General features: G+C 43.9%; 4 protein-coding genes and 3 long non-coding RNA genes across 10 annotated transcripts in view; 2 read left to right on the forward strand and 5 right to left on the reverse strand.

Moving 5' to 3' along the window:
* The window catches only part of LOC117880051, a 21,954-nt gene extending 21,661 nt beyond the window's left edge, over positions 1-293 (reverse strand). The window contains exon 1 of the long non-coding RNA XR_004646464.1: positions 1-293. This exon is cut by the window's left edge and continues 124 nt beyond it. This is a non-coding gene — a long non-coding RNA (uncharacterized LOC117880051).
* Positions 294-10,513: 10,220 nt separating this feature from the next.
* On the reverse strand, positions 10,514-131,390 carry EP300 (E1A binding protein p300). Of its 4 annotated transcripts, none has more exons than XM_034775748.1 (31): positions 130,712-131,390; positions 103,525-104,183; positions 82,259-82,435; positions 77,471-77,732; positions 75,389-75,502; positions 73,882-74,118; positions 55,926-56,019; positions 55,098-55,235; positions 54,376-54,493; positions 53,540-53,714; positions 50,984-51,061; positions 50,266-50,375; positions 49,637-49,792; positions 48,782-49,237; positions 48,028-48,216; positions 46,587-46,743; positions 40,192-40,310; positions 38,580-38,819; positions 37,616-37,704; positions 35,093-35,173; positions 31,703-31,759; positions 30,238-30,315; positions 28,952-29,019; positions 26,045-26,246; positions 25,395-25,541; positions 24,780-24,893; positions 23,038-23,203; positions 22,170-22,334; positions 16,383-16,544; positions 15,613-15,894; positions 10,514-13,871 (listed from the first exon to the last, which is right to left on the reverse strand). In XM_034775748.1, exons 1-31 carry the CDS (start codon positions 130,803-130,805, stop codon positions 11,622-11,624), a joined length of 7,434 nt encoding a protein of 2,477 aa, XP_034631639.1. In that variant the 5' UTR covers positions 130,806-131,390; the 3' UTR covers positions 10,514-11,621. The 4 variants fall into 4 exon arrangements, with proteins under 4 accessions (XP_034631639.1, XP_034631632.1, XP_034631661.1 ...); XM_034775741.1 differs by having other exon boundaries at positions 49,637-49,795; XM_034775759.1 differs by having other exon boundaries at positions 11,622-13,871; positions 26,096-26,246; positions 49,637-49,795; positions 130,712-131,389.
* A 64-nt stretch (positions 131,391-131,454) lies between these two features.
* Positions 131,455-158,372, forward strand: LOC117880070. The gene is made up of 3 exons (XR_004646466.1): positions 131,455-131,531; positions 152,783-152,934; positions 158,008-158,372. It is a non-coding gene; the product is annotated as an uncharacterized LOC117880070 (long non-coding RNA).
* A 38,134-nt stretch (positions 158,373-196,506) lies between these two features.
* On the reverse strand, positions 196,507-210,599 carry RBX1 (ring-box 1). Its single transcript, XM_034775790.1, has 5 exons — positions 210,453-210,599; positions 207,702-207,780; positions 199,876-199,946; positions 198,387-198,472; positions 196,507-196,691 (listed from the first exon to the last, which is right to left on the reverse strand). Exons 1-5 carry the CDS (start codon positions 210,528-210,530, stop codon positions 196,679-196,681), a joined length of 327 nt encoding a protein of 108 aa, XP_034631681.1. The 5' UTR covers positions 210,531-210,599; the 3' UTR covers positions 196,507-196,678.
* A 2,556-nt stretch (positions 210,600-213,155) lies between these two features.
* LOC117880080 lies at positions 213,156-233,942 on the reverse strand. The gene is made up of 4 exons (XR_004646468.1): positions 231,095-233,942; positions 227,938-228,009; positions 218,257-218,440; positions 213,156-216,401 (listed from the first exon to the last, which is right to left on the reverse strand). It is a non-coding gene; the product is annotated as an uncharacterized LOC117880080 (long non-coding RNA).
* A 7,334-nt stretch (positions 233,943-241,276) lies between these two features.
* Positions 241,277-263,225, reverse strand: XPNPEP3 (X-prolyl aminopeptidase 3). Its single transcript, XM_034775808.1, has 10 exons — positions 262,785-263,225; positions 259,007-259,123; positions 256,045-256,452; positions 251,781-251,983; positions 251,151-251,213; positions 248,185-248,298; positions 244,413-244,498; positions 243,573-243,756; positions 242,221-242,341; positions 241,277-241,539 (listed from the first exon to the last, which is right to left on the reverse strand). Exons 1-10 carry the CDS (start codon positions 262,864-262,866, stop codon positions 241,373-241,375), a joined length of 1,545 nt encoding a protein of 514 aa, XP_034631699.1. The 5' UTR covers positions 262,867-263,225; the 3' UTR covers positions 241,277-241,372.
* A 296-nt stretch (positions 263,226-263,521) lies between these two features.
* Positions 263,522-288,358, forward strand: part of ST13 (ST13 Hsp70 interacting protein) — a 32,707-nt gene continuing 7,870 nt past the window's right edge. The window contains exons 1-10 of the mRNA XM_034775821.1: positions 263,522-263,631; positions 268,381-268,435; positions 269,837-269,906; positions 270,037-270,107; positions 270,829-270,895; positions 272,274-272,358; positions 277,823-277,933; positions 280,363-280,465; positions 287,078-287,194; positions 288,068-288,119. Of these exons, the coding sequence (XP_034631712.1) occupies positions 263,522-263,631; positions 268,381-268,435; positions 269,837-269,906; positions 270,037-270,107; positions 270,829-270,895; positions 272,274-272,358; positions 277,823-277,933; positions 280,363-280,465; positions 287,078-287,194; positions 288,068-288,119 (841 nt within the window). The remainder of the gene's footprint in view (positions 263,632-268,380; positions 268,436-269,836; positions 269,907-270,036; positions 270,108-270,828; positions 270,896-272,273; positions 272,359-277,822; positions 277,934-280,362; positions 280,466-287,077; positions 287,195-288,067; positions 288,120-288,358) is intronic.

Here is a 288,358-nt window from a genome sequence, read left to right on the forward strand (position 1 = left end):
TCCTGCACTGCCAGCCACAGTCTTGCCTCCTTTCCCCAGCTCTGTGAGGCACTGTACATCTCAGAGCAGCAAATGGTAGCAGATTCTGCTGTTTCCAAGCAGAGTCTAGCCCTGAGTGTTTATTTCCGCACCAGTGAGTTTTCGGTTTGGTGCATTCATTCCTGATCTTCCTGGTAAAGTGTAACAAAAGCCCTTGGCATTCATTTTCTCAGTGTTTCTGGGAATACCCTTTTCAGTTTCATAGATTGATCTGGGATCTTTCTTTTGCTGTTTCCGGAGAGAACTGTTGACAGCAGGGAGATATGTCCCTGACTAGAGGGCAGGAAGCAAATCTGAGTAGACCAGTTGTGACTTCCTTTTTATTTGTTACTATAAAATGTATTACACACAAATAGATTGCTAATGAACTTCCACCTTTGGGTTTCTGGAAAACAACTCACTCTAATACTTGGAAGATGCAGGGACCTTTGGTCTTAAAAAACGAACCATCAGACTCATTAATTTGGGGGAAGTGCAGTGGTCCATTTATGAAATATCTTAAAAACATGATTAAAAAAATTCTTCTGAGACTGTATTTTAATGCTGAGATCCCAATAGCCTTACTATAGAAATAGAAAGTAAAACAAAGACATTCTTGATCCAGGTCAATTAGAGCGGTGGTTGTCAATGTTTCCAGGCTACTGTACCTCCTTCAGGAGGCTGATTTGTCTTGAGTACCCCTCACTTAAAAACTACTTGCTTACAAAATCAGTCATAAAAATACAAGTATCACAGCATTACTGAAAAATTGCTTATTTTCTCATTTTTACCATATAAATTATCAGATAAATCACGACTCCCAGATTGAGAAACACGTATAGTATATAGAGCAGTATAAACAAGTCACTGTCTACGATGATGGTTGCATATGCTTCGATAATTAGTTTGGCAAGGCCTTCTATATCAAAGTTACACACATTTTTACACAGTATCAGGCAAACCAGCTTGGATCTCTCACTATTCATGTCTCTGTACTAATTGTGCTCTGCATCATTTCACAAAAAAGTTATTTAACTGAGCTTGAAATTTGTCATTATACTGAGATTTCTAAAAATACCCTTCTAGAAAAACTTCCATTTGGCTTCCCAGTAAAGAAAAGGAGTTTATATAGCTTGTTTGTTTGAACTTTGAGGCCCATACAGTCCCTGAAATGACACTGCCTTGGTTAGTGTTGTGCCCCATTTCTCACGATGGGTTGGATTGTCACAGCCCAGCTCAGCCACACAAGGGAGTAAATATTATCTTTTCCAAGTAGACCCCGCTGATATGGGGATGCCCCTTTAAAGGAAGGCCCCGGGACAGGTATGGACAGGGGAGTCCCTCCAGTGGAGGGAGAGGTGAGTGTCAGAGGTAGGGTTACCATACGTCCGGATTTTCCCAGACATGTCTGGCTTTTTGGTCCTCAAATCCCCATCCGGGAGGAATTTCCAAAAAGTCGAACATGTCCAGGAAAATAGGGAGGCATGGTAAGGGGACCGCCTCCTCCCCGGGCTCCAACTTTCCTGGCTCCTGCCACTCTCCACCGCGGCGGGGGCCGAAGAAACTGCCCCAGCGCAGCAGCAGCTGGAGGGCGGGAGGGAGGAGGGGGAATGTGGGGTGCTCAGGGGAGGGGGCAGAGGTAGGGAAGGGGCAGAGTTGGGGTGGGGTCCCGGGGAGTGTCCTCTTTTTGCACTATTGAAATATGGTAACCCTAAGGAAAGTATCGCAGAGCCCACTACAGAGGGGCATCGAAGTAACCACACCTCCCCTGCTGCTATGGGAGACCAGGAATGCAGTGGTGCAGACACATTAAAACATTGCTTAAGACGGTCTAGGCTGTGTAACAGCACTGAGGGAGAGAAATCCTGGCAGAGTAAAAAGCTGGGGGAAGAGGAGGACATGTTTGCCCCCTGTCCATCCCTGCAGTGGTCGGGCCTGTGCTGGAATAGCAGAGGCCTGGCCGGATGGAGCCATTTCCTGGAATCGATGTCATGCATCTCCCACTCCCCACCACAAGGCAGTTGCTACATCCTGTGACTGACAGAACACACGCAGCTCTCTGGGGAAAGGAGGCATGAATTTCATTTCTAGGTATTCGACTCTGTAGACTTGATGCAACCTGCTGAATTTGCTTGGGGAAAATGCTGTGCTTTAAAAAAAACAAAAATGTTCTGATTGTTCATGCAGCACAGAGGTGGCTTTAGCTATTTTGCCTTACGCCTACTTCACACTGTGAGGGGCCTGACTCATGATTTTGGGGTTTCTAGTGGTACGGATGCTATTATGGACAGGAGAGTTCTGATGACCCAGTTATTTAGGCAGAATTTAAGCTTGCTGGAGAGAAGCTGGTCTTGGAAATGGTTCCGTGCTGCTCTGGGTGCTTTGTGTGTGCTACGGTCTGATTTAGCTCTGGCAGCAGAATGCAGAAAATACACCAGACAGTCCCTTCCCCCATCTTTTTACTTTCCTAGGGTCTATGCACCAGGCAAGCCCTCTGCCAGTGTGGGATCGTGTGTGGAGGCCTGGACTTGAGAAATCTAACATCGACATAACTGTCTAAAGTTTATGACCTCTGATAAAAACACATAGAAAAATGCCTTTGAGGATCATCAATTGTCTGGGAAGTTAATGGTGTCCTAAAGTTACCCATTTAAGCCAGTGCAGTTAGAGATTAATGTGACTGGTTCAGAAAGTCTGCTAAGCACTGTCCCACAATGCACTAGTCACTCTCCAGTTGGGCTATCTGGTGTACTTTCTGCACTCCACTGCCCAGGGCACAGCTTGGCTGGAAGTCACTTAGTCATACAAATACTGCTGCAAACACACCGCAGCTCATTGGCAATCTCCATAGCAAGCACCTCTTCCCCTTCTACAGGTGCATTTAAATAGTACATCTCAGAGAAGACTATCATCCAACTGGCCTGCAATGCCAGGCAAAAACTAAGGATGGCAAGACAAAATTATATGATCAAGGACCAGAATAACCAGTCCAGAGTGGGCAGAAGACAGGCCCCTTCAACACTGAGACTGCGCCTCTCCTCCCAGCCCAACCAACACTCAAGGACACTGAGAGGCCAGCAACATTAATGCTGGATGATAAGGAGGGGTAGTGGGGAAGACTAGGATGCGGAGGAGCATGACAGGGAACTACCAGGCTCCCAGGACATTTTTGGGGTCCCCCAGGATGACCATATGTCAGAAGACTTACAGGGATGGTGTGCATGACATGGCAGACATGTTGGAGGGGATGGAATTGAAGGAAGAGGCATCCTTTAAACAACGTAACATTTTATTGCACAATAGACCAAGAGCAGTTGAGATAGAGCAGATGTGAAACCTGACTTTTCCAGGTCCATGTTCAAAGCAGACACAAAAGAATAGGCAGAAGGGTTTATGAGTAAGTGTTTGTCAAGCCTTGTCTACACACAAACTGGAACCAAAAACTAAAGTGGTCGTGCTTTACACTGTTAGCCACAAGTCAGTATGTGGACATGTATTTCAAGAACAGGAGTGTCTTATTTCAGTATTCATAAACAAGATGTTTAACTATTTCATTCTCTCACCTGCTATGTAGTTTTGAGGACTTTTCTCCACAGCAAAATGAATTGAAATGGCTCTGTTACAGCCCCTGTCTCTTCTGCTTTGGCTAACATTGATCTATCTGAGGTAACATTTTAATCTTACTCCAAAGGAAGACAATAAAAAGGTCTTGCAGCCAGTGCTAGGCATAAGCAGACGATACATTGCTTAGGGCCCCAAGCAGCTCCCGGGGGACCCCTATTAATTAATAGTATGTGTTGTGGGTGGGGTGGCCCCAAAAGTATTCCTGCTTAGAGCCACCAATGGGCTAGCACTGGCACTGCCTGCAGCCCAAGTGAAATCCTCAGTGACATCTATGCCACCTTCACCACTTTGCTCCTAGTTGCCTTCATAGGGTTTGTACTAGTATGACTGACAGAACCAGCTGGATGGGCCACTCTTAGCTGGTGTAATTGCCGGCTGGTTCCCTTTTCCTCTCACCAGGGCCGACCCTAGACCAAATGGTGCCCCAGGCGAGGAACGTCTTCAGTGGCCCACACTTCATTTGTTAAACTTTTGAATACCTTATTTTTTATTGCATTTGTAGCCTATTTCATGGCTTTGATGCACAATTTGCATGCATGAGTTATCCCTGTCATATAGTCACTACTTGCACTCTTCAAGTCTTAAAACACAAGTATGCTTTCACAATTACACAAGGTTCACAATATTGCAGCTGGGCTCTCACTTCAGTTTGTTCTTACTCACTGACTGGCGACGCCCTGCCCCTTGTATACCCACGAGGGCATGGCTGACAACATTCTAGGAGGCTCCAGGAAAATGTAGTTCTCACAGTCTGGAAGGTTCCATGAGATTCTACAAAGGTCCAGAACATTCTAGGTGGTTAGTAAAAAGTTGATCCACATACAGAATACCTGAAATGTTACTTCAAACATTCTATTTTCCCTTTTGCTGCTAACAACAGAAACAGCTTCCCGAGCCCAGCGCCCCCCAAGCCTGGAACTCCATGCGGCCACCTGGGTTGCCTGTCCCTAAATCCAGCCCGGCCTCTCACTCCCTGAGGCTGGTGTCTGTTTCCTCTCCTCCACATTGGACTAAAGTGGAGGAAGTCACAGTGACGCCTCATCACCAGCTGCTTTTACAGGCTCTACTTAAGAAGTAATTTACCAAGGGACGAAGAGAGGCATTTGGTTAGTGATTGCTTCTCCTCCATTACCGCCTCAGAAACATCAGACATTCCACCTTTTTTTTTTTTTTGTTAATAAAACTTTAGAAATAGCAGCTGTGCCTTGAAGAAGCCAGCAGCCGCTCTCCTAGCCCTTAGTCTAAGGTGTGGTGGTGTTTATTAGGCATTTAAATGATGGAGTTAAAAAAAAAAATTGAGCCTAAACCCCTCTCCTCCAGCAGATTAGCTCCACTAGACAGTTTGGGTGCGGTCAGTGGCATTCATTTTACTAAACAAGGTCTCTTCACTGTCACCTTGTCCCCCTCTTCATTTGTCTGTTGAATACACCAGTTGTCTCGTTATATGCCAAGGTTGGAAGCTCTTTGGGATGGGAATATAAAAAAAAAAAAAAAAAAAAAACCATCCCATTCCTAGCCCAATAGAGCCCTGATCCATGCTGGGAAACCTCTAGCTACTAACACAATAAAAAGCTCTTCATTCAGGCATAGTATCCTTCCAGAAAAATGGTACCCACTCATCCAAGTTACTAACGTAAAAAACTAGAAAGCTAAACAAACCCCATAAATCCCTTCTTCAAGGCTTAGCAGCCCTGGAGAGGCCTTTGTTGTTTAATGTGCAGTGAAAGTGCTAAACTGCACAACTTTAAATCCAGACTGGCGCGTGTGCTCTCTCTCTATTCTCTACCTCAAAGAGCAGTTATTGGGTGGGATACAGGAACTCCTGGGTGAAATCCTATAAGTTGTGATATACAGGAGGTTAGACTAGATGATCAATGTGGTCCCTTGTGGCCTTAAAAAAAGAAATCTATGAAGCTGACCGAACAAAGATGCAGAGAGAAGATGCAAAAGTTTCTTGCAAAGGGCTTCTTGGCCATGTGTACTGAGCCCTCTCCACCTATACGTTATATGGGAAACAAACACATTCACCTTCTGTAAGGGGAGTTGCATGCATTTGAAAGCCCTTATTTTGGTATTTGACAAGGCCAGGTATCACCACCCCTACAACAATCCCCGTTCCTCCCCCCCCCCCCAAAGAAACTGAAAAATGTTATATCACACTTGCATGGCCAAAATTAAAAGGCAGTGATAGAAGAGCCTTATAACTCTGAATTCAGCTAAAACCGGTTTCTTTAAACTGATTGTTAACATTCATACAATATTGACTCTGAAAAAAACCAAGTTCAGTGAGAGCAGTCAGTGTGCAAGATACCCCACTGCACCTCATGGGTGCCTGACTGCATCTCCGGCTGCTATTCCAGCTCACAACAATGGATGAATAGCAAAGTGAGTAGTGAAGCACAGTCACTTGCAAATACATCCTCTGGGGAGAGTCTGACTTACACAGCAGAGGTTCGCACTTGGTAGAGAAGTAAGCATGTTATTGTGTTACTGGCCTTGGCTACACTGGCGCTGTACAGCGCTGCAACTTGCTGCGCTCAGGGGTGTGAAAACGCCCCCCCCCCCCCAGTGCAGCAAGTGCTGCGCTGTAAAGTGCCAGTGTAATCAGCACCTGCAGCGCCGCATGCTCACTCGCAGCGCTGCGAGCTATTCCCCTCGGAGAGGTGGAGTACTTGCTCTCTCGCAGCGCTGTGAATCCCCAACTGTAGCCAAGGCCACTGTGTGTATATACTCTAACTAGGGTTAGTTTAGGGCATGCAGCCAACACAGGTGACTACAGATTAGCACTGATGCATGTTAGTGGAGTTTAAAAAAATAATGGTCCTGAAGATCACATTAAATGGATTCCTAATGACATATACATCAAAATAGTTTCAGACATTAGAGGGGAGATGACTTATTGACAAACAGCTTTAGCTCTAAACTAATGAAATGTGTAACTCAACCCATCTGGGACAAGTAGAAAGCAGGGAGGATAATACCCTGGGGCCAAGGTTTTCAGATGTATAGGATGCTGGTGACCAGCACGTCTGAAGATCAGGCCACTTCAGTGTGTTCTTGAGTGCTCAAAAGTGCAGCACTGGGATGGATGTGTTCCAGCAGTTACTGCTGATACGCTGGTTGTGATTATACCAGAGCAACCCCAAAAGGAGAGCCATGTTTGCGAAGGCAGGTAACACCACCAAACATTTCACTTTTCAATAAAACTACAGGAATCCCAGGGCCATGAAGCAAAAAGCAGCAGGTGGAAGAGGAAAAATTCTCCCCACCATTTCTCAGCAATCAAACAGTAAAGTTCAGCAGCAGATGAGGCTGATTGAGATGATACCCCTTCTAAGTAATTCCAACAGACCCCTTCCCCTGTTCTTCACAGCAACAGGTGAATAGCAGGGAGTTTGTCAGGAGAAGTAATACAGGACTGCTCCTGTAAATGGCCCATACATACCCTCTCTCCCGAGATATTTCCACCCATGACTAGCCCAAGAATTTTCTGAGAGATTTAATGAAGGACTTTGTCCCATTAGGTTAGTAGCTAAAAGGGCACCTCCAGCATCTTAGCCTTGACAGCCTGACCAACCCCACAGTACATTGGTCTTACTCAGCTTGAAGTTTGAGGCTACTTTCAGCAGGAGGCTACAGCACCACTGCATCTTTGAGAAGCACTCCCTAAACAGGGCTAGTCACTACAGCCTGGAGCTCTGGGACTCTCCTGACCAGCGCTGTCACCACAAGGAATGCAGCCTTCAGAGCCAGGGACAGAACATTCTCCTTGGGATTGAAATAGACACCAGAAGTTTGCCTAGGATGAGGGAGAAACCTTTCAAGGGCATTGGGAACACAGAGGCGGGATCTTAAATGGCCCCTTTCAAATGCTGTGAGGCAAGCATGGAAAAACAAACTTCTTCCCCTGGAATACAATATGCCAGTCACTGAGAGATTAACTTTAAGGGAAGTTACTGAGCAGCCCTATTGCCTTACAGTTCATAGAGCCCAGGACAGGTGCTGACACAAAGAGATGGTCTATTTCTATCTGTGCTGCCCAAATAGAAAACTTCCCCCTTGCTGCTACACAGGATTTTCCTACTTATGGTTTCCAATTCTCTAGTAGTATCTGCCAGACCTCCTGTACTACTAACTTAAAGTAGAACCTTCATGCTGGGTTAGAATCCAGGAAAGAGGGAGGTAGATGCGATTCTGCATGGCAGTAAAGCCAAAGCTCCCTGTAGCCTACAGCCACACTTGGTGACTGATGAATGTGGGAATTTTTTTTTTTTTTTTTTATTTCTATGCACACACCAGTTTCTCTGGACTTTATAGTGCTATGCACTAAGTGCAAAGGGAAGGGGCCAGTTCTGGAGATAAGCACCATTAAATTGAATAAAGGCTACACCTGTGAACAGGAGGATGCAGAACACACAAAGGAAACCCCACCTAGCCACCACCATTCTCCCCACTTCCACTGGGTGGCAAACTGGCCCCATGCTGGAGAGGAAAGGGAAAAGGCACCACATGGCTGTGCTCTCCCCTGGGATGGGAACAAAGAACAGGGAGAGAAAGAAGCAGAGATGGTTCCTAGAGCACCATGACTCAGGGACCCCTGATGCTCGCATCTGAACTCTGTCTTAATCTTTGCTTCTTGATGCTGACCTCTGGGCTTTCAGATGCGGTATGCCAGGGGATGGCTTGATGTTGCTGCAAATATCAAAGCACTGCTCCCTCCAGGGGTGAAGAACAAGTCTCTCACAGGGGCCTAGCTTGGCTGGGGTTGGTGCAGGAAGCCACACAGAAAAATATGGATCCCTGGCCCCCAAAGGCCATTTCGGAGTCATGGAGACTATGGGCCTTTCCCTGGGGAACTGTTTAGATCCTGGGGAGTTACCCCTTCAGCCCCCAAGGAGCTGGTTACACTCTGGGGCAGACACCAAACCTTGTAGATCCATGACTGTGACAAGCTGAGGCTGGGATTTTGAAGGAGAGCCAAAACTGGTCACAACTCCAAATCCACCTGAAGCTCTTGGGGCCTCCTCCCTCAGCATGGATGAGATTAGAGGCTGATCATTGCATACTCAGGGTGTAAATTTAGGGCGGATTTAGCACTAGCTAAGCAAACAGGCTTCACTCAAGCCTCTAAAGGCACTGGGCCTGTGGGACAGATTGGAAATCTAAGGTTAGAAAATGGGCAGTCTTTAAACTTTTGCCAGAGCCTCCATCCTTGGAAGAAGGTTGGTATCAGGCAAAATAGTTCTTGGAACCAAAATCCCTAACAAAGAAATACAAATCAACACTAAATAGAGTTTATCTATTTACAGTGGAACTAGGCGTAGCTGGAGGAGGAAGCAAACTGGACCTTTTGGTTAGAGGCTGAGGGAGGAGGAGGAGTTCTGATGTATGTATATGCATCCTTAGTTCCTTCCAATAGGCCCTGTTCCTTTCCATGGCACAACAGAAAGCCTGCATTAATGGGCTGGAGAATTCTGGCTTGGTGTGGAGTGTGTAGATACAGGTCAGGAGTGGTGATCTGTATTAACAATACTTGAAAGAATCCCAAGCTTCTCACTGGAGTGCTTTCCATGAACCCTAATGAGGTCTCCCCACCAGCTTTCATGTAGTCTCTACCTAGTAGGTGTATTTTTGTCTGTTAGCCCAAGTTATACTTATTTCTACACTGAGTACTTGTGGCACCTTAGAGACTAACAAATTTATTGGGGTATAAGCTTTTGTGGGCTTAAACCCACTTCATCAGAAGCATGGAGTGGAAAATACAGTAGGAACACACACAAAAAGATGGGGGTTGCCAACTTTTCATTTACTCTGTATATATATCTTCCTACTGTATTTTCCACTCCATGCCTCTGATGAAGTGGGTTTTAGCCCATGAAAGCTTATGCCAAAATAAATTTGTTAGTCTAAAGTGCCACAAGTACTCCTCGTTGTTTTTGCTGATACAGACTAACACGGCTACCACTCTGAAAGCTGTCATTTCTACACTATATTTCTCTTCCTTTTTTAGTATTTAGACCTTTCAAATATTTCCAAGTAGCTATCTTATTCCCCTCCCTTCCCATAGTTTGTGGCAAACAATGTTCCTTCTTTCAGTCTTCTTTCACAAATCAATAACCACAAAACCTTATTCCTCCAGTTTGACCCAGAGGCTACATCTACACTTGGAGCTGAGTTTGCAATGCCCAACTCACATAGTTATACTCAAGCTAGCATGCTAAAAATAGCACAGCCAGGATAGAAGAGGTGACTGTTCAAACTAGCTGCTCTGAAGATGTCCCCACCAGGATCTCCTGGCTATGTATTTGGGCAGCCTGTGCTGCCCTGGTACACTGCTATTTTAAGTGCACTAGCTTGAGCAGAGCCACTGTGGGTACATCTACGAAGCTGAGAATCACACACCCAGCTCCGAGTGTAGACAGTCACAAGGTTGGCACAAAAAGCTCTACAGGGTACTCCAGAAGGAATGTGGTCTTTCAATTTTGTATCACCCAAGCAGAAGTTTGGGTTTCATATTAAGGAGCGGCCCTTGGAACTCAAGATGCTAAAACACACCGACTGGAGCCCAGCGGACTGGCATGGCAGTTGTGTAAGGCGGGGGGACCAGGCCTTGTTTTTTGGTAAATTAGAGTGAGCAGATGCAATTACAGAGTCTTACCAAAATGTGCATTTCTAATGCTAATTATAAACAACTCCAGATTGTAAGTTTTTTTTTTTTTTTTAAAAGCAATGGCAAAAACCAAATACAGTGAATAATTCTCCAACTTCTGACCACCAAAAGTTTAAGCAGCATATACTCCGCTGTCCTCACCATTTTAAAAACAAGCACCATAGGTGAGAGAGAGGAGAAGGGAAGCAGTAAAAAGCAGGCTGTCTGTCTCACACAGTTTATTTAACAATAGGTAATAAGAAATCAATTTTAACAGTCTATACAGTGATCGAAAGTTCATATTTATAAGTAATCAACTTTAATTGCATGATTTACAACATTTGAGGGTTTTTTGCTTTCTATTTTCAAGTTTTACAGAAAGTGGAAGAGGGTGGGGAAAGGGGAGAGAGAGAAAGCAAGCATAAAGAAGAAACCCCAGGGATTTTTCTCAGGTTAAAATCATCCTCTCGGAATTGTTTCTTACCCTCTTTTTTATTTTTTTCCTTTGTTAGATGTAAAAATAACAAAAAAAAATTCTTTCAAGAAAACAGAAACCACAATATATATACTACATCCATTTGGCAGCTGCCCCTGTGTATTTGCAAAAATGTTGTCTTCTCTACATGTACAAATTATTTTAATACTTGAAGTTTTTTTAAGCTCAGACTCTTGTATAGAAAATTCTTGGAGGACAAAAGTAGACTTCAGGAGGGGATGGGTTATTTAATATTTTTACATTTTTTCAAAGAATTGACATCTTTCCAACCAAAGAGGAAAAAACTGGTATTTATTTTTAATATATATTTATATATATGTAATGTATTTTTAAAGCAACATTAACCCCTTTTGTCCTCCGGTTTTAGGAAATGTTCTCCTGTGGGTTTTTTGCAATGATGTGAGGAAAAACCAGAATAGGGAAAATGTTAACCATCTGCCTCAGTAAATAATAACTATCAATATTACATATTTTCATTAATTTAAAAAAAAATAAAACCTATTGGAGGCATGAGAAGGGGGCCAATTTGGTCAGCGGCCAAAAGACCACCCTTTTCCCCTCCACCTCCCAACGCACGCATGCGAGGAAAAACAAGAAAAAGGACTGGTTATGATTCCAGCCATAACAAAAATATATTCTTTGTATTCTATTGTCCCTCAGGTTCATTTTGTTGGTTTCTTGTTTTTAAAACCACAAATTACTGCTGCAGAGTTCGGATGTGTTCCAGGGAAAAATGTTGTTTTAGCTAAGAAAGATTCAAAAAAATTTGTCTTCAGTACAAAAAGTCTTGAGAAAATAAGTTTTTTTTTTTGCTCCCAAAATGCTACAATGTGTCTAGTGTATGTCTAGTGTACTCTGTGAAAGGTTTGAATTCAAGTCTGAGTTATCGGAGCTGAGCCCCAGTTCCGTGGCGCTTGTACCATGGAGGCCTGCCATGCCTGGATTGCCAGCAAGCTGAGAAAGCATTGCACTCTGGTCCGGGCTGGCAAAGTGCCCCTGATCCATGGGGTTAGCCTGGGCAGCTACCAGTCCTGGATGTGGGGAGCTGGTCTGCGGAGAGACATGGTGTGGAGAAGGTTGAGGTTGCATCCGAGGGGAAGGGCTGGAATGGGGGGGCTGGGACTGGGGTCGTGGTGAGGGTACAGGCTGTGGAGAACGCACTTGATTGGTGAGCGATGAAGGGATCTGCTGGCCCTGTAAGTGTGGGGACTGGGCCTGACTGGGGAGCATGTGCTGTTGGGGGCTCATAGGGTTGGGCTGAGCTGGGGATCCCATTTGTTGCTGAAGTAGCCTCTGCTGGAAAGCCTGCTGCAAACTGGCTCCTGTCTCTGCACTCATTGCCTGTGGAAGCTGGCTCATTTGTCCCATAGTTCCTTGCTGCATCTGTTGCATATGATGCTGCATCCTTTGCTGTTGCTGCTGCTGTTGCTGCTGAGCGTAACCGACACCCTGGGGCTGCTGAAACTGATTATGGTTGGCCATCCCGGGCACCAATCCCGGACCGGCTCCTTGCTGCTGCTGCTGATGGCGCTGCTGCTCCATCATCTGCTGCCGTCTCATTAAAAGATCCCGGAATTGCGGAGACATCCCAGAGTGATTCATGTTCATCGGCTGTGCCTGAGGATTCATCCCACCCATGGCCTGCTGAGGCTGCTGCTGCTGCTGCGTCTGTTGGGGCATGCTGGGCCTTTGGACCCCGGCTTGCATGGGGTTCATATTTTGCATGGCTGGATTTGGGTGCACCCCTCCTTGCTGCCCTTGCATGGCTGGCTGCGGTTGAAGCCCTGGCTGACCCTGTGGCATTCCAGGCTGCCCTGGCATACCTTGTGGATTCTGAGACACGGCGTACTTGGCAGCCCTCTGCTTGATGAAAGCAGCCAGTAGCTGAGGGTTGGAGTGGAGGATGTTAAGCACCTGCTGCTGCTGCATGGGGGAGCTGGGAGACCTGAGAGTCCGCAGTAAGTTTTGTAAGGCTGCCTGGGGCAGAGATGCTGGTTTTGGCTGAGGCGCACCAGGAACCTGACCCATTCCTGGCTGAGGCGCCATGTTCATAGGCTGCCCTGGCTGGGCTACTGACATCATGGATGGTCTCTGCATTCCTGGCTGGAGCTGCTGTGGTTGGGGTAACCCACTCTGGGCCCATGGTGGCTGCTGCTGGATTCCCGCTGGCCCCATCCCTTGATCTATGTGACCGCCAGGCCCTCTAGCCATCTGGGGAGGGTTCATCCCCATTGGTGGCATCGGATTCAGTTGGGGCATCTGGTGCTGAATTGGCCTTTGGAAAATCTGAACTTGTGCCATCTGACGCTGAGTCTCTGCTGCCCGCTGGATCTGCATGGCCATTTCTACTGCAGCTGGAGGAGGACCCTGGACTGGTGGCTGAGCAGTCTGAGGTGGAGTTGGAGGAGTTATCTGGCCACCTGCTTTGCCCTGGGACACAGCACCAGGGGGCTGAGTTCTCGGCATGGTGTAGGGCGGCATAGTATTGGGAGGTGCAGGTTGGGGTTGCGAGGCAGGCTGGGGTGGTGGCTGGGGTTGTGGGGTCTGTGGTGTTGGGGGCTGCTGGCCTGTTGGAGTTGTTGGTGTGGCTGGGGTTGGTGAAGGCAATCCTTGCTGCTGACCTACCACACCGGTCCTCTGCATGCTCGCCATCCTCCTTCGGAGCATCTGGGCCTGCTGCAGACGGTGCTGAAGTTGCTGTTGGCGAAGCTTGTGTTTAATATTGAGGCAAAAGGGCACCGGGCACTTGTTCTCCTGGCAGTGCTTTGCATGGTAGCAGCAAAGAGCAATGAGTTGTTTGCAAATAGGGCACCCTCCGTTGGTCTTGCGCTTGCAGCCTTTGGTATGTTGGACAACTCGCTTCATCTTCTGACAGGACGGCAGTGAACAGTTGGCGTTACGACACTGGCAGGCATGGACAAGGGACTGGATACAGCGCTGGATGCTCAGGCGGCGAGAGTCACCAGGGCTCTGGGTGGTTGCAGTCTGCTGGTTGTTGCTCTCATCGTCTAGGCCAAGGCCCAATTTCTCCATCTTGTGATCATGGTTTTTAGTGTTATAACAGGTGATGCACAGGTCGTAATCCTGCAAAGAGACAAAACATTTTGAAAATTAAACAGCTGTCTACATAACCTGGCACAATAAATATACAAATGGGGTCATGTCACTAACGAGGGATATGGATTGTGGTTGGGAGGAGGGGGAAAAATTGGCCTTTTTGTTGATTATAAAGCCAGAAGGGACCATTGTGATCATCTAGTCTGACCTCTTGTGTAACACAGGCCATAGGACTTCCCTGGATTAATGTCTATTCAACTAGACCACTGCTTTTAGGAAAACATCCAGTCTTGATTTCAAAGTTTGCAGTGATGGAGAATCTATCACAACCTGTGCAAAATTGTTCCAATGGCTAATTACTGTCATTTAAATTGGCATCTTATTTCTAGTGCAGATTTCTCTAGCTTCAACTTTCAGGCATTGGATTTCGTCATATCTTTGCTTGCTAGATTGAAGGGCCCTCATCACATTTCTGTTCTCCACGTAGGTAGCTCTAGACTGATCAAGTCACCCCTTAAACATCTCTTTGTTAAGCTCAATAGACTGAGCTGCTTGTAAGCACGTTTTCCAATCTTTTATTCATTCTTGTGGCTCCTCTCTGAACCCTCTCCAATATATCACTATCCTTCTTGAATTGTGGATAGTAGAACTGAATACAATATTCCAGCAGTCCCACCAGTGCCAAAGAGAGAATAAAACTCCCTCTACCTGATATTCCCATTTATACATCCAAGGATCACACTAGCTCTTTTGACCACAGCGTTACACTGGGAGCTGATGTTCAAGTGATTATCCATCGCGACGCCCAAGTCTTTTTCAGAGTGACTGCTTCCCAAGATACAGTCCCCTATGACCAGTGACCTGTGCTGGCCATTATTTACCACTCTCCCAGTCTTTGGATCATCTGAAAAGTATCACTAATAATTTTATATTTTCCTTTCAGGTAATTTATAATGTCCTCTGGGCCCAGGTATTGGCAGAAGTCCAAACAACTAACAGTGAAAAGTGTGGGCACAAAATAGTATCTGACATTTATACAGACCGATTAGCCAGGGCTTGGAAAACCTGTTTGCCCTGAGCCAGTAGAAATTTCACCTGACCAAGTGGGGTCAGGGGACCACTGGCTCCTTCCTCTGGAGGGAAGGAGGACCTCAGGGAACAGAGTAGCCACTCATCTGCTTGCTCTTCTTCGAAAGAGGAGTGGGACACTATAGTGACACTTCTTTAAGAAGGGGAGAGGGAGGAGCAGATTGCTTTTCCCAGTGCGGAAGGGGAGCACAGAGCAGAGGGGCCACATGGAGAACAGATAGGAGGCTGGGCGGCTTTGAAATTCTGAGGAAGGCAGAAGTCCTGCCAAACGGTAGGGGACCTGGTATTCCTAAAATTCGTGAAGAAAATAAAAAACTCCCAAAATTCACTAACTGGAGAACCCAGAATTTGTTTACTTAGGTGTATGTGGGAGGCAGAATGTTAAATTTTATTTGCAGTTTCTCAGAACTGAATTTAGGGCACAGTTAATTTACTGGTGGAGGAGTGAAGATTTAAATGAAACAGGCATGGTTAAGGTGATTGTGACCTTTGGGGGCACAGAGCAGCACAGCTACTTTTCACTCAGGCTAGCATACTTAACACCTCCCATTCCAAACTGCCACAATGTAGACTGGACAGACATTGCTATGAATGTAGGTTTAGAAGTGACTTCAGGTCAAGAGTCTCCTTAACCTTGGTGCCCAGAGCTAGTGGGGAAAAAACATCTTATCAGGCATACCTCACAGACAGTGCAGTGCCATCTAGTCTCTACATGATGCTTGCATTCATTGCAGGTGTAAACAAAGCGGTCCTGGCTCTGGGTATGCAGTTCCACCAGCATGCACATGGTTGACCACTGAGCTCTTCGTAGTGAGGAGAACTCCAGGTGTTTGTCTCTAGCAAGGGTGAGGAAGGCATCACGCCCATCCATCAAGTCACATGGAATGAGTGGGTCAGGCTCAACAATGGGAGGCAGGGAGTTCGCTGCAGGGCCAGCGATGAGACGGATAACAAAGAAGACCTGAAAAGTAAAGCAGAAGTTAAAATCAGCCATTGACAAACCTTAACTACACAGTATAGGACATTCCATGGCTACTGATGTTAGCATGCTGTGATGGGTGGGGTGGCTTCACATCAAGCTGACTACTTGCATGGGTCATGAAGGAATTTCCACTTCTGCACATACAACATTACATAATTCACCAAGTGCACTATGAATCCCTCCCCTCCACTTTCCTCTGATGCAAATACTGACCACTGAACTAAATGGACCAATGGTCCAATCTGGCACAGCAAAGACTTTTACTTATGAAAGTTCTCTACACAGCACAGCTGTGATCTGTATTTATTCCCATAGCCCTGACAGGAAAGAGTCTAGATGGGGATTCCATCTACAAATACGTACGCTCTTGCTAAATTCTATATTAAATGTTAGAACATAGAACATAAGAAGAGGGGACACTTGGCTGCTCAAATAGAGTAGATACTTCTCAATCCAATGGCTTTTACCTCTTTGTGCTTCTCCATAGTGGCATACAACTTCTGGGAGAGATCGTTGGAGACATTGGGCATGCCAGGCTTCTTCTTATTGCCACGACTCAAGCTGCTCTTGTTTTTACTTGTCTTCTTATTATTCTTCTTTTTGGCATTTTTGCTGTCTCCCTTACTCACCTGCCAGAGAAGCCAATAACTTTGAATTTGTAGAATAATAAGAGGCGTTTAGGTGCCTCTTACAATTATTTAAAAAGACAGTAAATCAGTATATCAAAATTTAAAGCACTTTATTAGGCTAGCACCTCCAGTCATTGGAGAACTATAAGAAAAGCTTTCACAATAATTTACTATGAAGCTAGGAAAATGTTCTTACCAACTGTCCTGGAAGTCTGAATTAATTTGATCAGTCATTCCAAAGATGCCAGAGTGGCAATATAACCATCTAAAAGGTATTTGAAGAGTGTAAACACCCAAAAGAGATATTTGTTTAGGTTGGACTGAAGGGGTAAAACAGAGAAAAGGGATAAAATTCATCAAAGACTGGCAATCAGAAAAAGGTTCTCTAATGGTGAGCTCTCAGATTGTGGAATCATCTCCATGGGATGTAACAGACAACCTTGATCCATTTAAACCTGGAGAAGTCACTGAAGAACACATAAGGAATGAAAGTGCACTGTCCAGAGACCTGGGGAAGGAGTAGACAGTCCATGTGACTTTATAAGTATCTCTCATTTCTATTATCTTCCCATCAACACAGCCTCCCTAACCATTTATTCCAGCTTAACTCATCTCTCTAGATTGCCTCCAACGGAGGTTTATACCAAGTTGTGCCTTTATGTCCAAGAAATGGGTTTTACTCCCACTTTGATCTTGATTAACATGTGTATGTGAGAATAATGGTAGCTGGAAGGGGTAACAATTTCAATTGATACAGACAAAAGTAGTAGTCCCTTCTGTAGATGCTTTTTATGTACTTTGTGAGATAAATTGGGTATGGGAATACAGACCTTAAAGTTTATTTCTTCAGTGGGCTTTATTTTGATAAACTTTAAAGTAACTTTGTCAAGATGAAAATTTCCAAAAAGAAACTATTTGATATAATCCCCAATTCCTAAATAAAGATTACTAAATTGTCTTGTTTGCAAGAAGAATGGTGACATCTGATCCTAAAATGATCACACTTATTTTGTGCTGAACTTTCCATAAACTGCTGGCATAATGCCATTTCAAGACCCTTTCACCTGGACAAGGTCATGTCAGCTTCCTTAGAAGTGTATTTGATATTTTTGGTGGTCTCAAAATACTCCCTGAATGCAAATACTGAATACTTTAAAAAAAATTGCTGGTTTTAGCAAGACTCTCTCCCCCTCCACTCCCCAATGCTAGCCAAAAAGATTTCCTAACTCAAACACAATCAGATCAAGCTTCATGGCTTCAAGGTAAGACTCTCATCCGCTTTGTCCAAAGGCCTTGGAGGAAGATGCTGCAAGGCGGCATAGGAATACCATAAGAATTAAGGGTAAGACTGAGAAGTTTTGCCTTTTGGATCAGCAAGCCACTGAGGAAAGACTAAAGTTCTAGAATCCCAAGACTGATCACCTCTGGGGGAGGAAGTCACATCATCAACAAATAGGCTATGCCAGGCTTTGGCCAGTCTACCTGCACATGAAAAAGCCTGCTAGCAAGCAGCACTGTCAGCAACATCGCTGTCTGGCTCGACTGAAGTTCCCGTTCCTATTTCTAAAGAGTCTAGAATACTACGTAAGCCCTCTATTATCTTAAGTATCTTTTCCCTTTTTCTATTTGTCTTTTACTTTTATTAGCTGGGCGACATCCCAGCCTTTCATTCTTTAATTTTAGGGTGTAAAAATGTGGTTGAGAATATAAGCATCAGTAAAGTCCACCCTGGGAAGCTGCCAGAAAGTAAGTTCCACAGGCTTAAGTAACCCTACAACAAAGTCTCAAAAATACTCATTAAAGCAACTTCTGTCTTCTGAATCCTAAGCAACTTAAAACGGTCAGCTGTAAACTAGGATATGTAAACTGCTAAGTCAGGGTTGTCAGACTTCTGCTTATCAAAGTATTCTGTAGAGACCTGTATTTAGTTGCTTTTTTTTTGGGGGGGGGGGGGGGGGGGGGGGGGGGTTAGCTACCACATGAGAACTGAAATCTAAAGAGGAAGCTTTTGTTTGGTTGTGGTTTAGAAATTATACAGTTTGTTTTCAGTATCAAATATTTAACCAGCTCCAAGTTCAGACTGACTAACCTTGGTAAAATTCTTAGTTGGTGTTTGTAACTGAACTGACAGCCACCTCCTTAGTTCCCTTCTTTGAATTTATAAGGACTAATTATTTGTTGAATTAATCTGATGATCTGACTAATTTGATCATTTAATTCAAATCTACTAACTTGCTGATTTAGCCTTGATTGATCTTTTTGCTTTATCCTTAGGTTTCATTTAGTATGGCTAACTGCAACTTAGTTTCAGTGATATGCTTTCTTTATTTTAATAGCTTAAATAAAATGTATAAAATTGATGCAGAGTCATTTCTTTAAAAAAAGAAACCAACAAAAAAAAAAACCCCAACCCAAAACAAGGATCCAGAATCCTTGAATATCCTGGATGGATATTAGCTGGTCAAGCTAAAACCCTGATCACCTCCCCCAAATGATCTTTGACTCTCAACTTTTAGACCAGCTTTGTTAGAGATTGAAAGACTATATAACCGCAGAAATTCACATGACTGGAATGTTAAATGAATGGTTATAATCTATTCAGGAAGGACTGAGTGAGCAAAAGGGGAGAGGGAGGGGCACCCTATGTTGAAAATGGCATTACCTGTTTCCGAGTCACTCATAACTCGGACAAAAGTGACCCTGAATGCTCATACGTCAATATCCTAACAGATAAAGCACAAGTGGGGTATCAGCTGGTGTCTTCTACAGATCACCAAATCACACTAGGGAACAGGATGACTGCCTCCTTATGTACTTCTCTATGATCTGTAGGCGGAAAAAAAACTTGTGTGATCATGGGGGACTTCAATTTGAGTGACATATGCTGGAGGTCTTGAGTGACATATGCTGCCAGTACTAAAAATATCCTTGGAATTTCTAAACATTATAGATGGCAATTTCCAAACTCAAAAGTGTTGCAAGCCAACATGGGGGAATTATTTATTAGACCTCATCTTAACAGAAAAAAAGGAAGTGATCACAGAACTAAAAAATAATGGTAGCTTAGTGATCATGACTTGATCCCATTTATAATATGCAAGCAGAATAAAGGCCAGACCAGTAATATGTATACACTTGGTCCGGATTTCACAAAGTTGAACACAATTATGAGCCAACTCAGCTGGGAGAAAGAATTTAATCTGAAAAATGTGAATGATAGTTCGGAATCATTTAAGAAACTAGGGTTACTAGATGCATAGAAAGCCACAATTCCACAATCAAGGAACAAGGCTGTACTGCATAAAAAACGACCTGAGAGGGGAAATGAAGGCAGGTATAAAAAATAATATATAACAAATGAAAGAAGGGGAAAGGAGATAGAAATGAATATATATCAGAAGTTAGGAATTGTAGAAAATTGATAAGGGAAGCCAAGGGTCACATGGAGAAATCTATGGCCAGCAGAGTTAAGGACAATAAGGAGTTGTAAAAATGTTTTAGGGACAAAGAATCCGGACAATGATATTGGTCCATTATTAGATGGAAATGGTAGAATCATCAATAATAATGCAGAAATGTCAGAAGTGTTCAATAAATATTTGTTCTGTATTTGAGGAAAAAACATATAGTGGTAACACTCTTTCCATTCCAATAGTATCTCTGGAGGATGTTAAACAGGAGCTACTGAAGTGAGACATTTTAAAATCAGCAGGTCCAGATAACTTGCATCCAAAGAGTTTTAAAAGAGCTGGCTGAGGAGCTCGATAGACTATTAATGACGTTCTTCAATAAGGCTTGGAGCACTGGGGAAGTTCTAGAAGACTGGAAGAAAGCTAATGCTGTTCCAATTTTTAAGAAGGGTAAACAGGATGATCCGGGTAATCACAGGCCTGTTAGGCTGACATCAATCCCAGACAAGATAATGGAGTGGCTGATACGGGACTCAATAAGGAATTAAAGGAAGGCAATATAATAAATGCAATTCAACATGGGTTTATGGAAAACCGATCTTGTCAAACTTGGTATTTTTTATGGGATTACAAGTCTGGTTGATAAAGACAGTGTTGACGTAATATACTTATACTTTTGCAAAGCATTTGACTTGGTAACATGACATTTTGATTGAAAAACTACAATGACAAATTAACATGGCACACATTAAATGGATTAAAAACTGACTAAATGATATGTCTCCAAATATAACTAAACAGGAAATCATCATCTAGCAGGTGCATTTCCGGTGGGGTTCTGCAGGGATTGTTATTGGCCCTATGCTATTTAACATTTTTATCAATGACCTGGAAGAAAACATGAAATTGTCACGGATAAAATTTGTAGATGACAAAAACTGGGAACAGGTCAATGATTCAGAGCGATCTGGATCACTTGATAAACTGGGCACAAGCAAACAATATGCATTTTAATACGGCTAAATGTATACATCTAGGAACAAAGAATGTAGGTAATATTTAAAGGATTGGGGACTCTATCCTGTGAAGCAATGACTGAAAAAGATTTGAGGGTCATGGTGGATAATGAACATGAGCTCCCAGTGCAACACTGCGGCCAAAAGAGCAAATGCAAGCCTGGGATGCATAAACAGGGGAATCTTGAGTAGAGTAGAGAGGTTATTTTACCTCTGTATTTGGCACTGGGTGCGACTGCTGCTGGAATACTGTGTCCAGTTCTGGTGTCCACAATTCAAGAAGAATCTTGATAAATTGGAGAGGGTTCAGAGAAGAGCCACGAGAATGATTAAAGAATTAGAAAACATGCCTTATATAGTGATAGACTCAAGGAGCTCAATCTATTTAGCTTAACAAAGAAAAGGTTAAGGGGTGACTTGATTACAGCCTATAGTATTTACATGGGGAACAAATATTTAATAATGGGATCTTCACTCTCGGGAGTGGAAGGTGTAACATGATCCAATGACTGGAAGTAGAAGCCAGACAAATTCAGACTTGAAACAAGGTGTAAATTTTTTTAACAGTCAGAGTAATTAACCATTGGAACAATTTACCAAGGACCGTGGTGGATTCTCCATCACTGACAATTTTTAAAATCAAGATCGGATTTTTTCTAAAAGATTTGCTCTGGGAATTATTTTAGGAAAGTTCTATGGCCTGGGTTATATAGGAAGTCAGACTAGATGACCAGAGTCATCCTGTCTGGCCTTGAAATCTATGAAAAATGTCAGTAATGGACTCACTGTTATGCTCATTCTGCATTACTCAGCATTCTCATACCAATTAAGACAAACCAAGGTTAAAGTCCAGTGACACAATGTGTCCATCTGAATCTGAAGATAAGCTGGCTGATAATGGTTTCCAAGGCTCCCACACAATGATTTTCTGGCTCCCAATTAAGTAGAATGATAGCAAGAATTCAACTTACAGGTAGGGAAACAGGGGGAAATGGGCAGCATCTGGGAAAGTGGGAGAGCTGAGTCTCAAAATAAACATGCATTTTAGATAAACCTAAAGAAAATGATTTCCACCCCCAAATGGAAGCTTTAAACCTTAACATTTAATTCTGCACCAGGGACCTAGGGAAACTAAATGAAGATATAAGAAAAGATGGAGAAATATCATGAAGAATTAGGTAAAAAAAGAGTCTCCTTACATCTGTGCTCTCATTGCTAGTGTTCTCTTCTCTCTTCCGTTCTTCCTCCTCTTGTTCTAGTTCCTTAATGCTCTCCTCCAGCACGTTGGGCCAGAAGTCCCCTTCAAAGTAAGGCAGCTCTTTTGCACTTGTTAGACGATCTTCTGTTGCCTGCTTAAAAATATCCTATAAAAAAAAAAAAAAACATACAAACTTGGTTACAGCTATCATAACTATGCAAGTGAACCAGGGCACCCTCTTCTCAGAGGCAGCAAAAAAAGCACCGAAGACAGCATCCAAAAAAGCTAAGAGACACATTTAGTGGTGCTTCAATTACGGATAGTTTGGGTCGATGATTCAGATATTTAGTCCCCACCGGAAAAAAAACCCATTAGTAGACTGCTAGCCACTCACTGCAAGCCCATTTATTAGATAAAACAGCAATATCACACCACTTCCTACAGCCCTTGATCTCAAGTCAACATAAACCTGTAGACTTGAGGTCCTAACTGCATCAGCAGCCCAACCATGTATGTTAGGGTTTTCTTTTTTAAAATCGCTAAGATATCCCCAAAAGATTAACTCCATATTGGCTGTTCTTTAGTATTCCCATGGCCTGTAGCTTTGATTTTCTATTTCTTTGGGAGCAAAGGAAGGTGTGACATTACCTCATACCTCTTTTACTGAAATGGCTTCAAAAGATGTGTGATTTAGATAGGATTTACGTATTTTAACCCCAGACTGCTAAATACTCAATCCAGTTCTAAAACACAAGTTAATGCCTTACAAATTTCTTTGAATAATCCCACACTGCAGGACAAGCGGTGGGAAGAGAACCAAAACAGACTGCTCATGAAATCAGACTGCATCTAGTTTACATTTAACCAACCTTGTAGTCATGGACAATGCGCTCCGACACAGATTTGTCCAGCATCTTTTTATACCACTCTTGCAGTCGCTTGGGCTTGGGTATCTTCTGGTCAGGAGGATGGCAATGGAAAATATAGTCATCTCCTTCACTAGGTGGGCAGGCCCAGATATGTCCAGTTGTATATCTGCCATTGTAAAAAACATCAATACATCAGAATGGTGATGTTTATCACTAGGGTCTTCTATTCCTTTCAGCCACAAGGTGGAGCCAGCACAAAGTCTGCTGGTACTACAAGATGGACAACTACTGCAATCCTCTTCCTGATCTAAATTCTAGAGCAGTCGCTATATATAAGCAATGGATACCATTAATAAAAACATTGAGTTGTATTCTGATTGGCACGTGCATACAATATGGGCATGCATATTTTTACTAATTAATGCACAGACCTACACTGTGCAGAAACAAAGCATTTTCCCCCAATCTACAGGTAAAATCACTAAAGCCTGACATATACTTGCAACAGTCATCTACCAACTGCATTATAATTAGATGAGAGAAGTGTAAATTCTCAGAGCAAAGAAACAGATTATTTCAGCACTAGGAGCCAGGATTTTCCTTCCCCAACAAGACAGATGAACTGCTTACCAGATGAGATTCCAAAAACTACCTTGTCTTCTGAAACCTACTTTACTTTCCCAGCATTGATTCCTTTCCCTTGGCCTTCAAGGCCAATTAAAGGAAGAAAATTCCTCTATACCTGGGAGTTCTCCAAGTATATTTCCTCTGTAGCTCCTAGGGAGCATATGTTTCAGTACCATGAAACCTGAAATCATCTAGAAATTAACAACTGTGAAAGGCTATAGGACCACAAAGCCAAATTTGCCCTCAGTCCCTTTCCATCTATTGGTAATTTGAAAGACGCCCAAAACCAGGGAAAAGAGAGTAGACAACATACTCAAAATTCCAGTTATAAGTATCCTTCCTTGCTTCACTGAGAACAGTCTCTGCAGATCCCCCATCCCACTTTAGGGCCTTGTCTACATTACCGCTTAAGTTACATCCCTCCAGGGTGTGAAAAAGCCACTCCCCAGCAACGTAACTTACATAGATTTAAGGTAGTGTCTACACTGTGCTATGTCAGTGGGAGACGCTTTCTTGCGCGACATAGCTTTCACTTCTCGTTGAGGTGGATTAATTACGTTGACAGGAGAGCTCCCATTAATGTACGGTGTCTTCACCGGATGTGCTAAATCACAGTGGTGCCGATTTGGCACGGTAGTGAAGACAAGCCTTAGGAAGCTTAGCTAGCAGCAGTCCTCCCCTTCATGCCAGGAAAGTAGTTACCTGACTGATTATTATAATCCCCAAACGAGCACCTGACATAACCCATAAGCACAGAAAGCAGCATGAAGTGAAGATGTGGACTGAGCTTCATATAGCAGTTTAACAGATACTGGGGTAAGGAAATTCCATGGTGGGAACATAGCATAATACATGGGGCCTGCTTCCAAGTCTTTTATACCTTTAAAAAACTGTTCCACAAGTCTCTGCTGAGAAACCACAACTCACTGCAGTGTCATATCCCCTTCCTCCTCCTAAACCTATCCCCCATGGTTTTGTTGCCCCTTCCATTAAGTTACTGGTTGAAATTAGATGTCATGCTCTTCAGGGTAGGGTTCATATCATTTTGTCTGCACTGCGAGGTGCCTAGCACACTACTGGATGCTGTAAATTAGGAAGAAGGATTAAAGGCTTACCCTAATTTCTTGACATATTCTAGGTATCCAATTAATATTTCATGATAGACAGCAGTCCTCAAGCATTTAGGGCGGAAGAAATGAACACTGTCGAGGTAAGATATGTATACGCGCCTAGACAAAGACAGGGAAAAATATACATGACACTACAGAACAGAAGGCCAGAAATATTTCACAGTATTTATATACATTCATCCATGGTATTTTCTGTCCTTGAAGTACCTAATGCACAAGCCACTGTCTTCAAAGGCTATGGGTCCCATCTACCTCCAGGAACTCACCTTCCTTTACATCACCTCTGATCTGCAAAATCTGACCTCCCCCACTCTCTAGAACAGTCTGCTCCCTCTTCCTCACTGACTCCCTGTTTCTTTACAAACTAGACCCCAAAATCCATCTGTTTCCTGCTGCTGGAACACCACAACCAGATGCCCATTCTGTCACCCACCTGTCTTCAATTCCTTCTTACTATAACCTTATTGCTGTAACTGTTTTGTGTTGGGATATACTATTAGGAACAACAAAAAATTAATTATGCTGCACAGAAGTTTTAAATCTGAGACTTCTGAGCAAAGTAAAATTTAACCTCCCTTGACTGGCACTGTAGTTCCTCACCTCTGATTAGGCGGGGGGCAATCGGAGCCGTACTCCTGTACATGCATACCGAAGAAGCACAAGTCTACACCATCAATTTCCTCAAAAGCAAACAGGGCTTTTGTTCGATAAGGGAAGGACTCTGCCATCTCTCCACTGTCTACAAACCTGCAGATATCATAAGATAAAGAGGAGAGTAATAAATACTTTCATTCCATCAGGACAGAGAACACCACATGGTGATACATAAAGATAGTAATTAAGAGAGGATTTGCAACGCATGGTCAGAGCCATTTGTCACAGGCAATGGGAAAGCCAACCCTGACAACTATATCCCAGAGAAGGAAAAGTGTCCCAAGTTATCCTGAAAGTTTGTTCATGTTTCATCTCAATCTTTCTGGAGTGGAGGGATTTTAGTGTTTACATAAAGGACAAAACTAGAGAGCAACAAATACAAATAATCAAAGCTACAATACAATGGAACACAGCTTTATTTTAAAATTGTTTAGTTTTAATCTCCAGAACTTTAATGTACTTCATGCAATATAATACAGGTGGGTGTGACATCACTGACAGCCAATCAAGAAAGCTCTGTTGGTGGTGTTCTGAATACTAGACACACACTTTGCAGTTGCCAAATAGCAGCAAATGTAGAAAACTCAAACACCTATCTTTTGGGATGATGCTGGGAGCAGGCAACATTAGGACTTGAAGGGATGTACCTTGCTTTCATTCCAGGTTTTACTTCTACAGTTTTGTCGGAGGCATGAACCACCCTGACTGTGACCTCTCCTGACTCAGGGTGATTCTGTCTTCTCAGAAATTCATTCACTCTGTTCTCCAAGAAGGTACCCAGCCTTGTAGATGGCAACCCTGCACAAACAAACAAAACTCTTAACATATGCATAACTGGACATTCAAATTCTATTTCTCTATTTATGTATTAGATTATGAATGAGGGCACTGGGCCTAGGATTAGAGTAAGTAGGACATGCTGCATGTGGAAGTTTCAGGCTGCCTATCCCTGTCAGGTTCTAGCCAATACTGTCAATACCTTCGTTCTCTTGAAGACAAATTCACCCATTTTTTTGATAAATAAAACCCCTACTAAATAGAACTATTCCATTTATATCCACAAGGATTACAGTCATCTCTCCTTTCAAAGGAAACCTAAACAAAGGAAGAGCAAGTATACAGGCATCTGAAGAAATAGCTGAAACTGGAAGTTCATGTAAGTAAGAACACGATGAGGCCCTAGCACAATGAGGCCCCAATCTCTTTTTGAGCCTGTAGACACTCCTGTAATATTAACAGTTTCTTGTCCACAGCCTCCAACTTTCACATTTGGCACATTCCTGAAAATCCCCACTATACAATAGTATCGTGAGTAAAATTTGCATGTAAGTAATTGGAAACCCTAGCTAATTGAACAAAATTGGAAGCAGCCCTCCCATTCCTCTCAGTAAATCCAGGACGCTTGGATTATGGAAAAAGCATACAGATGGTCTAACTTGAAGCACTAGTCTAAAAGTGGTTTGGCTTCCATTTTATGAGAATGCAGTTGAAGAGAAAAGCTCTGGGATGGCTAAGATGCAAACCCAACTATTTTTTCAACATTTCAAGACAATTCAGTTCTCTAAATTGCCTCCTTGCCCATTGTCAGAAAAGCTCACTACAAAGGTAGAACTTTTATACTATGCAATTACTAACACCCCAGTGTCAGTCAAGTTTTGTTTGGGCTGTTTGAGCAAAATGAAATGCAACTATTTACTCAACTTTTTAAACGCATTTTAAAGCAGAGTGAAAGGTGTCAGATTGAAAAGCTTTAAAAATAATCCCTTTGTCTAAAGAACAGACAATGACAGTAGAAGCTTCCTACACATTGCCTTCATCCTGATATCAATCCTGCCCAAGGAGAAGCCACCTCTAGTAGTGAGAAAGAGTGGTTTTGTTTTTGTGGTCAAACCAAATAGTCTACTCTGCCAAGACTTCTAGAGGTGCCAGCTGTGGGGATGACTTGAATGTGTTATCTTCACATTTAAGCAAAACAGCAATCATACAGGAGCCACTCAACACTAGTAGTATTAGTGACTGGGGTAAAAGTCTCTGTATCCCACATTAACAGTCCCCTAAACCAATACATTAGTAACAGGGCCGGATTAATCTTTTGTTGACCTGGCACCAAACATATTTGTGGGCCCCTCTGGGGGCAATGGAACATGGCATGGGGTGGTCAGGCCTTGGAGCAAGCGTCTGGCCGGGGCAAGTCACAGCGTGGACGACCCCACTCCGCCCAGCGCGAGGGCACTGTTTACAAACTGACAGTTGCCAGATGCATACTGGCCCGCCCAGCCCTGTGCCCCTTCCCCGTGGGGGTGGGTCCACGCTGCATTTCACAACCGCCCCACCCAGCACCCCCCCACACACACAAATACAGTGCCCTGCACACCACCATCCCTACCCAGGACCCTCTCCCCCGCACTCAACCCCCACTACAAATGCCCAGTACCCCACAGACCCCCCCATTGCCCAGCATCCCAACATGCACAGATCTCCACACCCCCACTGCCCAGTACCCTTCCCCACAGCCCCCAACCACCATAACTACACAGTGCCCACCCAACAGACCCCCACTGCCTAGCACCCCAAAACACACAAACCTCCCCCACTGCCCAGCACCTCCCACCCCCTCACATCTCAGCATCCCTCCCTCCCCCGCCCCCCACAGACCCACTCCCCCATGCCCTGGCCCGCCAGCGCAGAGCAGGGATCCCCCCCTCCCAGCACAGTGCTAGGAGTCAGGACAGCTGACACTCGGGAGCACAGAGCTGCCCCGTGCCCTGGGGGCCCCACCCGGCCCTACCCGCCTGTGTTGATGTTGCTCACAGTGGAGGAGACATTTCCTTGCATGGGCAAGGAGGGTGGGGGTGAAGCAGCCTCCAACTTCCCCAGCCCGACACTTCCACAAAGCAGCAGGGAGAGACGGGCCCTGCCTGGGGGAGCCCAAAGTGGACAGTGACCAGACTGGAGCGGCAGCGGGCTCCCCTCTGCCCCTATATCCACTGGCGGCTGCTGGCTGGTGATGGGGGCAGAAAGGAGCCCTCAGCTGGCCGAAAGGAGCAAGCCAGGGACAGGGAGGAGGGGCCAGGGGTGGGGAGGAGCCGGCAGGTGGGGCCAGCGGCAGAGAGATGTCCTGGCCGGCAGGCCGAGAGGAGTGAGTGGTGGTGTTGGTGAGCCAGGGGGGTAGAGAGGAGCCAGCTGCTCCGTGCGCAGTGCAAGTGGAGGGGGCCCCGACCCCCTTTTGAGCATGGGCCCCGCCCCTGCCATTGTAAACCCAGTACTGATTAGTAAGTTGGATGTGTGTATTTTGAATAAATATGAGGGAAGTGATCTGGCTGAAATTATCTTCCCATCTCTATCCCAAAACACATGGAATCCCAGAATTTAAGTAAAAGCTTAAAATGCTAAAAAAATAAAATAAAAGAGGAACAGGAAAGTTCCCCTTCTCCCCCAATACATTGTTAAAATCTAGCCAATACACCTGAAATGTTCTCTAAACAAGTATCAGGAGGACTTACTTTTAGCAGAGAATTTGTTCTCTTTTCTGGTTCGTCCTGTTTTCTTTAAGCAGCCATCACACACAAAGCTGAAGTGGAAACAAGAAAAAGGAATGAATAACCCCATACCTAATGCTGCTAAGGTACTCATAGTAAGATTCACAACATAGGTTTGAAACATCAGGAACAAAACATTCTACCAGATGTAAAAGACTAGGGAACAGCCACACTGAAAATATTGGATAAAACAGGACAGGAGGAAGAGAATGGCAGTAACTCTACTAGTGGAAAGTTACTGTCATCTTAACATCTGGAGCTTTTCAAGACAGAACATGAGAAAGCTGAATGAACAGAGCATGAACGCAGTTGATCTTTACAATATGGGCTTATTCCTCTGAAACCTCAGGTATTACCACTGATGGAGACAGGATCCTGGTTAGAGGAACTAATGGTCTGATGGGAATATAGAAAATTCTAGGATCCTAGTACACAAAAAAAATTCTGGACAACCCTAGGATTCTTCCCCAAGCAGTTAAGGGCCAACCACCCTTATAAAAAGAGGAATAGGAGTAGCAAGATAGCAAATCCCCAAATTGTGCAATCAGCAAAAAGTAAGAGTTCTTTTTACAGAAATTTACTTACAGCAGAATTATAATTGATCATTTGTTATCTTAATCACTGTAATTAGGGCACACTAATAACATTTAAATTTACTAAAGTCTCTTGTACTTTTGAGTTTCCTGATTAAGAAAGATCTACAGCAAGTCCAGCCAAGATACAAATGGAGGTTTAGACCTTTGCCTTTCAGGATGTAAACGGCTCGTAGCTGGGGTCAAGAAGATGCAGTCTACCAGTTCAATTCTTCAGTGATGCCAAAATGTTTAAACTGAAGTTTATATTACACAGAAATACATATCCCAAAGAGTAAGGAAAACAGACCAATATAAAGCAATGGCAATTAGTAATTATGACATCAGCACTCCTGGTCAAGGACAACTGTAACTTCAGTGAACTAATATCTAAAAGTTCTTCTTTTACATAAAGGTATCCTAGTGATCAGCAATGGTAAGAAATGCAGAACATTTTAATCAAGACACCATCCAATATTTAAGTTTATTGGACATTGGATATTGTTTAAAATGTTAACAGCTAATAGAATGTCTCCCATTGGATCAAGTTTTTTTAGACATAGGATTTCATATATATAAAACGTAATGTATCAAAATGTAGGTATATACACATCAACACCTGTACACGAACCAAATGTCATCTATTCAAGAAAGGGAGCAAAAGCTGAAGAAACTCACCCAGATGGCCAGATTATTTCGTTATGAAGCACACAGATCTGGTGCATTTTTCTCCCACACTCTATACATTCAACAAACCTGGATGTCAGAAAAAAAGTGTGGAGAGCACATTAAATCAACTACACTAATTACAGGGTTACTTAAGCTAACAATGTTTCAAAGATAAACGTGTACTAAGACTCGTACCTCATGCCTTCCCTAACACACAGAGTCAAAGGGAGACAGGGACCCTATTCCTTGAGAGTTCAGAGATTTAAGGGTGGACTGGTGTCATTTGTGCTAGGTGCCTGGGATCAGAAGCAGCCTCTGAATTTTATTCTTTGGACTGCAGAGGTACTACAACAACGATGGAAGGGATAGAGTTATGAGCCATATTTTCATTCTTTCCTTCCATGACCCTTGCCAAATTGAAAAGGAACACTGACTGATCCCAGGGTAGGCATGAGCCACTCTGACCTATTCATTAGGAATTAAGACATTTTAGCAGCTGCAATGTGGGTGGCGGAATTAGGGACTGGATTAAGGGCTAAAAGATGATAAAAAAGCATTGGTGAGATGTAGGGGAAGCAGATTGCTATCTGGTCACCACTGGCTCCAGCACCTGAATGTCCACTACTCTTTCTCCAGCAAGAAGGACAGAATAGCAGCCAACTCTGTATAATTTAACATACTCTGTCATCCCCGTATAGCTGCCTGCTAAGTAGGATTTCTGCTCTTGGTTATTACAGAAACCAAGAGCAGAAAAATGCTGCTGCAGAATAATCTGAACTAAATTTTGACCTCTCCATACGCTATACCAGGGGTGGCCAAACTGTGGCTAGTGAGCCACATTCAGCTCTTTTACCATTAAAATGTGGCTCACTGAGCCCCCGCCCCCCGCACTATTTACCCCCCATTCTCCACTTACGGGGGATGAGGGGGGAGGAAAGAGGGGTTTGGCCCTCTGCCTTGCAGGGACTTCTGCCCTGTGAGGAGGTGGGTCACGGGGCTTTAGACCCACTGGGTTCACCTGCCAGGGCTCTGGGCTTCGGCAGGAGCGGGGTTGAAGCCCCGAGCCCCATCAGGTGTGCCATGGCTCTCGAACTTCTGAGCTGCATACAACAATCTTCAGAAGGTCCGTAAGTTTGGCCACCCCGCACTACACCAAAAGAAAGAGCTTCAAGTAGCACAGCTAACTGCAGTTTTCTATCAAACATCAGAATTCAAGAAGAGCGAAATGGACTCTGCAACTCCAGCAGCCCATAACCTCAAGATCGCATTTTCTCAGGCAGATCTGTGACGATCTGGAGTCTCAGGACAGAATGCAAAACTTGGTGCTTGCACACCAGTCCCTGCTGGCCAATTAATGGAGCAGCATTAAGCTAAGAAAACTATGAAGTGATGGCTTTTTTCACAGGGGGTGAACGAGGAGATTGGGGATATAGATTTAAAAATAAATAAGTTGAGTTGCCAGAGTATTACTTACAGTTCAGGATCTAGTGTATCATTTTTCCTCTTAGAAAACTGTTCTTTGTTTATCGTACTAAGGAGAAAGAGACAGGTGATAAAAACTTAGTTGTGATATAAGATAAGCATTCATAGTATACTAATTTCCCGCATCTCGAGCATGCCCAGGCACATTCACTGTAACTGGATTTCTTAAGTGTTTACGATGCTGTGGGTATAGGAGTAAGAAAGAGTTCATAATGAGATGGCTGAGCACAAAGTATGTGCTTGCTCCTGCCCTGGGGCAAGGATGCTGTTCTATTGGAGAGTGACTTGTATAGACATTTGCTCCTCCCAGAAATGAGATTACTAGTGCATGCCTCAGGTAGATTTGAACCGGAGAAGTGCACCAGTAGTCTAAATGCACACCCTGGAATGGCATATAGCTATCTCAATTTGCGGCTCATAAGTTTTATATTTCTTTTTTGAAAGCCTTTTAAAATTTAGTTTTGGGTTAGTTTATGAAACATACCTTTCCTCTATGAGAGATAGTTCCTACAAGGATCTATGGAAAAATTGGTATAAGCTATTATGGAGGGAATACGCTATTCTCAAAACAACCTGGATTATTCAGACCCTTTCACAATGAGACCAGTTATAATAGCCTCCTCCTGGAGTAACACTTGAAAAAAAACTTCTGCTTCCCCCTGCAGCCTGGCCCTGGTACCCAGCTGTACCGCTTCTCACTTAATCTGGACTATCTTTTTCCCCATTTAACAGAAAAATCCCTCCAACCTTTATGAGTCTTTTGGTGATGGGGTCCCAGCCATGGATATCTGGGATGTGGTTTATGGCATAGTAACATTGGCTCAAAGAACTAAACAGCTTTGAACTATCAATACCTAAAACTACACTAAATGACAGTAGGTAGAGCTGTGAGATTTGGAGGGGTTGAGCATGTGGAGAGAAGCATGCACTGAAGTTATCACAGGAACAGAGAATCAGTCCAAGTTGCATGGGATTGCTTCCCCTTCCTATCCCCTCTATTTCAGGGTTCAGCCTGGGTTTTGCAGGATGCAGTCATCCTTCCCCACAAATATGAGATTTATATAAAAAGGGCCAACCCTCCCTATCATCTCAGAAGTTACATGCTATTCCTCATCTCACACATCAAAAAGTTCTGGTTTTGTTACTATTCTCTCCCAACCCTTTTCTTCTAAAAACATGCTGTCAGAGTGAGAAGACTGGACTCAAGGTAATGGGGCCTATGAGTTTACAGGCTGCACCAAAATTAATATGAAACAAGGGGTGGTGGCATACCAAAAAAATTAGCTACTGACTCATTTGAAGGAGGAGACTTTCAAATTCATGATGTAGTAACCACTTATTTATAGGATGGGGGGGGGGGGGGAGTACACCACATATTAGGAATTATTTTCTTCATTTTACTACTGTTAGACATTTCAACACCATTTACTAGTTAAATTTAATAATGAATACAGTTCAACTATTTGTATTTGCAATTATAGTACAAAATTTGGTATACAGAAATTAAGCAGCACTCACCACAGAGGGCCGCCTTTCTTCATTCTACCTGACGCTGTTGCAAATTGTGCTATTCACTTGCCTAATTTATGTGCAATGTGGTTTATACATTGCCGATTGGCAAGTGGCAGTTCATATGGTCTAGAAGTCTTACAGATCTCAGATTATAAAAAACAGTTTAACATGAGTAAACTGTGACCTTTGATTCTAGGGACACTATTGGAAATGCTGACTAGCATACCAAGACCACAACACCCACTTCTCTCTGCCCCAAAGAAAATTGACAAGTGCTCCCACAGCAATCCTAGGTATAAATGATCCCTCTGCAGCTATTCTAGATAGCAGCATATCCCTTACTGTGACCAAGATTTGGCCATTTTGTGCTTCTGATAACCTTTGTTTCCAGTTGAAGGCATCATCTTGTACCTTCCTTCCTATATGCCAGTTTCCAATCACCCAGATTGGGAATTTTCTGCGTTCCCTACCTCTTTCCCCCTGTAGAATCTATGCTCCAAGGAGTTTCCCCGGAGAGTCCAATATCGGCCCTAATCTGCAAACTAACAACTCTGCACTCATCTGCCCATGCTATTGGTTTCCTTCCTCACTGGAATTCTCTGTTGCAAGCCATGAGGAAGCAAACTATGTCCTAGCAGTTGTCAGAGCATCACTTCCACTACTATTACTACAGAAAAAACAATTAAATCCATGTCAAGCTCTCCAAATCGTCTGCCCATCAGCAACTGTGCATCTCTTACATCAGGAGTGGGCAAACTTTTTGGCCCGAGGACCACATCTGGGTATGGAAATTGTATGGCGGACCATTAATGCTAACGAAAATGGGGGTTGGGGTGCGGGAGGGGGTGAGGGCTCTGGCTGGGGTGGGCTTTTGGGTGGGGCTGGGGATGAGGGGTGGGGGTGCAGTAGGGTGCTCCGGGCTGGAACCAAAAGGTTTGGAGGGCGGGAGGGGGGATCAGGGCTGGGGCACGGGAGAGGGTCAAGGGGCCAGGCTCCGGGCGGTGCTTACCTCAAGCAGCTCCCAGAAACAGTGGCACGTTCCCCCTCTGGCCCCTATGCGGAGGCGCGGCCAGGCCACTCTACACGCTGCCCTGTCTGCAAGTGCTGCCCCTGCAGCTCCCATTGGCTGCGGTTCCTGGACAATGGGAGCTGCGGGGGTGGCGCTTGGGGTGGGGGCAGCATGCAGAGCCCCCTGGATGCCCCTATGCATAGGAGCCAGAGTGGGGACATGCCGCTGCTTCCAGGAGCTGTGCAGAGTGGGGCAAGACCCTGACCCCACTCCCCAGCTGAAGCACCGGAGCGGGGCAAGCCCCAGACCCCGCTTCCCGGCGGGAGCTCGGGTGCCAGATTAAAATGTCTAGAGGGCCGGATGTGGCCCCCGGGCAGTAGTTTGCCCACCTCTGTCTTATATGATTACAAGATAGTGCTCCAATAAAAAGGGTCTTAAATAGCTCAATGGCAAAACTGAGTTGTTCTTGCTTGTACTTTTAGGCAGAAGACAGAAGAGTGAGCAGAAAAACTCCCTAAAGCAGAAGGGCATAGATTCAGCGGAGATCTAGAAGGATGTTTGCTATGCACCCTACCCTTTAAAAAAGGTCAATTTTCACGAGAAGATATATCCTGACCTCTTAGTATCGTCCAGGATTTGAAAGACAGGTGTCCCCACCCACACTTAAGATAAAATCCAGATTTTTAAACTTCCCACCACTCAGTATTTGGTCCAACTCTTGAAGAAAGATTAAAGCAAACCCCTTTATTGCCTAGGTATTTCCTAATCTTTGAGAGTGCATTTTAGATCATGCTATAGATCAGAAATCACAAAAATAAAAATATATAAATAACTATCCCAAGCAGATATATGGCTACTCACGTCTGAGGTTGTGATGGGTCATCCCCCAGAGAAACGCTCTCCCCCTGGATTTCGTTGAAGCACTTCTCACAGAAATGATACCTGTCAGCAAGAAGGCCATATTTGGGTGAACTGTTCCGTCCACACAACACAGCCCAAGCCAAGCAACGGAGCCACCAATCACAGCAGGCCAAGGAGGGGGCGGGAGCAGAGAGCAGGTCATCAACGGCGACAGGGATATTCAATGATGTAGATTTATGGGCCCCACAGTTTGTGTTTGGTTGGTTTGTTTTTTTTGGTTTGGTTTTTTTTGCAATCAAAGCCAAGTGCAGACAACGACAAGCATGAAGGAGAAATAAAAAATAACACACACACGAACAAACAAAGAAATGGGGGTTGTAGGACAAAAACAAAAAACACAAAAGCAGGACAAGACAACACAAAGCAGAAAGCCAAGGCAAAGCACAGATTAGCATTAAATCTCAAATGGGATCACAAGCAGCAAATGATTATAGCAAATAAAACAAAAGAGTATTACATTTTAGCATACCCGCACCCTCTTCATTTTAAAAAGCAACGCAATATAAAGCAAAGAATCAAAATGAGGAAAGGGAAGAGGGTAGAAGGACGGAAGGATTGCTACTCTGGCAACTATATCAGGATAGCAATTCTGTCTGCAAGAGCATCTGCTAGGAGATGACTGGAAGGGGGAATCTTCCACCTTAAAAAAAAAACCACTCAAAGACTGAAGGGCCACAGGATTCTCTCCTCACTGAAGTGGACTCCATGGCTTGCAATAAGCTACAAGATTCTCATTTTCATCAATTTAAAGGGACAGTAATCAGTCCTCAAAACCACCATCCATTTGTTTTAGGTCTGTCAAATTACATGTAAAACAGGTATTTGAAATGTATTAATTGCATTCATACTGCTCTAGATTCGCACAGTATTGCCATACCCCAATTTTGAGACACAAAATACTTTAGATATCAACAAAATGAAACCGTTCTGTGGTGCTTATTTGCATTTGAATGAAACTAGAGTGTTTTATTCAAGATCTGATCCCCACTCCTCAAAAGTCTATTGAAACTACAGTCTCTCCATTACTAATCATGTTAACTGGAGTGCACAAAACATCTAAAAACAAAAGAATGAAAAATAAAAAATTGCGACAGTTTATCATAAAGCAACACAAACCAACACTATGGGATCTGTAAAGCTAAAGAAGTCACTTTATCCTCTGAGCTCCCTCCAGTATAGATGGAAGCTGAATCATGATTTTACTTAAATATATATTATATATACACAGTTTATATATTACATACATATATATTTAAAGATCAGAAGTGAATGATACTCAAGTTATGGAAGCAAGTTTAGGAAGAAGATTCTTCTGGTCCATTTAGTGCTCACCAAAGGATGGCACATGAGGAGAAACTATTGACTCATGGCATGAAATGTTCTTGCATATAAAACCACTGAAAATCCAGATTCAAATTTCTTTTTACGAGACACTATGGCCTCTTTTCCCCACTCCTCCATTCCCACCCATAAAAACTTCCCTTGATGCATTGTAGCAATCCTCTTCCTGCAGTCAAAGAGGGCTGGATGCAACCACTGTTCTGTAGATTCTCAATGCTTCTTTCCACCCCTACAGGCTGAATACACTTCCCCTCCTGAAAGACCTGGCTGGCTTCAAGATGAAAGACTTTTCTTTGAAAGGTGCCAGACCGGAGAACAGAAAGCAAGAACCATACTGAATAAAAGGTGGCATAATTGAAAGATATCTCCATCCCTCTGTTTAGACTGAAGTGTTTAGTAACAAACCAAGGGCTGCCATCCCTGCATGTTAAGCGCAGCACAGTGTTCTTCCAGGATAAGAAGAAATATCTAGCAAGAAACCCTCCCTGGGAAGTTAAATAGGTTTTAATAAACTGCAGGTCAAACATATTAGCCAGGAAGAGAATTTTGGAAGTGACAGTATTTTATATTGTTGCTGACAGCCACAGAAACGCAACAATTCACTCAAGGGGGCTTGTGATGAGAAAAGCACTAATTCCCTCAGCAAGATTTGAATAATTAATGAAGTATGTGTCAAAGACAGCTACATTATTCACTGCAAAATTCTTCATAATAATAGCATAGAGAACCAGTTACTTGCTGAATATGATCAGAAGTTCACTGCACAAAAGAAAGTTACTAACTTATCTGCTGAAGGACTGTTGTGTACTGTTTGGCAAGGAGCAATATAATTTATTATAGCATAATATACTGATGAAAACAAAATCTGACTACAGGATAAAAGTCTACTGAATACCACTGTTTTTTTTTTTTTTTAAAGACAAAGGAGTAAGAGCAAAGGGTGCAACAAGCCTTTTTGCAGAATGGCAGCTTGCTAATACACAATGTAAACTGTTTAGGATGTTTCCAGAAATTTAGAATGTGACATGAAGGTATACACATGTATGAAGGATGCATACATATACAGGCACGCCTCTGCCCATAGATTGATTGGTGATGCATGCTGTAACCAGTTTTACTTACCTGTTCTGGTAACTGTAGTAAGTGGCATCTCGAGGGATTGTGCATAACTGTTTGCCATAGCAACACAAAGTCTGTGGTGAGAACTCCAACTGCAGAAAGAAATTATTTTCTTAGTATTCATGCATGTTTCCACTGGCTCTCCCTGAGAAGTGGGTATGACCCTTACAGTGAAGATCATTTGGATTACTAAGATTGCACCATTATGTGCACAAATCTGAACAGTACAGTATGAGAGTCTATACTGAACGTTAACACTATAAAAATGTTCTGTTCAGCTGTCATTTACAAGTTAACCATTTCTTTATACACTTTTCCCAACAGGGAATCTATTTCCCCGTTCTATGATTGGGTGAGTCAATTATATAATACCACAGAGCGATCACTTTGTTATAACACTCAGAAAGGCTGATGTACCTATTTCAAACTACATTAAGCCTTAATACATATCCTCACAAGCTTGCTTCTGGTGCATTATATTAAAAAAATGTTGGTTTTAAGCAGTTTGTGTAGTATTAGACATTTTATGACCAAGATTTTAAAACGGACACCTAAAATTAGAGTCTAAGGTCATATCTAACACAGCAAAAAATTCCATGACAGCAAGTGTCAGAGCCCAGTTCAACTGACCTGGGCTCATGGTACAGGGCTCAAAACAGCAGCACACACATTCCTGCTTGGACTGGAGCACAGGCTCTGAAACCTGGTGATAGGAGCGGGTCTCAAGGCCTGAGTTGGAACATTGACGCGGCTATTTTAAGCTCCATAGCCCAAGCCTGAGCCAGCTGACCGGCCTCAGATTCACTGACACTTATTTTTTTGTCCTTAAATAATTAAATAAGTGGCTTGATTTTCAGAAGTTCTGAGCACCCAACAGCTCCCACTGACTGCTGCTCCTATGCTCTTTCATATTATATATTACATATGGAGATGGGAAAAAGTCTATAAGGAAGTTGCCCTTCCTTACCTTTCTCCCACAGCAATAACCAAGGCTCTGCATAACTGGATCAATTTCTTGTTCAAACACCTCTGCCAGTCTGGAGCAGTACTTATACACGCGGGATGTCTTGCGGTTATAGAGCCAAGCGTTGTTGAACATGAGCCAGATATCATCCACATATTGCCAAGGTTCCTGGTACTGTCCTGTATCTAGCTTCCTCTTGATGGTAGAGAGGTCCATGGGGTTCTTCACTATATCAAAGTAATCCTGCAAGAATGAGGGGCATTTCAAACAAGATCAGAGAAAATGTATTACAATGTGATAGCATGTGTGTTCTTTAGACAAGATTCTTCTTCAATACTCTTGCAAGCATTAGAAGTAACAACCCTAGAACATGTAATGCCAAACATGGACTGTTCGTGACATACAGTGCTCTCTCTTAGCAATGCCATCTCTCCCATGCAAGGCCTTCCTTCCCTCATTTTCACCACATTTCTTGGATACTTTACTTTGCCCTTCCAACCTTGGCCAAATAAAACCACTTTGCTATTGGTTAACAAGGACTAAAATGGCCAGGGAGACTAGAAGCCCACATTTACAATCACTATTATTCTATTACATATTTTCACTATGTATCTATTTAGTTTGATATTCAGTTATATAATTTAGTATTGTTCTGAAAGTGTCATACTGAAATAGAAATCATGTAAAAAAACAATGACTGTACATACCAAACAGGTCTTTGCAGGAATTGTGGACCAAAGCACCCGAATCAGGTTGCTATCATGAATTTTAACTTTTGATATGCTCATTTGTGTGCACCAAGGAACTGAAATTAGTTTATGGCAATGATACTCAGACCTCTGGTTCAGGAGCCAAATTAGCAATCAGCATTACCCAGGAGCCATAGTTGTGTGAATTAATAGTTTCATTTACTATAGTATTGTTCATATTTGAACAGTATGAGAGGGGAAATATTTATTATAGCGTTATATACAAATCTCATATCCAATAAGTTAATAACTTAGTGCAAACTCATAACTTAATTAGTTAATAGTAAAAGCATCCCTAATTGGTTAATAATTAAATCACACAGTGTTTTAATATCATGTGCTGCAAAGAGCACTGGCTAGATCCAACCACCTTGACCTGGGTTTTGTTTTTCTTGCTTCTATAGTATTTAGCAGTGCACGACATAAGTTACTGTTTAAATGAATTTTCCAAAAATTTTAGCGTTGATAAGCTTCCTGAACAGTTGAGAAACTAAACTGTTGCCACACACTTCGGGTGAGAATGGCTTCCCTGGTTTCCCAGGACTTTGTGACACTGCAGAAACAGAACAGTATGCAAATGTCCTGCAAAAGCCAGTATATGTAGGATTCCATCAATAAGAATAATTTGATGTCTTCCCATTCTTCTATTTTCTCTTTAACAGAAGACAGAAAAACAAGCCTTAAAAATAAGTTTCTCTATGCCACAGATGTGGTACAAGCCAATCCCAAATCCAAGCTCTTCCAATCCATCTATATAAAAATGGGAGACAGGACTACAGCATGCCATCTGATCTCCTCGGGCAGACAAGTCCTGGAGTTGAAGCTATAAGTTAAAAAACAGGGAAACAGCTTGATAATAAACTTACAGGAATTCCTAGTAGTTGGGGATCCACAGGCTGTCTGAAAGGAAGGGACTCAGGATCCTGCCGGTATAGCGCCTCCAATGTTGGCATAAGTGCCTGCCGCAACTCTTCCGGTTTGAAAACTTTTGAAAAATAAATACATGCAAAGATGAAGTAACGGCCAGAAGCAAGAAATCTGCTGTAAAATTTGAATGCTGTTGAAAACACTACACACACTGTATATACAAGACACTTAAACATATTGCGCTTACACCACTCACTGCAATGCTGGGTTTTGTGGAAGACAGAAATTAGACTGGAAGCCCATAATGTGAAATGGCACACTAAATAAAGAAAAAACGTTTACTTACATGTACACTAACTGTTGTTCTTCAAGATGCGTTGTGCACATATACATTCCATTGCAAGTGTGTGTGCACCCAATGCACTCAAATTTGAGATCTCTACCAGGTAGAGCATAAAAGGGGCATGGTTGCCCCCCTCCCTCCGCCCTTTTGCACTGCCGTCTAATACCTGAATTAGCAGGGAATGTATATGTGTGTATGTGCACAACACATCTCAAAGAACAGTTACTGTATAGTTAAGGAGCCATTTTTGTTCCTTCCAGTGATTATGCACATATACCTTCCACTGCACGTGACTCCTCAGCAGTTTTCTTACAGGTGGAGGGACTTCAGATTAAAAGAAACTGAAGCACCAACTTGCTGATGTTAATGTAGAGTAGTGTCTGGAGAAGGCATGTACCAACAACCACACTGCTGCTTTGCAGGTATCCACTACAGGAAAGTTAGTGAGAGAGGTTGATGAAGTGGAATGAGCTCTAGTGGAGTGTGCCATTACCCATAGTGGAAGAGAGACCAAGATCATAGCAAAATCGGCAGTCCAAAAATCCATGGCTTGGAACCAAGCCTCGGGAAGGAAGGGTCTAGCCTGAGTAGAGTTGAGCACCACTCCAATGAATTCTATGCACTATAGTGGGGTTAAGGTTGACTTTCTCTCATTTATTACCAGCCCCAGGTCATGACAGGTGAAAAAAAACAGATTGAGATGCCACCGCACCTGATCCTGGGACCAGCCCTTTAGTAGCAAGCGATCAAGGTATGGGTAAATTTGAAAGCCCTGATGCTGGAGGTAAGCGGCCACTGCCACTATGCACTTTGTGAACTCTCTTTGGGCTGATAAGAGACCAAAGGGCATTGCTATGAATTGGAAATGGCACCGGCAAAGCATAAAACAAAGGAAGCGCCTGCGCACCCGGAAAATGGAAATATGTGTCCTTCAAGTCGAGGGTGGAGTACCGGTCTCCCAGATCCAGGGAGGGGATGCCAGAGGCCAGGGACACCATGTGAAACTTCAAGTTCTTGAGAGACTTGAGACGACGCAGGTCCAAGACCAGGGCCCCCTGCCTCTCCCCGGAGTTGGATTCCTGGTGAAGCCCCAGGGCCGGCACCTGGCCTGACATCTGTCCTTTGCCCAAAACCCCTTTTCCTTCCAGTGCCAGGGGTTCTTCTTTTGCCGCATTCTTAGGTGCTGGCAAGGGGGAAATAGTGCTAGTCGGCGCCTGGTGCCAGCGGTTCTCTCCATACCGAAGCGGGAGGGCTCCAACGCAGAACAAAGCGCAGCCTCCATGAAGAGGGCCATCAAGCGGATATCCCGCTTTTGGGTTCTAGGTCGAATGTTTTTAGAGATTTGACACTTGTCATTTCTACGGGATTCCCCCAAACACTTCAAGCAGCTGTCGTGGGAGTCACTGATAGGCACTGGCCTGCTGCATGTCGAGCACGGTCTGAAGCTGGGAGAGCATGCCCCGCTTCAGGACGAAGTCCCAGCCGGGACGCTAACTACCAACTAACCTAATACTTAATTAGTAACTAAGTACCTACAAACTATATACAAAGAAGATAAAGGCTGTAAAGAACCGCTAATGCTCTTGCGATCTGCAAGACAAGGCGCTCCAACCAATAATCATGGGCGGTAAGAAGGAACTGAGAGAGCTTAGTGTTGGCAGCGCCTAATATACCGACGCATGAGCATGGCTCTCAAGGGGGCGCCACAGCACCCTACGGATACTGCTAAGGCAGAAGTCTCCGACAACTGTGCGAGTGGGTGCGCACACACCTAGAATAGAATGGACTGGACATGAGCAAGTACTCAAAGAAGAAAACAATAGAGGATCCTGTGGCACCTTTGAGACTAACAGAAGTATTGGGAGCATAAGCTTTCGTGGGTAAGAACCTCACTTCTTCAGATGCAAGAAGAAGACTTCTGCATCTGAAGAAGTGAGGTTCTTACCCACGAAAGCTTATGCTCCCAATACTTCTGTTAGTCTCAAAGGTGCCACAGGATCCTCTGTTGTTTTCTTCTTTGAGTACTTGCTCATGTCCAGTCCATTCTATTCTAGGTGTGTGCGCACCCACTCGCACAGTTGTCGGAGACTTCTGCCTTAGCAGTATCCGTAGGGTGCTGTGGCGCCCCCTTGAGAGCCATGCTCATGCGTCGGTATATTAGGCGCTGCCAACACTAAGCTCTCTCAGTTCCTTCTTACCGCCCATGATTATTGGTTGGAGCGNCTGTTCTGGAGCAGAATCTCCTGCATTTGTTGCTCAGGTTGGCTGCAAAAAGGTCTATTACTGGGTAACCCCACTGGCAGAAGACCTAGAGCAAAATGTATTTTCTTATTGACCACTTGTGCTGGTCTATAAACTACCTGCTGAAGGAATCCGTAAGAGCATTCTTCACCCCTGGAAAGTGAAAGGCTTTCTGGTGAGACCTTCTTTATATAGAGGTTCCACAAGTGGATCGCTTCCTACCATACTGCACCTCCATGCTTTTTCAGGTAAAACATAGCAGTGGTGTGGTCTGTGAGAACTTGAACCACCTGATTCCTAATGGTTGACGTAAACATCTTGTGGGTCCGACAAATAGCTTGAAGCTCCAGCACATTTATATGTAGTGAAGCCTCCTGAAGCAACCTAAGTACTTGAGCCTAAAGTTGACTGAGATCCCTCCCACCTCCACACACACATCCTGCTACGGCAACCCTTGGTAGATGTGTCTGTTACAAGAGTCACAGTTGGTTCTGGTATGAAAAAGGGAACCCCTTTGCATATGTTCTGATGGTCCAACCAACAATCCAGGGACTAAAGCATTCAGGCAGGTGCAAATGAGCATGTCTTGTGAACATCTGCTTGGCTGATATACTAAGTGGAGCCAGGTGTGCAGACATCTGATGTGAAGTCTAGCATGCAGAGTCATATACATGCGCACAGCCATGTGACCCAGGAGTTGTAGACAAATGCTCTGTTGTCCTTGGGTTGGAGTTGAGGGTTTTGGACAGAGATACTATGGACTGAAACCTGTCTGTGGAGAAGTAAGCCATGGTGCACAGAGGACTGCTCCTTTGAAGATTATTCATTGTCTTGTCACAATTCCGATGCCTCTACATTTAGTTTTAAACCCAGATGAGAGAACAGATGTCAGATGAGAATGCTGTTTTGGACATGGGTACTTGATCTTCCCTGAACTAGCCAACTGTCTTGGTAAGGAAACATTTGTATACCTAGGCAGTGGGCTGCTACCACCATCATGCACTTAGTGAATACCCATGGGGCCAACGATAACCCAAAGAGAAGCATCACGTACTAGTAGTTCTTGCTGCCTGCTATGAACTGAAAATAATTTCAGTAGCCAGGGTGTACTGCCACATGAAAGTAAACATCCTATAAATTGAGGGCAGCATACGATCGCCAAGGAAAGGATAACTGAAGCAAGTTGATTTTCTAACCTTTTTTTTTTTTTATTAAAGGTCTAGACTGGATCAAAGACCACCGTGGTGGGAATTGGGAAGTACGGGGAAAAGAAACCTTTCATTCTGTGTTGATAAGGAAAACCTGCTCTGTGGCTCCCAATTTGGAAAAAGACACTACTTCCTGAAGAAGGGATGGGAAAAGTGGGCTGAGGAAGGGAAAGGAATTGAACTCGATAATGAATCCCTCCCTTACTGTTTTGAGTGCCCACTTGTCTGACGTAATCTTTCTCCAAAAACTATAAAAAAGAGAGGTACATGCTTTCTAAATAGTGGGAGATGAGATATAGCTGGTGTGCTGTCTTCAATCAAGTAATCAAAACTATCATCGGAGCCCTAAGAGGTCTGGTGAGAAGAGGCTGCCATGGACAATGACAACTGACAACTAGCATGCTTAGACCTTCTTTTAGAGGTCTCCTGAGACCTTAGCTAACAGAATTGTCTGTAACATGTTTGAGGCATAAGCTGTTTTTTCCGTTACTGGGGTGTAACATAGATTCTGGGGTGACGGCCTCATCAGGGAAGATTAAATTGGGCGGGGGGAGGTTATCACCTAGGCTTTCCTCCCTTGCATTCGCTTCCTCTGCCTGCTCCAACAAAAGACTGGGCTGAGGGTTTGTAGAATCTTCCCTAGAAATCCCCAGTATGGGAGAAAGGAATCTCCTCAGACTGACAGGCGTCTAGACTCTCTTGGATCAGTCCAAGATGCCTAATAAAGTTGGGGGGTGTGGGTGTAGGTGTTCCATTCCAATCTTTGAACCACACATGGTGGTATGCACCACACAGGGGCCTCTTTGTAAGAATGCCAATCTTGCCCCTTGATTCAGGCATCTCTAGAGCATGACCTGAACACTCCTTGGTGAAGATATGGGTCTACCGTGGTCAAAGTCTGAAGGAGATATGGCTCCCCTTGGTGACTGGAGGAGCTGTTCCAATTGACATTTGTGGGCATCTCAGCACCATCAAAATTGGGATCATGTCCTAAAGGTACCGACATGGAGGATGTATCCAACAGTCATGGAAGTGGGACAGGAAGGCAAAAGGATAAGTTGAGGCGGTCACCAAGGGCTGTATTCAAGAAGCCAATTGAAATGATGGAGCCATGATTGTAAATGATGTCACGGCCAACAGTACCGGTCAAGACTGGTGCTGGACGATATAGTAAAGGAGAGTCCAGTAGGGGAAAGATACAAAAGGTCCTTTTGCTGCAAGTAAGGCCTGCAGTGTTGGTGGCACCAAAATCAGAAGCAAATGTGTTCTCACTGCCTATGGCATGTACAGGACCCAAATGCTGAGGATGAGGATGCTCTAGATAACAGTAGAGATGCTGGTCTTGATGGCCCCAGGGGATGGTGCTGCCTCAGATAGTGCTGGTGAGAATCAGTGTGCAACTAGATCTTGACCTGGTATTGGAAATCTTCTGATATTTTCCTGTGAGGTAAAGAGTGAGGCTTCAACTCCCTACCAGTCTCAGAAGACAAAGATGGTTAAAATGTCTTGAGGAGGCTGCGAGAGAAGAGAAAGAGCGGTGTTTCTCAACAAATCTGGGCTCAGAAGCTGAGACAGCAGGAGGGACACTCCTCGTGGACAAGCTGTCCATCCTCTTGTGATTAGGGTCACACTCTGAAGAGGAACGCATTGCCTCTTCCATAAAATGGATTTTAAGGCAGAAATTCCTGTTTCTTCCTCCACATTGGAAAAGAGGCACTAATAAGACATTTGTCCCTTCCCCATGCCATGCCCATGCCCCTCCCCAGGCAAATTAGGCAGCTTTTGTGACTGTCCATAACAGTTATCATGGCCCTGTTTATTTGAATCCTGGGGATTTTTTTCCATATTAAATCTCCAAATGAAAGGACTAAGAAAACTATAAGAAGCCTAAACTGTAACTATAATTATGAGTAACAGAAGTCTTTTTTATCAGAGGGGTAGCCGTGTTAGTCTCAAAGGTGCCACAGGACCCTCTGTTGCTTTTTACAGAAGTCTTTTTCTAGAGGCTGGATAATCAAAGCTAAACAATGACAGAGTCCAACTCTCACCACAGGCACCAAGAAGGAACTGAGAGGGAGGTGGTGGCGGCCATTCCCTTTTCATGCCCTCAGCTCCCATCATGAAGACAGCAGTGGCGCATGCACTGCCTTGGTTTTACAGTTGGCAAATTCTCCGACTTGAGTGCATTGGGGGGGGAGGGAGGGGTGCATGCACCTGCAGTGGAATGTACATGTTCACAATCACTTGAAGGAGAACAGGGTCTTCCTGCATTATAGTTCTTCCAAGAGCCAATTTATACACTCAGAATACAGTCTTTTTATGTAAGATAATTTCCTACAGACGTTTATTAAACAGGAAAGGGTCTCCGATCCTTATTTTACAGAGAGTGTCTAATACCTGATTCAGTGTCAGATAACATTTGAGAACAGTTCACTAGAACCACTTTTGTACTACTAAAATATTAATACTTATGTCCAAGAGCTACAAAGAGAAGAGTTCATATATGCAAATCGGAAACACTGAAGAAAGTTCAGCTTCTGCCTAGATATCCCCACTCCCCCAGAGATTTGAATCCCAAGACCACAACAGTTTTCTTGCTTACTTTTCCTCTTAGACTGTCCTGGTGCTGGAGAAGACTGAGTAGCTGGAGTATTGGGTCTTTCTTCCTCTTCCTTCATTTCTGACTTCACTTCTGGTTTCTTCTCTTCTTGCTCCATTGGTTCTGTCATACATTCCTTCACCACTGATTCCACTTTAATCTGAAAAGCAGATCAGATTCCCTTCACTTATATTGAATTAAGCCCCTCACTTGCTCTTGTTGTGAGGATATAGTAAGATAGTGTGTCTTTTGGGCTTAGCTACAGCTTGCCTGTCGTTACTTCCTACGGAAAAAATGACCCTTGCTCACTCATCCTGGCTCTCACCTAAGCCTATTCTTCACTCCTCCCCATGTGGTCTCTGCCAAGATTCAAATAGTTCTATGGGTAATTTATTTAACACTAAATCATGAAGACTGACCTCCGCCTTCCCTTCCTCCATCTCATCCAATTGGTGAGGAATCCCACCTCCCTGATCACTAGGATCCAGTCTCCTTTTTGGCTTTTAATGTGAGGACACTATAGTTTCTATCCCCGCCAGACAAAAAGTGAAGCTACTTTCCCATAAAGCCACAAGTTCCTTTAATGAAAAGTGATCAGGACCTTAGTTTTTCAGCTCAAAGATGTAACCCACTGGAGCACAATTCACTATTATAGGGAATCAAGCCTACAGTGCAGGGGTGGCCAACTTGAGTCTGAGAAGAAGCCAGAATTTACCAACGTACATTGCTAAAGAGCCATGGTAAAACGTCAGCAGCCCCCCATCTGCTCCCCCACCCTGCTCCCAGGGCCTCCCACACACACCGGCAGCCCCACCGATCAGCACCTCCCCTTCCCTCCCGATCAGTTGTTTTGTGGCATGCAGAAGGCTCTGGGGGGGGGGTGGGGGGGAAGGAGCGAGGGCACTGCAGGTTCAGGGGAGGGGGAAGGAAGGGGTGGAGTGGGGTAGGGCTGTGGCAGAGACAGGGGTTGAGCAGTGAGCACCCCCCGTCACATTGGAAAGTTGGCTCCTGTAGCTCCAGCCCCAGAGTCAGTGCCTATACAAGGAGCCACATATTAACTTCTGAAGAGCTGCATGTGGCTCCGGAGCCACAGGCTGGCCACCCCTGCTATAGTGACTGCTTACACTAGGGAACATTTTACAGAGGGAAAAAACCAGTTGCAGGCACATGCTCAGCTCTCACCGGGTTAGCAAAATTGAGGACCTCAGTGCTGAGAGCCTACTGGCTGCTGCCACCATTTTAAGCACTCATCTACCCCGGCTCAAAACCAGGTCTAGGAGAGAGTGCCTAAATTATGGTGCAGCTGGGATCTACAACTAGCTTAGCTAGAGCCCTAGAGGGAATACCCTCTTCTGAATCACAGCACTCATTTCTCTTCAATCCCCCATCCAAGTACTGACCTTGCCCAATCAATTCATACCAGAAAAATTATCTATCCTCTTACCTCTGGTTTCTCCTCTATCTGGAGCTCTGTTTGTTCTGACCCCTCTTCTTCCATTTTAATATCCATTTTCACTTCCTGCAAGAGTGGCTGCTGCTGCTCAGGGATAGTCTGTTGCGAGTTCACTTCTGTGCTGCTGGTGGATGGTGGGTTTGATACCTGCCCATCAATGCTTACAGCCGGCTGCGAAAGCTGCGGGGAAACTCACAGTGACTAAAAAGGGCCAAGCAATTATGCTGCCAAGTTTACTTTATTAAGATGTGCTTTTCATTTGCCGTCATGTTTCCTCAAATTTAACTACACCTCACTTATTCCCCTCCCTTGAAAAAAAACTGACTCCTGCACAACTGTGGTCTGAGGAAACATGCTATTGAAATCTGCTTTGGACAGCACGGCATTTTAACAATTTTATATGCCTACTGTACAATCCCACCCCTACACATGCATGGAAATAGATGCATTATGAGAGACATCTTCTATATTTCGCAGTAGGCTCCTAAATGTGCACTAAAATTCTCTAAAATCCTTCCAACATGGAAGTGTCAGGTGTTCCAGTGTCCAGTTTACTGGTCCTGGGTCTTCAGACACAAAAATGTACTTCTCAAATGTAATGCATACCCATATTGGTTCAGATGCCTCTTAAACAGGTTGTTCACCATTGTCTTGGACACAGAACAAATAAACAAAGCTCCTGTCTGAAAGAGTCTCACATCTGAGTATCCCTGGGGAAAGCATAGAAATAAAAATATTTTCTTACAGGTGTTGTGGGGTGCTGAGGCTGCAGTGGTGCTGTTGGGGTGGGCACAGATGCAGTCGTGCTCTGTTGGGACAGGGGTTGCTGCTGTTGCTCTGCCGAAGGGGTGACTGGAACTGGAGGTTGGACTTGTGGAGGCAGCTGTGCCTGTGGAGGCGTTGGAGTCTGCCTCGGAGGGGGGTGCATAGTTTGTGACTGCGGTCCAGGTGGCATTGCCGTAGGGGTGGGGGCGGTGGGGGCAGTGGTGGCGGCTGCTGCTGGTGTTGCCTGCGGCTGCTGCTGCTGGGATCCCAGACCTGGGGGAGTGTGGTGAGGTGTTGGGGTACGGCTAGGTACTGGAGAGGGAGAGTTTCGGTGCAAGGTAGGCTGTGGAAGAGGTGGGCAGTGAATATGGCTCCCTTGAGAACCTGGAGCCATTACAGGAGAGTTCACAGGACAGGAAGAGCTGGTCATTTGTGCCTGTGGGAAAACAAGTAGATATATACAATGACTTGAGACAGTAAGCGCGAAGAGGGAAGGGATTACCTTCAAGTGGGCACTTTTTACCTGAGTTACTAACACCTATCAGTTTAAAAGTATGACTAGCAATACTGTTGACTTTTTGCATTTCATTTACTTTAGTGAGCAGAACAGGATTGTTCAATTTGACATTTTTGTTCACATGCACAATGCTGCAGTGTTTAGGTTTCCCAGAACTTGTAAGAAAAATGTAAATACAATTAACTAGTTTTCACTGATATTTAAATAAGCATTAAAGAACAACATTCCCTATTAATCCAACTACCCAATTGAAAAAGAACAGTAAAACCAGCTCGCAGAGCCTGTCAGTGAAACTGCTCCCTTAAGTGAAGAACATACTTGAGACACTGGCGTCTGATTGCCAGGCTGGGTCATAGGCATGTTTGTTGCATTCATTCCTGGGGAGGAAGCAGGGAACTGGTTCTGTTGCAGAAACTGACTTTGGCTGGAAGGTTGGCCAACCCCCGGCTGCTGCATACGTGAAGCAAATCCCATCTGCTGGGAAAAAGGAAAGGCTTATTTCACAGTGTATACATACCCACTCACTCACCCTTAAAAATAAAATTCTACAAAGTAACATCCAGTGCAAGGCAGAGCAATTGACACATCTGGCAGCATGTGATGTGATGCAGCATGGCAAATATGCTAATACTCTGCTTAAAAGCAGGAATATATTTTTAGTTACTTCCTAATTCAGTTTAGGACAGGAGTTCAGGAATTCAGACAGATCATGCCTCAAGTTTCTGAGCTAGTTTCTGATAAATTCCTCTCTTTCAAGGGTGTTACTGCACACACCGTCTTAAATCTAAGCCAATATTAGCAGTTCCCTCACTGATTTGTAAAGACTGCATCTCCACTATGAGTAGCCAAAGGGAGAAACAACGGGACCATAGAGCAAGCAAAGAATTACTGTTTGGATAACCATAGTTAAACAGGAACATCAAACCTAAAGAATTCAACATACTGACCTGGTTCATGGCCCCAGCCTGGCTTAGCTGTCCAGGGTGCTGAAGAGGAGGGGTTTGCCGGGGACCCATGGATGGCAGTTGCATGTTCATCTGGCCAAACTGGTTCATTCCTGTGTATTTACCCCAAAAAGATTTTAAAACAAAAGTTTCAGTTCTCATTTGGACATCATTCAATGTTTGAACAGGAACAAATATTGCCTCTACTCTCCTAATTTTATTTCTACCAACACACATCTTTGAGTATGCCACATAATGTAGTTAAGGCTCTAACTTAGGTATTTTAAGCCTTTCGAAAGCAATGCACATAAACCTAGTAATAAGTTTCTGGGTCAAAGGAATTGTTTTTGAGCATGCTTTGAAGAGAAAGGATTTTTTTGTTTGTTTGTTTACAAAGTGTATTTTACACACAATTCCAATATGCTAAGAGAAATCTGTCTTTACATTAACCAGCTGCTTGGCAGAGTTTGAAATCAAGTTTAATATGTCAACCCAAACTCCTGCACATTCCTTCAGAACACAAACTAGGCTTTCCTGAAAGACTTGTGTATCCATGTCCCTGCTTCCAGGTATGAGTTTTGGTGAAGAGCAGAGAAAACTACATTCTAATAGACTCCAGTGAGGACTGCTTGATGTCATATAGCCATTGAGGAAGGCAGAATCCAAGATTCTATGCACATTCACTTGGAATTACATGCGCTTCCTTTCTTTGGACACTTACCCGGCTGCGTCTGCATGCGATTCATCATCTGATTTGGCACACTGGCACGAATCATGGTTGGGTCAGGAAGGGGACCATCTGAAAAAGAGTTGGAGAAACAGAGGTTAGGGAGTTAAGACAACAGTCCACCCTCTCAAACTTCACTTTTACAACAATTACTTTATTGGGAAATATTCAAATTAACTCCAAACACAGTGAGACCATGTTAGGCCCTAAAAGATGACTCAATGGAACAAAGATGGAAAAACTTGTAAATACAAACACGTGTGCTATTTCTTAACCAAAAAGAGTTTAAGATCTCTGAACTTTGTGAAGTTGAGGACTGATCTACAGCATATTAACGACTTACAATGACTAGATGGCCAGAGGCTTAAAATGTCTCACGCACTATTAAGCAGTGTTAACACTGTTCTGTATAGGTTAAACTGTAGACTGACAAATTCAATTAGAGTACCAACCTTGAAAGGACCTGTATCTCACACCGAAATCAAGTTCAAACTTTTTTTTATCAAAATGCATCCTCTTTTAAAAGTGACTAACCCAATTGTACAGTGACATTCTGAGGTGAATGGATGGCTCAGGGGATTGGGAAAAATATGTTTAGCTTTTTGCCTCTACATCACTAATTCCATCTAACCCCAGTCTGGTGAGCAAAACACATTACAATATGATGGCTGTTTAGCAGCCTGCATGAAATTCAATATTCAACTAAATTCCTATTTGTAAAGTGCTTCTAAAGCTCAAGAACTGAATGAGCACAAGAAAAAAAAAAATCCCCTCATTCTTAGAGGTAGGTGGCCTGTTAGGAGAATGGCCATACTGAGCAAGGGGAATAGCTCTGTGAAATAAGTTTACAGAGCTGCAATTATACTTAGAGGACTTCAGTCTCCAGAACTGTCAGTTCAGCACCTTGCACCAACACAAAACTAATCTTAAACAAGTATGTTTTAGCACAAGTAATTTGTCATTTAAATTATTACTGTAAAAGTGTTTTACTTACAGAAATATAAAAAAGACAGACAGACCAACTGGAAGGGGAAAGAAGGACAGAACAGGATAGTGTCTGTCCCACCCCACCCTACCCCCCAGTCTATTATATCACACTGATCACCACAGCTGACATTTCTACACCCATTGTCTAATATTCCTTGGCCATGAACAGATTTGTTTGTTGTTGGATTGGTGGTGGGAGTTATAACATTGTAAGTGTAATGTGAGAATCTGAGCAAGAAATGATTGGAAATTTAACCATCAATCCAAGCCCTTAAGTTATTGCTTAGCATTACCCAGATGAAGCACACTGTACCTGATGATGTTTAAAGACATTAAACACGCTAATACCCAGGCAGTCCTGTAGAATTTGGCCTTGTCACCCCATTTATTTATGATGTCTGGTGGACTGTTGGAGTGATACTACAGACTTCAACATCAGCATGCTAATATCTAGTTCTACTCCCCCGCCCATCAAGACCAAACTATTATTTCTCTGATATCCCAGTACCTGGCTGAAGGAGAAACCTGGACAAAATCCATTGCATCCACAGTACTTAGGGACTCCGTTTGGTTAACATGGAAGTGATTATTGTGAAGGAGGAAGAAGCATTATGAGAAATACACTGAGATTTTGATTTCACCCACAACTGAAGGCATCTGTTCATCTGTCAAGGTGACATGCATTTTTTGGGGTCTTATTGGACTTCTAATTCTGAATTCCCAAATGCATTTCTGGGCAAAAATATTTTTTTACTTCTGAATTTTCAAGAGATTAATATACATCCTTTTCTCTCCAATGACAACCTTTGCAGTGTCTTCTAGGCATATGTAGCTCCAGGCTAGCTTACAGCAATGTGCTCCCCACTTCGGATTACCTTTAAATAGCCACCAGGAAGCTGCAAAAAGTGCAGAATATGGCAACTTTATAGGTAAGGGCAGGCTGTCAAGAGCACATCTCACCAATGCTCTAAACTGGTTACAATTCCAATTCTTTATTTTTTTTTAAAGTTGTAAATGGTTTATGACCCAGCTATCTCAGAGCCTTTCCCATAGCCGCTATAACAACTGCCATTAACCAAGTAACAGTTTACTTCAGTCCCCAGAGCTGAATTCTTCATTCATACTGTGGTTGCGTATTCTCAGAAATAGGCTCAGCTCTGGCATTCACTCAATTGATCCATCAGAATCTAAGTCTTGCCACTTTTAGGACACAATACAGGACAGCTCTGCTTACACTCTCCAGTTAGTGCACAAGATCCCATGTGAAGTTTTGTCTTGTCAAACACCATTCTCTCCACCACTTGAGCGCAAGTTAACTCAGATTTTGCAAGTAGTTCTTGCAAAATCTCACATAGTGAATAGGCAACAACAGGAAAATGCTCTCACCACCGTACCACATACTATTACACACTGAGCCACCTCAAGTTCTTCTAGAGAATTAGGCAATTATAATTTTGTAAGATTAGCTGTAAAATGGGGGAGAAAGGCTCCCATTCTGTCCCACTATAATGATTTCCCCTGCACAAGTTATTCCCTTTTATTAACTAACCCAACTGTTCTTACTTGCAGACATCCCTGGTTGTGGCTGCCCCATGTTGGGTCCTTGATTCATGGGAGCTGGAGGCATGCCTGGTGCATTTGGTATCATGTTCTGCTTCTGCAATCTGGTCCTTCGCTTTTCCTCTAGTTCCTTCTGAATCTTATAGATCTTCTCAGCTAACAAGTGGTAGTACTCCGCCTGTTGCGGTATAAAGACACAAGAGATAGTGGAGACATACAATAAGTAAAGCTTACAGATTAAAAACTGATGACCAAGTTTAGGGCTGGGAAAAACTTCCATCTCTCCCCTGCATATTAGAGTGCTGAGAAGTGATTTTCCCATAGGATTAGGCGAGCATATTCCACAGTATTTCCTGCAACTGAAGACTGACTGACAGTGGAGATTTATTCTACCAATATTGTGCATTTATTTGACACACATCACAGTAAAGGGTGAGCTCTGGTTTATACTGTATTTGGGAGAAAATGAGAAACCTCAAGCATGGCACATTAGGATAAAAAGCTTTCAGACCACAAACATGTCTCAAGCAAAAAGACAAGATCTGAAACTAGGAAGAGATTGGAGCTTGCTGTTGGCCCTTGTATATGTCAGCATCACCTTTAAAAAAAAAACTCTGCACTTTTATTCATTTTTGGGACCCAACTTGTCAGTTAGGCCTCTACTCCCACCCTACAAACACCACTTCATTTATGAATGGTGCATTGAGACAGTATTTCAACACTGACCCCATGAATACTAGAAGCTGCCTAGTTTCCATAGCAGTTCTGAGTTCTGTCCACTATACTGACAAACTCATGCTGGCTCTCTGCAGCTCTGGAGGGAAAATATGGCAACTCACCCTGCTATTTGCGGACTCATACATGTCACCTTCTACCTTCCGCGCATATGCCACCAGGTTCTCCATGCGCCTGTCTTTTAATGCTGCAGGGTCAGGGGTAGGAAATATGGCTTGGACTCTGAAGAGGGAAAAACCATGAAACAGATTAAAAAGATGCATCTTTTGAATTTAAATAAATGGCCCCAAATGAAGTTCAAACATAAAGGGCTTTTAATCTCTATTTCAAGCATCTAAAGAAAGTTAGAGATCATCATACATTGCAGCTTTAGGGGTCTCTATAAACCCATTGCTTTCCAGATCTCTCCCCCAATACTGCCAATCTGGAGCACAGAGGGGCATGTTTGATACAATAGGATCAGACCTAAAGTAGCTTCTGATATAATTTTAAGATTTAACACAAGGAAAGCAAGTAATCCCATATTTTTGCCATTATTTCTTCTGACCTTCACCCCATCCGAAATCCACTTCCATGTCCTATCTTGCTCAAAGCAACAGGCTTCTTCAACTTTAGAGCTTAAGCTACTCACTAGTAGCTCTTTCTCTACTTTTTTGGGGTGGAGCAGAGTGGGGTGCAACTACAAAACATTTTAAAAAGTTTTTGTGTTTATACTTCAAGTTCAACTGATTCCTTAGCCTCCTAATCTTAGAAAATTCGATAACCCTTCCAGTTCTCCCAACCTTCCTTGGCAGAGGGAGACCTTGTTTTGATACCAAATACCTACAGTTTATGAACAAGATGATTTCGGAGGTCCTGAGTAATATCTTCATGCCACTGTTTTCGAATTCCGGTGTTGGATGGTTGTGCTGCTGTTGGCATAGCTCCCAAACTGGTAACACTGGCGCTTTCACTCATCATGGGACTTTGAAATAGAAGAAGATGATGTTAGAGGAGGAAAAAGTGCTAAACTTATGATCTTACATGAATAGTCTATTTTATACTTAAGGATGACAAATCACTATTTACCATTTGATTTACACACTATATAAGAATCACTTCACTGATCAAGGCAGCACACCCACCTCTGGAGTGAGGCAAAATGGATGTTTAGTAGTATGCAGCAGCACTACAAAACTATTTAGGAGACTGACATGAACACTACCAAATCCAATGGAAAACACAGCAACTACCTAAAAGGAATTTAGCCCTGACACTGGGGTTTACTTCTTTTCCCTTGCAAAAAGTTTGACAGAAGTTGTAATTACCTCTTTATATCTCATCTGAAAGATGAGGCACCAGAGTGGCTCTTAACCCCATGGCAGAGGGATGACAGATTTGCAATACATCATCACATCCAGTAACACCTGCATGTTTGAGGTCTAGCAAAAAACTCACTCAGCCTAACAGTGGTAATCCATGAGACCTGATGTTCTTTTAACCATACCAAAAATGCCCTCAAATCCAAAGATACTCCCTTTTTTCCAGTCTTAATTGCAATTATATAAATCTCTCAACATGGGAGTAGGGATTTCTCCCCCTCAGGTTTTTTTGAGGTGAATTCTGTTCAGTATTTTCAGACTTTTTTTTAATCCATGTAAAATGTTCAACTTACTTTTGGGAATTCATTGCCGAATGCAACATCGACTCAGGCAGCAGATTAGGGGCTTGAACCCCCATACCTCCATTCACACCCATAGGATTAGCATCTAGATAGCAAAAGGAAGAATATATTAAAATTAATGACTCACTACCACACAAGCTCTGTACTCAATCCTCCTCCCTCAAGAGAGGGAAAAACATTGGTAAAAAAAGAAATATGGATAGCGCTGAAGAGTTATGAAATACTCACTTGAGGCTTTCAAGACATTTTCCCCTAATAGTCATTTTTCACTAAGCAAATACTGATTCCTTTGCCAATCCATGTACATTGCGACTTGTATATTTCTAGGTCATCAGAAGCCAACGTGTGTATCAGCTCTGATAATTTCTTGGATCAGCTGTTATAATCTCCTCTTTCCTCTCCAACAATGCCACCAAGACCAGAGAGGCAAGAGAAAAGAACAGAGGAGAGAAGTTACTTACTTTTTACAGTAACTGGAGTTCAATATATATGTCCTTATGGGTGCTCCACTTTGAATGTGTCTATGCCCCATGTGCCTTCATAGGAGATTTTCTGTAGCAGTGCCTGTTAGGCTAATGCATGTGCCCTACACATCCTCCTGCTCTGTACCAAGGAAATATGGGGTTGCATGGGCGAATCGCCCTCAGTTCCTTCTCCACCGCAAAGCCCTAAAGAGATGAGACTCTGAAGCAGAGGGGAAGGAAGGAAGGAAGGCAGGGTACTGGAGCATCCATAGAGACTCATCTCAAAGAACTCCAATTACTGTACAAGGTAAGTAACCTCTTTTCCTTTGAGTAGTCTCTCTGTGGGCATCATGCACCAGAATTCCTAGCAGTACCCACTGAAGGAGACAGACTGAGTGCCGAAGCCCCTAAGGCTGTCTGTAAGACAGCAAAGTCTACATTCTATGTAGGAAGCATCAACCAAGGCATAGTGTCTAGAGAAAGTGTGAATTGAAGCTCACATAGCAGTCTTGCATATTTCCATAATAAACAAGTCCTTTAGCAGAGTCCCAAACATGGAGTATGATCTTGTAGAACTGACAATGACTTTAGAGGGGGAGAGAATGTTAGCAGCCACATAACAGGTGAGTTATGAAACCAGAAACCCACTGGGTTGTCACAGCTAGCTCTGGCCACAACAGAAAAACAATCTCAGGAAGGGATTGAAAAAAGTCAAGACCTGCCCAGATAATAAGCCAACATTCTTCCGACATCTGATATGAAGAACAGTTTCCTGTTTTGACTGATGACTGGTGTAGAATACTGTGAGATGAAATGATTGATTGACATGAAAATCTGAAGAAATGTTGGGTAAGAAGCATAGAATGGTCAAAGAAACTATCTTTGAAAACAATGGAATATAGAGAGTCAGCCACTAAAGCTCCCAATTCTCCACTGCTTTAGGCAGAGATAATAGCCACTAGGAATGCTGCTTTTATGGAGGGGTTCAGAAGCAAGCAGATCACTAACACTATAAAGGGTGGTTTCATCAAAAGCACTGAAAACTAAATTTAAGTCCCAGGAGGGAGTAGGGTGTCTAATACTAAAGAGGATTGACAGATCCTGTATAAATCTTGACATTGCAAGATAAATATCGAGAAGCCTTGTCCTGGAGAATGGAATACTGTGATGGCAGCTAGGTGAACTTTAACAGAACTCAAAGCAAGTTCTGCTTTCTTCAAAAAGTAAATAAGTATTCTAATACTTCGAAGTGGGAGATCAATAGGAGACAAATTATGGTGAACACATCAATGACAACTTCAGAAATGGAAAAGGTTTTAAGTCTTTCTGATGGAATCTTCCCTACTGTTCAGAAGAATCTCCTGAATCCTTATGGCGGTAAGATAGTACTAGCTCCAGGAACCATCTAGGTATCAGGCCTCGAGCCGCAGCATGTTCAGGTTGGTTTGAAGGACACTCCCTGAGTCCTGTGTGAGAAGACCAGGCATCAGCAGAAGATTGATAGCTGGTCAGGAGAAGAGAAAAAGGAAGCCAAATTTGTCATCTCAGCCAAGTTGGTGCAAACAAGATGACCGTGGCTTTGTCCTGCTTGATTTTGTTTAAGACCCTGAGAATCAGTGTCATTGGAGGAAACACATAGAAGTTTCTTTGCCCAGGAAAGGAGAAAGGCATTGCCCAGAGAATGGTGGCCCAACCCTCCCCTTGAACAGAACTGCACAAGTTTTTGATTGGCTGCGGGGGCAAAAATCCGTTTTTGGAAATTCCAGGCAAAAAATATCAGAGTCCGACTCTGTCTCGTTCCCACTAAGTGAAGCACCTGCTGAGACTGTCAGCTTCAGTGTTTTGGTGGGTAGGAAGACTGCCGAGATCAGAATATTATGAGCTATGCACCAGTTCTGTAATTTCATGGCTTCTGTGGAGAGGGAAAGAGAATCTTGCTCCCCCTCGTCTATAATAGTACATACTGGCCCTGCTCTCTGTCACTATGTGGACTGATTGGCCTTGAATCATGAATAGAAAGTGCAGACAGGCATGTCTGACAGCTCCAGTTCCAGAACAATGATGTACAAGGTGGACTCTTGGGCAGACCCTCTGCCTTGGACAGTATGCACCTAAAGAAGAGTTCCCCATTCAAAGGAGGACATATCAAGCTATCACATGAGAAGGTGGCTGAACAGCCCCCCCCTCCCCCAACACACTTTTTTGGATTCTTCCACCATTCAAGGGAAAGTAGAATATGACAGGGATTAGAGACCTGAAGCAGGCTTGGAAGCAACATAAGTGCAGCTGAGCATGAAATCTGACAAAAGGTACATGCTGCAGGCATGATCTGGCAGTGACTTGAGAACAGATCTGAATTCGCACAATCAGATGCGACCGCGCAAGGAACCTGGCAGATAAGCTCTGGTTGTGTTAGCGTTTCAAATAGCCCCTAAAAACTTTATCCTTTGTAAAAGGTAGGAGGAAGGACTTCCTGAAGTTGAGCTGAAGACCAATACTGCTGAACAGAGACAAAGCCAAGAATGCTGCCAATCTGTGTAGGTATATCACTTGAGAAGCCAGTCGTCAAGGTAGGGGTAGATGATTATTCACCATTGACAAAAGTTGTGCAGTTACCGCTGCCATGACTTTTATAAACACTTGGGAGCAGTAGCTAACCCAAAAAGGAAGTATGAGATATTGGTAATGGTCTTCCCCACCTCAAAGTGTAGAAATTTCCTGTGAGAAGGGTGCATCGCAATATGAAAACACATCCTGAAGGTTGACGATCGGGAAGTAGTCCCCCAGATCCAGAGATTGAATGATGGCTGCCAGTAGTATCCTGAATTTCCGTCACCTTGACAAAAGTATTCAACGTCCATAGATCTAGAATCAGTCTCCATCTACCCTTCTATTTAGGAATAGAAGTCCTTGGAATAGAGCCCCCTTTCCTTGTATTGAGTAGGAACTGCTCCTGAACAGAGAAGGGACTGAACCTCTTGCTTCAGAAAAGGTTCATGAGAGGGGTCCCTCCAAAGTGAAGGGAAAGGGAGAATGGAATGGAACTGAATGGAGTAACCCAAAGTTGTTATAACTTCGAACACTCATCTGTCAAAGATACTCTGCTCTCATGAGGTGTGAAAAATGGAGATGATCTCCAAAGGGTGGAAAGTTGGGTAGGGTAACATGATGCAGCAAGAGGCCTGAATCGGCATGTTCGTGCTCCTCAATCGAGTCAAAAAGAATGTTTGGCTATCATTGGGCTACTGAGTTGAGGTTGCTGTAGCAGATGGTCTCTGCCAACCTTCTGAATCTATCATGATCATCTAGTGTGACCTCCTGCACATTGCAGGCCTCAGAACCTCACCCACCAATTCTTGTAATAGACCCCTAACCTCTGATTGAGTTACTGAAGTCCTCAAATCATGGTTTAGAGACTTCAAGTTATAGAGAATCCACGATTTATACTAATTTAAACCTGCAAGTGACTTGTTCCTCATGCTGCAGAGAGGAAGGCAAAAAACACCCCAGAATGTCTGCCAATATTGCCCTGGCGAAAATTCCTTCCCGACTCCAAACATGGCAATCAGTTAGACCCTGAGCATATGGACAAGACCCACCAGCCAGACACCTAGGAAAACATTCTCTAATAATCAGAGCCCTCCCCATCTAGTGTCCCATCACCAGCCATTGGAGTTATTTGCTGCTAGCAGTTGCAGATCGGCTACATGCCATTGTAGTCAGTCTCATCATACGATCCCCTCCATAAACTTAGCAAGCTCAGTCTTGAAGCCAATTCGACTTTTTGCCCCCACTGCTCCCCTTAGAAGGCTGTTCCAGAACTTCACTCCTCAGAATTAGAAACTTTTGCCTAATCTCAAGCCTAAACTTACTGATGGCCAATTTATATCCATTTGTTCTTGTGTCCACACTGGCACTTAACTTAAATAACTTTCCTTATGAAATCTGGGGTTTATTCTAGGTGGCACTGAATCTATGGAAAGCAGAGAATTGAGAAGGGCGTGATCTCTGGAGCGGTCTGAGATAGACTAAACCTCTCTTTATTTGCAGGCATAGATATACCCAGAGAGTGAAAGGTCCTCCTGAAGTCCTCCAAAGTATGCAGCCAATTGTCTGTGGTATCACTGAATAATTTTAGAACATCAAAAAGGAGGTCCCTCTACAGTGTTCAGTCATCACGATTTCCTGTGATGTCCAGAAGCTACGATACCCTGTGCATTACTACCACTACCATACCAATGGAATGAGAAGCCTGCACGGTTGCTATAGCCAAGAGCTGCCCTTTTGCAATAATGGCTTGAAGTTTTTCTTTACACTTTTGTGGTATATGTTAAATTTAAAAAACAAAAACTAAACTTGGTATAATTAGTATCACTATTTTGCTACAATTGCGTGAAAGTTAGCAATTCAGAATTAACATAAGGACACAATAATAATGGCCATATTGGTTCAGATCAATAGTCCATCTAGCCCAGCATCCTGTTTTTGACAGGAACTGGTGCCAGATGGTTCAGAGGGACAACCAGAACCGGCAATTGATCAAGTGATCCATCCCACTGTCCATTCCCACCTTCTGGCAGTCAGATGTTTATGGACAGCCTGAGCATGGGGTTGCACATCTGACCATCTTGGCTAATAGCCACCGACAGAGGTATCCTCCATGAACTTATCTAATTCTTTTTTGAACTAAGTTACACTTTTGATTTTCACAACATCCCCCGGCAATAAGTTCCACAGGTTGACTATGTATTGTGTGACGTAGTACTTCCTTAAAATTAGTTTTATACGTGCTTCCTATTAATTTCATTTGGTGACCCCTGGTTCGTACGTTATGTGAAGGAATAAGTAATACTTCCTCATTCACAGTCTCCACACTATTCATGATTTTATAGACCTCTATTATATCCTCTCTCACTCACCTCTAAGATGAACAATCCCAGTCTTTTTAAACCCTCCTCATAGGAAAGCTGTTCCATACCTCTAATCATTTTTATTTTTGTTGTCCTTCTCTGTACTTTAGCCAATTTAATATATTTTTGAGGGGGGGGGGTGACCAGAACTGTATGCAGAATTCAAGGGGTGGGTGTACCATGGATTTATATAGTGTCATGATATTTTCTCTTATCTATCCCTTCCCTAATGGTTTCTAACACTATTTGCTTGTTTATCTGCTGCTGCACACTGAGCAGATTTTTTTCAGAGCGCTATTAACAATGCCTCCGATCTTTCTTGAGTGGTAACAGCTAATGTAGATCCTGTCATTTTCCATGGATAGTTGGGATTACGTTTTCCAATGTACATTACTTTGCATTTATCAACACCAAATTTCACTTGTCATCCTGTTGCCCAATCACCCAATATTGTGAGATCCCTCCCTTAACTACCTTGAGTAATTTTGTATTGTCTGCAATTTTACTACCTCATTAAATTACCCCCTTTCCAGATCATTTAGGAATACGTTGAACACCATTGGTCCCAGTTCCGATCCTTGGGGTCCCTGCTCTATTTACCTCTCTCTATTGTAAAAACAGCATTTATTCCTACCCTTTGTTTTCTATCTTTTAATCAGTTACTGATCCATGAGAGGACCTTCCCTCTTATCCCATGACTGCCCACTTTGCTTAAGAGTCTTTGGTGAGTGACCTTAAAAGGCATTCTGAAAGTTCAAGTACACTATATCAACTGGATCACCCATGTCTAAATGGGTGTTGATACCAATCTATTAGAATTCTGTGAGAGTAAGGCATGATTTCCCTTTACAAAAGCCGTGATGACTCTTCCACAATGTATCATGTTCATTTAAGTGACTGATCATTCTGTTCTTTACTATGGTAACAACCAATGTGCCTGGTACTCAAGTTAGGTTTACCGGTCTGTAACTGTCAGAATTGCCTCCAGAGCCTTTTTAAAAACAATACAAATTAGCATCACATTAGCTATTTGCCAGTCATCTGGTATAGAGGCTGATTTAAGCAATAGGTTACATAACACAGTTAATAGCTCTGCAGTTTCATATACAAGTTCCTTCAGAACTCTTGGGCAAGTACCATCTGCCTGGTCCTGGTGACTTATTACTGTTTATTTCATCAATTTGTTCCCAAACCACGTCTACGGACACTTCAATCTTGGACAATTCCTCAGATTTCTGACCTAAAAAGAATGGTTCAGGTATGGGACTCTGACATACTCTGCAGTGAAGACCAATGAAAAGAATTCACTTGGCTTCTCTTCAACAGCCTTTCATTTTTTGAGTGCTCTATTAGCACTCTATCATCCAGTGGCCCCACTGATTGTTTCACAGGCATCCTGCTTCTGCTGTAAAACTGTAGAAAAGTAATCCAAATGAGCACTGGGCACTTTAAAAAACCCTCTTGCCAGTAGATAGTCCAGGGATCCCAGTATGTCCACTGGGAAGACGTGTGAGAGTGTGTGAGTGAGAGAGAGAGAATGGAGGGGACATTCTGGGTTGGTCGTACCAGGTGAGATGTTTGGTGGGCTTTAATGGTAGAAGCCTGAGTCTCTCTCCCCATAGGTCAGCTTCTGGATAGTCAAACATTCTGCATGGTAGTCAGCAGAATCCTGCGCAGAAATCTGAGAATCTAAAGTACTCGCCACCTCTTTATAGTCTAGTGGAGAGGCAGATGGAAAGAGAAGTAACTGGTATCTTTCAGAAAGTGCCAGTACTGGTGATATAGACAGTCTCTGCAAAAGGTGGGATATGAAGTATAACACCAGTTGTGGTACTGGAGTCTCAAACACCGAGGAGACTTTGGATCCCTGGAAATAAATGGGTCCTCTGAGAATTTCAATTCCTGCAATACCAGGTGAGCCAGTGTGGTGAGATAGTGAGTCCCAGCGACAAAGATGAGAGGTATCCAGGGTCGGATGATTGTATCCATACCCGCTGCACTGATGCTCTAGGTATGAGCAAGACAGTGGAAGATGAAGAGTGTGCTGCCTTCTTACTAGAGTTCTTAGGATCAGTCATCTCACCCAAGTTTGAATGGCACTGATGGCTTCTGTACCAAGTGGTGGGTACTGTGCACTCTGAAAAGCTGACAAGGACTTAGGATAGATGATTTCTCAGTACCAAGACCACTTGAAGTTTCTGCAGGGTGCAAAGTCTGCAGTCTGGTAGACCTTTTAGAATAGTCTTTGTGAGGAGACCTGACACTCCTCTTGGAGGATGGTCTTCCAGATTCACTCATAGGTCTGTCCCTCAAAGTCCTAGAGGGTGAGCTACCCACAGGAGTTGTTGCAATACTAGTCACTCAGAGGCTGATGCCCCCATTTCTGAGCCTGGATCTGAAGTGAGACAAAGACAGAGCTCCATCAAAAGGGGTCAATGCTTTCATCTCTTTTTCCTTGAGTGGCTCTTGAAGCTAGTGCAAAACTTGCACTTAGATATACACGCGTATCCCTAAAGCAGTGAATACAGCACAAATGGCTGCCACTCACTGGGAAGGGTTTCTGGCAAGTGAGAACTTTTGAAACCTTGGGATATAGGCATATCACAGAAGAAAAAAGATTTCTGAGGAAGGACCCCCGTACAGGGGGGTGGAGGATGAGGAAAGTCCCAACCCGTAGAAAAATGGAAAAACCAAAACAAGAACAAAATAAACTAAGTAGTAATAAGGTAAGAAAAGATCTAAAAAATACACTAGCAAAATAGAAGCCACGCTTAGGCAGGTGCTACAAATTGCTCTGTGTCAGGCCACGGCTGTTGAGGGCAGTTTGCCAGTAGTGCCCTATATCGGTAAGGAACACAAGTATGCATAGGGCACATGTGCAAGCCAAATGGGCATGGCTACTTAAAATCTCCGACTGAAGGAGCATGTGCACCTCAAGTGGAGCACCCACAAGGATGCTACTCAAAGAATTATCATCGCCTCCTTTCTTGTAGCAGTTACATGTAGCTCAAGCTCCTCACTTTCAGAGTTTCATAACATCGCATCTCCTACACTACATAGTTTTCATTGCTTGTTTTGTCTTTACTTTCACTTTATGCCATTTATAGTAATTCTACTCTTGGGATGGTTTCCCAGTAACACACACCAAGTCCCCTTCCTCTCCAGTTTAAAAGTAGTCAAAGCACTAGAAAACATATTATAGGAAACAATCTACTAGCAAGAAGATGGATTAGGTGACAAATTACTACCTAATTTTTTTTTAAATTCAGCCCCAAAACATTTCATTAACAACTTCTGAAAATCTACCTGTTCTGCAAAACACACTAGCTTCTAGAAAACATGTTTTTCCACTCTTATACCAACTCTCACTTAAAAAGGGAGCTCTGAAGCAGGGATTTTGTTTAGTGTGCTTTACACATTGTAAAGCATCCTACAGCAATAATAATGACAAGACTTTAAGTGATTTAAACCTCTTCATGAAAAATGTCACTGTCTACGCCCTATGGCCTTATGGTTTAAATAGCAGCTGGGCAACTGAGGCTACATCGTTCAATAGAAAATGGCTCATTTATAGAGGAGATTGATTTCTGCCATGGATGTCAGTAATTACATCCCTTAGACTGGTACAGGTCTCTAACAAAAATCTAACTTCCTTCAGGAGTTTTAATAGGAACAGCTTCAGTAAATTTTAGATGCTACCTCCTGCAACCAAGAATCCTAATTTCTGGGAAACAACAGTAATATTTCAGCTCAAAGTAATTCCTTATAGGAGGAGTTTTGAACATCACTTGAAGGCTCTCCTAAAAGCAGGCCTCCATGTGAGAGAAAGGGTGGATGCACAAGTAGGAAATGAGTACAAAAGTTTCTGACAGAGTACAATAAGTGCTAATTATTGTCACTATTGCAGAAGTCAACTACCTATCTGCTTCCAAAACCAAGTCTTATACAATCATTTGTTTCTATTCCAAACAAAACGGCAATCCAAATCACAAACTTATTGCTTGTTGACAAAAAATACCTCTGAAATACCAAGGGGAAATTTTCTTAGGCCTGGTCTACACTAACCCCCCAATTCGAACTAAGGTACGCAACTTCAGCTACGTTATTCACATAGCTGAAGTTGACGTACCTTAGTCAGAACTTACTGCGGTCCAGACGCAGCAGGCAGGCTCCCCCATTGACTCCGCGTACTCCTCGCACCAAGCAGGATTACCGGAGTCGATGGGGAGCACTTTTGGGTTCGATTTATCGCGTCCAGACAAGACGCGATAAATCGAACCCAGAAGTTCGATTGCCTGCCGCCAAACCAGCGCTTAAGTATAGACAAGCCCTTAGTGTGAATCACTTGTGTCCAAGAGGACATGAAAGTATTAGTCAGTTCACCATGTCAAGAGTGACTTTTCAGGGGGACGTGCGGTTTAAAATTGAGACTAATTGAGGGAAATTCCTTTGCTCAGGATATAACGAATTCTTCTATACTCCTTTTCCACTCTATTTTTAAATACCAATTAAGGCAAAGTTACAATAAAATGTTAACATACTACATCATACAGTACTTATTCAGGATCAGTTTAATAGTCAAAGAACCTGGCTAAAGATTCCGGATTACTGGTTGGGGAGCCTCTTCCTCAGAGTATGCTAAAAAAGGATGACCAAATTTCTACATAGCTATCTCCTCTTTTTGGCACTTCTCTTGTGTATATACTTGGTGTAAAAGCTTTCACACCAAGGACTGTCCAGACTTTACCATACCACAACTCTAAAGAGTCCTATTTTTCCAATATGCAATACAAAGTCTTGTTGCTAACAAAAAATTAATTTGTCATTCTGTTTTTAAAATGGAGCTCCTTTACTGGAATATAAAGTATTCAGGTTAGGGGATCTCAGGGAAGCTGGCATTTTGTTACAAGATGAAATTATTAATTTCCTCCCCAAACCATCTAATTCCCGGACACAACCACCACATATGAAATATGTTCCCCTTTCCCCACAATCCCTCCAACAGAGTACACCCCTGGTAGCAAAAATATGATGATGATCTTAACTGGAGTCAAATGTTATCTATAAAGAAATTTTTTATAAATTACTGTGTGAGCTACAAAAGTTGAAGATGTACATCACTTCTCACCTAGATCAATTTCCTTTACCATATCCCTCTCCTGTCTTTTCATGGGGGTTGTTTTCCTATCAACATCTTTTTCAATCAAAATTGTACGTATCTTAGAAACTGAACTTTTTGCTTCTGGTTCAGCTCCTCAAATGTGGTTAAAAGGTCTACATAGAACAATCTTGTATCCAGATTTCACAATAAAATGTTTGATTTGTAAATACTGAAATATGGGATCTTCATATTATTTACATTATTATGCATCTGTTGGTATGATTTCAAATCAGGACCCAGGAACAGCTCTCCAAATTGAGTAATCTCAGCTCTTACCCACAATGAATAGTCAGTTTGATATTTCCTAGAGATAAATTCCTGATTACTAGTGAAAGTAGCTAAGGGAAAAGGCCTTGATAACAGGTGTTTAAAAAAAATTATCCAAAGCTAAGTTGGTTTGGATAAAAGGGTGATTTTTTAATTTTGGTGACCTAAATTTTGTTATTCGAGTGCTTGTTCATGTCCATTCCAATGTAGGTGTGTGCCTGCCCCGAGCACTGCCACCAGAAAGCTTTTCCCTCAGTGATATCTCTTGGGTCAGCTCTGATGCCGCCTGAAGTCCTGCTCTCATAGCGCCACTATAAAGGGCTCTCTTGACTCTCCCCCCCACAGTTCCTTCTTACCACCTGTAACGGTGGCTGGAACTGCATTTCGTTCCTGCTTCTGCAAGTACTCCTCAGTGGACTTTCTCTAAACTCTGTAGAGAATTTAAGCCTGCACCAAGAAGGATAGAGATGCTAGATTTCATTCTATCCTCATGGAGGCAGTGCTCCGACCTCCATCAAAGCCAGGCCACTGGGACTTGGCACCGAGTACTTCGGCCTCAGTAGAAGTGCCCCAGCCTCACTTTGAGTCACCCAGCACAGTTTCCAGTCTCCGGCACGGAGGCAAGACGCTACAACTGCATCTAAGAAACCACGGCACTATCAAACATCTCCGGTGCCAAAGAAAGATGCACTGGCAAGACACTAGGCACCGTTCACCATCGCCAGTGCCTATGAAGAAACAAAGGAAGACTGACGGGTTGATTTCCATCACAGAGATCGGCAGGACAAGGGGACACTGCCAGGGTGAGACCCGGGTTGGGCCACCCTGTGATGCCGACAACACATGCCATGACATTGACTCCGGTCCCAGAATGTGAGCTGTTGAATCTGGCACTGAGACTCAACAACGTGAGACAAGTTGGAGGCCCACAACCCTGCCAGTGTCGTCGATGCCAGAGGCCTTCACGGCAGTAAGGGACTTACTTACGATGTCAGTACCGATGTTCCTGGCTGTACGAGAACCGTCAATGGCGACACCGACATAAAGGATTTCTGCAGGCTCGAGTCCAAAGATGGTTTCGAAGGGGAAACCAGCCATGATAGCACAGCCCAGTCCCGTCCCATCCCTCCAAGCACCGCTCATCAGCGCTGGCTGGGACTGCTCTATCCCTGTCTCCAGAGGGATCCTTGGCGATGGACTCTGAGGTGGAGTTCTATGTCTCACGGAGGAGCCAGCAATTCCAGTCTAGGCACTATCCCGCTGCTGACCCGAGCCAAAGGGTCCCACTGGCAGTGTGCCCACCAGGACAGTGGCAGTTCCCTGTATAGTGACCTTTTTGGAACCCCTGAGCATTTCCAGCGCAACAAAGGTCACATTCCAGGTGGTCATATTTAGTGGCTTCACAGCCCAGACTGCCTCCACCACCAGAGCACAATCCAGTACCAAGGCCGGTGCCATATGCCGGGAGATGGCACTACGGAATTCGGCTCGTGCCGAGGATAAAGAGTAAGGCCCGGTGCCAGTCCAAGCATCCTCCTCCTCTTCCCCAGATGAGGCGGTCATGGAGACTGATGTTGCACCCCTGTAGGAGGATTATAAGTCACAGCAAGAGCTCCTAAGGAGGGTATCTCAGAACCTGGAAATTCAGGCGCTGGTCTTCATAGAAAGGAAAACTACTCAACTGCTTGTGGTGACTGCAGACAGGATGAAAGGCTCCCCAGTCTCCACCCAGAGAATTTCATCATGGATCACCTCCTGTATCCACACATGCTATGACTTGGCAAAAGTCCTGGTTCTGGCCCTAACGGCACAGTCCACAAGGGTACAGGCATCTTCAGCTGCATTTGAGACACAGGTTCCTATCCAGGACCCCTGTAGAGCAGCAATGGGGTCTTCGGTCCACACTTTTGCATCTCACTATGCCATCACTCAGCAGGCCAGAGATGCTTTTTTTTGACAGAGCAGTGCTATGGTCTGCTTGTCAATCAACTCCGAATCCCTGCTCCTACACTTGCTTGGGAGTCACCTACATTGGAATGAATATGAGCAAGCACTTGAAGAAAACACAGTTACTAACCTTCCATAACTGTTGTTCAAGATGTATTCCTCATGTCCATTCCAAAACCCACTCTCTTACCTCACTATCAGAATTAGCCAGCAAGAAGGAACTGAGAGGGTGGTGAAGAACAGTTAGGTTAAAAAAAAGTTACTGATCTTCTCTAACAGCTGTAATTGGGGTCCAGTCTTGTTCAAGTTTCAGAGTTTGGATGGTCTATTGTTAACCCACTTGATCGTATTTTAATTATGATTCATAATAAGCCAAATTAGGGAAAGCTAACCTACCCCACTTGGTAGGCTTATCCAGAAAGTTAGAACTCACCCTTTTTCTTTTATGTTTCTATAAAATTTTAATAGTGCATGCTACCATGTTTTAATGTCATGTCAGGAATACCAACAGGGATGCAGAGAAACAAAAAAATAGTAACTCAGTATTATATCCTTGTCTTGATAGTAGTGTAGACAGACAATCACATCTCTTGGTTTGGAGCCTGCTGGAAGCCTGGGGAAAGGGATTTGTGAGCCCTTTCAATATTAATGTAATTCTTATTGCCCAGTTTTAGTATGTCATGGAAAATATCACCCAATGTGTCCAGAATACCTTTAAATCCTTATGTTATTCCTGTGTTCTCTACTTTCCATGTCCTCTAGCTTTAATTTTATTTTCTCTTTTCAATTCTGATTCTTTCATCGAGATTAAAAATGCTGTCCAATTACTCATTTAATCCTGCTTCCACATCTGATGTGGAATATTTTACTATTAATCTCATTTCATTTTTTGATATCTTTAATGAAAGCCTGGAACTCTTCCCTCATCATCTTATGATTCCTAACAGCAGGCCCTTCAGGTCACCCTTTGTGACTGGGGCTTCGTTACCCACCTCCATAGTCTGTTTGCTGGAAGTGGAGTTACTCTTTTCCATGGACATGTCTTTGTTCTGGGGGGGGAGGGGAAGGGGAGGAGGAGGAGGAGGAGAGACCGAGTTTTGTATTGGAGGATTCCTTTCCCTTCCCAGACATCTAGCTCATCCTTCCTCCTTGCATATTGTGCCTCTCCCCCAAGATGGTTGCCACCACTCTCCCCCTTTCCAAAATGGCCACTGCCACACACTTCCTCCCTGAGCTACACTAGTACGATTTTTTTTAAATAAGTTCTGCAGGCTGATGGCACTGGATTCTTTTGCTGGATTTTCTCCCTCAGAAGCAGCTTTCTGGGCCTGGGATCTGGCCAACTCTCTTCACCCTTTTTCTCTTTCCAAAACTAGCTCCATGGATGGTTATTCATATTTAGGGCACAGAACTGTTGATTCAGACTGGCTTTGTTCTTTTTATCTTCTTAAATTGTTTTCTTTTCCTCTCCTCTTTATTGCAGAGCTGGAGTTAGCCACCATCTTGTTTGCTATTTTAGCCACACTCCCTCCACTAATTTATACAGTGTGTTGTGTGTCATAGTCCCAGGACTAAACTCTGCTATTCAGATAAGCTACAATTCCATGGACAATTCATCTGGTGATAATGGCAGATCTAAGACAGGAGAGAGTTACAAGACACAAACTGCCATACCAAAGAAAGCCATGGTCCATCAACACTGGTATACTGTTTGACAAGAGCTAGTGCTGTCAGAGGAAGGGTTCCTCCTCTTCTAATCAGTTAAAAGTTTCTGTAATAGTGGAATACTACAGCATGGAAAAAAGGACATTTCTTTCTAATCTCAGATGGTGATCAGCCCTGAGGCCTGAAGGTAGTAATTTTTCTAACGTTTAGTTGCAGATACCAGTTTTAATCACTTGTGTAATGCTATTTTGATCTGTCTCAATGTTCTTCACTAGAGAGTTCCACATATGGGATTATGTGGGGAAAATCAAGGAAGTGAGGAAGCCTGCAATAAAAGAGAATCATCAGTGATCCTGCTGATTTAAGGAAATTTCAGATTCCCAGCCCTGGCAGCTTTATTTTCCACTGTAAAGTTATTCCTGTGCTATGTCTTTGACCCACAGAAGTCTCTTCACACAATGAAAATTTCTTCTTGGTTTTATTGTTGTTGCCTTTAACTTCACCCTTTATCCATAACAGAAAGGCATTTGGTTAACAGGAGTGCCCCCTGGGCATTCTGTAGTCAGTCTATTTTTATTTACTGCCATCATTTCTCTTATCCTCTCCAAGTAAAAAGCAAGTTTTTAAATTTCTCAATTCCTCACCTGCCATCGCTCATGCCAAGGCATGAATTAGTTAGCCTTCTAAAGACCCATTCTATTTCTACTATTTCTCTGACAAAACTCAGCACAGCATTTGAGGGGAGGTCAAACCAATCTGACAAATCTACATGAACATCAGTATTTACCTCAATGAGTGGCTAAGTCAGAAAAAAAATCCATGTTAACTTGCAAAGCTATTCAGAAGGCATGTCGGGCTGCTCGTAAGTTATGGTTGGGAGAGGAAAGAATACCAGAAACTGACAATCCCTGATTTGAGAAGCTAATAAGTATCTAAAGAAGGATGACAATCACAAAGGACTACATAAAGTTGGAGTCCCAAGTCCAATCAGGCTCCCATCATAGTGCTGGCTCTTTAAAAATGATGCTATTACTATGAATGGTGTATTCCTACAAATTTGGGTGTGCTTGAGAGGGACACCGGTGAACAAATCAATGACAACTGGTTTGAAGATGATTCAACGGGCCAATTTCTCAAGGAGACCTTTGAAATTGTACCTCTTGACACCACCAAGGGAGGAGATTTTCAGAAGTTTACCATTTTACCTATCAAGCACAATCTAGATAAGAATTACTCCCCCCTCTTAATCAGCTCCAAACTGGCTAGTCTTCATAAATGTTATTCTTTACATTTACAAGACTGTGGCAGAATATCTAGACAACAGCAAAAATCATTCACAAGTATTCAAGATACTAGTGGAGGAGGGGAAAGAGGAGTTTTATCTTCATGATGTACAAAGGTTTGGAAGTTTACGGTTTTATGGTTGGTTGTTTTACTTCAAAATATTTTGGTTTGTTGGAGGATTTTTTTTTCTCTTTTAGAATTGGAAAATTGAAGAAAGTCATAGCTCTCATCTAAAAGGGTTGTGGTACTCAAAACTTCCACAAGGAGTTTCCTTCCAAAAGTCTGATGGGAATCTGAGTCAAACAGGTACTATAAAACGATGAGTTTTATTGTCTGGCTAAAAATCTCTTCCTCTCTTAACTGCTCAGGTTTCAGTTTCTTGTAGGATAACATGAGACTAGTCATTCAGCCTTGATTCTTCCAGCATAATAGCCAAAACTGAAAAAAAAGGGGACACTCTTGCAGGCTACCTTCAAAGTCAAGTAAAGTATCCATCAGCCATCTGCAAACTACAGCAGCATTTTGCATTTATAGAAACAAGCATGAGAGGAAAAGGTTTGTTCTGATGAAGCTATTGATCATAATAATTGATATTGTATATCAACAGCAAGGCCAAGCATGAGAGTAAGAGCAGACCAAGGTTGAGGAAAATCAACACTAATTCAGGGCAGAACTGTGTCCTTTGATGTTATCTACAGTCTTCATATTCAGAGAGGACAATAGCACAGATTCGCTAAAATGAAGAGAATTTGAGGATAAAAGGAGCCACACTCTGAGGTAATGCAGTCTAATTTCTCTCCACTAACCCAATAATAAAGAACAACATGAATCTCAACAGGCTCTCCAGAAACTTCTGAGAGCAACTGTCCTTGGAAATAGAATTTAGCTCTAGCACACATTTCTCCTATGACTAAAGAATAGGAAAATATTCTCCAGAAAATAGTCTAGAGACACGAGGAAAGCCATATCAACCAGAATGGGTTGGGAAGCCCTTGATATCCACCAATTGAACTTTAAATGCACCACATAGGTTACTTCACAGAAAACAATTAATAAAATTCTGCTTATTCTGGGCTTTTCACCTGGGTAAAGCCACCCAAAGAATGGCTATGATAATCTCAAAGCATCCATTTAATTTGCATTAGATTTTGTTTGGTTAAATGAGGTTACTCGAATGCACCATCTTTATTTGCCAAGAGTAGTCACACTGGAGTGGTATGGAATATTTTACTTTTGTGCATTTGCACTTACAGCAAGCATGAATGTGTATGGATTGCTACAGGGTCACATGAGAATCTCATCTCAGTGTGTCACATTTAAAAGGTGTTCTGAAGTGTTTTAAAGATACACAGCTATGTATTTTTTTAAAGTTGTAAATGAAAGCACTCTGAGTTTGGGGCAACTGGAGGGAGGAGCCACAGGGAAGAAGAGGGAGAAGAGTTGGGGAGCCATTACCTTTTTCCCTGGGCTTGAAGAGTTACTGTTAACTTCTGGGATGAGGGAACATTCCACCTCTTCTCTTCCCAGAGGGGAGTCTCAGGAGAAAGCTCATCTCACTCTAGGGCCCCCTGCTTTCCCTCTCCTTTCCTACTCTTCTGGGCTGGTCTCTTCCTATTACCCTTCCCATTATACTGGGGCAGGCCTTTCTGGTAGCAATCACACACTTATTATTTTGTCTTGTTTTATAATGAAAATAAGATCACAGAAGAATTTTTTAAAATACTGAACTTAAAATTGCTGAAAATGTATTTTAAGCAGTAACCCCAATTTTTTTCCCCCCAGTTCAGTTTCGGTTCAGGAGGTAGGACTAAATTATGGTTCAGGTTTGGTTCTGGTTCAAGTAAAAATACTGGTTCAAACTGGTTCTCTGATTCCAGTTTGACTCCTTGAGTAGTTCAGATACCTCTAAGTATTCTTTGGTGGTTCTAAAATAAGCATAGAGACAGAGAATGATTCTAAGCATCTAAACAATGAGTTGAGGACAGCAATTCCCTATTTAGCTCTTTCAAATTTTTAAGCAAACACTACAAAACAAATGACAATGCTGTAAAATGCTTCAATCCGCATCTGATCATGAAGTCGTACCTGCATTCCAGTATTGTGCAAGGTGTGAATATACACAAAGCAGTTTGGAAACAAAAATACTTAAGGAAATCTTGAAGCATTTTCATAACATGAAGCATGCATTAGACAAAGCACAGAAGATAGCTGTATACAGTTTATATTTTAACACTTGAGTGTCAACTTACTCATGGGATTCATAGGGCGCAGACCCTGGGGTGACTGCCCTTGCTGCTGATTCTTCACTTGAGCCTGGGATTGCGTCTGCATCTGGTTCCCTTGATAGGTCAGTCCAAGGGCTGCATACGCCCTCTCAATGGAGCTAGGGTCAATCTGACTGGTAGTGTTTATAGAGGGCGTAGTCTGTTGCCCTACCCCTACAGAGCCAGTATTTGCAAGTCCTGCAGCAGCTCCCCCCAGTAATGCTGGAAAAGACAGATTCCATATTAACAAAAACGTCAGAAACTGAGACCAAAGAAAAAGGTAAAAGTGCACAAAATTTCAGTGGTTGGTATGACCAAAATATACCCTTACAAGAGCAGTTACATGAGCACCCTGGTCAAGAGTCCACAATGAGAAGTTTGAGGAATTTTATCCTACCACAATGTACTACTTTCACTATGAACTGGGAACAGTAAATGTATACTATTATTAAATGTATAGGACGTCAGTTTGCTTTAAACAGTTTAAAGCTCAAGCAGCACATAATCACATGTTAAAGGCCCGAGGAGCAGAGTCCTTCAGATTGGTCATGGTGTTTATTTCTCTCTCTCGATATATAGTTTCAGAATAGAGTTAAACAGCCTGGAGGACCAGTTGTGAGAAAAGCACAAAGTAGCAAGGAGAATGGTTTGGGGTTTTTTTCCTGGAGGGAATACTGGGAAACAGAAGCATCGGGATATTTAGACAGGAACAAGGGAGAGTCAGGCAGCAAGAAAAATTTCGGGCAAGTAATGCTAGGAGAAGGATGGGGAAGCATGCTGGGACATAATGCAGAAGCTGCCAGGGTAAAAAAAAAAAAGTTTATGTACAATATTCTTCACATGGCAGAAAAGTGTCAGCTTAGAATGGGAAGAAGAGGGGCTGGTCAGGTGAGAGGCAGGAATTACTTTCATTCAACCTTAGCTGAAAGTCAGAAGAGTATGTGGTAAACCCTACAAATCTTTTGCTCTAACTACACATATAGTGTGCTGGTATCAGGGCATTTATAAACCAAAAATTTTAAGAATTCCAAAATTGGACTTTGAATTCAAGTAGTATATAACCTGGCATAAATAACTAATATCATTTAATACTTTCATATTGATCTGAGCAGGCAAAAGTTCTTAGAACACACCACTTTTTAATCTTTAGTGTGCAAACTCCAGTTTCACACTTTTGACAAGGATGAAAGTGGACATACCCAACATTTCTTCTCTCAGAACTACCAGCCCTTAGGCCCAGCATCATGCTGGCCTCCTCTCTCCAGCTAAAAAGAGCTAAATTAAGTGATCTAAGGGGTCTTTCAACATTATATTGGGTACTGACTAGAGAAAGGGGGGATATCCTTCCAAAGCAACATGAAAATCCTTATCCTCACGTTAGTTCCTGGATGACATGGCAGCTCTGCTCTGATCCATATTCTTAGGGGCTTACAATAACACAGATCTAACACTAAACATGACATTTTATGCAAAAAGACCACATGAAGCTTACATTGTTGGTTTCTTTTGTCCCCAGCATTTTTGAGAGGCAAACACACAGGACAGTCATGTCTTGTACAATTCTTCCAGTGCGAGATGATTTGTCGTGAAGATGCACAGTGTGCCACTAGGGAAGGGAAGAGAAACAAAAACATTTTAAAAAGATAATTCTAAATTTTCAGTTCTCCACATTCTTCTCTCTCTCATTCACGCACACATGCATGCACACACGAGAACCATCAAGTCACGGCTCTATGAAGTATAATAGCACAAAATATCTTAATCAGAGATGACAGATTTATTAAGACACCTGGTCTAATCTCTTATCACCAGGGCAGGATTTAGAGTATTTTCGTAGCAGAAGATAATAATCAAGAGGTCTTACAGTTCAGTTTTGTTGTTAAACGAAAATTAAGGTCTTTTCCATTAGGTTTATATGCGCCACCCTGCTCTTCTTACTCATTTTTGCTTTTAAATTTGAATTTAGTGCAGGTGAGAATTTCCAGAATAGCAAACGGAAATCTAAGCAAACTTATACACACATGCATCCATCCATACCAAGTGCTCTTAGCCAAACTGACCCATGCTTCACCTGAAGGAACCAGTTTTTGGGGCAGAGGGGATTTTTCATGTTTGCTTGCTGTCCTTGTCAGCATCCCCAAATGAGGTACAGGTGTCAGAAGAGTGTGCACTTGCCCACTAGCCACTACAAACTGTTTGATGTTGTCTTTTTTCCAATCAACTAATTGTACAAAAGCCAATAAATAGCCAGAAATATGCAACAACTGTCACTATTTCAACTTTCTCCCAGGTTAATACAGACCAGAGACAAGAGGCTTCAGTACCATTAAACCAATCCCAAATCATCCATTTTCCTAGGTGTTAATTTATACTTTCAGTGAGAAAAAAAATTCAAGAGTGTTTGCCTAAGACTTACTGCAGAACTTAAGATGAACTGTGTAGAACTGTAAATAAGTTAAAACAAGACTACAAAGTATCCACAAAACATGGGTTCCATTTTGACTCATTAACTACAACATGAAAGACAACTGCTCCACTGCCAAAAGAGGCATATAAAAAAGTGTATTCCTTGATGGCTTATGTTTATATAGCCCGCTTTCTTCCTGAGACATCCCAAAGTGTTTTACAGATTGCATACACAGGGATCACTCTGCCACCACTGAAATACAAATGTCTCTAAGTTGACTAAGGCAGTTCACCAGCAAATAGAAATCCTACGAACAGTCACAAGAGACAAGTAAAGAACACCGAATCTAGCTAAAACTGCAGGAAGAATTTTAGGTCAGACAATAGTTATCCATACTGGAAGCTGGGCAGAACACAGAGACCAATAACTTTACTCTCTAGGAAACTACCATTGGAGGTCTTTTAATAAAAGAAGTGGTCAGAAGCTCAATTTTTATTAGTCATTCTAAATACAGTACACTTCCAGCACCAGTCTCCAAACATGCATATGAGGCATTAGATGCTTAATGACTTAATATATAGCACTCTCCCCTCTGAACCCCCAACACCAGCTACTGCAGCATTGGGATTTCCCTTGGCAGTTTCCAAACCAAGTACTGTCAAGTTGACCCTCTACCATGTGAGATCTGACAATATCCTGGCCAGAGGTCAAATGGCCGCAGGCCATTGTTAACAGATACTGCAGTTACAGTAAAACCTGCCTTAGAGACCATCTCTAAAGAGAGACCACTTGTCACAAGTGGCTTCTTGCCGAGGCCATGGAACACCACTGCTCTCTGGTGTGCAAACCTCTGAAAAGAGACCTCTTATAAGCAACTACTTTTGCTAACTCTCATGGGTAATCACTCTTGGTAGGTTTTACTGTATTTCAGAATGGGGGTAAAACTTGAGTGGCTATGCCTCTGCATCACAAAAGGTGCTTAACCCTTTCTTTTCTTAGCATGCAGATTCCGTGATCATGGAGGCATCCTGTTGTCAAAACCCTTTTATAAGCTAAATTCCCCAGTATCTATAAGTGAGAAAAATTCTGCATCATCTCCTTCATGGAGTCCTGTCCAATCCTATATTTATTCTTGTAAGCACACTCAAATGCTCACTCTCTACTTACCCTGGCAGGATTTGCCAGCCTGGCAGTGTGTCATGTGGTTGAGCACATTCTTCATGGTACGGCAATGAGGAAGGTTGCATTGTCGCACCTCACCATTTGCCTGTTCCCGCCGCTGGCACTTGTGAGCATGTAAGAGGAGAACGAGCTGTTGCTGAATGAGTTTGCGTTTTTCTGGGTCTGCTGTGGGTGCACCTGACCCCATTCCCTGGGGAGCAGCTGGCACCATCCCAGCTTGCTGAACTTGAGGAGCCTGCTGCTGGCCCTTGAGGGAAGTGATGGAGACAAACAAATTAAAATCGAGTCCCTTTTGAAAAAGGGTCAATTTTCTGATTAGCTAGGATTATACACAAAATCACATCTGCTAAAACAGATCATGAATACAATTTTGCATTGAGAACTATACCTTCCACTTACCTTTAACCACGGATTACCAGAATTAAATATTTATTAACACTGTGGCAAGCTGGTATTGAAACTTGTTGCTGACAACAGTACTTTCAGCCTCTTTCTTCCTCCCTGACCCCCCTTTCCTTTTTTTCCTACCTTCTCTATATGAATTAAGACCACTTCAATTCACACTCGCTTTCAGATTGACTTGTGAGGCCACACTATTTGAAGTCTCATTAAATATGACTTCATTTTTAAAACATCAAAGAGCTGTGGGTGCAGCTGTTTAAATGCAAGATAAATCTAACGGACAGAACTCCTGTAGCACTTGTACCATTATTTAAAGAGGTACTAACCAAAGAAGTCCTCCACCTTTGAAAGCAACAGTCTAATTGGAGAGGAGATGGTTGGGAAGTTGCCTGGTCACAAAGATTTCATGCAGGCCTACAGAACACAAAGCTTTTATCTGTTCTCTACCAGAGATGCCACACAACTTCCAGGTAATGCACAGTATAATTAGCCTAGATTGTGTTGTTCCAGTTAGTATTACCTTCAAATGGCCTGTGATAACTTCTCTGAGGGGCTCGGGGCCGCTCTTTGTGCCTTTTCAATGTGAAAGCCTGAGGCTTCTGATGGACTGTCCACTTCTAATTAATTTGATGTAATTTCTGACGAGGACTGAATATTTTCTGGGATCTTCTGAGATTCACTGTCTGATTTTGTCCCCATGCTTTCTTTAGTTGCTTTGAATAGCATTATCAACATCCTCCTTCCGCAAAAGGAGGAGAGCCAGGTTAAGGGCACCATTAAGTCTTAATGCTCAAGTGCTGCCATTTACTGGCTTGTTTGTAACCTTTCCTTTTTAGGCAGGAGAATTGGGAAGGTGGTGGTTGGTTGGTTCTAGGTGCACCTGGATGCATAAGTCATCTTAAGCAGATTTAAGTCTGAACTGAAGCTTTCTGAAGAGGAGATTGTTCATGACCCTGACTAGCACAACTTCCTGATGTTTTGACATTTGGGTTACATGGCTATAGTGGTCATGCTGGACCTTTCCAAGGATTCTGTGAGTACAAGAGGTTGCTTCAGAAACTACGTCTACAGTGCTGTGAATGGAACTACCCTCTGGATGTATGAGTAAAGGATTGGAATTACTTAGGGATGAACAACCGTTCTTCAGAATAGCCTGAAATGCAGTGTTCAGGACTTTATCCTATTTCATCCATACTCAATGTATACATAAGGTTTCTTACCGAGATCGCCTCTAAACATGAGGTAGAGTATCATGAGTATGCCAAACAATCACATGTATTTCGACCCTTGGATCCTGTTTGATCAATATGTGCTTTGGAGATGTGCTTGGTCAATACTGATCTCCAAAGCCATTAATGCTATCTCCTCCTCAACCTCTGAAGACTGAATGTTTAATACTAGATAGTGGTAGTCAGTACAAGGATATCCCCTTCTTTGGTGCCTCCTGTTATCCCCTCAGAAGATGGGGAGGAGATGTTAAATGGAATGATGCTAGAACTCTAGCATTATATTGCACATTCTTTCCAGGGAAAACTATCAGATATAGTACAAAAGTGTTTTTCCACTAAATTTGTACCAGCCATGCTTTGACTTATCCTGTAACAACTTTTGTAACAGCAATGTATTCAAGACAAAAAGTTTAGTGACTATAATTTTCTCCTAGTAGAACTTTTAGCAGGGCTCTTCACTTACAGGCTGCAGCAACACTGTTGCTGAAGGAATAAGCCCTGCCTGCCTGCTAGTGACAAACTGATTAAGATAGCCCTGTTGGTTTTTAGAGCTCTGAAAGACTGTAGAACCTCATATTATTTATATTACTGTAGTGCCAAGCAGCCTTAATCATGGACCAGGACACCCTAAGGACCCTTTTCTTGTTGCTTATTTTGACAGGTAACCAATCTCATACCAAGAGTTCCATCATCACACTTTTGCTGTTGTGGTACACTATTCAGGGGTGGCCAACCTGTGGCTCTGGAGCCACATGCAGCTCTTCAGAAGTTAATATGCAGATCCTTGTATAGACATTGACTCCGGGGCTGGAGCTATAGGCACCAACTTTCCAATGTGCCAAGGGGTGCTCACTACTCAATCCCTGGCTCTACCACAGGCCCTACCCCCACTCCACCCCTTCCTGCCCCCGTACCCCGAGCCTGTAGTGCCCTCGCTCTCCCTCCCCCCCACCTCCTGCACACCACAAACAGCTGATTGGGAGGTGCAGGGAGGGAGGGAGAGGTGCTGATCGGCAGGGCTGCCGGTGGGTGGGAGGTGCTGGGAGTGGGGTGGGGGAGCTTATGGGGGGCTGCTGACGTATTACTGTGGCTCTTTAGCAATGTACATTGGTAAATTCTGGCTCCTTCTCAGGCTCAGGTTAGCCACCCATGCGCTATATCACTGAGACATCCACTCCATTCACCCTTCCCGTTTTTCAAAAGAATCAGCAGCCACTCCTTCCAGAACTTTTTTCAGTAATTTCAGTCCCTGTATGGGATTCTCCCTTTCCTGTTTTTTAATGGCAAGATTTTTTTATTGCATTGGATTTAAATTGTTGTGTAGCACCCCAGGGCCTCTGCGTGAACACTGTATAAATAAGATCAACGAAAACTAAATTCAGAGTGCTTTAATATCCCCAATTTAATTCTAGAAAGCTAGTTCGAAGTGGCTTGCGGATCACAAACATCTGCTAAAACAAAAGCCTACCTTCTAATGCTTAAGAGAAAGGAGAAATCTCTTTTCTTTTTAAGGATGAACCTATTAGAAACAAGTATGTTCATAATAGTAAGAAAAAGGTGTTTATTAGGGCTGTCAATTAATCGCAGTTAACTCACGCGATTAACTCAAAAAATTAATCGCGATTTTTTTATCGCACTGTTAAACAGACTACCAATTGAAATCTATTAAATATTTTGGATGTTTTTCTACATTTTCAAATATTGAATTCAATTACAACACAGAATGCAAAGTGTACAGTGCTTACTTTATATTTCTGATTACAAATATTTGCACTGTAAAAAAACAAAATAGTATTTTTCAATTCACCTCATACAAGTACTGTAGTGCAATCTCTATCATGAAAGTGTAACTTACAAATGTAGATTATTATTTTTTTTTTAACATAACTGCATTCAAAACCAAAACAATGTAAAACTTTGGAGCCTACAAATTCTTGTTCAGCCAATCACTAAGACAATTTTGTTTACATTTACGTGAGATACTGCTGCCTGCTTCTTATTTACAATGTAACCTGAAAGTGAGAACAAGCGTTCACGTGGCACTTTTGTAACCGGTGCTGCAAGGTATTTACATGCCAGATATGCTAAACATTTGTATGCCCCTTCATGTTTCAGCCACCATTCCAGAGGACACGCTTCCATGCTGATGATGCGCGTTAAAAACACAATGTGTTAATTAAATTTGTGACTGAACTCCTTGGGGTAGAACTGTATGTCTCCTGCTCTGTTTTACCCGCATTCTGCCATATATTTCATGTTCTATCAGGCCTGGATGATGACCCAGCACATGTTCGTTTTAAGAACACTGACAGCAGATTTGACAAAAACGCAAAGAAGGTACCAACGTGAGATTTCTAAAAATAGCTACAGCACTCGACCCAAGGTTTAAGAATCTGAAGTGCCATCTAAAATCTGAGAGGAACAAGGTGTGGAGCATGATTTCAGAAGTCTTAAAAAAGCAACACTCCGATGCGGAAACTACAGAACCCGAACCACCAAAAAAGAAAATCAACCCTCTGCTGGTGGCATCTGACTCAGATGATGAAAATGAACATGCGTCTGTCCACTGTGCTTTGGATCGTTATTGAGCAGAACCCCTCATCAACATGGGACGCACGTCCTCTGGAATGGTGGTTGAAACATGAAGGGACATATGAATCTTTAGCACATCTGGCATGTAAATATCTTGCAATGCCAGCTACAACAGCGCCATATGAATGCCTGTATTTACTTTCAGGTGACATTATAAACAAGCAGCGTGCAGCATTACCTCCTGTAAATTGTAACCAGATTTGTTTGAGAGATTGGTTGAAGTGGGAATGAGTGGACTTGTAGGCGTTAAGTTTTAAATTGTTTTATTTTTGAATGCAGGTTTTCTTGTACATAATTCTACATTTGTAAGTTCAACTTTCATGATAAAGAGATTGCACTATGGTACCACTCACTCTCTTCCTCCTTTCCCAGCTCTATCTTTCATAGAGAGCTAGATCCTCCTCCATGCATACCCATGACACAAGGGGACAAAGAGAATGCACACAGTATTTGACAGCTATAAAATCCAAGAGTACCACAAGCAGAATATTGCAAGAAGCCCATATTTGATCTGCTACCATTTGAAAGTGGAACCTATAATTCTACCTACCATGTTAGGCATTCCTGCCCCGGGAACTGGCTTCTTGTCCATTGGAAACTGGGGTAAGCTGTTTGGTAGCCCAGTCTTATTCTGCATCTGGGGACCAAGTCCACTGGCTCCAATCTGCTGCCCAGTGTTCTGGCTGTATGGTGAGCCATAAGGACTGGGATTGCTCATCATTCCCATCTAGGAATTAAGAAGAAATTTAAAAAGTTATACTAGGTTTAGTTAGGAAGATGTGTTTCCATTTAATTTTACTTAGCTTACTATTTCATACAGTATACTACAAGAAGAGACTAGCTGGCACATCAAGAGCCAGGAACCAAAAGTAGTCTGCTACATAAGGCCCTAACACATGCTGCCCGTTCCTCCTCCAAAACCACTTTATGTACCTCCATACCCTTACCATAGCAAGACTAACACACTGATTAGGCTGTCTTCTTTAAGAGTTCCACAGAACTAGTTGACACCTATGCTAGTCTGATTAGAACTGTTGCAATATTTTCATTGTAAAGCATTTAGTCCAGCAAGTTTATCACTCAAGGTTATCTTTCCTTTTATTATTCCTTACTATGGTGTTCATCACTGTATAGTAGTAGAGCACTTTACAAATGACATCTGTATCCTTGCAGCATCAGTGTGTGGTAAAAAAGCATCCACATTTTACAGTTGGAGAACTCAAGCATAGTAGAGAGCTGGCGTATGGTCATACAAGTAGACAGTAGGAGAGGCAGGAACAGACCCAGACACCTCAAGTTCCAGTACTTGTTGTACTAACCACAACATCGTTCCCAGTTAGAAGTTAATCAAACACGGCCTCACTCCACTCTGACATAACTGAGCTAGTCACAGTCATTTTTACAGAGCAGTTTGTGTTCTATCACTGTTTTCCAGACCATATTCTCTCCTCACCCCCAGAACAATGTTATGAAATACACACACACACACGTCTATAGCAGGTTTGGCTAGCAGAGTTCTTGGAAAAGAAAACCTGTCCTGGAAACACTGCTAGTCCTGCTAGCAATAACCATATATATCCAGTTATAGCTAGCACTGTTGAGCCCAGTGAAGAGAAGGACAAAAGTTTAAACTTACTAAGATCTCATCTATAGTGAAGGGTTGTCTACACAGACTTAGTGAGTGGCAAGCATAGGTGCCCACAGTAGCCTATGTGAACCCTGCTACCACACACTAGAAGCTCTATAATGCACTTTGATATACTGCTATCAGTATATCAAAGTACACTAATGAACTTTTAGTGCATGGTAGCAGGGTCCATACCACCAGCTAGTGCATGGCAGGCTAGTATGCTGTAGATTTACATCCTGGCTTGCTATGCACCAAGTCTCCATGTAGACTAGCCCTTTGTTTGCTCCAATTACAGCAATCAGTGGTCAACCACCTGCATAGATGCATCAGTGCAAGCGATACCACCACTATTTTCATCAGTGGAGCTTAACCCAAATAACTCCTACCCATCTGTTAAAACTTCCAGCCCCAGTCCTCTGCACACTAAACACCTTCTACAATTGTGTACTTTCAATACAAAACCAAGAGGCAGTATAAAATTTCATTAAATATCGTAGACACACAGGAAATGCCATACCGAATCAGACCTGTGATCCAGGTAGTCCAGTACCCTGTATGAAAGTAACCAGTCCCAGATGTTTGAGAGGAAGGTGTAGCATGGTACCCTGCAGGCAGTATGAAGTTATGAAATCTGCCTATAGGATATTTCCTCCTATCCCGCATTGAAATTTATATCCTTTTCAAAGCAGTTTTTCTAGGTTTTAAAGTCCTTACTCTACCATCACCATGGATTCTCTTGTTATATATCTATCACTGTAGCAGATGCATTACTCATTTATATATTTAATTCAGTAAAATCCTCTGTTTTTAGCGCATTAGAAAGATGCCAGAGAATTTCCAATCTGCTGCACTGGGTGTGCCTCAGTATCCAGGACACCTGCCTCAGAATTTAGGTCAACATTCCCACGAAGTATAGAGGACATTGTGTCCCCCCGCCCTTTCCCTTCCTCCACCCCCTCCAATTTCTTTCCCTATACTGTGTTATTCCCCAGTATTCCATTCCTCCTTTGGTTTCCTCCTATCCACACAAAGCTCTTATACGTCTCTTTTCTTCTAGCCTTAGTCCCATCTATGGATAGGTTCAGCTCTTGGAGACCTCCATTCCAGTCTGTTCCTCAAAACCCTGCAGTTAATCAAATCCTTTTGTAGGACATTCATCTAGCTCCACTTTTAAATTTTAAACACACCCTGTTTCCTATATATCTGATTTTTTGCATGGACAAACAATTTAAGCCTGAATTTCCTCAGCTTTTCCTATAATTGGTACTGGCTTCACACTTCCTCTAACCTTGGTTCATTCTAACACGGTTCATCCTTGTAACTCCAAGCATCCATCTTCGTTTTTTAAAATCTCACTTTTTTCCTCAGACAATTTGGAAATGTTTTCCAGGAATGTAACAGCACGAAGACTAAAAATACAATAAAGGTCAGCATAAAAAGTTCTCACCATTATCCAGGTGAGATGTTAACATCCTTCCATCCCATAGCACTTGGGAAAGAGGATGCTGAAATATGCATCAGAATATTATTCTGGACATCTATTTGGAAACTCCATTTTATATACTGGCCTCTGATTAGCAGGTATTTAGTCAATTTAAAGCCACTCAATCTCCTTTGGCTGTTCTGTTTCCCCACTCAATAAAAGAGCTTATTGGCAGCTGTGATAGGTTTGTGTCTCCTCCATTACCATTCGCCTAGGCTGTTCTTGGGTCTTCTTCCTAGAGTGAATAACTGAAGTGGCTGCTTCTACTGTTCATAAGTTTCTCAAGCTGCAGAGTGAAAGCGACCTGCTTCTCAACTTAATTACTGCCCTGAGATTACCCGTGCTTATCTAAAGGCTTCTTTTCTTCAAGTAATAGCTTTCAATGATCCATTACAGTGGTTCTTCAGCCAGTATGCAATCTCTAGGTCAGAACCAGACTTGTCTATTACTGGCAGAAGGGGAGTGACTGTCTTACTGAAAAGCCTGCCACTTGAGAACTTCTACCAGGCAAGATAAGTTCACCAAAATCTGAGAAAAGCCAACCTTTTAATACAAAAACCTCACACTAGTTAATAGTTTCACCTACTGCCACGCATGGGATGGATCTTTAAAAATAAAGAAATAAAAACTGGTATTCATTTTAAGCAGGAGCGATCCTCTGTCTAGATACAGTGATATTACCTGAAGGACATTTCTAGGTAAGCAAATACATTTTTCCTATTCACTCAATTAACACCCAAAAAGCCCATCAGCTGAGGAATGGATGTTTACTTTGTAGAATTTGGTGAAATATGGATGAATGCGGCTATAATGCACTTGATAAGCATAGACTTCTGCCCATGATATCACAACAGTATTAAAGAAACAGATTCTAAGGTTTAACATATTCATAAAAACCTTTAAATCTCTGAAGTTCTCCATCTGATCTCCATCTCAATTTTAATAGATGATTTAGAGGCTCTAGTTTAGTTCAATGTAGACTCTGGTAGCCCCATATATGTCCCGCATATACACCTCTACCCCGATATAACGTGACCCGCTATAACACAAATTTGGCTATAATGCAGTAAAGCAGTGCTCTGGAGGGGCAGGGCTGTGCACTCCGGTGGATCAAAGCAAGTTCGATATAATGCAGTTTCACCTATAACGCGGTAAGATTTTTTGGCTCCCGAGGACAGCGTTATATTGGGGTAGAGGTGTACCAAAAATTTTCCTCAGTGTGAAGGTTTGAGACAAGGATATGTTTTTTGATATTTGGGGGGATAAATAGTTCAGTCAGAAACATCTGTTTCATATATACCCAATACCAAGACTAAGGGGGCTCCTGTCTGACACCTATCTGGCAGTTGTGACCACCACCACCAGGAAGTCCACCTGGATGGACTGCAAGTACAAGACATCTCTCTCCAGCTTTCAATCAAGTGTACCACAAGTGCAACAGGTAGGAGATAAGATTCCAGGGTTATGTCATGGTCTTTTGCAGAGGATGCATCATAGAGCCCAGATGCAAATACATTCTTCTTGCCAGATGCACAGAGAATACTTAACGAAGTGAAGATGTGGTCTCATACAACATAGCAGCCTTCATACGCCCAAGTTAGGACTCTCCAAATGAATTCTAGGACATGATTCACTTTTGACAGCGATAAATAATTCATGGTCTCTTCACCAGTATCTAAACCTCACTCAAGTCTTAGAGCAGATTTGACAACTTTTTAATTGACGTTAACAGTGTGAGATTATCCAAGTAGCTCTCTTTAGATACTTGCCAAATACTTAGAAGCTAGCTGACATTTGTCTGGTTTGGGGTGCAGGACTGATCCCTGTGATAATACAAACTATGTGGTAGGAATACAGAGAACGGGGGGTGAGGGGGAGGGGCGCATTCACATTAGAAAGAGCCTCCATCTTGGCCCCTAGGTCTCTGACAAAGTAGCAGAGAATCTTCATTTAAAAGGCAAATAGGTCCATTTCTACCTTTCCAAATTGTTAGATAAGTAGCAAGACTATCTAACTGGAGGCTCTACTCTGTTGATCTTTTGAGGCAGTCTGCTTCTGGTACAAAGAGCATATATCCCCCTTGAAACAAAGAACATATATCAATAAGTGGTTCCTCTCCAGTCAGAAGAGCAGAGAGATACAGAGTGATCCTGTTTATTTTTTTTTTATTATTTTATTTTTCTTAAATATAGCTCATGATATGCATGTTGGCAATGAATTTAGTGCTTTGAGACAATTACAGGCCTGCCTTGGGATTTGGACAGTTGCTACTGCCTTCTTTGGACCCTGTTCCGTGGATTACATTCATCCAGGAGTTGGTTCTCATACTGCAAGGATGCACTGGGTGAGTGTGAGTGAGGTGAAGACTGACCTGTCTGGGTATTTAAATTTTCCCTTCTAAATATTTTCTTCCATCATTTTAGATAACTATGTAAAGACTGCACAACTTTAATACAAGATGTAATGTGGAGGAGAAATCTTTGGATCACTCATCCTGAGCCACAGAGTCCCATATGAGCCAGTCACCACAACAGCTTGCAGTGATAGTCATATGAATTGCTCTCAATATTGTCATAGGTTTGCCCTGGAAGAGATGACGTGATCACCACCAACGAAGGACCCATCAAACATCTGAAGGGATTGTCAAGTGGTGGTAGATATTATGTAGTAGAGACCCAGTGTTCAGAAGTTCTGAAGAGGTGAAGATGAAGCACTGTCTATGGAACAGTTTACATAAAAAACGCCCCCATGCTGACCAGCTGAAGTCATCGGTCTGTTGATGCCTGGAGAGTGCTTGAGGAACAGCCTGAGGAGGACTTGATTTTTATAAAGCTTTTCCTTGGGAAATATTAAGAGGCTCAGAGTGGTTATGCAGAGAGCTCACAGGTTTAGAGTTACTGAGACAGGATATGACAGCTTTGATGGTTCATTGCTAATTCCACGCTTTAAAAACAAAACAATGAGCAGCTTGGCAAGTGTGACCTTGTAGGACTGCACCTTCAACATCAGAATGTCCAGACAGTGGTAGATCTGAATCCCCTCTTGTCTATGGCTATCTACCAGAAATAAACTGTCTGGACATTCTGATGATAAACATGAGATTAGAGGATTCCAAACCAAAGGTCATTACCTGAAACTTACGGTTGTTCCAGAATGCAAAACATAAGTTGTTAGCTCGGACACATTGGAAATATAAAGCTCCTTGAGATCCGTGTAATATAAATCTCAGAGCTAGTTTTTGGTTCAGAAGAAGAGCTGGTCTCTATCCTGGAATCGGTTATGCACATGGAGGTTACAGATGGACCACTCCAGAATTTTTATCATCCCAAGGAAAATGGAGTTGAAATTTATTAGAAGTGATACTGGACCAGACTGAAAAGAAATTCTTAATCCTTTCTCCCAGGTGAAGATAGGCCCCATGCCAGCAGACCTTCACTGTCTTGCAGAGAATCCTTTCTGGACAACTTCTCTGGTTAGTACTGGAAAAGAGGAAGTTACTCACCTTGTGGACTAACAATGGTTCTCTGAGATGTCTCTCTCTATGGGTGCTCAACTGTAGATGTATCTGTGTCCCTATGCCTCTAATGGGAGATTTTAGGTAGCAGTCTCCTTTGGCCCACACTTATGATCTCCCTCCTTCGTGCTCCGTCTAGAGGAGACTTTAGCCCTGTGTGGGCAAACCACCCTCAGTTCCTTCTCTACCGCAGAGCCCCTTGTTGAGAACTCTGAAGTAGAGGGGAGGAGGGTGAGTCGTGAAGCACCCATAGGGGGACACATCTCAAGGAACCATAGTTACTGCACAAGGTAAGTAACTTCCTCTTCTTTGCATAGTGTCCCTATGGGTGCCGTACAGTAGGTGACTTCACAGCATTCCCGCTTCCCTCCTCCCCCCCAATGGAGGGCTGAGGCTTCAGAGTGGAATCTATTATTGATAATACTGTGGAGCTGAAGATGGCATCAGAAGCTGAGTCTCGAGTAATTGCGTAGTGTTCCGGAAAAGTATGAGCAGAAGCCCAAGTTTCTACCCTACAGATTTCTGAGATGGGAACATCTTTAATAAATGCAGCCGAGGTGGAACATTATTTCATGGAGTGTGCGCGAATTTCTGATGGAGGTAGCAGGTTATGGGCATGACAATAGTTAATGCAGTTCAAAACCCATTTGGAGAGCCTTTGAGCTGATTGTGGAGCCCTTAGATCTGTCTGCATTTGAGAGGAGAGTTTAGAAGGTTCCCTAAAGCCCTTTTGACCTGTCCAAATAAAATGTTACAGCTCTCCTAATATCAAGCATATGTAATATTACCTCAGTGTTGTCACAATGCGACTTTGAGAAAAAGTTAGGGAGATGAATGAGCTAGCTCATGTGGAAGAACCAGGCCACCTTGGGGAGAAACTTTGGGTGAGGCCTTAGAGTGATTTTGTCTTTAAAGACAACCATGAAGAGTGGGTGCACCATCAACACTTATTTCCCCTATTCGTCATGCTGAGGTGATGGTCACTAGAAATGCTGTCTTTATTGACAGGTGTAGAAGAGAACAAGGTTAAAAGAGTGGTCTAGTTAGGGTCCCATGTTGGAACTGGGTATCTGGTGTGAGGAGGTGGTTTCCCATGCCCTTGAGGAAATCTTTGTGTTGTTGGATGGGCAAATATCGAATAGCCATCCATCCGCTGGAGGAAGGCTGTCATGGCCATGAGATGTACTTTGAGTGAGAGACCAGTCCCTTCTGAGAACGAGTATATAGTCTAGGATCAAAGGGAGGGAGGAAGCTGCCTGGGCAACTTGTTTGGAATTGGACCAAATTTGGAATAATTTCCACGTTTGCAAGTAAGTGCAACAAGTAGTTAATTTCCTATTGAGTAGTAACACTTCTTTCAGCTCCTCAGAGCAGCAGCTCTTGGTGTGTTGGAACAATGAAGCAGCCAAGCCTGGAGCCAAAGGATATGTAAATTGGGGTGATGGATGTGTCAGTCATTTTGGGAGAGTAGGTGAGGACTGGGTTGAAGAGGAATTGGAGGACACATTGCCCCCAACTGACAGAGAAAAGTGTGTTACCCATACCTGACACAGCTAGCAATCAGTATAACGCTTGCTTTTTCACACCTTAATTTTAATAGGACCTTTGATATCCGAGGGAATGAAGAAAAGACGTATAGCAGTTCTCTGCCCCACTGAAGAAAGAAAGCATCACCTAGGGACTATTTCCTAAATCTGGCTCTGGAGCAGTAGTGGAGACATTTCTTGTTCTGGGAAGTAGCGAACAATTTTATTGTTGGGGTTCCCCATGACCAAATACATTGTGGAGCACAGTTTGGGTTCATTTCCCATTCATGGTTGTGAGAGAAATTACCTCTAAGACTGACTGCTGTTATATTTTGTATCCCTGGCAGGCAAGCGACTGATATGAATACACTGTAGTGCATGCATCAGTTCCAGAGTTTTAGTGCTTCTGTGCAAAGGGAAGGTGATCTGGCATCCCTCTGGCAGTTTAGGTAAATCATGCACACTATCTTGTCTGTCATGATATTCGAAAGAGTATCCCTGATGAATGGGAGAAAGTGCGCACAAGCCTAAGGTTGATATAGAGTACAGCTTCCACGGGGACCATTTGCCCTGAACTCTACGATTGTTGCGGTGGGCTCCCCAGCCTATCAGAGAGGCATCTGCTGTTAGAATCAGTGCTGCTGGTGGTTGTGTGAATGTGATCCTTGCACATACATCAGATGGGTCTTTCCACCATTTTAGGGAGTGTTCGACTCTGGAGGGTATCGACAGCAGCTTATTGAGCCTGTCCTTGTTTGGATTCTAAACATATCTGTGCCATGTCTGTAGATCCCTCATATGTAACTGGGCATGAAATGTCAAAAATATGCATGATACCATGTGCCGGAGAAAATGAAGGCAATTTCTGGCTGTCATTTGTGGGCTGGCCTGAACTGTCTCTAGGAGACTGGTCAGAGTGTTGAATCTGTGCAGCAGGAGGAATGCTCTTGCTTAAACTGCGTCGAGTTCAACCCCTATAAACTCCAAACGCTTTACTGGAGTCAAGGCTAATTTCTGGGTATTGAGTTGTAGACCCAGTTGCACAAAAGGGTCCTTTGGGTGGCTCATAGGGCATCTTTGAAGGAATGATAAGGCAGTCCTCCAGATATGGGTAGATTACGATATCCAGTGTTTGTAGATGTGTTGCTAAGACAGAGGACCTTGGAGAATACTTTGGGTGCCAGTGAGAGACTGAATGGAAGTACTCTGTCCTGGTAGTGGTCCTGCCCATAGGTAAATCAAAGGAATCTTCTGTGGGACGGTAGGATTGAGATGTAGAAATAGGCATACTGTATATCAAGGGCAGAGAACCCATCTCCCTGCTCTAGAGATGGAATAATTGCTTCTAGTGTGATCATCTTGAATCTTTGCGCCTTCACATATCTGTTTAGTGCTCTTTGATCTAATATGGGTCTCCAACCTCCTTTTTTCTCTTGGGATCAGGAAATATTTGATTAAAAGCCTTTGCCTTGGAGGTGAACAGGGACAGGTTTTATGGCCCCTAGGTACAGATCACCTGCTATTTCCTGACATGAGTCTCTTGTGAGAAAGATCCCTGAAGAGGGATGGGGAGAGAAGGTAGGTAGAAGGGAGGGAGGGAGAAGTGGATTAAGTAACCCTTGGAAATGATCTCTAAGACCAATTTGTCGGAAGTGATGTTTTCCCAATTCTGGGGGAAGAAAGCTAGGCAATATCCAAAGGGATGTGGAAGGGTGTGTGTTGCAGCTATTATAAGGAGTGGTTGCTCAGGGCCTTGACCAAGGCTTCAAAACCGGTGCTTTGACATTGAGGGCTGAAATGTTGAAGACTGGGAGGTTGACTGTTTCCGCTTCTGCATCCTAGGTCTTTTGTTGTGGTTTGTAGTATCACTGTGGTGGTGGGGGGGAACTCTGCGAGCTGGTTGTAAACTAATGAGTACATTCCTAGAGAGTGCAGAGTAGCTATGGAATCCTTTAAAGGGTGAAGCTATGTGTCAGTCTCGTCAGAGAAGAGTGGAGTCCTCAAAAGGGAAGTGCTCAATCGTCGTCAGTACTTCCTTAGGCAGCCCTGAGAAGTGTAACCATGAAGCCTGCCTCATTACCACTGCCATTGAAACTGAGCAGGCTGCTGTAGGCACAGTGTCCAATGTGGTCTGTAGCTCTGTTCTCACTACCAGCTGGCCCTCATGGATGACTGCTTGAAACTGTTCTCGTTGTGCTTCTGGCAAGTGGTCAATAAAGGCACTGAGTTTTCCATAATTCATGTGTTCGTACTTCACCATTAAAACTTGATAGGTTGAAATCCTGAATTGCAGACTTGCTGAGGAGTATGCCTTCCTCCCAAATAAGTCCAGCCTTTTCCAGTCTCTATCATAAGGATTTGATTTAGCGTAGTGATGCTTTCCTTGAAAATTAACAGCATCCATGTCAATAGAGTTAGACTGAGGATGCATAAAAAGAGTGTGCCTCTTTGGGGGACACGTAGTACTTCTCGGCCATTTTACATGTCAGTGCAGTGGAGGCTCTTGTCTGCCAGATGACCTTGACAGGATCTAAAGGCTGCTCATTGACTGGGAGGACAATTCTTGAAGAGGAGGTGGTGTGTAATACGTCCAGCAATTTGTGGTGGGTATCTTTCACTTCAAGGGAGATTTTCAGTGTGTCAGCAACCCTCTTAGTGAGATCCTGAAAACGTTTAAAATCATTGGCCTGTGATGGAGGGGACATCACCGCCTCATCCAGTGAGGAGAAGGAGATATTTGCTGGGGGTATAGTCTCCTTTTCTAGTTTGGCCTCCTGTTCCTCAAAAGTTTCCTCCCGATATTCTGGGGCTCTGGATACAGAGACTGTAGGAGATCTCCTAGTAGACTTTCTGTAGGAGACACTGGATGCCCAAGTAGTATGGTGCCTGTAAGCTGCCCACGGATCTCAGTACGGCCGCTGGGGAGGAGGAAAGGACACGAGTGGCAGCACCCACAGGTGGCCATATCAGGAGGATTGGGGACTGGAGCGTGGGTGTAGTTGGGAAGGTACCGATTGTTGTAATTATGAGGGATGGTCAGAGGCCAGAGAGGTTGTCACAACCACCAGGTCACTCCTGCTGGAATAGGGTGGGGCTGACAGGGAAACGGGAGGTGAATGCACCAGAACCTCTGGTGATTCTGGGTACCAGGACATGCTTGATACCAGTACTGAGTAGCGGGAACTCTGGCATCTCTGTGATTGTAAGGGTATTGTTGCGATCGGTATCATCAGGGGTTATCGGTGCTGATTCATCAATACCGATATCTTTTATGGGCGTCGCGGCCCAAACAAACGTTGCTTTGAGGCGGTTGGTGCCCAAGGATTTCTTTGGCGGTACCAGTTTTGCAAAGATTGTGCCCTTCATGTCTTTAGGCATTACAGCGGAGCTTGTACCCGAGGGTCCCTGTGTTTTCTGGGTACCATGTTTCAAAGCCACCAGTGCCAAAGTGACCAATTGTGCCAGGACCTCCTCTGGCTGGTGAGGAGCTCAGCTTGAGGGCTTGCAGCCCTCTTTTTATTTGGAAGCTTTGCGAGGTGAGTCTGAAGATTTTCTCGTCGGCTCTTTCTCCCTAGAAGTTGAAGGCTCTAGGGATGATCTTTGCCGCAGAGAGGATTCAGGACCGGGGTCGGATACCGGTTTAAGAACCCCTCCATAAGGAGGAATTTCAATTTTAAACTCAAATTTTTCAGGATCTAGCCTTCAACTGCTGACAGAAGAGGCAATTCTGCAGGATAGGAGGCAGCAGACATGTCCATCTGTAACAGGAGAGGCACCATTTACAGCTAGGGTAGCGAAGCATGCCCCTTCCATAGGGTGATCCCCAAAGAGGGGGAAGGGGGAAAATAGGGAGAAAAAATTAAATTAAAAATGGAAGCTCGGCATGCTACAAAAATAAAACTCTATAAAAGACTAAACATTATTAATTATAATGAAACATGAGATAAGAAAACCGGACTGCTACTCGCTCTGTCTCAGGGCAAGGGCAGTTGATAAGGAATTGCAGGAGGTTCACCCACACAGCACTAGAAAGCCTAGAGGCAGAAAGCGCATGTGCAAGCCAAATGGACACTGCTACCTAAAAATCTCTGATCAGAGACACAGGGGCACAGATATACCTACAGTGGAGCACCCACAGGGACACTACTCAAAGAAGAATAATCTCTTGGTCCTGATAAATCGAAAGACGAGAGTTTGACAATTCTTGTATAGCTGACAGTTGCAGGGAAATAAACCTGAAGTTTCCCAAGTATCTGTCAAAAATGGATGGCTGGGAACAATTTAAATCATACCTGAAGAATTTTTAACAGCTTTCAGGAGAAGCTTGCTTAAGAGTTTCATTCCATCAAAGTGTGCCTAAAGAAGTTTGCCTTTGTAAGTCTAAGCTGGAAAAGGGTAAAGATTGAAAAACTCCTAAGGAAGAAAACCCACAGAGAAAACCTCTGCCTTAGAGCACAAAGACAAAATTTTGCAGGAATACCACCGCCGCTATAGTTCACTAAGCATGCTTCTAGAAAGCATGGACAGGCAAGCTGCACTAGAAAGAGAGGAACCACTTACCTATCCTTGAGAAAGAGTGGGGGAGGGGGAGACCAGTTTCAAGACTGATGCAGCAGATCCCCATTGTAGGAGGGAATTCAACATTTCCATCTATTGGTGAATGGAAGATAAACTGAAAACAATCCCCTTGCCTGCTTGACCTGGACTTTGTTCTCTGAGACGCAAGAGTGAATCATCTCATACAAAGAATATTTGTGTTGCACATTGCAAGGAAGACATGTCCTAGGGCAGTCAAAAAGTTAATATTCTCCTTCAGAACAGTATTTAGTTTATCCCTAATCAACCCAAGAATCCTGGAATAGGATGACCATGAGCTTGAATTTGTTGGTTGAAGAATTCCTCAGATCAAGTCCACAGAAAAAAGACTCTTCCAAACAGCATTCATACCTCCTAGATAACTAACTTTAGGCACTCACACTGCATCACAGTGCTTTAATGGCAAAACAAAAGTTTTTAACCAAAGCTTAAGATTCCCTCAGATCTAACACTGGATCACACCAGTCTGTGGATGTGTAAGCCAGTCTAGAAAAGCTCTAGAAGCACAGGACATGTACACTCTGACACCCAGGACAACCATGAAGAATTAGTAATCCTTGCATAAAGCCCACATGCAATTTTTCAATCCAGAACATCTCTAGTATATTACGTTTAAATTCGAACAGTGGATTTGATATAGGAAACACAAAAAGATTGATCATGGGAGCCAACAGCTTCCTGTATATAAATAGCCAGCATGTGTTGTCTTAAAGCAGTTTTGGAGTGATCCAGCATTCATCTAGTACCTATAAGAACATACCTAACCAGAATTAGACAATGTCCCCATCATTCCAGCATTAAAAAAAAAGCCTACAGGCTGGCATCTTCATCTTGAGAATGTCAGCTACAAATCTCACCAAAAATATTCCAGTTTCTCCTGCGTTACTGGACTGAAACTGGGGCTTTGTATTGGAGCTGTTTTCATCATGGTCCCCACTGCTTATTCATTTGAAAGGCAGAAGGAATTCTCCTGCAAGATAGCTGCAGTCTTTTAGAGCAGCAGTTCTCTAGCAATTATACACCGCAGTTGATAGTGATCTTTGGAGAGGCTGTAGACAATATTTCCTCTAATTTTAATCTGTGTACATAACTGTTTGAGAGCAAGTTTAAAAATCAGTGAATACAGTTTTACATACTCTCCCCCTCGCTCAATTCCTCTCCCAATTCCCACTAACCTCTTCATTCTCTCATTCCCACTTTTTCCATATTCATGCCACAGCCCGTATTAATATTTTCCTCTCCTTTCACTTTCCTCCCCCCATTCTTCCATTTCATAAAAATGGCAATACTGAGTCAGACCAAAGGTCTATCTAGCCCAATATCCTGTCTTCCGACAGTGACCAATGCAGGTGCCCCAGAGGGAATGAACAGGTAATCAAGTGATTCATCCCCCGTCGCCCATTCCCAGCTTCTGGCAAACAGAGGCTAGGGATATCATCCCTGCCCATCCTGACTAATAGCCAGTGATGGACCTATATAGCCTCCAAGAATTTATCTAGTTCTTTTTTGAATCCTGCTTATAGTCTTGGCCTTCACAACATCCTCTGGCAAAGAGTTCCACAGGTTGACTGTGCGTTGTGAGAAGAAATACTTGCTTTTGTTTGTTTTAAACCTGCTGCCTATTAATTTCATTTGGTGACCCCTACTTCTTGTTTTATGAGAAGGAGTAAATAACACTTGATCTCACACACCCTCTTCCTCACTTTCACTGTGTGAGAAAAGTTACATGTACAGGGAAACCAGGGGAGAAGGTGCATGTGATGAGAAGAATGAGACATAGGAAGGAGAGAAGATATAATAAAAGTGGTTTATGGAATGAATGAAGGAGGAAGAAAAACGTAAGTGAATTAAATAGACTGAATGAGGGAAACGGATAGAGTAAAAGAGGAATAGGGAGAAAATGAAGTCACAGGTTTTAAAGTTAAGCTCAGGTAGTCACTTCTTCTGCACACAAATTGAAGAGGAACAGATAAGGGGAGAGAAGTAGGCAGCATTGCTTTCCCTCCCTGCCCCAAAATGCAAGCAGCATCAAGCTGCCACCACGATTGGGAGAGGTGGTGAAGACCCTGGAGTCCCTTCTTCTCAGCCAGGAGTAGCAGTGGCACAGAAAATGCATCCCCTCCTTCTCAGGAAAAGACAGCAGCAAAAAAGGCTGCTTTGGCCAGATGCAACAGCAGCTGCAAGGAGCTCCAACACTACCACTTCACACTGGGAAGCAGATGCCTCCAAAATTAGGAATCTTCAATGTGCAGCAGGCACTACTGAGTGCCTTGTGCCTACCAGTAGTGTGGCTGCTCATGAAAGTTAAGCAGAAGCAGAGTTAGATATTAAGAGGCTCCTTCGGCTGTAAACTCCTTGGAACATGGACCAGCCTTCTGAAATGTTTGCTCATAGTAGACACTACCATAATCAAGAAACAGCACTGCATTGTTCTTGTTTCCAGCTACTTCTCTAGCTAGCCAAGCTCTTCAATGGAAGACTGTAGGGAGGCAGAGCAGCCTCCCTCCAGACTGGAGAGCGAGGGACCACTACCCTCCCTTTGGCGGGTAGAGCCAGACCTGCCCGCACCCCAGCTCGCCAGACAGGCAGGACAGGAAGTACAAGGGAGGGACCTACAGCTCAGCTGAGCAGAAGCCACGGAAGGAGTCACAGATGAGCCCATGCTGCGCTGCGCCCTGCCGTTGGAGGAGACAGAACCTGGAGAGAAGTTGCCAGGACTGCCATCCACAGTAGACCCTGAGGAGACAGAGGACACTTGGACTACATAACCCCATCTCCAGACTGTGGCTGGAAGTAGCCCAGGGAAACCAGACTTTACTCCAGTTTTGTTGCTGGAGCAGGGGTCAGCACGTTGCAGCTGGAATCCCTGCTGACCCAGTGGCAGAACACTCCGCCACTGTTGGGGCCTGAGGTCCTCCTACCCCCCTTGCTGCCAACCCCACCCCTGGGGTGGCAGCCTTTGCACCCCTAGGCCAGAAGGCCTGTGCTTGGCTTGTCCCCCATCAGAAGACCGTGAGCCTTAGTGTGTGTGTGCTGGCCGCCATAGCCAGGAGGCTTAGGCTAATGTCTGTTCCCTGCTCTGCCCTGCACAAAGAGCCAGAACTTTAGACTGTTAGTTACTGCCAGCCTCAGACAGGAGGCTGCGGGCTAAAGACTGCTCATTGCTCTGCCCCGCCCAAGGGGACTAGAGCACCAAATTGTTACTTGTTGTTTGCCTCTGCTAAGCGGCCTCAGAGCCATAGATTTCGTACTGCTTGGCCCCGCCAGTGGAACCCGAGCCCAAGTGCTGTTACCTGACACAGCGAGGCGGAGTGGCCTCCCTCCCCACTTGAGAGCGAGGGACCACTTCAAAGAATCTACAGAACTAGCTGAAAATGAGGACTACCACAGCTACCTCCTACCAGCAGTCACAGAAAATGTAGACATCAGCCAGTCAGCAAGGAAGCATGGACAGGGAAAGAAGCTGTCTACACTCACGTTTTTCTTAATTTCCCACCATTGTACTATCATTGAAAGCACCTCCATTAGTGGTAGCTATAGTAGATGCCCTAGCACACTCGCATATTGGTGAACTTCTGTGGCCACTTATTCATGAGTAAGAAAGTTTTGTCACAAGCCCTGACAGCTGCCCACCAGCTCACTGCGCAAGCCGCACCAGCCACCACTCTGGCAGGGGTTGAGGCCAAAGAAGTCACAGAGGTCTGTTAAAGTCCGTTTATCCAATACCTGTTATCCTGAAAGACCAATACAAAATATGAATAGACAGCCAGCAAGTATCAATGGCAAAACTCTGATGAGACGTTTAGCATTACTCTTTATCCTGGGCTGCTGACCTTGGACACTACTCTTGTGCTTCATATTTCATATCAGTCTCTGGTAGTACATGCCTAATAAATGTTAGCACTACCTCACCAGTGACTGCTGGAAGAGCTTCTCTCCTACCCACCCTAAGAGTCTACTGGCTGCAGCAAAAGCAAGGGTCTCCACAGCTCCAATACTCCCCCCTGAACACCTGTCTACCTCTGATATTGCTTGGAAAAGCAGACTATTAGCCAGATTTTTCTCCTCCCCACCCAGGAAAAAAAAGTTACACACCCAGCTAAAAGTGAATTTTAATTCTTTAAATAGATCAACGTACAATCATAAAAGCACCCTTCATCCAAAAGCACTTTACACACACATCAATCCACCCACCACTGAAATGTCCACATTTGGGATGGAAAACAGCAGCTATTTAAAGAATGCATAGCAATACTATGGCCAAAATATCACCCCTAAAAGTGTGATTTAATGATGCCAAAGAGAAGACCATTTCTATTATGTCCCTTAACTGCACCAACTTCAGAAGTTCCATATCTACTACAATAATTAATTTTTCCCCTTCTTCAAGCCTTGGGCAGCACAATTCATAAGACTCAAGTCATTTTAAAATTAAGCTACCTGGAGGATTCTAATTTGGCATAATTTCAGTTGGGATGCATTGAAGTTGTAAAGGGAAAAAAAAAGTTCTTTCTACAAAATTAAGAATATCTTTTCTTCATTCAGTTACAACTGAATTCTACTTTTTAGAAGTTCTGTTTGTTGGTAAGTGTCAGTGGCTACTGGTGTGGTGCTCTGCTCTTGTTCGATAACAGTCGGCTGCGTGCATGTTCCTTCTGTGTGCTACCCCAGTTCTGCGCAGATAGCCGACACAGCAAACCCCAAGAGAACCCCCAAAGACCACAGACTCTAGTAGGGTACGAAGGAACCCGAGCCAGGTTTATTGTTAAACAAACAAAGCACAGTAATAGTTTCCTATAGACTCTACAGGACATACTACGAATATGTGCCCCCTAGCAATGGACACAGCTCAGTCAGTGGCGGGACATTCCACTGCCCCCTAGGCTGGGCAAAGATGTGCACTCCGGGACCTATTTTTATACAGTTACAGGACAGATTACTCATCCCTACTGACGTATTGAGGTACAGCCCTTAGACTCATTAGGGTGCTGTCTCCCCCTTTGATCATGTTGTTTCAAACATGATCTATCCATCATGCTGTCCTTTTGACCCTGTCTTTAAGATGCACCTGCCTGTTCCTCGTTATCTCTGTGGAGTATTCTGATGCCATTTTGGCACAAGTTCCTCTTATTAGCACTTATGTGTGGATGCACCTGCTTCTAGCAGCCCTCTTCTCGCCAACTTCTGTGAGTGGGGCCTGCCTCTGGCTCCCAGCCCAACTTTTGCTTAGCAATGCCTGGAAGTACTTTGGTTCAGGCCTCAGACTGGGCCTCTGACACAAGAGTTTATGTTTCAGGGCCTCATCTTACTACAGTAAGGTAGGGACCAAGCCAAGTTACCATCCTCTAATATAAACCAATTCTAGATTTTTACAAAGTGAACTGAACAAGTTTGCCCCATGTTTTTAACAGCCTAACTTCTGAACTTTGTATACTCCCAAAATTATGTATTGAATCAGATGATTTGAGGACTGCTCAACTGCAATTCTTTAAAAATATTTCAAACAGATTTAAAGCTTTACATAGAAATGAAGCGTTCTGATTGGTGTCCATAATGTATCAGGACTGACTAGTCTCCTCTCCTTTTCATACTAGGAGAAAAATTATTGGAAGAACAGACATTAAAAATATTTATTTCAAATGGCTGACGTCACTTTACCTTCAGATTTGTGGCACGCAGGACAGCAGAGTGCAACCACCACCAAAGAAATACACAAATTATCATATTTGTTTATGAAACACCTTCCCATTCTGAAGAACATGAGTAGACCAGGCAACATGATAGTAACCAGAGGGTGCTAACAGCAAGCTGCTGAACAGCCAAAGAGGCAGAATAAAATGAGTATTTTGTTGAAGATTAACTGGCTCAGGGCTGCTGGAGTTGGGATAGTATAGATATTATTTGACTTGTGAATTTATAAAATACCAATTGGAAACTTGTCCAATTCGAGGCTAGTATATCTAGGCTCCTAAAGACAAATAAGCCTCAAATAACCATCTTACTCCTAAGTCCAGCTTTATTCAGGAGGTGAGACTAAACCTTTGGTCATGAAGATAAAGTCCAGGTAGCTATCAAAAAGGATAATCCTCTGTAAATTTAGAGCAATTCTGTTCCAAGCACACAATCCTATCTCCAAATAAGCATCCCAACAAGCTTAGTAACAACATGCAATAAAGCTCATCTCAGGAAAATTTTTAAAACAGATTTGTCTGTCCTCAAGGGTGTGCCAGGCTTTCTTCCACTGGATTGCAAAGCCGGCACCCTGCATATTCAATATCATGGAACCTTGGTAATAAAAGTTTCCTCTTCATACTGAAACTAGGGAATTTATTTAGAAATAAGTTTGATGCAGACATGAAGATACTACCTTGCAAAACAAGTATAAGGACTTTTACAAAGTGGGGTTTTTATTTATAGAACTGATGAATTTTATATTTATGCACCTAACTTAAGTTGCAGGACTTATGCAGTACGAATGAATAAAATGTTACCTATTTCCTGTATTTTTTAAAATCCTTCATTCATCCACACAATCAAAATTTTAACTTGAAAGTGTCCTTAAAATGCTTACATTTGAAACAGTCTCAGTAGTTGTAAACAGAACAGATGGCCTTCAAATTCCTGTTGCAAGAACAATAGGTGAACTCCCACCCCCCACCTTAACCTAAATCAAACACAGCTAGCAGCTGGCTCATTCAGGCAAAGCACACCCTGTGCTAGCTCCCTTCCCACTTCTCAAGTTCTGCTGGCTCCTCTTAGGCACACCCCGATCCACTACATCACCAGTTAAACACACTACATCACCAGTTAAACATCAGAGGAAATGTTTCACTAACTCCATAGAGCAACAATAGGCCTTCAAAGCATATTTCTGCTACTCAAACTGAAGAGCCACTACACATTAGTAAATCCAGGCTCCCAGGTTAAAAAACTACCACTGTAATTTACCAAAATATTTTTAAACAGCCAATAAAAAGTTATATTTACAATTATGTTTAATTTCCTTTTCCATCTCTTTTTTGAAGATTTGGAGGTGGGAATGATGAGGCCAGATGGGTGGAAAGATACAATGGTCAGAGATATTACTGTTATTAGCTTCTGCTAACTCCACTGCAAGTAGTGAAACATCGGCTCCCTGCCAACAACTAAACCAAATGAAGACATTCTGGAATTTCAGCCTCCATTTCAGACTGTTCCTTCTCATCAGGCAGTTCAGCTACTTTATGAGCAATGTATATTACAATCAAATACGACATTGAAACATAGGCTCAAACAAAATTTCATGCATCTTTATAGCTAAGGTTTTTCTCTCCACATTAAACCCTATTCAAATATATTTTCTATCAACTCAGATAGCAAATTAAAAATTCCACATACTGCACTGATATATTTGATTTGAAATCCCAAAAACCAAGCAACTAGATCAAATTTGAAATGCTTTCCTTCCTTATTTGGATCCACACAGCACACTTCAGGGCTTAGGTTGAAATAGGTTGGGGACAGTGTAAATTAACTATATCAATTCAAAAACTGACCTTGCAATCTTAGCAAAGATTTTCTCCAAATTAAACAGATGTTTTGAAATTTGATCAGCTTTATTGATACTTAAATCTTGTAATTAAAATCCATCTTGAACTGCAATGTATTAATCTTGAAATTAGTGTCAATTTTTAACTTGAAATAAAATTCCACATTGGACTATAGAGAACAATGCATCAAAATTCCTTTCTGTATAGTTGTTTTGATATGCTTCTGACTCTGCCCTTAGAGAAATTTCAGTTACATTGAACAATTATGTTTAATTTCCTTTTTACAGCACCATTTGAATATATTGCAACACATCCTTTTGTAACGGTCATGTTTACCAAACAGTCCAAGTGATCGTAGTCTACCAGATTAATATTAACAATCAATCCAATCAAAGGCCAGTTCATTGTTAGATATGCTTCCACCCACTAGGTACCATATTTACTATTACATCAACCTCACAGGGTCAGTTTTGATTTTTAAAGTTTATTTCTTAGGATATTTGTAAGGCAATTATTTCAGACCATTTTATTAATACTAGTTAAGATCTAGTCCACATTACAGAGTAATATTCTAAATTAGTTTGGTTGTTTTTTTTTTTTAAGTTTAAGGGTGCTTTTTATGGAATAAGGTGCATCCCAACCCAATAAGCTTCCAAAATTTTCATTTTGATTACAGCATCTGAATAAATCTCTCTTTAAAGTGTTTTTTAGAATAACTTTCCCTCTTTGACCAAGACATGATACAATTCACTCTGGATGGAAATTGCATAATAGTTGACTGATTGTTCTGACTTCTGATTTAGAGTTGAACCCAAAGATTGGAAAAATATTCCACGTCAGACTATTTCTGAAAAGGGGAATGCGTATTTGTAGTTTCAACTCTGTCATGCCAGATCATTTCCATTTTCAAAATGCCCCAGTACCACTCCTCCTTACTCTTTTCCCCATCCCAATATTAAAAACTCATTTCCTTCCCCATTACCCAAGAATATTTTCTATTTTTTTTTCTGCTTTCCTCTTTATTCCCTCACCTTGGAATGAGTCTTCCAAATTTTATACCAAATTTGGCAGATTAACACTTACCCAGTAAGAATTCCAATATGGGTCCATAGAAATTTAAGTGAATGTTTAATAAAAAGGATTCAAATCCACTTGTTCCACCAAGGAACGTATTTATGGACAGGAATAAAAACTACATTCTCAGATCAAAATACATCAGAGAATCTTTAGTTTAATTTAGAGTGGTAGTTTTGACAATGTAAAAAATTAACAGTTTTTTTTAAAAAGTAACAGACCTTTATCCAGCAATATTGGTACATGTCTCTAATGAATGTAGCTTCTTATAAGATCTGTAATTCTCACCTTTATATAACTCCTTTGAATGCAGCCAATTCTTTTGTACCAAATTATCTAGAAGGAAGTGTTCCCTTATAATACGGGTTTTGAAGACAGGTCAAGAATGAGTTTTCTACCCTAGTTCTTATAAATGATGTCAAAGTTACCACATGGAATAAGTAAAGTAACCAAGCTTTCCTTACCTTGTTCATTGCTCCAGGTTGTGGCCCTCTCAGTCCCGTCTGTCCTCCCATCTGGGGAGAACCTTGCTGCAGTGTCTCAGCCAACAAGTTACCAGCATTACCTATTCCTGGATTTGGATATGGCATGTTGGGTCGCCCTCTTCCTGCTCCAATTGAACCGTTCATGACTTGCCCTTGCATCATCCCCTGTCCATTGCCTGCAGCCAGCATCCCAGGATTCATGCCAGCATTCATCCCTGTGTTCATTCCCATGCCAGGCTGATTAACTGGACTATTTACTGCGGGCATCATTCCTGCAGTTGACTGGGCTGAAGGACCTTGATTTGGGCCACTTGTACCCATCCCCATATTTGGAGACGTCAAACCTGCCTGTGCCATGGGGCTTTTAACCATGCTGTTTAAGATTCCCATTCCAGGACTGTTCTGTTGGGTTTGACTTGCCATGCCTTGGCCTGGTCCCCCAACCCCCATATTGAGGTTTGGGGAACTACCAGCCCGCAGCAGTTCAGACAGCTGCTTATGTTTAGATGCAGCATCTTGTGCCATGCCAAGACTGGTTTGCAGCTGATTAATGTCACCACCGTTGGTAAGTCCCAAATCTGTGGAGCTGATTAGTTCATCTGGTAAATCATGTTCCAGATCAAAGAGGGATCCAAAATCTAGAAGGAAAAACAAAAAGAAGTTTTTAAAAAAATTCAGGTCAACTAATGAGATCTGAAGATAAACCAGAACAAAATAATCAAGCGTCTAGGTCAGATGAATAGCACACCTTCACATCAACTATTCAAGCAATTATTACAGCATCAACTAATATTTGAAGTTAGCCAGCTCGCCTTCATGCAGACCACCTCAACTGCAAAAACTTAATGAGATTACACCTTTTTTGTTTCTTTATGATACATGAAAAATGCCTCACTCCCAACCCCACATAAACCAATTTTGCTGGAGGAGCTATTGGATGTCTCAGAGCATGTTTATGAGCTCTTGCACCGTAAGTATGGGAGTTTTAGATTTTTAACAATGATGTCCTTTTCCAAAGTGTTGGTCACTGAAGTTAAATAGGTTTTAATTGTCAGAAAATAAAATTTTGAATCATTAAAAATCCCTTCCCCTCAATTTCTCAGCTTTCACTTAACTAAGACTTTGTCTATACTACGCACCTTGTAGTGACACAGCAGTGCCACTACAAGGCGCACAGTCTAGCTGCTGTTTGTTGGCAGAAGAGAGCTCTGCCGCCAACAAAAAACTTCCACCCCCAACAAGCAGCAGCAGCTTTGTCGGCAGGAGAGCGCTCCTGCCGGCAAAGCGCTGTTCACAACAACACTTTTCGTTGGCAAACTTTTGTCTTACGGGGGTGGGAGGTAACACCTCTGAACAACAAAAGTTTTGTTTTTCAGTTGCCAGTGTAGACAAAGCCTAAGTCAGTCATTTTTTGAACAGGCACGACCTGCATTTCTTGTGTAAAAGCAAACAGAAGACTTCCTTTATAAATCATGGAGTAGCTAAAAGGAGAGGTCCTTTTTCCCTTCTTTTGCTCGTCACCTTAAAATATTATCCCAATTTTGAGACCCAAAACAAAGTTACAAAATTCAATGAATCTTCACTGGGTAACGCCCACTATGAGCCTATTTGGCTGCAAAGAGTAGAATTATAAGCAATGTAAACCATTCCTTCCCTATACAGGAAGAATATGAGAGTAAAAGACAGCAGGATCAGGAATTAAACCCATATCTCACATGGCTATGCAGTGTCACCACTAAGGTAACAAACTGGCATAGTTTCAGATAGTTTGCATGTGGAGATGCTTGGAATGTCATTGGCAAGATATGTTACAACAGCCCCAAGTTTTCTTATCTAGGAAGATCACAAATATTTAAGAGATATGCCATAGGTACTGTGCATCTCTTAATCTGTACTGAGTCAGTGATCTGTATTATTTTTACAGTTAAATATAAAACCAAAAAGTGTTTCCACAAAAGATCACCTACTATATTATGAATTCATACAATTTTAATGACTAAGGAGCATGCTGCCTAATGTTTACAGTTGGACACTATATTACATAAAATAGTTAGTGATCAAGTTTAATTTTAACCTTTCTTAAAACAAGTTTCATTTCATGAATGCTCTATTATAGCAGATATTTTACTTTACTTTCAAAGAGAAATTATTCAAAACTTTGTTAGACAACTGACATTGCTGCCAATACACTATTTTCACACTATTATAATGCTGATTAAGGGGACGTGCCAACTCTACTGAAAGTCAAAGAGTATGACCACAGTATTCCTCACTAAAATATTAAAATTGAAGATAAAGAATTAGTATCAGAAATAAGAAGCAGGTTAAGTCTGAATTCCATTAGATACTTGCTCAATAGGAATCACAATGATACAGTACCAAGTTGCAAGACCTTAGTATCTGCAGCCTTGGAAGTAAGCATTACTTCAGAAATGAAAAGTAAATCACCAAAAAAAGCCTTCTGAAAGTTTTGCTGCTGGGGATTAGCAAGAGAAGAATTAGTTGGATAGAGTAAGATGAAGCAATTTCAAATTTAAATTTTAATGCCCCCAACACTGCAGTATCCAAGCACCACAGATAAAACTATAGAAACAAAATTCTTGCCCAAAAGGCCTACTTTTCAATCCTCCCTTATTACTTCATAAATTGCTGCAGTCATTTGCCTCAGTAAAATGTAAACAGACCATCCTTTAGCCTCCATTATTTGGGGGAAGTTTATGCAAAGGACAGGCCTCGCATTATACAACAGTGGATCTTCCAATAGCAGCTTCCTTTCGACAGTCTTGTAATTTAGTTACTATTTACAGATGAAGTTGAGAAGAGGAGGAAAAAGGGGCCCTTAATTCTGCTAAGCATACAGTTTCCAGGAGGCAGGCCTAAACTTCATATAATTTCACATCAGAAGGAATAGAAAAGACTTCACTTGCTTCCTGAGAACTAAACAAATCAGTGAGTGAAAGGAAATAGCAAGGATTACAATGGAGAAGCATCTTAAAGATAGCAGGAGGACAAGAGAAATGGGAAAGCAATAAAAGGGACATGTGGTACCCTGAAAAGACTAAAAAGCATGTCAAACATTCAGAGACTATCAGACTCAGGTTAAGTAGTGTCAGACTAAGAGGATCAGTAAGGAAGGTCAGAAACAAGAGAAAAGTGATTCACAAGCTACAGTCCATGGTCCAGCAAAGATGTGGAGAGCCATTCCTGGTGGTTAGCGGAATAAAACTTTGAGAACTAAAGCAGTGAAATTTTGCAAGAGAACATGGTCCATGAATGGTGCATCTTATTAAGCAAGTCAGAGAACAAAAAGTCAGAAAGTCACTGAATAAGGAAACTTCTGAACATGAAGAACTCTCAACTCCCTCTTCAAAATATGATGGGACATCATTTCCATGGAAAGGCTTGTGTAAGGAATTTAAAGTATATGCCAATCCTGTAAACTAGTATGAAATTCTTGTTTTCAGAATTCTAAAGCCATATTTGCTTTTCCTCATGTAATTAAAAGATCACTTAGCATGTCTCTGAAGATCTAACAATCACATGGGATTCTCCCTCCTAGATCTCCACTTCTAAGTACATGAGGGCAGAATTCTAAGCTTTAAAGGTTTCTGGTCTCTAAGAACAACTCTAGCATCCAGAAATGTAAGCCAACCCCTACCCCTCATTGGTAGTCATGCCAAATGAGCCTTTCAGCAGGGAAAATACACCAACAAAATAATAAAAAAAAATGTTCCCTCAGAAGGCAAGAAATGAACAGGTACATGCAGAAAAAACAAGAACAAAATCATACTAGATTGAGGGAAGGTGGCTGGGAAATAATCCTCTTGGCTTTAAACATTCAGAGATACAGAATTATAAATATTCTCTCTCTTATCTATCAGGGTGGATAAAAATCAATGATTTTTTTTTAAAAAAATCAAAAAATTCGGTTTTTATTTAAAACTGATTTTTTTTATAAATGCTTTTTGAAGAGAAAAACTTATCTAAAGATAGTTTTAATTAAGATATCTTTGAGCTATAATGTCTCATGGAATAGGGATTATAAATTTAATTCTAGAGTATGAGAAAATATCTATCTAATGTTTAAGAAAGTTTTGTAAATGAGTTCCAATAGTTCATGGATTAGGGACCCAATCTTAAAGACTAACAGATTGTTGTTTTTGTGGATACAGACTAACACGGCTACCCCCTGATACTATCTACTCAATGGACTCCGTACTCAGTCTAGAAGATATCATCAGAGATGCTTAGTTTTGCAGTTCTCAAACTGTGGATTTGTCTCTCCAGGGATAACATGCTTGTTAACAGCAAAAATGTTTTTAAATAAATAAATATATAGAGGGAGAAATAACAGACCTCAACCCTATTGTCCCTCTGCAAATTTCTGTACACAGAGTCAATCCCTTACCTCTCTCTAAAAGTGCAGTTTCAAAAAGTTCACTGAATAGAAGATTGTTGGGGGCGGAATAGATCTGGACAAGGAGAAGAAGTCTGGAGATAAGTGTGAGAAGGGAGGGATGGAGTAGAAACAAAAGTGAAACTGTTTGAGCAGCATATTCCAGACTTCTTGAGGTCTTTCTGAGTGTAGCCTTCATTGATCTGAGATCTACCATACCATTCTCTCACTAGATGAGAAAACCTATAATGGGGGCAGGCCGTAAAAGAGACCCAGTTTGGGAATATTTTAATGAAGTTCCTCTACCTGTGGGTAAGACAGGCATGCGTGCAAAATGTATACAGTGCAACAAAGAAATGCAAGGCCTGGTTGCCCGAATGAAACAACATCACGAGAAGTGTTCCTTCTCAGGAGGAAGCTGCGTTGAAGATGATGAAAGGAACAGGTCTGAACATGCAGGATCTTCAGGTTGGTAAACTTTATTTCATACTTCTTTCTTAAGGACTGCCTGTCTTCCTTCTGGACTATTCTTGAATTCTCATGTTTGAGCAAAAAAAATTATAGGTGTTATTCTATGGATGCAGTTGTGATAAAAAATGAATAGCTGAAATTGGCAGATCTTCCTTTTACAATTTCACCTTTGAAGTAGTACTGAGTGTCAGTGAATGCAATGAGTAATACTAAATGAGCAGTATAGTAATAATAATTAAGTAACTGCATTGACTTATTTTGTTTAGGAGAATCCATCCTCAACATACAGGATTCTGAAGACTATCCACCTTCAAGATCACCATCATTTTCTATAGTTTCAGAGTTATCTGCCAATGATAGTGTTTCAGTCACATCATAGCCACAGTATATCACCTGTAGCAAAAAGAAAAAAAAAAATCTCCATCATCCAGAAACAACCATAGATAAGTTTGTGATTAAGAACCAGCAGATTACAAAAAAAAAAAAAAAAAAGATATAATTGATAAAAAAAATTGCCCGGTTTGTTTATGCAACAAACTCTCCTTTCCATAGGATTGAGAACCCACACTTCATTCACAGGGTTCAGTCATTAAGACCAGGATACAGTCCACCCAACAGAGCAGATGTTGCAGGCAAATTGTTGGATAAAGTATATGAAAGAGATTGAGCGGTGTGCAAAAGGTCTAGAGGGTAAAATTGTTAACCTGAGTCTTGACGGGTGGAGCAATGTCCCACAATGATCCTGTTGTATGTGCTTGTGTGACAACAGAAGGGAATGTCTTCCTTATAGAAACAATTGATACAAGAAGTAGCAGTAAAAGCTATAACAAACTGAAAAAAAAAAAATTCAGATGTCTAGCACGCAGCTTGGTCACCGACAATTCTGCAAATGTATCCAAGATGAGAAGAAATTATTTAGGAGCGAAGAGAGTCCCAAGCTAATAAGATACGGTTGCAGTGCTCATTCAATGCACCCATTAGCCAAAGACTTCAGTGTTCAGAGAATGTTGAAACGCAAAATACTTCTGTAACAACCACTTTGCGGCAGCTGCTCTAAAAAGGTGGGAGGAACCAAGCTAACTCTCCCACAAGACTAGTGTTGTGAGCACTATATCAAGAACTGGCCTAATCTGATGACAGTGTGTGAACAGAATCATGAAAAAATAGATGGCACTCACAGCCAAAGTTCTCAACATTGGGCTTAAGAGAAATGTTGAACACATGCCGAGTACCCTGAAGCCTATTTCTGTAGCCTTAAACAAAATGCAGGGAAATCGCTGTTTTATTGCTGACGCTGCTGAAATTTGGAAGGAACTGAGTGAGATCTTAAAAAGATAAATATGCAATAACAGAGTTAAATTACAAGCATTAAAAAAACACAAATGGGACAAGCACTATCTCCGGCTCATTTTCTTGCAAATATTCTCAATACTCGGTACTGGGGTCAAACCTTAACTGCTGAAGAAGAGGAGTTGGCTATGACATGGACATTAAGCAATCATCCCTCCATAATGCCAACTATAATAAACATCAGAGCTAAGGGTGAACCATTCAAGAAATATATGTTTGCTGATGATGTTTTAAAGAAAGTCACACCAGTGAACTGGTCGAAGTCACTTAAGCACTTGGATTCAGGGACTCGAAGTGATAATCTCACTTAACAGTAGTAGCTTCTTCTGTTGGTGTAGAAAGAATATTTTCTTCCTTTGGACTAATTCATCCCAAACTGAGAAATTGTTTGGGACCTCAAAAAGCAGGAAAGCTTATTTTTCTATTCCAGATTATGAACAAACAGGAAAATGAAGGTAAAGATGACAGTTAGCTGCAGAAGCCAATATTTAAAGTTTCTCATGTTGATCTGGCTGACAGTCAATTTAATTTTTGTTTAATATTTCATTAACTATTTTAGTAAAAGTCATTTTAACAAAAACAAACCTGATTTTAAAAAATTTGAATGTTTAACTAAATTCAAAAATTTATATGCTTGTTTTGTTAAAATATTATATGTTTGCTGTTGAAGAAAAACATCCAGAATACATAACATTGTTGTTTTAGTTAAATAAAACAATTTGAATGTCTGTCTGGTGATGTTCTCCTCCTAATACAGCATGGCAAGAAAATCCTCCAAATATTAATGATTAACCGGTTGAATTGGAGATACTTCCCTTCCCAGTGACTTAATAAATATCTGCTTCAATTACCTTTGGTAAATGAAATAACCAATCATTCATTTTCTGATATAGCTGTAAAACTACTCTGAAAAAACTTTTCAAAATAAATCACTTAAAAAATATCTAGTGTGTACCTTCTAAAAATGAAACCTTCATCTATCTCCGAGCTGTGAAGAATATGTATTAAGGTTATAACAACCAACAAGAATGCACTGTTATGTAGAAATCCATGATTAAATTGAGTCTTCCTGACTAGTGATTTAAATCATGATTTAAATCAATTTGATTTAAACCAAATCCACCCTGAAAGATATCATTTGCCAAGATTCTCACTTCTGAAGAGTACAAAATGGTTGTCTCAGGAGAATAGCAGTAAGTATTAACCAAAAATATGAAGTGAACTTGAGCAAGGATAACGGTATTCTGTTTTGTTTTTAATGCCAGGTAAAGTCAAATTGAAACCCAAATCTACGAAGTCTTTTACAGCCAAAGGAAAGGAAACAAATACCAGACAGAATGTTCAAACTGTAGGATTTTCCTTTCAAAGTCAACCAAACTAGTAGTCTGAAGACCAGCAACGAGTTTGCGTTCCCACATTTTACAGGCAGATCCCGTTGGACTGAGGGATCAAAATATGAACAGCCTCAGGAAATTGATTTCAGCAGTACTGCTTTGTGTGTACTTACGTACATGATAGAGTCACAGCTTATTTCATATTCATATTTATTTGCAGACAATATGCATCTTGAGGCAGACTGTGGAGGCTGCTTTGGCTCTGACCAAATCAGCACTGGCATGGCTTGGCCACTGACCAGCTACTCAAGAAGCTGGTGTCAAAACTCAGGAAGAGGAGTCGGCTTTCCAACACACAGAGTCTTCTGCAACCTCTCTCTTTCACCCAGAATGCACCAAAGAAGATCTGACCAAAGTAAGGGAGTATGCAGACATTTGATCATCAAGGTAATGATTTATGATCTCTAGAGACATCATGACACCCTCCCAAATACAGAAGAGTTACTACATGGGGGAAATAGGCACTCTGGTTTAAACTCTGAAGTAAAACGCAGAAGTCACCAATACCCAGGAAGCGACCTTCAGTGTTAGGGTGGTTCAGAAGAATCCTACATTAGGTTAATCTGGGGATCCATTAATACCCTGGGTTCACAGGTAAAGTGAAGATGTAGAGAAGAGGGAATGTTTCACACTAAGTATCTGACGATGGGTTACTGAGACAAATGACCTATTTTTAATTAGGCCATATCCAAAAGGTTACCCACAAAAATAGCATTAGTGTGGAATAGCCTCAAGTTGCATATCATCTTTGCACCAGTTCTCTTATGAACTGCGCCACCAGCAGATACTTCTGCTATGCCCAAAGTCCCTTTGTCAGCTACTGCCCACGCAACCATAGAACTCATCTGTGAAAGAAAACACCCCATGAAATGTTACCCTATCAGGAACCACATCATGAGCAAGGTACAGACTGAACAAGTTGGTTCAATCCTACAGTCTTTCACAGACATAATATGGACGAAATCATAACCCTCATAAGCCAACAATGGCCAATTTGTCTCATCACTCAATTCACAATTCCCTTGTGTGTTCTCTTGCCTTATGGGACATAACAGCCCTAACCTCTCACCCATGCTGCCAGCTGCTAACACACCTCTTTACAGCAGCCACAGCTTTCCTGCACTACCCTTAGTGCACAGTCTTCTCCTATCTTGGTCCATTATTAATTTGTGGATTTATTTTGTGACACCATCAAGAACTTGCACTGCTAGGGCTCACCTTAAACTTCCTTAGATCTCAACTTGTTGGAAGTATCTGCACACCATGGGATACATGTGTTAACTCAAGTCAGATGAAGCCTTCTGACCTTACAACGGGATAGTGGTTATTCCCTGCTGGCGCTAAGCAAGGTATAGACCAGCTGGTCTCAGTCATGCACTGAATGTGGTGCTTTTTTACTTTCATAGTGTGAGAGCCATCTTTTCTGGGGACCCTGGCTATCCTGTGTTAACACAGATCATTTTGGTACTGCATGGGATTTATGGGTTTTCCAGCCTGCAGCATGTCCAGGCATTCAGCCTGGGAGTAGTTTTCCTCCTACCAGTCATTTGGAGACTCACCTGACACCTAGGTGGCCTTAAGTTACTCAAATTCAGACATTACTGTAACACTGTTGCAAAAAAAGCAAACATCATTCTGGGATCCATTAGCAGGACTATTGTAAGCAAGACATGAGAAGTAATTCTTCCGCTCTACTCCATGCTGATTAGACCTCAGCTGGAGTATTGTGTCCAGTTCTGGGCACCACATTTCAGGAAAGATGTGGTGGACAAATTGGAGAAAGTCCAGAGAAGAGCAACAAAAATGGATTAAATCTAGAAATGGATTAGATCTAGAAAACATGACCTATTAGGGAAGATTGAAAAAACGGGGTTTGTTTAGTCTGGAGAAGAGAAGACAGAGGGGACATAACAGTTTTCAGATACATAAAAGGCTGTTACAAGGAGGAGGGAGAAAAATTGATGTTCTTAACCTCTGAGGATAGGACATCAGAAATGGACTTAAATTGCAGCAAGGGCGGTTTAGGTTGGACATAAGGAAAAAACTTCCTTAACTGTCAGGGTGGTTAAGCACTGGAATAAATTGCCTAGGGAGGTTGTAGAATCTCCATCATTGGGGATTTTTAAGAGCAGATTATTACTTAGTCCTGCCTTGAGTGCAGGGGACTGGACTAGATGACCTCTTGAGGTCCCTTAGGCCTTGTCTACACTACGAGAGTAGTTCGAATTTACTTGCATCGAATTTTTGGAATCGATATTGCAAAGTCGAACGTCTGTGTCCACACTAAGGACAGTAATTCGACTTTGTGAGTCCACACTAACGGTGAAAGCGTCGACATTCGAAGCAGTGCACTGTGGTCAGCTATCCCACAGTTCCCGCAGTCCCCTCTGCCCATTGGAATTCTGGGTGTAGCCGGCAATGCCTTCTGGGTAACAAAATGTGTCGAGGGTGCTTTTGGGTAACTGTCGTCATCCGTCCATCACTCCCGCCCTCCCTCCCTGAAAGCGCCGGCGGGAAATCAGTTCGCGCACTTTTCCAGTCATTGACAGCGCGGATGCCACAGCACTGCGAGCATGGAGCACGCTGCGACCATCGCTGCAGTTGTGGCCGCTCTCAACGCCTCGCAGCTTATCATACACCTTTCCCTGAGGCAGATGCAGAAAAGTCAGGCGAGGAGGCTACGGCACCGCGGTGATGTCCTGAAGTCTGAGAGTAGCACAGACCTCTCAGAAAGCAGGGGACCCAGCGCCGAGGACATCACGATGGCAATGGGTCATGTTGATGCCGTGGAACGGCGATTCTGGGCACGGGAAACAAGCACTGAGTGGTGGGACCGCATAGTGCTGCAGGTCTGGGATGAATCCCAGTGGCTGCGAAACTTTCGCATGCGGAAGGGAACTTTCCTGGAACTTTGTGAGTTGCTGTCCCCTGCCCTGAAGCGCAATGACACCCGGTTGCGAGCTGCACTGAGTGTACAGAAGCGAGTGGCCATAGCCCTCTGGAAGCTTGCAACGCCAGACAGCTACCGGTCAGTCGCGAACCAGTTCGGGGTGGGCAAATCTACCGTGGGGGTTGTTGTGATGCAAGTAGCCAAGGCAATCGTTGATGTACTGCTGCCAAAGGTAGTGACCCTGGGAAACGTGGAGGCGATCATAGATGGCTTCGCAGCGATGGGATTCCCAAACTGCGGTGGGGCCATAGATGGAACTCACATCCCTATTCTGGCACCGGACCACCAAGCCACCCAGTACATTAACCGAAAGGGCTATTTTTCCATGGTGCTGCAAGCACTGGTGGACCACAGGGGACGTTTTACCAACATCTACGTGGGATGGCCGGGCAAGGTTCATGACGCTCGTGTTTTCAGGAACTCTGGTCTGTTTAGACGGCTGCAACAAGGTATTTACTTCCCGGACCACAAAATAACTGTTGGGGATGTGGAGATGCCTATAGTCATCCTCGGGGACCCAGCCTACCCGCTAATGCCCTGGCTCATGAAGCCCTATACTGGCGCCCTGGACACTGAAAAAGAACTCTTCAACTACCGGCTGAGCAAGTGCAGAATGGTGGTGGAGTGTGCTTTTGGCCGTCTCAAGGGGAGATGGAGAAGCTTACTGACTCGCTGTGATCTCAGCGAAACCAATATCCCCATTGTTATAGCAGCTTGCTGTGTGCTCCACAATCTCTGTGAGAGCAAGGGGGAGACCTTTATGGCGGGGTGGGAGGTTGATGAAAATAGCCTGGCTGCTGATTACGCTCAGCCAGACAGCCGGGCGATTAGAAGAGACCTGCGGGAAGCGCTGTGCATCCGGGAGGCTTTGAAAGCAAAGTTCCTGAGTGAGCAGGGTAACCTGTGACTTTTAAGTTTGTGTACAGAGAAGCTGAACCTGCCCCCGTTTCTTTACCCAGTTAATGTTGACTATCCTACCCAGTTACATACCCCCTTCACCCCCTTCCAACACACGTTTCGAAATAAAAATAGTTCTACTTTGTTAATGCACACCGTTTTTTTTAATACTGTTTTCGCGGGAATTTTTTAAAACTGGGACGCAGACTGTGGTGCGGAGCGGGTGTAGTGTAGTGACGCGAATGAAGCTTCTAAACTCAAGGATTGACGGGCTCCGCTGCGGTGGGATGGTTGTTTCAACGGAGCCTGTCACCCCTCCTGATCGGGACTGTGTGTATGGGGGGGCTATGTGACTTTGTGGCAGGGGGAGGACGATTACAGATCCCCTGCTGCATGGCTCTGTGATCCTGCATAAGGACTGCCGCTTAAGATCTGTAACTGCCCTCCCCCGCCACAAAGTCACAGAGCAACCCACCCCCCACCACATAACATGAAAACAACCTCCCAGACTAACCAGGGTAACTAGTCACTGCATCACTGCACTGTGTATGTGCCCTGCTGCTGTGCCTGCCCCCGCCTATGTACCCTGCCAAAGGTGACTGTCCTGTCCAATTACCAACCCCCTTTCCCCTCCTCCTCCAAAAGAACATGATTGAAACAGTAGTTAACATGAACGTATTTTTTATTATCAACTACACATGGAACTGGGAGGTGAAACTTGGACGGGGGCTTGTGTCAGGCGGGAAGGAAAGAACTTTTCAAGTTTTGGGGAATGAGAGCCTTCTGCTACTAGAGCTCTCTGCAGGGGTGGAGTGAGAGTTAGCAGGGACTCTGCCGCCTCTCCTTCTTTGCACTTTGGGTGAGGTGGGTATGGGACTTGGTGGCGGGGGAGGGCGGTTAGAGATGGACTGCAGCGGGGCTCTGTCCTCCTGCCTCCGTTCCTGCAGAACATCCACAAGGCGCCGGAGCGTGTCTGTTTGCTCCCTCAGTAGTCCAAGCAGCGTTTGAGTCGCCTGCTGGTCTTCCTGCCGCCACCTCTCCTCCCGATCCATGTTTGCTTGCTGCATTTGGGTCAATTTCTCCCGCCACTGGGTCTGCTGTGCTGCCTGGGCTTGGGAACAGGCCATAAGTTCAGAGAACATGTCCTCCCGTGTCCTCTTCTTCCTATGCCTAATCTTCGCTAGCCTCTGGGAGTGTGATGCCAGGCTAGGTTGTGAGACAGTCGCAGATGTGGCTGTGGGAATGGGAAAAAGGGAGTGAATTCCTCAGAAAGATAAATGTAGTTGTGAACCAAGAACATAGTCTTTCTCTGTGAACAAGACCATGCACAGCACCTATCACATGCGCACTCAGCACAAGGTCGAATTCTCGGCCTTCGCATTCAGTGCCTGGGGTCTTCCACAGCACATTTGAGAAGCGGGGCAGCACAACGGAATTTCTGTTGCAGGCAGACATGGTAAGCCGTAGACTTGTGGCAGTTTAAAACTTTTATATTACCACTGGCCTCATTTCACATTTAAAGCAATGTCAGTACCTGCTGCCAGCAATCCGGCAAGCGGGAACTCTGCCCCTGTCCCACCCCCTCGCGGCTGTCCCCAGGAACGATCCCTTTCGGCAGCCCCTCTCCCGCCTCCACCGCGTGGCTGCAAACCAGCGGTTACAGTTCTGTAAAGGAACGAGCAAGCAGTCCCAACACTAACATTCCCCTACCTAATTCAAAGCAGGTCACCATGGGCGACATCACCCTGATGAGGATCTCTGACAGCGAGAGAGAGAGAATGCTCCGGGAAAGCCTCCAAAGACCAGGGCCGTATGCCGCCCTGCTGTGCAGAGCAATGATTCCCGAGTACTTGCTAGTCTCGTGGCGCGGCAACGTGTCGTACTTCGGAGGACCCAATAAGGCCGCTCTCCCCAGGAACCTCATGCAACGGCTTTCCAATTACCTCCAGGAGAGCTTCATCGAGATGTCCCGGGAGGATTACTGCTCTATCCCTGCACATATAGACCGCATTTTACTCTAGCTGCAGTAGCAGGGACTAAACAGTAGAGCGGCTTGGGCAGGACAATCACGGAAAACCGGACATTGCTAGATTTTTTTTCAAAACTTGCACTGCCCATGACTGAACCGTTAAGTGCCTAGGGCAAACTAATCATGAACAACCCATTCTTTTAATTGTTAATATTCCTGTTCTGTTAAAAATAAATGTTTAGATGTTTACAACACTTACTGGATGATCCTTCACCAGATTCTGTGTCCGGGGTAACGGCTGGGGAGGGTTGGTAGGGGATCTCTGTAAGGGTGATGAAGAGATCCTGGCTGTCGGGGAAATCAGCGTTGTGAGCGCTGCCGACTGCCTCGTCCTCCTTATCTCCTTCCTCATCTTCCCCGTCCGCTAACATGTCCGAGGAACCGGCCGTGGACAATATCCCATCCTCAGAGTCCACGGTCAGTGGTGGGGTAGTGGTGGCGGCCGCACCGAGGATGGAATGCAGTGCCTCATAGAAACGGGATGTCTGGGGATGGGATCCGGAGCGTCCGTTTGCCTCTTTGGTCTTCTGGTAGCCTTGTCTCAGCTCCTTGATTTTCACGCGGCACTGCGTTACATCCCGGCTGTATCCTCTCTCTGACATGTCTTTAGAGATCTTCTCATAGATCTTTGCATTCCGTTTCTTGGAGCGCAGCTCAGAAAGCACGGACTCATCGCCCCACACAGCGATGAGATCCAATACTTCCCGATCAGTCCATGCTGGGGCCCTCTTTCTATTCACAGACTGCACGGCCATCACTGCTGGAGAGCTCTGCATCGTTGCCAGTGCTGCTGTGATCGCCACGATGTCCAGACAGGAAATGAGATTCAAACTGGCCAGACAGGAAAAGGAATTCAAATTCAAATTTTCCCGGGGCTTTTCCTGTGTGGCTGGTCAGAGCATCCGAGCTCGTACTGCTGTCCAGAGCGTCAACAGAGTGGTGCACTGTGGGATAGCTCCCGGAGCTATTAGCGTCGATTTCCATCCACACCTAGCCTAATTCGACATGGCCATGTCGAATTTAGCACTACTCCCCTCGTCGGGGAGGAGTACAGAAGTCGAATTAAAGAGACCTCTATGTCGAACTAAATAGCATCGCAGTGTGGACGGGTGCAGGGTTAATTCGATGTAATGGCGCTAACTTCGACATAAACGCCTAGTGTAGACCAGGCCTTAGAGTTCTATGATTACTAATCAAGATCCTGAAGGTGAATCTGACCTTTAATGTGCTAGGAACTCAATGCCCAGCATCTCAAAGTTGTCCTATTTAAGGTGGAAAACAGTATCTCTAACATTATTTATACTGCAGTAATGCCTAGGAGTCCCAGTGAGGGACCAGGACCACACTGAAAAGGCACTTTACAAACAGAAAACAAAAAATGGTCCCTATCACAAGAAGTTGACATTCTAGGCAAAATATATCCTTACCTATTACAGAGCAGAGAAGCAAACTTGCAAATGGGTTGAGGCACTCAATGCTAGTCCCTCTTTCGTGTTTTCTAGCTCAGGTGAATCTCATTCAGATTAGAAAACTGGAGGAAGTTCTCACTTAATTAAGATTAGTTTTACTTGTTTCTGAAAGTATATTAACAGGCCTTTCTACCAAGTTTCTGGGTAGTTAGCTTCTAATAACAGAGGATGGAATAATTCCAGTTTTTGGGAACTTGCTCCAGAGGCCTCCAGATACCTGAGGAGGTTTTTGACCTCATTGCCTAAATGTGTTCTGCAGATGGGAACAATGGCCTCAGAGTAGTCAATCTTCAAAGAATAGATGTTTAATTGAAATGACAGTTTTGTATGCACAGAAATGCCTGAAGGATCTTGGCACAGAAGCTGTGTAAGATGACAGAAAGTGCCAGATAAGCCTTGAGGCAGATTCTTATAGCAGGCAAGACAGGGCCTTGAGGCTCCAGTCTAGATCCCCCTTTACAGCACTGCAATGGGAAGAGAGATGAATCAAAGTGGGACTTCAAAGAACGATCATCCTTCTGAACAACCCATCAGCAGCCCTGATATGCATCAGTAAATCAGACCATGAAATAGCTCTGTCTGATGTATAAAATGAATTAACGAGTGGACAAGGCTTGATACCAGCGCTTCTCTCTGCTTTGTCCAATAGACACTTCAAGCAGCACTGTCTTGTACTTGGCACACTCAGTCTTCCACATCAGGCAAAACAAACAACAAGCACTCAACATTCCATGCAAAATACCTCATCAGGACTCCAACCCTAGAGCCCTGCAAGCATTAACAGGTGCACCTCAAAGCTTTACTATCAACACTGACTGCTGGGTGCCACACAATGCAGGCTACTGCATATGAAACATATGGCATCCCTTTTGTGCTTTCAGGCAGAAGCAATGGCCGTGAAATGCTGAGATCAAGATACTCTCTGCAGAGAGACCTGAAAGCTATCCAGCACAAGGCCTAGAAGCAAGAAAGAAAAGACCAACCCACAGGACACAACTAAGCACCATAGTGTAACCAGCTATTTGGGTTCAGAGTTAAGCAGCTACACTGGGGATCCAAGAATGGAGGCTCATGACCTAAAGTACTCTACAAAAAGATAAGCTGAGAAGACAATGAGCCAAGGATCCTCACAAGGCAAAACACTTAGATGCCCTGAACAACTTAGTTCAATACCCTGAAACAAAGAAAGATAAAATGTCAAATAAAGCTAAGGAGGAGGTAAAACAAAAGTAACTACCAACAAGCTCTGAAAGTTGCAATATTAGGGCCTAAAGGTCTCCTGATGGGGAGACAAAATGACTCTTCCAAGGAGAGATGTGACACAGAAAGAACCTCAGCCAGGAAGGGACTGAAGTAAAAAGGAAAACTGAAGCAACAAGAAATTGGACTGCAGTGAAGAGTCACTACTTTGGTTGAAGGGGCAAAGCTCCTGTGGGGAGCTCCATCACTGACTGATCAAGGAAAGGACTGGAAATTTCAGATGGCAACCGTTAGAAGTTCAGGTGGAGTGTGACCGCCAGTAGATGCTCTGCTGTTCTTTGGGGACAAAAAACAAAAAAAAACCAAACACAAACCTTTAACACTTGCAGAGTTCCACCCTGTTCTGTCTGGGAAATATTCAAATGTGAGGATTCTAACAAATGATATTTAGAGAAGGTCAGATTTATTTCCCCTTAATGGGGCTTATGACAGGGTCCAATAGCATTTTCATTGTAAACACTTCTGAAGCAACAATCCCCTTCAAGGTGAAATTTAGTGATAGTTTTTTCCTACTTTTTTTTAAATTGTGGAGCCATTTTTAATTAGAGGGCAACAGAAATTAACTATAGCATTGCTGTATTCAGACAGAATCCAATAATCTGATTTAAGATCAAATAAAGGCAGAAATTCAAACAAGACCTAAAAAAGTACAAGATTCAGAGCCACAAAAGCTATTGAGTTCAGTTATACATCAAACCTCACAACATCCTAGGATGCTAGTCCCTAAACAACCAGAAATAACTTCACCTCTTTGTGTCTAGAATACGAAAGTTTGATCCAAAGCTGCAAATTTTTTCCCTGCATCTGTTTCAGGAAGCTATAACCTTTTTGCTTTAATACACCATGTGTGTTTTGGAAACTCCAAGAGCCTCTGGCATTAGGTTTTTAATTCTCCTCACTGTAAGAAATTGTGGTTTTTGCTTCCCCTCACCACCACCTCACACCCTGAAGACCCCACTTTAATGCAGTATTCATGTGCATTCTGCCTCAAGGAACTCAAAGGGAAAATAAGATGCCTGAATTCAAAGTTTGGGACTGCCAGCAAAACCCTACCCAACAGCTGTGCCTAACCAGAACAACTTTTCAATACCTCATGTTAGTGATCAGAATCATTGAAAGTCTGCAAATGGAAGCCTGTAAGCCATTTTAGGAGAGTAAAGCAAGTGTTTCAGACAGAGGCTCGTAGCAGCAACCCAACAAAGTTTGTTGGTGAAAATGTTCAACGCAGTGGCAGACCTACACATTACCTCATCTACCAGTTGAGGAGAGGGGGAGGAGAATTGTCACACATTTGATATAATTAATTTGCAAAGGGCAAGATGACAAGTAAATGTTATAAAAAAGACCATTTATTGCTCTAGCCCAATCTGAAAAGAATCTATCTTGGGGTGCTCATTCTTTGTGCAAATTCTTACACCGTGTAATTTGTATACACCCCACATTCCCTGATCAGAGTGCAGATTCTATGCCAAGCACCACACCGCTCTTCCTCAAAAGAAAGAACAAACATTCCATTTTGTTCAGAATAGTGATCTGAAAGTTCACTCAGGGCCTGATCCAAAGCCCTCTGAAGTCAATAGGACTCTGACTTCAAAATGGGCTTTGGATCAGTGCCACAATCAAGAGCACTAAAACTGAGCCATCTGATTCAGAGAGGTTGTAACCCAGTTTCCATCCTGTTTTTATTCTGGATTTGACATCTGGAGAACTTAACTGCTTTAACATTAAACTGATTAACAAGTTAAAGTTTTGTTACTAATTGGTCACTAAAATATTTTGAAATAAAATGTTAAGATTTATAAATGATCAAGAGTGCTATTCACCAACATGAGCTAGGGAGACATTTCAGCTCATTCACCATGCTGAAAGCGATTAACAATAACTAAAGGGGGAAGTTAAAAAAAGTTATCTGAGTAAACCAGATTTAAAAATACACAATGCAAAGCCTTTGCTCAGCGACTACTGGCCCAAGTTATAAACAACATGAGGGGCCTTGGACATTAATAGTTAATAATGGCCCCCAATATACCAAGGTAAGAGTCTAGCTTAATATCAACTGAAACATTTTGTTAATCAACTTCTTGCCTAGTACATTCCCCAGCCAAGGATGTGCCACCTTTATATAGCATAGGCTTTGTAAAGCTAGACTGATTCAAAATAATACTCAATCTAAGAAAAATATACAAGCTTCAGACAGGAATTTCATTTATACAGTTTTAACCCCGGCCTTAAAGTTAGCAGTTTTCAAATATGTAAGTATTACTGAAGAGTCTCAATTTTCTGAGCACTATGGGCCCTAGTACAAGTTGAAATTAGAGGTGAATGAGCCTATTTTAGCATACTAACATTGTGGACCACCAGAAGAAAGCACAATGAAGCAACCATTCACTATTATCCCAAAAAGGATGAATTTTCTACCTAGAATACCAAAAAAAAAAAAATCAGTAGCCCTGCAATACTTTGCGACCTTTGGTTTAAGCCAGGGGTAGGCAACCTATGGCACGTGTGCCGAAGGCGGCACTCGAGCTGATTTTCAGTGGCACTCACACTGCCTGGGTCCTGGCCACCAGCCCGAGGGGCTCTGCATTTTAATTTAATTTTAAATGAAGCTTCTCAAACATTTAAAAAGCTTTATTTACTTTACATACAATAGTTTAGTTATATATTATAGACTTATAGAAAGAGACCTTCTAAAAACGTTAAAATGTATTACTGGCACGTGAAACCTTAAATTAGAGTGGATAAATGAAGACTCGGCACACCACTTCTGAAAGGTTGCCGACCCCTGGTTTAAGCAGTCTAGAGCCTATTTGCAAGGTACTCTAACTTACTAGGACAGCCCACCTATTCACCCCATACTTACAAGCTACAAAGAGAAAAACTAAGTCAGCAACTTGGGTTGAAAACAATCTGTAGTAGGGGTCGGCAACCTTCGGCACGCAGCCTATCAGGGTAATCCGCTGGCAGGCCACAAGACATTGTGTTTACATTGACCATCCACAGGCACGGCCCCCCGTAGCTCTCAGTGGCCGCGGTTCACAGTTCCCAGCCAATGGGAGCTTCAGGAAGCGGCATCGGCTGCAGGGATGTGCTGGCCGCCGTTTCCCGCAACTCCCATTGGCTGGGAACGGTGAACTGCAACAGACCATGCCTCCCTCCGGACAGTCAACATAAACATGACTCGCGGCCCACCAGCGGATTACCCTGATGGGCTGCATGCCAAAGGTTGCCGACCCCTGATCTATAGTCACTATACATTTTAGAAATTCCTCTGTAGGAGAATCACCATGGCTCTCTCTCGCTCATGCTTCCCAGCAACACAAGCAGAGACTTGTAATTGATGTGGTCCTGAACTCCAGCATCCTGTTGAAAAAAATCCTAAAAGCAGAAAGAGAGCTAATATAGGCATGGTTTTGTACTGGTGCTGTGGAAAAGGACAGGAGGACAAAAGAGAAAAACTTCTCTTGCCATTCTACCTCACACCAGCAGTGATGAATCACCTGTACTACTGCTGCTCCTGCACATAGTATTTTCACAACAGAAGTGGAGAGAATCTAACTAGTGCCACATCAATTCCACATCTCTGCTGATGCAAATGTAGCTGAGAACTACACAACTGGCTGAGAACTACACAACTTACCCATTACAGTTCCCCCATCTAAAAATGGGAGCTGTTTGGAATTCTTGGAAAAATGAAAAAGTGTCAACATTTTCTTTAAAAAAAATCCTACAACAAAAGCATATCTGAAGACAGTTATTTGTATATGACAAAGTAAAGCCTTCAAAATACATAGAAAAGTTAAGTGACATTTGTTATTTTGTGCTGTGATTCACATAACAACCTAATATCAGGAAACATGCTTTAAGAAAGAAATATCGGATCATGCCCATGGACATGTTGCTTACTGCTTAGCAAATAAGGAGGTTCCTGTGTATAAAATAGCTGATTTATGTCTTGCTTGTCAGATTCATGTATCCAAATTCAGTGGGATCACGATGTTTTGCATGTCACTGAATACAACCATATGCAGAGACAGATGTATTTTACTTCAACCTGCTGCTACAGTTTCGGTAAAGCCTGAGAAGCCAAATCCTTGGAGACCCATATAAGTAGTTTAAGCTGACAGGTAAACAAATCAGCAAAATTACTTAGATTTGTTATCTGACAAACTAAATGACTTTGGGCTCAATCTCCACAGAGGGGCACTGGTTAATGTGCAGAGAATGGTTAAAGTAAGATCATTACGTCAACAGAGCATGCACTGGAAGACTGTCCCACTGAAGCATACAAGCAAGTCATGGAGGAGAGACTAGAGACAACCAACCAGAAGTGTGGGGGGGAGAGGGGGGAAGACTTGCAATAGATATACTTATAAATCCCATTAAATCCACTGGCAGAGAAAGACTGCTGTACACTTTGGACATAACAATCCATAGAAAAGAGCCAGAATTCTTCCAGTAATATGCTTAATCTCTCCTCCCTCCACCCAACCCACAAGCATTAGTAAAAAACAAAAAAATTCTCTACACAAGTGTTTTAACAAAGAATTGATTAAGGATCTGAACTGATGGCTCCTATTAGGCAGAGTTAAGTATTCAGCCTGAAATAGATCATTTAACAAGAGACCATCTCAATTGCATCTACTTAAAATTAACTAGGTTTTGTTGGAATCTAGCATCTAAAATTCCTGAATTCAGCAGCAAGGTTTTCTCCTGAAATTTCAGACATCCATTTGTTAGTTGCTATTTACTTTTAAGTACACCTCTACCCCAATATAACACTGTCCTCGGGAGTAAAAAAAACAAAAAACAAAATCTTACTGCGTTATAGGTGAAACTACATTCTATCGAACTTGCTTTGATCCGCTGGAGTGCGCAGTGCCCCCCCATTCCCGAGCATCCGAATTCATGTTATATCGGGGTAGAAGTGTAGTACACACCCCCTTCTGATCTCAGGTGTCTTACACTGTACAGTGCCCAGGACTTAGTTTTTACTTGTAGTTTGCATAATATACATACATGCACACATATAAAATTTATATTTCCATAGAGCTTTACTTATGTGTATATATTTTTATTTTTAAAATGTGTAGAACATTGCAATTTTACATACGTAATTCAGTGAGTGTAGAAAAGAAAAATAAAGGAATAGTTATAGGTATCATAAGATTAGGAATGGAATGCAAAGTTGTTTGAAGTCTGCAGGATCATTGATTTTTGAATCAACCACCATAGAAATATCAAGTTACTGTTCTTCTCAAAAATCTTATTCTAACCATAGGGTTCTTGACAGTCCACTTGACTACAAACTAGAAATTATTTCAGTTCCCTCACACCAATTATTCAGTGTCAATTAAAATAATAATTGCCAACTGTAACAATACAGTATGTATTACATTATTTTCTACCTGTCCAGCCCCAAATTAAGGGTTTTCCGTTTCTCTTGTAACAACTGACACCATTAGCACTTCAAAAAACAAAAACGGTGAAGAGAAAAAAAAACTAGAACTGGGTCTCACCAGGAAAGGTAATAAATCTCGTTTTTAAATAATTTCTAATATTTAAATATATGTAATAATTTCAGGTCTATGGGTTTTTTTAATTAATTCTCTATTTTTTCAGGTACCAGAACAAGCAGTTTTAGTGAAAAGTACATTTGAGTGATAAAAATAAAGATTTCCAAGTGAATTCTTGACAGTTGCCTACAGCTTGGTTGCTGACAGTATTTCATAGTAAAGGGAGTGTGAAGATGTGTGACTTTGTGATAGGGCACAGGAACATGAGTCAAGAGACCAAGGTTCTATTCCTGGCTCTGACACTTACCTGTTATATGGTCATGAACAAGTCACTTCACCTCTCCGTGCCTCTGATCCCTCTCCCTATCCTTTGCATATCTTGTTTATTGAGACTGTAAGCTCTTTGGAGAAGAACTATAACTTACTACAAGTCTGTACAATGTCTAGCACAGTCTCAGTTGCACAATTGTAATTAATACAAGTAAAAATAGTTTTATTTGCTATAATACAAAAACTTTGTAAGTTATCTATTAAAGAGGCAGCAAATGAAAATAAACTGAACTGCAACAGACTCACTCACCCAAGTTTCAGAGAGAAAGAGCACATGTAAAGTTGAAAGGGAGGGGAACTCAGGAGTGAGATCTGATTGCTGTGCAAGAAAGGGGCCAGGAGTCAGACCTGAAAGGAGAGAGGGCTAGAAAGAAAAAAGGTGAGGTCAAACAAATGGAGAGAAACTCCAAGAAGGAGCCTGAAAACTGGGTCGAGACTTTGTATCAATCTCTGAAATAGATAGGGAGCCAGGTTAAAATTTGAGGTGATGTGTTCCTAATGAAGAAACAATCCTCCACATTTTAAAAATCAATGAAAATTACATCTTCTATACAAAGAATTAGAGTAATCCAAATGACAGAAGATGACAATATGAATCATTTTTTATAAGAGGAGCAAGTCCTGAAGCTTTTCAATACAATAGAGAAATGTATACACCTTGGATATGAGGGATGTAGAAGAATTAAGGGTCAAGATGAGAACAAATCAAGATTTATAAAAAATGGATACCAATTGGAAGGGAGATTAAGGGGATGTACATTTGGCTCTAAGGGCTGTTAATCAATAGAATCTGATTTTTGGATATGCCTAGCTGAAGGATGCTAAATTCCATACTACAAATATACATACAGATCTCTTCTACCACAAATCTGTATATTAACGGTTATCTCAGGAAATGATAGAGTTGTTTAATATTTTACAACTTACATGTCAAACAATATTTTTATATCCAACCACCAAAAGATCTTGCACTGTCTACTACAATGTTATGACATTTATCAAGGAATACAAACTTCAGGATATCCTCTCCAAATACATAACACCATTTAACACGCCTGATTAATGGAAGGAAGTCTTGCCCAACATGAACTTAAAAAAACATTTGGTATTTTTGAAGACTATTTGGGATGCTAAATTTACATAAAGCTCTTGTCAAGCACTTCATTACAGTATTAAGAAAAATGAAAATGGTAGACTTTTACTCCAAAGCCTAGACTACACTGAGAAAGGGTTGCTGGGTATAAATATACCAACAGAATCTAAGTGAAAGCTGCATCTACGCTTTTTTTTTTTAGCAGTGTTTCTGCTAGTATAGCTTATACCAGGTCCCCAAACGAAATGCACAACATCAGCAAAATCACTTTTATGAAGGAATGACCAAATCTACACGAAGGCTTTCGCCAGGACATAAATGTCACCAAAAAACACCCTTAACTGAAATTGCTTATAATGCAAAAGTTTCTAGCATAGACCTGGCTCAAGTGTTCCGATTTAGTGTTCTTTGAAGAACTCAATTTAGGGCTTCACATGCACAGACAGGTATTAGTCCTCCTTCCCACCAAGTTTTGTCAACTGTTCGCACTGAAGTGGTACCAGTACTTTTGTAACTACTGAGAAAATCTAAGATGTTCAGCTCCTAAACTCAAGAGTTTTTAATGGATGCATTAAGAATTACAAGGGATGACAAAACAATATGTAAAGTTTAACCATTAGTTTACTAGAAGGAAAACCATTCACATCATCAAGATTTTCTGATACTCCTCAGTATCCAGTAGGTATAACAGTATTTTAGTGTTGGCAAATGATATGAACCTGCAGTTAAACACTTGAGCTGGCTGGTAACACAGTATTCCCTTCCTGCTTCTTCTTCCCCTGGACAAGGAATTTAGCCTTTATTAGAATTTATTTTCGCATTTATTTTTAAACTGTGAAAGCTCTTAAGTTATACTACTTTTTATGGCTTCAGAGCAAACATTACTTTCAAAACAGGAAAGAAATAACAGCCAAGGCTTCTTAGAAAGAGATCCAGCACTGCGACACAGTGGGCAAGAAGCTACTGGATGGATGAGCAGAGAAATGAGGTTTACTAGTGCAACCCAGGTGAACACCTTTTGAATTCTCCCAATGCCTTTTGTGAATCCCAATAACTTCCTTTTTTGTGTACATTCTGAAAACCAATTAACTATATAGTCTTGGTACATAACAAAAACACAATTGGGGATAAATTATGGCTTCTGTATGTTGAAAATATTTGACATCTGCTAGTTTCAGCTCTAGCAACTCAACTAGACTCACCACTGCTCTTAGGTCTCCAATCTGCCAAATCCATATTTTAAATTAACACTGAACCAAATAAGCCAACAGTGAGAAATATACAAAAAGAATCCCCTTCACGCTTGCAAGCGAAGTGAAATAGCCACAACAATTTAGAAATTTCTGACTCCTCACTTTAGATTGCAAACTTCATTATGTGCTCATAATATTTAGATTACTGCAGAAAAAAATGTAATGTTTCTAGTAAATAATTAAGGTAAGATCAAAAGCATGATGCAATAATTATCCTAGGAGTGGGGCAACGCACCCCTTTCTATAGCCGGGACCTACCACACTACACATCACTAATTCAAAGTTACTTGGGGAAAAGAAAGGGGAAAAGCCTTAAGATATAGTAGAAACTGGAGTTGTGGTGTTTATGGAAACAGGTTGACATGAGACAAAAAAACAGTCATGCAATGGAAGTGAAGGAATATAACCCGCAAACGATGGGTTTTGAGTTAAAGAAACACTAATATTCAACTTTACAAGATAAGTGCGCTTGTGAGATGAACGCATAATTATGCCCAGGTAACAAACATAGTACTGTGCCTCAAAGCCCGCAATGTTAATATGTTACTTAACATGAGAACCCAGAGTAAAGAAGTCTTCATCAATAACTATTGAGTGTAATTTCATATGAAAAATTGACACTAGCCAAAGCCTCTGCATTACCTGTTGAATGAAGTAAAGTTTGAGTTTATACAAGTCTTATGATCAAAGTACATTCTGTTCTGTCCACTATGTCACATCTGAATTCCTAAGAAATAGTTACAATATCTGTAGTAAGTGTTTGATCCGACCTATACAATGATTCCTCAACTATTAAGTCGCCCAATGCTCCTGATTAAAATGCTCACATTATATTAAATATATTGAGCATCTGCACTTGTTAAATAGAAATAAGCTCCCTGTAGCCTGGCACAACCAGTGTTTTTATACTTTCAATCAAATACATAAAACGTTTCCACCTGTCCAACTATTCTAAACAGTATCCTGATTCCCTCCCCCCCAAAAAAGCCTGAAGTCAAATTTGGAACTTTCCACACAATGAAGGGGGGGGGTTGATTTTGAACTAAAACAGTTTCCCTGTTGAATGATCAACTTGACAGGGAAAGGAAATATAGGAAGGCTACTGAATTCAAGTACTTGCTTTCTAAGTAATGCTAAAAATCAACCACTGGTCTGAGGGGGTGGAGGAAGAGGAACTCCCCTCCTATTAGAGACTGGACCTGTTGATTTTGGGACAGAAATGCATTACCCCTCTTTCACAGTCTCTGTAACACTGCCTATGCCTTAATGTGCTCTAAAAGTTCTCAGCAAACTTTTTTTTTTAAATTATACACCAATTAAAACTTCATTAATCCAGAACAAAGAAAAGATCAGCAAAAAAACTTTTTAATTAAGAGGATTCCAGTTAAACCAGTGCACAACTGAAAGCTAGACATTTAAACATCTTGTTCACTGTCTGATGGCCAGCCATTTTTTACTTATTTTCCTGGCAGCTCAATCAATTACAATGAACAAGAAAACTGGTGCCTACAAGGAACAACAACCTTAACTAGACAATGTATGGCAGGGGGAGACAGAGTTGGGGAGTCCCCAAAGTTTTCTTTTGGCTAAGAAGTCTAAAAGCAAGTTTTGAGAAGCAACTAGGGGCAGGCTGCTCAGTACTCTCAAAGCAAAATGACCAAGTATTTATCTGCTTCTTAATAAGAGGCAGTGAAAAGAAGAACAGCTTATTGTTAATTTCCAGTACAACCAGTTTAAGTTTGCTGGGGATTGGGACACCCAAAATTTACACCCTCTAGCTTGGTTTCAAAGCAACTATGGATTGTTCCTCCCTAAAAAAAAAAACACTGTTAAAAATCCTTGCAGGATTGCAAAGAACAAGCCCCCTTCATCTTCACAACCCAATAAACCTACATGGGAATTTCAGACATTTTGGCCTCACAGCAAAGAAATGGGAGATGCAAAATGAACTGCGCTCCATATTGATTCTTAATGCAAATAAGATGAAACGCTATGTGTTTGCATCAAGATAAAAAGGCTCTTAAAAAGCCCTACACATCACTAAAATCTGCAATCTAGGTCTTTAAAAACTAAGACTAAGCTAAATTTCTAACAAAAAACAGAACCACTCTTCCTCAGAGAAAAGATAGGGTAAGAAAGGGTGAAGGGAAAAGGGAAAAAAGTAAATAGAATAACCAGAATGCAAACAAGGGCTAAAATGAGGAATGGAAGAGAATTCAATCCCTTATTTAGAAAAAAAAAAGTGATAAAAATCCTTACATATAAGCCGACAAACATTAAGAGAGAGGTGTGTGTGTATATATACACACACATCTCTCTCAATGTTTGTCGGCTTATATGTAAGGATATACACACACAGTTAAGAGTGATGAAGAGGATGCTAGTGTGCACTATTTTATGCATATAATCAGAATTTAGATAGATATATATGAGAGAGAGAGTGCTTGATATAATTATTACAACGAAAAGGATGAAAATGGTAAAATTGTTAGTCTTTTTCTGCAAATGGCCATATGCATAATAAACCAAACAGCTTTCCTCTCAATCACGTCCAACAAATAAAGGACAAGAGCAATTAAATACCCTCCGAGGAGATTAATACACATAGGTGCAGAGGAAAAAGGGGTACAAATGGAAAGACAGTAAGGGGGAGAGAAGAAGTGGAGCTGGAAAAAAAAGATGGGGAAAAGAAGGCGAGAGAAAGGGTTCTAGGTGTACAGCTGGGATATAGGAGGGGGTCTGGGCCCCTGAGACTGACCTGTGCCGTCGCTTGCGGACACGGAGAGCGCCGGTGAGGAGAGTTTAGGCCGCTTGGCTGAAGGCGGGCCCGGCTCCACCACATTCTCGGCCATTTTTAATTCTTTTTAGACAAACACAACGAGCAGAGAGACGGGGGATCCCCAAAATCTTCGCCTTCCTCTCGGGCCCCCGACGCAGCTGAAGACTATGGAGAGCGAGCGACGGATCTGGAGGACGCGGGGGGCCAAGTTCCCCTTTTTCTGCCCCTCGGGTTTGGTCTCTGGTAGGGTGGCACCGGCTCAGCGGGGGGGAAAGGTGGGGAGTAGGGTGGGGAAGAGGCCTTTTCCCCCGGGCCACGGGCAGAGGGGACGGGAAGAACACGGAAAGCGCCCCCGCCAGAAAAAAAAAGGGGGGGAGAGAAGAGGCTGGTGGGTTTTTAGTCAAATTAATCCCGGCTGTTGTGCTGCTGGTGCTTCCTCATCTCTGCCACCATCATCTTCATCCTCCGGGGGGTCTCCTCCTCCTGCTGCCGCCTCACCGCCGCCATCAGCCTCTTCCTCCTCGGCGTCGTTCTCCTCCTCCTCATCGCCACAAGGAGGCGGGCGAAGGAGGGGAGAGGAGGAGGAAAAAGGAGAGAGAGAAAAAATCACCCTCCTCTAGCAGCTCCTTCCCTGTCCAACACCACCCTGCAAAAAAAAAAAAAAAAAAAAAAAAAACCACCGCCCGCGAAGGGGCTGGAGGGGAGGAAGACAGCGCGTGTGCGGGGTCCCCAGCGCCCCCTGCTTCTTCCTCGCCAGGCACTAATGGCTGCAGAGAGGGGAGCTGGAAGGATGAGGAGGGTGAGGATAAGTCCCAGGAGTCTCCGCTTCACATCTTGTTGTGCGGGGAAGAAGGAGGGGTTGTTGTCCTGATGGAGGCAGCGCCGATCTCGGGGTGGGGGTGCAGGGGCGGGTTTCAGCGCCCCCTCCGCGCTCTCTCTCAGCCCGAAGAGCAGGGTGCCCCCCAGAGCAAGCGGAGGGACCGATCCCAAAGCAGGAGGAGGAGGAAGAAGCAGCCGGCCCCTCCCCCCTTCTCTCGCGCTACCTTCCCCCTCCCCAGTGGCGGAGGATGGTTATTAGCGCTGGGTTTGGGCAGGGCGGGGGGTGTTAGGCTCCTCTCTTCTCCCACCCCCTGCGCTCGGCGATGGTCACTCTCCGCTTCTCCCACCGCCGCTCAGGCGCTGCTGGGACGCCCTCTCGCCTCCGCCATAGGGGGCGGGGGCCCCAACGGGGGTCCAGACGCCTCCCAAAATACCGAGCCAAGAGGGGGAATCTCCCCTTGTGGATTAAACAGACCGCGGGGGTCTCCTCTGCTCCGGGGCGGGGTAGGACGGGGCTTTGAGCGAGGAGGCCCCTAGTGCCCCTGCCTGGCTCTCGGCGGCTGGCTGTGGGGCTGGTGTGATGTACGTGGGGGATGGGTCTCGGACTCTCTCGTCTCTCCCCGTTCCCCGCCCGGGCCCCTGGGTCTCTCTGCGCTGCCCGCCCTCTGGCTCGCCCCGTCCGGCTCGGTCTCTCTCGCCCTCCCTCAGTCGCTCACACACAAACAAAATGGCGGCTGTTGTTTCTTCACTCTCCCGAGTCCTCACAGGGAAGCGAGCGACGGCGGCCGGAAATGAGCCAAGAGAAAAAAGGAGGCGGGGCTATGGGGTGGGGGCGGGGCTGCGCGAAGCTCGCACTCACAATGGAACACGGGGGGTGGAGGCTAGAATGGGGGGGGGAAGAATCAGGGGCGGGGCTAGCTGCAGTCACGAGACCAGGCCGACCACTCAGCGTGCGTTGCTCATCGTTCCCTTCCGCAAACTCCCTCACCTCCGCCTCTTAAAGGGGAAGGAGAAGGAGGGAAAAAAACATTTCTCTCCCCCCCACACCCACACCGTGAATTATTAGTCGTCGGAAAAATGCAGCGCGGTGGTTGCTTGGGACAGGCCTGTTGTAATCCTACAGCTGAGGCGCGGGGCGGGGGGACGCAACCTGGAGCAGGCAGCTCCTCTGCTGCACAGCGGGGCGGGGGACGACAGCCCGCGGCGCGGCTCCCCCTGCACGGCATACACTGCATAGACAAAGGCCCACAGCTAAGCCCCTGGATTTAGGGGCGGGGGGGGGGGGAGATTTCTCAGGTGTAAGCAGAGCAGGACTTGGCCCATTTTTTATGTAGGTTTCTACACAGACAGCTGGGTATACGTGTGATAAACTGTCTGCACCTATATGTATATTACATCATTGTGCTACCTATGGTTGATAAAATCATGTGTGAGGCAAAGCTGTGTCTAACCAGCCTTGCAAAATCCCACCTTCCTGCTTGCCTGGGAGAAGCAATTTTATTTATTTAAAATACAGGCATGGACACTTTTTTTCTCCACCATTATCATCATCGGCAAGCACAGCTTCATAGATTTTTGTAATGGGACTGATATGCCTTTATGACAATTTTGCAAGGTTGGTTTCTCACAAACACAAATTCTGATCTCACCTACTCTACTGTACAATGTTATTTACTATGCATCAACATTGTGTTTTGCTCTACCCCGCAGCCAGAGGGCTCCATGCATGCAAAACAAGTTGTAAGAGCTAGGCCTAAAAGACAGGCAAGAATGTATCCAGGGATACAAAATCTGGTGATAACTCAGAAGGGGGAGTTGTTTGGTTAAATAAAAACATTAGTGTCTTCTTCTTTCTTGCCACTTCTCTGTTCAGGGTCAGCAACATTTATTGCCTTCTTTCAAACTCATAACTGTACACCTGGCTGTCAAGCAAATTAGTATTTTTGTGGTTTGCTGATATCTGGTCCATGTACCATGTCTTTGTCCTCTCCCTTGGTCATCTTCCATCTAAGATCAGCACAAGGGCCATTCTACCAATATAACTCTCAGGTCTCTGCTGAACATGTCCGTACCAATGTAGCGTAGCCTCCCTCAACTTGTCTTCAGTTGGGACAACCCTCATTAGCCCCGTTACAACCTCAGTTCATTTCCTCTCAAGGAATGTCCAGTCATCTCACCATCTCAACATCTTAATTTCCATAATGGAGAGCATACTGATTTCTTTTCTTGTGGAGGGCCAGGACGCTGTTCTGTACATTAGGATGGGTTGAACTACAGTTTTACACACTACCTTTTAAATGTATTGGTATATTTTTATCACAGAGAACTGAGGTCAGCTCTTACCATTTGTACCAAGCAGCTTTGATATGATGCCAGGCATCATGTAGGAGGGAACCATTGTCAGCAACCATTGATCCTAGGTATTTAAATTATTTCACTCTTCTACACTGTCTGCCAGCAATATTCTTTGTGGTGGGTCCTCCTCCCTCGGTTATCAAAGCCTCAGTCTCACCAAAGTTCACTGTAAGTCCCACCTGCTCAAAACTGTGTTGCACTTGTTCAAAGTTGGTTTCCAGTGTCTCACAATCTTCTGCACATATCACTAAGTCACCAGCGAACACTATATTCCAGGATGACTCCCTTCATATATTCCCACTTATCACATCTATGAAAACCACAAACAAAAAAAGGCTCCAATGCTGACCCCTGATGCAGGCCATTTACTGGAAATGCTTGCTGTAGCCTCATATGGTTTGGACTGTGATAGTCACTCCGTCATACATAACCAGATCAAACAGACATATGCTTCTGGCACACCTCTCCGTTGCAAATTCCACAAAACTCATTCTCTTGGTACATAATCATATGCCTTCTCCAAGTCCACAAAGACTATACCCAGTTGCCACCCCTTTTTTCTCTGAGCTTCTCCTTGAGGATTCATAGAACGATGGCGTAAATTTTACTCCTTCCACACATAAGTCCCTACTAATCCTTCCAGATTTCAACTGATCCACACAAATGCTTTTCAGTAATCTTCTCCCACATTTTCATAGGATGTGATTTCAGCTTAATTGGGCAATAATTAGCATACAGTGTAATATCTCCTTTATGTTTTAAAACAGGCATGTAGCAGGGTGGTCACCCGCTCCAGGCTTAAAGGGCTTAAAACAGCCCAGGAGAGGGCTGTGGCTGAGAGCAAGCAGTTCCCAGGCTGTTTGGGGACGCAGGCTCAGCTGTGGCCATGCCCCAATCAGGGCTCAGCTGGCCCTTATAAGAGGGCAGGGGCCCCAGAGCAGACAGTGTCCTCTAGCTGTGAAGGGAGATGGGTGGCGGCGGCAGCCTTGACTTATGGGGAGTGTCCCTAAGGTGGAGCAGGGCTGGGGGAAGGCCAGAGGAGCTGGGGAGCTTTAGCCTGCAAACCCCCCAGGCTGCAGGCCTAATGTAAGGCCAAACAGGTACTGGCGTTGTAGGGGACAGCCCAAGGCTAGACAGAGGCAGCAGGTCCAAACCCCCCTTGCCAGTGATGAGTGGCACTTCCACTGCAGTCTGCCCCAGGGAGGGGGGGCTAGTTAATGACTGGCAGTGGCCATACTGAGGTGAGGTGGGGATAGTGGGTGGGGGTTCCCCTGGGTGAGGAGACCTAGAGAGTGGGTGCACTGCTAGGGGGCAGCACCCAAAGACAAGGGGCACTGGGTCTGGGAGGGGCATGGGGGTCCAGTGGCAAGCAGGACACTGGCCTGCAGAGGGTGCTCTGGGTCAAAAGAGCTAATTCCCAGGATGACCAACAGGAGGTGCCACTGGGGTGAGTCACCACATTGCTACAAGGCACCATTTACACCATTCATCCAACAATTTCTTTTTCTTGAGAATATCATTGAACAGACTTGTAAAATACTTGACACTTTCCCTTCCCAATGATGTCAGTACATCCACCAGTACTTCATCAGTCCCAGGTGCTTTCTCCTTTTCTTTTTCATAAGTGCCTCTACATCCTCTTCCTCCTGTATGCAATCTATCACACCACTGGTTGGCTTACAGATTCTTGGATTCTCCTCATTGATCACTCTTTCAAAATGATCAGTCCAGACTTTGTTGATTGGTTCACCATTCATTTGCAATAACCATATTAATTTCTAATATAAGCAAACTCTTTTACATCCCTTATCGTTTTCTTTCTCGCCTAAGCTTGTAGATGGTCTGTTCTCTCTCATAACCTCCTAATCTGTTATCTAGCTTGCCACAAGCCAAATTTTTAGCTGTCACAATACTTATTTGGCCTCTTTATTTTCCTCCATATATGCCATCTTATTGCTCAAGCCACTGGCCTGCCATTTTTTAAAGGTTCCCTTTTTCTTTTCAACGGATTCTTTAACTTGAGGATTCTACCACTAAGTCTCCCTTCAAATCCTTTTTGGTACTGGTTTCACCACTCAAAGGACTTCATGTGCCATTTCCAGCAATGTTAACTTTAATTTGTGCCAGTTATCCTCTACACATCCCTGTGTGTAGTCAAGGAGTCTACCCATCACTACTTGTTTAAAGATTTTTTTTATTTATTTCCAGTTTTAAGTTTCCACCACTTAGGCTTTTCCAGTGCTCAGGGGTTCTGGTGTTTTGAGGACTCTGCATATGGAAGTCCATAAGAAGAAGTCTGTGCTGGTTCACAGTACACTCACTGGAGTGACACGGTGATGTCCCGCTCCTGTCTTCTGCTCTCTCTATGCAGACCCAGATCTTCAGTTGTTAAACCCCCCAGTGCAGTCTATTTACATTTGCTCTTTCCACCACATTACTGATCCATACACCATAATTATTTACAATTTCAGGTTTCTCCTCAGTTCTCTACCAAGGAGAAAAAAGGGAAGAGATCCCTCTACCCAGAGATCCTTTTTGGTTCTGGCTCTGCTAGCTTGCCTATCTCTCTCCTGCACTCTTTTCCCATTCCTTTTTACACCTCCTGTGTTAATGGGCCAATTGGCTCATTAGTTCTCCCCAACTCGTTCTAATACGCTAATTGGGCCCTGTCAGATCTACCTGGGAGAGGTAGAGATTAACTCGTGTTGAAGTGACCAGAGTGCTAGCTCAGCTGTTGTTTCCCAGCACTCTCACTAGCTAGGTATTACCTTACAAGCCATTATTCGTGATCTCTCTTCTTCTTCTTGTCAAATTGATTTCTTTTTAACACCACTGGCATAGGTTATTAGGTGGCTTTCCCTCTTCAGAAAGGGTGTGTTTGCAATCACCAAGTCCAATGCCAGAAAAGTCTATAAATATCTTCTTTCTGTGTGTTCCATCCTTTCTATGCATCCAATGAAGTGGGCTGTAGCCCATGAAAGCTTATGCTCAAATAAATTTGTTAGTCCTTAAGGTGCCACAAGTACTCCTGTTCTTTTTGCAGAAAAGTCTGTAAGACCGTTTCCCCCTTGAAGTTTCTGGTTCCAATGCCAGGCCCTCTGTGGACTGCTTCATACCCATCCTTCTAAATGCACATGTTGGAACTGTGATCTGCTCCTCTCTCATTGGATGATATCTTTCCAATAAGGCACAATAACTCATCTAAAAACTCCTCTTTTACTTTTTGATTCTATCCTAGCTGTGGTGCATTCCCACTTATATGGCTATTTACCTCTCCCCAGCACAGTTCAACACTCATTAGTTGGTTTGACCTTCTGGAAACCTCTATCATATGCCTGTGCATGGTATAATTCAGCATAACTCCAACACCATTACAGGAGGTTGAACTCTCTGAATAGTAGATTTTGTGACCCTCCACTAGTATCTTGGCTTACACCTTTTCCATTTAAACTTTTGTACATGTGCCACTTTTACTGTTCTCCTCTTTAAGACCTTAAATACCTCCAAGTTTCTTCTGGTCACCATTCCTGCATTTCAACTTGCATATCTTAGATCACCCCACTCGACTTGCTTCTTTAATTTTAGCAGCCATTGCCCAGTTACAATAGTCAGATAAGACTGTAAGTCTCTTGCAGGGAACACCCTAACCATCTGACATGGACATCATGTGACATCAACATCAGTTCACATTAACATATCTATTGGACAAGCTTTTCGGGTCCTTTGTCTAAGCTGGCACCCTTGGTTTGAAATGGGTGTTTGCCTTCTCCTAGGTCCCTGTCGAGGCTACCAAGCCTCACCTGCCCTGTTTATTTGCTTTGACATACTTATCATAGGATCTAAGTGGCATTTGATAGAGGTAGTGACACCACCAGCTATCCCACCATGCCCTGCTAAGAGATGCCACCAGTTGCTCTGCAGCTGTTTACCGGAAAATTGCAGCTGTTCTGCCTCTACAGGATGTTCCCCTATCTGTCAGCCAGGGACATACATGCCTGATGGGAGCTGGTTGCCCCATCACAGGAAATAAAAAATTGGAAGGGTGATAGTATATTCACATGTGGGTTTGTATTTGAAAGCCTTGTGATACAAGTGGCTTTTCAAGAGGCATTGAAAAGAAGAAAATCATAGAATCGTAGGACTGGAAGGGACCTCAAGAGGTTATCTAGTCCAGTCCCTTGCACTCATGGCAGGACTAAGTATTTCTAGACCATCCCAGACAGGTGTTTGTCTAACTTGCTCTTAAAAATCTCTAATGATGGAGATTCCACAACCTCCCTAGGCAATTTATTCCAGTGCTTAACTACCCTGACAGTTAGGAAGATTTTCCTAATGGCCAACCTAAACTGTCTTTGCTGCAATTTAAGCCCATTGCTTCTTGTCCTAGACTCAGAGGTTAAGGAAAACAATTTTTCTCCCTCCTCTTTGTAACAACCTTTTATGTACTTGAAAACTGTTATCACATCCCTTCTCAGTCTTCTCTTCTCCAGTCTAAACAAACTCAGTTTTTTCAACCTTCCCTCATAGGTCATGTTTTGTAGACCTTTGATCATTTTTGTTGGTGTTCTCTGGACTTTCTCCAGTTTGTCCACATCTTTCCTGAAATGTGCCTAGAACTGGACACAATACTTGAGCTGAGGCCTAATCAGCGTGGAGTAGAGTAGAAGAATTTTTTTCTCGTGTCTTGCTTACAGTACTCCTGCTAATACAGCAAACATAATTCTGGGATTTTTTTGCAAGTGTTACACTGTTAACTCATATTTAGCTTGTGCTTTACTATGACCCCCACATCCCCTTCCACAGTATTCTTTCCTAGGCAGTCATTCCCCATTTTGTATGTGTGCAACTGATTGTTCCTTCCTAAGTGAAGTACTTTGCATTTGTCCTTATTGAATTTCATCCTATTTACTTCAAACCATTTCTCCAGATCATTTTGAATTTTAATTCTAACTTCCAAGCACTGGCAACCCCTCCCAGCTTGGTATTGTCCGCAAACTTTATAAGTGTACTCTCTATGTCATTATCTAAATCATTGATGAAGATATTGAACAGAACTGGACCCAGAACCCATCCCTGTGGGATCCCACTCAATATGCCCTTCCAGCTTGACTGTGAACCACTGATAACTACTCTCTGGGAATGGTTTTCCAACCAATTATGCACCCACCTTATAGTAGCTCCATCTAAGTTGTATTTCTCTAGCTTGTTTGTGAGACAGTCATGCGAGGCAGTATCAAAAGCCTTACTAAAGTTAAGATATACCATATCTACTGCTTCCCACCATCTATAATGCATAGTTTAAAAGCTCAGTGGCATAGAAGTTACTGCAGATTTATACCAAATTACAAAACAGAATTTGGCCCAAGTGTATTATACAGAACTATAATATTTTAATCATATATAAGGTGATATTTTATATATATAAAATTATACTGTATATTTCAAATATATACACACATTCCCCTTTCTAGGCTTGGTATGAACCCACAGCAAATCTCTTATGTTATACGCTAAGTTACACAATAATTAATAACCATCAGTCACAGAGCCTTTTTGCAGTTTAATGGGGATTATTGACTGGCCAAGAGTTCCTAAAATCTTTAGTTCTAGTCAGGTATTACCCAGGAAATACCCTGCAGCAAGGTTTAGAGGAGGGGGTAGTTTGTTTGTTTTTTGTTTTGTGTTTATTTGCTTTGCTTTTGTAAGTTGAAAATGGAAATGAAGCATAGGCTTGCATATTTTTAAATAGAAATGTAGTTTCAGTTGGTCTGCATGGGATATTTATGAAGAATTAATGCCTATTACGTTAGCTTGTCAATGAATCATTTTTCAATACTACATTTTTCATGAGTGTTTTTGTACTCTGCAGATGTCTTTACATGAATTTGGGAGGGAGTTTGTGGGCAGGGTGTTAATATCCTCTTCCTACTTCCTCAGTATGCGAGTATTGTGGGAGCTCTAAGGGGTGCGTGTGTGGGAACAAAGGCACTTAGGCTTCTAAATTCTAGACTTAGGCACCTAACTCTGGGGATTAGGCATGTAAGTCCCAGTTTTGGCCCCACTGAAATCCATAAAATTCCCACTGAACCTTGTAGGCACCTAAACTCACTTGGTGCCTAAGCTTTTCAGATTAAAAATTCCCTCAATTCCTATGTTCCTACCTCGGGCATGAGCACTACTGCCCCCCTAATGATTAAGTACTTATTCACAGTGGAACCATTATTGGGCTAGCGAGAGAGAGACACTCTTGTAGCCCTGTGGTTAGGGCACCCATCTCGGAGGTGGGAGACCCTGGGCCCAGTCCTGCTGCTCCAGAACTCTTGGATTAGTTATCCAGAGTGCAGCAGCTTCAACAGGAGAGATTAAGGGAGTCCCACATCAGAATATCCCCAGTCTCAGTGGTTAAAGCACTTGCCTAAGAGGTAGGAGATCCCTCTTCAAATCCTTTCTTCCTGCCTCTAGCAGAGAGGGGGGAATTGAACCTGGGCCTTCCGCATCTTAGGTGAAAGCTCTAAATACTGGGCTAAAAGTTACAAGGTGCGTGCCACCTCATCTCACCCCCATTTTAGGTGGAGAGAGGCAGGCACCTAATTCATTCCTTCAAAAACCAGCTTAGGCTGCAAAGCCACCTGACTCCAGGCAATGGGTTCCCATTCATGGATTACAAAGATAATGTAGAGGGGCACCTCCCTGCAGCCTGGATTTCAGCACCTATCTCAGAGGGGCGGAGCTTAGCACACATGCCTCTAATTGAGAATTCCCATTGGCAAGCTTAAGTGGCTCCTTGACTAGCATGCTGGCTTTTGTGAATGGCATTCTTAGGCACCTCACTCTCCCCATTGTATAAGGAGCATAGGCCCCTCGCTTGACTTTGTGGATCACAGAGCTGTTCTTGTGATTTTTCTAGGTGCCTAAAAGTTAGGTGCCATCATGATGATCGGTATGGCAATGCCAAAGTCTGTTTCTGGATCCCAGCCAGGGTTCTCAACCGTTTTTTCTCCCACGCCATCCACATTCAGCTACGCAGAACTGCATTCTCTGAAGATTACGCCTGGGGGAATTCTGTGCCACTGCAGATGTGCAGAATATATGTCCCCCGCAGATTTCTTTGCTTCCCTGCAGAAAAATTCCTTTTTGACAGGGAAGCAAAGATAAGCCACAAAAGCAGTCAGGCAGCTCTCCCCAGTATATATTGGGTGCCCAGGGCAGCCAGCAGAGAAGTAAATCATTGTGGGGCAGGAGGCGGAACTGGGGAAGACTCGGCTGGTGGCTCCTACCCTGCACTGGGCTCAGCTACTAGTCCGGGCTGGGCTGGGGAGGACAGAACTACTTCTTCCCTTGCATGGTATTCTGGGCCGTGTCAGACCCATACCCAGATTTCTGGACACCCCCCCCACCCGCAGAGTCCCATTACCATTGCACCCAGAACCCCCCAACAAGCCCCTGTTCACCCAGGTCCCCCACACACCTGGAGCCCCCACTGAGCCGCCTGCACCCAGATTGCCCCACACAGAACCCTCTCAACCCACATTTGGATCCCCCCAACACTAAGCCCTTCCACACTTGGATCCTGCCTTGCTGAGCCTGCCTGCCCACATCTGGTACACCTGTCATGGAGGGGCAGAGCCCTGGGGTGTTTCTAGGGCAGGCCTGGTCCTTCTGCTGTGTCATGGTTGGGTGCAGGCTCACCGCTGAGTCCATATCCTGGGAGGGGGAGCTGCACAGTGATCTCCCACATCTGTGAAGCCAGTGGCCTGTGCTCCCCAATGCCATGCCAGAGCCTCCACATTTATTTCACAAATAAAATTTGCAGAATTTTAAAATATTTTGTGCAGAATTTTTAATCTTTTGGTGCAGAATGTCCTCAGGAGTAATCTTGAAGATGCACCAAAGCAAGAGAGCCATTTTCAGAAAAAAGATGAGAGAAAGAATAAATGCAAGTTTATAGCCCCCCACAACTTCCCATTCTTTCCCTTAGCTGACCTCAACAAGTTTCCCTCATTCAGCGTTTAAGGCAGCTTGTTGGTGTCTCCCCCAGCACCAAAAGGGACTATGCAAATGGAGTTTTGCTCAAACTCTTCCAAAGTTGCTTCTATAGCACATATATAATTACTTTCTGAGAGAAATCTTTAAGACAGAGGCAGGGTTGTAAAGATAATTTATCTAAGACTAAAGCCTTATGAAAACATTGAAGTTATAGAAAAATTAATATTTTGAAATCCAGGAAATTCAAAGCTAAGAGTAAGTGTGACGGGATGGACTAGGCCCTGAGGCACCCTGCTGGAGGCCTTGAGCCCTGCTACACCGCACCCCCAAAAAGGCCGGTAGAGAGGTCCTCCAAGCTGCCGAGAGTGGCTGTGTGTGAAGCAACCAATCGGGGCCCAGCAGGCTAGTTATTATAAGAAGAGCTGCAGGGCCTGCCTGAGAGCAGTTCCCTGTTAGAGCTGGAGGAGTGTGGATAGAGCTGCTGGACCTTGGCTGACCTAGTGCTGCCAGAAGCCAGGGAGATTGAGAAGGAGCCCTGAGCTGGTTGTGATGACTCTATCAGAAAAAAGGCCCTGAGGTAAGGGTGAAGAGGGTGAGGCTGTGTGGAAGTGGCTCAGGGAATTAGAGCAGTGGTGTGACTTAGATAAAGGGACACGGCAAACAGCTGCTATCAATAGGGTCCCTGGGCTGGGCCCTGGAGTAGTGGGCGGGAAGGCCCTAAGAGGGTGAAGACTGTGTCACTAGGGAGGGAGCCCTGGGCCACTGCTCTATCCTGGAGCAGGGACAACTTGTGGGAGACCTTATAGGAGGCACTAAGAGACCCTTTGTGGACTTGAACCCTGGAGGGGGTTCTGCTTTGCTTTCATCACATAGATTGTGTGAGACTTGGCTGGAGGGCTGAGTCACCAAAGACACACCACAGAGAGAGAGTGTGCAGGCACACCCACTTGGCTAAGGGGGGGATGGGGGTGCTCATGAGAGGAGTGCCCTGTTACAGTAAGTTTTGTTTGTTTTTTAAAGATTAAAAGTCTGAAATTCATTGGTGTTACAAACAACCTGCTCTCTGAACTCCTATTCTCAACTGCTGTATTATATATTGTTTACCCTGCAGTCTCAGTATATGATAAATATCTTATTAGGTGGTTTCTGCATATTTTCAGGCAAGGATAAAGGTACACAATTTCTTTATGGACTAACATCTGAGCCCTATCAAACTGAGTAAAGGAGGTATTGAGACTAAATACAGCCACTATATGCTTTGGAGGGGGGGTGAAGTAGATTATTCTTTATGGACCAGGCAATCTAGAAATCTGAGACAATGTTAGTTTTGGACTACATGAGTTGGATAACAGAGGCTATGTCAGGGCTTCTTTTTGCCAATGTACAGGAGGAAGTTGTGGAAGAGGGCTTGAGTTTTTATTGGTGGTCCCTATGTGATTGTTGGAGAGCAGTCCACAAATTATATATACAGTGTAGTAGATGAGTTTGTAGTCCTTATCAAACACATAGGCCTGGTCTACACTAGGCGTTTATGTCGAAGTTAGCGCCATTACATCGAATTAACCCTGCACCCGTCCACACTGCGATGCTATTTAGTTCGACATAGAGGTCTCTTTAATTCGACTTCTGTACTCCTCCCCGACGAGGGGAGTAGTGCTAAATTCGACATGGCCATGTCGAATTAGGCTAGGTGTGGATGGAAATCGACGCTAATAGCTCCGGGAGCTATCCCACAGTGCACCACTCTGTTGACGCTCTGGACAGCAGTACGAGCTCGGATGCTCTGACCAGCCACACAGGAAAAGCCCCGGGAAAATTTGAATTTGAATTCCTTTTCCTGTCTGGCCAGTTTGAATCTCATTTCCTGTCTGGACATCGTGGCGATCACAGCAGCACTGGCAACGATGCAGAGCTCTCCAGCAGTGATGGCCGTGCAGTCTGTGAATAGAAAGAGGGCCCCAGCATGGACTGATCGGGAAGTATTGGATCTCATCGCTGTGTGGGGCGATGAGTCCGTGCTTTCTGAGCTGCGCTCCAAGAAACGGAATGCAAAGATCTATGAGAAGATCTCTAAAGACATGGCAGAGAGAGGATACAGCCGGGATGTAACGCAGTGCCGCGTGAAAATCAAGGAGCTGAGACAAGGCTACCAGAAGACCAAAGAGGCAAACGGACGCTCCGGATCCCATCCCCAGACATCCCGTTTCTATGAGGCACTGCATTCCATCCTCGGTGCGGCCGCCACCACTACCCCACCACTGACCGTGGACTCTGAGGATGGGATATTGTCCACGGCCGGTTCCTCGCACATGTTAGCGGACGGGGAAGATGAGGAAGGAGATAAGGAGGACGAGGCAGTCGGCAGCGCTCACAACGCTGATTTCCCCGACAGCCAGGATCTCTTCATCACCCTTACAGAGATCCCCTACCAACCCTCCCCAGCCGTTACCCCGGACACAGAATCTGGTGAAGGATCATCCAGTAAGTGTTGTAAACATCTAAACATTTATTTTTAACAGAACAGGAATATTAACAATTAAAAGAATGGGTTGTTCATGATTAGTTTGCCCTAGGCACTTAACGGTTCAGTCATGGGCAGTGCAAGTTTTGAAAAAAAATCTAGCAATGTCCGGTTTTCCGTGATTGTCCTGCCCAAGCCGCTCTACTGTTTAGTCCCTGCTACTGCAGCTAGAGTAAAATGCGGTCTATATGTGCAGGGATAGAGCAGTAATCCTCCCGGGACATCTCGATGAAGCTCTCCTGGAGGTAATTGGAAAGCCGTTGCATGAGGTTCCTGGGGAGAGCGGCCTTATTGGGTCCTCCGAAGTACGACACGTTGCCGCGCCACGAGACTAGCAAGTACTCGGGAATCATTGCTCTGCACAGCAGGGCGGCATACGGCCCTGGTCTTTGGAGGCTTTCCCGGAGCATTCTCTCTCTCTCGCTGTCAGAGATCCTCATCAGGGTGATGTCGCCCATGGTGACCTGCTTTGAATTAGGTAGGGGAATGTTAGTGTTGGGACTGCTTGCTCGTTCCTTTACAGAACTGTAACCGCTGGTTTGCAGCCACGCGGTGGAGGCGGGAGAGGGGCTGCCGAAAGGGATCGTTCCTGGGGACAGCCGCGAGGGGGTGGGACAGGGGCAGAGTTCCCGCTTGCCGGATTGCTGGCAGCAGGTACTGACATTGCTTTAAATGTGAAATGAGGCCAGTGGTAATATAAAAGTTTTAAACTGCCACAAGTCTACGGCTTACCATGTCTGCCTGCAACAGAAATTCCGTTGTGCTGCCCCGCTTCTCAAATGTGCTGTGGAAGACCCCAGGCACTGAATGCGAAGGCCGAGAATTCGACCTTGTGCTGAGTGCGCATGTGATAGGTGCTGTGCATGGTCTTGTTCACAGAGAAAGACTATGTTCTTTGTTCACAACTACATTTATCTTTCTGAGGAATTCACTCCCTTTTTCCCATTCCCACAGCCACATCTGCGACTGTCTCACAACCTAGCCTGGCATCACACTCCCAGAGGCTAGCGAAGATTAGGCATAGGAAGAAGAGGACACGGGAGGACATGTTCTCTGAACTTATGGCCTGTTCCCAAGCCCAGGCAGCACAGCAGACCCAGTGGCGGGAGAAATTGACCCAAATGCAGCAAGCAAACATGGATCGGGAGGAGAGGTGGCGGCAGGAAGACCAGCAGGCGACTCAAACGCTGCTTGGACTACTGAGGGAGCAAACAGACACGCTCCGGCGCCTTGTGGATGTTCTGCAGGAACGGAGGCAGGAGGACAGAGCCCCGCTGCAGTCCATCTCTAACCGCCCTCCCCCGCCACCAAGTCCCATACCCACCTCACCCAAAGTGCAAAGAAGGAGAGGCGGCAGAGTCCCTGCTAACTCTCACTCCACCCCTGCAGAGAGCTCTAGTAGCAGAAGGCTCTCATTCCCCAAAACTTGAAAAGTTCTTTCCTTCCCGCCTGACACAAGCCCCCGTCCAAGTTTCACCTCCCAGTTCCATGTGTAGTTGATAATAAAAAATACGTTCATGTTAACTACTGTTTCAATCATGTTCTTTTGGAGGAGGAGGGGAAAGGGGGTTGGTAATTGGACAGGACAGTCACCTTTGGCAGGGTACATAGGCGGGGGCAGGCACAGCAGCAGGGCACATACACAGTGCAGTGATGCAGTGACTAGTTACCCTGGTTAGTCTGGGAGGTTGTTTTCATGTTATGTGGTGGGGGGTGGGTTGCTCTGTGACTTTGTGGCGGGGGAGGGCAGTTACAGATCTTAAGCGGCAGTCCTTATGCAGGATCACAGAGCCATGCAGCAGGGGATCTGTAATCGTCCTCCCCCTGCCACAAAGTCACATAGCCCCCCCATACACACAGTCCCGATCAGGAGGGGTGACAGGCTCCGTTGAAACAACCATCCCACCGCAGCGGAGCCCGTCAATCCTTGAGTTTAGAAGCTTCATTCGCGTCACTACACTACACCCGCTCCGCACCACAGTCTGCGTCCCAGTTTTAAAAAATTCCCGCGAAAACAGTATTAAAAAAAACGGTGTGCATTAACAAAGTAGAACTATTTTTATTTCGAAACGTGTGTTGGAAGGGGGTGAAGGGGGTATGTAACTGGGTAGGATAGTCAACATTAACTGGGTAAAGAAAGGGGGGCAGGTTCAGCTTCTCTGTACACAAACTTAAAAGTCACAGGTTACCCTGCTCACTCAGGAACTTTGCTTTCAAAGCCTCCCGGATGCACAGCGCTTCCCGCAGGTCTCTTCTAATCGCCCGGCTGTCTGGCTGAGCGTAATCAGCAGCCAGGCTATTTTCATCAACCTCCCACCCCGCCATAAAGGTCTCCCCCTTGCTCTCACAGAGATTGTGGAGCACACAGCAAGCTGCTATAACAATGGGGATATTGGTTTCGCTGAGATCACAGCGAGTCATCAAGCTTCTCCATCTCCCCTTGAGACGGCCAAAAGCACACTCCACCACCATTCTGCACTTGCTCAGCCGGTAGTTGAAGAGTTCTTTTTCAGTGTCCAGGGCGCCAGTATAGGGCTTCATGAGCCAGGGCATTAGCGGGTAGGCTGGGTCCCCGAGGATGACTATAGGCATCTCCACATCCCCAACAGTTATTTTGTGGTCCGGGAAGTAAATACCTTGTTGCAGCCGTCTAAACAGACCAGAGTTCCTGAAAACACGAGCGTCATGAACCTTGCCCGGCCATCCCACGTAGATGTTGGTAAAACGTCCCCTGTGGTCCACCAGTGCTTGCAGCACCATGGAAAAATAGCCCTTTCGGTTAATGTACTGGGTGGCTTGGTGGTCCGGTGCCAGAATAGGGATGTGAGTTCCATCTATGGCCCCACCGCAGTTTGGGAATCCCATCGCTGCGAAGCCATCTATGATCGCCTCCACGTTTCCCAGGGTCACTACCTTTGGCAGCAGTACATCAACGATTGCCTTGGCTACTTGCATCACAACAACCCCCACGGTAGATTTGCCCACCCCGAACTGGTTCGCGACTGACCGGTAGCTGTCTGGCGTTGCAAGCTTCCAGAGGGCTATGGCCACTCGCTTCTGTACACTCAGTGCAGCTCGCAACCGGGTGTCATTGCGCTTCAGGGCAGGGGACAGCAACTCACAAAGTTCCAGGAAAGTTCCCTTCCGCATGCGAAAGTTTCGCAGCCACTGGGATTCATCCCAGACCTGCAGCACTATGCGGTCCCACCACTCAGTGCTTGTTTCCCGTGCCCAGAATCGCCGTTCCACGGCATCAACATGACCCATTGCCATCGTGATGTCCTCGGCGCTGGGTCCCCTGCTTTCTGAGAGGTCTGTGCTACTCTCAGACTTCAGGACATCACCGCGGTGCCGTAGCCTCCTCGCCTGACTTTTCTGCATCTGCCTCAGGGAAAGGTGTATGATAAGCTGCGAGGCGTTGAGAGCGGCCACAACTGCAGCGATGGTCGCAGCGTGCTCCATGCTCGCAGTGCTGTGGCATCCGCGCTGTCAATGACTGGAAAAGTGCGCGAACTGATTTCCCGCCGGCGCTTTCAGGGAGGGAGGGCGGGAGTGATGGACGGATGACGACAGTTACCCAAAAGCACCCTCGACACATTTTGTTACCCAGAAGGCATTGCCGGCTACACCCAGAATTCCAATGGGCAGAGGGGACTGCGGGAACTGTGGGATAGCTGACCACAGTGCACTGCTTCGAATGTCGACGCTTTCACCGTTAGTGTGGACTCACAAAGTCGAATTACTGTCCTTAGTGTGGACACAGACGTTCGACTTTGCAATATCGATTCCAAAAATTCGATGCAAGTAAATTCGAACTACTCTCGTAGTGTAGACAAGGCCATAGAAACTGTATTTTGTGACAATATGGTAGGTGGGCCAAAGGGGTTGTTCCAAATAAAAAATGGACATTCTTATGTCAGTGTCAGTTAAAGGCATCACCTTAAAAAGCTCACCTGTCTCACATTATTTGTAGCAATAAGAGGTAATATAACTCCTAAGGTTACAATAACTAAAATATTACAGAGAATAAAAAACACTTTCTGTTCTTGTTAACTCTGTATTTGACAGCACTTAGGGGAAACTGACTCTACCCGATTGCTTGTGTTGTTCCTTCACACAGCAACAGCAAAAAGAAAAACATGTTTTGTAATAGAATGTTTGTTTGTAAACCCACACAAAATTGGCAGCGGTACTCGGGGACATAGGCAGTATCTAAGACTAATTTAGTCTTATATACTGAATTTTTTGTGTGGGCTTACAATCCGTGTCCCTTTAAAGTTTATTGTGGCTTCAGTAAATCTACAGACAAAGTTTGTAGTCCCTGAACCCATCTGGTAAGGAACTAGTGCCAGATTTGTAAAGATATTTAGGCAGAGTTAGCTACATAAATACCTTTTTAAAAATTCCTCCCTTACTGCCCAACCAACTCAAACATAGCTAAGTTGTTGTTAGAAGTAAAAATTCTGAGAAGCTCTGGTTCTCAAGGGCCCTGGTCCTACAAACATGTACACGTGTGCTTCCCTTTACTACCTGAGTAATCCCATTGATTTAATGCGACTCTTTGTGGTAGTAAAGTTAAGTACATACGTGTTTGCTGGATTGGGGCCTAGAAGAGAAGACTAAAACAAATGTGGAGTTATGTCATTCCAAAAAGATAGCTAGATAAAGTAAAATAGCAGGTTGACTTGTAGAAAAAAGAAAAAGCCTCTATTTGCTTTCCATCCCCTACCTCTAGCTGTCTGTCCTTAGACCATAAGCTTTGTGGGGCAGGGAGAGACTGACCTCTTGAATGTCTGGAAAATGCTTAGATTGTGGTAGCTCCTAAAGTGTGATGCTAATAAAATATTAATAATAAAATAATCCATAGATTAGACTTGATAGGATTATGCTAGTAAACACCTCAATCTTAATGATGTCCTATAATATTTCTATCACTGTAGAAACGTTTTTTTTTTCCATAATCAGGTCAAACTGCTTCCCTCAGAGGAATAAACATATGGACTGAATTACATGGGAAAGCAACTGAAGTAAAAGAAAAGTGAGATACCTTTTATTGGTTTCTGGCAGGAGCACCGCCAGCTTTTTCGCTACCCTAGGCGGCGGAAGGTCCCACCCCTGAAATACCACTGACAACCCGGGGTGGCTGAAGATCCAGTCGCCACCCCGCCCCCCAAATGTTAGTGCCCTAAGCGACCGCCTAGGTTGCCTAATGGGTTGCGCCGGCCCTGGTTTCTGGAGAAGACAAGGATTATGGAGTCAGGTAAAACCCCACACAGGGTTAAGGTCAACCAAAAGAGAGAACATATTTGGGTCTCTCTATTGCTAAAAATGCCTATGCTTTATTTAATTAAAGTATTCACACATGGCACCAATCTGGCCAGGTCCCACTAAACATTCTATTCCTATGCCAAAACAACCAGGTACACTATTGGAAAGCAATCAGAAAAGACACAGTATACAATGTCAAAAAAGAGACTTCATGTATCCATTTTCACAAAACACAATGAAAGGTTACACAATAAAAAACATCAAGTCTATTTACCCAGCTATCTCACTGTGCCTCAATTTCTCTAACTGTAGTGTGGGGATAATACTACTACACATGTGTTGTAGAGTGTAATTAATTTATTACTAGTAATTCTGATTGTAATGTGTGAAATCATTGGATGAAAGGTGCTAGAACATGAGTGGAATGGGAATGAGAATCTGTTTAGGGAAATGATGAAATGGTAACAGAACAGGAGTATGGAGTCTTGTACTGATATCACTGCTTTAATTTGGCCTGAGATTGGTAGTAACTAAAAGCTGTTAATATGCAAGCTATTTTGTGGCCTGTGGAAAAATAAGATGACAACATCCCCTTCCTACTATAAGTGTCTACATTATAATCAGCACTAATTATCAATCATGTTTCCAGACTCGGCAGAAAGGCAAAGGACTGAATGGACAAAGAATGAATTCGATGCCTTCTGGTAACTTGCTTTATGGTGCTCCTGTTAAAGCTATCTGGACACATAGAAGACAGTCTCTGAAGCTGTCAGGCCATCATCTTTTATTAACTAAATTCACTTAGAAAGGAAAATAAATATTTCCAGCACTATTAGCAAATATAGTGTTATCCAAGGCAACATGCCACCTCAGGGAATCTGTGACACAATTCTGTAATCACTTAATACTGCTCCTTAATTCCCCAGGGCAAGGATCATTCCCCTCCCATGGTAAAACTTGCAGTATAGGGCTTAGGAGGAGGCTGGCCTCCATGGAAAAGGCTAGAGGCCCGCACCCAAGCAAACATGGATTCTGAGGGACCTGTGGAAGTCTAGGGATATGTACCTGGAGGCTCTGTGCTGCCTCAGCTGATCTGGCTCCCATTGAGCTCCCACAACTCCCTGGCGAACTGAATCATTGGTGCCATGCTACTGGGACTCTTCCTGCCCCAAGCTGCATTATTTTTTCTGGGAATCTCCATGTGGCTGGCATGAATATGATGCATGTCCTGCCTCAGTCAGCTCCTCCTGCTCCGAGCCCACTACTCTACACCACCTTCCCATGCACACCTCTGACCCATGAGGTCTGGAGGAGAAATTACCCCCTTCCACATAGGAATGAGGAGACCCATGCATGGAAGGGCCCCTCTGTGCACAGATCTGGGGAGAGGTCTGGCTTGAACTAGAAAGTAATGCCAGTGTCCATCAATTATTTCTGGAGGGCAAGAGACAATGGAGTAAGTAACTCCGCTGAATGGCCTATCCAAGTTAAAACCCAGTAGCACTTTGATATGAGTCAAGTTCTATTAAACACATAAGAAATAACCATCCAAAAACTGGTTCTTGAATCCAAATTTATATTCTTGTATAAAAAAGCTTGGATTTTTGGCAACAAATAAAATACTTCCAATGCTGTGCCCCAGAAACACAATCTTGCTTAGTCACAGTATTTTCAGTATCTCCAAACAGAGTTTTGTTGCTAAATCTGTAGGGCTCAGCAGTTTACCAGAAAAAAAAATTCCTCCCTGGAACACATGTTTTTGCTTAAAGGGAGTTCTCCAAAACACTTTATTTCATTAGCAAATGCAACGTTCTATCCTCACAAACATATGTTATTGTCTGGTAAGAGTGAATAGCAAAAGGGAATTGGCCACTCTGTTTAGTAAGGAGTGAGGGGTAGGTTGTGTATAGGAAATGCAGTCAGTTTCGACATCTCCTGAATATAACAAATTACACTTTAAATACTGCTCCAGTACCTCTCCCTGTGTCTTTTTTTCATGTTTTAATTCAGACTGATTAAAGTATGAACTGAAAGTTGTTACTCAGACCTACATTCTCTTCCCAGTTCTGCATCTGACTTGCTTTATAACCTTAGCAAATCAATTCACCTCTATGTGGCTCAGTTTTCCACCTGTAAAATGGAGACAACACTTCCCTGCCTTCATAAAGCACTTTGAGATCAACAAATGAAAAGTGCCAAAACTTGGTATTCTACTACTTATGAATAGTCACCAAGAGGACCAAATTCATACCTGGTATAACTCCATTGATTTCAGCGGAGTTACACCAGAGATTAATTCAACCCACTATTTTAGAGCAGTGGCTCTCAACCTTTCCAGACTACTGTACCCCTTTCAAGAGTCTGATTTGTCTTGTGTACCTCCGAGATCCACCTCACTTAAACTACTTGCTTACAAAATCAGACATAAAAAGACAAGTGTCACAGCCACACTATTAATGAAAAATTGCTGACTTCCAAATTTCTACCCTATAATTATAAAATAAATCATTGAAATATAAATATTGTACTTGCATTTTGGTGTATATTATATAGAGCAGTATAAAAGTCATTGTATGAAATTTTAGTTTTGTACTGACTAGTGCTTTTTATGTAGTCTGTTGTAAAACTAGGCAAATATCTAAATGAGTTGTGTTCTAGGGGGTACATCAGGCATTTATTTCCTCCAGGCCCTGGGGGTGTTCAACCCCCTGCTCTACCTCTTCCTGCCCCCACTCCACTCCTGCCTCTTCCCATCCAGTTCCTCCCCTGAACACACCCCATCCCCTCTCCTGCATACCACAGAACAGCTGATCGTGGTGGGCAGTAGGCGCTGGGAGCATTACATGGCTAGAAGTTAAAGGTATGTCTCACATGGTAATGGCTCAACCCAACTCAGTATCTATCACCTGTAAGAACCTCCTGCCTCCGAATCAGTGGAAGGATGACTGATCTCTAGGGAAATTAAACTGAAGAAAGATTTATTAAACAAAAGATAGTACAACAAAACTCAGTGGTTGAACTTGGAACTGAGGGTATTGAGCCTGCACCCAATTACCCCTTACAAATATGGGTAACTAACAACGGTGTTACTATACTTGTAGATGGACCTCTGGACGTGGACAGGCTGTGTGACTGCAACATCAGATCCCGGACTGCTTACTACCTAGATAAAGGTCGGCAAGAGGAATATGGAATATGGATGAACCACAGCTATGGAGCACCTTGGATGGAGATCAAATAAGCTCTCTTGATGGTACATTGGCTCTCAATGCATGTATCTCACGGGCTGCTGCTCAGAAGGACAGCACCGCTTCTGGTGTTCTCCCCTTATATAGTCTCTCTCTCAGCCATACCACGTGACTTTAGACCCAGTGGTCTTCCCGCTCTTTTACACCAAATGACATGGAACACCTTACATTGCCCCTCCTTGACGGCAAAGGGATACCCATAGAACTTTAACCATCACATTCCATAGACATTACTTAACTTGAAAGATGATAAAGACACAGAAGCTATAGGTACAGATGTTTTTCTTTTGATCCAGCGAGGCAGATCAAGTATCCAATGATTACAAATTGGATGATTGGGACCACAATAATAGGATGTAACATAATAATCCATACATTAAAGTTTTCCAGTCCCCCAAATAGATTCTCCCACCACTGACTAGAAGCAGTCTCATCTTTGATTTGCTTTTACACCCGCTTAATCTGATTAGAAGCACGATATACAGTCAGTAATCTTTCCCTTCCTTCTCAATTTGCTCTAAGTGGGCTTTCATTTCTGTGTGGAACATGAGTTGCTTTAGGGCTGCTATATTTGCTCCAAGGTGGACTGGATCTAAGTGGTCGTATAAAGTATACTGTACATCTATAGTCTTGGTGGTGATGTCATGCCAGACAAAGTCTCTCTCACAACCCTTGAAGGAAAAGATGGAGCTCAGACAAAGGTTGATGGAGGGGTCATGTGTAATTTTATAATAACTATTTACAGTAAACTCACTGCACCAACTCCTTAGGCATAAACAATGGACATTTGTGAGCACAACGGAGGAGTGATTAAAATCTGAAGAGTGCATTTTATAATGACGCATTCCTTTTTGGGCATGTAAACATACATGGGATCCTTCCAAAACTTCAGTGTTACAAGTGTAGCCTAGGCCTCTTCTTCTAGGCAAGGCTGGAGGTTCGCAGTGTGGTATTCTTCACCCTTCCGATGGACCCATTTGCTGATAGCCATAGGAATAAGTACAGCTTGTCCCACATTTTAGCCTATGGGCACTAAAAGGGTAAACCCATTCCTTGTTTGCTGCTTTTAAGGTCAACACATAAGCAATTATTGAATGGTTGTGGTGGCGGTAAGAAGTTAATTAACTTCCACCACCCTTGGTGCTCTTGCTCAAAAGGAGTGAGATAGTTCCACAACATGTTTTATCTCCGCTGGAATAAGCCCATTCAGGCCAACCCTCACAATGGACTTAGCCACATCTAGGTTCCATTGCTGTACTTGCACACATGCTAAAGCAAGGGAGCTGTTAGACTGAAGAATGTTTAAGGCCCGTATGATGTTGAGGTGACCTGTCTCCTGGATGCGAATTCAGGAATTGGCTATATGATACTCAATCTCACTAATCCTATTTAAGGAGGTAGTAAGAGGGTGTGATAAAAAGGCTACATCATGGCCCAAAGCTCCTATTTTATCAGCTAGTCATCTATAGTATTTAACACACCTAGTCCAGTTCCAACCCCTCCTAATATTTTAGCTAAGGTATCCCCAGGTTTCCTTATGAGAGAGTTGGATGATGGAACCACCACTCCATCCCACAATTAGAGGTGCAGTGTGTGCAAAACCTCCTTGGTTAACATTGTGCATGGAAATTTGTAGAGGCACTATTAACCTTTTGATGGAATAGACTGGATTTATCATCAGTACTTTTCTAACATTTTGTTTGACCACCACTGGTCCAATAGGACTTGGGTATGGTCAAGGTACCACAGATACCTTTACACTGACCTTAGTTCTATACAGACTTGTGATAACCCAGTCAGTGTCATCAAATGACACAGGTAACAAGCATTCACAATACATACAACAGGGAAACTTACATTCTGTAAATTTTTTTACAAAACCCATTCATGATACTGGCATTATAATTACTAACACATGATTCTATACAATGACTGCATTTCAGAGTTGCTAGATAATGACTTGATGGCAAATACAAATGAGCATTTATAAAGGTGTGATTAACATTACCGATGCCTACTGAAACCATTACACTTAAATCCCCAGGTTTTATCTGTAGAGGGAGGTCACTTATGATGGACAGACACTTGGACAGCTCCCAAGCCTCAATCAACCTAGAGCACCCATCTAGGAAAGGGTCATCAAAGAGCCATGAACAATTGCCCCTCGTTTCCTTAGATTTAATTTGTGCCTCCTTATCTAATATGAGCTCATGCTTCTGTTCATCTGCTGTGAAGGCCATTAACCAAGTGTTACCCCTTTTTCTGCCCATACAAGATAACGATAGCCTGTATCCACATAGGCATATACCACTATCATCCCTTTTAAGACAGCTTCATTCATCAGTATACTTCTGCCCTTAGGATTATCCACCACATCTTCATCATAATCATCAGTTTCATTATACATGGATTCTAACAACTCATAATTATATTCATAAACCCCTACAGGTGTATCCCATCTCCCAGCCATTGTATTGTTCTTATTTACAATAAGAGTCTATAAACCTAACAAACAATAATATTAACATGCAACATTTTCCAATCCAGGTGGCTGGATGAATTTCCTGGAATAGACAGAGCAGAGATTTCAGTTATTGATACTGATTATGGCTCAACACCACCCTTCCATTCCTTTAGTTGGCACAAATGGAACCATTTAAAAACCATCTCTTGCCAGATTTTAACTCGACCTGATACGTTGTTGGACTGGCCCTCTTGGTTATAACTACAGGCCCTACCTAGCTGGGACTCAGAGGGTGATGTTTCTCTGAGTAGAATTGAAATGAAACTTTATCCCCAACCTGCCATTCATGAAATTTAAGGTTGGCATTCAGCCTTTTGTCCATTTGACATATGTTCTGCTTTAATTGGGTAGCTACCTCCTTCTGAGCATCACTAATTTTAACCAACAGCTGGGTTATGTACTGGTCTATTTGTACCTGGGGCTGATACTTATCAGGTGGTGCCCCCACTCCCCCCACCACATCTCAGGAGTCCTCATTGGCTGGCCCATAAAGATCTCATGGGGTGTAAATCAATGTGCTCCTATTGAGGACCTGATGGCCATTAGGACAAAGGGTAGCTTTTTTTTATCCCAATTCTTTCCCATGGACTCTATGATCTTCCTTAATGCTGTTTTAATCATCCTATTGGTCTGTTCAACAATCCCCAAGCTCTGGGGATATCCAGTGATGTGGAGATGCTGTTTGAGAAGTGCAAGGTAAATGTTCTTAACCGGGTCACCCACAAAGTGGGGCCCCTGGTCAGAGTCAATGACCTCCAGAAGGCCATACCAGGAAAGTGTGCGGTGGTGGCTGCAGTATTTTTCAAAGGGTAGGTCTCCACCCACATGGAAAATGGATCCACTACCACAAGTAGTTTCCCTGCTCTGTGTGCAGTAGTGGGCCAATGTAGTCCACCTGGACCCAATGCCAGGAACCCTTGATGGGCTGATGGAGGACTACTCCCTTCCTAACCTGATAGTCTGGGTTCTGCACATATGCCAATCAATTCCAGATATGATACTCTACATCCCTGGTGATGTCTGGCCACCACCTAACAGTGAAGAGCCTTTTTACTGTCTTCTTGATGCCAAAATGACCTTGTTGATCCACTAAATTTAGAAGTTCCTTACGTAGGCAACCCAGAACTACCAATATTGGAAGGTCATCTTTCACCTCTGCTCAATTTACCATTACCAGTCCACCTTTATGTTCAAATATTTGGTACCCCCCTACGACAATGTTTAGAGAGTAGATCCTGAATCTTTGTCCTTTTGTATCTGCAAAATATCAAGTTGTTGCTGTACAGCTGCAGGTTGCAGTGAGCACATATTGTCCAATTTTACCCACAACGTGTCTGGGCCCATTAATGCTGCCTCTTTAAATAGGCTGTCCACCCTGTTAAGCATGGATACCTCTGCCATGTTCTTCCAATGAGCCCATACCTTAAAAAGGAAAGTCAGAGCTCTCCTGCCTTCAAGTTTCCATACATGAATAAGATATTTGGCATGAGTAACTGGCTTGTCTGCAGTATTCATGCCATGAGCCATCTACACCATCATCCAGTAAATGAGGGCCCTCAGGACCCAGTCAGAATCCAAGCAAATCATTATCACAGAGTCTCTGTCCACAGCATCCAATGCAGCTACTATGGCAACAATTTCTGCTGCCTGGGCAGAATGGTGCAACACAATGCCTTGCAAAACCCTATCTGTTGCTACCTGGAGTACAGCATAACCTGTATGGGGGGGGGGCTTTTAGATGGAAACCACTCCCACTGATGACCCATATGTCATGGCCCACTGCTTTAGCTACTTCATATGAGGTCTCTAGCTGGAATGGGGACTAGATGGTATTAGTCTCCTCCAATGGAAGCAGGCACTCGTGGTCTTCACCTTCTAACAATAGAGCAAACGGTACAGTAGACCGAGACTGCACTTTATCCACCATAACCTCCCGGTTTAACAAGCATAGAGTCCAACCTGCAAGATGGGGATTGGACACCCAGCCCTCATTTGCCTTCCCAGATAAGATGTACAGTACCTGACTGGCATGTGAGATGTCTGAAGCACCACCAGAGCCATTCCAATTATGTATTCCAGTGTTTGATGGACCATACAAGGTTTGATGGCCAAAGCTTCTTTCACAGGGCATATAACGCTGTTCCACTTCAGTCAGCTGTTTTGAACTGTATGCAACAGCTTCATGCTGGTGCCACTTGACTGCATAATACAGGTCTGTTGCATCTTGCGCGCATTTAACATGAGCTATTTCAGCTTTACACGGTCGGCAAAAACAAAAAAACCCAACAATTTTAATACTGTACTTGTAGTGCGGGCGATTCTGCCCGCCATTCAACTCAATGTGATTTTGACTATATGCGGTTTTCACTTTACGCACTAATCGTGGAACGGAACCCCCACGTAAGATGAGACTTGCCTGTAACTAGATTGATGCCTTTCTCAGTGGTAGCAAGCTGTAATATGAACACCTTAACCAATTGAGGGTAGGCCAATGCAGGAGCCTGCATTAAGGCCTGTTTTAGCTTAAACACTGCTTCATATTCTTTCTCCTCAGGACCACTCTTGTCCCTTGCAGAGCAGCATGTATAAGGGGCATGCAAGCTCTGCATAATCGTATATAAAATCCCAAGAAAAGCCTACCAATCCCAGGCAAGATCTCAGTTATGTCCCTGGGAGCTGGTAATTTGCAGTTCAGATTGATTCAATCGGTATCTGGACTTTGCCCTTCAACTCTGAGCTCGACTCCAAGGTAAGTGACTTTCTGCTGTACAAGTTGGGCTTTTTGCAGGCTAACAAGGAAGCCCGTTCTTTGGATGTTCAGGACCTCACTCAAAACAACAAGTTCTCCTCCCTGGTCTTTGTAGCCACCAATATATAATCCACATAGCTGATAACCCGGTCCTTGTAGACTAGGTTTCTCCACATCTTGGTAACATGCAGATGACATATCGTGGGCGCATTGTGATAACCTTGCACTACTTTCGTAAAAGTCAGCTGCTGATGGCCCAATGTAAAGGCAAACTTCTACCATGCACTTTTATGCAGTGGTATAGAAAAGAACACATTTGTGATATCAATGACCGAGAACCATCCAGCCCCACCTTCAATGGTAGACATTATTTCTGGAAACTTGGCGACAACAGGTGCCATGCAAGGCGACGCTCTGAGAGCTCTGTAATCAACTGTGAGCCTTCACATTGATTGATCAGACTTAAGCACTGGCCAAATCAGCACATTGCACACGTTGTTTGTCTCTACCAGAACTTCTTGGGATCTCAAAGCATCAATGGTGCTCCCAATTCTTTCTGGGGCCTCTCTCCAGTATTTGTACTGGCGCTGAGGCCAAGGATCCTTCCACCATAATCTCCACATCAATACATCCACAGTCTAACTTATTCTTTGCAAATACTTGCAAGTATTTGTTTAGTGATTTCCAGGATGTCTGGTTCCCATGTTGGCAACTTGAGTTTGGTAGGCACCCTGAGAGCACACTCAATGCACTGATGGTATAATGACTCCTCCTTCACCCTGGCCTTTAACAAGCCTCTGATTGACAGGCGCTTGGATGTCATAGTGGATCTTCCCAAAGTCAGACTCAGGACTCGCAATTTGTCAGACCACTCTGTTTATTAGCAAAAGCGCTCTGCTAATAAACCCAGAAAATGTGAGCCCCATACAAGGCTCAAACCACCTTATTTATACAGATAAAGGGGCACGAAATTAACAAGATTACAAAGGAAGCAGAACTGATAAGTTTACCTGGGGCTAGACACACATCTCATGTCCTTATTAACTCTCACCAATCTCCTGTTAATGTCCCACCATCAGCGTAAGTGGACCCATTGTTCAATACCTTAATGTTCCTCTTCCCGACAACTTTATCTCAACATTCCTCATTCCTGCTTAAAGGAACATACAACATTTCTTTAATTCATTCTACTTTACTTTCACATGCCTCAACACATCCCTCCCTAATATACCCTGTCCATCAAGCTTCTGGAAACCAAAGAAAGCTTCAGTGATCAGTGCCTCAGTTATCCAAATTGTTGGCTCTGAAAAGGGCACTAGACTTTTCTTCCTGTTATATCCTTCAAGTACCTTGATTTCTGTAATGGTAGCTGTTTTATTGAAGGAACTGCTTTTGTGCAAATCATACTGATTGTGGCCCCAGTGTCCAGCAGCGTTTTCTGCTTGATGTTACCAAATTCCCCTCTCAGACAGATGTTAGTTGCTGGCCTTCCCCACCTATCATTTACAATAGTGGCTACATGCAATGGGGAAGGGAGAGCTCGGTGGCTTCAGAGGGAGCTTTGGGGTGGTGCTCTTTCCTCTCGAGGGACCACCTTCTCCCCTGTTAAATCCTCTCCCTCATCCTGTGCTAGCTTTTTCAGCAAGGTTCAAGTTGGCAGACCATCTAGTTGTTCTACAGGCTAGTACTTGCAGAGTTTCTCCACAAGGGTAATCTTAAACCCATAGTCAGGATCTCTATTTTTGCTGTTCTTTCTATAACTAGCCTTCTCATCATTCCCACCTTTTATGGCAGCCACTTGCTGTGTGTCCTGGGAGGTTATTGCTGCTAGGGTAAGCTTCCCTATATAGTTCATATGCTTCTTGAGCTCTGGTTTCCAATTCTTTGAGACTAGTTACTCTGGGATTTGGCAGGTGCCATGGTAATTTTAATTGCAGGGAGCAAACCCTGAACAAACATCTCCCAGAATTCCGGGATGTTCTACATAACTCGGAAGCTGACCTGTAAGCCAATATGGTAATCATTTCCTGGCAAGAAATTTCTGTGGTCTTTCTGAGATCCTCTGTTTGTCAGAGTACATCTTGCCCCTAAGACTTCTGTATGGGTAGTACAGCTTCATAATGGCAAGGTAAATTTCTACAGATTTCTGAACACAACCCATCTGAACCTCTGTAGGTAGGGCCCCAAACTCATCTGCACTCATACTTTCTTTTACCAACACAACTGTCCTCTAAACTTAAATTGGCAGTCACACTAAGCTTTGCCAGCCAATCTAATACATTTTCTTTAGAAAGGGGGCCCATGTGCTTGCTCATAGCTCACACCTGTTCCAGCCCCAGGGCGTAGATTTCATACCTTGTTTCCAAGGGTCTGCCATGTCCATAATGAACCACAGTAGTGGTTATTGGAGCAATCGGAGAGTGGCTTGAATTCCCCTAGACCCCCAATGGGGTTCCTGTGGTGCTGATGTGGGAGGAGGAAACAGATACCACCTCCTTCTAGGTATACTAGGAATGAAACATTTCTCTTTCTGTCACTCCCATCCAAGTCAATAGATGTACCAGACTCATGCACTCTTAAGAGGTCAGTTTTTATAGCACTTATGACATCCTGCCTACACTGCAACCTTTGCTTCAACATTCTTATCTTTTGATCACATACACTAAGGTTCATAGATGTTCCTTGTCTTATAGTCTTTACCTTTCATTAACTCTCTAGTTGCAGCTTGAGAGCCTTGTAACTTTTTTGACAGCACATATATTTCTTCTTTTTCAGGAAGTTACCCTTCAACTCCTGCACTTGAGGATTCTAACGGGTTAAGCTGCATTGTCAAGTTAGCAATTTGGGCTGTTGCAGCAGCCTGCTGGGAGCTGAGTTTTTCTACCTCAGCTTCCTTTTCAGAAGCTTACAGCTTGAGAAATAGCTACATTTACAGCTTGAGAAGCGGCTTCTTGTTTCAGTCTGTTGCCGATCCGGCTCCTTTGCAGTCATACCTAACCTGTAGAGCAAAGCTCTTTTTTTCTTAGCCTTTTCAATGGGGGAATGCTTAGACATCTCAAACCTTTCCCATGTTCTGTACAGTTTAACCATAGCATCCTCTCCATTGAACGGATCAGCTCAGGGGGGTTTATTCTTCCCAAATAAAGCAATACAGAAGTCAAACACACACACACCCCTGGAGGTATTTTTAACAAGGTGGGGGAAGGGGAACTTACTAATGCACTCTGAGTGAGGGTCCTGCAAGGGAGTCCTGCTCCCCCAGGGGCTCTCACCAACAATCTCACACGACTCACACAGGAGGATTGTGACTTTGCAGGTCCCACCCAGGGAAACCAATGTTTCCTCTCCCCAGACAGCACCCTACTTCCAAGCCTGCTTGTGTCCACCAACTGGTGTCAGGCCGACCGCTGTTGCTTCCTCTAAGGCATCCATACCTCAGACACAGAAGCCTCCTCACTAGCCACCTACCCAGTCGGACATTTATTCCAACAGCCACATGGCTTGTTGTATCCAACAGATCCCAAACAGAGTCTCACCAGATCAGGCTGTACCCTGCCACTCTCCACCCAAGACCAGCCACCTCTGGTTCAACCACTGAACTAGGTGTCACGCAGGGATTTTAAAATGGGACCAGGGGTTCGGATCCTTTAGATCTCCCACTCCCATCCACTGGCTTATGGAAAGGGAACACTCAACCACCCAGAGATGTGGCCTTGCTGGAAAGGCACTAGTCCCGGCCTCCCGGTGCAGGAAACCAAGAGGCCTAGGACACAACCCTGTTATCTAACAGCAGCCGGCACTCACGCTAAAATACATACCCTCCAGGATGGGAGTGATGTTCACCTCCCACAGGTCACAAGGGACCTAAGCTCAAACCACATGAGTAAAGGAAAATAAATAAAACAGACATAAGCCAGAAACCGGTAGAGATCTGAGCAGTAGACTCACAGCTACGGCATACTGGTCTTAACATTCAATCCAGCTGCGGTAACCATAAACTATTGCATAGCTAGAAGCTGCAGCATTAAAGGTATGCCACATGTGGTAAAGGCTCAACCTAACTCAGTATCTATCACCTGTAAGACCCTCCCACCTCTGAATCACTGGAAAGATGACTAATCTCTAGGGAAATGAAACAAAAATTTATTAAATTAAAAATAGTAAACAAATAATTCAGTGGTTGAACTTGGAACTGTAGGCAGTGAGCCCAGACCTAATTACCCCTTAAAATATGGGTGACAAACAATGGTGTTACTATACTTGCAGATGGAACGCCAGGTACAGACCGACTGCAACATCAGATCCTGGACTGACTACTACCTAGATAACGGTCGGCAAGAGGAATACGGAATCTGGATGAACCATGGCCCATCCTCACAGACACACTGTCACAAGCTAAGGATTTCTAGAGAACATTCTGAATCTATTCCTACCCCTTTACCTTCCTTACGTTGTAAATTCTTTTCCTTGTTCCATGCACTTTTCTCGTTGTGTTTATTATGGTATGTTTTTCCTAACCCAAAAGGTGTTTTTATTCAGCATCTGTAATATTTCTGTATATGCTGAAGTGTAATATGTTTGAAATTTTCCATGAAAAATATAAACAAGGTAAGGTGAGGGTTCTGTTATCAGGCTTCAGGGCACCAAGTGAGTACCTCCTGGAGATCAGGAAGGAATTCTTTCTGCATGTAAAGAAATAGATGGATGCACTGAGGTTTTTGGGTCCGATTGGGCCTTCTTCTGAAGAAACAGCTAATATCCATTATTGGAGGTATGATAACAGACTAATGAACATGGTCTGAGCTGGTTTGGAAACCCCATGTTCTTTTAACGATAGAAGGATTTCTCCACACACCCCTCCCCCACAGGTGTTCTCTCCCTTCTCTACAGGATTCTATTCTTGAGCTCTTTGCCCTATAAGGAGAGGGAGATGCCTTCATTGCTACTTACCTTCTGCACACAGATAAAAATCAATGATTAACCCCATCTACCAAAAGCCCATTGATTCTTCCACAAAGATTCTGCCTAAAACAATAGGGTTAATCACCTCCCTCATTTAATTTATCCTTTTGTCCTTTCATCTCCTCCTCACTCAATTTTCTTTGCTAGTCCCAAGCTTTCAATAGCCATGAATTTGCCCCTTCCCCCCCCCCCCCCCCCAAGTGCCAGCTATAGGCCCTTGTATTTCAAGTAGTTCTGAGACACCTTGTAGGCTGCATCCATTACTAGAGTTCTGACAACCACTAAATGCTCTATTGGGTCCCAGAGGGAAGGAAGTAGGCTCTTGGAAAGGGAATGAAAACTGGATATTGTTATACTGTTTAAAAGTCACCAATCCAGCAACAAAAAGACACAAGTTCTACTGGCTACCTGCCACTTACTTTCCCCCCACAGAATTCTCTTCCATTGACTGACTGAAATCAGCAAAATGATAATGCATGGGAGCAATATCAGTGAACCTTGACCTACTGTCTCAGCTGCCTTGCAATGTTTATTCAAACCTCATTTAGAAACTCACCTACTTTCCCTTTTGTCTGAGACCTAGAAATGTAGAGGGATCCTACAGTGGGGTGGAGAAGGGCAGATGGATGTGGACGGACAGGAACAGCACTGAAGAGACTGCTGCCAGGTACTGGGGCTGAGATGGTTGGATCATCACAGGCTGGAGCAACAATGAAGAGGCAGCCACTCAGAAGTGAAGCTGAGAGGATGGGATCAGCAGTGACAAAGCTTTTACCCAGTAGTGCGACTGATGGCAGAGGAAAGGGATGATAGGCAAGAGAAGCACCAAAGAGGCCACACAAGGGAGTTGAGAATATTGACATGATATACCAGACCTTTGTCCTTCAGTATGGCTGCTAGAAATAGATGGACAGAACATACTGAAGAAGCCTTCAGTAGGCTCTAGGCCTAAGAAAGGTGGATAGAGCTGGATTGAAAGAAGGGACCCACACAGCACTATAATATATTATAATACTTGCATATTCTGATAGGCCTTGGAGCCTAACTCAAAGCAGCCTCTCTGTGTCCCGGTGGGTCCAGTCTGGGAAAAAGGGGGAAATGGGAAACAAGGAGCCACGGGGAAGTGCTGGGAGGTGTGGGCTTTGCTGCAGAATATCTAGCCTGTGTAAACATGTGGCAGGCAGTGGAGTGGGGAGGTGCTTGGGTTCTGGGGAGCAGAAAAGTAGGAGTTATCTATGTAGGGAGAGGATCAAGGTCTAAACCCTGCATAGCCTAATGCTGGCATTATCAAAGTCATATGGACTCCTGTCACACAGCAATTCTTAGGAACCTTTTTTTTTTTTTTTTTAAAGCTACGAACATAATGCTTTGTAAGTATTATAGATTAAAACAACAACTGTTAGTAAAGCAAGCAATTAAAAGTTAAGGGTATTTGCTTACACCTCTATCTAATCTATTAGATTCATGCCTTATAAAATACCTATCTGAACACCAACTTTAACGGGGGAAAAGGCCAAAAAGTATGGAAATGGACAGTTAAAGTCATAAAACAGCTTCAACTCTGCCCCACTATTCTGCCCATATGATGCATGAGGCAGATATGTTTTTCTAACAACTTAAAGTCTGCACTTCACAGCCTCTGACATCTTAAATCCTAGCACTGTGCACACAGTGCGGGAACTAAATACTGTTTACTAAGGATGTTAAATTCTGTATTATTGCAGCTTGGCACAGTTGGCATGTACATTTGAAACACTTCTGAAAGAAATTTCAACTAGGTGAAGTTAAAATTTTTCAATTATGTATATTTGCAAAGGCTTGTCTCCGCTTACAAAGGATGGAACATGTAGGTGGTGGGAAGACCTAGGTTTATAATATATAAGGTAAAGTATATAAAGATAAGTGCAAAGTATTTCACTGAGTTAGAAAATATCAAATGCACAGATACAAAATGGGTAATAACTGACACAATGATAGTACTGCTGAAAAGGATCTGGGGGGTTACAGTGGATCACAAATTAACTATGAGTCAACAATGTGATGCAATTGCAAAAAAGGCAAATGTAATTCTGGGGCGTATTAAGAGTGTCGTCATATGTAAGACCCAGGAGCTAACTGTCCCACTCTACTCTACACTGATGAGGCCTCAGCTACAGTACTATGTCTATTTCTGGGTGCTACACTTTAGGAAAGATGTGAACAAATTGGAGGGAGTCCAGAGAAAAGCAAGAAAAATGATAAAACATTTAGAAAATCTGACATATGAGGAAAGAGGTTAAAAAAAGGGGGGGGCACATGTTTAGTCTTGAGAAAAGAAGACTGAGGAGGGACCTACTACCAGTCTTCAAATATGTTAAGGGCTGTTCTAAAAAGGATATTGATCAATTGTTCTCCTTGTCCACTGAAGGTAGAACAAGAAGGAATGGGCTTAATCTGCAGCAAGGGAGATTTAGATTAAATATTACAAAAATCTTTCTAAGGCCTGGTCTACACTACAAAGTTTGGTTGATGTAAGCTACCTCCTGTCAAACTAGCTGTATATGTGTCTACACTTACATTTTTCTTCATCCCATGTAAGTGCCCTATTAGAGTGATACAGTAAAACTACCTCCCCAAATGGTGTTGAGCCATGGTGAATACTCTGAGGTTGATGTAGCACAAGTGTAGACACTGTGTGACCTATACCAACACGCACAGTCCTCCAACAGCTGTCCTCCAATACCCAACACTGATCACTCTGGTCGCAAGTGTGACCTCTGCTGCCTGGGCTCATGGAGTCCAGAAGTCCCACATCCCCCTTTAAAACCCCACAAATGTTTGAAGTGCCTTTTCCTGATTGCCTAGCTTGGTGAGCACACCTAGTAGCTTTCCCTTGTGTGCAACTGCCCTACCAATCACACCAGATACACACTCCAGCTGTGCTCCTGCCTGGAGTAGACAGGAGATAGTGGATCTCCTGGGCCTGCGGGGGGAAGAGGCTCTGCCAGCACAGCTACGAAGCAGTCATTGAAACATTGACATCTATGAGCAGATTGCACAAGGGATGCAGGCAAAGGGATATGATATAGATAGTTGGGTATGCGATGACTGGAAGAATTGCATGGTGACTTGACTGCCTGGTGCGCAGATCGTGGATCTCTCGAGACATCTAGATAGGCTTATGTGTAGGGCTGGGGAGGAGCTGGTGGTTGTCGTACATGTAGGTACCAATAACATAGGGAAGGATAGGAGAGAGGTCCTGGAGGCCATATTTAGGTTGCTAGGTAAGAGATTGAAGTCCAGGACCTCCACGGGAGCATTCTCTGAAATACTTCCAGTTCTACACACAGGGCCAGAACTGCTGGGTCTCAATGTGTGGATGAGATGATGGTGTAGGGAGGAGAGGGTTAGATTTATTAGGAACTAGGGAAACTTTTGGGAAAGGGGGAACCTATACAGGAAGGATGGGCTCCACCTAAACCAAAATGGAACCAGATTGCTGGCGCTTAAACTTAAAAAGGTCATAGAGCAGTTTTTAAACTAACGGCTGGGGGAAAGCTGACAGGTGCGAATGAGCACATGGTTCAGACATCCCTTTGGGGAGGATCTATACATGGAGATTCCCTATGTCCTAATGAGGAGAGGATGCAAGATCATAAAATACAGGTAGGATCTAATGAGAAACAGTCAAAAGAAAAAAAGTTTCGTTCAATTACATCATGTAATGGCAGACAGCTAAAAAGTGACAAGTTTTTAAAGTGCTTACATACCAATATTAGAAGTCTACATAATAAGATGGGCAAACTAGAGTGCCTTGTATTAAATGAGGATATTGATATAATAGGCATCACAAAAACTTGGTGGAATGAGGATAATCAATGGGACACAGTAATACCAGGGCACAAAACATATTGGAAGGACAGAACAGGTCGTGCTGGTGTGGGAGTGGCACTATATGTGAAATAAAGTGTAGAATCAAATGAAGTAAAAATCTTAAATGAACCAAACTATTCCATAGAATCTCTATGGATAGTAATTCCATGCTTCAATAATAAGAATATAGCAGTAGGGATATATTAAAGATCACCTGACCAGGATGGTGATCGTGACTATGAAATGCTCAGGGAGATTAGAAAGGCTATTCAAATAAAAAACTCAATAATAATAATGGGGGATTTCAACTATCCCCATATTGACTGGGTACATATCATCTCAGGAAGGGATGCAGAGATAAAGTTTCTTGACACAAATGACTACGTCTTGGAGCAGCTAATCCTGGAACCCACAAGAGGAGAGGCAATTCTTGATTTAGACCTAAATGGAGCACAGGATCTGGTCCAAAAGGTGAATATAGCTGGACTGCTTGGTAATAGTGACCATAATATAATTAAATTTAACAATCCTGTGGCGGAAAAAACATCACAGCAGCCCAACACTATAGCATTTAATTTCAGAAAGGGAACGACACAAAAATGAGAAAGTTAGTTAACCAGAAATTAAAAGGTACAGTGCCAAAAGTAAAATCCCTGCAAGCTGTATGGAAACTTTTTAAAGACACCGTAATAGAGGCTCAACTTAAATGTATACCCCAAATTAAACAACATGGTAAAAGAACCAAAAAAGAGCCACCATGGCTAAACAACAAACTAAAAAAAACAGTGAGAGGCAAGAAGGCCTCCTTTAAAAAGTGGAAGTTAAATCCTAATGAGGAAAATAGAAAGGAGCCTAAACTGTGGCAAATGAAGTATAAAAATATAAGGAGAAAGGCCAAAAAAGAATTTGAAGAACAGCTAGCCAGAGACTCAAAAAGTAATAGCAAATTTTTTTTTAAGTACATCAGAATCAGGAAGACTGCTAAACAACCAGTGGGGCCACTGGACGATCGAGATGATAGAGGAGCACTCAAGGATGATAAGGCCATTGCGGAGAAGCTAAATGAATTCTTTGCATCAGACTCCACGATTGAGGATGTGAGGGAGATTCCCAAACCTGAGCCATTCTTTTTAGGTGACAAATCTGAGGAACTGTCCCAGGTGGTGTCATTAGAGGAGATTTTGGAACAAATTGATACATTAAACAGTAATAAGTCACAAGGGCTAGATTGTATTCACCCAAGAGTTCTGAAGAAACGCAAATGTGAAATTGCAGGACTACTAATGGTTGTCTATAATCTATCATTTAAATCAGCTTCTGTACCAAATGACTGGAAGATAGCTAATGTGACACCAATTTTTAAAAAGGGCTCCAGAGGTGATTCCGGCAATTACAGGCCGGTAAGCCTGACTTCAGTACTGGCCAAACTGGCTGAAACTATAGTAAAGAACAGAATTGTCAGACACATAGATGAACATAATTTGTTGGGGAATAGTCAACATGTTTTTTGTAAAGGAAAATCATGCCTCACCAATCTACCTGAATTCTCCAAGGGGGTCAACAAGCACATGGACAAGGGGACTCCAGTGGATACAGTGTATTTAGATTTTCAGAAAGCCTTTGACAAGGTTCCTCACCAAAGACTCTTATGCAAAGTAAGCAGTCATAGGATAAGAGGGAAGGTCCTCTCATGGATTGGTAACTGGTTAAAAGATAGGAAACAAAGGGTAGGAATAAACGGTCAGTTTTCAGAATGGAGAGAGGTAAATAGTGGTGTCCCACAGGGGCTGTATGGGGACCAGTCCTATTCAACATATTCATAAATGATCTGGAAAAAGGGGTAAATAGTGAGGTAGCAAAATTTGCAGATGATACAAAACTACTCAAGATAGTTAAGTCCCAGGCAGACTGTGAAGAGCTTCAAAAGGATCTCTCAAAACTGGGTGACTGGGCAACAAAATGGCAGATGAAATTCAATGTTGATAAATGCAAAGTAATGCAAATTGGAAAACATAATCCCAACTATACATATAAAATAATGGGGTCTAAATTAGCTGTTACCACTCAAAAAAGGGAGTGGAGTCATTGTGGATAGTTCTCTGAAAACATCCACTCAGTATGCAGCAGCAGTCAAAAAAGCAACCAAAATGTTGGGAATCCTTAGGGAAAGGGCTAGATAAGACAGAAAATATCATATTGCCTCTATGTAAATCCACGGAACACCCACATCTTGAATACTGTGTGCAGATGTAGTCGCCCCATCTTAAAAAAGCTATATTGGAATTGGAAAAGGTTCAGAAAAGGGCAACAAAAATTATTAAGGGTACAAACGGCTGCCATATGAGGAGAGATTAATAAAACTGGGACTTTTCGGCTTGGAAAAGAGATGACTTATGATATGATATGATAGAGGTCTATAAAATCATGACTGGTGTGGAGAAAGTAAATAAGGAAGTGTTATTTACTCCTTCTCTTAACACAAGAACTAGGGGCCACCAAATGAAATTAATAGGCAGCAGGTTTAAAATAAACAAAAGCAAGTATTTTTCACACAACGCACAGTCAACCTATAGAACTCCTTGCCAGAGGATGTTGTGAAGGCCAAGACTATAACAGGGTTCAAAAAAGAACTAGATACATTCACGGAGAATAGGTCCATCAATGGCTATTAGCCAGGATGAGCAGGGATGGTATCCCTAGCCTCTGTTTACCAGAAGCTGGGAATGGGCAACAGGGGATGGTTCACTTGACGGTTACTTGTTCTGTTCATTCCCTCTGGGGCACCTGGCACTGGCTAGATCAGGGTGGTCAACCTGAGCCTGAGAAGGAACCAGAATTTACCAATGTACATTGCCAAAGAGCCACAGTAATACATCAGCAGCCCCCCATCAGCTCCCCCACCCCGCTCCCAGCGCTTCCCACCCACCAGCAGCCCCACCGATCAGCACCTCCCCACACCTCCCGATCAGCTGTTTCGTGGTGTGCAGGAGGCTCGGGGGGAGGAGCGAGGGCACTACAGGCTGGAGGGATGGACGGACAGGAAGGGGTGGAGTGGGGGTAGGGCCTGTGGCAGAGCCGGGGTTGAGCAGTGAACACGCCCCGTCACATTGGAAAGTTGGCTCCTGTAGCTCCAGCCCCGGAGCCAGTGCCTATACAAGGAGCCACATATTAACTTCTGAAGAGCCGCGTGTGGCTCTGGAGCTACAGGTTGGCCACCCCTGGGTTAGATGGACCTTTGGTCTGACCCAGTATAGCCATTCTTATGTTCTTATGACAGGGACCAGCAGCAGTGCCACATGAAAGCCAAGAAACTACAGCAGGCAGGAGACCAGTGAGGCCAACAGTCAATCTAGTGCTGAGCTGCAGACCTGCCACTTTTACAACGAGCAGTATGGCATACTAGTGGAGACCTCACGACCACCCCACATACCACTATGGATACCTCCAAGGAGCACAAGTTACAGGTCCCTGGAGTAACCAGCGAGGAGGAGGAGGAGGATGGGAAACATGCAACTGTGGGGTCCAGCTATGCTGCAAGGCAGTTCCATGGCAGAGATTCCATCACAGTCCTGGCAGTTGAGCATGGGCAAGCCTGATGGAGAGGAAGGAAACTTGGATAAGCATGTGAATGCATTTCCCATTAAAATAGTTAAATGTACTGATGATGCCTGACCCCAAAGTAGCAGGATAGCTATTGACTTTTCAGTAGTTTACTCATACTAGAAGAGGTAGTGGTACTACAAACAGAGGTAGAGTTATTATTTGCTTTTCATTCCCCTGTAAAGTTAGGTGGGAGGAGGGCATCTAGAGCATTTGGTTATGTACACAGGGATGTCCCTTGAATCCTCATGAGAGATCTCGATGAACGGAGCTACTCTGCACTCCTCCCCTGAATGTTTCTAGGGATGGCAGCCTAATTTCTTCCTCCACAGTAGAACATTTTCCCATGCCACTGCATGATGGATTCAGCTGGCACCACTGCAGTAAACAAGCTAGCAGCATACAGGCCCAGGCAGCTTCAGGACACCAGTAGCTGCTGAGCTCTCTCTGCCTTTGTTACTCTCCGGGGTGAGAGATCAACTAAAATCACCAGCACCTGTGGAAAATAGTGCCAGTATTCAGTGCAATGGCCCTATACTCATGTTTCATACAACTGAACAATTCTCTACTCATTGCTCACTCTGCTTGCCCTGGTGGGCCATACTCACCATGGCTGGGACTGAAGAGCGGTGTTGTGCACAAGCACTCCAAGGTTGAAGTGTCAATAAGCAGGTCTTGTTTAAAACTTCAGGGATGCAAGGGAAGGGAGTTCTGAATCTTAACTTTCACTTTCCATTGCGACTATACTGACAATAACACCTCTGTGTGTTTTATCTGTAGCTGCTGCCATTGCAGCATTGACAGGTTCCCCCTCCACACCCGCGGCATGCCTAACCCAGGTAAGGAGGAGAAAGAAGATGACTTGGGATTACATGTTCAGTGAAATCCTGCAAGGCAGTGCTGCATCAGGCTGTAAGCAGAAGTTTTGAAGGGCGAATATTTCAGACTGTATGAAGAACAAAAGAGCGGATGGGGAAAGGCCCCAGGAGTCCTGCAGGAAGAGGAGGGAGCTGCACCAGGACATAATGGGGCTTTTCTGGCAGCAAACAGTTGTTGCAGACTCTTATGGACCTACAGGTTCAACAGGCATGAGCTCACCTCCCTTTGTAGTCAATGGAGAACTCCATTTTAGCACCTCCCTGAACACCTCCCCCATCCCAACATTCTATGTGGCATCCTGGCTGCATCCCTACCCCTATGACTCCACCTGGGGGACAGTGAGGAGAACTGACCTTTGAGAGCTATGGTTGATGTAGGGTGTAGCCAAAATGAACCGAAATGGACAGGAATGTTCTTTCCCCTTGTTAAGTTCTGTTTCATTCATTTATTTCAAAAGTTTCCATTGTATTTGCTTTTAAAGTGCACTTTTTTTGTTGTTCTGGTTGTGTGACTCAATAAAATTCTATTTTTTTAAATTAATTAATCTTTATTACTTCACAATACAGGCTGCAGAATGCCTAGCGGTACTGAAAGCACCCATTTCTTATGGTACAGGATGACAGAACTCAAAGGATCAGTGACAAACACATTATAATAATTACAAATTTACAGCAAGCATCACAAAATTAATAGGTGCACAAACAGACAGTGTTAGATTCATATGTGTACTCCAGGGTTAGGCAACCTATGGCATGGGTGCCAAAGGCAGCATGTGAGCTTATTTTCAGTGGCACTCACATTGCCTGGGTCTTGGCCACCGGTCCGGGGGGCTCTGCATTTAATTTAATTTTAAATTAAGCTTCTTAAACGTTTTAAAAACCTTATTTACTTTACATACAACAATAGTTTAGTTATATATTATAGACTTATAGAAAGAGACCTAAAAACGTTAAAATGTATTACTGGCACGCAAAACCTTAAATTAGAATGAATAAATGAAGACTCGGCACACCACTTCTGAAAGGTTGCTGACCCCTGATGTACTCCAAGCACCACATAATTCCTATTAGGTTCCAAAACTTCAGGGCCAGGTAGAGCACAATCCACCATACCATATTACTTTGGCTGACAGTTAAAGTGCTCTTTCAAGACCTCCTGCACCTGCATACCACCGTGTTGAGCTCCTCTAATAGTCCTTGTGTCGGGCTCTTCAAACGCAGCAGACAAATGCTCCACCTCTGCCCTCCACTCTGGCAGCAGCTTTTCCCCCTTAGCCTCACAGATATTATGCAGGATACAACAGGCAGCTATAATCATTGGGATATTTTTCTGAGATCTAATTTAGTGAGTAAACAATACCAACATCCTTTCAATCTACCAAAAGCACATTCAACCATCGTTCTGCACCTGCTGAGCTAGTAATTGAATGTTTCCTTGGTGCTGTTGAGATGGCCAGTGTATGGCTTTGTGAGAGAGGGTAGCAAGGGGTAGGCTGGGTCCCCCAGGATCACTCTTGGCAGTTCAGCATCACCAGTGGTAATCTGCTGGTGAAGAAAGTGTCCCAGCTTGCAGCTTTCTGAACCGTCCTGTGTTCTTAAAGATGTGAGCGTCATGAACCTTCCCTGACAGCCAACACTGATGGTTGTGAAATATCCCTGATGTTCCTCCAATGCTTGTATAACCATAGAAAAGTAACACTTTCCCAAAATAGGGATATGCGTGCCGTCTATTGCTTCACTTCAGAGCAGGAACTCCATTGCTGCAAATCCAACCACTATGTTCTACACAGTGCCAAGCATCACAGGCCTGTGTAGCAGGAGATAATTAATGGCCTTACACACTTGCATGACAGTGGCCCCCACTGTGGATTTTCCCATTCCAAAATGATTTCCCACTGACCGGTAGCAAGCCAGTGTTGCAAGCTTCCACATTGTGATCGCCACGCGCTTCTCCATTGTCAGTACAGCTCTCACTTTGGTATCCCTGCTTTGGAAGGCTGGGGTGAGCTCGGCACACAGATCCAGGAATGTGGCCATGCACATTGGAAAGTTCTGCAGCCACTGTTTGTCATTTCAACCGTGCATTACAATGCACTCCCACCACTCAGTGCTCATTTCTCAGGCCCAGAAGTGGTGCTTCACCATCTGCAGCTGCTCTGTGAATGCTCCCAACACCACTGAACTGGCTCTCGCCATGTCCCACAGCCATCTGTTCTCTATGAAATCACCGTGTCCCCCACACTTGTGGTTCTTCCTGTGGCTCTGCAAATACTGGAGAAGTGTGCCTCCTGTGTTTGCAAGGCTCATGATAATAGTGCAGAGCTACATGGGCTCCATGCTTTTATCAGAGATGGTGGCCAGCAACAAGCGCTGTCTGGGTTCGTGGGATTTTTAAAAAGGCGAGAAATTATGAGCTAGGGTGGCATTATGGGCTGGAGAAGGGTGCATAATGGAAATGTGACCCCTCGCTCCCAGTCACCCCTGTTACACACGTGCCCATGGTGCACTGCACTGTGTATCGACACATGCATTCCTGGTGAGTACATACAATGCCGGCACAAGGAGCCAAGTATGGATGCACTCAAGTGATATAGTATCTCCAGTAACTTTATGCTGCCATTACTTCCATCAACCAAAGTTTATAGTGCAGACACGGCCTAACTATAAGGATGGTTAAGCACTTGACCAGGCTTCCAAGGGAGGTTTTGGAATCCCCATCATTGGAGATTTTTAAGAACAGGTTGGACAAACACCTGTCAGGGATGGTCTAAGTCAGTGGCTCTCAACCTTTCAGGAGCCTGACTTGTCTTGAGTACCCCCAAGTTTCACCTCACTTAAAAACTTGCTTACAAAATCAGACATAAAAATACAAAAGTATCACAGCCACACTAGTACTGACAAATTGCTGACTTTCTCATTTTTACCATATAATTATAAAATAAATCAACTGGACTATAAATATTGTACTTACATTTCAGTGTATAGTATATAGAGCAATATAAACAAGTCACTGTCTGTGTGAAAGTTTAGTTTGTACTGACTTTGCTAATGCTTTTAACGTAGCCCGTTGTAAAACTAGAAAAATATCTAGATGAGTTGATGTACCCTGTGGAAGACCTGTGCGATTCCCCAGGGATACACACACCCCTGGTTGAAAACCACTGGACTAGGTTTACTTGGTCCTGCTGCAGCACAGGGGGTGGGACTTGATGGCTCCTTGAGGTGCCTTCCAGCCCTACATTTCCGTGATTCTGTAAGGTAGATGTCTGTTCATCCTATGTTGAAGAATAATGGCCAAATATACTCCTGGATCTCTCCACAACATTCAGCATGGTCGATTACGAGATGCTGCTCCTGGTATCCTAATTGAGAGAAGAGGTGTAGGGGACCCAAGAAAATTCATTAAAATGGTTTGAATCCTTCCTGGAGAGCCACATGCAGAGGTTAATGATGGGAAATTGCACTTCTGCCACAAGACGTCTCACCTGACTCAATTCTCTCCCATGTCCTGTTCAATATTAACATACAGTCACTAGGAGAACTAGTAAGACCTACTGGGCTCCGATGCCAACAATATGCCGATGATGTGCAACTATCGCTGTCACTGGCAACCTACCACAGCCGCACTGTCACTCAGCTCTCCTAGGCTACATCTACCTTGGAGCTGGAGGTGTAATTTCCAGCTAGGGTAGGCGTACATGCACTAGTGCTGATCGAACAAGCAAGCTAATAATAGCAGTGCAGCCGTGGCCGCATGGGAGGCAGGCTGAACTAGCCACCCTGAGTGTGCACCGAGGCTCTCAGAAAGGAGTGTGTGCGTGTCCTGCCACCTAGGCAGCTGCACTGCTATTTTTAGCACACTCACTCCATCAGGGCTAGAGCAAGTATGGCTATCCAAGCTGGAAATTACACCTCCAGCTCCAGGGTAGACATACCTTTTGTGTCTAGCTTTGGAAGAGGTAGGTGACATTAAAGCCTAGAGCAAGGCAGCAGTTGTAGCTGTAGGCAGAGGAAGTTGATTAAAAGAGCTTGCTCCCACTAAGCCTGAGCCAAGGTGCAGTGAAGTCAATGGAAACCCTGCCATTGACTTTCCTGGGCTTTGGATCAGGCCCACAGTGTGGTCTTCTCCAGCCAAGGATGCTTTCCCACAAAATTGTCAAGCCAGCTATAGTTCATGTGATCTTCTACATGGTTCACTGAGTTAGCAAACAGCAACATCCATGAGAAACATGATCAATCATCTCGGTGAGGCTAGGAGGACTGCATCACAGCTTTGTGGATGATGCTCTGGCCTCAGTAATATATGCCTTTGTTTACCACCTGTTGAGTTATAGTGATGTAATTGACCTGGGTTTGAAATCATCAGTCCTGAGACAGCTACAACTGGTACAGATGCTGCAGCACACATCAGAACTACAGGCTACTGCAACCCCATCACTCTGTATCCTACTCACGCCACTAAATTCCATTCAATACTCTATCAAGTCTCAGGTCTTGGTACTTAACGTGAAACAGTCTGGATCCAGGACGCATGAGAGACAACCTCACCCTTTGGGGTTTCAGCTGCTCTGGACAGCTCTGGCACAGTCTACTGCAAGAGAGCTGCTTGTGTGTGCAGGAGACAGAGCCTTCTTGGGCACTGGCCCAAGACAATAAAACTTACTCCTGCAAGAACTACCACAAACCTCACACCTTTCTAGTCCAGTGCAAAGCATGCTATTGCAACCTCGTCTTCTCAGATTACAACACATGGTGTTTCCGCTCACATTCAAAAAGAAACCCCCTATGCAGTTTCCCCCCAGAAGAGGAATGGAGAGGAAGCCCCACGTGACAGATAGTAGCCATTATGTTTAGCTGATCTTTCTCACGGCTGAATGATGGGAAAGATTCTCTAGTCCTGTGTTGGGTTGCGTTTGTTTTTGCTGGCTTCATAATGTTTTTTAAACTTCTCGTGGTCTTGCTCACATATAGAAATTAGAACTGGAAAAGACCTAGGACAGCATGTAGGTCATTTCCTCTACCCAGGGTCTGCCTTGAACACTGCCAACAAATTTGACTGCTTTGGGCCCCATGTATCTGGAGGCCTCAGACAAACCCACAACTCCTTGACCTGCCCATTTACTCTCTTAGGCAGTGGGACCAGCAATGCAGCATCTCATTGTCTAATCTCCTACCTTTTGCAAATTGTAAAGTCAGTGCAGGATTATTCCCTCAGGAAGGTAATCTCAACCCTTCTTTTGGTCTGGCTGCGCCTCTCATTTTGTCAGGGACTCCAGCAATGCTCTTTGATGCTGAGCCTTCGTTGCATCATTTTGGAAGTCTTGTCGCTATGGCGACTGGATGCAGCTTGACAGTCTGTTTGTGGTCCACCTATTTCAGTCAGAAATTATTCTGGCTGCTTTACATTTGTAGTTAGTTCAACTCATTGTTTATTAGGTGTTTTAGAGTGTCGGGAAGAATACTGATACTCTACAAAGATAAACTTTAAGAAACCTGCATGTTCCACCACTTTATTGAAAAAAACAAACAAAAAACGCTGAATGGAATTTATGCTGATGTAGGTTCCAGAGCAACAGCTCTTAGAAAGAGAATTCTTTACTTAGCCCCACAGAATTGGTACAACATGCACACAGATCAATGGGGTTCAGGTCTGGCCTTGAGATACCACTTTTAGGCTGAGAGGCACGTTTAGCCTCCATGACTCATTCAATCCTCAGGCCTCTCTGCTGAGAACACCAGCAAGAGGGCTAGGGCTAGACTGTACCAATTGTGGGCTTTTGTTGTTGTTTTTGGTTGGCTGGTTGGTTTTTGGGAGGGAGATGCAGACACCTGTACACTAGGAAGTGGATTGACAATAGGAGCTAACTTTACATAATTCACTAAAGACAAATATCACCCCTCTTCCCCACCCCACCCACACACTCCCCTCCCACCATAGTGATGATCTCTTCAAGAGTAGGGCTGCAGCACTGGGTAGGAGTGGAGGGCAGGTTGCTTTGCTGCTACCACTGCTTTACCTGCTCTGTGGATAAAGCAAGGATTTCATCTTCCCAGGCTGGCATCCAGCACAAAACTTATTTTACAAAAAAATATTTTAAAAAAAGACTGTCCCTTCAGGACAGGTGATCATATAAAGCCAACCATCAAAGCTGGCCTCTCTGCTTGGGCTAGGGAGACTGAATTCCCTGCCCAGCATTACTGATGACACATTTAGGGCAGGGGAGAGGCAAATCAGCAGAATGGGCGTGTGTAATTTACATTGCCGTTGCCTTTGCTTTACCTTTTCTGGGGCTAAACAGAAGACTTGGGTCTCTGGGGCTGTCAGACAGACACTTTTCATCTTCACTGACTCCACGAGTCCCTTCTTGGAGAAGTGGGTGTCATTTGGGATTCTCTGCTCAGTGTCCCACACTGGTGCCATTTTGTTAATCTCCACCCCTACCCCTGCCTTTAGGATTAGTCTCCAGGTTTTCATAAACCTCAGTTCCTTTGTGCTCCCCATCCCCGCCACAAAAGGGAGGCTGGCCATTGGTGTTTCTATGGTGGAACCCCTCAGCCTCCACGGAGGTCAAATAGGCCAGTACCTTTTACGTGCTCAATGCACTTTGGATTGTTTTTGTTCTGCTAACTGACAACAGAGAGACAAGGTGGTTGAGGTAATATCTTTTATTGGACCAACTTTTGTTGGTGAGAACATCACAAACAGAAGTAGGTTCAATAAAAGATATTACCTCACCCACCTTGTCTCTCTAATACCCTGGGACCAACATGGCTACAACACCACTGCATACATATGTAAAAGTGACAGCTTTTGATCAAACAGACCTGTTTCCTGTGGGTAGTCACCATACTATCTCCTGACAAAAATAAGGCCATATTTACACTACCAATTTTTGTCGAAAAAAGTGATGTCAATACCCAAAAGGCAACATAATCAAAATCAGAATTTCATGTTCATACTTGTTCCCTCTGTTGGTAGATTGCGGAACAGGTGGGGGCACCATCATCGACAGTGTGAGCATTGCACTGTGGGTACCTATTCCACTGTCCAGCTCGTTACCTTCTGTCGCTAGGTGTTGTGGGAAGGCGGAGTGGGTCACGGCACATCTTGGGGCGTGGCTAAATGTCCCGGGATGCATTGCTTTGTGTCCCAGCACTCCATGGGCTTCTGGCTTTCTTTCGTGGCATTTTTACAACGGCCATTCTCTGCTGTGCGCCCCAGCATCTTTGTGAGAAGGGATGGATCCCACACTGCTCTCCTATGCTCTATTAACTGTCATGAAGACATCGTGGATGGCAGTGCAGTTAATCATCAAGTTCCTAACTGAAGAAGACTTGCAGGCGCTGACATTCTGAGTGACATGGATTGGAGCAACTTTAGATTGCTTTTGGCATTCACAGAGCAGCTGCATAGGGTAAAGCGTCGCTTTTGGGCTTGGGAAACAAGCACTGAATGGTGGGATTGTATTGTCATGCAGGTGTGGGATGACGAGCAGTAGCTACAGAACTTGCGAATGAAGAAAGCCACCTTGCTGGAACTGTGTGTGGAGCTTGCCCCAGACCTGTGGTGCAAGGACACCAGAATGAGAGCTTCCCTCTTGGTAGAGAACCATGTGGCAATCGCTGTGTGGAAGCTGGTGACTCCAGACTGCTACGATTGGTCACGAATCAATTTGGAGTGGGGAAGTCGACCATTGGGGCTGCATTAATGCAAGCATGCAGGGCAATAAATCGCATCCTGCTACGATGGACTGTGACTCTGGGAAATGTGCGTGAAATAGTGGATGGCTTTGCAGAAATGGAGTTCCTTAACTGTGGAGGGGCGATAGTTGGCACACATATTCCCATTTTGACACCAATAGGAGTACAGTAACTCCTCACTCAACGTTGTAGTTATGTTCCTGAAAAATGCAACTTTAAGTGAAACGATGTTAAACGAATCCAATTTTCTCATAAGATTTAATGTAAATGTGGGGGGTTAGGTTCCAAGGAAATTTTTTTGGGGCAGACAAAAGGCATTATATACTGAACAGTACTGTACTGTACTGTGGTGGGGAGGTGCCCCTGGCTTACCCCTGGGACTCAGGGCTGGGGATGAAGGATCTGGGAGGGAATTAGAGTGTGGGACGGCGCTCAGTGTGGGGGTGCGGGAAGAGGCTCAGGGCAGGGCAGGCAGGAGGTGCGGAGCACTTACCTGGGGCAGCTCCTGTTTGGTGCAGGGGGGGGTGCAGGTGGCTGTGTGCAGCACGGCACCGGCCCCATGGCCGCAATTCTGGGAGCCGCGATTCTGGGAGCTGCCCCCGCCCCCCTTCCCGGCAGGCATTTTCCCCTTCAAAATGCCACTTCTCTCCGGCCGGCTTTTATAGTTAATAAATCTGTTTGTTTATTCTACCTGAAGCAGTGCATTTGGTTTGCAGTGTGTCAGAGACTCCCCTTGGGAGAACAAGCCTGGTACGTATCAATTTCTTTGTTAAATTGACAAACTTATATAAGCTTGCGGAGGTTCCCAGGGTAGTTTCTGGGACCGGAGATATTGGCTAGTGTCATTCGGTTGCACAATCCAAGGAGCAGTTTAGGAGTGGGGGTTCTCACAGCGGAGCAGGGTAAAGCTGGCTCCCAGAGTCAAGGGTTGGAGTGGCCTAGCAGATCACTGGTCCAGACAACACCAGAGGGGAACATCACATAGCCTTTTGTCCATTTTCTCTGAGAAGAGAGACTCACCCTCAAAGGGCAGGTCTTGGATGGTTTGCTGTACCTCATAGGGGAGGCCAGAAACCTGGAGCCATGAGCCCCTTCTCATGGCCACTCCAGTAGCCATAACTCTGGTTGCCACATCTGCCCCGTCAAGTGCCGCCTGAAGGGATGCTCTGGAGATCAGTCTCCCTTCCTCAACCAAAGCCGAAAATTTGGCATGGAAGTCCGAGAGTAGCAACTCGGTAAATGTAGCCATCGCCGAGCAGGTATTATAGGAGTACCTGCTGACGATGGCCTGCTGGTTGGATATTCGGAGTTGCAGTCCCCCTCATGGAGTAGACCTTTCACCCGAAGAGGTCTAGTTTTTTGGTGTCCCTATTCTTGGGTGAAGGACCTTGAAATCCTTGCCTCTCCCGCTGGTTAGCAGTGTCCACCACCAGGGAATCAGGCTGAAGGTGGGAATAAAGGTGTTCATAGCCCTTGGAGGGTACAAAGTACTGGTGCTCATTGCACTTGGCCGAAGATGGCAGCGAGGCTGGGGTCTGCCAAAGAGTCCTGGTCATGTCTGTGATTATCTTTATCAGTGGTAAGGCGATACGGGCAGGACTGGAGGGAGATAGAATGTCCACCATAGGGTCCGCGTCATCCACAACTTCCTCTGCCTTAATGCCCAGACCCTGGGTGACCCGGCACAGCAGCTGCTCCAACACCCTGGCGTCTTCCAGAGCTGGGGCTACTGAAGTGCCCGCTAGGGCCTCATCTGGTGAGAAGGAGGAGGAGGAGACCACCAGAGGAGGTGGTTGCTCCTTACCATCCCCATGGGAACAACCATTGGTTGGCCTGGTCCTGGTGCTGTGAAAGGTGCAGGTGTTGGTGCCAACATCGTGCCCCACGCTGATGCTAGTGCCTGGTGCCACGTGTGCACTGGGGTTCCCATAGGCGCTGTCACAGCCAGCGCCAATGACGGAGGTGGTGTCGGTGCCATTGCCGTTGTCAGTGCCGAGGGTGCGTCGTGTGCCTTGGCCACAATCGGGGCCACTGATGCCTCCAGTGCCGAAGTGATCAATGTCGGTGCTGCAGTCGGTGCTGAAAATGGCACCAGAGGTGCCAGTGTTAATGACCAAGCACTGACTCCAGTGCCAATCATGGTGGAACGAACATCGCGGATGCCACCGATGCTGCACCCGAGTGGGATCCCTGGCTCCAACCCTGGTCTTGATGGAAAGCCCATGGAGTCCAAAAGGGCCCCTTCGGTGGATTTTGCCATTCAGGGGTCCACTGCTTTGGGCGGGACCACCTATGGTGCTGCAAGGAGGATTTTCTGCTCCTGCTATAGTCAGAGCGGTATGAGTCCGACTCTGACTCTGAGTAGGAGAACCAGGGTGGCGCTGCTCCTCTCGAGGTAGAGCGTCGAGAAGCAGGGGACCGACTGCGCTCCCTGGATGGTGGTGCAGGAGTAGAAGGGTGCAAACGTGATGGGGATCGGCATGCCATCGTTGCTGGCTTCCCCTTTGACTGCATGGGGTGCTGGGATGGAACCTGCAGTGCTGGGACGCTCTCCTGTCTCGGCGGCAAGAATGGCGTCATGAGCCTCGATAGGTCCTGCGCCGCCACGAAAGCCTCTGGAGTGGATGGGAGCGGAAGATGGTCCGATGGGTGCGGTGAGCGATACGGGCCCGGACTCGACTGTGTTGCTTGGGCAGGAGTCAACGTGGCCCCACTCTGAGTCTCCAAGCCGTCGCCCAACTGAGGTGCCACTGGTGGCTGTTCCCTGGGACTTGCTGAGGGAGATCGGCCTCTCTCTGACCTCTTTTTCTTCTGTGCCGGTGATCGGGACAGGTGTCAAAGGCTGGAATGTCCCCAAGAGTCTCCATGCTGGTGCCGACCTTCCCTGCCAGCATCTTTCTTCGGCGCTGGATCCTTCAAAGATGGCTCCGTAGCACTTTGCGCTGAAGATGACGTGCTGGGAGAAGAATCCCTGGCGCCTGGGTCCAACTGAGGTCAGAGAGGTGCCTCCATAAGAAAAAATTTGAGATGCTGCTCCCTCTCCTTAATGGTTCTCGGTTGGAATTCCCGACAGATCTTGCAGCGGTCTTTCTGGTGATCCTCACCCAGGCACCGTAAGCAGGAGGTGTGGGGGTCACTTTTTGGCATGCGCTTTGTGCAAATCTGGCAAGTCTTAAAGCCCGGGGATCGTGGCATGCCCCAGTAATGAATGAGGGGGAGAAACGGGGGTGGAATGGGGGCGGGGGGGAATTCCCCATAACTGAAGAACTACTAGACTATACTAACTACTGAAAACTAACTATGTACAGTGTACAGCTAAAGCACTGCTAATCCACTTGCTGAAGCAAGAGAAGAGCAAGAGTAAGTTCCAGTTACTGTCACTGGTGGTAAGATGGAACTGAGGAGGGTCAGCAGGGCTTTATATTGGGCGCCCTGAAGGCACAACTCCAGGGGGGGCACCCAGGCCGACCCTACGGTTGTTGCTAGGAGAAATATCTTCTGGCTACTGTGCACGTGCACACACCTGATTGGAATTTACATGAACAAGCACTCGAAGAAGAACCAACAGCTCTGCAGTGGTCCAAGCAGGAGACCATTTGGTGCGATAACCCACCATGGTCACCTGGGAAGATGTGATATGAGCTCTCCATGCCGAGCCATCAGGAAATGGAATTTCAAAAATTCCCAGGGCTTCTAAGGGGCAGGGGTGGATGGTCGTTTACCTGGCTGCAGGACAGTGGAGTTCAAACCGCTGACCAGAGCGATCACGATGGGCATTGTGGGACACCTCCTAGCTCCCGGAGGCCAATTAAAGCGATGAAATCAAGTGTGGTATCTACAGCAGTGTTCCCTCTAATTTTTCCCATGCATGTGTGGAATGAATTTTGTTATGTGCACCAGTATGGAGTTGCTATGTCACATATCCCCTTCATATTGATGCACATAACAAAATTCATGTGGCAGGGTTGGGCCGAGGGGTTCGGAGTGTAGGAGGGGGCTGAGGGCCAGGAGAGAGGGTTGGGGTGCAGGAGGGGGTGAGGGCTCTGGCTGGGGGTGCGGTCTCTGGAGTGGGGCCAAGGATGAGGGGTTTGGGGTGCAGGGTGCCCTGGGGCTACAGTGGGGAGAGAGACTCCCCCTGCTCTCTCCCCACAGCAGCACCTGGACTGAGGAGGAGAGGCGCCTCTCCCCACCGTGGCAGTTCTGGAGCTGGGGCCATGGGATAGACATCTCTCCCCCAGCTGTGAGAGGTCCAGGCCGGGCTGGGTTGGTGCCAGGGGAGGAGCGCCTCTCCCCTGGTTGTGGCAGATCCGTCTGCAGTCTAGGCCGCTGGTGATGGTCCGTGGCTTCAGGCTTCCCTGGGGAGTCTGAAGTGACAGACCATCTGTCACTGCAGCCCAGAGGAGTGGCAGCGGCTGTGGGCTCCTTTCCGCCCTCCAACCCCTGTTACTGGCAGGCAGCCATCCGCTGCCTGCCGGTGACAGAGGATGGGGGAGGAGAGAGGAGCCCTCAGCTGGCCAGCTGAGAGGAGCAAGCGGGGGGTGGGGGGAAGCTCGGGGAGAAGCCCTGGGCCCACAGGCTTAGAGGAGCGCTGGGGAAGGACCAGAGAGGAGAAGAGAGGAGCCCGTGAAGTGGAGCCCCGAGCCAGCAGGGCCCCTGCTGAGCACAGGCCTGCTGCCATTATAAACCCAGTACTGGCTGGGCTGGGCTGGGGGAGGGGCGCCTCTTCCCCAGCTGTGGCAGGTCCAGGGCTGGTCTGGGGCCGGCGGAGAGAGGTGCCTCTCCACACCCCGGCAGGTCTGGGGCTGGGGGAGAGGCATGTCTCCCCACCATAGCCCTGCCTGAGCGCCCATGCAGCGCTTAATAGGCTGCCTGCTGCTGCGAGGCCACACAGCTTACAGGGAACTTAGGTCTACACTGGCACTTTGTTGAGAAAAATGTAGAGGAAAAAGACATAAATCTCTCATCAGGGTGGACATATTTAGTCGCCAAAACCAAGCATCTTTCCTGACAAAAGTCGCAGCAGGGTATGTACACACACACACGGTTTGGTCTAGAAAAGGCAGTTTTTGGCGACAAAACTTGGTAGTGTAGACAAGGCCTAAGATTTCATTGTTTTTTACTTCTGTTAACCCTGGCTCCAGAGTCAAACACAGTTAGGAAGTGTGAGCTGGCGTCTAGTTCATAAACAGAATTGCTCGCTATCTTCCAGTCTGTTACAGCCATGCAAACCCACTAAAGAGAATGAGGGAGCACAAGTGACATTGTCCCCTTATTACTGGAGACTGGATGAGGTGAAAAGAACTCAGTTTGACTATTGGGGGCTATTTCCCAAACATTCTCAGCACTCAAAATACACGTTAAGTGTTGAACTTTTTGAAAATTTAGGCCTGATTGTGGGCACTGAGCTCCATGAAAAGGTCTGGCCTCAAATCCCACGATGCATTTACAGGGCTAGTAGGGAGTAAACAGAACAGGTGAGAGACAGAAGCTGAGGTACAGTAAACATGTAGCCCCAGAATGTTCATGTCAGAGCAGAACTATGCTTTTATATGTAATTGTTATTATAGTAAATGGCTGTTGAACATGAGACCTGAATGCAACATGTCACACCAAGGAATGAAGTCTTTGTGGCTGAGGTATGAATTCTTTTACATAGCAACTACTAACAAAACATATGGTGTAGCAATATGAGCTTGCATTATAATAAAAGATGGCAACAAATAATTAAAACAGCTACCAACTAACTTATAATAAACATGTAAAGAGATGTGATCAAGAGAAAAATGATTTGTGAAAAATATCCTGAACTACATTAACATTCCAGCTTAAAAAGTCTTTTTTTTTTTTTACTCTAATTGACTTTTTACCATTAATTTACACTGTGTTTATTTTTTGGACTTCACTGAACTTGGGCAATTACATCTAATTCGTTTCACTTTCTGTTTCTAAATATTTGCATTTACAGTCACTAGCACTGTACTCTGGATTTGGGTCTTCTAAAGGGTGGTGGATTTTTTACATAAAACTATCAACATTTAAAAGTACATCCTAGAAGAAACATACCTATTAATATCAAGTTTTGTCAAACCCTTTCCTTTTATTTGTGAAACCAACATGTAGGGAAGCTATTTGACAGTGTCCCTTTAAAAAAATGGACACTCCTCTCTTTTATGTAATCACGAAGGGTGTGTGCATGTGGGGGAAGTTGCAGTCAGCACCCACTGAATCAGAAAGCTCTGTTCAGTCAACCTGCATCATTGTTTTTCTATGCAAAGTCTGGTGAACTCACCTTGTTCACACACTTCCCTCCCAGTGCTGTATGTGTATGCGGTGAGAGGCATATCATGCTTACACAGATTATTAGGAGGAAGCAGATGTGCTTATGTTTCCCAGTGGCTTTTTCTGAAAGGCAGGAAGAAACAAGAGGGTAGTGCAATTTACCACTTTTCATCACAGCCAATCCATTTACAAGCAATTTCACTCCCAGACAATTGGCTCACTGGTGATTTCAGTCTCAGCCAATCCAGCTCTTTCCTTGAAGCTCCAATTACACTCCCAAAGGGAGCTGGTTAATTGAACGTTAGTGGCTGCCAAGACCTGCTCCTCTAATAAAACAAGCTGTTGGTTCTTTATACCAATGAAGAAATATTCAGTGGAAGCTAGCCCTTTAGTCTGTGCATGTACAGAAGAAAACTCACCTGGAAATAGGAACAAACCAAAATTGCATCTATTTCACCTCATGTGCTTTTGGAATTTGACAGGAAAAGAGATTGTACATTTCAGCAATAAAACAAGGAATAGTCAAACATTTCTGGGAGATTATAGCACACCTCCCACTAAGGCCAGTGACTACCTGAGAATAATTGTTCCTGAAATGACATACCCTAGATTTTATTCATTGCTACAATTAAAGTGACAGAAAACACTGCCTGCAAGTTACTTGATGTTACAGACATAAATGTGACAGTACTGACTAGGCACCTCTCAGAGACAGGATTGGCCAAGCACATTTGTGGGAACCTCTAACTATAAAAGTCCTCCAGGTCTCAAGGGCTATCTCTGGAAGAAGCATTTCAAGTGAGGGTAGTTTTCACATTCTCAAAGAGGGTGCAAAGTATCTCTCTTGGTCTGATGATTCCAGAGGCCTCTGCGTAACACTGGGCCTGTCCTGAGGAGAAAACCCTAAGGCTATGTCTATGCTACCACCTGTCAGCAAAACTTATGTCGCTCAGGGGTGTGAACATTCCACCCCCCTGAATGACATGAGTTACACCGATATAAGTGCTAATGCAGGGGTTCTCAAACTGGGAGTCGGGACCCCTCAGGGGGTCGCGAGGTTATTACATGGAGGGTCGCAAGCTGTCAACCTCCACCCCAACTCCGCTTTGCCTGCAGCATTTATAATAGTGTTATATAAAAAAGTGTTTTTAATTTATAAGGGGGGTCGCACTCAGAGGCTTGCTATGTGAAAGGGGTCACCCGTATAAAAGTTTGAGAACCACTGTGCTAACGTGCACAGCGCTACGTTGTCAGGAGAGTTTCTCCTGCTAACACAGCTTATGCTGCTCGTGGGGGTGTTTTTTTAATGCCAACAGGAGATCGCTCCATAGGGCGTCTTCACTAGACGCTGCAGCAGCACAGCTGTATCAGTACAGGTGTGCCGCTGCAGCACTGTACATGTAGACATCTAGTGATGGATTACCTCTCCCCAATTTTTGTGCTACCGTCCTGATTTTCTTGGGGGCAGGGCAGCTGTTCCTGAAACTTACAAACATCCCAGAAACATTTGGGGCAGACACAGGTGTCATGAAAAGCAAAGCCCATTCCACACATTTCAGCTGACTAGGCATTAGTGACAAGGTTACTAGCATCAGGAGAAATCCCAGCTTTTGGTACAAAGAACTTAAACGACTGCTCGTCACAAAAGGCAGCTTCATTCAGGAACAAAAATCCACTCAGGGCACCCCCAACAAAACTGACTCCTTTCCACCGTGATCACATTCCTAAGCAAAGGATGTGTGGGTGTGGGTATTTTTCAGGCTACCCCCAATCCAGCCCTTGGCTGCAGAAGTACTGGGAATCTGTGCATAGCTGCCCACTTTTACAAAAGTTTTGCAAGGGACATTTATCCAAATAAGACTAGAGGTCTCTCATTGTGACCAAGATTGATTTTTTTACACCTTTGAAACTGTTAGAGCAATTGAAGTACAGAGACAATGTGTGTGAATTTGCCACTGCACATGTCATAACATCTCTTGGTCAGGCAGGCAGCTCTACAATCCATCATTTTATGTTGGAATTATTAATCATCTCAGTTTTCCTTGATCATGTGACAGAGCTGAGTGTATAGTGGCCAGCACTGCTAATATCCTCATTATTATGGTTGAACCAGTTAAAAAAAAAAGGGGGACGGGGTGTCAGGAAATACCTGTTTACACTTATTTTCCATTTTAAGGCATTGAAGGGCAACACTTAGTGACAGGGCCAAATAATTAATTACTGAACAATCGATTGTTTTCTTTTTCTTTGTTAAAAAGAGCCCATCTGCCACTACAAAACCAACCAGGCATGGTCACATATCACGGCTTGAGGACCCAAATACAATGTTGTTATACTCCATCTCCATTACTACAGAGCCACCTTTTAGTCACGTTGACAGACAAGCACATTGTAAACGAGCCACTCAAGATGGCAGTTTTTGTGGTTGTAGATACGCCCAAAGTGTATGACCAGGATGCTCACAAAAGTGAGAGACCAATAGTGCTGGCTAGAGACAAATGCTTCATTTCACATTCCCGCCCCTTAGATTTGCTGTTCTCTCAGACATTTTTGCCATCTTCCTCCTAATTTGCTCTCCCTAGCGGTTCCCTGCCTCTCTCCTCCTGAACGGGGTCCTGCTGTCCTCATCACACTTCAGTTATCTTCTGCTCTCCCTGAACTGCCCACTTCCAGCTGCCATGAAACCTTCTGAGTCCAATATTCCTTCTCTGTCCCTAAAAAGGACAACTCAAAACATTCTGTTCTGTTTGCTGTTTGAACAGCACTAGAGGAAAAACAGGGTCACTCTGTGTTGTTACTTCCGTCAAACCCTGCAGTGTTGCCCCTTCCATTCCATTTTGGGGGGGATCTCCATACAATTCTGTTAGGGTCCTTTAATCCCAGCCTTCCATACATAATGCTCTTCCAGTCTGGAGCCTCTTCAGAGCAACAGTTTCCAAAAATGCAAGATCATGCTGTAGTTTAGTTACGTGGATACACTTTTACCATAAAATACACCTGGGGGCGAGGGGGGAAACTTACTGACCCTCCGAGCCACATACAATCTTCAGAAGTCTGGGGCGCACCTGCCGGGGCTCAGGGCTTCAGCTCTGTGGCGAGGTGGTGGGGCTAGGGGCTTTTGCCCTGCAGGGTCAAGGGGTTTCAGAGGGGCACGCCTGCCAGGGCACAAGACTTCAGCCCATCTCCCGTTGAAGCTCCAAGCCCTGGCAGGCACCTCCTGCGGAGCTGAAGCCACAAGACCCCCCTGGCCCTGCTTGCTGGGCAGAAGCTTCTAGCCCACCACTCCACTGCAGGGCAGAATCCCTGAGCCCCCCCCCCCAAACAGGCTGGTAGGCAGAGAATGGGGGGGGGGAGGGAGGACTCCAAGAGCCGCACTTTAACTATAAAAGAACCACATGCGGCTCGTGAGCCATGGTTTGGCCACCCCTGAACTAGACTGAGAAGCCACCAAACTTGTTGCAAGGTTTCCCAGATGTTAAAAAGGGTAATTTAGTAAACCACTGTAGTCTAAAAAAACCCCTTACTGTACAGTCACCTCATGCAGTGTGTCATTTCCACTCTATGACAGATGGAGTCACCGGGTCAGAGTCTGGCCTCTACTCCAGCATATATAAGGGTTGTAAAGGAGCTGCAGCAGCTCCAGGGAGAAGGTGGCCCTATGTTACCCCTTTCCCTGCTGTCCCCAGCATAAAGGCGTGCCAAGGGTGAGAGTGGGCCGCCCAGGCATGGAGGAAGAGTACTTTGCAATAGAGCTATTTTGGGTTGCAGATCAGCCCATATGCAGCAGTGGGGGGGCTGCCATAAATTACAGCGGTCCCCAGGGCTGTTCCAACTTACGCTAGGAGTTATATCAACTCCCAGGGCAGGCAGAATCCAGGAGTCACACAGAAGGTTTAAAGCCATCTTTATCCCCTTTCTCAGCTGCATCTTCTGTGCGTTGCTTCCTAAGAGATGTAACACAATCTAGCTCACTGTGTTTATCACTCCACATTCTTCAACTAGATAACTCTGCATGAGGTACCATGTCACATTCACATGTGGCCCAGAACACAACTGCCTCGCGATCCAACTCCACTGTATCGCTCATGAGGAAATGATAGGCAAAATACATCTCACCACAGCATACACATTACTTTCACTTGGTCAAAAAAAGGCAAGAAGAGGAAGCGAAGAAGAAAATGTAAGTGGTGTCCAAAAAGGGTTAGTTTATTTGAGAAACGTCTGAATCACCTTCCAGTCAAGCACCTGGGTGCCAGGACATTAATACCAGACAGACCCCACATGGGTAACTCGGTGAATCACCACAGCCATTGCTCTCTGATTACATGGTTCTGTCAAAATGAGCACCCCGCATTTCCATAATGATTGCCATTGAATGCTTGCTCCTTCACTGTGCCCTGAAGGCCGAAGAACCCAGGCTCTGACGTCCAATTAGAGGAAATGAATTCCACAGTGAGAGGAGCCTGCTGAGAACACCCAGGACCAGATTTGTAAAGGTATGTAGGCACCTGAAGTTGCAAGTTGGAGTTGTAAGAGTGAACGAGTCCTGGGGCAACAGAAGGCAGGGGAGGAGTTGGGGAAGTGGTGCTGCTGGGGCCCAGGCAGATGAGAAGTCCCAGAGCTAGGGAGCTGGGGAAGTGATGCCACTGGCTCCCAGGAAGAGAAAAGTTGCTGCTGGACCAAGACAGCAATAAGAAATAGATGGCAGTTTCCCAATATTAGGGGTGAGGAGAGGGTTTAAAAAAAAACAACAACAAATAAATACACCTGACACCCCTAATGATTTTTTGGGCCAACCTCATGATTTATGTTCCCATGGACTAGCACTCAGAATCCAGTCCTTTTGTTATATGCTTCCTGGGACTTACCCCATTAAGCAGGCAGATACTGTTGCATTCTGGATTCAGCTAAAGCTTCCAGATGGTCTTCAAGGGAAGTCTTACATAATGTGCTTTGTAGTAGACCAGTTTGGAGCTGACAAAGGCTTTGATAATTGTGTCAAGGTCTGTATGAAGGAGCAGGGGAGCAGAACATCTGCCTGTGTTCTTACCCCAACAGCTAGGTGCTATCTGCTTGATGGGCAAGACAGGCTTCCTTACTGCGCTCCTCCTGCCACATGGGGTCCTCTGCTGGCACAGTGTTTGCAGGAGGTCCGTAGAGCAGTGGATCTTGTAGTTAACATTTAGTCTCCTTTGAGATACATGGAACAGCTCATACCTCTCCAAGCTATTGTTTCAGGCTAGCTGCAAACTCATGCAGACATTTCTACGTTACTTACAATTGGGTTGTGTTTTCAAGCTTTTCTTCAAAATCATAAGGACTGACATTTTAATTTCTTTAAAAAAAAAGAAAAAAAAAGCTAAGATTCTGAATTCATCACATGATTCCAGGAGCTGGAGCCTTGACACTGCCCTATAACGCCTATGCCTTAATCCAACTCTAAGGAAGAAAGATTGCAACTTCTTAAACCAACCATAGATGGAAAGCACTTCAGGACCTCATTGATGCCTAAGAATCCAAGAACAGTGGTGGATTGAGACCATAAAATATTTTTGCAAATGTTAGACATACCTGCCCAATATGGAATGAACAGAACAGCAATATATGTAATATTTTGCATCACTAATATCTTTATGCAGAATTACTATGAGTGGATAATCCCAGAAAACATTAAACAAAGTTCCAGTTATACCATGTAGCCTCTAGCATTGGTTTGTATAGATCATAGATATTTTAGCTATTTTCTATAGTGCCAAATATTCCTGTACTTTGTTTCTAACATTATATGAGACAGCTTACAGGGCAGCAAATGTGACATGGTGGCTACTTGCATTTTGTTTTTCTTGTAGAGATTAATTTGAAATCTCAAAAGGTACAAGTTGTTCATGGAAGAGCATAAAGTTTAGATCCAGCATAAATCTCTCTTGTACTGCACGATTCACCAAAAAAAAATGAATACACCTCTACCCCAATATAACGCTGTCCTCGGGAGCCAAAAAATCTTACCGCGTTATAGGTGAAACCGCGTTATATCGAACTTTCTTTGATCCGCCGGAGTGCGCAGCCCCGCCCCACCAGGGCACTGCTTTACTGTGTTATATCTGAATTTGTGTTATATTGGATCGTGTTATATCAGGGTAGAGGTGTACATATGTTTAAAAAAAATCTTCCTGACTTCTGGAGAAAAGGTGAAATCACATGCAATCTGCCCTGAAGATGCTGAATGTTGCCACACTGGGCTTGCTGTTGCTTGGAATCAGGCCAGTGGGACAGGAAGTGGCTGTGCAGGATGGACAACTGGAGGACAGGAAGTTACAGACAGATTATGTTTGATCTCTTTATAACTCACCACAGGAACTTCGCAGTTCAGCAGTCTCATCTTCTTAAGCCATTTTCATTAGGCACTGATTTTTTTAAAAACAAAACTTACAAAAAGCACTTACATTTACCGCATAAATAAATATTTATATTGCACTTTTCATCTTCAAAGCACTATACAAACATTGACTAATTCTAACAGCACCCCGATGAGATTGTATGTATTATTTTCCCCCTTGTATAAATGAGACAGCTGAGACAGAAGCTAAGGATAACATTTTCAAAAGACTGTGCAGACAAAAATGATTGAGTGTATAAAAAGGATTGACGACTCTTCTGGGCACATGTAGCATTTTCAGAAAGTGACCACCAGGGTCCCTGAGTGTCCATGCCCTTTCCCACACCTCTGTCCTTCCTCTTTGTTCCTCACTCCCACATGGGCGCTCATCTGGCAGTTTCAAAAGCTCTAACAGTGATCACAAACAAATTGCGACTTCTGCTCTAGTTCTTCCTGAAGCACAAATAAACACCTCTCACAAAGATGCAGCACTCAAAAAAAGACACCATAACACACTTATTAAAAGACAAGCAAACACATTACAATTTTTCAGAGCAGCATAAGGAGATAGATCTACTGAGGGGAGAGACAGAGGGAGTGTGCTCAAGTCCCCAGCAGGTGGTTTTCATCCTTGGGGAGAAGGGTCAACCACCAATGGGCCCAACCCCAGGGACACAAGAGGCTGCCAACAGCACTGTCAGTTACATGTACAAACACAAAAATACATAAACAGCTATGGAAATCAACACAACTGAGAAAGAGTAAAGGCTCAAAAAGAGCTCACAACAAACATTTTTGCTGTTGTTTGTGAGATGCTACAATAATGCCATTGTCTAAAGACTTTGATATCTTCTGCTTCTGTGAGTATCCATTCCACTTGAGGAGGTTTCAACACTGCCTGTGTTTCCCAGACATAAACTGGATGGCACATGCCATGTGGGTGAGTCAGTGTACCTGGAATAGGAGCCAAAGGCAGAGATGCTTAAAAGATGCTCCGGGGAGAAGACAAGGGTGTCATGGGGGAGTAAGTCAAGCGTATACATAGGATACATTTGCATCTCTGGATCTTCAGTCTCAGGATGGTGGAATCAAGACTGAAAGGGGATAAGGAGGCTATTGCATGACATCCCCTGTTGGTGGCTGTCTGCAAAACGGGAGCCAATACCACAGTGAACGTGGAAGATGAAACCTCCTGAAGCAAAGCCAAGAAGTGCCTTACAGCTCAGTTGACTGATTGATTCACATTTACTTTGGCTTGTTTAGTCTTCCTGCAGGGAAGCTACAGACTCCTGAACATTCCCATGGATGTTAATAATTCTACCTTTGCATTGGTAAATTGCCTGAACAAAGTCTCTTCAACTGTATTCCCATGTGCCTAAAGTGGAAGGGTGATTTGGTGCATCATCATCCTCACCTAGGTGGAGGGGCATCTCCTTTTATTCCATCCCCATCACCTTGCAAGAGACAACAGAATTGAGACAAACCTAATAGGAGAAAAATTCTGGACTACCCTCGGTATCGATTGCTGCAGGGAGATTTTTAGGTCATCAGGAGGCTACTGGAGGAGCCACATGCTCATAGACAAGCCTGTCAGTGCTGTCATCCTCCTTTGTTGGTCTCCTGTGAGAACACCACGGAGGAACATGATTTATGGATGTTTGAGGCAACCCCTCTCTCTTACTGGCTGGCTAGCTGGCAGAACAGCAGATATTGGAAGGGCACAGAAAAGGAAGAATCATGAGATGGACAGCCACCCACTCCACCTAGATCAGAAGAATGCTGGTGACTAAGGCTGATGGGGTGGAATGTAGAATTTCCAAGGTGCCTGCCGAAGTGCTCAAACTATGTCCATACTCTCCGTCCTCTGGCTTTTAAAACAAAACAGAGCTTCTCCACCTTGTCAGGATCCTTCACAAATCCAGTTCCTGAAATCCCACAAGCTCAATTCTTCTGACAGTCAACAATGCCTCAATTTCACCATCTGTAATATGGGGATAACATGGGCCTCATGGGTAGTGCAGGGAGAAGAGACTGGTTAGTTAATGGTTGGTAGAGAGCCATGTATGTGTTCAATTAAATAATTAACTGTTGCTTAATTATTTCAAAGCAGGAGACTCCTAGCAACCTCAACCAGTGAAGGATTCCGCACAAGAAAACACAGACACTCACAGGGTCAAGGTGGCAAAACAGGCCTTTTTAAGAGGAGGAAATGTAGCTATTGTAGCAGCAACGGCTGGAATTGGCAGGCTTGCCCAATATGGGTTGGTCAACAACAATTATCTGTTAATCCAAGAATAATGATAGCTAGCCTTCTTTCATCTACAGTACTGAAATGTGAGACTCATTCTCTTCTCCTCAAGGTTAAAATTAATCAACCTTGAAGGGGAAATGGGGGACAATATAATAGAGGGACCAGAGAACTAATCCACAGGGATCATGAAGATTGCCTCTGCAATGGTAGAGCCCATAATGCTATTTCTGCTATCCTACCACAATGTCCCTGGTGTGAAAGCTCCCTGTTTCCTGGGGCTAGTAGTTTGAACTGGCCCTAGATCATTGCTCCATCTGGGGTTTGCGGTGTTGATGAGAATAACCGCTCTCAAATGAGTCTTTATACAGAGCAAACAAAAATCTACCCGCTCAAAGTCAAAGATTGCAGTCCAATTAAGAGAAAAAAAAAAGTATTTCCAAAACAGTATATGAATTTTGTGATGTGGCTGCTCTTAGGGTTCCTTCTCTAGGACACATCTGTCTCAGACCTTAACTCCCTCTCTCTCCCTTTCCTCCAGGGGGTAAATCAATCTAGTATGCCATACCTATCCTAGTAGGTCAGCAGTAAGTAACCTCTTCCTTTATAAGGTATCAACACCTGCTGACAAACAATTCTGCCACTCTGTTACACATCTGCACTCAGCTCAAAAAAGGCCCCAGACACTGAAAAACCTGTCACTGCCAGGACCTGCATTTGCAACCTTCTGCTCATTAGCACTATAGTGCTCTAGTGCAGTGGCTCTCAACCTTCCCAAACTATTGTACCCCTTTCAGGAGTCTGATTTGTCTTGTGTACCCCCAAGTTTCACCTCACTTAAAAACTACTTGCTTATAAAAAAACAAAAATACAAATGTCACAGCACACTTGCTGAAAAATTGCAGACTTCTCACTTTTACCATATAATTATAAATCAATTGGAATATAAATATTGTACTTACATTTCAGTGTATAGTATATAGAGCAGTATAAACAAGTCACTGTCTGAATGAAATTTTAGTTTGTACTGACTTTGCTAGTGCTCTTTATGTAGCCCATTTAAAACCAGGCAACTATCTAGATGAGCTGATGTACCTTTGGTGGAGAACCACTGCTCTAGTGCTCAGCAGCACATTAGTTACTAAGCTTAACCAGCCTCAACAACTGGCCAGAGAGCATGTGTAGAGATCCCAAGGTAGCATAACTGGAATAGATCTACTGTGCACATGGTACTTCCAATGATTAAACTAATACCTCATGCCAAAGCTACTTGTTATCAGAGACTCAATAGTTTAATTTTACTACACGAGAATGAGAAATCAGAGAAGCCAATGATCTGCAGGGGATTTTTTTTAAGCAGCATTGAGAGACTAAAAAATGTCAATTTAAAAAGAGATTTGTTGGGAATTTAGTACTTGGGAAAGGTACGAAACCAACAGTCCTGGAAACCAGTCATTCATTTATAGATCTAGCACAGCATAGGAATGCTAATTTTCCTAAAGTACCACAATATGCCTTAACTCTAATGCGGTAGGACCATACTTTGTGATAAGGTTTTATCTCTATGGTCATTTGAGTCCCTGGCCTTTCTGCTGAGACTGTAAATAAAGATGCCACATTATGATTTTATCATATGGATGGTTGTCAACTGGGAACTAGACACACCAAGTTTAACAGAGACCACTATGTAGTGATCAGACATTAATGACTCTGGGTCATATGACCCCAGGATTGATTTCAACTGGGGATCTAGAAGTGAAGGTCACCCAGTTTTAATCTGCTCATTTACTGCCCCATTTGTGGGTTTGAAAACAATTTAAAATCCAAGCTACTTGAGGCAGGGACCTTATTTGCACCTTTTATTTAGAAGTGTTTTATGACTAGCAACATTTGAGAAGCTGCACCCAGCTCGCCACCACCAAACTGAATGGGTTCAAGGAACTGGGAATTGCTAATGAGGTTTTCTCCTTGTAAATCACCTGTTCTAGTTGAGTTCCACATCAGAAGCAGTGGAAAGTAATTTCCATCTGATGACAATAGGGAATTTGTATGAAATGAGCAAGTGATCTCACAGTCTGCCTTCTAGCAGAAAAGTATCCACCTCAAAAATACTGTCAGCACAACTAACACCCCTCTGCTGGCTCAGAATTAAGGGACAGGAACTGCTCCAATTGACCTCTCATAGAATTTAGTAGGTGCAAAGATGTGGTTTTAAATTGCTTGGTGAGAAATCAGGCACACTGACAAGGCAAGTTGTATGGGAAGTTCTGTCTTGTGGAACACAGGATGGTAGTCCCCAGAACTGTCACTAACACTAAATTGACTAATAAAAGCCAGTTGGCTTCCCTTTGAAAAGGATCACACCCCGTTCACAATCATTTCATTCATGAATACAAGACAAAGTTAGATAGGATGTTCCAACAATATTTTATTTAAGAGTATACAATATGGCAGCATTAAGATTAAAGCAAAAAACAAGACATATGTATAACTGATTTACAGAATTCCTAAAACAGACCCATTAACAAGAGGAGCCAATTACGTTGGTGACAGAATGGTAAACTTGGTGACCATCTTTCTTTAGTGCCCATACCTGAAAATACAAACATTTGTTATGTTACCATGCTTGTTATTTTTATATTGAATACCAATGTTGATTTTTTGGCACCAGCTTTACTCTCATGATAATATTTAATCCAATTAACATGCAACATACAAATATATATTTCAACCTCGGTAGAAATAGCAAAAAGCAAAAGGTACCTATTTAACTTTTTCCTTAAACCTCCCAGACATTAGTGATTAATTGGGGGAGACTAAACAGCTCATCATTTCATGGACTTTGACCCTATCATCCTAATCCTCTGCCCAAACTGCACTTCTCAGGTCTGTCCTTGGTGTAGAGAGGCTGGAGCATGTCATTACCTCTTATACATTACTAGGCATGTGTAAAATGTAAGCCAGTTCATGTCTCATACTGGTACCTAGGCATCTTAGGCTAGGTCTACACTACCCGCCTGAATCGGCGGGTAGAAATCGACCTCTTGGGGATCGATTTATCGCGTCCCGTCGGGACGCGACAATCAATCCCCGAATCGGTGCTCTTACTCCACCAGTGGAGGTGGGAGTAAGCGCCGCCGACAGAAAGCCGCAGAAGTCGATTTTGCCGCCGTCCTCACAGCGGGGTAAGTCGGCTGCGATACGTCGAATTCAGCTACGCTATTCACGTAGCTGAATTTGCGTATCTTAAATCGACTCCCCCCTGTAGTGTAGATGTACCCTTAGTCACTAGCCAAACAGAATAGCTGCCCCATGGATCCAGTTTTCAATTTTGGCTGCCTTAAGATGTTCAAATCCTGCACTTTGGTGCTGAAGTTGTCACAGAAGCAGCCATTTACACAACTGAGTGCCAATTAATGCCCAAATATGGGACTGAGAAATGTTAACACTCCTGCTTTAGAAGTCAGGACTCAGTTTAAAGAGAATGCTCTTTTTAAAAAATCTGGGTGGATCTGTAGCTAGCAAAGTAAGTGGTTAATGGATAAAGGATTCAGTTAAACCAGGCACAGAGTGGGGCGGGAGCTAGGTAAGCTTCTTGATACCATTTTCAGCTTACTTCATCTCCAACCCAATCTGTACCCCCATATAAATAGGTCAATGCCCCTCAATCCTAATCAGCAGCTTCTCTGGCTCTTCTAATGATGGGTCTTTAAGCAAGGCCATCAGTCTGGCTCATTTACTTGGTGGTTCTGCCAGCACTGCAAGCAAACAGCCACCAAGCCAAGACAGCTAAGTTAGTTTTATTCATCTGTAACCTTAATAGGGTTTTAAAACAAAACTCAACAATGCAAGGTCAGAGTGACCTGATGCAATTTTTGGCATCTTGACAAACACAATACCCAGGTTTTGGAGCAACGGATTTAACCCAGGTTAGTTTCTGAACCCACGTCACTCATGTGGGGCTCTGCTATCAGTGAATTTCACTTCTCTATACTCTCTAGAGAAAATGTCGATGTAGAGCTCCAGTTTATAATTGCTCTCACTTACACCAGGACTATCTGGACACCCTTCAGAGCCCATCAACTCTGTTAGCAAAGATCACTGTACAGTGCCACAGAAAACTCCTCCCAGTAGGAACAGAGTATGCTGCCAGACCCAGAAATGAGAAAGATACCCAGGTGCTCTATCAGCAAGATCTAGCAGAGATGAACAATGCCTAGCACTCATCACAAGAGCCAACGGATGGGCAATAGCATGTTCCATGTTGGGAAAGGCACAGGATACCTACTTTTGGAACTCCCATTCTCTGTTGTCCAGCGGACACACCTGGCGAGTCTTAAGCCAACGAGAGATGCAGTGGAAGTGGAAAGCATGCTGAAAGAGAAGGTCCAAGTTACATAGTTTCATAAGGTGCTGTTCATGAATTTCTTAATACAGAGAAATTAAAGCAATGACAGGGTCACTATAAAAAAGGATACACAGTGTGTTTGTAAACAAAGATGTGGGGACCTGACTGAGCTCACTGATAAATGGCAAGGAAGAGGACGGTTTTGATCTGTTTAGAAAAGGAAGGGAAATATCAATGAAGTAGTAGCAGAGAGGCTGCAGACACTGTCCTGCTTTCCCCATACAGCTCCTTAAAAATTAGAGTCCCATTTGTCTGTACCATTAAAGGCTTATGTTGGGAATCCCAGTTCCAATACTCAAGTTCCTCAACATGCTTAAAAGCCATCATTTGATCTTGCCTCTATAAACAGATACAACTTTGTTTTTAGCCTTATTGAGGCACTATCTTGTTTTAACATGGCTCCACCACATAGTAGTTTTTGTAATGTAGCCAGGTCCAAGTCTGGCAAGAGTAGTTTCTTCATGCAATTCTTTAAATGCTACCTGGACACAGTGGCATGCCATGACACTTTTAGTCAGGCAAACCGTGCCACACTCCAGGCAAAATAGCATCCTGCATGTGTTGTGACCTCACACATACAGTGCACATGTGGTCACGCTGTGTGCAGGATGCCATTTTGTTCTACAAAAATGCATCCTTCATGCGCGTTCGGGGGCTGGACAGAACTGTTCTGCAGGCAAAACCAGTCCTCGGGCATGCAATGCATGCCTTGCATACATACACAGTATGCCCTTGCCAGGACATGAGGTGGTGGGGAAATGCTGATTTGCATGCTTGAGTCTAGAGACATGTCTGGTACCCTGTCTGAAGGACAGTGATGCCTCATCAAAATGGGAAAATCTAAAATTAACTGGAACAAACAATTTAGGTCTCTCTTTTTAATACAGAAACAAACCCTCCGGTCAACAAAAATTGACCCTTCACATTGATTTCTCTTGATGTGCAAGCCTATGTGTGGGCATCCAAATAACACTTTGTTTTCTGATGGTGGGACAACTCCCAGCTATGAGCCTGTCCCTTGAATATTCAGAGATACTCACATCTCAAAATTAAATTCCTAAAATATTGCCAAGCAACAAGGTACAGAGGTATCTCTATCCTTCACCCCTTCCTTTTGCGTATTCTCTTTTTCCCAATCTGTCTTCTTGTACATATTCCCAACCCTCATTTTTCCATTTTCCTCTTCCCTTCTTCTAGTCATCTCTCAATGTCCCAGGAAGCATCCAGGGTTTGAAAATTCTTTCCTAATAAATGACTATGAGACCATCTTAATGGATTAGCTGACTTTCTCTATTCTGATTTTGAGTAATAGAAAAGAGGGAACCTAATTTTTTCGTAATAGCTGGTTAGTGAAAGCAGTTTGCCTTACATTGCAGACACCCCATGCAACAGTACACTCTTCAGAGGTAGCCGATGCCTGGTTAGCTTGACATTCTATACCTGTAGAAAAAAATTAAACATACATTCAGAAGTGGGACCCTTTCTACTTGTAACATCAAACAGTCCTCTTTACTACAGTAAATGTGGAAAAATATCCAAGCTCTTTGTTCTGTTGGACTTATTACAAGCAAACAAAATGTTGGAAATCATTGGGTTTAAGTAAGATTTTTTTCCAAATTGGGGAGGGAGGGACTAGTCAGTCTTTATTAATGAAGACAGAGTTTTCTGTCCACTTTCTTAGATTTGGGGTGGGGGGGTGCGGGTACTGTGTAGGAGTACCTGTATCATCTACCAGTGAAATGTGTCTGCTTGCCAAATTGTAAAGATAAATATTTCTAATTTGGTCATACCAAAGTCTGTTTGACTTCTGAAGGTTTTTTAATTTTTATTAATTATTATTATTATGGGTTATTGTATCAAAATTGTGAGGAAAGATTTAGTTAAGAGGAAGATTTGCTATTCAAGATTCTCTATCTTGGGACTGACCTCTCCCCCTTGTTCAAGATATTTGGTTTGTAACTATCAGTACTTGTGCAAACTTATTCATGTAGCACAGAGCTTGGACACATCTTTCATGAAAAGATGTGACTGTGGAAAGTCTTAGGTTCAAAACCTAGGCCATCTCATAAGAAATTCAGAAGAACCGAACACCTGGCTTCTTGCTGCTGACCTTTCAATCTTGACACCAATGGAACGGTGTCCAAATTCTTTAGTAGCTCAAGAAGGTGGAAGGCATTCAGGAGGCTAACACAGCTTCTGTTACTTTGGAGAATGGCCCACTGGTTTGGAATTTGTCATTTCAATGCCCAGACTCAATCTTATATAGTTTGGATTGGGAAGCAGGAGGACATCGTAGGACAGGAATAGAGACAGTTGCAACAACTTTCCTTTGGCCAATTTGGGGTGGCAAATTTAAAAAACAATAATATTTTAAATCAAAGTCACTCTTCCTAGGAGCAGAAGGGGGGGACCACAGACTTTATTCAATCATCTATGAGCCAGTGTCTGTTCCTAGTACTCTTTGGCCTGCTTTCCTCGTGTAGAAGAGTCTTGCCTTTGCATTCCTGCTTGATATTAATAAGTCAACCTAGGAATAATGTAGGTGCTTGGATATCAGCTAGTCTACTTCTTGGGGGTTGGGGACCATTCCAAATAGTCTGTTGATGCAGTGTCTCCATAAGACCTCCTTATGTTGGGGAATCTGCCAGATTCCATCCTGAATTGTATCTTCTTAGTGGAACTGTTTAGCCTCTCAAGGTCTAAGATGGCTGAGATTCCACAAGGTCTTTTTCTTACTATGGATACTGAATAGATCTGAGCATCTTTCATCTTGAGAGAAAAAGCTCAATCACCCATAGTTATAGGAGGGGAGAAATTACCTTCAGGATAATTGTATACCGATTTCTCAAGACTGAAAAAATGAAGTGAAGGTATATGGAAGAGCCTGATGGTCCACAGAGCATCTGAATTGCGCAATCACCCATACATCTCTCCAAAATCAACTGGGACCTACACTCTGAGAAGTAGGATATCTTGCCCTAACCCTATTTCTGCATGGAGGTAAGATGACTCTAGTCATACTTACTGTTTGGTCTGTATTAGCTTCCCTCAGACATTCCAGAGGTAATACCTACATCCAGAACATGAGTCATCCCTTCTCTGCTACCTTTGCTAGGGGGTAAGGATTAAAAGAACTTCTGCTCCTTCCCAGACTTTGAAAAGCAAGGAGAAAATGCTTTGGTATGTCCATAATATTGGGTATAACCCATCAAGCTTCTCTCTCACCATATTCCACCTGATAATTTTGAGGCACAAAGGATTTACTTTGAATAGTTATCCATTTGTCCAGTACTTAGACCAAAGTTGGCACCTGCTCACTAAATTAGCTATCATAGCTCTGTGTGTCCCTCCCCAGCCCTGCCCTCCCGAGTCCATGATTCCATCAACACGAACACAGTATAAAGATTTATTTTATTTGTCGTCATTTGTGGCAAACTCTTCCTTAGTGTTGGATAGGAGATACTTATCCTCTGTTTTAGCCTGTTTGTCTTGTCTTGCTGGCTTGAGCTTGATGGCCTCTTTCTTCCTCTTGCCATTTCAAATATTTCTAGGGGAAAGAATCTATCCTGCTTCTCTGGCTTGGGGTTATGATCTTTTGCTCCTAAGGAGAAGTTAGAACTTGTGGAAGGTGATTAGGATCTAGAACACTTTTGCCATTTTGAGGTGATCATGGTCATCTACAAAGTTCTCTCTCAGCTGGTGTTCTGTCTCAGGCTAATCTGTAGGGATGTGTATGTTTTGAGCTCTGGCGGTCCGCATCATTCAGTATTCACATTGGAGAGGAAACACAGGGAAAAGCTTCCCTGAGCGTCCAGATCTTCCTCTGGGGAATAAGATGGGCAAAACAGGACACCAGATTCCTTTGCAAATAAAATTACTCACTTTAAATACCTGAAGTAGGATCCTGGAGCTTTTCCCTTTAGAGGGAGACTGGATGAGGGTGGGGGGGAGGGAGAAGGATGTTGAAAGGAGTTTTGGACTTATTCCTGAAGAATTAATGATCAGCAAGTATGGTCCATATTGCAGAGTCCCAAACACTTAAGAGGGCAGACCGCTTGAAGAGACATCTCTGGGTGAGCCCCAAGCTGGTGTTGATGGATGCAAAGGCCCCCAAACTAGCCATCCAGACTGAACTCCTTCCCTAATAGGGCAAGTTTTGGCAGGCTGGAGGCAATCATAGACATACTCCCATTCTTTAGCTCCCAAGGCAACGTCCTTGCAGATGAATCACCTCTTGACCTTCTGATTCTCCACGTATCCAGCTCCACCATGACAGACAAGGGGTTAACAAAGGGAGAGAAGGAGCTCCATGGGTGGCTTCATTCAGGGAATGAATCCTGAAAATTCTGCCCCCCCCCCAAAAAAAAAAAAGCAGAGGAGATATCTGCTGGCTGCTGCCCAAAATTAAACTATAAAAGCAGAGATTATAGTAGATAACCTGGGAGTGCTTAACTACTTCTCTGCTAGTGGCAGAGAATTTGAAGTGAAGGCAAAAGGGGTGTGGCAGAGACCTGGAGTCTTGTGGACAAGCATGAGCTATTTGTAGTATTTGAAAGAAGTGCAGCCCAAATGTCTTGCACTAGGAGAGTGGTCAGGATCCCACAGTAAACATGTATTTCAGCATTTCTCCATGAAGAGCCCCGCTTTTGTTTCCCACACTATTCTGGCAGCCTTCGGAATTTTAATATGGAAAGAGAAGTAACCCAAGATTCAATTTTCTCCCTAATAGTTGCTGACCGAAAATAAGGCATGGCTCTCCTTTATTTGCAGCTATATTAATGGGCCTCCAAATTAATACTTGTTAAGGTGTGGCTACCCAGGAGACACTTTTTAGAGTGGCTCCTTTTTGAGCAACAGTATTGTGAAAATACACACTACATGGTATTCTCTTTCTCCCTGCGAAGTTGCCTTCTAGAACTATTCATGACTTCAGCTACTGTACTGTATCAGAAGTCAGACATGGAAGAAACAATCAAGCCAACTAATCACCTTATTACTAGTGCAGATCTGTTTCCTACAAAGTTTTCTAGGGCTTCCCCAGTCCAGTTTTTAAAATTTGGTACAGGACAGGATTCCACTGCGCTCTTTGGAAGACTATTCCAGTACTTTATAGATTTCTATTGGATCATCTCAATATTTAGCCTCATTCTTCTGCTCAATGTCATATGATCACTTCTAGTTATAATCCCTTCTACCATATTTCCTTCCTGCATTAATGTTTACACCCTCCAAATATTTGTAGACAGTTATGTTCCAGGCTTAGTTATCACATAGTCAAGCTAGTCACAATTAGTTTTTAGTCTTCTCAAATTAATCCCTTCAACCCCTTAATCATTGTGTCTCTCTTCTCTGGACTCAATCTTGTTTGTATATATTTTTGTGGTTATGAGATGGCCAAACCCAATACAGTATTGCAGGTGCAGCGTCACCAGAGCTGCACAGAGAGAGGCTTCTTTAATAGCTCAACGTAGGCAGCCCAAGACTGCACTAGACATTTTTGCTAGTGCATTACATTGCATATTCATTATAGGAGGAAGCTGGTAATACTGCATATCATTCATATTGCCTAACATTTATTATATTTTCAGTTGCCTATAAATTTTGCAAACCTTACCCATTTAAGCTGAAATTTTACATGGCAGGTGTCTACCTCAGGGTGATCTCTCTCTCCTTGGGGGCAGGGGGAGGGCTACTTTTTATATTACGAGATAACACTGCTCTACAGCCAAAATGCTTCTGAAATAAATGTAGTCAAACTTTACTAATTCTGGGTCACTGAGAACGAAAATGATGCTTAAAATTGTTGATTGGCTCTAGTTTTCAAGATATGCTATTGGGTCAGTATATACGACCCTTGACTTGGGAATGGCGGAGGATAAGTGAGTTATAAAGGGAAAGGATCTCAATTTAAACCAGAAATGACTAAAATACATCTTTGACCGGAGCTATGAATAAATCTATGACTGGGTTTGGACAGTACTTGCTTTTTAGGCAAAACAATGAATGATGCAATCTGAAGCTGGTATTGCGTCATACATGATATGAATTGCATCATGTTATTCCTAGAAGTCATGGATGATGCAATCATAACAAAGCTTACATCACTCTGCGGAACAAATTGCCCTATATCAGCTCTAGAAATCATACAGTGTCGTGCTCTCTTATTTGTCAGTGTTTGATTTTGCAAAAGGACATATTTCTGTTTAGCCAAAGTGAGCAGAGATGCCTCGTACTTATGTGAGCAGTACAGATAACTTCTGCTATGTTTGTGGTGAAGTGACTTTTGCATCACAAAAGTGCAGTCTAACCACTATGGTTAAGAAAGCCTATCACCAATTTTGCAGCCAAAATAAAGGAGATCAGGACAAGAGGTGGGCCCCACACATCTGCTGCAACACTTGTGCAACGAATCTTTGCTAGTGGTTGAACAGGAAAAGGAAATCTATGCCTTTTGCAGTGCCAATGATTTGGAGAGAGCCAACAGATCATACCAGCAATTGTTACTTCTGCATTGTGCCTCCAGTTGGGAAAGGTGTGTCAAAGAAGAAAAAGTGGACTGTGCATTATCCAAACATTCCATCAGCTATCCGCCCAGTACCCCACAGAGAAGGACTGCCGGTTCCTGATGCACCAGAATCATTCTCACTTGAGTCAGACGAGGAAGAGGATGAAACCTGTGGTCCTGAACCATCAATGTCACAGGACCCACATTTTCTCCCATCCTCCTCCTCTGAACTACACCTCATAACACAAGGTGAACTGAATGACCTTGTCAGGGATTTGGAACCACCCAAGAGTAAGGCAGAGCTGTTGGGCTTCAGACTACAGCAGTGGAATCTCCTGGCAGGTGATGTTAGGGTTTCCATGTTCCGTGACCGTCAAAAGGATCTTGTCCCATTCTTCTTCATGGAAGGTGATCTTGTAGCCTGCAACAACATCGATGGTGTGATGGCAGCCCTCAACATCGTTCACGATCCAGATGAGTGGAGACTGTTCATTGATTCATCGAAGATGAGTCTTAAAGCTGTTTTACTGCATAATGGCAATGTTTTGCCATAAATTCCAGTTGGTCATGCAGTCCATATGAAGGAAACCTATGACAACATCAAACAACTTTTGAGGTGCATAAACTATGACCAACATCAGTGGCAGCTTTGTGGCAATTTGAAGGTTGTTGCTCTCTTGCTTGGTCTGCAGACTGCATACACAAAGTACTCCTTTTTTCTCTGCGAATGGGATAGTCGTGCAAGAGATTCCCACTACATCAAGAAAGATTGGCCACTCCGACAGTCATTGGAGCCTGGGAGGAAAAGTGTTCAGCATCCACCACTTGTTTTACACATCAAGCTGGGTCTGATGAAGAACTTTGTCAAGGCCATTGACAAAACACAAGCAGCTTTCAAGTTCCTCTGTGGAAAATTTCCAAGGTAAGTGAAGCTAAGATAAAGGAAGGTGTCTTTGTTGATCCTCAGATTCGTGAACTTCTTCAAGATGATGCATTTGACCATGCACTGCGTGGCAAGGAAAAGACGGCATGGAAAGCCTTCCAGTTAGCGGCAATACATTTTCTCAGAAACAAGGCAGACAACTACAGGTTGTTGGTGGAAAACCTCCTCAAGGAATACAAAAGCCTTGGTTGCAACGTGTCACTAAAGATACATTTTTTGCACTCTCATCTAGATTTTTTTCCACCGAACTGCGGAGCAGCGAGCAACGAGCACGGCGAGCGATTTCACCAGGACATTGCAACAATGGAGAAACGCTATCAGGGCAAATGAAGCCCATCAATGCTTGCAGACTATTCCTGGACAGTGACAAGAGATGCTCCATTTAATGAATACAAGAGACAAGCCAAGAAGCACCGAGTAGACACTGAATAGGACTAACCTATATACATAAAATTTATTATGAAACAGGCAAAAAACTATTTATATAACCCTTTTGCTGATTTTTAAAGTGTTATATAAACAGGACAGGTGAAATATTATCATGTAAAGCAACCATAAACACATGAAAAGACCTAGGTTTACAATTTATGATTAAAACTCTACTATTTACACAATATACATAGACATAAAATGTAAAAACTTAAATATCTTAGAAACAGTAGCCAGTTGTTTTAATTGTCATATTTTAATTCAGCACATCAAAATACATAATAAATAGCACATTTTATCTCTGAAGCAGACGACTTCTCAAAAATTGTAGACCAGTGTAATGAACAAAGCAGGACCAGCCTTGAAAACCTGTTCTCATACATTCACCTAGAGGATGCCAAATAAATATTTGTCCATCTACACTAAGGCAAGGGGGGGCAGTTAGATTTTGTGCCTCTGGTACCACTCTCGATTCTGAGAATCTGTTTTTGTACCCATTGTGTAACTCTCTGGAGAATTGATATCAGTGACTGATCTGTGTGTGCATGTACATTTCAAGTTTGAAATTTTCAAAACTGAACTCCAGTTTAATACCCTTCATATGGAATAAGTGTTTTGATGTTTATTTGTAAAATTAAGCTTATTGTAAGTGTTCCCAGATAAAGCAGAGCAGACATTTAAGGGTAACATTTGTATTGTTCAAGTATTTATGTTTGTTTGGTTTGTCTATTCTATAACAAAACAATCCATGTGTCTCTGGATAGCCACCACACAATTCCAGATTATTATACACAGCATGAGGTAGCTAATGCTATCTTCTGTGGAGTGATATCAACTGAAGTTAGCGGTCTGATTGGATTCTTGGTGTGTCAGTAATTGTAGAAGTATTGAGTGTCATAATCTTCACTGGTTTAATGAAACAGTCAATTTGGGTTTTCTAACTAGTTCAGTTTATGCATGATTCCCGCCCCCAAATAATGTCACCTCTCCTTTGGCCCCTCATCATTACTCCACTTCGCCACACTTCTTTCCAAATCCCTGCCCAGCCAACATTGGCTCCTGTGTAGCAGTGATATACCAATTTAATTCCTCAATTCGTCCCTCTTTAAAATGGGGGAAAAAGGGAAATGTGATGGTGAAGAAGGTAAGAGATTGAATCCTGGCCTTTAGACATTACCAAAACACAGGCTTGCAATTTCGGGCTTTGAAAAGAATCTCACTTTAAGAGGTGATTTTGGCTGTGCATTACATCTGTGAAGGAACGGCCATGTCTGAATAGCCATAGTGCCTGTAATTTCCCCCCACTCCATTTACTTACACAGATCCATGATATGGTTCCTGCAAATGGCACAGTTATCAACCACAATGTCCCAGGCCCAGAGAGCTACTGCATTCCACTACAAAGAGAAAGAAGAACACATTTCCTGTTGAATTTACAGTATCTGTCAGAGGATTCCTTGGCCCTCCTTCCCTGTTACACTATTCCTGAGATCACAGCTCTTCAGAGCACAGATGGGGAGATCTCCTTGAAAACCCAGCACCACCACTCTTTGGAACAGGTAGAGTTGCTTGGGAGTAATCAGACACTACTGAATCCACCCAAGACCCAAGCACTTCCTGCCAACCCAGGAAACAAGAGGAATTATTTATTACACAAGAAATATAAATATAAAAACAGACTCCTAGTTAGGAAAGAGGTTTATTTACCTGCATAAGCCAGTCACTCTTAAATATAAGTCCCTTATTTAAAAAAAAAAACAAATGCAACTGTTCGTATTTCTGTTCAAGAGACCTGAATCACATATTCAGGTGGGTCTTTTGCTCCCAGAGTCATATCTTTAGGACTGATGGAATGGACGGAAAGTGTGCACATTACTGGAAGTCCAAACCAGATGTCCTTGACAAAAATGGAAACTACCACTATCAGCAGTAGCCCTACCAATAAGTCACCACTGCGGAACAATGAGAACCAATTACTTGAGACAGTTTATATGCCACCCTACATTGAAGTCCCTTATTTCAAACACAATGGGAGCTAGCATAAAGGACTGCAGGGCACATCTGAGGATCCAATATGGGTGTCTGAATACATTGGGGGAGGGGGGGAAGAAGAGCGCAGCTGAGAATCCTTCAAATCTCATCTTTTAAGAAGTGTTGTGCGCCGTCCCCCCCTCCCCCCCAAAAAGGGACTCTGGCTTCCATGATCACAAAAGCCTACAAGAAGAGGGTCTGCTATGCATTTAAAGTGACAATATTTGGGGGGGAAAAACAATCAACACAGGATTGGAACCCTTAGCCAAATGATACATAATTATAACAGAAAGTGCATCCCATCCCCTTCTCTGCCCCCCAAAAAGATTAAATTAGAAGACACTTCATAATTATACAGGATACCAGAACTCGCTTGCCTGACATTGTGGGTGGCAATTCTAACTTATATTACTGCAATATAATCAGTCTAGAGATTATTGTCTAACTCCCTTTCCAGTAAGTGACTGTTCTCCACAGTATATATTTTCCTGTATATAAGCAAATCAAGTGATGTTTCCATCACTTCCTCAGAGTCCATCCTACCAACAGATGTCACCATTAGGAAGTGTTTCCTGATACTCAACCTAAATTTCTCCTTACTTGCTCATTATATGTCTTTGTACAACATACTTTCCCTCCCCTCTCAGTGTTTTCATGCTGCATAAACTGCAGGCCCAGATTTCTGACCACAGCTACCATTCAAGTGTTTTTCTAAACTGAGAAGTAACAATGTAAGCTTGTAAAAACTTTCTAACTCAGGAGAGCTGATGTATCCAAGTCACAGCTATTAAATTTAGAGATAAAAATCAGGATTTTATTGCTTATTTTACTTCTGTTAGGTCAGTAAAGCCAATATAGCTACAGGGGAAGGAAGATGATGATGATCCAATCAACTACGCTACATTTAGAGAGTCTTCATTTCTGGTGATGTTGTATCCATGCCCACTGGGCAAAGCTGGAGTAACCAACAGGCCTGTGACTAAGAGCTCTGACTAGAGTCAGGAGATCTCTGACATCATGCGTTGCCAGAGGAGAGCGTGTAGGACAAGCTTCACTCAGCATGAGACAGTCTGACCCACAATCAAACTCACACATTCACATACACTACTGGCGTGGGGCAGCCACTACTGCTGTCACTCAAGTGTCAAAGGGAGGTTATGAGAGGTCCTGAGCACCCTTTTCACTTTTGCCTAGTGGAGGTCTCCATGGGCAAACTTCTCACTGGGTTGACAGGAGAAGCCTCATCTCGCAGGGCCAGCTCCTGGGCTGCCAGTGCACCCCTGGCTTCCTGACCCTTTGATTTGGGGTTTGAAGGGCAGAAGGAAATGAGACAAGACGTTCTTCCTCCTGGATGGGCCCCAGCCAGCTTCGAGGCAGAGTCCGGGGGTGGGGAAGAGGAGTTAAAGCCACTGGTAGAGGAGCAGGAGCGCTGTCCAGGGGCCCCCTGCACCACCCCGAAGACTAGATCGGGGTCAGGAAGAAGGAGCCTTCAGCCAGTCGGCAGAGCTACCTAGGCGAGAGCTCCCACGTCCTGACATCACCAAATTAAGCGGCAGCGAGGCCCCGTCACGGGTGGCTCCGTGTGGGGGCAGGGCCACACCAGAGGCCCCAGGCAGCCGGCACGCACCCGTGTCCCCCCGGCCGCGCCCCGCAGCATCGCCCTGGCAGAGGTGGCTGAGCCGAAGCGTCGCCCCGCCCCCATCCGTCCCCGCATGCCACCGCCCAGGCCCCTGTAAGAGAGCGGGCGCCTCCCTGACACAGCCCCGCCCCACCGCCCCTCCCCGCACGCCGCTGTCACCCGGCAACAACAGCGCGGCTGATTGGCTCCTCCATCCCCCACGTACAGCGACCCCGCCTCAGCCATTGGCCCCAACCTTCGCCAGAAACCCAGAGCCCCGCCCCCACCTGAGAAGTGCGGAACCGGAGACCCGGCCCCTGAGGGGAACAAAACCCGCCCCCTCCTCGTCCCGGAGTGACCGGCCCGTTCGCCCCCATCTCCCTCCGCAGCTGTCAGGGTGGCGCCCTCCAGAGACCGCACCTTCTTCACTTCGAAGCGTTTCTTGCTGGCGCTGCTGTTGGCGCCGCTCGGGGTGTCCACATCCATCGCCGCCGCCATTTTGAATACACGATTCTAGGTCCCCTTAGTGCGCATGCGCGGGGCTGGAGACGAAGACTCGCGACAGCCTCCCTTTTCCCTTCCCCTCGCCCCTCCCCGCACGCAAACAGGTGTGTGCTGGGGGGGGGGGGGGGATGAGAGCAATGAAGCGTCACATGACACTGGTCTCTTAAAGGCGCCGGCCAGGGCGGAGCCCAGAGTCAGCCTCCCCCGCCCCCATGACAGAGTTGCGCAACCCGATGCGGGGAGGGGCTGGGCCCGGCAGCAGCAGCTGCAGCATTTAAAGGGAGACGCAAGACTTCTCTCCCGAGCGCCGGAATGCTGCTGGGGGGCCAGCCCCGCCCGCTCGCCCGCCAATCTGCGCGGCCTCGTCCGCAGCCTTGGCCTGAGGCCGCGAGGTGCGCGAAGCCCGGGCGCGCTGCAGGCCTCGCTCGACCCAGTGGCTCGGGCTGGAACCGGCCGGGGCTTTATGCGGCAGGGCAGAGCCCCGCGTGTCTACCCCGTGCCGGCCGGGGGCCGCTAGACTCGCGTAAAGCCCGGGCTAGGCCGCGGCTGTTTGCTGCTCTCAGCTCCATGGCGGTGACCCCGGGGACCCACAGGAGATTGCACTGGGGCAGCCACAGGCAGGACTTGGCCCGCTGCCTCCAGCTACAGAAATTCAAACTAAGTGTCTCCTTCCCAACAAATGTAGCTTGACACGGGCTTTCATGGTGCTAGTCGTCAGGCAGCAGGGAACAATGCGGGTCGGCTAGCGCTCTGTGCTACCATGCATGAGACTACAGTGTCCAACTCACTTTCAGTTGCGATGCTTCCACCAGTTAGTGTTGACCTGTCCCAAGGCTCATTCTGTCCCTAACAAGCATTTGCAAAGCATGGTTTTCAACGGGAAAATCCCACATTGGTGACCTGAGGCTATTGCCCACTGCCCCTGGGGCCAGGAAAACTGTTCAGTTCCTGTTCCCTTGCTAAGTGAGTGTGGGGAATGCTGATGGAGGCAACATGTTTAAATCCACCAGGAACGATGCATTGCACCTCATGTAGCTTAGCAGTGACTTTTCTTACTGATTAAGGAGCAGTGTTGAATGACACCCCAGCTGCTTCTCTTTAGCTGTAAAGCTAAAGAGCTACCAATAGTTTGTATCACATCACAGTGCTGTTTCCCAGCTCACTGTTAGGATCTGAAAGCACAAATGCTATCCTACTGTTCTGGTATATTGCATCATATATGCTGTAGCATTCTGGCTCTTGAAATAAATTGGATGATCATCCTTTAAAAAGCTAAGGCTACTGGCACAGATCCATTAAAAAATCAGCAGTGGCTGGCAAACCTTGAAGGCCAGAGTCTGGTGTGATACCTAGCAGAGGAGAAACATCAGGAATGCAGAGAATGCCTTTGGATGTATACAGGTAAGGGAAGGGGAATAAATGCAACATGGCATCCTTCCTCTCCTTGTGCTGACAGCAGAGGGATGTGCTTAAGTAGCAAGTGTATGGATTTCACTCATACTGGTCTTGTGGGAAGAGACAGTGAAGGAAGACTTGGGGGGGGATGCAAAAAAGAGGGTCACCCTTGGTGATATAAGTAATTGCCTCTGGATAGGGTAATCCTAGTCCCATGTACTGTTTGCCATCAATTATTTGCCAACATGAACTCAAATCCTGCAGCTATTCCATGACCAATCTACCTTACCTCCAGCTGTTGATTGCAGGGGAAGGAGGCTCCCATTATTATGGTAAGAAAACTGTGTATAAATAATAAAATTAGGGTGGTAGCAAATACAGAAAAGGAGCAAAGTCAACTTTACCACAAAGTAAAGGCTGAAAATTTTAAACAAAAATTCTAAATTATTCAATTAAGATTTCAGTGCCAATTCTGACTCATCTCCCTTCTCTCCCCTGGATTCTTGCAACCTGTTTTCCCGATAAGAACCAGAGGCTCATCTTCCCAAAGCAGGCTGCTAACCTTAACCTAAGTCTTTGCATACAGGCCAGGGCTAGACCATATCCTACACGCTATTACTACAAGCCTGAGTTGTCTTACTTTTATGCATAGCTACTGTTTTTATTACATAAGAAAACTCAATAACCCACTTCATAGAGGGAGAGCAGATGGGATTTCATTAATATTTATAAGAATTGAGAAAGCGGTGAAAGTTATCAAAAGAGAAGAGGGGGATGATGGGATCTTTAGAGGGTACACAGTGGATGGCAAGGAAATGATGCTGTGACCTATAGATGCAGGCTGAATGGCAGTACGTAGGATTCTTCAGCTAATATGTGAAGTGTGGGTGGTGGTATGAAGAGATCTCAAGTCTAAACCTGGAGGCTGAAGGGCAATGTAATGTGGAGGGGGCACAGGTCCATGCCAGGAGAGGTGGGCAGCTATAGAAAGTGGCAGATGTAAGTGTGGTGTTGAAATATTAACTGAGAAGGTCCTGACGTTTTTGTGTTTAAAATTCTCAGCCTTAACCTTGGACTTTTCATTGTTGTAGGAATTTCCTTCTTTTTAATCAATCATTTAATTGTACATAAGGTTCACTTCTGCCCAGAGACTAAATGTGGGAAATAGCAGAGCCAAAGGAACTTGTGTTTTTAATGGAAAGTTAGGAACCTTAGCTATGGAATCACTACCAAATTAGACCCTGGTCCTGCAAGTTGCTCTGAACAGGTGAACCCTCAGGCCTGTGTGGAGCCCCACTGAAGTCAGCTGAGGTTTGCCTGTGCAGATCCCAGAATTGGGACCTAACTCCTTAATCGTAACCTCTTCTTACCCCCGTCTACCTCCGGACAGGCTCAGGCTTGTACACATTATTGTTGCGATTTATTCCTTTATTGTCAGTTAAAACTTTCTTCTAACTGTAACAATTTAATTGATGGACAGGACCTCACAATGTGTTAGTCTTGAATATACAATATCATAATATTAACACACAACAGTTAGTTAAAAACCAGCATCGATTTTAAGTTGCCAGCATTGCATAAACTCTTGCTCCACTTTCAGTCAAAAATGTGAGAATGGCAGGCATAAGGGACAGCACTGAAAATAACAACACCTCGCTCTTATGGAGCACTTTCCATCCATAGATCTCCAGACACCTTAGCAACAGGGTCAGCATCATTATCTACATTTTACAGTTGAGGAAACTGAGGCATAGAACGGTGATGCGAAATGCCCAAGGTCACCCAGCAGACCAGGGATAGAGCTGAGCATAGAACTTCTGAATCCCAGGCAAATGCTCTACCCACTTGGTCACATTGCCATCTCATGTCTACGCTGACACCAAAGGCCAAGAGCCCTTCAGGGAATCTACAGTGGGTTTCTGCCTGGATGCAGGAAGGAGCAGGACACGGTGAAGGTGCACAGGAATAGAGGAAGCTTTTCCTCATATACACATACATGTAGTTTCCTGGAAAATATCCCCTCTAAAAGTTCCTGACCAGGACTGTAGAACAACCAAAATTAAGAATATATCCTCCCCCATTCCCTACAGCGTTCATGTTAGGTTTTAACTGAGACGTAGTGCTTGCTGGGACAGGATGTTTGGAAGTGTTTAGTCAGGTATACATAAACTTCCAGTTAAAGGCAAGATCCTGGTCCTATTGAACAGATTGGAGTTTTACCATTGCTTTCAATGGAACAAAGATTGGAAAGCAAGAGGACTTCTCATATGTCTACAGTTAGGCACATACATAAGTGTTGCAGGATCAGGGCCTAAGTCTACAAGTTACACGAAGGCTGTCAAGACAAAAGTCGTAATAAATGAAAATGCCTTATCTGTGTTATTAACACTAACACCTCAAATTATCAACATGGAAAATATTTACCGTCTAAGTTGCTTTTCCATGTTGATGCTATTCATTTATGTGCACATCATGCAGTGTGAATAGTAAAACTAGATGGTCACTTTCATTTTATTCTCATACCACTAACCTAATGCTGTGCAGTGTTAGGCATCACAAGGGAATCATTTAGAGAAAAGGGGGAAAAGTTTTGAGAAATGTATTATCCCTGCATGAAAACAACTATTATATTAAGTTTGCCAAATCCCTTCTTTTTACTCAACCTGAATTCAATCCTAAATCTAGTTGACAAATGTCCCTTTAAAATAACGAGCATCAGTCTCCGTATATTAAATGAGACTCCTGCACATCTGAGACATGAAAACATACATTAGGGTGCAAGCATTGGAGAAATTTTTAAATTCATTTAAAATTACTATTTCCATGGAAAACTATAACCTTCCATTCTCAGCTGTTGTCATTACAGGGAGGTGGCCGCTGATGGGTAAAAGTCATGCAATCAGCAGTCTTGTATGTCTGGGTTTATGATCCAGTGTCTGGCAGTGAAGGAAAAGATGTGGCAATAAAAATCTTTAACTGAATCCTGCTGTACTAAAAAGGTAATTTTAAAAAATATCTCTTTATTAAAAGGCATTGCAATATAGAGATACTAAATAGAGATGTGCATCATTTCTCTCAGTGCTGAATGGAATGTGTGATATATAATCTGTATATCTACATATATACATAGACAGACCCAGGATAGCACCTTTCTTTTAAAGGTCCCAAAGTGCTTTACAGACAAAGTGTAATTGTTGGGTTTTTTCTAACCATCCTTCACTTTGTAAAATGCTGAGAGAGTAGATGATCAGTCTTGGTTTACTTAAAAATGATTCAACTTTACTTTCAGTTCATTTTGGTGCCCCCATCTAATTTCCTTCCTTCTATGAAGAAGCCCAGTCCCCTGCTTAAGGTTGTTTATTATTTTATCAGAAGAGGGAGGAAGGTGGCACTGGCTGCTGTACAAAGCATCAGTCCAAGAAGAAATAAAACATTGTTAGTCCAAAGTACCACTGATGATTTTAAGATTGGATCATTTTTCAAATCACCAGGGAGATGAAGAGGGAAAGGAAAGGAGACGGCAAAGCTGAGGAGATGGGGAAGCAGAAATACTGAGCAGTCCAAACCGCATGGCAAGTGCCCTGAACCAAATTAGTCCCCACACCCAATTGCTAACCTCTCCCATGCCTCAACACAAGTTGACCTCCCTGGCAATTGCTGAACCCTCCCATGTCTTCTAAAACAAGACCCCAAAACACTAGCCCCAAATGCTAAAACCTTCTCAACACCCAATAAAGACAAGTTCCTTCCAGCCTGACCCCCTCTAATCACCACCTCTGCTGCTGGAAAAATGATTGCACCTTTGCGCAACTACCCTGAAAAATTCACTTTTTTCACTTTGAAAATGAGCATCTGATTGGGCTGGTTAACAAAGGGCAAGGTGTGGGACCTGGCCCTCAGCCGCTGCATCCTGTTCAAGGACCTGCAAGGAAGAACAAGCCAGGAGGCTAATGTCCTGCTGACAGAACTGAACAAGAGCGTTACACCATTGGCATGAGAGCAGAAGTGAAGGTATCTGTGTGGCAGGAGGGATCCACTTCCCGGATTTTAGATTGTTAAATCAGCGCTACCTAGAAAAGACGTCAACTAGGTAAATAAATGGTTGCTTTGCTTTCTAACAGTGACGTTACCTGAGCCATTAACTATCCAATTCCCTGTCCAAACTACAGAGTCCCCACATCAGCAACAACTTATCACTGCATGTGTGTGTGGGAGCACATTTCCTGAGGAACCCAAGCAGGGTGCATAAGGCGGAGGAGAGAAATCACAGGCTGCGGCCACAGATCTGCTCGACATGACAGATGTTCTTGGGGCAGTCTGCAGACAGGATCAGCGACACGACAGATCTTCTTGGGGCAACCTGCAGACAGGATCAGTGATACATCTTCCGTCACCACCATGTCATCCTCAATGCACTGAGACTGAAGAAGCTCTCTGGGGCGGCCATGTCATCCTGGGGGATACGAACGCCTGAGGGAAAGGAGGGAAGAAAGCCTCTCAGAAGAGCGGGAAGAAAGCCTCTCAGAAGAGCAGGATGAGAAGACACTACAGAATGCTCCCCCCCCTTCACTGGCTCACATGGTGATGAGGGCAGGGCTGTGCGCTGAGCAATACTGGAGGAGGTCAAACCGGAAAAGCTTTGTCAAGGAAAGTTTCTCTTATTCCCCACTGCTTGGGGCAGCTTATAGAGGAAGGGGAGGGAAGAGAGGACTTCCTCACTGTATATAAACCCTCACTATTCCAGCCAGCTGTCTTGCTGCTAATGGCTGGGCTTGAAGAGTGACTTTGATGGTACTCTGGGCAGTGAAAGGTGGAAAGACACCAGTGTTGAAGACCAGTTTTCACTTGATGGGTGCAAATCCAGCAGTAACAATCAGAAGGAAAATTTCACTGTTTAAGGAACATGTTTAGTTTGTAAACATTAAGTGTAACATTTTGAGGGTTCCCCCTCCAATTTGCACACTCATAATCTGTCGGTGCAGCTGAGGCCAGCTAAAGATACTAGTACCTGATTTGCAGGTACAATCTGCTATTTAGATGCCCAAGCACTACACATTAAACCCACAAATAATAATTGGGTCAAAATAGTGTCAGCAATTATTTGCATCCACAAAACAGCTGTCTTTTTAAGCAATAAGCGAAAGGGCCTTCCCCCCAGCCCAGGGAATGAGCCATTCACTCAATGACTCTTGCATTGGAAGGCAGAGTTCTAACTGCAGGACTAAAGCGGTAGACGTAGATTTTATGGAATATATTGCTCAATAGGTTATAGGCCACATTGTGCCTCAGTCTCTGCAAACATCCTTTCTTCTTCCCATCGTGCATGTTGTGCAGCAGATGGGCACGTTTGCTGTTCCTCCTAATGCCACTGGGATTACAATCCAATCACAAAAAGGTGAAGAAAGAGATGGGGCCTTTTTTTTTCCTCCAACCACACCAGCCACAAAAGCGGGGGAATACAGAGAGGGGAGCAGGCTGCACCATTCTAGGATCATTACAGAAGAGGGGCGACAATGATCAGTAGTGTCCCAGGTAAGGCTGCTCTGCCTTGTTGCTGATTTGAGCCAATATTACACCTGCATTAATTGCTATGTCTATCAGTAAAGGAGTGACTGTGATTCTCATGCCCAAAGGATCACTGTGGGCTTTCCTCCATTTCATGATAAATTGTGGAGCAACTAGGCAGCTTCCCCGCTGTTCTCAATAGAGTAGCCAAATCTCTTCACTCCTGGCCTGAACACACCACATACTTCAGTCTTAGGCCCCCCCAAGCACCTCTGCCAATATAGTTCCGCTCTGACCTTCTGCATCCCTTGGATACTCCAGGCCTGGACCACTCTCATCAACAGAGCCTGCCAATTTGCAGCAAACTGTGCAGTGATTTTGTGATGTGGATAAAATGTTCTCTAAGAACTAGGCTTAGAATGCTGCACTTCATCCCTCCCTACAATGCTTAACCCCACTGCACCACCCTAATCTCCTCCCCTACCTAAGGATCTCATTGTAAGAAAGAATCAAAACATCTAATCCCACCTCCCGTTCCCCACCCCATCCCCTTTACATTTCTTGAGAACTGCTGATGCAATCTGATCTGGCTGTGCTGCCACCTGCTGAGAGAAACAGGCATTGTCTCCCCTTGCTTCACATTTTTATTGGCCATGTTCCTCTCAAGGCTGTAACAGCATGAGAGAGCCATATACTGAAGTGAGCCCTGAACCCAGGTTCCCAGGGCTTCTGCATGGATTGCAATACAGATTCTCTTTCCTGCAAGGAGATAGAGACCAGATCTGGTTTGGGGATGCCAGGGTGAAGAGAATTAAAGTACCTTGAAGAGGTGGTTCTCAGTGCTGCTTTTCTTTAGGATCCCCAGCTCTTTCAGCTTCTGTCCCATAAGGCTCAACATGAGGCTGTAGATGTTCTCCAGGCTGACACCTGGAGAGCAGAGGCTCAGGCAGGACTTCTGGATCTCCAGGACAGCCTGGTACAGCTCTGCTTGGGGATCAGTGAACCTGAAAGCCAGGGGAAAACGAAGGCGGTCATGTCTCAAATAGGAAGTTCCCAGGTCAGGCGCAGTTCTGAGTCAGGCACAGCTCAGCGCTGAAGCACTGAGAAGAGAACACAATGGCTGTCAATATGAAAGGGCACACAAGGTACTACTGAGGTCACCTCCTTCCCTGCTTTGGAGAGCGGACTCTTGGTCGGAATCCTTGGCCTGAAGCCAAGCAGGGCAAAGTTGCAGTTTGAAGGGAAGGACATGAGCAGAGAGACACTGGAACCAACCCAACCATCACAGGGACACTTTTACTGGAAACTTCCTGACCTGAGACTGGCAGCCACTCACACATGGACTAAACACCTGTTCCCCTACACTTGACACACATGCCTAGAGTCAGCACCTGCACAAGGAAAAGCAAGACCCATCTCTGTGACTTTAGATTTACCTCCAACAGTTGCACTAAGGGGGAAATAAAAAAAACAATCGCAGAAATCATAAAGTCAATCTAGATACATTAAAACTATCTAGACAGCAAGTCTGCATGTGCACACACAGCTAATCAGAAATGAATACAGGTACACATTCCTCACCTTCTCTGCAAGCTGGTGTGTGGTGTATTACTAACTATGGGCATCCTGCCTGCCTCTGCTGGACCAGATGCAGGTGATTTCACTCAAGTAGCAGAAGCATGCTCATCTCTACCAACCAATAAGACCATTTCTCCATGAGCAAAAGCAGAAGGGTCAGGGCTTCTCTCCTCCCGACCTCTTTTCCAGCATTATGTTTGTGAGATAGTGGTGTGTGTGTATGTGTACGTGAGATAGTGTTGTGTGTGTGTACAGAATCTCACATGCATATATAGGGACAGCAAGTAAAATGTAAAACTATAAAGTAATTTTTCCCCAGGATGTGTTGTCATTGCTTATTGGCTCCTGTTGGAGGCTGACTCCCTTCAAACCCTCTCTATGCTCTGCCAGTATCCTCTAGCCAAGAAGGGGACCCAGACCTCCCACATATGGTCCCAGTATTTCAGACCCCTTCCCCAAATTAGTAGGGGGTCAACATACTGCAAGCGCACATTTCCTCCTTCCTTCCCTTGTATAATTTGGACCACCACTAATGCCAGTGCTATGGCATTCTGCCATTACAGGTCTGGGGGATGGTGCTAGAGAAGAAAAACACAGTGGGATTCAAACATCGGCCCCATAATGTGCAGAGCGGCACATTACAACAAGGGGTCATGATGACAACCTTTCCATGCCCCTTTTAACCAGGCTGGGGTACTTTTGTGTACCACTCTCCAAATCCTCCTCTTTCATTTTTTACTCACAGGGCCAACCTAGTGTGTGTTCAGGGGTGGAGGGCTCAGCGGTTTGATTGTTTGCCAGGGTCATTAAACCTTGACTGCCCAATTTGAATACCAAGTCATGATACTTCAGTCTTCCATTTAGAGATTACAAACATCTCTACAGCAACCACGTGCCATGTCACGAGCTGAAACTTGTGACATCATGCAGGGAAATAAGCAGCCAGAGCACAAAAGGTTGTGTCATTACACAAATATCCCTCAGTAATAATTTATTATTTTTATTACAATAAGCCCCTAGAAACTCCAGTCACGAACCAAGATCCCATTGTGCCAGGTGCTCTACAGATACAGAAGAAAAAGCCCTCCCTGACGCAAAGCACTTACAAATGAGTATAAGCCAAGAGACAACAAACGGACACAGGCAGCTAGACAGGGAGTATCTGGAAACAAGGAGACAATATTGACCAACATGACAGACAGCGCACTAGTGACTTAAATGTTGTCAATTTTTTTGTAGTCATCATGGCAAAGGGGAGTTTTAAAGAGGTATTTGGAGGAGGATAGTGCATTAGTTTTGTGGCTATTTACAGGAAGCTCCTCTTAAGTGTGAAGGGCAGCATGGGAGAAAGCACAAAGGTGCTTTTTTGAAAATTTAACAAGCAGTTGATCGGAGACAGAAGTTGACAGCTCAGTACTGAATGAGAGGTGACAGGTAGAGTGGGGAAAGGCCATGAAGTGCCTTGAAAGTGAATACAAGCATCTTACATTTGATGCAACAGAAAAGGGGGAGCTAGTGGAGGGATGCAAAGAGAGGGGTTACTTGGTCAAAGTGACAGGCTAGGACAGGGGTCGGCAACCTTTCAGAAGTGCTGTGCCGAGTCTTCATTTATTCACTCTAATTTAAGGTTTCGCGTGCCGGTAATACATTTTAACGTTTTTAGAAGGTCTCTTTCTATAAGTCTATAATATGTAACTAAACTATTGATGTATGTAAAGTAAATAAGGTTTTTAAAATGTTTAAGAAGCTTCATTTAAAATTAAATTAAAATGCAGAGCCCCCTGGACTGGTGGCCAGGACCCGGGCAGTGTGAGTGCCACTGAAAATCAGCTCTCGTGCCGCCTTTGGCACGCATGCCATAGGTTGCTTACCCCTGGGATAGGAGAACAATCTTTGCAGCAGCATTCTCAATGGTTAGAAGCAGGATAGGATTGCATTTGTCAAGGTCAGAGACAAGGATATTGCAATAATCACAAAGTGAAATGATGAGAGCCTGGACAAGAGTTTTAGCTGCTTGGGTAGATGGGAAAATGTTTTTCTTAAAGAATCTGCAATATTTAGATATAGTCTGAATGTGAGGGCAGAGAGAGAGGTCTGGGTTGAAGATGGTGCCAGGTTATGGGCCTGAGTGACAGGAAGGTAGTATTGTGATCAAGAAAGGACATTGGGAGAGAGATTGTGAGCTTGGTTTTAGCCATATTGAACTTGAGCTGATAGCTAGACATCCAAGAGATGTCAGAGAGACAGGCTGAGATTTTAGTGTGGACAGAATGGGTCTGGAGATGGGTCTGGAGTTGAGAATAACAGGAAGACAAAAATCTGGAAAGTTACTATTTTCAGGTAAAAATTCTATTTCTGCATCTCCAGTACACCGCTATGGAATGATTAGGGGTCTTGTGACATCACAGGACTAAGACACAGTATCACTAATCACATTTAAGGAATATTTTGGTGCCAAGGACTCTAGTTCCCAATATGTGTCTCCCATAATGCTTAGAGGAAGTTTTTATGGCCCTCAAAAAGAAGAAGAATGTTAATAGGGAGAGTGTTAAAAAGATTCAGTTAAATTAGTAAAAAGCATGTATTGTACTCTGGTCCCTGAATGACAATGGATAATCTGCGAACAATAGGTTGACTGTAAAAGCTGCAGAAGCTACCAAAGTAGTAACACAAATGCTTCTGCATACTAAAATCAATGAACTCCTACTGATTCCAGAAATCCATGTCTGTTCAGTAACACAAGAGGAGGCCGTTCCAGACTGGTGCGTGGGAGATACTAAAAAACTGTTTAGAGATATTCTAATACCTACAACTCCTATATGCTGGTCTGGAATGCAGCACTCTCTCCAGCAGTCTCACATTGAGAGAACGGGTTGGAAATTAGTGAAGAGAGCCTATTCTCAGCACTATACTCAGAAGGTATATCTACACTGCTCGCTAAGCTCGGGCTCTGACTCAGGTTTGAGCCCAAGCCCTGCTCCCGTCTACACACAAGTTAGTCTGACTTGGGTCAGCAAGTACTCAGGACTCGGGTCCTAGTACCCTTCTAGGAGGGTAGGTCAGAGCCAGAGTCCCACTGTGACTCAGGTCCATGCCCTGTCATTTTGCAGTTACTCCTGGGGGAATTCTGCACCACTGCATGTGCACAGAATTCATGTTCCCCACAGATTTCTTTGCTTCCCCACAGAAAAATAACTTCTTACAGGAAAAAAGAGGAAAGCTGCAAAAGTGATCATGCACTCCTCCCCAACAGTTCAGGCATGTCGTTTCTGGTGCCTGGAGTAACTACCAGAGAAGTAAATCATGGCAGTGGGGGGCAAAGCTGGAGATGCCCCGTCTGGTGGCTCCTACCCTGTGCTGGGCTCAGCTGCTAGTCCCAGCTGGGCTGGGGAGGACGGGATTTCCTCTTCCCCTGGAAGGAGCAGCGAGGGAGGAGGAAGTGATGAAGCTAGCAAACTGGGGTAGGAAAGCCAGATGGTGAGGAAAGGGCTCAGGGAAAGGCAGTAAGGTCCGGGGGGAACAGGTCTGGCCTGATGGTTAGAGGGTCCCTGAGCTGCAACCCAGAGTAGAAGTTAGTCCCCGGTTCCTCTGCCAGCCACTGAGGGAGTGGCACTATGCAGCAGTGACTGGGAAGACTGCCTGAGAATCCTGGTTAGGAAAGACTACTGCCCAAGATTGCTGAAGGAAGATTTTGATACTCCCGAAGGAGGAAATGGATAGTGAGCTGCCCGGAGGGCTGAGTTACGAAGAGGAGGCTGCAGCTCGTGGAGCGAGAAAGGGACTGCAGACCCAGAGAGAGAGGAGGAGAGACGGCATGAAAGGGGTGTCAATATCACAAGCTAACCCCAGAGTGACCAGGAGGAGGTACCATCCTAGAGGTGCGTCAAGCACCCCGTCACAGGAAGGAATCATTCTTAAAACCACTTTGTCTTGGTGAAACACCAAGGAAGTGAGGCGAAGACACTAGAAGGCCCAGACACCAAGGTCATGGGTGAAAAAACTATATACATACAACAGCCACCTCCTGAGCCCTCCTCATGGAAACTATGGCAACCAAGGTAAGATCTATGGATTGACAGTCACATAAATATGGAGCTCAGAGGATCAAAGGAAGCTTGGTGAATGGACCAGAGAGTCTCTAGGTGAGAGCAATGTGTCTACCTGGGCTCTTATAACTGACACATTCCTTTAAAAAAAAAATAGCAGTTAACGGTTGCCCAGTTACTAAGTGCCCTGATAATCTCCTCCCAATAGTGACAGGAGCAGAGACATAATTTCTCCTAAACTTTTGTGCACCCCGAAAGAGCCACCCCATCCAAATAGGCTGGCATCTGTGATCATCACTCTACATCAGTCAGACTCCAATAGAGAGATCCCTTTTAATGAGGGACTCTGAAAATTACCAGGACAGAAAGGGTTTTACAGAGAGGGAAATGGGAAGTGATTTGTCCAATGCTTCTGGTGGGCTACAGAGAGGAAAAGGGACAGCTAAAGAGCTTTAGCCCAGGGGACCATCTTTGTTTTCAGGACATCAGAAAACCCAATGGGTGTATTCCCTTTCTGACAGGGCAGCACTGTTGGGACTGAAACCTTAAAACAATTTCTATTTTTTCTATTCCCTGCTCTCTCCTGGGATTGAGACACTGCCCTCAGCAGCGCTGAGATGGATTCTGAGGTGCACCAGGTCAAGGGAAGCCAAAACTTCAGCACACGTTCACTTCCAAGTCCACAAAACAGTTCCGGTGCCCAGTTCCACAAAACTCACTTTTAGATTAGCCAAAGAAGAACTTTGGGGATGCCCCAACTCTGTCTTCCTTCCCCTGCCATTCATCTAGTTAGTGTGTCATTCCTCTGGAGCCCAGTTTTCTTGTTCATTGTAGTTTGAGCTTCCAGGAAAATTAAGGTCTGGCCATCAGACAGTAAACAAGATATTTAAAAATCTACCTTTCCATTCCAGTTGGTTTAACTGGAATCATGTTTAAAAGTTTTGTGCTAATCTTTTCTTTGTTCTAGATTAATGAAGTTTTAACTTGTTTTGTGTATAATTAAAAAAAAGTTTACAGAGAACTTTTAAAGCATATTTAGACATAGGCAGTGTTATATGGACTGTAAAAGGGAGATAAATTTCTGACTCAAAATCAGTAGGTCCATTCTCTAGTAGAAGAGGGAGATGGGGTGGAAGAATTCTCCTCTTGTCAGACCCAGTGGTTGATTTTTAGCATTACTTAGAAAGCAAATATTTAAATTCAGTAGCTTTCATATATTTCACTTCCTTCCCCGACATTTAATCTTTCCACAGGGAATTGTTTTAGTTCAAAATCATATCCATTTTTCTCATTGAGCATGGGGAAAGTTCCAAATTTGACTTCAGGCCTTTTCTTGCATCATGGTATTGTTTAGAATAGCTGGACAGGTTGAAACTTATTTTCGGTCAGATATATAAAAGTATGAAAATATTGGTTGTACCAGGTTACAGGGAGTTTATTTCAATGTTTAACAGTTGCAGATATTCACAATATTTAACATGTACATTTTAATCAGGAGCTTTTTGAATGACTTAATAGGTGAGGAATCATCGTATAGGTATGGTCAACCATTTACTATGGATAGTTGAATAACTTCTCAGGAATTCAGATGTGACATAATAGTGCACAAAATAGAATACACTTTCTTCATAAAACTCATGTAAGCCCAAGCTTTACATTTCCAAATAGGCTATACAGAGGGTTTTGATAGTGCCAATTTTTCATATAAAATTACACAGAATAATTATTGATGTTAATACCTTATTAAATGGGGAAAAACTCCCTGTATCGTTATTGGGTAGAATAGGTTAATATCCTGTCCAAGATATTATATCCAATCCAGACATATCCCTTTAATTTAAATAACAATCTTTTTGTTAACCTTTATAGAATTGTCGCTGATTTCTTATGGAGGGGTAAGAAACCACATGTTGCTTTAAATAAATTCAGTTGCCCAAAAGAGAAGGGTGATATGGGCTGATTTCAAAGAGTCCTTTTAGGTGATTCTTCTAGAATACATTGCACATTAGACTTAAGAGCCAAAGGATAGCACTTGACTGAGAATACAATAATTTACATCTCCTCTAGCTGCTTTAATAAAGGCTGGATTTTGCAAGAGTGATTATTTGTATGTTACAGCTGTGAACCATCCCCAAATACAGGTACAAGATACAATCAAAATGTGGCACAAGATGAGAAAGGCCTCTGAATAAGATATAAAACTTCATGGGTGCTGTCAGTATTAGGAGATCTGTGTTTCTCACAACGACTAATTGATCCTGTATTCCAAACATGGACAAATTTGGAACTCTGGACCTTAGACGGTATTGCACTATGCAAAAAAATAGAAAGCACAAATAGCAGATTGCCCACATGTACAACATAGAATTTTAAATAAGCACAAGCAACACTATCTACAGCTCAGAAGCCACATTTTAAAACATTTCAATACCAACAAAGGTCTACAGGAACAAGTGTTGTAATAATCAACTTTTTAATACAACCCACAAAGGTTTATCTCAGCAGCTTATAATGTACAAATTAACCTTTCACAATGGTACATTGTAGGAGCCATCACCCTTTGGAATTAAGATTTAAACATCAAACTTAACCAAAAACAGCAGTTGGATGCTATATAAAACACATACTGTATTTCCAGAAATAAAACACCTTATGCAAAACCAGATCTACGGTTATTGATGGTTATAGTTATTCATTCCTGTTTCCTAGTTCCTTATTCAAAAGGTACACAATAAAAAAAAATTGTAAATTTAAATTTTTAGAAATTTCATGAAAAGAAATATGATTGAATTTTATAGCAATGTGTGTGTTTTTAAAGATAGGTTTTTCTGAGATGAAAGCAAGACCTCCATCCCACATGTGTAAATTGCCTCTTACTTTGAATAAGTAATTGAAATTTGATGATATTTATAAAGGACAAAATCTTTGTTGGGTCACCCCAAGTGACAGGTCCCTGTGACCATTAGACTGTTTTGAAATGGCTGGCACATGCCACTCCTAAATCCAAAGCTTTATATTTACGCAATATGGTGCCACATGACACTCTCCATCCCACCTTCCATTTTGCAAATTCTCTTTTGAACAAGAATCTGTCTTAGACTGGCTAAGTATGCAAGTAAATACTTCTATTATTATATATGGCTATTTATTAATTTATTTTAAATATTAATGCTACATTCAAATGACATGGAAAAGAACAACAGAGAGGGTCAGATGACAGTTTTTTCTGGGGTTGGGTATTTCATTCTCCGAATGGTATTTGAAAAGATGCAATCCAGTACTTTGACAGAATAAACAAATTGCATCTTGTTTTCCTTCAGCTTACCTCTATCATGCACAGAAGTCTCTAGTGGAAATACCCAAAGGCCAAATTTTTCAGTTTTTCTGGGACCAGATTCAATTGCAAATATAATGTGAAAGATGCCTGATTCACCATAAATGAAATGTTGTTTACTGAACTGACAAACCACTGCACTTATTTGCTTTGATGCTGGAACTGTAAAATAAGATGCACTTATTTAGTAATATAACACAGAATATTAATCGAGGAATTGTTCCTTTTGTTGTTAGTGCTGACTGTTCCTGACACATTCTTAAGGATTTACATTAGAAGACTCTGCTTTGCACAGAATGGACGTTTCATCATGGTCTAGAATTCCTGCATCATCATGGTCTAGAATTCCTGCATCATTTGGTGTTGTCTGCCTGTCCATAAGGAAGTTTATATGGTCTGTTATCCCGACACAACCAACTACTACACCAAACATTTGCCTGTGGGGAGTGGATGGGGGGGAACTAGCGAAGGGATGGGTGCAGGAGGGCCAGGAGTTCTTTTCCATGTAGCTAGAATGTAACAATATTTAAAATGATGTTTCAAATATTGATTAGTTTAATAGAGGACCTGAACATGGTTTGCATAAAAAAGCTGAGTTTAAGTAAGTAAAGGTCCTGTCATTAGTAATAAAGTTGTTGGGATAACACTGGAACTCACAATGTTTCCATAAGCCTGATAACACTGAGCGCTGGCGTTTCTATGATGGTGGAGTCGAGGTATGACATGTGGCACTATACTGTGCAGAAATAACGCTTAGGGGGCAGGGAGTGGCTTGTGCCAGCAACTTCAGAACAGTTTAACAGTCACAGGGACAGTCACTTGGGATGACCCGAGAAGGATTTTGTCATTTACACATCTTCAAATCTCAAATAGTTATTCAGATTAAGAGGCAATTATGCTATGGCGATTTGGGGTCTTGCTTTCATCTCAGGAAAGTATATTCTTAAAAAACATGAATATATATTGTTATACAAGTCAATCTCACTATTTTGGTGAAATTTCTAAAAACATAAACTTGCACTGATTTTTTTTAAAAGCGTGGCTTTTAATAAGGAAGGGGACAAAGGAATCAACTTCAGCCTCCTCCCAGGATCTTTATAGGCCTTAGGAGCTTTATTTCTCCTAAACTACGAGACAATATGTCAAAAAGAGCATTTGCAATAAGTGTAAATTAGAAGATTCCTTCTATTTTCATGCCATATGCTTATGTCCACCAACACAAACTTTTGGGGCAGAAGTAATACACACAATAAAGGAGGTACTGTAAATTGTCGCTCTTACACAATGGCGCACCTTTGGCTTTGCTAAGCATTTGAAATGTTATTAAATGGATATGAGTCCTTAGCTTAACCCTAGCCAGAAATGCAACCCTGACAACAGGGATGCATTGCAACAGGGCCACCACAGGCTGAATACCTGACCCTGATCAGAGTAAAGCTCATAAAGGAGCAAGTCCCAGCAAGAGCAACACAGAACTCAGACCAGTTCAAAAGGGAGCGGGAAACTACAGTTGATTATTGCAAAATAAACAATAGAGACTTACCCCTACTGTACAGTTCTGTAACCACTGCATATTATTATACAGCTATATCACCACCTCTGTTCAGATTTATCACTGGAAAGAAAAGAGGAGGAAAACAGTTAACCATATTCTTGTCATATGTGCAGTAAAAACTGTTCAGGGGAAAATAGCATCTCATGCACACCAATATGAATGTAAACAAATTCAGATACAGTCAGGGGTGCTGGAACAATTTTTATAGTGGGGGTGCTGAAAGCAGAAACCATGTATTTGGTTATTACTACTTCAAACCAGGGGGTGCTCCTGCACTCCCAGCACCCCAAGTTCCACAGGGCTGCTGTCCTGAAACAGCCCCACCCCCTCTGCCCTCTGGGTTGAGTCTGAAATAATCTCTCAGAATGGCTGTTCAGCAGCCTCTTCTGACCCCACCCCCAATCTCAGTTAGGCACCATCCACGAAGTTCAGAGAAAGCCCAGGTGAGGCATCATCTTGAAACAGTGGACCCTTTAAAAGGTTACATTATAACCACCCTGAGGTGAGAGTCAGTCCTATAGGTGGAACAGAACAAAGGAGGATACTAGTCCTCTGTCTTGGTGGCATCCAGAGTGCACAGACAGTGCTCTTACACTGACAGAAGGAACACATGCTCACCATCATCAAACATGCATAGCCTACTAAGGACCTTTGTGCTAGTCACAGTGACCACAATTGATTGCATCACACCCCATGTCATGCCCACCCAGTTACTGATCATGAAAAACCACGAAGGCTCAAGGGTAGTGACTGATTTATCGGGGATCGATATATCGTTCCCCGAACGCGCTCCCCATCGACTCCAGAAACTCCACCGGAGCGAGCGGCGGTAGCAGAGTCGACGGGGGAGCCGCGGCCGTCGATCCCGTGCAGTGAGGACCCAAGGTAAATGGATCTAAGATACTTCGACTTCAGCTACGCTATTCACGTAGCTGAAGTTGCGTATCTTAGATCGATCCCCCCCGAATATAGACCAGCCCGTAGAGTCAGAATAATCCTCTCATCTGACAAACAGGTTCAGGTCGTCTATCCTGGCCTCCGTCCTAGACAACTCAATTTGTGTATTTTAATAACCGGCTAGATTAGTTAGTTATTGGTTTGGTTGAAAAAGTTTTATTTGCATTTTTTTAAAAGACATTTAGCCTTGTCATATGACATGGTATCAACCCTGGAGTAACATAAGTGACTGGGGCCAGAGATTAAATTCAGTGTTTTATACTTTTTTATGGAAATGCCAGTCATGAGTTTTGCACATAAGGCAACCTCTTTGTTACGCAGGAAGAATACAATGTACTAGCTCTGAACCTTGCTGACTTTTTGATCAAACAGCTACTTCTTTTTCACAAAACAATTTTTACTGCAGAGGTCTGTCAGATGCTGAGGTGGATCAGCCACCTTGAGCCTTCGTGGTTTTTCATGATCAGTAACTGGGTGGGCATGACATGGGGTGTGATGCAATGTATCCTCCCCAAAATTAGAGAAGTTACTTTTAATTAGAATTTAGGGACAAAAGAGAAATCAGGCATAATCAGTGAGGGTAATTAGCAATTAGAACAAACTACCAAGGTCAGTGGTGGATTCTCTATCTCTTGATGTCTTCAAGACTTGATGTCTTTTTGGCAAATATGCTTTAGTCAAACACAAGTTATTGGGATAACAGGGTGAAATTTAATGGCCTGTGATATACAGGTAAGACTATGTGATCTAATGGTTTCTTCCAGCCTTGCACTCTATGAAAACTATGAATAGAGTATAGAATGAATTGTCTGAGAATTTACAAGTAATTCTTTATTAGTTTAAGAGTTCACATTCATTCAAAATGGGTGCTTTAAGAAATTTTGCATTTGGTGCCAGACCATTTCTTGTCCTAAAATTAATGATGGAATAAAACAAACAGTTTTCCAAGTTACCACATAATTAAAACTCATTAAAATCTTGGCCACAGATTACACTGGAAAAAAAATAGTAATTGTATCTCACTGCTATGATTATTTTGGAAACATGAGTGTAAGTTAATAAGTAAGGTTGCCCCATAATTTTCCTTTTAATCGGACTTCTGTAAACTTTTCAATCTGTTCAGTCTTCAATCATTTTTGAAAAACATTTGGAAATATAAATCTTAGCATGCTTGTATTTTCAAAAATACTTTTGGGTTCAAAAGTTATAGTTTTTAAATTACAGCATTTTTTTTTTTAAATCACATTTTTTCAGGCAGCATGTCTCATCTTTTTGCGGGCACCCTTTTGGTTAAAAATCACAGCAAGCAGACTCCTCAAAATGTACATGCATTATTTAGTAAAATTATTTGAGAAAAATTACCTTAAGATGGAGTTAAAGTTTAGAATACTTAGCAGTAATTTAGGGTAAATACAGGGATGTTGTAATTATCCCAAAACTAAGCATTATAAATCCAGGAAATTCAGAGATCAGGTTAAACTTAAGAAAAATCCAAAAATGATCAGGAATAAAAATGCACACAGGACACCAAAGCAACCTTAACTCTGCCCTGTCAGAGACTCTTCAAAATTTCATAATACACCACTACCCCGATATAACACGACCCGATATAACAGGAATTCAGATATAACACGGTAAAGCAGTGCTCCGGGGCGGTGGGGCTGCGCACTCCAGTGGATCAAAGCAAGTTCAATATAACGCGGTTTTACCTATAACGCGGTAAGGTTTTTTGGCTCCCAAGGACAGTGTTATATCGAGGTAGAGGTGTAATTGAAACTCATTGCATAGGCAATCTTTGAATACGTAGTTTTTAAGATTAATGATAAATTTCCCCATTATTAGTCTTCATAACTAAAAGTTTATCCTTAGCAAAAACTTTAACTCGGCCCTGTAGTGACACCATAGGAGGTTGGGGGGACAGAGAGAGAAGGAGGAGGGGGGAGTGCCTTTAAAAATCAGTTTAATCTAAAGTTGGTCCACAAACTTTAAAATACCTCAGTGGTAATTACACGTCTTTTGCGTGGCTATACTCACCATGGTCACGCTCATACAACCATGAACACCCCGCCACCCCAGCCCCCAAAAACCAACCAAACAAACAAAAACACACACACACATACAAAACCCCCAACACATCTTCTGGATTTAAAAAAAAACAAAAAAAACAAATACAAAGCAAAATACATACCAGAGATCAGCACAATAGGAGCCTCAGTGATATTATAATGAATCTTCCAGCCAGGAGTAGATCAGTGTGATGAATCTGCCGAGGATGAAGCTGCTGCTGCTATTCTGGATCCTGCTTGGGAGGCTACAGGGCAGCCACGTGGGGAAGGTCTGGGGTAGTTAAGAGGATGGTTGGAGACCTGAAGAGTCAGTGATGGAGGCAGCTGTTTCAGGTAGCAGCTCAGGGTGACTGAGCTGAGAATTCTGGAGCTGCCTATGTGTAGGTGAATCTCTCTCAGATTAAGAGTAAGAGGGCTCCCGTGCATTGTGTCAATAAAAATATGGTGTAAATAAACAGGTTACGCCAGAACTGACTCCATTACATCAGTTTCTTTCCACCTCTTGCAAGGCCCTAGAATCAACCACTGTCTTGCCCATGGGCAACAATATATAAATATTCACCAACGGGGACAACCAGGAACCTGATAGCACATCAGGATAACTGTGTAGCAGTGTAAATCAATGACTTAAGTCAGAGAATTAAACCAAGGCTGCTAAATGGCCAGACTTTGTCAGGAAGAGATAAAAAGGTGTTCAGGAGCTTTTCAAAAACCTCTGTTTTTATAAACTGAGTCTTGAATCTGGCATACACTGACCATGGCTCAAAAACCTGCCCCTGTGAGTCCACAGATGTTTACAGTTATGGTTTCTCTGAGCATACACAGTAACATGCACACATCCAAGATTAGGATGTAACCCTACTAATTATGGAGGTGCTGGTCATATCTCAATAGATATGGTTCAGCTGAGCCTTGCACTTAAAGCTGGGATTCAACATTTTGTATTATATATGAATACAGCATATCCTCCCCAAACTTACCACACTTACTTGCTGGGGTCTACTCTGCTTAATCTAACTTCTGCCTGTAAACCAGTGAACTCTGGGGTTCATCTTCTCCTTGATGAGCAGTACATAGAGAGGGAATCTTGCTCTGCTCTAAGCTTCTCGCTGGTGTAGGGTTGTTCATATTGCTGCACTTTATTTATCCAAACTGCAGCAGGCAGGCTATCATAGCCACAAGTCTGATTCTCCACAGTGTGGAGAGCCTGCAGAACAGACGATTGGCAGTAGTCAAAGTCCCATGAACTATGGTCCAATTTGAGCAGATCTGTGCATAAGATCAACATTCCTACTAGGCTCCAATAGAGACTGGATTTTATTTCTGTGGTACCTTCTTGTTCTTTTTATGGCAATCTTCATCTTTCGTTAACGTTCCTGTGAAAAGAACACTTTGTACCTGATAGTAACCTTATCACCTCCATGTGACCCAAGGCCTCTTGGAGCCAACTGGCGGACAGCACACGAGGTTCACAGGGTTTATATGCACATTAGTTCACCGAAGGGTGGGAAAAGCCTGTACAGATAATTATTAAGAAGTGATGTATCTATACTGAAAAGTATGTTCTTAAAGACTTGGGATTAAGGCAGATCACCAGGAGGTAACATACCTCAGGAATGTTCTTTTCAGGCAGGTGATAACAGGTGCCTCTCTCCCGGTCTGATATGTTCCTTGTCTGCCTTACAGCGTACGCCTATCTGCATACTGACCCTGATGCCATTTGAGAGATTGAGAAATCCACAAGAGAGGAAAGCCACAGGAAGAAACAATCAGTGGGGGTGAGGTCCTGTTTATGAATAAGGACAAAGGATTGTTCTGATGTACCTAGGGGTACCAATTAACACTCTGGACCCATTACCGAGGAGGCAAGCTGACAGCATGTTATGCCTCATGAAAGAGGGGTCACAGCCAGCCTGGCTGTAAAGCTTTGGTAAGCACTACTTTATTAGACAAGAGAGTCTCTTGTTAATTAAGTCTACGCTCTAGAATGTATTATAATTTTACACATAACCATTTTTTTCCCCAATACTTCTACTTGCTATGACTTTGAATTGCTATATTTTGTTAAACCTGTTCCTGATTTCACTATAAACAGTAAACGGAGCAGTGATCTGAGGTGTAACTGGTAAGCTGGGGCTGTACTGTTTCTTTGGAAGCAGCAGATCTGGGAATACTGTGAACATCCAGTGGACCAGGGGCTGGACACTCCAGTGGGACTCTCAAAGAGCTCAGGGTTTGGAGCGTGCCTTTCACTAAACTGTAGAGAGACAGAGGAGCCTATGCAGGCTCAGAGGGAAGTGCTTGTGTTGCCCTTGGCTAGTGGAGTAGGGAAGCTGACCCATGCCAGCCAGACAAGGCTTACTCACGCTAAGGTCAGGTGGTAGCGAGGTGCCTCACAACCCTAGATATCCCAGGAAATGTCAGACCCCACCACACACACCCCTGGTCTCTGATATCTTCCCTGTCTCTGTATGGCTTTCTTCTGTGTTTATCATATCTTAGTGCCTTCTTACTTCAGCTTTCTCTCTGCACAAAGCTCTGGTTAGCAGAATTATCCAGATAGGAATTAATTCCCTTCTTGCTGAAAGCTATTATTAATTCCCAAACAAAACAATATTAAGATTGAGTTAAGGCTGAAAGTCAGATCAGTAACTTAGGCATTATAAACCCAAGTTAATTTAATTTAGATGTACATAACAATAAGACACCTATATAAGGTTCTAGACACAACCATAATACAATAAAATCACAGTTTAAAATAAATCCAAATATTTTAAGGTATGGAAATGAACAGTTACGGCAGCCAAACAACCTTAACTTTGACCCGTAGTGACATATTTGGATTTCTTGTAAGTGTGATCTTCACTTTTCATTTCCTGGCTTTATAATGCTAGTTTCTGATACAATTACAACATCCACATTGTCTAGGGAAGTTGTGGAATTGCCGTCACTGGAGGTTTTTAAGAACAGGTTAGATAAACACCTGTCAGAAATGGTCAAGTTATTAATTAGTACTGCCTTGAGTGCAGGGGACTGGACTAGATGATCTATTGAGGTCCCTTCCACCCCTACATTTCTATGATCTCTATAAGGTATTTTATCCAGTTACTGATACATACTCTCAACCTTATCTCCACCCTAATGTGGGTTTTGTAGGGAATATACTTATTTTAAAATTATTAAAAATGTCATACATGAACCTACTGAAGAAGAACTACAGAGAACTGCACCATGATATCTCTAATGATTGGAAGATAAATAATATCAGCCTTAAATAATTTTTTGAATTTTAACTTTTAGGACCAGATTCATTGATACACTCTCGTTGCTTTCTGCCACTCTGGAGCAGCATAAACAAGCCATAGTGTATTGGCCAAATAGACCAGGTTATAAGCTGCTTTGTGTCACTAGAACACCACAAAGCAGCCAGAGAATACACCTGGCCTCCATGTTCCCCTGCACAAATACACCACAATTTCCCCTTCTCCTGTTCTCTGCTCTCCCTTGCATCACAATTTGCCTCTCCTTCAATTTGTATCTCCAATTTGCACCCCCTGCATTCTTCTCAGAATACATGCTGAAATTTTAGGGAGGATATGCTGTATATTTCATAGATAAGTGCAAAATTCACCTCAACCTTAACAATGGAGCTGTGACCAGTGCCTCCATAATACTAACACAATCCTGGAAAACAGGCTGGGAGCACAGGCCAAACTGTATGGTAACTATTGGATTCGAAATAGCTGCCATCCATTTGCCAATCAGAGGACTGCTCTGTGGGAAAGTAGAATGGGAATGTGAAGATAAGCCTTCTTCAGGACTATGGAATTCAGAAAGCTTCTCTGATTGTCTGCATGGGTTTGAGAATCTTCATCTATACCTTGGCTCCTTTTAAGACTTGTTACGTTATTTCAACAAAAACTCTCTTCCAAATACACTTGCACCTGTTCCCTAGTCCTCCCTCAACCAAAACCCTGAGCAAAGATATCTTAAAGTTAGGGGTCATCAAACTCAGGCTCCTATAGATCAACAGGAGAAGTGAATTCTGCAGTTAACTACTCTCTGAGGACTATTAGAATTCCCTGATGTTTACATATCAGGACTGTCAGCTTGAGTGTTTCAGCAGATCTCATCGGCCATAGTAATGCTTGGTGAGAGGCATCTTTCATATAGCCAGAACCGCAATAATAGAATCATAGAAATATAGGACTGGAAAGTCTAGTCTATTCCCCTGCACTCATGGAAGGACTAAGTATTATCTAGATCATTGCTAACAGGTGTTTGTCTAACCTGCTCTTAAAAACCTGCAATGATGGCAATTCCACAACCTCCCTAGGTAATTTGTTCCAGTGCTTAGCCACCCTGACAGTTAGGAAGTTTTACCTAAAGTCTAACCTAAATCTCCCTTGCTACAATTTGAGCCCAATACTTCTTGTCCTGTCTTCAGTGGATAAGGAGAACACTTTATCACCCTCCTCTTTATAACCACCTTTTATGTACTTGAAGTCTGTTATGTCCTCCCTAGGTCTTCTTCTCTTCAGACTAAACAAACCCAATTTTTCCTGTATTTCCTCATGGGTCATGTTTTCTAGACTTTTAATCATTTTTGTTGCTCTCCACTAGTCTTTCTCCAATTTGTCCACATCTTCCCCAAAGTGTGGTGCCCAGACCTGGACACAATACTCCAGTTGAGGCCTTATAAGTGCTGAGTAGAGCAGAATTACTTCTCATGTCTTGCTTACAACACTCCTGCTAATAAATCCCAGAATGATGGGTTTTTTTTGCAACAGTATTACATTATTGGCTTTTATTTAGTTTGTGATCCACTATAACCCCCAGATCCTTTTCTGCAGTATTCCTCCCTAGATGCTCATTTCCCATTTTGTATTTGTGCAATGGATTATTGCTTCCTAAGTGGAGTACTTCGCACTTGTCCTTATTGAATTTCATCCTATTTACTTCAGATCATTTCTTGTTTGTCCAGATCATTTTGAATTCTAATCCTGTCCTCCAAAGCACATCCAACCCCTCCCAGCTTGGTATTGTCCGCAAACTTTATAAGTGTATTCTCTATGCCATTATTCAAATAATTGATAAAAACATTGAACAGAACCAGACCTAAGACAGATCCCTGTGGGACCCCACTCGATATGCCCTTCCAACATGGCTGCGAACCATTGATAACTATTCTCCGAGTATGATTTTCCAATCAGTTGTGCACCTACCATATAGCAGGTTCATCTAAGCTGTATTTCCCTAGTTTGCTTATGAGAAGGGCATGTGAGACAATACCAAAAGTTGTATTAAAGTTCAGATATCACATCTACTGCTTCTCCCCATCCACAAGCCTTGTTACTCTGTCAAAGACATATATTGGGTTGGTTTGACATGATTTGTTCTTGACAAATCCATGTTAATGGTTACTTATCACTTTATTATCTTCTAGGTCAGGGGTGGGCAAACTATGCCCGCGGGCCAGATCCAGCTCACCAGCCTGGGAAGCGGGGTCTGGGGCCTGCCCCGCTCCGACGCTCCAGCTGAGGAGCAGGGTTGGGACCCACTCTACGCAGAAGCAGCTGCATGGCCCCGCTCCGGTGCTCCTGTTGGGAGCAGGGTCAGGGGCCGCTCCATGCGGCTCCCGGAAGCAGCGGCATGGCCCCCTCCAGCCCCTATGCGCTCCAATGGCCCCCTCCAGCGCTCCAACAGAGAAGGGACATGCCGCTGTTTCCGGGAGCTGCTTGAGGTAAGTGCTGCCCGGAGCCTACACCAATGAGCTTCTCCCCACGCCCCAACCACCCTGCCCCAACCCTGATCCCCCTCCTACCCTCCGAACCTCTCAATCCCAGCCCAGAACACCCTTCTATACCCCAAAATCCTCATCTCCAGCCCCACCCCAGAATTCACACCCCCAGCTGGAGCCCTCACCACCCCACCCCACTCCCCAGCCCGGAGCCCCCTCCCACATCTTGAATGCCTCATTTTTGCCCCACCCCAGAGTCCTCACCTCCTCCCACACCACAATCCCAATTTTGTGAGCATTCATTGCCCGCCATACGATTTCCATACCCAGATGTGGCCCTCGGGCCAAAAAGTTTGCCTACCCCTGTTCTAGGTGCTTACAATTTGATTGTATAATTATTTGCTCCATTATCTTTCCAGGTACAAAAATTAAGCTGACTGGACTATAATTCCCTGTTTTTACAACTAGGTACTGTATTTGCCTTTTCCCAGTCCTCTGGCTCTCAACCTTTCCAGACTACTGTACCCCCTTTCAGGAGTCTGATTCATCTTGTGTATCCCAAATTTCACCTCACTTAAAACAACTTGCTTACAAAATCAGACATAAGAATACAAAAGTGTCACAGCCACACTAGTACTGACAAATTGCTTAATTTCTCTTTTTACCCTATAATTATAAAATAAATCAATTTGAATATAAATCTCGTACTTACATTTCACTGTATAGCATATACAGCAGTATAAACAAGTCATTGTCTGTATGAAATTTTACTTTGTACTGACTTCGCTAGTGCTTTTTATACAACCTGTTGTAAAACAAGGCAAATATCTACATGAGTTATTGTACCCCCGGAAGACCTCTCTGTAAACCCAGGGGTACAAGTACCCCTGGTTGAGAACCAATGTTCTGGGGGATAAACCCTCCTTAATCACTCAGAACAACAATGAGCAACACTTATTCAAAAAACTAATTGCAGCCACATACAAATATACTACTGGGCTAGGGCTCCTAAAGAAATTCCTATATTGAAGAAATGGCTAAGCAAAATGGAAGAAATATAGAATCCAGAGCAAATCAACTTGAATCTGACAATCTTACAACTGTCTTGAGGAGACACAGGCCTAGGACAGGGGTGGGCAAACTACGGCCCGAGGGCCGCATCTGGCCCTCCAGACGTTTTAATCCAGTCCTTGAGCTCCCGCCGGGGAGTGGGGTTGTGGGTTTGCCCCTCTCTGCTTGGCTCCCAGAAGCAGCAGAATGTCCCCACTCCAGCTCCTACACATAGAGGCAGCCAGGGGACTCCGCAAGCTGCCCCCACCCAAAGCACGGCCCCCACTGCTCCCATTGGCCAGGAACCGCAGACAATGGGAGCTGCAGGGGAAGCGCCTGCTGACGGGGCAGCATGCAGCAAAGCCTCCTGGCCGCGCCTCCACGTAGGAGCTGGAGAGGGGACCATACCGCTACTTCTGGGAGCTGCTTGAGGTAAGCGCCGCCCAGAGCCTGCACCTCTGACCCCCACCCACACCCTGACCCCCTGCCTCAGCCCTGATCCCCCTCCCACCCTCCAAACCGGTCAGTCCCAGTCTGGAACTCCTTCCTGTACCCCCAAGCCCCTCATCCCCAGCCCCACCCCACACCCACTCCCGCACCCCAAACCCAATTTCGTGAGCATCAATGGCCTGCCACACAATTTCCATATCCAGATGTGGCCCTCGGGCCAAAATGTTTGCCCACCCTGCTCCAGGAGATCCATTACTCTTCACTCAGTAGAACTGTGAACAAACAATTTAGATTCTGTACTAAAACACAAATTAAACTCCAACATTCCCAGGACCCACCTCTGTAAGGAAAATCACACTCCATTTTCTTGGATAACTATTTACTATGTGCCTGCATTCAAAAATATTCAATAAAAGACCATTGCCTATCATGCTGACCAATGTTGGGTTATTGTTTATTTGTATTCCCTTGTCTGTCGGTATCCATCTGTTGTCTCTTGTCTTACACTCAGATTATAAGTCCCTGGGGCAGGGGCCATCTTTTTGTACTGTGTTTGTACAGCTAGTAAAAGCACAATGGGGTCCTGGTCCAAGACTAGGACTCATAGGTGCTACAATAACAGAAAACAACAAGAACGTTAATTCATTCTGAGTTCATTTACAGGTGGCTTATATCTCCCTGAAAAAGGAAGTTCTTACTGAAAGTTCTTAGATCTTATGTAACTTTATGGTCAGAGAAATGACTTAATACAAATTATTATTTTTTCAAAAATAACTATGTATTTCAAAGTTTTATTTACAGATAGATACACAATCATCAACTCTGCAGTTAGGTACATGGGAAAATACAGCTTTACCGGTGAATGCTATTCACAGCTAGTCATGTAGATTCAAAGTCCAAAGTTACTACCTGTAGGTATTGGTTGGCACAGCACCAAAGGCATGTTTGGAATAACAATGTTATGTGTAACAGATTTAGAGTACAGGCTAAATGATTATCAGTTAGCACATTAGCAGCAATATTATGCATCTCCATATATCTTTAGTGCGCCTTCTTTCTAACAATTTATATTGTACTTGTCACTGTAGTAGCTGTGATCTAACAAAATTATCACAATCAAAATATAGTAGATTCTTTTAAATAGGCATAGACTGATCTGTAAAACTCACTAAAAGCCTCACCTTTTTTCCCCTTGCTTATTTAAAAAAACAAAAACAAAAAAAACAGGTCAGGTAAGTTAGCTGCCTTTAAAGGGTCAAGTTCATCCCTTGGATGCATGTACCCATCTCCCCTTGAAGGCAATGGGAGATGCACATGTCCACTAGGGTGCACAATTTGGCCCTAATTAAACAGGTCTTGCAACACCCACCTGAAAGAGGTACGCGATTTTGCAGAAGAGGAAAATGAAGCACAAGAGGTATAGAAGGTTTTGCCAAAGGTCACACAAAATCAGCAGAGAGCCAGAAACAGAAATCAGGAGTCCTGACTCCTATTCCTATATGTTAATTGCTAGAGTCATGGAGCTGAGTTGGTGGAGAGACTGAGGGATAGATTAGAAAAGAGAAGCATAGGGATTAGGAAGTTAAATTTTAGAAGAAAGACAGAAAGCAAGCACAGGGAAAGGAGAGAACGAAATAAAAAAAAAAACATACACTGAAAACAACATAGGAGAAAATACAGGGAGATCTACCTTACATGAGGAAGAAAGAATGGAGTGAAGCAAAAGAATGTATAAATAAAACAAGGGGTATACATTGTAGAAAGTGATATTTTTCACAATGTATTAAATATAAAGCTAATTGCCAAAATATGACCAATAAATAACCAAACACAGTATATATGTATTATAGATACATTTACCACTGTTTGAAATGGATTGAATGTTGGAAGGGAATGGAGAATTAGGATTCATCCTCTTCTTTAGAACCTGCAAATTCATTCATCTACCCTTGAAGGCAAGGGGTCACATTTATACCTGGCTCAGAGAGATCGTCAAAGACCGTTTTTTTTTAAACTTGGAAATCACCAAAAGGCAGGTGCCCTATATGTTCAAAAAACTTTCAAAGGGGAGAGTACTGGAACCCCCTACTGGAGGTTATTTTTCTCTCTCTTAACAAGTTACAAAATACGTCTGGGCTGCTCAAGGGGCATTGGTGTGGTTGCCTGCACCTGCCATTCAAGTACTGGATGGGATTTTGACTGTCCCAGACACAATTGTACAATAATGTACACATATTTGAACTAGAGAAACAGCAGCTCATCAGTGCAGACCAGTACAGTCAAGTTGATCTCAGGTAGAAGAATTGGGGGTAGAGTGGCGGGGAGGTAGAGTGGAAGTCTGGAGCTAACAATATGGGGGGGCGGAGGGGAAAAGAGACTAGAAGGACGGATGAATGGGCAATCCAAACACGCACCAAGTGCAGTGAACCCAGTCAGTCCCCTCTCCCAATACCAAACCCTGCTGTATGCCTTCAGATGACCCCTCCTTACTATTGCCAATCTTTCTCAAACCTCCTAGAAAGAAAGCCTAACATAGTCTCTTCCCTAGATGCTAAAACCCTTCTGCATCAATACAAACTTCCCACAACCCGACCCCATCTTCTAGTCTCCCAAACCCCCTCTTGTCATTCCTCCACAGAAGCCCAAAACAACCCACTTGCCCCCTCTCCCAAACTTTTGAACGTTTTCATTTAAATCGGTGTCTCACCGGGCTGGTGTGAAACTGACAACAAAGGGCAACATGTGGCACCTGGCCCTCAGCTGCTGCATCCTGTTCAAGGACCCGCAAGGAAGAACGAGCCGGGGGTGGGGGTGAGGGGCACGCTACTGTCCTGCTGACAGAAATGAACAAGATTATGTGCATGAGAGCAGGAGCGGAGAGATCCACCTCCTGCATTCTAGATCTTTCAATCAGCACTAACTAGAACAGACATTAACTATGTAAATAAATGGTTTCTTCACTTTCTAACAGTGATGTTACCTGAGCCATTAGCAATCCAATTCATGTTCTAACTACAGAGTCCCCGCACCAGCAACAACTTCCATCCCAACCCCCCACCTCCCCAACTGACCAGTCACAGAAATATACATCACTGCATGTGTGTGTGGGAGCATGTTTCCTGAGGAACCCAAGGAGGGTGTATAAGGCAGAGGAGAGAGATCACAGGCTGCGGCCACAGATCTGCTCGACATGATAGATCTCCTTGGGGCAGTCTGCAGACAGGATCAGGGGCACGTCGTCTGTCACCACCACATCATCCTCGATGCGCACACCGAGGCCACGTAACCTCTCTGGGGCGGCCATGTCATCCTGGGGGATGTAGATGCCTGAGGGAAAGGAGGGAATAAAACCCCTCAGAAGAGCAGGATGAGACCACAGAATGCTCCCGCCCTTCACTGGCTCACACGGTGATGAGGGCAGGGCTGTGCGCTGAGCAATAGTGGAGGGGGTCAAACCGGAAGAGCTTTGTCAAGGAAAGTTTCTCTCATTCACCTCTGTTTGGGGCAGCTTCTAGGGGAACGGGAGGGAAGAGAGCACTTCCCCGCTGCGTACAGACCTCCGTATATGAATATAAACCCTAACGCTTCCATTCAGCCTTTCTGCATTTCTCGATGTCAGTGCTGCCCATATGAGAAGAGACATTGACAGTGCTCTGGGCAATGGGGGAGAAGGGCAGAGAAAAGAAAGTCAGTGTCAGAGACCAGTTTCTATTTGAGGGCTGCAAATCCAACTGTAACGATCTGAAGGAAAGTGTCCCAGTAGAATGCTTACTTTGTAAAGATTAAGGAACACGCTTTAAGAGCTCACCCTTGCAACTAGCTAGTTCTGGTTATATATTGGGAGGGTAATAATTCACTATGCTTTCCTAGTACAGTATGTGTTTTTAACTCCATTGCAAAGCACCTCAAGCATTTTAGTCTGAATCTGCAGGGAGCTATGTAAAAGTATATTATATCATCAACATTGTGACTTGTTACTGAATCAGGGTTGAAAGTGTGTCCTTTTACCTGGCTCAATGGTTATCACCATGCCCGGCTGGAGTGGGAGCGATCGGGACACGTCTGGTGTGTCATGAACATCCATACCCAGGTAATGGCCCACATGATGCGGGCAGTACTTCCGAACAACCTAGCAGGAAGGAAAACACTGTTACTACAGCCACTGAACCTGGCCCCTGATCCTCCATCCCAACACGGAATCATAGAAATGTAGGACTGGAAGGGCCCTCAATAGGTCACCTAGTCCAGTCCCCTGTACTGAAGCAGGACTAAGTATTTTCTACTCTAGACCATCCCTGACAGGTGTTTGTCTAACCTGTTCTTAAAAACCTCCAGTGACAGAGATTTCACAACCTCCCTTGGTAATTTGCTCCAGTGCTTAGATATCCTTACAGTTAGGAAGGTTTTCTCATGTCTAACCTGAATCTCTCCTGCTTCAATTTAAGGACTTCTTGTCCTGTCCTCAGTGGTTAAACAGAAGAATTCATCACCCTCCTCTTTACAACAACCTTTTACATATTTGAAGACTGTTATCATGAAGAAAAGAGAGGGAGGGTGGGATGAACAGGATGGCTTGTGCTTGTCATAGGGACTGTGCTCATCAGTCTCATGCCCAAAGGATCACTGGGGGCTTTCCTCCATTTCATGTTAACTTGCGAGGGAACTGGGTGCTCATGAAAACGAATGATGATCACTGGCTTGAGCCAAGCCTACAGCAGGCAGCTTCCCTGCTGTCCTCAATAGAGTAGCCAAATCTCTTCACTCCTGGCCTGCACACACCACATACTTCAGTCTTAGGCCCCCCCAAACAGCTCCGCCAATATAGTTCCGCTTTGACCTTCTGCATCCCTTGGATACTCCAGGCCTGGACCACTCTCATCAACAGAGCCTGCCAATTTGCAGCAAACCGTGCAGTGATTTTGTGATGTGGATAAAATGTTCTCTAAGAACTAGGCTTAGAATGCTGCACTTCATCCCTCCCTACAATGCTTAACCCCACTGCACCACCCTAATCTCCTCCCCCACCTAAGGATCTCATTGTAAGAAAGAATCAAAACATCTAATCCCACCTCCCGTTCCCCACCCCACCCCTTTACATTTCTTGAGAACTGCTGATGCAATCCGATCTGGCTGTGCTGCCACCTGCTGAGAGAAACAGGCATAGTCTCCCCTTGCTTCACATTTTTATTGGCCATGTTCCTCTCAAGGCTGTAACAGCATGAGAGAGCCATATACTGAAGTGAGCCCTGAACCCAGGTTCCCAGGGCTTGTGCATGGATTGCAATACAGATTCTCTTTCCTGCAAGGAGACAGGGACCAGATCTGGTTTGGGGATGCCAGGGTGAAGAGAATTACAGTACCTTGAAGAGGTGGTTCTCAGTGCTGCTTTTCTTTAGGATCCCCAGCTCTTTCAGCTTCTGTCCCATAAGGCTCAACATGAGGCTGTAGATGTTCTCCAGGCTCACACCTGGAGAGCAGAGGCTCAGGCAGGACTTCTGGATCTCCAGGACAGCCTGGTACAGCTCTGCTTGGGGATCAGTGAACCTGAAAGCCAGGGGAAAACGAAGGCGGTCACGTCTCAAATGGGAAGTTCCCAGGTCAGGCGCAGTTCTGAGTCAGGCACTCTCCCCGCTGTGGAGAGGGGACTCTTGGTTGGAATCTTTGGCCTGAAGCCGAGCAGGGCAAAGCTGCAGTTTGAAGGGAAGGACGTGAGCAAAGAGACACTGGAACCAACCCAACCATCATAGGGACACTTAATGGAACGTTCCTGACCTGAGACTGGCAGCCACTCACACATGGACTAAACACCTGCTCCCTTACGCCTCACTCACATGCCCAGAGTCAGCCCCTGCACAAGGAAAGGCAAGACCCATCTCTGTAACCTTAGATTTGTTTTGGTAGATGCACTAAGGGGGAAAATCAAAAAATAACAATAACCATGTACTTTCTTACAGTGACTGATAAGGAAAGGCTGAGGAATACAGGTCCTCACCCTGAATGTTTGTTTTATGTAATTTTGGTTACTCTGGGATACCATAGTGATGGGTATACTAAAATACTTACATAGACAGACAATGTATACACACACACACACACTTATGGCTAATCACAGATTAATGTACCTATGCCCACACTCAACCACAATCCTCACGCGCTCTCAGAGGTAACACATGGCACATTTCCATCTGTGGGCATCCTACCTGCCATTGATGGGCCAGGTGCGAGTGATGTCACTTACGTAGCAGGAAGACTCACATCCACCATCCAGTAAGACCATTTCTCCATCCTGGAGAAGAAGAAGAAATATACCATGGCTCAGGCCAGCGGCTAAGCTTCCTGCTTCCTCTGTGAAAGGGTCTCTCTCTCTCTCTCTGTGAGAGGCTGACCCCTAGGACAAGGGGATTTTTTTCTGCAAAGATGGAGTGGAGACTGGACTCCCCTCACAGAAAAGCATTCCAGGTCCCCCATGTTCAGAGAAGCAACTATGGCTGAATTGTTCAGTTACCCTGCCAGGTAGTCTTGAATGGTGCCAATACCTAGAAAGCCTGAACTCCATTCCCCTGAACTATTCCGCACCCGGAAGGAGCCACCTTTATCCAAACAGGCTGGCGTCTGTGGTCATCACTTTACATCAGACTGTCTCCAATTGAGAGATCTCTTTTAACAGGAATTCTGTGATAATAATCAGGACTGAAAGGGTTTTACAGAGGAGATGAGAAAGGATTTGTCCAGTGCCTCTCGTGCATGGGATTCAGAGAGGAAAAGGGACAGTTGAAGAGCTCTAGCCCAGGGAATCATCTTTGTTACAGGATATCAGGAGACTCAACAGGCGTACTCCCTCTCGGACAGGGCAGCGTTTTGGGACTGAAGCCTTAAAACAATTTCTGTTATCTTCACTGCTCTCTCCTGGGACTGGGACTGCCACAGCAGTGCAGAGAGAGATTCTGAGGTGCATCAGGTCATGAGAAGCCGAGACGTTAGGACACATTCACATCCACTTTACCTTCTATTCACTTTAGTCCAATTCAGCCAAATGGTTCCAGTGCTCATCAAATAGCTTTCTGTGTCTCCCACAGAAAGTGACCATGTGCAAGCCCAGGGTCCAAGTATGGAGAAACTGCCATGCCCTCCCCTTTCTTAAACGGGCTGCCAACCATGCAGTCAGTTCTGTAAAAACTTTGGGCCAAATTCTGTATTGACTTACATAAGTGTCATCCCAGTGATTTTAGTGGCATTCCACAGCATGGCAGCCAGCACAGAACTTGGCCCCCGACCACTAATCTCACAGTCAATGGGAGGGTGTAGTTCTCTGTGCACTAAGGGGAAATCCATGAAGCAAAATCTTAGATATTCCTGGTGTTTAGCTGCTATCCCTATAGGTAGATAAATATTATGAACATTTACATTAGTAGTTTGGACTCACTGCTAGTCTGACTTCCATTTGGACTCCATTTTAAACTTCCTGTAAGCAATTGGTTAAATTATTTTAGTTCAATGTGGGATGATCCCCTGCTTGTTTTCTTGGGAATAATAAAATAAACTGAGTAAATGATGGAGAATTTGTTTTGCTGAAGACACTCAAGATCAGGGTTTGAATATCTCATAAATGTCACTGTCAAAGGGTGACACTGGCCCTTTAAGCCCTGCGACTCCTCTGCTGCTTCCCAGTTGGGATTAAGAGAAGGCACCTCAGCCATATCAATAGGGAGAAACTGAGAAGGTGGAAGAGTCAGTCAGGAAAAAAGGCAGTCGAGAGCTGCCTGGGAGGGAGAGTTTGGCAGGTCAGAACAGCCAGAGATCAAGAGGTCCCTGGAGGAAACTGTAGGAGGTTCCTGGGGGAAGGCTGAAGGTAGAAGAGCAGCAAGAAAGGTTTGCTGGCTGACCTCCCCAAGCTAGAGATCCAGGGTCACAGGGCTGAAGGCTGGAAAGCAGCAGAGGGAGTTGTCTGCTGACTTCTAACCTGGAGAGAAGGAGGAGAGGGCCAGAGACAACAGAAGGCTGGGGAGCACTGGTGGGCTCACCCACAAATGTCTTCACACTGAACAGCTGGAACCAGGGGAAGTCAGGGATGTTCCTCTGGTAAGGATGAACTCCTAGCAGAGAGGGTGTGGGAATTCCCACTGGGAAACATGGGTGGCCGTCTTGGTAAAAGGACAGGAGAGGATTGAAAAAGAGCTTAGGATTTGAAGAACGATATACACTCTGTGTGAGAAATGGATGATGTTTTGGGTCTTTTGTTTTGGACTATTTGCACTATTTTGTTATAAGCCATCCCCAAGGAGGAGGAATATGAGGCGAGAGATTCATGACAGAGTTATTGGGGATTCTGAAGGAAGGGAAACTGAGGCAGGTGCACCTGTTTGGCTGCTGGAGGATGCTCCAGGCAGGGCCACCCTCTGACAGTCTCACTATGCCAAACATCCTGTTCCTGTAGCGACTGAGACAGTGACGACACTACTTAATTATTCTGTGAAGTAACTCCAAGACATTATGAAGAGAACCTAGCCGTCTGAGACGATAGGATCTTTTAATGGACTCAATTTTCATTCTATGGGAAGGGAAGTTTCTCTGGAACAAGAGGTCACTGTGGAGTCTAACTTGGGAGCAGCCACCCACACTTTAACATTATCAGTAGAAATTTTTTAGTTCATCGGAATTGGTGGGAATGGCATGCTTTGCACGGGTGGTTGCCAAGGTGTTAACAATGCTACCTGACACAGTGACCACCTTCTTCCTCCATTTTAAGGGGGAGCCTTCTCCAAAAGTGTAGGTGAAATGGGGGGCTTAATTCTAGAGTGATTCAATCACATTTCCACATAGGAAATTCAAGTCCTCTAGAAGGAAGTGTCAAGAGGAGTTAGGCTTTTCCTTGGGGATGTCTTCCAAACTAGACACATTGTCATGCTAGTTGGCAGAAAGGTTCTTCTCAGAGGAAAAGCAAAGCAAAGGTCTTGTTAATGATTGTATCCTCATGATAATCAGTTCCTCATAAAACTAATAAAAGTGCTCTGAACTGACTTTATCAGAAGCAGTCTGAGTTATGCTCGCAAGCCTGACCTTGACCGGAATGTAACAATAGAAGCCTTTTTTGCCACAGTGACTGGTCTTATCCTGGATGCATGTGTGTGAGAAGAATATTTCAAGGACCCAACTAGCACTCTCTCCAACAAAAGATTAAGCCAGGAAGGAAGCTCATGCCTACATAAATGAGGAGGCAAGATAACAGGCTCTACTGAAAAGTGAGTCCTAGATATAGTATAATAATGTAGTAACCTCCTCCAGAGACTTGCATGAAGCTAAGACTATTTTGTCAGAATTGCTGGAGAAGGAGTCAATGGTTTGGAGTCCGGAAAACAAGGCAGATAGATTCACCAACAACAAGTTAAAAAGACCCCAAAACATTTCCCTCTCCCTTCTCAGCCACACTACATGGATTTAATTGGACTTCTTTCTGTCATAAAAGAGCAGAAATTTGCTGCTGCAGCTTACTGTGCACCAAAGTAAAGCAAGACCAAAGAATTCAGGTGAGAGAGGAGGGGCCCTAGCATCCTTGTTACCACAACTTTGTCTTCAGTGTGACTGGTGCTACTCTCTCACTTTTACAATGTCAGAAACCCACCCAGCATTCTAGACTGCTGCACAGGAACTACAGAAATGCAGGATAGAGGAGCAGATTTGCAATCTTATGAGAGAAGCTCAGCATTCTTCAGAAAATATAGCAATGGGTGCATTAAAAGGTAAGGATGGATTTGAAGTTGGCCTTACTGCCAACAACAGATAACTATATTAGGTTCCCATCTCCCATTGCTGTGTAAATATTCTTTCATTCCACCCAATTTGTTTCAGCACTTCTTGTCACAACAGAGGCACTGAGGGTACAGGTGAGCCTGGTGTAACCAGTGGTCAGGGGCTGGTAAATGGACACAATATCAGTACACTGGAGTTTAAACACATGGAAAGCATTTGATTTACCTTGATAAGCTGGTTGTTTTTTATATAGTGCAAGGTGTTGGACCTGTTGCCACCAGCGACCACAGGTGGGTAAGCCAAGATGTCAGCCCCTCGTGCCCGGCATTCAAATTCAAACTGGAACAATCAATTCAGAGAGACGCCCATTAGTTCTGGCACAGTAAGCAACTGTGCTGGGCAACCATAGCTCCTGCCCCCACAGCCATTTTCTCTGTCTATGCAGAAGGCAGTAACCCAGAAGAAAATGAAACCGAGAACAGCATTTCCTGAATGAAAACAGCCCAGGGTTCCACAGAACAGCAGAAGATGACGCAGAATAGTTATTTTTCACGGAAGTGTCTGGAACCCAGTGTTTGGTCTCACAGAAGAGCTCTCTGTCTGAGTTCGTAAATGCTACAACAATGATGTTTTAATACATTTTTTGTGGGGTTTTGTGCATTTTTAAAGCATTGCTCTCACTTCCCATACAACTTAGCAAATTTTTGAAGCTCTTCTTTATCTAGCTTTGGGAGGTGTTTTAATTCCAAAATACCAGCTAACTTTTAGATCAATATCTATTTTTGTGACCCTGTCTCAGTACCTGATTAAGAGATTGCCCATCAGAGCAGAAGACATCAGCAGATTCAGACAGGTTATGCCCAACTATTGTGCCACAATGATGAAAGAAATTCCTGCTCCTCACCTTCCTCCAAGCTGAAGTAGATAATAGAGTGAAGCTGAATTAACTAATGTCCTCAGACATAACAGCTATACAAGTACAAAAAGTACCATTACCAAACATCTTTTAAAATTTGCCAAGCTGTGTGGGACAAAATGCTCCACGATACCCACAATATAAATGCTTTGGGTAGAAAATTGTATAGATTATAGTACAGATCTGGGTGGAGGGTGTTTTTTAAAATTGCATCTTAAATGAAATCAGCTTCTCTAGGAGAAGTCTGTACTACTGATCAGCACAGACAGACCCCTCTCAACTCAAGACATCAAAGGCCACATCCTGCTTGTCTTGCTCAACGAGGCAGTCCTGCTAAAATCCCTAAGACTATTTGGATGAGAAAAGTAAGCAGGATTCAGTCCTCAATTTGTAATTTATAGGTATTCTGAAAATCCTTCTGGGAAGCATTTGTTTCAGGGAAAGGTCTAATTTTTTTTGCATGTATGTTAGAGGGTTATTTCAGAGGAGAAGATATTGTAATTTTGCATAGAACTGTGGCAGGCAGTTTGTAATTGTAATTATTTTGGGATTAATTTTGTACATATGTGGAGGAGTAATAAACTAAACTGTAAAAAGATTTAAGATCACATCACTAGTTATTTGGGTATATTCTGGGTTCAAACGCTAGAGAAAAGGCATTACCAGTGGACAAACTGGATATTCACTACATCTTGCAAGGCAGGGGAGAGGTAAATATTCAGAATCCCCCAGGACTGAATCTAGTGTAAAAGCAGAAGTTCATGGAGGTTGGATCTTGACATAGCTGGGTAGCATACAGCCAATATTAATCTCTCCAGACATGCAAAGAGGGAGCTGTACAGGCATAGAAATTTAGTTCTTAGCCGAAACAACAACAGGAAGTACATCAGTGTGGAGAGCAATGAAATCCTAAACAGCAAAGCCTTATACCTCACTGGAAAACTCATTGCTCTCTCCCTCCTTTTCCTACACATTCCTGGCTCTTCTCTGACCTTTCCCCCTTAGTGATACCCTATATTACAATCATTAGGATACAGACTACATCTGACATTCATAGTTAACAATACCTTAAAGAACACTAATGCCTTGTCTCTGTACTATACTGTACTAACCGCATTAGTAGTTCCACATAATTGACAAACGTCATATGGCAGGTATGCATCACTTGCTTTTCATACCTTGCACAAGGAAGGGAGAATGGAAGAGCCTGTGGATCTTCACTAAAGCCTCAGACACAATCCCAGAATTCCCTATTCGTCACACCAACAATTCTCCGCTTAGGCGGACTTTCCTCCAATCTCACATTACTTAGATAAAGTGTATTATGACATTCTCCTCATCATGCACACTCCCAATTCACCTACACCCACGTGCACTGCGAGTTCTCTTCTCTACAGCACATACCACAGGCTCTGGATTCAGCCCCCATTTTTTATTTTGTTTTGTTTCTTTTTTATTTTCTTCTCTCTGTCTTTTCTGTCTCCTTTATTTGTTTATATTTCTTTATTCATTGACTCTTTTTGTCCTTTTTGCTGCTTCCCACACTGACTAGCATCCCACCCCAACTCCCCAGGTGGGAAAGTCACCCCCAGGAATACCCTCTGCTCTGCTACAGCACTTGTTGCACTTTAAAAGGAATGGGATAGGCTGCTGTAGCTTCCGAGACAATTTTTATGAAACGTATGGGAGGTTCTGAAAAATGCATGATCCAGTTTATAGAATGTCCGGCACTTCCTTACGCAAGTATTTTTTAAAGCACCCTTTAGATTTGCAGTAACCCTTCCAGAAGCTACAGCCCCATTCATCTTGCTCTTCTGAAGCACAGGCACCGAAACAAAGAGCCTTTTGAGAAAGATGTGTAACCCACACTGGCAGCGTCAGTCACTTTCTAGTGGTTAGTCCACATAAGAGGTTAAGAGTTTACTACATCTCTCAGCTTAGGGAGTTACTCCTTTAGCTCAATGGGTAAAAAAAATCCAGCTGTTAGTATCAAAGGTCCTGGGTTGAAAGCCCGCTGATTGCCCATGGTACACTTCAAAACGTTCTGCTGTTCTGCTGCTATAATTCAAAGGCGTAGACTTGACAGAGCTGCAGCTGTTGGGGAATATCAGAGGAACCAGAAAAGTTGGGCGAGAAGGGGCTTGGGTTCCACTCACAGCTCTGTACCCCTATCAGCCATCGGCAGCTCTCAGATCCTTTTACTCTTCCTGGAGAAAAACAATACGCAGCCCTCTCTACCTCCCCAGAACCATCCACAGCCCAACAAGGTACTGACCTTAGCATAGAGATATGCTTCATCCACTGGGAATTTGCTGGCAAACATTGTCTCTATAAAAGCCTGTCAAACAACAATATAGATCTTTCATTAGCATGTGATCTGAAGGGGAGGAAAGAGTCTCCTTTGACTTCACTTTCCTTGACAAAAATATTCAAGGTTATGAGGATGTAAAGAAAACTGGACAGTCCCTCTTTCTCACCCTGGTCTGTAATACAGAAACCAGAGGAAAATAGCAAAAGAAGGGGAAAGAATGGCATGAGGAAGCAGGGGAGATGGTGGGAGCACAAAGAAATATCCTTGTTCTGGAGTGGATACCATTTTTAAAGGACATCAAATATGCAAAAACTCTTTGGTTGTCTTGACTGGAATTATGTCAAGGTTGAGCACTCTAGCAGTTCAAGCAGCAGGCCTCATACCCCTTGTGATATGGGGGAGGGAAGTAGAGTATGGTTAACAGAGAGATCAAGAAATTGTGCCTCCATGAAGGGAGATCAGGCAAGACTAAAGTTACCACTCCAGCCCAGCTGAATTTGACCCAGTTTCCTTTTACATGAGCGTACCAGTCCATGCTACCCCACACTCAAGAAATGACTGCCTTTGTTTACTTGATGGGGTCACATCCCATACCTGTGAAGTCACCCTTCCGGCAACCTTCATCCTCTCAATCTCTGCAGGGGATTTGATCAGGCGGAGTTGTTGTACTAGATGATGAATAGCTCGGATGCGGTTTTTGCTTCCAGCTTTGATCTCGGCCAGAGGCTGCAGGTAGTCAGAGTGGAGCTGTGTGTGCACTGGCTTTGCAGAATCATACCAAACCATGTTTGATTCACCTGAGACACACAAAACAGACACAGACTAATATTAAAGATATTTTGAGGTCACTGTATGAGCGAACTCCTCCTAGACTAGAAAAAGTTGAAGATGCGACATGTCATCTGAAAGGTAATTTCCCCTAGATTTGTAATATGGCCTCATACCTGACATATGACCTCAGTGTAACATGATACTAATGATCTCCTTATATCTTAACAGGTTAGTAACATACAAGTAAACAAGTCTATCTGGGTTTTGTAGATTTAATAATAGTTTATGAATTTAAAAGAATACACTCAATAAATAAATAGCCATTTCTATAAATATTAGTTATTTTCCCCATATACATTTCCTCTTCAGAGAGAAAGCTGCACTAGTGGGATACTAGTGGGGGGAAATGTTTCATGACAAAAACATAACCTTGCAAGATTGCATGAGAACTTAGATTCCTGAGCTTAGAAGCCCTGTTTGATCACAACGGAGAACCCATAAGACAAATCCACCTCTTGTTCATGACCAGCTGGGGCAGGGGTCAATAACAATTATGTTTTGGGATGGATTGTTTGGAAATCCTGTCTCCGGCCTTCCACTGAAGTGAAGTTCCTCAGGAAGAATATAATTATCCACATTGAAATCTGCCTAGAACATTGGGATCAGCAGCACCCCTACTCTTGAAATGGGATTTTTTTTAAATGACAATGAGAAGTCAGGACCTCACATTTGCATCTCTACATGTCCAGCAATTCAGCAACCCCTTGATTAATTCCAAAAAAGTACTTACCACCCAGGCACACTAGACAGGATAAAAAATACAAGGGAAATAAACTCTTGTTCTATGGGGGCATAAGGGAAGTTTACAACAATTTTTCTCTTTGTGCAGTTTATTCTATGATAGTCCACTAAGGGGTATCCTGCACCTTCCTCTGCAGCATCTGGTACTGGCCGTTGTCAGGAACTAGACGGAAACAAGTCTAACTCCTGGATTCCATTTTTCTTCTCTTGTTTTTTCAGGTTTTTTTAAACATGTTATACAGTAACTCTGCACTTAACGTCCTCTCGCTTAACATTGTTTCGATCTTACGTCCCTGCTCAATTACAGAACATGTTCCATTTAAAGTTGTGCAATGCTTCGCTATAACATCTGGCTGCCCGCTTTGTCCACAGCTGGCAGCCCCCCTATCAGCTCCCCAACCCTCCCCCACCCCCAGTGCCTCCCGCCCGCTGGCAGACCCCGCAGATCAGCGCCTTTCCCCTCCTCCTGCCCACAATCAGCTGGTTTGCAGCGTTCAGGAGGGAGGGGGAGGAGCGAGGACTCAGTGCGCAGGCTTCCCTCCCTCCCCTGCCTCCCGAACGCTGCAAACCAGCTGATTGTGGGCAGGAGGTCGGGGAGGGAGGGTCGCAAGCCAGCTGATTGCTGCAGGCAGGAGGGAGGGGGGAGGAGCGAGGATGCGCACACCTCCCCCATTCCTCCCCTGCCTCCTGCCCATGGCAATCAGCAGGCTTGTGGCGTTCAGGAGGCAGGGGGAGCCTGCGCACTGTGTCCTCACTCCTCCCCCCTGAACGCTGCAAGCCAGCTGATTGCCATGGGCAGGAGGCAGGGGAGGGAAGGGGGAGGAGCAAGGACATGGCGTGCGGAGTAAAGGGAGAGGAGGCAGGGGGGAAGAAGAGGCAGGTTAAGGGTGGGGGTTTGGGAGAAGGGGTGGCATGGGCAGGCAGAGGGTTGAGCCCCCTCCCTTGGTGCTTGCAGAGTAGGGGAAGCTGCCACTGCGCACCATGCTTCTCCTAGCCTACAGAACCTTCAGCCTCCTTACCTGCCTCATTGTCTCCAGCGCTAGTGGGCTGTGCCTGTGCGGGGTAAGGCGGAGGCACCTCCCAACTATAGTACTGTACGGCAAAAAAAATTTCCCTGGAACTTAACTCTCCCTCCCCCATTTACATTCATTCCTATGGGGAAATTGGATTCGCTTAACATCGTTTCACTTAAAGTCGCACATTTTTCAGGAACACAACTACAACGTTAAGTGAGGAGTTACTGTATACAGAGAAAAAGAAAGAGGAGAGGTTAAGATAGGGGTGGAACACCCCTTATCTTCAACAAAACATTTCTATGGAGACCCCAGAAAACACTAACAAAAAACATTTGCTTAACAGAGATAGTCATCTAATACAGGGGTTTTCAACCTTTTTCTTTCTGAGACCCACCCTCAACATGCTATAAAAAAGCCAGGGCCCAGCGGAGAGGACTTGGGGCTCCAGGCCAGGGGTAGGACCATTGGGCATAGGCATAGTTTGACCTCTATTTTGGAGGGGCAAGGGCTGGTGGGGCTTGGGCCATCTCCACATAGCAGGGTCCATGGAGGAAGCGCCACCTCCACTTCCTGACTCACCTCAGCAGGCCAGCCACCTGTCTGGGATGTGGAGGGGACGCAACCAAAAATATAACTCAAAGGGGGAACTCAGCTCAAAGTCTGAAAACCGCTCAGGGTTCAGGCAGGCGGTAGTTCAGAGTGCAGGCAGGGGGCAGCCAGGGGCTGTGTACGGACAGGGGGTAGCTAAGGGTGCAGGTACGGGGTAGCTGGGGCTATATGTGGGTAGGAGAGTAGCTCAGATTGCTGAGAGAGAGGTAGCTGTGTATGGGTGGGGCGGTAGCTCAGGGTGCAGACAGGCGGTAGCTAGGGGCTGTGTGCAGGCAGGGTGGTAGCTCAGGGTGCAGGGACAAGGATAGCTAGGGGCTGTGTGCCAGGAAGGTTCTCCCTGCGTTAGCTGCTCCCCCTGCAGTGGCTGCTCCCTGAGGCTCTGCTGGCCCCAGAGCTGCGTTCCCAGACCTGGGCGGCTCTTACCAGCTGCATGAGCAGACAAAGAGGGCTGGGAGCTGAGGAGCAGCTGCAACCCCAGGCACCAGCAGCAGACGGGGAAATGCCACAGCTGCCCGCTCCATGCCACCACCAGCTAAAGAGCAGCTGCCCCACACTGCCTGGCTCCAGCTTCCCGCCAACTACCTGGCCAGAGGGCAGGGCCTGAGGAGGTAGTGTGGGGGGAAGGGAGGGTGCTGCCCCCAGACTGCCCCACTCTGGGTAAGGCACTGCAGTTTGGGAGGGCAACAACCTTGTGCCCTCCCAACTCTGCCCATGGGCTCAGGGCTTTTGCTACATTGGGGCTTCAGCCTCACTGCTCCCAGATTCAGCCAAGGGGGGAGGGAGGAAGAGAGCTTAGGGCTTCAGCCCTGGGGTGAGGCTCCCAACTATAACCCCACCACTCCTGGCTTCAGGCCCGGGGGGGGTGGCACGAGGGATCAGGGCACTGAGTTTCTGCCATGGGGCCCCGCAGTCCCCCTGAAAGGGTTCACGGACTGCCAGGGGGCCACGGACCCCCAGTTGAGAACCAATGCTCTAATAAAGGTGGAGCAGAATTGTACTTAATATATTTGGGCACATTAAATCAGGAGATTGTCTAATAAGAGTGATCTTTTATAAGCTTCACTGTGTAATAGAATCTGGCATGATGCAGCAAATATACCACACACAATCCAGGAAATGAAGAGTTGTGAAGATGGATTTGTGTATCACCACATATGGTTTTTAAAGTGAATTTAATGCAGGTGAAGATGCTGGGCTGAGAGCCTTTAGAGACTGGAGTCCTCTAGTAAAAGACCAATACAGCATGGGCAGCAGCAGTGCAAGAATCCCACAGGCAACATCTGTGCTAACGTACTGCCCCGTAACATGGAAGGGCCATATTAAGGGGAGAGGAGGAAGGTCAGTCTCTGTGGCCCAATGATTACTTAATTTCTCATGACACTGACAACAAAGGACCAATTAGTGCCACTTGTGTGTTCAGTGATATCAGTTCAGTAGTACCTGGATACAGACCACTAACCCACAAGCCATTAAAGAGCCACATACACAGGTTTTTTTCTATCACCACCGAACTGGGGCCAGATTACAACCAGTAGCTTAGACGAGAAAAATCTCTTCCCATTCCCAGTGTCATGTGCCTCCCATTATGGGGTCTGGTTGGAACCAGTGACAGAGAACGTGGTCCCTATAACCTGGGTTCCACCTCATCTCGTTTCCATTACCTTTCAGTTTGGTCACCAGGTGTCTAATCTCCTCTAGGGGGTAAGCTTCATCCACTCCTGTCAAAGCTACTGCCCCATCGGTGCCTGATCGTGGCCCATCCCACAGCTCTCGGCTTGGATCTCGCCGTGGCACAAAGAGCATGGCCTTGTGGGATGGCAGTGCCTTTCCAGGCAAGCTCTGCAGCACCAGGATGCTGTCAGGCTCCTGGAAGCCACACAGGTACAGGAAGTTGGTGTCCTGGTGGAAGGTGTATGGGATGTCGTTGCTCATGTAGTAAGTGGGGTTGGATAGCAGAATCACTGTGTGGTCCACCGCACCCCACTCTTGCGCCTCTTTCTTGATCAAAGTCATCAGCTTGTGTCGGCGTAGATCATATTCCACCTGTGACAATCCCGGTGTTACCTCCCCTATGAATGAAAAACAAAATGGATGAAGTAACATTCTGATCTCATAATCACCTTCTCCCCCTCCTGCTCAAGGCTCTCCTTAAAACTCCATGCTATCTCGCTAACCTCATACCTCCCACTCCACTGCTCTCCCATTCCTCTGATCGTTCTGACCTCAGAACCCACTTTCCACTACTCTCCATCCTGCCTCTTTGATCTCAGATATCCACATCCTTGGTTCACTCTGTTCCTACACTGTGCAGGGAAAAAAGACTGTTTTAAACCAATTAACTTTACTGCCCTAAAACTTCTGGGCAAAGATTTTGATCAAGCAACCTTAGACAAAAACCCAAAGCATTCTGGGAGCAAACTGAAGCCAGACAACAACTACTGGGCAGGGGAGGGGGAAAAGTGGTGGCAAAACAAGCTAAACTTTAACCCTGTTGGAAACCATCAGCTTTTATGGCATCTAGACATTGAACAGAATACTGTGGTGCTAAGTCTAGTGTTAATTTCATCAGATAAGGTTGTATTTCGACAGACATTCTGGTGCCATGTCAAGTCATATATTAGTTAGTTCTAAAGTGTAAAAGGCAAAGTCAGTTTTATAGGTACCACATCAGATCAATCAGAGACAGAGAGATTGTCCTTGAATATTTAACCAATCAAGGGGCTCAATTTAGAAACAAGCCAAGCCTTCCAGGATGATGTCAGAGTATTTGACTGAGCAAAGAAAACTCCTCCATAAAAGACCTAATTTATCCCAATGATTAATAAGGTGGGATCTGTTGAACATGAAAAGGAGCTACACTTCTAATGATCAACGATACAAATTCTCTCTTGGAACTTCACGTTACCATCCTTCACTAGCAAAGAATAAGAAGTACTGTACACAGAACAAGAGACTGTCACTGAAACCTGAAACCAGAGGGAGGACACAAGAACAGCCTAAGTATTTTAAAAATACCGGAGATTAGTTTAACTATGATTTCAACTAACAGAATGCAAGTCTTAAAGGGTATTTTGGCTAATGTCCTTCCTATTTTGAGATATATATATTTTTCATATTCTAATGTCTATTTTCATACTTCTTTTCCTGTTTGCTATACTATGGAATAATGGCTCAATGATTAAAATTGCAACTCGTTGTGAGGTATTAGCTCACTCGGCAGCCTCCTTCAACAACTGCTTTCTAAAAAAAATTTGCATTTGTGGTTTCTAGCCAGAGGAGAATTTGGGGGAACTAATTTTTCCTGAGGAAATGGACTTTGAAAAATTAGTGTTTCACTTTAATTAAATTCTAACTTTTAGAAAAAATAAAAACATATCTTAAAACCTGTTTGGTCTAAGAAACTTCATATTTGTTTTATTCTATAGCCCTAGAAGAGGCAACGTGCACAGATCTATATATTTTATGGTCAGATACTGAATTCTGGAGTTATCCACTATGGAATTTTGAAATTCTGAATGCTCTATCTCATTCCAATGGGCTTCATACATGTCACTGCAAATCTGGTGATGTTTAAAAGTTGTTTGTAGTGGCTAATGCAATGTGGGAGTTCCACTGGCATTACAGCTGTGCCAACGGAGTTTGTAAACTCCTTTAGCCTTAACTATTCATTTTTAGGCTTTCAGAATGACTGCAAATGATCAATTATTATTTTAAATAAATCAGTACCCATTTACAATCCTAGCTGTTTTAATAAGTTTTGTGCATTCTTAACTATTCGATAAACTTAGTTTTTCCCAATACCAGCCTTGATTATGTGGGAACTGTTAACCAATAACAGAATTCTTAGCTTTATACAGCATCTCTTTTCTAGATTATAATAAATTAAAAATATATTTTTACTCTTATAAATCTGCTTAATGCCTTACTTTTTGCCATATTCACTTTCACTGATCTCCAGCACACCTTTCTGATCTCACAATGGTGCACCAACTTAATCTGCTCTCCTGTTCCCTACTGTACCTCTCTAATTTTAGAGTCACCTATGCCGGTGTCTTCCTTTCTTCCTTCTACACATCCCTCCATAGTTGGGGGAAAGGAGGAAAGTGCTCTTTAAACCTGTGCTGTCCTGTTTATCTGGAATTCTGCTTCCCAACCCCTTCTTCTGAGCCACATCCCCTCTTTAAATCTCACCTCTTAAAACCTTCCTTTTCTCTTTGATTCACGGAGTATTGTCTATGAAACATTTCTGTGATACGGAGTGTGAAAAGGACTCTAAAAATGAATTAGATTATATTGGCAGGATAGCCAGCTAAGGAAGTGTCACTGACAGAAAAGGTCTATAGTACTTGTGTCTGTGGCAAGAGGAAGATTGCATCGGAAAGGAAAATAAATCTGGAATGTGTCAATCTATGGATTAGGGTATAGGAACCTAGCCTCTCTCTAGAATCAGATGGTGTCTCAGAACAAGAGAATTCCACAAGGAATAAAATTACTGGAATAAAGTAAATATAAATGATAGCCAAGCTACAGACCCCTTTATATGATGCAGACAACTAAGATACTTCCTCAGGGAAACATATGATGGGTGCCACTAGTTAACTACCAATGGCTCAGGATCCTTACCTGGTTTGAGAAGGTGTGGATGTGTGAAGGAGCTGGGCTGGCCCAGGTACCGGTTTGGAATCTTCCTCTGCTGGGCAGGCTGGATGGAAAATCTCCGAAGGAAACAGGACTTGCAGCCTAAAGAAAAAGAAATGCACGGTATGAAGATGAAAGACCTTTCCAGGTATCATACAGCAAATTTATATACCCTCTAAAGATCTCACTCTTAGCACTGTTCATCCCACTTTTCTTGCAATGATAACTCTCCTTAACACTTTTCAACTTGTTGCTCGCATAGTTGACTATAAAACCATTAAAATACAAACTCAAATAATGATTGATTTACAGATGAAATAAATATAGCAAAGTTATAAGCTTGGACTAGAATGAATAAATTACGTAAAGTTAAAGTACATTGGAATTGACAAACCAGTGACTGCATGCTTGAAAGAGGAGAGTTGTGCTGGTTTGTGTGTGATTAATCTCCTCTATCTGTGCATGATGGGCATGCAGGAAAAATGAAATGTTTAATTTACCCACAAAAAAAGAGATTGCACAGCACTGTCAACCAACCTCCCCCATCATCCTGCCAATATGCTTTGATCATGTCCTCAAAGGCCCACCTTATGAGGGAAAGGGTAGTTCAGTTTTTATGGCCTTTGCAATCAATCTTTGTACTGAGACTGCCAACAAAAGGGCCAGTGAGTGTGATCGTGATAGATGTATTCATATGGAGGCTGCCTCAGAGTCTCCAGTTAGTACTTAACTAAGTTATTTACTATCATCCTAAACTGAACTGGAACTAGTCATTCAGAAGTGAAAGTCTCCATAGCCTATTCCCAATCCCAAGAGCCAGTCACACTGGCAAAACAGACAACTACAATAAGAACTAGCAGTGTGCAGAGAGGTTGGGGAACTGCATAGGAAGAGAGAAACAAGAACATGATAACTTTAATATCATTGAATATCCCTCGTCATCGATTTATCCTCAAAACAACTTTCTAGATTTGGATTTTTAATTATTATTTTAGCAAGTCTGTATCACAGTCTTTCACTACTGGATAACTACTGTGGTGCCTGGCTACAAGACTGCCAATGCTAGTGGGGACTTAACTAAATAATTGAGCTTCCCAGTCACAGCCACGTCCTGCACCCAGTAACTAGACCCTCTGACCTTAATTCTCCTTTACATCACTCAGGCTTGATCTACACCAGAGTCGATGTAAGGCATCTTACGACGACCTAATTATATCAGTGTCTACACTACAGCCTTGCTCCTGCAGATGTAAGTGCCCTACTACACTGACATCATAACTCCACCTCCACGAGAGACGTAGGTCTTAGTTAGTGTCTACATAGACACTGCAGGTTACTTATATCGACTGTTGGCTGTCATTCTTGTCAATTTTATGGAACAGTGAAATTGACAAGAAAGCCGGGCTGTCACCATGGGGCATGTGGGAGCTCCAGCTAGAGGCCAGTTGCCCCCCAGACTCCCCACTCGCAGCCAGGTTGCATCCTCCCTGCTTCTGACTCCCCTCCCGGCAACTCCCCACAGAGAGCCCGAGAACCACCTGGACTCTGGGTGAATAGCTCTCCACCAGGAGCCTGGGGGGCAGTCAGAATCCTGGCAGCAGGGAGCGGAGAGCCCAGGGGGGAGGGGAGGGCAGGAGCTGAGAGCCGGGGGGAAGGGGAGAGGGGGAAGAGGTTCCTAGCAGGGAGCTGCCTGTGGAGCTGACAGCCCAGGCTCTCAGCCCCCCACACTGCCCCTCTTAAGTCAGGGAAGTGCTTCTGGTGGGGATGTGCACTACTGAGAGAAGGAGGGTAGTGTGGATATGAACCACCGCAGTAATGACTGGTGGTTGTAAGTCAACCTGACATAGGTGGATGTAAGTTTCTAGTGTAGACATGCCCTGAGGCAGTGCCAATTATAAGGTCCTATTATACTGCTAGAGTAGTATTAAGGAACTTGGTTATAGCCTGGTCTACACTTAAAATTTAGGTTCACAAAACTACGGCGCTCAGGGGGTCTGAAAAATCCAGACCCAAGCACCATAGCTATGCTGACCGAATCCCTCATGTAGATGCAGCTAAGTCAACAGAAGAATGCTTCCATCAACCTACCATTGCTCGTGGGGAGGAGGGGGGGGTTCCTACAGCAATGGGATTAACCCCTTCCCTCACCGTAGGCTGTGTCTACACTATCGGGTTATATCATCATAGCTACAGCATTGTAGCTACGCCACTATACTCCCCATAGCATAGATGTGGTTTATGTCTACACTACAGATTCTACCTCAACACAGCTATGCTGGAATAGCCCCCTAGTGCAGTACTGGGTTGTGGCGGCTCTGGTCAGCACTGCCGCCCGGGCCATTAAAAGTTCCGCCAGCAGTGCTGCCTGGCTAAGGCAAGCTAGTCTCGACCTGTTCTGACACTGTGCTGCACCCTGAAAGAAAAGCTTTTGGTTTTTTGATTGGACTTATTCCTCCAGTCCAGGAGTCGGCAACCTTTCAGAAGTGGGGTGATGAGTCTTCCTTTATTCACTCTAATTTAAGGTTTCACGTGCCAGTAATACATTTTAACATTTTTAGAAGGTCTCTTTCTATAAGTCTATAATATATAACTAAACTATTGTTGTATGTAAAGTAAATAAGGTTTTTAAAATGTTTAAGAAACTTTACTTAAAATTACATTAAAATGCAGAGCCCCCCGGACTGGTGGCCAGGACCAGGGCAGTGTGAGTGCCACTGAGAATCAGCTTGCGTGCGGCCTTTGGCACACGTGCCATAGGTTGCCTACCCCTGCTTCAGTCTTTGCAAACTAAATACTGCTTCATTCTGCAAGTGGGAGTACCAGGAAGCAAAACTAACTAGTCTTTCTTCATTCTCCAAGCTAAGCACAAAGGCCCAGATTCTCAAAGGTTTCAATGGGAGTTAGGCTTTGAGGATCTGGACCTAAATGTACATAAATATAAAGCATAAAGGGCGGACACAAAAATTTGACTTTTAAAATCTTTCAATTTTACTAATTTAAAGTTCTATCTTTATCACATTCCTTATCTATGTTACTAAATACCTTTTTCAAAAATATGATTCTTGCCCTGCCAGCAGCCTTTTAGTGCTCGTAATGTGCTTTGACACGTTTTATGCATGTGCTGTATAAGTAAGGCCCAGATCCCTCAAGGAGCTCTGTGCAGCTGCAGGAGTATGCCAAAAACTGATACTTGGTTTTAATTGTCTTCTAAAATGGGAAGTAAAACACATTTTTAAAAAGCTTTCAGCAATACTTGGTTTTGTATTGAAGTGGATATCCTAGCTTTACAAACCTTGTAATTTTCAATGTTGAAAGCAGGAGTGAGGTACATGTATTTTCCTTAACATCAATTTTACCAATAAAAAGGAAACAAATATCTGACTCACATTATTTGTCACAAAAAGGGAATTAACATGTGCATTAATGTCATCTTGAACATCTAGTGATTATTATTTCTATACAGCAGCACAAATATACGGGATCCCTGCCTCACAGACCTTACAGTTAACTGTAGTTAGATTCCCCACAAGGGTCTATTTTACACTTTATCATGACAATCAAATGTGTTGAACTGGGTTATTAAAGATACAGTGGAAAGGCCAAATAGTCTCTGGATCCTTAAATGCATGGAGTAAAAAAGGAGGCGGCAGTGGGAAGAGAGACACAGGCCCTCGAGCGAGGAAGGGGGCACCTCGCAGCAGTGAGTGTCAGGCCCCCAGGAGGGGGGAGAGATTCGCCATTAAAAGGAATTAAAGTCTCTGACCTGATAAACTGCACAAGCCCTTCACAGCCGGGATAAGCCTCTGCGCTGGGAGCCAGAGCATGGCTGCGCCCCCCGCAGGCATCGCGCTACTGCAGGGTGCCTTGTTCTGTACGGAAACCAGCGCCCCGCATCCTCTGCTCTACGGCGGCTGTCATCCCCACCCCCACGCGTGGCAGCGCTCCCAGCCCCCAGCGGCCTCACATACACCACTTGCACATTGCGGGGCCTTCTAAGCCGACTACCCTGGCTGATTACGTCATCTACAAGCGCCCATCCCCTGGCGTGTCCCAAGCCTTAGGTGGCGACACAAACCGCCGCCCGTCTATAAAGGAGGTGCCTCAGGCGAATGCTAGGGGTTGCCCGGCCAACGCCGAGTAGGGTCTTATGTGAATCGAGGAGGCAGCTGATGACGTAACAGAGTGGGGGGGGTGTCGGACTGGCGCGTGGGTCGCGCGGAGGCAGGACGTGTAACGGACAGTCACACGTTCGCCTTCTAGAAGGTTCCGGCAGCCGCGTAGCGGAAGGGCCGAGAGGCGGGGCTTCAGCGGGGGCGGGGGGCTGCGGACCCCGGAGGCGGAGCCGCGGGGCGGGACCGAGGCACTGCCAGGCCTGCGCGCGGGGTAGGGCGGCCGCTGCAGCAGCAGCACGGGGACGGGAGCCCGGAGGCGGAGCTGCGCGGGGAGCGGGACGCGGGGGCTGGGAAGTTCCAGCGCGGCGGTGAGGGGGCCCGGCCGGCCATGGATCCGCGGAAGGTGAGCGAGCTGCGGGCCTTCGTGAAGCTCTGCAAGGAGAACCCGGGCCTGCTGCACAGCGAGGAGCTGCGCTTTCTGCGCGAGTGGGTGGAGAGGTGAGTCGGCGCCGCGTGCCGGGGCGGGGCTCCTCGCGGGGGGGTGTCGCGGGGCTGGCTGGGGGGCAGGGCGCGGCGGTCGGACCCTGGCCCCGGCGCTGCCCGGGTGCGGAGCCGGGTGCGGGGGAGCGCGATCAGCGCGCTGTCCGGGCTGGGTCTGGGTCTGGGGCCGGACCCTCGGCAGTAGCCAGTCTCGGGCGCTGCCCGGCCCATGGCGTAGCCTGGCGTGAGGCGCTGTGCAGGGAGGCATCGCTGCTTCCAGACACGGGGCGCTCAGCTTAGCGCCTAAACCTGGCAGTGGGAGGACCCGTGTCTTGACCCGCGTAGCTGGAGCAATTGTCCGTCTGTCTCAGTAAATCTGCCCCCGATGTAACTCGGTAGTTCAGAGCCCCAAAAGTAACTCGCAGCAAGGGGCATCCACCGTATAGCACGTGTTAAACGCCTTCAAACAAGACCCTACTGTCCGAACTTTACCTGTCCTCCACCATCCAACAGGTTTTAGCCTCCTGGTTCAGAAAGCCCAAGTGATCCGATTTTACAGTCCCAGAAGTGTGTGGTGGCTTACAATACAAAGTGCCCAAAGTCCCTCTTGTGAGATGTAGATTTTTTTCCTCCGCAACCATCAATCTAGGTTCCACATAGTAAGGCACTTGCAGTATGTGTGCACTGTAGCTCTTGCTGGAAATAACATGGATTTGAGACAGGTGCTTCTCACAATGAAAATATAAGTGCTGATTGTTTGGAAACAGAAGACAAGAAATATAAGGTCTGCCAAAGTCTAGTGACTTCTACCATCCAAATAAATCTATCTATGGAATGCACCCATTTGGTTCCAACAGCTAGTTCCCTCTTGATGTTCTAGAAGAACTCAGGAAGGAGAAAATAAGTCCTTGCTGATATTTTCCTCAGAGAGGAAGGAAGCATTATTAATTGGAAATCTGTCAGTAAGTATAAAAGACCCTGTTTTAAAAAGCGCACTCTCTTTTTTTCTGAGAATATTTTGCCCACTATTATAGGTAACATCTAAGATATCACATGTAAAAGACTAAATGAAAAACATTTTTTTAGTATACTGCTTACATGTCTCAAATGGGAGAGAAAAATTGGGGAGAAAAATAAAGCCCCAAAAATGTTGCAAGATGACAAAAACTGACAGGGGCCTGGGGCTGATGCAGTCCCTAAAACTATTAATTTTTCAAACTGATTACTTCAGGTTGAATATTCCTTTCAACTGTGTGTGTGAGAGAGAATAGGAATCTTTTGAGTTGAATATCAAATCCCTTTTTCTGTATTGAGAGTGTTGAAGTTTGGGTAGTTATATAGCTTTTTTTCTTGAATTCAGGCATATCACATTTTACCTGTACCCTAGGGTCCAGAACTTTCTGAGTCACAAGGGCTAGAAATAAACACCATCGATAGCATGGTATATTGCTTTTTTTTTTTTTTTTTTCAGGTTGAGATGGTTCAAAGTATCAGAACTTAAAACTCACTCATCCTTCAGACCAACTTTGATTTAGCACTTGTTTAGGGGTATTAGTTGCAGATCTCAGAATAATACAAGTATCTATCCCAGCATTTATTGGCTTCTTAGGGTTAATGAATTGAAAATCTCCCCAGTAAAAACCAAAAACGAATATGGTCACTCCTCTTCTCTCCCCCCCCCCCTTCCTCCCATATGTTGAGCAAATGAACCAGTTGTTGAAAATGTTCCTAACACGTTTCCTTTTTTCATTAAGCATAATAGTGGCATTAAAATGTTGTTAAAAGCATTAGATGGATGCATGTGAATCTTAATTTCTTGATAGGGTCCATGTTGGCGCTGTAACTATTAAATATTCAAGCTATTTAGAACTCAACTAATGGCTTCCTTTCATGGATTGTGCAGAAGAGCAAGCATCCCTGTGGGCTGTAAGCACATGCAGGGTAGCCTCAACTAGTCATTAGTGTTGCTCATTTTTGCTGAGCTGCTGGCTGTTGCGGGGGGGGGGGGGGGGGTTACCATGAAATCTCTTTGGGTTGGCTTAAATAAATGCTTAGAAGTTGCACCTGAAGTCTGAGAGCCTGTTAAGGGCAAAAGTTTAGAAGGAACTGTTGCCATGTGCACTGCATTCCCACCTGTAAATAGTGAGCAAAGTAATTACACCCAAGGGTATTTGCAGTCAGGACCAGCCTTTGGGGTGGGCAGCGGCCCACCAAAGAGGGCACCATGTGCTGCGGCCACTGTTCCTCCCAGCCCCTCCCCACCTCTCTTCTCTGCCAGTGGACCCAGGGCTGCCTTCTCCCCCCCTCCCCACTTGCTCCTCTGGCTGCAGCGCCTGAGGGCTTGGGGGGAGGGGGAGAGCCCTCAGGCGCTGCAGCTCCGCTGTGAGGGGGAAGGGGGAGAGGGAGGCTCAGCGACAGGCCTGGTGGTTTCTGGCTGCTGCATGCCGCAGGCAGGTGGGCTCCCCCAGTGGCATGGCCCCTGCCTCCTCCCTGGGCTCTTGGGCCCCTGCTGGCTCTGGGGCAGTACTGGTGGGAGGGTGCTGCGCATGCAGCTCTGCCCCACCATTATTTGAATGCGGAGGCTGGGGAGTGTAGGGGTCCCGGACCATTCTGGGCAGGAAGCAGCACGCAGTGGGTGCTCCTGGCTCCAGGTGAGCCCCCTCGAAGCAACTGGAGTCCCTTTCCCCCCATCCTCCCCACCAGCGCCCCTGGTCTAGAGAGGGATGTGGGTTGGGTCCAGTTTGGTCGGGGGGGAGGAGGGAAACGTGGGTCTAGTTCAGTTCAGGGGGTTCGGTCTGGGGAGGGATGTGGGTCGGATCCAATTTGGAGGGTTGGCCTGGTCTTTTGGGGGCACCACTGGTCCTGATCCTAGTCTCTGCCCCTCTCTGCCTAGGGGGAAAGGACTAGCAAGACTAGTATGAATAAAGACACTGTAAATAAAATGTATTAAATTTTTTCATATTTTTTATTTTTAAAACACTTTAAACCGTTTTTAAATTCACCACAATTTTATACAAAAATTTAATTCAAGCCCTGGTAGTTCATATGAGAAATGTGAAGGATGAGAGAGTGTGATGGTTCCCTTTAAGTGGGAGCAGCACATGGTGTTTTGGCCAGCTTTTGCTTTTGTTAGCTGTTTTTACCCCCACACGCTCTCTCACACACCGTCCCTCCCCCACCCCACCCCACTCCTCAACACACACACACCAGGACTCCCTACATCCAGGTCACTTTCCCAGCCTGCACTGTGCTGTGAGGTATCAGGAGCTGCTTCTCTTGTGCCCTCTCCTTATGCAGCCCAGGTGGAAAGTGACCTGCATGCAGGGAGCCTTGATGTTGCTTCTCGCACTCCCTCTTTCCCTTCTCTCCCCCCCCCTCCCCGCGGAGCAGAGGAGCAGCAGTAGTCTGGGGGGGAGCGAGCAGCAATGCCAGCTGCTTTGTGCATCCAGGTCAGTTTGCCTGCGTGGGTGTAGGAGGGGGATGCAGGGGTTAGGGGCATAGGAGTTGGAACAGGCCTTTGGGGTCAAGGGAAGAAGGGGAGCCTCTGGGGCATTGGGGGGGCACCACACCCATGGGGACCAGGGGAACCAAAATGCAAGTTTGCCCAAGGTGCCATTTTCCCTAAAGGCGGCCCTGTTTGCAGTACTGTTTGTTATAGGGTATGTAAGTATATTCTATTACTTCTTAATGAGCTAAATCATTGTTTCTCAATCTGAGGGTTGAGACCCCAAGGGTGGTCATGGAAGGGTTTGGGGTGGGGGTCGCAAGCAGGGCCAGCATTAGGGGGTAGGAAGCAGGGCAATTGCCTGGATCCCCACGTCACAGAGGACCCTGCAAAGCTAATTTACATGTTACAGCCCTGGACCCCGAGCAAGGTGGAAGCCCCGCACCTTGAGCTTAAGGTAGGGGGTTGCAGTTTTTTTGGGGGAGGTGGGAGTCACAATTTTTTTTAAGTCCAAAGGGGTTGCCAGCACAAAAAGGTTGAGAAACACTGAGCTAGGCTATTCAAACACTGGTTCTCCTTCGCTGCTCATCCAAAGTCTTAATGCAGTGTGTTTATGTTGCATTAAAAGGATATTGTCAGAGTAAATACTACTAATCTACTGGTGTTAAAGAAACACTTGAGTACTCAAACAGATCGCAGTTTCATTTGCATTTGATAGTATTTTGTGTATGGCAGACTCAATATTTCTGTTGTGTAGTTAGTTTGCCTTTTATTTGTGTGGACTTTTCACATACGACTTTTTTTTAATTTTTTTTTATACAGCAGAACATGAATGGTTGTAGCATAAACCATTTTCAAATGGCTAGTTTTTCATTATCTGGTTCCTTCCATCAGAAAGTCTGTTCTTAGTGGGTGAAAACTGCTAGCATTTTTCAGTGCTGCATTATCTAAAGATGGAAAAGGATCTAACAAAATTGTATCCAACTTTTTCCAAAACTTATCTATAGGTCAGAGTAGCATGACCAATTTCTGCTTTCAAAAAAAGCAGCATTTCTTTTTTAAAATGAGTGTCTTACAATAGAGAATTTAAGATGCAGGGGCCGACTGAGTCAGAACTAACTATTGCTGCATTAAGCCAGATAAAAGCGCTGGTGTGCATCTGCTTTTTGCTGTTGGATGCTTTCCCTTTGACAGATGTTAACTGGTGGGTTGGTTCCATTTCAGCTTTTCTTGGGACAGTCCTTTCTCATTCTCTTTAATTGAAACCCTGCTGAAAAGGCTGCACTTCAGTAACTTTTGTTTTCCCCCCTTTTTTAAAAAAGCATGGGAGGGACAATACCACCTGCTCCGGACAATGCCTCTGCAGAAACAATGAAGGTAAGAGATGGGATATTTATAATTATAAACATTAGAATTCTGTGCTTAAAAAAAATTATTAAAAAAAATTTGCTGTCAGAATTTGCACGAAGAATGGGACAAATGGGTTTGTTTAAAATTTCCAAAGAAGGTGACTGGAAACATTGAGGAATCTTATATATTTGGTGCTGGATTGTGACCATTTCAGAGACTGAAGGGAGCCTTTTGTTAATAGTGCTTGCAGACTTGTCACATGCCATTCTGTCTAATGTACCTGAGCTCTTACTTATTACTTGTATTACCATAGTGCCTAGGTGTTCTAGTCATTATCCAGGATCCCAGTATGCTAGCTGCAGTACAAACAAAAAGATGGTCCCTGCCCCAAAGAGTTGACTATCTAAGTATAACAGATGAGGCAACAAATGGCTACATACAGGAATGTAAGGACACAATGAGACAATGTTGGTCAGCTTGATAGATAGTGGTATCAGTGCACCAGTAGCTTACCTATTGTCAAGTTTTTTGTAGGCATCATGGCAAAGGAGAGCTGGCGCACGATGAGGTAGCTTTAGATTTTTATTGGGAGCTTTTCCCAAATATGAGTGGCAGCATGGGAGAAAGCACAAAGGTACTTGTTGGAAAATGTAACAATACTCAGTGGAGCCTGGAATCAACATCTGGACAGTGTAGGAGAGATGATAGGGTCGGGAATTGGCCATGAAGGGCCTTGAAAGTGAAGTCAAGCAACTTATGTTTGATGCATAAGAGGTCGGGGAAGCCAGTGGAGGGATGCTAAAAAAGGTGTTATGGCCTAAGCAACAGACTAAGAAAATTATCTCTGCATCAGCATTCTGAATGGATATGAATGGAGCACGATTACGTTGTCAAGGCCATAGGAAAAGGGCTGCGGTAATTGAGACACAAGCTAAGTTTTAGCTGTATGGATGGATAGGAAAAGCTGTTTTAGATGCTATGCAAAGAGGATCTCTGATCACAAATCAGCACATCTGTGGGCAAGGGAAATCCAGTTTCTGTGGTTCATTCAAACCTTGGTTCCACTGAGACTGGAAGTAAGGGGCAAATTAGTGTTCATTGCAATGTTGGCTCTAGTAATGTGGATGATACTACGTGGATGATATGCCAATTTACTTGAAAGTTATTAAAGCATAAACCCTAAAGGAAAGTCTGACAAACAGCAATTTATGGGTCAGAAGTTGGAATTGGTGTAGGAAAGTGAGGAGAAGGGTTTTATGTCATACTTTTAAAACTACAAATAAATCTCCTTAGCCATACGTGGGATATCCTTTAGCTGCTGAAGACTTTATAGTGGAGTTTTCTGATGCCTTGGGATTGTTGGCCTGGAAATGGACTACTTGACCATAGATAACACATACCTACAGATTTCTGTCCTCCCTTTATTAGGACAAAACAGACAAGCAGCCAGAGGAGCCAGTTAAGCCACCAGAGCCTGAGAGTGAGGAGAGTGACTTGGGTAAGGAAGTAACTGTTACTGCAACTATTCATCAGTTTGAACATGAATGTAGCACTATCTATTGTATTTGTAGGTGGAAGAATTTAATTTTCCACATTAGTGTTCAAATCCTTAACTTTTGTCTTTGCAGAAATTGACAATGAGGGAGTGATTGAACCAGACAAGGATGATCCCCAAGAAATGGGAGACGAAAATGTGGAGGTAAACACATCTTCAACTTTCATTGCATTGGAGGAGTTGCTGCCTTCTGTATAGTTTTTGGTGTTTTGTTTTGATTGTGGGTTTTTTGGGGGGGGGGGGGGGTGAGTGAAACTTAAACTCAAAGGAAACATATATTGGTTAGACAGCCAGTCATTGCTTTTAATGCCTTCAGTTCTCCCACCCCCACCCTACCCTTCCCTTCTGAACAGGAAACTCGGCCATTGAAAATTAAGATCTCTCCTAATTAAAAGCCTGCTTCCATCAGAGACCGTAGCAGAACTCCCATTAACTTTGGTGAGAATCATGGCTGGACATAAAAATGAGCAACTAAATTTTTTTTAAATGTCTGATTGAAAACTAAATATAGAAATCCCTCACTAACAAATGAAAAATAATATTTGGGTGTCCTCCTATTCCTTATGAGCAGTATGCTGCTCTCCTCCCTTCTTTTTTGAAATTGAACTTAAATACACTTGGGAGTGTGAGGTTTTTACTCACGAAAGCTTATGCCCAAATAAATCTGTTAGTCTTTAAGGTGCCACCAGACTCTTTGTTGTTTTTATAGATACAGACTAACACGGCTACCCCCTGATGCTTGCTTAACTGAATCTTTAGCCCAAATTAGGCAGAATCCTAGAGCTAGAGAACATTAGTTCCCTTTCCTGACCCTCCATCTAAGTCTGCTGCTTTTGGTCTCAACTTTGTTTCCTTTGTTTCATAGGTAACTGAAGAGATGATGGACGAGGCCAATGAGAAGAAGATGGAGGGCATTCATGCCCTAGGTGAAGGTGAGGGGTTCTGTACCTTAGCACATACTTGGAGGGTGTAGCTGTTATCATCTGCTGTTGTGGCCAGTGCTTTCACTTAAAAGTCTGTTAAAATCTGACTTAGTGTCCTGGAATTCTTCCAGTCTGCAGGAAGGAGTGGGGCTAGGGAGTGGTCTGTTTAAAAGCTTCTGCTGGTGGAATTCATTCCTTGTATTGAGTTCCAGATATAATTAGTTGTCTTAACGAGAGATGCCTAGAAGCATGGTAATACTGAAGTTCAATGGGGGAGCCCTGGTCTGCACATCCTGCTTTTTGGTTATGGATACCACTCTTCTTGCCTGCCAAAGCTGTTTGTTTTACACCCTCCACTCCCTCAGTGGTATCCTGGCACAACACAACTTCATTTTGTATATAAGATTCTGTATAAATTGTGTTCTGAAACACCTTCATTAAACAAATAAAGGAATAGCCCAGGAAAAGAAGAGATTGGGGGGAGGGGGGAACCAGCAGAGAACAAAGCTCTTACACTGGTAAGATTGCCACTCATCAAACTGATGAATAGAACACTATTTCTGCAGCCTGGTTGTGTACTGATGGGGAACCTGATGTGGCTCTGTGGATTATCCATTTTAAAAAACATGTGTCCATCTTGCCCACGTCTGTTTTCACAGCAGCATGTGTTGTGTCCTAGGCAGTCCACATGCTTTAGCTCAAAATCTTGATGTCTTCAGGATTTCCTTGCTCTGCTGCCTTCCACTGTTTTGGAGTGTTTTTGTTGCTAATCTCAGCGCTGCCGTACATGCAAATAGTCTTATTTAAAGGGACCCTTTGAAGATAAGACAGTATTTTAGGGCGTATTTTTTTCTTACTAAAAACACATTAAATTTAAAATTCTCCATTTTAATAGTGGTTAAAAGTACATTTGGGCTGTCTTTCTAGGGATTACTAATTTTGGTCCAAAATATCTGCCATTATATGTTCGATAGGGAATTGTAAATGGATGTATTTAACTTTTATTTTTAAATTGACTAAATTTGAAGTTGGTTTTGGGTACTACATCTGTCCATGAGTTCCTGTGCATGTTTTTGTTTTACCATTGCACTTCCAATTTTTAACTGTTTTTCTTTCCCCTGTTGCTGTGTGGAAGACCCACATAAATAAAAGGGGAAACTGCATAAATGACTAGTCAAAAAAAAAAGTCAGATGTGCAAAGTACATTGAAATAGATTATTTTATAGTAATTTGGGGTGGTGTTGGTTTTCAATAATACTGGTAAACTTTAAGACAGAAATGTGACTTTCTTCTTATGTTGATGGTACACAACACCCAGTAGATGATGGAAAACTGGATTTTATCTCACTGTGGGGTAATTGAAACTTTACTGGTACTTGCCTTTCAGGTGAACTTCAGAAAGCCATTAACTTGTTCACTGAAGCAATCAAGTTGAATCCTCATTTAGCCATCTTGTATGCTAAGCGAGCCAGGTGAGTGATATATAGACCACTGATTTGTTTTCCTATACATAACCTGATCTCTTTAAAGGGGCCATGATGGACTGGAAAGCTGAGATTCCAGCTTGTATATAATTTGGGGGGAGATTTAAGGTGGAAAGGACATTCTGAACCTGTATAAAGATTGGAAAAAAAGCAAAATAGCTTTTAGTTTCACATAATTCTTGGGAGTTATTGGACTGCAAGTCAGATGTGATAGACTGTCTCCTATTACATTGTTCAGTCTCTATCACAAGGTTATTTTAGGGGGGTTGCTGTATTGCCACCCTTACTTCTGTGCTGCCTTCAGAGCTGGGCGGCTGGAGACCGATGGCTATTGGCCAAACACCCAGCCCTGAAGGCAGTACACCCAGCCCCAGCAGCAGCACAGAAGTAAGGGTACCATACCATGCCACCCTTTCTTCTGCGCTGCTGCCTTCAGAGCTGAGTAGCTGGAGAGTGACGGCTGCTGACTAAGGGGCCAGTTCTGCAGGCAGCAGCACGGAAGTAAAGGTGGCATTGCCATACCATGCTGTTCTTCTGTCCTGCTGCTGGCGGTGGCTCTGCCTTCAGAGCTGGGCTTCCTGCCAGCAGCCACCACTCTCCAGCTGCCCAGCTCTGAAGGCAGCACTGCCACCAGCAGCAGTGTAGAAGTAAGGGTAGCAGTAACTCAACCCCCCCCTCCATAACCTTGTGTGTGTCTGACACACACACACACACACACACACACACACACACACACACACACACAAAACTTTTGGGTCAGGACCCATACAATTACAACACACTGAAATTTCAGATTTAAATAGCTGAAATCATGAAATTCACTATTTTTAAAATCCTGTGACCGTGAAATTGACCAAAGTGGCCTGTGAATTTGGTAGTGCCCTACTTATAAGGAAAAATCTAAAGTTTCTTGTGTTATAGTTAGCAAGAAGACCATCTGCAATTAACTTTTAGATTTTTTTTCTCACCTAGATACGGAAATTACTTCCTGGGTCATCCAGTCCAGCTAACCTCCACTTTTTGTTCTGGCCAATTGAGCATTGTTCTGTGTGCATGTGTACAGCTATATTTGCGGCCCTTCATTGTGAAATGGTTGAGATTGCTATACAAAACCAATAAATTAGAAGTTAAATTACTTAACAGTACACACCTTCCATTCATCCATCCATCAGCATGTCTAGCCATTATAATATGTTATAGACCACATCTCACAAAACCATGGTGGTTTTGTCTGGTATGGTGGATGTATCAACCCTAACTACTCAATGAAGTTTTTGTATATTTTTTTAATGTTGTGGGTGAGGTTCTACAAAGTGGGGGAGCAGACCTGTGGTGGGTAGACGATGAAGAATACTTTCTGTCAAAAGGTGTGTATTAACCATTGTGTCAGTAGTTGCATATGAACTCTTTTCTTCTGTAAGGTAAAACCTGACAGAAAAGTGTACCTCCTGACAGAAGGTTTTAGATAAACATAGCCTCAATGATCAGGCTTCTGGGCACCCAGTCTCCTCTACCTCAGAAAATCACTTTTGTACACCTCTATATCAATCAAATTTGTGTGTGTAGCCCACAAACTTCCAGTTATAACATGAGGAACTGCTAAAGATGACCCCAAATACAACATTTGGGGTTTTTTAAGCTACTTGCTGCACTAAATATCCTTAGGATCCACCTCTATCAAGCTTTTGTCTGGATTGATTAACAATGAAAAGTAAGAAACAAGGAAAAATTTCAACCAGCGCCCAGATTCATATTATAAATTTATGGAGAGAAACGAGGAAAAAAAACTGCACAGAAAATATAAAGGGTCGTAAAAACTGTATGAAATGTAACACCACTTGGTTGCCTACTTCTGGAGAAATAAAGGGATTTATGCCCTGTTTTAGAATACAGTCCCTAACTTTGGAGTGGTTACCAGGTACCTCCATAATTTGTTGTTTGAGACGAGATCTTGATCGTGCAAATGCAACTCCCCTTTTCTATCTGGCTTGCACTGTATTTCCAACCTAGCTTATGAAAATGTGGGAATCTTACAGTATGTCACAGAATTGTATAGCTTCAAACATGCTCTTAATTCTTCAATACCTTTAAAAATTTTCTTGCAACACTTTTGATAAAATGGTGTGAGGGGTGGAAGTGCTGAAGTGGCTCATAACCACATAACTTATTTCCTTGCTAATTAATCACTAATTATTTTGATAACAAAACTTACATTTATAAAATGTGCCATTATTTACATGGTGTAGCAGTAGACTAGCAGGAGTTGGTGAATTTCTTGATGGTGGATTATGAGGAGGGATAGGAGCTAGCTGCAGTATAAAGGTTAAAACTTTAGATGATGCATGGACTACAGGGAGAAGCTGCTGCTTTTGAAAACTACTTTTTTGTTAACAGCAGTTGAGAACTTACTACTTTTCATGATTGTCTCTCCCCCTGCCTGCATTGGTTCTTAACAGCCTCCTTATGACACTAAGGAAGGATTTTGTAGCCATTGGCATGTTTCTGATTCTGCCTTCCCCAAGGTCATTTTTAGTCCAAGGTACCTTTCAGTCATAGTACTTATCCAGCAGTGTCCAGGACAATATTGCAACTATTAAAACAGAAGAAATTGTGAAATAAAACATGCTCTCCTAGATGAATATTACAAAAAGCTTTGCTAAGCGGTCCCAAAGCTAAAGTTTATAGAATATTGAAATGTTACCGATGGTATACAGCTTAAAATATCCTGTGTACTTATAGACTAAAGGTTTCTGTCCCAGCTTTCCATGTTGGAGTCCCAAAATGTTACATGATCTTCAAGGTTTCTGTTTGGTCCCATGGTATGTCCATTTAGCCAAAAACATCTTTTCACATTCAGTACTGGTAATAAAGCCCTTAATTTGTCCACAGCCATCTAGTTATAACTGACGTTATATATAAGCTATAAGTTATATCATGTTCTGAAACTAGACCATAATAAAACCAATGTGAAAGTCGACCTGGGTTAGGCCTTTTTTCCTTAAATTCAGTAACTCCTCACTTAAAGTTGTCCTGTTTAACGTTGTTACGTTGCTGATGAATTAGGGAACATGCTCATTTAAAGCTGTGCAATGCTCCCTTCTAATGTCTGCTTTGTCTACTGCTTGCAGGAAGAGCAGCCCCTTGCAGCTAGCTGGTGGGGGGGCTTGGGACCAGGGTGGACCGGCAGCCCCCTATCATCTCCCCGCTCTCCTAAGTTCCCTGTGCAGCAGCTGCTTGCTGTTCAGCTGTGTCCCTCCCCCCACTGCCATGTGCTGCTCCTGCCCTCTGCTTTGGAGCTACTCCCCGAGACACCTGCTTGCTGTGCTGGGGGGGAGGGAAAGAAGAGGGGGGCTAATGTCAGGGTGTCCCCCTCTCCCCTACTCCTGCACCCCACTTACCCCCATCTTCCATAGAGCAGGGCTCAGGGAGCTTGCAGCAGTTGCAGTCTCAGCAAGCTGATCTAATTAACAAGGCAGTGTACTTAAGGGAAATGGATATATCTCCCTCCATTCTTGCTGCCTTGCAGAGGGACAGAGTTCACCCTTAAAGGCTCAGCCAATTGCTAGTTCATCATTTAGCAGTAAGGGAAATATCCCACCCTCTGACTCCTCCACCCCAACCAAGCTTCACAATCATCACTGTGTACCAGTATTAAATTGTTTGTTTAAAAGTGTGTGTGTGTATATATATAAAAATAGTCTTTTGTCTGGTGAAAAAAATTTCCCTGGAACCTAACTCCCTCATTTACATTAATTCTTATGGGGAAATGGATTCGCTTACCATCGTTTCACTTAAAGTCGTATTTTTCAGGAACATAACTACAACGTTAAGTGAGGAGTTACTGTACGTGCTGTTTCTGTCACTAATGATTTTCTGCCTATTTGGAATAGGCCTGCCAAAAGCTTTTTTGGTCTGGTTCCTTTTAGAAGAAAAATCAGAGTGAACAAAATCCAGGGTGGTTCTTGAATACTGAGATTACTCTCTCTGAATAAAAACCACATAGAAAACATCAGTTGTTTTAAGGACACTGACTTACCATAAATGATTCATCCAAGTACAGCTTTCTGTCCAGTCTGGGTCATTGGCCAGTGCTCCATGTAGTCCACCCTCAAACCCAGCATCCCTGTTAATCTCTCAGTTCACTATTCTATGAATTGGCTCTTAGCACCAGCTCTGTCTGGTTTCTACCACTAATTGAGAAATTCTCTTCCCTTGCTGATCCCAACTTTACAGTGCATCTGAGTTGTGTGTGTAGGACTTAGTAAACCTTTTTAACATAGAACTTAAGTTCTATGCAGAGTTCGAACCTTGTCTTCCTTCCACCCTCAAGTGGTTCTTGGTGATCAAGACTGAGGCACACTGATGAAAGCTTGCACAGTCCCAGCTCATGATTCACCTGTCCAGGGGCTACATGGCAGACTTCAGTAACCAAGATAGAACTCTCACCAGCACAAAATCTTTTGTCTTTAGAATTCTTTAAATACATGCCTGTACAGGGGTTTGGCTGGGGCTCGTCCTTCTCTGGGGCGGCAGGGAACCATACCGCCTCACTACTTCCGTTCAGTTGTGATGGGGAATTAGCCTGACCACAGGGATCTCATGTCATGACAGCAGTAGAGGCAAACATAACAGTTATTCACACCCGGTCCATGGGCGGTATTGAGTCACAGGCTCTGCTCCTCAGACAGGAGCAGAGCAACTGTTATATAACGAGCAGGCCCTGGCCCTGGGTCAGGGTGGGGCAACAAAGAGTCAATAGCTCAGGCCCTCAGGCAGATGCTGAGCAAATAGGTAAGCAGCAAGTCCAGACTCCTGGCTCCGAAGGGCCTGGGAGAGGAGGAGACTGCCACCCACAGATTGGGGGGGGGGGAGTCGCAGGCCCACCCACTCCACTGCATCCCAGCCCTGGGCCCTAGCAGCAGCAGAAGGCCTGCTGCTGTGTCAGTGGGGATCCTGGCCGCAACACACTGACAGGCTCTGGCAGCGCTGCAGCCAGACTAGGGTTGACTGCCCCCGAGCTACGTCCTAACTCCCCCGCTAGAGGTACCTGGGTCCAGATGGTGTCCTTCAAAGGGTCAAGCACCATGGGCTCCTCGGGGTAACTGGCGAGGGGTAGGCTTGGCAGCTCCTCCAGGCTCTGGTCATAATCAGGCATCGGCCAGTCTTCAGGTCAGCTGCCAATTGCTGGGGTCTCCCAACCAGGAGCTAGGCCATAGGCATCTGGCCTCTCTAGCGGCTGTTCTTCTAGTGAGCTCTGGGGAGCGAGCACAGGATTCACTGGCTCCACCCATTTTGGTGTCCGGAGAGGCTTGTCCCTCCCCGGGGTGGCAGGGAACCACACTGCCTCGCTACAATGCCTTTTAGTTTTCTTGCCTGTGAGAGTTGGCAATAGAAGACATTGGATGGAGATTGGGTTTTAAATATGTACAATAAATCTTGTCCTTTTTGTCAGTGTTTTTGTGAAACTACAGAAGCCAAATGCTGCCATTAGAGACTGTGACAGAGCCATTCAAATAAACCCAGATTCAGCACAGACCTACAAGTGGCGGGGGAAAGCTCACAGGTAAAGAATTGCAGCCATGTTTCACCTCTCCCTTCACTCATTAGTGAGGGAGGCAATTTTTGTTCTTTTTCTACCCTAATCCATTATGGCTTGGGAATTGTTTATCTGATGTTTTGTGGGTAGGAGGAGATAATTTAATGGGAGGGTAAATGTTTCTGGTACCAAATGTCCTTTTATTAGCCATCACCAAAATCTTCTGATTGGTCATTGAACATTCTTAACTGTAGTTCTTAACGATTTTTATTCGTGAACTGGTATAACTTGAATTTTGCTAGTCTTTCGTGCCAAAGAATCCCAACACACTTTATACTAGTAAAAGTAAATTGTTTAGGACTAGTAGTGAAGGCTCCAATCTAAAATGTCCAAAAACCTGTAATGAAATACTATAATTTTTGTAAATTAATTTACTTTTTTTAATACAAGTATTAAATGTAATAAGGAATTAACAATTAAATGGGTAGGTGTTTTGACATCCTTCTTATGAATAGGATAGAATGAGTTTTGCTGTTAAAGTAATGAAAACTGGATTTTTTAAGCCAAGTTTAGTAAATTCTGTAATTACTTTCTATGATATTGTCTTGGTTAACTGTCTTCTTCTCTCTGCACCCACACATCTCAAGAATGATTATCTTCTAAAGTTTTTAAACTTGTTTTGGAGGCATATAACAGTTAAGGAGGAACAAACTAAACTGTTAGTAAAAAAGCTACTTAACATTGAAAATCAATTTTTGCTGCTTTCTTTTGGGCAAGCTTATTTTTTCTACATACATCCCTTAACAGGGTCCATGATGGGTGGTATCTGCTTAAGATAGCAGACCATCACTAGGATAACAATCCTATTTGCAAAACTGGTAATGAAACATTAGCAACGTTTTCTAAAGGACTTTGAAAATATCTAATATGTATTCTCATTTAGTGAATAATCAGGAACTCTGCTCTTGAAAGTGTACTGTAGTATATTTAAGGATTTTTGGAAATCAGGACCAGAGTTTTGCATCATCCTAAAAATTGCACCTCTAGCAATCTCATGATTCCAGTGTTCCCTTGAATCATGTTGGGGCATTGGTTCATTACCAATGCACCATGTGCTAAATTATATGAGATCTAGTCAGATCACGATCTGCAGTGTTTTCACTTGAGAACTACTTACAAGACCATGGAGGCCCTTATCGTAACATATCCAAATGATATTAAAACTTTCCTTGGTGTGGTTGACTCTAATACACCCTAAAGTAGTGTTAGAGCCTGATAGAGTGGGGGAATGTCCATGCTTTATGATTCTATTCCTGGCTGTGCCACTAGCCTGCTGGTTAAGTCACTGCACCTCTACTTCCATTTTCACCATCCATAAAATGGGGATGATATTTACCTCCTTTGTGTAGCACTTTAAGATCTATAGGCAAAAAGTGCTGTGTAAGAGTCAGGAACTAGCCAAGCAAAATGAGGCTCAACGCTCATTGACCAAGTGAAGCAAGGCTCTGCACTCAAACTGATGGCATGTCTCTATCTTTTCCTGTCTGTATGTAATCTGATAACTTTTAAAAACTGCATCTGATCAATTGCAAAATTATAGGAAATTCTGTATATCAATGAGCGGAACCATATTGATTTGGGGGAAAATTGAAAGCCTGACTTCTACTAAAATCACCATTTGGTTACTCATGATATAGTGGTGAGGCAGTGACCTCAGGGCTAGAAAATAGTGGTTAGGGTGCCAGGGAGCTGCTTCTGCCTGCACCACCAAATGGACACTGTGGGCCTGATTTTAGTGGAAATCAGGCTGCTTAAAAGTCCCTCAAGCTGGGTCCGTTAGGCCCCTCCCCGCTTTGGTCAGAACCATATTGATATTGGTGAAAACTGGAAAAGCAAGCTTTTTTGGATTTCCAACTTTCACCAAAATCAACAAGGTGTTCTGACCAGAGTGAGCGGACAAGGGCCTGGCTGGGTGAACAGCTCAGCCTACGGAAGTAACAAACTCTTTGGCAATAGATACTATTAGTCACTTAAAAATTTTAATTGACTATACAATACCTGTTACTGAGATACACTTTTCCACTTTGGGTAGGGAGTACCTTGTTTTTCATAACAGCAACCTCTTTTCTGCTGTTCAGAGGAATGGCACTAATTGGCTTCACAGCACTCATTTGGCTTCTCTGCCAGCAAAAGTGGTAGTTGGGTTGTAGGAGTATAAAGCAGCAGGGAAGTATCCCCTGAGGGCTTCATGCTCTTGGGGCTTTTTTTCCATGATCTACAGTAATTATCAAGTCTTGGACTTTTCTGTAACCATTCAGGTGCTCATTTGTGTGTCCACTTATAAGAGGTTCATGTGGATCCAGATAAAGGGACATTGACTACCACCTTGTCTGTTGCGAATTAAAGGATGGGAAGAGAGAGCGCTACTAACCCCATATTGATTTCTTCAATTCCAGACTCCTGGGTCACTGGGAGGAGGCGGCACATGACCTTGCATTGGCATGTAAACTGGATTATGATGAAGAGGCTAGTGCCATGCTGAAGGAGGTGCAGCCAAGAGTAAGTGGGGTGGGATGATGGAATAAATTGGCTTCTTCATGGTGACTTCTGCCTATTCTTGCTTGTTAGAGAGACTTCTGAAAGCTTCTGAAGGCTGTAAACATTTTCCTTTGGGAATACATAAGTGCTCTTGCAGTATCAAACATTCAGAGATGAGGTTATAAAACAACTCTGTGGCTTAAATTGCATTGATTTTCTTTCCATTTCTAGTTGTGGGTAACTGGATCTTTGAGTGTGGTGCTTCTGCATATTTATAATTACCTGCCCCATGCCCTCTTGTTCTTTCGGGTTATAATCTGAGGTTAGCAGAAGGAGCTGAGACAGTTGGGGTCATGCATCCCTTTGTAACCCCAGCTCTGAGTATTCAGAATTGAGGACACTCAAATAGCTGCAATGGATACTGCTTTCCAGAAAGTTCCTGAGGCTCAGAGACACTGGGGACTCCTCTTATAGTGTGAATATGCAGAAGCAATGTTCTCAACTCATGATTTCTATAGTAAATTTCTTCCACTACTCTACCACTGGGGGGCAGTATATGCTTTCCTTAAAAGCAGCTATCATTCTCCTTTATGAATTTGCCTCTGCAGAACACCACTGCAGACATCCCATGCTGAGCCATGTAATCAGTAGTTTCTGAGCAGTAGTTAACAGTTGGAAGGTGTGTAATATTTCTCCAAGTTAGACATTGCATAAATTAATGGTATAAATATCTTGTCTAATAGTTCCTCTGTTTCTTTTCATTCACCTGTTAGGTTGGTTCTGTGACCACTCTATCCCTTTCTCTTTTGTTATTCTTACATAGTGGTAAATAGTTCATGTGCAGTTTTAATAGGTATGGAATAGGATCAAGTTTTTTTGTTAACATTTTAGTTGCCTTGGGTCTTGGTCAAGATCACAGAGCCACTTAGGAATCCTGTAGGGCAGGTTCCTGTGACCCTGCACACACTGTTCCTTGCTTCAGATAGACGTGAAATGCCTCAGAGAGGGACCCTGCCAAATGCTGGAATGTCTACAAAGCTTTATCCAAAAAGGTCCTGAAATCTCTGCTTCAGAATCTGCTTATGCAAGAGGGTCTGGTAGCTCAAGTCTGAGACTTTTCCTAAAAAAGTCTCCCAGGTATAAGTAGTTTGTCTGGTGGGCCATCCTTGGAGTAGAAGTCTGTGCTAAATCCCAGGCTGAAAGGGGTTATTCCCTAATAAAGGTGCCCTTTAAGCCATAGGAACCAAGAAGGCAGTTTCTTAGGCTTTGAGTTCTTAAATTGGGGCAAAGGAAAGCGCCTCTTACAGTGCCGGTGGTGCCAAAACCAGTCCTGGTAAGACAGCAGTGCTCCACGGATCTCATTGTCAAATTTAGCTAAGTGTGAGGCAGTTGGCTTTCCTTGATCCTAAGGAAGGATAGGGCCTCTTCAGATCTGGGCTTGTTTGCATCAAGACACCAATTGGATTGGTCTGCCAAAAGCATCTTTTGAAGGCTCTGATGTGGAAGGGGGTTTTGCACTAACTACTCCCCCTTAGGTCTGCTGGGTTGGTTCAGGTGAGACTGTTGCTGAAGCAAGCTGGTGCGATCATCCTTGCTATGCATGGTTCTTTCCAGACCTAAGCTCGGTGCCATGGGCTACTTCTCTCTTGTTACAAAGGTTCCTTGCCATTCTACAACCGCTCCACCTCAAGGAGAAGCTAGTGCAGGCATAGGAACATTCTTATCACTTCAGATGTCAGCTTGGACAACTTCAGACTTAGCTAATTTGCTTTCATCCATGTGGAGGGGGTATGGGGAAGTTGGCACTTGGGCATTATGGTGGTCTTCCTGCATCAATGCTCTTTTGAAAAGTGGTAGCTGTGATATTCCAGAGAAGGCTTCCCACATGATCCTTTGCCATCTGCCTTCTTTACTTTACTGCCTTCTATACTGGTTCTGCCTGCTGTGTAGGGTAATCAGTGATTCGATTACCCCCCCCCCCCCCCCCCCTCTTTCCCTAGCTGAGGCTTTTTCAAATGCTTTCTCCTGGTCTCAAGTGATTTCAGGACATGGTAGTGGCTGTGCCCAGGAAGCTAAAAGTGTCTGTTTAAATTCGTCAGGTCTGGAGCCCCCCTGCCTGTGAGGTTCACTTTATAGGAAATAAGGTTCCCATGTCATGTTGTGAGGAAGGGATGAGTTGTATTTTAGATTTAGTTGAGATGGAAGTGATAAATTAAAAGCTGAAAAAGTAAAATTTACCCTAAATACAAAAAATCCAGAAAGTAATATATTTGGCATGAAGGCTTATTTCTTCTCCATCTTGATTCTGCGGGCCTCTGGTTATGTGGCCTGACATAGCTTATAGCCTGGGATGGTCTTATGAGTCTAAATCATCCCCCTAAGGCAAAAAGCAGGAGTTCCTATAGGGTTTTGAATGCTAAGAGGTCTCTAATAATTAAGGGCTTCTTAAGATACACTGAATACTGCTGACAGGCTTTTGTCCACAGCTGTTTCTCAAGACACTCTCTTGGTTCAGACATTCAGGTCTCTTAATGACTCAAACCAAAATAATAGATTTACTCTTTGAAAGGAGCTGACCATTTTTCTGTTTTAAGACTGATAAAGCCTTAAAAATTAAAAACCAGGAGGTCCATGGCCAGATCTCTGGGGCTGGGTTAATCTGTTCCTCATAAAGTCATCTTCTAGGTTCCTCAAAAAGGAATTTCAACAGACCGCTTCTGGATTGGTCTCCAATATAGACCCAGGCAGTCTATGAATCTCTCTATCCCCATTGGGAGGCAAAGATCTTCCTCCTTTCCCTTGACTACCTCATTAACATATGCTGCATCTCAAAAGCAAGGATGTGGTAAAGGATCCTGAACCAGTTCCAAAAAAATCAGATCTTCTTCTCTTCTCCTGCCTCTCCATTTGGGGACTTTGTCCCAGTATTTTTTAGGCATGGTGAAGTGTTTCTCTGGAGCAGTGGGTCCTAAATCCCATAAATGAGTATTCCTTCCAGTTATAAGCCATACCACATCTTAACTCCCTTTACTTTTTCAAGCATCCTTCTCAGAAACTGCTGCAAAAGGAGGTCCTGGCAACCATATTGGGAAAGGCTCTGTTCTAGACTTCTGCAAATTGAAGAAATTACCTAAGGAAAACAAAATTCTACCTGTCTGTTCTGGGGAGCATAATCCTCTCAATCTTCAGGACTGGTATGGAACCATAGCTCTGGAGACTTCTACTTCCACGCCTTGATAAAGCAAAAGCACAGGAAGTATGTTTGGCAATAACTAATATAAGGTTCTACTTTTTGGACTGGCAGCACCCCTAACGGTATTCACCAAATGCTTGGCAGTTTTTGCAGTTAATCTGTATGGGGGGGCCTTAGGTGTGTCCATATCTGGCTGACTGCTAAAAGATCAGTCTTTCCTGCAAGGCAAGAGTTACCTTGCTGCTCCTTCAGATCTCTACAGTAAACTGAATATATCTTGGCTACAGCTCAAGGGCTAGTCTTCACAGAAGACCCCCTTAGATTCTGCAAGAACTCTAGCTTGACTGCCAAGAACTCATACAGAGAGTGGAGGTAGCAAAGACTAGATTGGAAGACCCAGTGAAATTATCGGAGTGTTGAGCCTGATGTCTACTGCACTTTTGTCTCCAACTCTGCAAGGCTTCAGGTGCACAACCCTTGAAAGGGTGGCTGGTTTTTACACCAGATTCAAACAATTGCTGCTGGACGTGAGTGTTTCCACTTCAGAAAGTCCAGTACTCACTCTTTGGCAGTATTTGCCCACAGCAATCTTCAAGGGTTTAATTGGATGATTAATTAGATGATAGTCTTGGTTGACTCGTCTCAATAGAGATCCTAAAAGCACTCCTCAAACTTACCATGGTGTGTGGAAGCCTCAGGAATGAAACTCCATATGCTCTTCCTCAAATTGGGAGCCATCAGACTCTTTCATAAAACTTTACTTCCAGAGGTTGAAGGGTAATTGATGTAGATTCCTACAGATAACTTGGTTATGATTAAGGCTACGATTTAATCACAGGTATTTTTAGTACAAGTCATGGACAGGTCAGACGATAATCAAAAAATCACAGCCCGTGACCTGTCCATGACTTGTGCTGTAAATACCTGTGACTAAATCTGGGGGGCTTTGGGGTGCTGCTGCTGCTTGTGGGGCAGGGGGCAGGGTCCTGCCTCTGCTCCTCCAGGAGTGGGGATGTCAGCAGCCTGGGGCCCTGTCACTGCTGCTCCGGGCAAAACCCGGGACTGCTGTTGCAGAATCTGTGACCTCCGTGAAAGACTTGCAGCCTTAGTTACAATATATTACTTTGAGAAAGTAAAACTCAGTTGCTTCCGTGAGGAGGCAGTCTTTCTGTAGGAATTGAGCATCCAAAATGAAGTGAACCTGTCTGCTCTGCCCTATTAGGTTATAGGCTACATTTTTAAGTATATATCTGATACTGATCATTACCAGTGGCGACTCAGACTCTTGGTGGCTCATCTTAGCTGCCTTGTGGGCTCATCCAGATATGGATTTCTTTGCTACGAATCAATACAATAAGTGCCTGAAGTTTTGCTTGAGCGGGCAAGGATCCACAGTGCTTAGTGAATGTCTTTCTTTTATACTGAGAGTTAAGGGAAAGCTGCTTTGAGACAGTAATCTTAATCATGTCATTCTGAACGTGGCAAACCTATTTCTCGGAGCTTCCAGCCTGTCCATTCATTCTTTTCATGAGTCAAGTGTTCCTTTGCCCAGCAGAGAAACAGGGTTACGCTTCTGGACCTCAGATTCCTTTACTCAGCAGCATGGCTGGTGATCTGCTTAGTGTGTCTCTGTGAAAGAGACCACGTCTGTCAATCCTAAGACTTTTAAAACATTTTACAAATTTATACTCTCCCATCTAAAAGCCTATTGATCTTTCAGACTCTAATTTGGTATTTGCTAGATTCATGAAAAGGCCCTTTTGAGCCCATGGATTCTTGCATTCAGTAATACTTCTGGCTGAAGGGGCAAGATTTAGGCTCTAAGTGTCTTTCATTTTTGAAAATGAGACTTGGGTTCTGCTGAAAACTTATCCCTTGTTTTTAGTGGTCATTACCATGGCAGGAGAGTCTAGAAGTTGCAGCCTCCATGGCAAACACTTATTCTCATATTCCACATCAATATATTACTGCCTGTATATTTGTCAAAGCCCCAGAAACCCCTGGAGAGGTAAGGCTGTGTACTCTGGATTCTGAGGGAATGTTTACTACTTAGAACTAAGCTTTGTAGCCTCTATAGAGAGAGAGATAAGGGTCAAGCCATCTCAATTCAAAGGCTTTCTAAAAGGATAAGAGTATATCCAGTCATTTATGCACTAGGTAGTGTTCTTGTGCGTGAGTCTCGGGGTGTGAGCTTTCAGACAGAGGAATGACCGCCTCAAGCAAATTATAGATCAGGGGTAGGCAACCTATGGCACACGTGCTGAAGGCGGCACACGAGCTGATTTTCAGTGGCACTCACACTGCCCGGGTCCTGGCCACCGGTCCGGGGGGCTCTGCATTTTAATTTAATTTTAAATGAAGCTTCTTAAACATTTTAAAAACTTTATTTACTTTACATACAACAATAGTTTAGTTATATATTATAGACTTATAGAAAGAGACCTTCTAAAAACATTAAAATGTATTACCGGCACGCAAAACCTTAAATTAGAGTGAATAAATGAAGACTCGGCACACCACTTCTGAAAGATTGCTGACCCCTGTTACAGATGCATGCCAATATCTGAAATCTGCAGGGTTGCTATGTGGAATTCAGTGACTTAAGACATGAACCATTTTCCCAACACTATCGAAAGCAGAACCTGGTTTCAGGAAGGCAGTGCTTCAATTACTTTTCCACTTGTAGGGGTCCTCACTTGGCTCCCTTCCTTAAGGAGATCACTGGTAGGTAGTCTTCTGCAGTGGGACTCTGTAGAGGCAATACATTTGGAGAACATTTGTGAGAAACAACTTCTTTTCCACCTCTCCTTCCCTGCTTGAGTTCAGGGAAGCTCTGGTTTAATAAGGAACTTGCATGTAAGTGTTTTTACATATGAAGACATCTAGAAGACAAAAAGCCCAACGTTTTACAAAAGTAGAATCAGGAAGTGATCTTTTGCCCTAATTGTCAAATTTTGCATGCACAGCGGTGGTGTTTTTGGAAGCGGCAAAAATGTTCTTTTATTATTCTTGTGGAAGTTCCCTGTTTGTATGGCAAACAACTGGTATTGACTGTCTGCAGAAGAGTCCAGGCTTTTCTATTACTGTTCTTGCTGGCCAAAGGTATTAGCTTGGGGAGCTCTATGATGTGGATGATAAGGGGAATGGTAAATCCCAGAGTTTCATGTAAAGGGAGTATGTTGGGGAAGTGCATATTTTGACTAGTCCAGTCATATTGTTACGCCCCAATACTGCTGACAGTATTTGTAAGGTACGTGTGGTAAACGTAATCTCTAAAGTCAGTTAATGCTACATGATGAAGTCATCAACACTTTTTTTTTAAAAACTCACTGAAACTAGTTCAGTGGCTAAATTTATGCTGTATCTCAGAGGAAAACATCCATGCTATGATGTCTCTATTGGAAATGCACAAGAATACTCACTGTTTCTTCCTGCCTCAGGCTCAGAAGATTGCTGAACATCGCAGGAAGTATGAGCGAAAGCGTGAAGAAAAAGAAATCAAGGAAAGGCTGGAGAGAGTAAAGAAGGCCCGAGAGGAACATGAGAAAGCACAGAGGGTGAGCTTTTGATACAAAACCATTTTTTAAAAAGCGCTGCATAATCTTGGGAGTTAGTGCAAGGTTAGCTTTTTTGATAGAAATTCTATTGTATGCAACCCCTTTCATGTATATTTTTAAAAATGGAATTATAGTATTTGTATTACAATAACGTCTAGGAGTCTTAATCATGGACCAGGACCCAGTTGTTGTGCTAGGTGTCTTGGTTACTTGATTATCTGAGAAGTGAAATCAGAGGTGGATTCTGCATCCTCAGATTCTGTTGAATCTGGAATAGCCAGTTACCAGTTTCACCACTGCTTAACTTTTCACTTCCTTTTTGACCACACAACAGAGCAAAGGTTTTCTGAAAAATGTAACTTTTAACAGTAATTAAAGCATATGAATTGCCTGTATTCACAGCTGAGCTGCAGTAAGTTGAATCTCAGCACAAAGGTGTTTTTTGCTGAACATGATTCTGATTTCCTCCTCCTTCCGCCCCCTGCTTTTTTCCCCTCTCTCTCTAGTTTCTCACATACCCTCCTCCCCACCTTGCCATCTGGTTTTCTTCTCACTTCTGTTGTATATAGGTACTTATGTGGCCCTCATCACTAGACTCTTAAGCAGGAGTAGTTTTTTTGCTAGGTCAAAATTTCTTGGTCAAGGTATAGTCAGGGTCCAGACTCCAGAGAACATTTTTAAAAAACCCAAAAAACTATAATAAGTAAATAAAAGATTTTGCAGTCCGTTCTGCGGTCCTGCCTATTGACTACCCCTGCTCTTCAGTGTCTCGAATCTAGCTGATGCTGTTTTTTTCCCACAAGGCCACTTAAGTAGTAGGAGGCTGTCTTCCATTTCACTGCTCTTTCTGAAATGATGTGCTTTCATTTGCAGGAGGAAGAAGCCCGGCAACAGGCAGGAGGAGCTCAGTTTGGTGGCTTTCCAGGTACCTCATTTTTTGGGAATCATAATCAATTAGGCGCAGAAGGAGGTTGGCTTTTCCATGTGGGGCAGGGCCAGAGCTTTCATTTCTTCTCAATATCATTCAGCGAAAGGACAAGGCTGAGAGCAGGAAATTGAGAAGCCTTTAATTTTGGAGGGATGAAGGGGAGAGGGACTCCTCCTACCAACTACTGAGTATAACTCATGGTGTATAGTAAATAAAGGTGAGGGGATTCAGAGCTC

This window comes from Trachemys scripta, chromosome 1, assembly GCF_013100865.1.
Source record: "Trachemys scripta elegans isolate TJP31775 chromosome 1, CAS_Tse_1.0, whole genome shotgun sequence".
NCBI classification, from domain to species: Eukaryota; Metazoa; Chordata; order Testudines; family Emydidae; genus Trachemys; species Trachemys scripta.

Coding starts and splice junctions, on each gene's coding strand:
- XPNPEP3 (XM_034775808.1), bottom strand. CDS start 262,866: ATGCCTGCGGGGGGCGCAGCCATGCTCTGGCTCCCAGCGCAGAGGCTT. Junction 243,757..244,412: donor ACCTGGCCCATCAATGGCAG/GTAGGATGCCCA, acceptor CCTGGCTTTCAG/GTTCACTGATCCCCAAGCAG. Junction 242,342..243,572: donor CTGAGAACCACCTCTTCAAG/GTACTGTAATTC, acceptor CCTTCCTGCTAG/GTTGTTCGGAAGTACTGCCC.
- EP300 (XM_034775741.1), bottom strand. CDS start 130,805: ATGGCCGAGAATGTGGTGGAGCCGGGCCCGCCTTCAGCCAAGCGGCCT. Junction 31,760..35,092: donor GACCCATCACAACCTCAGAC/GTGAGTAGCCAT, acceptor CTTTCTCCTTAG/TACGATAAACAAAGAACAGT. Junction 15,895..16,382: donor CTATGGAGAAGCACAAAGAG/GTAAAAGCCATT, acceptor TTTACTTTTCAG/GTCTTCTTTGTTATCCGTCT.
- RBX1 (XM_034775790.1), bottom strand. CDS start 210,530: ATGGCGGCGGCGATGGATGTGGACACCCCGAGCGGCGCCAACAGCAGC. Junction 207,781..210,452: donor AACGCTTCGAAGTGAAGAAG/GTGCGGTCTCTG, acceptor TTCTCTTTGTAG/TGGAATGCAGTAGCTCTCTG. Junction 199,947..207,701: donor GAACCATATCATGGATCTGT/GTAAGTAAATGG, acceptor TTTTTTCTACAG/GTATAGAATGTCAAGCTAAC.